This window comes from Molossus molossus, unplaced genomic scaffold (genome assembly GCF_014108415.1).
Source record: "Molossus molossus isolate mMolMol1 unplaced genomic scaffold, mMolMol1.p scaffold_m16_p_19, whole genome shotgun sequence".
Lineage (NCBI taxonomy): Eukaryota > Metazoa > Chordata > Mammalia > Chiroptera > Molossidae > Molossus > Molossus molossus.
This window is the reverse complement of record NW_023425354.1, coordinates 12282748-12535198: the sequence shown is the minus strand read 5'-3', so window position 1 is coordinate 12535198 and position 252451 is coordinate 12282748. Positions and strand designations below refer to the sequence as shown.

The 252451-nt window shown below is 40.3% G+C and overlaps 5 protein-coding genes and 1 pseudogene across 22 annotated transcripts; 3 read left to right on the top strand and 3 right to left on the bottom strand.

Moving 5' to 3' along the window:
* The first annotated feature begins 11467 nt into the window (after nucleotides 1-11467).
* MILR1 (mast cell immunoglobulin like receptor 1) lies at nucleotides 11468-27451 on the top strand. 2 transcript variants are annotated; one of them, XM_036268286.1, is made up of 8 exons: nucleotides 11468-11706; nucleotides 13316-13585; nucleotides 18956-19240; nucleotides 20787-20894; nucleotides 23835-23924; nucleotides 24426-24482; nucleotides 24610-24678; nucleotides 25798-27451. In XM_036268286.1, the coding sequence occupies exons 1-8, from the start codon at nucleotides 11619-11621 to the stop codon at nucleotides 25848-25850; spliced, it is 1020 nt and encodes a 339-aa protein (XP_036124179.1). In that variant the 5' UTR covers nucleotides 11468-11618; the 3' UTR covers nucleotides 25851-27451. The 2 variants fall into 2 exon arrangements, with proteins under 2 accessions (XP_036124179.1, XP_036124178.1); XM_036268285.1 differs by having other exon boundaries at nucleotides 23826-23924.
* POLG2 (DNA polymerase gamma 2, accessory subunit) lies at nucleotides 17680-52493 on the bottom strand. 5 transcript variants are annotated; one of them, XM_036268278.1, is made up of 9 exons: nucleotides 51906-52493; nucleotides 47006-47132; nucleotides 46789-46894; nucleotides 45266-45439; nucleotides 44314-44454; nucleotides 42362-42442; nucleotides 39294-39394; nucleotides 35272-35389; nucleotides 17680-17748 (listed from the first exon to the last, which is right to left on the bottom strand). In XM_036268278.1, exons 1-9 carry the CDS (start codon nucleotides 52465-52467, stop codon nucleotides 17695-17697), a joined length of 1464 nt encoding a protein of 487 aa, XP_036124171.1. In that variant the 5' UTR covers nucleotides 52468-52493; the 3' UTR covers nucleotides 17680-17694. The 5 variants fall into 5 exon arrangements, with proteins under 5 accessions (XP_036124171.1, XP_036124173.1, XP_036124172.1 ...); XM_036268280.1 differs by lacking the exon at nucleotides 42362-42442 and having other exon boundaries at nucleotides 51906-52489; XM_036268279.1 differs by lacking the exon at nucleotides 17680-17748 and having other exon boundaries at nucleotides 35215-35389.
* Nucleotides 52494-55302: 2809 nt separating this feature from the next.
* Nucleotides 55303-61953, bottom strand: DDX5 (DEAD-box helicase 5). Its single transcript, XM_036268277.1, has 13 exons — nucleotides 61734-61953; nucleotides 60352-60517; nucleotides 59919-60015; nucleotides 59694-59827; nucleotides 59520-59585; nucleotides 59120-59261; nucleotides 58876-59036; nucleotides 58602-58774; nucleotides 58147-58257; nucleotides 57855-57916; nucleotides 57692-57751; nucleotides 56219-56443; nucleotides 55303-56010 (listed from the first exon to the last, which is right to left on the bottom strand). The coding sequence occupies exons 1-13, from the start codon at nucleotides 61775-61777 to the stop codon at nucleotides 55607-55609; spliced, it is 1845 nt and encodes a 614-aa protein (XP_036124170.1). The 5' UTR covers nucleotides 61778-61953; the 3' UTR covers nucleotides 55303-55606.
* A 254-nt stretch (nucleotides 61954-62207) lies between these two features.
* CEP95 (centrosomal protein 95) lies at nucleotides 62208-99961 on the top strand. 11 transcript variants are annotated; one of them, XM_036268270.1, is made up of 20 exons: nucleotides 62208-62399; nucleotides 64303-64431; nucleotides 65379-65486; nucleotides 69764-69874; nucleotides 73585-73690; nucleotides 75524-75639; nucleotides 80474-80605; nucleotides 81606-81799; nucleotides 84849-84961; nucleotides 85126-85255; nucleotides 85860-86010; nucleotides 91394-91533; nucleotides 93003-93092; nucleotides 94144-94273; nucleotides 95104-95273; nucleotides 95384-95458; nucleotides 96808-96960; nucleotides 98847-98993; nucleotides 99291-99362; nucleotides 99628-99893. In XM_036268270.1, exons 4-20 carry the CDS (start codon nucleotides 69775-69777, stop codon nucleotides 99802-99804), a joined length of 2196 nt encoding a protein of 731 aa, XP_036124163.1. In that variant the 5' UTR covers nucleotides 62208-62399; nucleotides 64303-64431; nucleotides 65379-65486; nucleotides 69764-69774; the 3' UTR covers nucleotides 99805-99893. The 11 variants fall into 11 exon arrangements, with proteins under 11 accessions (XP_036124163.1, XP_036124169.1, XP_036124158.1 ...); XM_036268276.1 differs by lacking the exon at nucleotides 62208-62399 and adding an exon at nucleotides 62553-62641 and having other exon boundaries at nucleotides 99628-99891; XM_036268265.1 differs by lacking the exon at nucleotides 62208-62399 and adding an exon at nucleotides 62742-62835 and having other exon boundaries at nucleotides 99628-99961.
* A 10443-nt stretch (nucleotides 99962-110404) lies between these two features.
* SMURF2 (SMAD specific E3 ubiquitin protein ligase 2) lies at nucleotides 110405-228971 on the bottom strand. Of its 2 annotated transcripts, XM_036268138.1 has the most exons (19): nucleotides 228918-228971; nucleotides 170238-170276; nucleotides 162176-162284; nucleotides 153845-153978; nucleotides 153430-153495; nucleotides 149103-149187; nucleotides 146505-146588; nucleotides 143685-143887; nucleotides 141018-141102; nucleotides 136773-136931; nucleotides 128756-128951; nucleotides 127339-127442; nucleotides 124376-124490; nucleotides 122152-122330; nucleotides 121206-121343; nucleotides 115501-115621; nucleotides 112780-112981; nucleotides 111308-111383; nucleotides 110405-110991 (listed from the first exon to the last, which is right to left on the bottom strand). In XM_036268138.1, the coding sequence occupies exons 1-19, from the start codon at nucleotides 228967-228969 to the stop codon at nucleotides 110892-110894; spliced, it is 2247 nt and encodes a 748-aa protein (XP_036124031.1). In that variant the 5' UTR covers nucleotides 228970-228971; the 3' UTR covers nucleotides 110405-110891. The 2 variants fall into 2 exon arrangements, with proteins under 2 accessions (XP_036124031.1, XP_036124032.1); XM_036268139.1 differs by lacking the exons at nucleotides 170238-170276; nucleotides 228918-228971 and adding an exon at nucleotides 154631-154745 and having other exon boundaries at nucleotides 162176-162286.
* LOC118633917 lies at nucleotides 179469-180477 on the top strand (annotated as a pseudogene). Its single transcript, XR_004960307.1, has one exon. The product of XR_004960307.1 is annotated as an elongation factor 1-alpha 1-like (transcript).
* Nucleotides 228972-252451: the final 23480 nt, after the last annotated feature.

Genomic DNA, 252451 nt, shown 5'->3' with positions numbered 1-252451 from the left:
TCCCTGAGTTTAGCTGTGACTTGACTGCTCAGTCAGCCAGGGGCCTGGAGCCTCCTTCATTGTATCTGGGATCCCCACTCACCACTTGCCCTGTGTCCTTACCTCCAGGACCTGGCACAGTACCTGTGACGTGAGAAGCTAACACAGTATTACCTGCTACTGCTGTAAATCCGTTTTAGAAATGTGGGTAGGAGAGCAGAGGGAAGGGGAAAAGCAAGGCCTCAGCTCAGCCATTGTTCTCACACCAGCATTGTTCTCAGACCTCATCGCTTACCCAGAAGGCCCCCAGGACCCCTGGGGAATCAAATGAGATTGTTTTTCCCAAGCTTGAGCTCTTCAGGTGTGAGCTGCAGTTCTAGGACAACGGTGGTGACTGTGGCATTTCTGCAACAGGAAAGAGGAAGGAACTTCTGATCTGTGTAGCAATGGCATCAACAATGTGTACCCCCAACCAGCCAGCAGCAGAGAGGAAGGGAGCTCGGTTTCCATAGTGATCAATCACCAGGAAGCCAGCGAGGGAGCGTCAGCAAGAGGACTTTTCCCTTCACTGGTTCCCTGCAAACACATTCCTCACTCTGGAGCTGGTTAGACACCTGGCGCCTCTCCAGGCTGAGCCTCCAGAACCACAGGTAGAGCAAAATGAGGTCTCTGCCAGGTGGAAATCGACATGGAAAATCCCCTGCCACCGACCGTGGAAGGGAAGGGGTCTTGGCTCCTCCCAAAGACGTACGTCGGGCACAGGTGCCTGGGCAGCTCAGTGGGCCCAGCCCTGTCACACTTGGGTGGCCATGGGCTGACTTTAAAGCTCTTTGATGTATACCACCTACAGGTCTCCATTTCATTAACCCCATTATATACTGTGTTCTATTATGAGCCCCATAGCACGGGTATTATTAGCCCTTTTATGGCAGAAGAACGGATCCGGTGAGGGATCGTGATGGGCCAGAAAGGACTCACCAAGTTGAGACGGTTGCCGCAAGCCACTCCTGAAGGTCTTCAGGGTGTCTCATCTGAGACGCTCCCTTGCCAAGGTCAGACTATTTTTTCTTAGGAAAATTCCAGGATTTATTTATTTTTTAATGCTCTGAAATGTCATTTGTTCCAAGCCTGTTGGTCACTCTTCATCGTGCCATGTTCTCAGGCCTCTGACTTTTTCCTGTGCTGTTCCCTCTGCTTGGAATGCTGTTCCCTGATTCTTTGATTAGTTAACTCCCAGGGGAGATGCCTCCCCCTGCCTTCCTTCCCAGTGGCTTTCTGGGCTTCTACAGAACTTTCCACGCCATATTGTGAGGCAGCAGAGAGTAGTGGTAAGAAAAGGCCCCTCGAGGCCCCAACTAGCTATGTGACCTTGGGGGACTTAACCTCTCTGAGTCTCATAGGCAAGATGGGGAGAGTAACAGAATCTGCCTTATAGCACTCGTGAGGATTGGATGTTAACACACGTAGAGCACTTAGAAAACCCTAGCACACAATCAGTGCTCAGTACACAAAAGCTGTTAAAGAGTTAACGCTCCTAAAGCAGGGCGGTCTTTCCCGCACGGCCTCAGATGGAGACGCCTCGGCCCTCGACGAGTGTTCGGCAACATGTGTCAAATGAGCTCTGAAGTCACGACATCTGTTTTCAACCTACCGTTTATGCCACAGACACAGTGTTAGGTACCTTGACACTTGACTAAATGAACTATTTAGGTCAATCACTCCAAGACTGGGCCCAGCTCGCCAAGGACCAGCATTTTGCCAGTGTAGCACGCAGCGTCCTTGAATGGTCCCTTCTGATCTCCTGAGAGCACCTGCCCTGCCCGGGCCGGGCCCAGAAAGGGATTCCCTCTCACTACCAGGCCAAGAGGCGCTCAGCCTCACCACAGCGGGGTACCCACGCAGTCTACAAACACCCAGAGACTCAAATAGTCCCCATCCCTGCAACCCAAAAGCCACACTCCAATGGAGGAGACAAGCCACCCTACCTGGGGCAGCCAGGCTCCTCTGTGATTTCGCTTGAAAAAATGAAACCAAGCCCTGGCCAGTATGGCTCAGTGGTTAGAGTGTTGGCCCTGACACCAAAGGGTCTCAGGTTTGAATCTGGTCGGGGTGTGTGCAAGAGGCAACCAATTGATGTCTCTCTCACATCTATGTTTTTCTCTCTCTCTCTCTTCCCCACTTCCCTCCTTCCTTTCCACTCGCTCTAAAAATCAATGGAAAAAATATCCTCAGGTGAGGATTAATCAAAAGAAAAAAGAAAGAAAGAAACCAAACCCTTCATGTAAATACCTCGATTTTAAACTAAGTTGTATAAGAGCTGAATCTCTTCACTTAAAAATACAGCCTTCCTCAACTCTGTCGAGTCAGAATGCAGACCTGTGGTTGCCTGGGACTTGAGGAGTCGGGGGTTGACTGCAAATGGGCAAATGGGAACTTTTGGGGTGATGGGAATGTTCTCTAAAACCAGATTGTGGTGATCATATACATTTATAAAATATAGAGTTCTATATATTTATAAAATGTAGTTATCAATTTAGCAAGTAAAAACAGGATATTCAGGTAAATTTGAATTTCAGATAAGCAACAAATACTATTTTCCGTGTAAGTATGTCCTAGATATTGCGTGGGACAGTATATGCTGTTTATCTGAAGTTCAAATTTAACTGGGCATCCTGCGTTTCATCTGGCAATCCTAACTAAATGTCATTAAAGTGTACTCTTACGATGGGCACGTTTTATGGTATGTAAATTACGCTTTGGTGTTAAATTTAGCACAGTGCCTTCAATAGTTCTGTTGATTAAGAAAAGCATAGCTTTTCCTCCTGCATACCCTCTTCACTCCCTCCCCACTCTCACCCCTGGCAAAATACAAGTATAAAAACGACCCCGCCAGCCCAGGAACACACAGAAGTCATCAGTGTAGAAAATGGAAACAGTGGCCATAGCTTTGTTTTCCTGGGGCTTGGAGCCTGCAGAGGGAAAGACTCCAAGGTCAGATACACGGCGCCTTTGATCGCTGGGTGCTCCAAACCCTAAAATCACCTCCACCCCAACCCCTCACTAATTGATGCCCAGCAATTCAATTCTCATCAGCGGGGTGGCCACTGAATGCCCTCACAGGCCGGGCACAGGGCCACAAAAATGAGTATGTCAATGCCCTGCGCTTAAGTACTATCCTAAGAATTGCAACCCTGATCCACACCCAGCTGCCAACATACACACTAATAGCATTAAAAACAGAGAAAAGTTACTCTTCTCTCTCAGCTATGGGAACGTTTTTCACCTCCCCCAAGAAAATGAACTTTGCTATATCTGTGGGGTTTGCCGAGAATTTGCATTTTGCAATTTCGAAGAGAATGTTAGTTACCTTTTAAGAATTAGTGTAGTTGCACTTGTTCCTTGTAAATACAGTTAGTTGTCTTGAACAACACGGGCTTGAACTGCAAGGGTCCACTTATATGCGGATTTTTTCAATAAATACACTTGGCCCTTTGTATCCCTGCATTTCGTATCTGCAGATTCAACCACCTGTGGAACAAAAGCAGTATTTTCACATTCCCAACCGCAGATTCCCAACAGTTGGTTGAATCCCTGAATACAAAGTGCGGCTGTAGAGTCAAAAGTTATATGTGGATTTCCTACAGTGCAGGGGTCAGTGCCCTTAATTCCCAAGTTGTTCACAGGTAAACTGTTCATACAAAGCCACGTGCTGGTAGGTCTGGCTCTAAGCAACCCAGGTACCAAATTCTGACCAACCGTCAAAATTATGATCATCTGTTCTTTAAATTCAACATCTGAGGTCTGCAAACTGACTCTTCTCTTGAATGAAAGGGACTCATCGACATTCCATTCTGTGCTCTTTACTTCCATGGTACATTTCGATACCAGAAGATTTCACAAAAACTGCCCCCAAATTTATAAACCTAACAATCCTGTTACTCAGCTCACCAACTCCATAAACAGGGCAATTTGGGCATTTCAAGCAGGGAAGAGAAGCATTCCTGAGCATTCTCACAGTCAGCCCTAAGATAAACCTAGACCAACAGTGCCCACCTGGGACTTCTCAGGGTGAGTGATGGGTAGATCATTGACAGATTCCAAGTGGCTGTCTATGGATGAGGAGGCTTGTGTGGATAAAATGTCAATAATAGTAACTGGCATTTATTGTAGAGTACTAAGTGATTTCTATGCACTATGGCTGCATAGTGAAGTCTGTTAAGCTTCAGAAAGTTGGTCAGGGGCCAACCCCAGGGCCCTTGCTCTTACAACCCAGTTCAAATTCCTCTCACTTTTGGTTGAAGTTGTATCAACCTCTCCAGGTCTTCCTTTCGTCTGTTAGGAACTTTAATTAATCAAATATATACATACAAAATGGAAAAATCATTAACTACTTAGTAAATGCCACTTTGGATAAAAATCTTCCCAATAACAAGATTTATGATATACAAAGAATGGAGGTGATGGTGAAAAGGTGGAAATCCCAGACCGCTCAGAATTATAAAAAATTCTAAAGTAGCAGACAGCATTTTGTGCTACTGATCATCAGGATAGCAGTGGTGGGTGATTTTTTTTTTTGTTGTTGTTCAGGTAGAGTGGGAGGAAGAGAGAGGAACAGAGAGAGAGAGAGAAACATCGATGTGAAAGGAACACATCGAGTGGCTGCCACCCACACGACCGACCAGGGCCGGGGACAAACTGCAACCGAGGTACGTGCCCTTAGCGGGAACCAAACCCGGGTCTCTCAGGACCGCAGGCCGAAGCTCTAACCGCTGAGCCAAACCGGCCAGGGCGCGGGTGATTTCTTTTACAGTACTGAAAGTAACTTGTTTCCAGGTACCGGTCTTTACATGCATTTAATAGTATTTTTTTTATCTGATGACTAAATTCCTTCAATAAGCACTTCAGTTCATTTACCCCCATTGACTTGAAATAGAGTATTTCTGAAGGGAGCTCTAACTTTTTTTTTTTTTTTCAAGTTACCTAAAAGAAAAGCGAGCAAAAATAAAAAGTCGTTAGAGGCAGAAACAAAGGGCTGATCAGTAGTTCCTCCTCAGGACCCTTTGAAACTACAGAAATTTTACAATGGCGCCACCTGATGGACGAATAGAAGGTTAAACAAACAGTACCATTTTTTCTTTCAAATTTGTTTTAGCAGCAGCAGCTTCTCCTAAACACCTCTTTATCAGCTTTGGACATCCCCATTGTTTACTTCACTTTTAGGTTATTATTTATAGCAGAAACATACCATTGTTGTAAAAAAAAACTATATATAATATAAAAATAGCATATAAAAATCTTTAAAACGTCCCCATTTATTTCTCCAGACATATGTACATATAAAAATAAATTTATGAATACATAAACATTTATATATATGTGTGTGTATGTGTACTTTATAAGTAAATGGGCTATGTGTTATATATTTTCTGCAACATGCTTTTTTGTCCATCATGAATATATCTCCATTTAAATACAAAGAGAACTATCTTATTCTTTTAAAAGGGGTTCCAAACCCTGGCCGGTGTGGCTCAGTTGGAGGAGCAGGGGGTTGGCTGACATCACCCTGGGGCCCAGAAATGGAACCTCCTCCGGGCAGCAGCCCAGACCGACCTGGACAGAGGAGAACCAGAGCTCAGGGGGCAATAACTGGAGCCCCTGTCAGCCCGGGCCTCTGTGAGGAAGTTGTATCAACCTTCTAAAGCCACCTTCTAATGAGGACACCAGTATGACTTCATGTTAACTTAACTCATTACATCTGCAAAGGCCTGATTTCTGAATTCTAAGGATCTGGGACGAAATGAAATCTAGGGCGGGAGGGGAATTCGAGGGACGCTACTCAACCGAGCACAGAATCTGTGGGAACAAACAAGAAATGAGATGAATAGTGAATTTCAGGTCAGAACATCTTCTGCTCTAGTGCTCAAATCAGAACAGCCCAGAATGTCCTTCGATATTGTACAAGAAACAATACAAAATAAAGTCCATGATTTCTGTTTCTGGAATGAAAGGTAATTTGATTATTATATAAAAAATATGAACAGCACTTAGTAGTATTGTGAATAAATGGGGCTCAGAGGGTGTCATGTGAAAAGTGGAAAATACTAAATATTTTTAATCAGAATGGTAATCATAGTTTAGCAAAGCTCATTGCTCTAATAAATTCTACAATCTCAGTGAACAAAAATAATGAAAAGAATAACTTAAATCTGTTTTATACATGTATTTGAGATCATTAAAAACCTGGAAATTTTCAAATCAAATTGTGTCTCTGAAGCAAGTGAGAATACTCAGAAAATGTTATCAGGATTTTTACCACAATCTAATATATAGTTATAAATAATTATTTTTAGACAGGAAATTAATAGAATTTCACAAAAGAATTTAAAAGCATGGGTGTTTCACTGTGACTTAAATGAATGACCCTGCTTGGTATAAAACATAACTATCCAAATAAGAAAACAAATTTTGGAAAATTTGTAAAATTAAGGCAATAAAATTTTCATTACTTTTTCTAAAACTTCAACTATTTCCATAACGTGCATTTGGAAATTACTTAAAATGTAAAATTCAAGACTTTGAAAATAGCTTGTTGGTTTTTGTTCATCTCTTAAAGGTGAAGGAACACCTGAAATACTGTATCTAAATTTTATTGTCAGTGCTGGAGATATGGCTTCAGTGATGTTTCATGGAAACCTTGCTGGATTGTGTACACAGCAGGAGTCCTGGAACAGAGCAGAGAGGAAATCTGGGTTTCAGCCAAGACTTCAGAAACTGTTTCTAGACCCTGTCGTTGGGTGGTGGGAGAGTGCTGTTGGGCAGGCCCTGGTCCCCTCCTCTAGGGACAGAGTGGCCCATCCTCTCTGCAGGATGGCTTGTTCAGAGATTTCTGGGTGGATCTGTGTATGTGCCCTCCAGGCCCATGACCAGTGACTGAATGATGAGGGGAATGTAAAGGCCCAGCTCCCTTGCCCCGAGAGGGACCAAACACCCCAGCTCACACCCCAGCTCTCCCCCTGGGAGCAGGCAGTGGGCCAGCATTAGCTAAACCCTAATCTTTGCTTAGTTTCTCCCCCTGTCCCGTCCTGCACACCAGTCCCTCTCTTTCACTTTCAATCACTCTCCCAATAAGTCACATACTTAAGAATTCCATCTCTGGCTCAGTGGCTCAGGATCCTTCCTCAGACCAGTGGTGTCCAACCTCCATCTCTAGGGGGTGTGATTAAAGATGTGAATCGTGTCAATCATTGAAAGTATTTTCCCGATAAACATCTAATTTACCATCTTTTGTCACATAAACATTAGAGGGAGCGGAGCGGTAATAGACTCAAGGCTTGGCAACTGAGATCATCAATGGGAGGCTCGTGGACCCCATGGAGAGTTGTGATACTGCAGCTGCAGAGTTTGGAAACTCTGAAGTCTTTTATTTTTTAAATATGTTTTTATCAATTTTTTTTTTTTAAGGGAGAGGGAAAGAGAAACACCAATTGGCTACCTCCTGCCTGCTCCCTACTGGGTATGGAACCTGAAACCCAGGCATGTGCCCTGACCGGGAATTGACCTGGCAAACTTTTGGTGCAGGGGATGATGCCCAAATACCGGAGCCACACCGGCCAGGGCAGAAACTCTGAAGTCTTGAATGTTTATTTTAAGAGAAATAGTAAAATCTTTGGAAAATGAAACATTTTAGGGAGCTTTATCCTTAAGTAGTGATATTGTAACAGAGATTTTAATACTTTTAGATTTACAAGATGAATTTGATGAATGAAAGAAAAGTGGAAGGTGCTATATAAAGATGAAGAAATTAGCCCAGCTGGTGTGACTCAGTTGGTTGAGTGTCCTTCTAACCACCAGGAGGTCACCAGTTTGATTCCTGGGCAGGGCACATACCCGGGTAGGAGGTGTGTAGGAGACAGTTAGTCAATGTTTCTATCTCTCTCTCCCTTTCCCTTCCTTAAAAAATTGAATTTAAAAAAATATTTTAAAAAGAAGAAGAAGAAGAAATTATGTCATGCTGCTTGCAACAAAACAAAATAAAGTATCAATTCCAAGAGAAAAACTATAATCTTTTAAATAAATTATTATATGAAAATACATTTGTTGCTTGAGGACAAAAGTGAAAATAAATAAATTCTAAAGTCATTTATATTTATTAAAACCGTATACTTTACCAAGTGGTATTTGCAAAATTCTGTGGAAGGGTAAATAAAATTAAGCTAGTGCATTAAATGATGTAGAAATATAAGATAATAGGAATATTGGATATAGAACATTTTCAAGCAGCATCATAAAGGCTAGGACAATTTTATTTATTTCTTTTGTGTTTGTGTGTGTGGTTAATCCTCACCTGAGGATATTTTTTTCATTGATTTTTAGAGAGAGTGGAAAGGAGGCAAGGAGAGAGAGAAACATCGATGTGAGAGAGACACATCTATTGATTGCCTCCCACACGACCCCAACTGGGCCAGGGATAGAACTATAACCCAGGTATGTGCCCTTGACCAGGAATTGAACCCTCAACCCTTTGGTGCAAAGGCCAACGCTCTAACCACTGAGCACACCAGCCAGGGCAAGGCTGGGATTTTTTTCTTTTTTTCATCCTCACCCGAGAACATTTTTCTATTTTTTGTTCAGATAGAGTGGGAGGGAGAGAGAGGGAGAGAGAGAAACACCGATGTGAAAGGGACACATCAAGTGGCTGCCTCCCACATACCCAACCAGGGCCGGGAACAAACTGCAACTGAGGTACGTGCCCTTAGCGGGAACCGAACCCGGGTCTCTCTGGACCGCAGGCCGACGCTCTAACCGCTGAGCCAAACTGGCCAGGGCAAGGCTGGGACCCTTTTAAATTTTATCGTTATTGTTCATCAGGTGTTGAGGATTTAACACCATCAACAATATCATTGACATGAAGGGAAATTTTCTATTTATTGGGACTACACATTATCCAATGGCCACATACTTCAAGAAATTCATTGGAAAAGTTCAAGGCAGCTCCCGTAACAAATCATCCCAGACAGTGAGCCCTGTCTCAAAAGACTACACCAACCATTTCTAAACATCAACAAAATTTTGGAAATTATGAGAATGATTCCATGAATAATTTGCAGGAAAATGGATATCACTTGTTAAGTAGGTTTGCAATATAGCTTATGTGCCCTGACCGGGAGTCAAACCGGAACCTCTCAGTCCATGGAATGACGCTCAATCCACTGAGGCACACCAGCCAGGTTGTTAAATATTTTAAATAACACCTAACTGTTTTGTAAGGATGAAATGAGATTGTCAGTGTCAAACTCTTAGACAACAAAAAGGAATACAACACCTTTCCTGTTTGTATAACTAATTTCTTCTTACTAGTCTTATCAATATGATGATTTACTGTGGAACATGACAATGTGAATTCGGCATGATTTGGATCCCAAGGAATGTGCCAAGTCCATGGATGAACTTTGTCATTTTCCATTTCAGATGTCACTTCTGATTTATTGTGTAACCTTTGACAAATTATGTTCCTTTTCCTGGGGCCTCACTGAAGTGGCCCTAGCCACATTCACTAACAGCTGTAAGTAGCACTTCCTCTGGTGTCCTTGGCTATATTTGTGTTCGAGTTGTGGTCTGCAAGTCTCCCAGCTGAAAAATTCCACACGCACGCAAATGCCCCAGCCACCTCAGCTTTTCTGCAAGGCCCCAGTCTTCCCCGGCACGACCGCTCTCAGGGGCACGACCGCTGTGCCTAGGCAAGGATGGGTGAGATGCTGGTTGGTAAAGTGTCAAAAACAAAACCTCCAACTGCCTGAGCAGAAATTCTGGCTTTCCCAGGGTCATCCTTTTTTGCTGTTATTGTTAATCTTCACTCGAGGATATTTTTTCCATTGATTTTTAGAGAGAGTGGAAGGGAGGGAGGGGGAGAGAGAGACATTGCTTGGTTGCCTCCCACATGAGCCCAGACTGGGGTGGGGGATTGAACCTGCAACCCAGGTATGTTCCCTTGACCAGGAATCCAACCCACCACCCTTTGGTCTTCAGGCCAACGCTCTAACCACTGAGCCCACCAGCCAGGGCTCCCAACATCCTCATACCAGAGCTCAAACTTCCTTTTCTTTAGTGAAAGAAGTTGCCAACAATACCACAGTAGGAAAATCACCGTCAATCACTGAGTGCCGTCTTTTTTAGAAGAGTGGGCGCCTGAGAAGTAACTGACTGTCAGAAAGGAATTAAGACCTTTTACAAACTGAGGGCTACATCAGAGGACTTGCTTCCAGACAGTAGTGGCCAGCCAGGGAGGAAGTGGGGGTGACAGCAGTAGGCCCTGGCTCTGCTCAGACCCAGCCGTGGCTCGGTGTGGGACTGGGAATGAATGACCACTATAGGCTGGGCCCCAGCAGCCAAGCAAGAAACACCTGGGATGACTAGATACTAGAGGTTAGATAATGTTCTGGAGGATCCTGTACCCAGGGAGGGGCCTGGCTCCACCGAGAGAGGGCATCTGCGCACAAGAATGTGTGAGACCTGCAGGGCCAGCCCTCGGCGGCAACAAGATCAGTAACCCGAGTGGCCCAGTCACAGTTCCCTCCATTTGGTGAGCCCCTTAGCACTCCCCACACCCCACACCAGACTGTGGTTGTATCTGCATACACTTCACAGAGCCAGGGGAATTCTGGGTCAGGCAGAAGTGAACCGCAGTACATTCCGGGATGTAATTTAGAGACTGAGATAGCTAGGGCCCTTGTTAAAATTCAGAGTCCCAGGTTTCATCCCCAGTAAGTCCAGAGAGGGGCTAGGAGTCTACATTGAATAAAATCAGGCATTTCTGATGCCATGCTTGTGGTGTCTGCTCTAGACTGTCAATATTTGCTTCCCAAGATCAAAGCAACCTTCCATGAAGTTCCTTATATTTATTTTTATCCTCACCCGAGGACATTTTTGCATTTATCTTCAGATAGAGCGGGAGGGAGAGAAGGAGGAAGAGAGAGAGAGAAACATCGATGTGAGAGAGACACATCAAGTGGTTGCCACCCACATGACCCCAACCGGGGCCAGGGACAAACTGCAACTGAGGTACGTGCCCTTAGCGGGAACCAAACCCGGGACTCTCTGGTCCTCGGGCCAACGCTTTAACCACTGAGTCAAACCGGCCAGGGCTGAAGTTCCTTTTGATAGAGGTCAAATCCAGAGAGTGGTGATCAGGTGGGTTCACACAAAGACCATCAACAGTCATTATTTTTAACTTTCTTTTCCCCACTGTTCAACTTCCCATCCCTCCTGAGTTAGAGAAACCGACATCTCTTCTTACAAGAAGTCATTGAGGAACACTGGTTGGTCAAACCAACCAGTCATATTATGTCAGGCTTGAGCAGACATCTGTGATCTCTTTAACTTGGTCAAAAGAGGAAAGTCCTGTGGACCAGAGAGTCCCAGGTTCAGTTCCTGCTAGGGGCACATACAAAAAAAAAAAAAAAAGAGGGAAGTCAAAAAAGAAGAGGTAGGTCCTCTAAGTGACTCACATCTGTGGTGCCACTACACTTCCTCTGGCCTCGTCTTCGACTTCATTTGGGAGAATGTGGAGCCACATGAACAGACAAACTGGAGCGTTTTTTCTTCTGTCACATCAAACACTCGCATTTTGAAACCGAACTGTGATGTGGAAAAAGAGTCTTCTTGTGTTTCTTTTCTCTCTTTCGACTCTAAAAGCAGAACTGAATCGTGAGACGATGAGAAAAAAAAACAGTAAGTTTTGTTTACTACTCCCTTGTCCTAAATCTGTCTTCACCAGAACAGTGGGCGGTCGGCTCTAAACATGAGTTTTCGTGAATATGTTTTTCTATGCTTTTAGATGAATAACCAGAGTAAAGTCTTTTCCATTACCTGCCATTTAAAATGAAATGATTTTAGGGAGGAAGTTGGAGTATCTTTCCTGAGACTCAGAGATAAAATATTGTTAATTTTTTTTTTTTTTTTTGATGTGCTAATGATAATTGTTACATTTATAAAAGAGCCCTTATCTTTTAGAGATACAAATTACCAATATCCTCCAGCCAAAGACCACCAGGGATACTCATGTCATTGAGTAAAGCTGGGTTTGGGGAGAAAATGTATCTGGGATGTCTCAGCAAGAGGATGTTAAAAAGGTCTTATGATGAGATTTGGATCTGTGTTAGGTGATTTGGAGGAAGATTCAAAGCAGCAGGCTCTGCTTTGGAGTGGATCCTATTACGAAGTGGAAATGACGACATGGTTGGGTATTTTAACTCTTGTCTAAAGGCAAAAACAACAAAGCAAACGCTATGACTGATAACCAAGTAGCAGTTACTCTTTATTTTAAAAAATTTTTTTTTTCTGTATTGGTTAGAGAGAGAGAGGAAGTGAGAGGGAGAGAGAGCTAGAAACATTAATGAGAGAGAACATCGATTGGCCGCCTCCTGCATGCCCCCCAGTGCGGATCGGGCCCACAACCTGAGCATGTGTCCTGACCAGGAATTGAACCGGCAACCTCGTGGTGCATGGGCTGATGCTCAACCACTGAACCACAGCGGCCGGACACAGCAGTCACTCTTATTGGTCGGTTTCGGGGGATGCTTGGCCACTTTTGTGCTTCAGACAATGTCCATGTCTTTACCTGTGTCCAGATATGATTATGGAGTCATTTTGTTTTTGTCTTGATCCAAAATGGTCACAGAGTGGCTTTGTCTGGTATTGGTATTCTAGTTGTGAGTGACAGGTCAGCTCCTAGCCAGGCCAGTGCCTAGCTGTCAGGGGCTGCTTTTCTCTTCCTCAATACTCCAGTTTGTGGATGCAGTAACATGCGGTCTAGGGTTTGCTCTAAAATAATGGCAAGAGGTGGGGGTGCAGGTAACACAGGATGGATCATGAGTTGATCGTTGTTGAAGCCAGGTGATAGGTCTGTGGGGGATCATTATATTCTCTTCTCTACTATTACCTTGAAAGTTCTTCTTTTCCAAAATAAGAAATGTAAAATAAATAATGGACAAAACAAGCTACCAGACATAACATTTGGCCATAAAACCTGGAACTTTAATATTTCTAAGTCAGCATAGCCAGTCTTTAAAGAGTCCACTTCAGGCTCCTACTGGCTGGAGAGACAGCAAGGACAAAAGAGCTTGTCAAGGCCATCATCTCTCATTGGGAGGGGCCTCTGCAGGCCCTGAGGCTTCCTCACACACTGGCCAGCCTGGCTGTGTAGGCAAGAAATGTCCCTTAGGAAAGTTTGCCACGAACGGTGTCTCCACCCCCTTGATCCACAAAATGTGGCCAGGTGACCACTGAGTTATCAAGGAACATTAACAAAAAGTTTCTCTTGCGTTATTTTGTTTTCCAGAATTCATTTCTCCAACTTTGGACTCAAAAACAAATGAAGTCATGAAGGGTCAAAATGTATCCCTCATCTGTTCCAACCAGAACAAATCACTACACATCACCTATGTTTTGTTTCGGAGTGAGAAACACATAAGAACCCAGAATAGCACAGGTGAACCTGTGATTTTTAATCTAAGCATCTCAGAAGCCCAGGATTTGGGGCCCTACAAATGCAAAGCCAAAGTTTCCAACTGTTGGAAATACAGTAACTCGTTCAATTTCACATTTATGGGTAAGTACAGTGCTTGTTCCTCGGGCCCTGGGTTTGTAGGCCTCTTCCCCATCCTACAGTGGACTCTGTTCCCCTTGCAAGTGCTCACACTAGAGTCTGGAAAGTATGCCACTGAGATCTTTGCTCCTTTTGTTGTTGTTGTTAATCTCACTTGAGAATCTTTTTCCATTGATTTTTTTTTAGATAGAGTGGAAGGGAAGGGGAGAGAGAGAGAGAGAGAGAGAGAGAGACATCGATGTGAAAGAGGCACATTAATTGGTTGCCTCCTGCACAACCCCGACAGGAACCAGGGATCAAACCTGCAATCCAGGTATGTGCCCTTGACCAGGAATCGAACCCGAGACCCTTTGGTCCAAGGGCTGACACTCTAATCGCTGAGTCAAACTGGCCAGAGCAAGATCTTTATTCTTAATAATTCCATTTCACTTTCTCTTCCAAAAACTTTGGCTATTTCAGATAATAATGGGCTGAATGCCTAAGACAAAAAGTCTTACTTACATCAACAGTTTGGAAAATTGTTGAAATCTTTTCTAGATGCTTTACTCTAGGGTTCTCACCAGGTGGGCAAAAATGACTTTTTCTCTGAAGCTTCAAGGAAGAAGTCAGAATCAGTGTTGGACTTTGTAGCAAGGGTCTTCAAAGCCCCAGGCTTTGCCCACCTCTCCCCTTTGCAGGGACCACCTACCAGGTGCCCCGTCAGCCAGTGTTCTTCCTGCCCAAACGCATCTTGTTACTTCTATATTTTTCTCTCCCATCTTCCCACCCTGAGCCTCTCACAACCTAGCATTATTGGGCTCCTCTATGAAGGTGACCTTGGTAATAAACTCCTGGGAGAGGGAGAGAGGTTTCCAGGTAATACATGCACAGTGTACCTGGCTGCTAATAGGGGTCCTGACTTACTGATTCAATCTTTGAGTGATTCTCTGGGTCTCTGCTCTCCATTACGGTAGCCACTAGCCACACGTGGCTATTTAAATCTAAATCCTAATTAGTTAAAATTAGACGGAATACAAAGCTTAGTTCCTTCGTCTCCTTAGTCACATTTCAAGTGTTCAGCAGCCACAGGTGGCCGGTGGCTGCCGTATTAGATAACACAGACACAGGTGTTCGTGTGACTACAGATGCAAATTTCTGCATGAGGCTTCAGGGGCTGCCATGCACTCGAGGTTAGAAACAACCATTTTAGGACAATTTGAACACAAATGGAATAGAGGCCATACTTATACAAGAAATGAGAAGGGGGAAGCCGTGGAAACAAGGTCCCGGGGTGCAGTGGGGAATGTGAGGCAGTACCCTGGTTCAGGTTTCCTCGCCTATCCGAAAGCAGAGTCCCCGTGGAGCCTTCTGTGAGCCAGAATGGCAGAAAGCAAAGAAACAATTACCATTAATTTATACGGAAAATTTTTGAGCATTCCCAGACCCTCAGAATAATCTACCAAATTATACCAAATGCTCTTAATTACCCCAGTTTTATGTAAGCGTAATGGCCTTATGAGCTGTCTTAGACTTTTCTGATACCTTAAGACGCATCCTGCTAACAAGTGCACAAATAAATGGAGGCGAAGCACAGACCGATGCTCACCCAGTTCGGAGCTCCAGCGGCCTGATGCCGAGATGCTACCTGGGGTCCCCGGGAAGGGCTCGGCGGGGCGCTCTCCGTGGCAGGGGCTCGCGAAGCCTCCAACAGCTCGCTGCAAAATGAACCTTGAATACTGATTTTGCTTTTCGCCCTTTTCCGTAAAAGCAAAAATACGCGAAAACAGGAACCAATGTAGGTCTTTCATAAAAGCAAGGGGCGCGACGTGAACTTTGGAAAAGCCGAGAAACCCGTGTTGCAGAAACAGCCAGGAATTGGACACCGGGGAACCGGTGCACCCCAGCTTCCTGTGCAATTTTGGATATTCCTTTAGATATAGCCCCAGTCCTCAACAATGGAAACATGAATTGAGAAGACAGGCAGTATGAGCCTAATGTTGTTTATTTAACTCGGGGTGAGCATGTCAGTGCACAGTGAGCGGAGTGGGGTGAGGAGGGCAGGCGCGTATTTGCAGAGAAAGCGTCTGATTGCCCCTTGAATCACTGCGATTCAGTGTGAGAAAACATGGCAAGTCTCACCCTGCGCGTGTGGATTTCCTCCCTCTGGATATCAGGGGCCTACACCCTGCAATGGATGCATTCAGTCTTCGTTGATTTATAAACTTGATGATTGACGCCTTAAATCAACTAATTAAAAAACCCAAGTCTTCATTTCCAGACTTTCTGCCCCAGGATGTGTATAACATCTTCCCACATCCTGCTTTCCAAGTAAATCATTTCCTACCATTTCTTGCAGTAATTGTACTGTTCTGTACAACTGTTTTTGATAGATTATAAAACTGTATTATTTTCACTTGGGTTAGATGAACAGATAGCTATTGAGTACCTGCCCTGTGCAAGTCATTGTGTTGTCTGCCACTGGGTTTTTTTGTTTGTTTATTAATTCATTTATTTTTGTTAAAGATGTTTCTCCTTTTTCCCTTGACACCCTCCTCCTAATGCCGGGGTTTTGATGATGCCTAAGACATCATCTTGTCCCCAGTCCAGTCAGGGATATGAGTCATGAACACAGATGCATGAATCATTGATTCACTCATCAAATATTTAATGATATCCCAGATGCGCCAACCCCCGGATATACATTAGTACCTGCCCTGGTGGAACTTACAGTCTAGTTGGGGAGACACAAAACCCAAGTACCCAAATAAATAAATTCATAATCACAAACTGTGTTGGTTGTTATAAAGACAATGAAACCAGCACAGTGATGAAGAGGAGTGGGGGATGGGGGAGAGATCTACTTAGGATAGTTGGGGAAGGTTTGTCAAAGATTATGTTTAAGTGAAGTCCTGAAGGGTGAGGAGTTAGCTATGTGAAGAGACAGGGAAAAAGAGGCTCTACCTGATGGATAGTGGTCTGTGCAGGGGCTCCAGCTTGGGCAAGAACCTGCTGGTTGGGAAGACCAGCATGGCTAGAGGGCAGACAAGGGGAGTGTGACTCCAGGTAAAAATGGAGAGGGAGGTGTCCAGGTCAGGCAAGGCCTATGACCCAATTGATCATCTTGGAAGTTAATCCAATCTAGGTGGGTCAGGGCCAGAGTGGATCATGTTGGGGATTGCCTCGGAAGATTACATAGTCACCCCGGAGACAGACAGTGGTGGGGATGGACAGAAGTGGAAGGACTCAAGATATATTTTGGAAGAAGAAACATCAGGTCTTGCTAGATGATTAGATTTGAAATCACAGGTAGTGAAGGTAAGGAAGGAATCAAGAATGGCTTCCAGATATCTAATGTGACCAGCCGATGAGGCGTGGTACCATTTACTGAGACCTGGAAAAATCAAGAATGGGAATGTGGGATGGGTATAAAGTTTCATTACGCAAGATGGTTAAGTTACAGAGATCGCGTACAACATTGTGTCTATAGTTAACAATACTGTATTGTGCACTTAAAACTTTGTTAAGATCTCATGTTAACTGTTCTTACCACAAGGTGAATGAACGCACGAATAAATACATATTTTAGAGAACAGGATTTTAATATGTGTATCTACCTACTGATTGATTAATTAACTAGCAGATTAACTGGAGTTGTTTCAGACAGGTTATGTTTGAGGTGACCATGAGACATCCAAGTGGATCATGTGATAACAGGTAGAAAAAATAACATGAGGGTGAGACCAAGGGCTAAGGAGGCAGAGGAGGAGAGAACACGTCTATCTGGAGGATTTAGGAAAGGTCTCATAGTAAGGAGGTAGCTGAATGAGCCTTAAAGGACTCCTTGAAATGTTTTTTTTGTATTTTTTTTTTTTTGAGAGTACATGCCCTTAGCAGGAACCGAACCTGGGTCTCTGGTCTGCGGGCTGACGCTCTAACCACTGAGCAAACCAGCCAGGGCAGGACTCCTTGAAATTTTAAAAATATAGCTGGTTTATTGAAGAGTAGCAACTCCCTTACCTGGTTACTATATTGCTGTAATGCTCTTTACTAGTTCTGTACAAACTCTCTGGAAAGTTTACATCTTTCCGGTCACTGTAGATATTAATACTTAGTCCGGTTTACATCATCCCATCTCAGAGAGGAGTTTGTGCCCTCTGATTCCTCATAAATGTTTCAACTCCTCCTTCCTGAAAATTACAGGAGATAGATTTCAGTTCCAAAGGGAGAACATCCTACTGGTGCTATTCCCAAACAAAGCTGCTCTCTGGGGCCACCGTCGCTGGATGCGCTCTGTCGAAGATGCTGCCGCAGGCATTTCTGCTCAGATGAGGGGGGAGCCAGGAAACAAATTATTTTCTTTGATTTTACTTATACTTAGGTCCTTGTATTTCATTGTTTCTGTGCCAAATTGGTATTGTAAAAAAATCCACTTGGAAATTGGCCTAAACTCTGCCATTTACTGTGTGACCTTGGGTAAGTCTTAACTTCTCTGAATCACAATTGGCTCCTCTGTGGAAGGGTTGTGATACTACCCACATCGTAGATCTATTGTGAAATGAAATGAGAGAACATGGGTAGTGGGCCTGGCACAATATGAATATTCAACAACTATTCTTCCTTGCTTATAATACTGTTTTATTAATGAATCATAAAGCTGGATTCTCCCGTGAAGTAGGGTATAAACTAATAAACCCACACATTTCCTGTTGAGAAGTTCTCTTGAATTTATTTATCAGGGTTACTTCCTTCTTTGGGGAGGAAATACAGCAGAATCTTGTAAATAAAAATACAGTTAGAAAAGATAGTATTTTTATTTATTTATTGACTTTAGAGAGAGAGGAAGCCACACTGGCTGGAGGAAACGATGGTATTTTTAGACTTGATTTAAAAAACAATCCCGCTATGACCTTGTAAGGATAGGGAATAAAAGCACCTCTCATCTTCGTACTTGGAACTAGATCTCTTGATTTATTATCAACAATAAAGAGATTATAAATTCTGATGAAAGAATTTTGATGATCCCAGCTGATATGGCTCAGTGGTTGAGCGTCAACCCATGCACCAAGAGGTCACTGGTTTGATTCCCAGTCAGGACACATGCCCAGGTTTTGGGCCCAATCCCCAGTGGGGGGCATGCAGGAGGCGGACCATCAATGTTCTCTCTCATCGATGTTTCTCTCTCTCTCCCCCTCTCCCTTTAAAAATCAATAAAGAAAAAAATAATAATAAAAAGAATTCTGATGAAAGGCAATATGCACTCTGATTCTTCTCAGGAAGGGTGTGTCATTCATCTTTGGAGCCACACCAGGGAATAGAGTAAGGGTTTGATCCGTGTTTGACTGAGGAGTGAAGCCAATCTGCCTACCCCTGTAACATGCACTTTCACTTTTCTAGACCCGGTGACCACTCCAGTGCTGAACATCACTGTTGTTAAAAATCAAACCAACAATTACCTAATCCTACGCTGCATCTCGTTCCACGGCTCTCTGCCCATCAATTACACTTTCTTTGAAAAAGGCATCGTTGTGTCACCAGTTATTTCCATGTATAAAAGGGAACCTGCTGAATTTACTTTAATCCAGAAGAACACTGGAGGATGGGAAGAGTATAAGTGTAAAGCTAACAACAGACTGCCCGACCGTGCAAAATACAGTCATCCCGTCACCATGCCCTCAACAGGTAAGGGCTACCTGAGCTCTTTCAACAGGGTCTGGATTTGCTTCCAGAAACTTCAACCTGTCCACTTTCCACTTTGGCCACTTGCTTCCAAGTGCCTTTCCTTTGGTAGGGTCCACACAAACTGTGATGGGATTGCTTTCTGTCATTAAACAAACAAACAAACAAACAAACAAACAAACATAGAAAAGCCTAGACACTGTGGCAGGAAGGGATCTTGTAATGAGACTTCCTGCCTCGACCTTCCACTGCCCGTGTTCTAAGCAATCACATTAGAATTTGCATCTCTCTGGGAGCTGCCAGGCCTCTTCTTTGGCTGTTTCTAACACCTACTTGGCTGTTCACTGCCTCACTGCTAACACGTGGTGAGTCTAGACTTTCAATACCACCCTTAGTTTGGGGCAAGAGGGGCCCCTGTTTCTTCCCTGTGTTTTGGATGGCAGTGCCCTGGAGCTTTCCACATTCCCACAGGCTAAGAAGTCCTGGGGGGCCATAGAAATAGGCTCCCCTGGGCCCTCTATCCCACACTCTTCGTACCTGGCCCAAATTTCCTACCCAATCAGATAAGAACCCACCAACAGGGCCTACACAAGTCTCTTTCCCAGTTTATACTCTCAAGGGTGGACCACAGTGAGGATCCAAGCATTCCTGGACCCCAGGTAAGGGAGCTGCTTTGTGGGGTGTGTGAATGGCATTTGGACAGGCAGGCTGAGGGTCCACATGCATGCAATGTCCCTTGGGGTACAGGTGAGAGCCTGGGAAGGGGGTCAGGCCAGAGCTGGGGCTGGCTCCCCCCAATGCCTCCTTGTTCCAGTGCAGAAATCCAAGGGGTCTGAGAATTCTAGACTCAAACCTGGTCTTCCAGTTCCTTCTGAAGGGATATTGGTCGAGATAGGATGATAGAACAAAAGCTAGATTAGCAAAGACAATATGTATACCTGGGCATTGAACACTTCACCTGGCCTCATCCTCAGAAGATGAGGATGGTGGTAAGTCCCAACAAGTGAGGCAGTCTGTGGGAGTCAGGCTCCAGGATCAGGCTTTTGCCCACAAATCACAGCCCTTCCACTTATTAGCTGTGTGACCTTAAGAAAGTCACTGAACCTCTCTGAGCCTTACTATACTCATTTGCAAAATGGGAGTGATACGAATAAGGCAAATAAGGTAATGCTTAACACAGTGTCTGGCATGTAGTTAATACTCAACAAGTTATGCCAACATGACTAAGGGCTTTGTCCAATAAAAGGCCAGGCCATTCTGAAGCTTATGACCCTAACATTGTGGCCACGAATCGATCTGTTAAATGCTGTGCTGCGTTTCCCTTTGTTGTGTGACCCCTGTGGAAGATGCACTCGGTCATGACTTTAAGAACTTCACTGACTGAGAAGTTAACTCTCAATCACTGCAGGTGTCCACAGCAGCACAGGACCAGGGTGCACAGCACATGGGTTAACTTGGGAGACAGCCGTGACTGCCCTTTCCAGAACACGTCACACTTCAGTGTCATTGGGAATGAAAGCTGTGCTCAGTGGATGCTGTCTTCTTCCAGGTGGCCACAGCTGTCCGCTCTGCCTGCAGCTGCTGCTTCCAGTGTTATTACTGGTACTGAGCGTAACCCTAATTCTGGCATTTTGGATGCTACCAAAGTACAAAGCAAGTAAGTTCTTTGGGAGCTTTTTTCATTGTTTTCCACGGGTTTTGGATACAGACAGCAGGGGAGAGGGTGAGGAGGAAGAGAAAGGGGAATCAGAAATGGATGTGAAGAAATAAGAGAAGAGGCTGTGAAAGGGGAAGGTGAATGGGGTGGACTTGCTGTGGTTTCCGGTCCGAGCTTTGCTCACTCCGACTGCTGGTGGCCTGCAGCGGGTGCGGTCACCCGGGGCCTGGGCCAAGAAGAGCCCGCTCTCAGTTTAATGCTCTGCTGCTGTCACTGTCTTGAAATTCTTAATACTTTTTTCACTTTTTAAAATTACTTTTTAGCCCTGGCCGGTTTGGCTCAGCGGTTGGAGCGTCGGCCTGCGGTCCTGAGAGACCCGGGTTCGGTTTCCGCTAAGGGCACGTACCTCGGTTGCAGTTTGTCCCCGGCCCTGGTCCTCTGGTCAGTCAGTCGTGCGGGTGGCAGCCACTTGATGTGTTTCTTTCGCATCGATGTTTCTCTCTCTCTCTCTGTTCCTCTCTCTCCCTCCCACTCTACCTGAACAAAAAATGGAAAAATGTCCTCGGGTGAGGATAAAAAAAAAAAATTACTTTTTAAATTGCAGTAAAATAGATATGATAAAATGTACCATCTTGACTGCTGTTAAGTATACAGTTCTGTGGCATCGCGCATTCTCTTTGTGAACCATCCCCACGATCCATCCGCAGCACTTTCATCTTGTAAGATGGAAACTCTGTCCCCATCAGACACTAACTCCCCAGACACTTCCCCCTTCTAGCCCGGGCCACCACCGTTCTGCTTTCTGTCTCTATCATTTTGACTACTCTAGGGATGACCTCATATAAATGGAATCACACAGAATTTGTCCTTATGTAACTGGCTTACGTCACTTGGCAAAATGGACTCAACATCCGTGTTGTGCTCTTGGGTTATTCCACTTTGGGGCTATTGTGAATAGTGTGCCATGAATATAGGTATACAAATATTAATAATTTTTAACAAGAGGCCCCGCGTTTTCACTTGGCCCTGAGCCCTGATTGCAGCTCCTCAAAGGCAAGGCCTTTGCCTTGTATTTTTCTGCACCCTTGCTGGGTCTGCCACTCAGAGGACGCCAGGTACATGCAGACAAACACGGGCCTTCTTCTCTGCCCCACCTTTAGTGCCGTGTCAATCCCTAGTAGCTGCTTCCGCTGTCCGTTTCTTATGGCCACCTCCACTTAAGATTTCAAAATGGCCTTTTCATTTGGCACACAGGTATGGAGGCATATCAACATTTGCACAGAAGATAGTTTGTGTCTCAGCACTGGTACCCACCAGTGAACCTGCCTGAGCCTCAGCATTCTGATCTGTAGAATGGGGTCATCAGAAGCTGCCACAGCTGGGGAGAATTAAGTGACAGATGTTAGGCTACTGTGCCTCCTGCGCCATCTCTGGAGAGATATAATTCAGAGAAGTCGGGGACTCAGTTGGCATGAAACTTGAAAACTGATGTCAAAATTTACATCTCATACATTATTTTCTTTTTTGCACACACCACACCTCACACCTCATACTTTTTTTTTATACTCACCTGAGGATATGCTTTTTCTTTTTCTTTTTCTTTTTTTCACTTGAGAGAGAGAGGGAAAAAAAACATTGTCTGGTTGCCTCCAGTACATGCCTGACCAGGAATTGACCCCACAACCTTTTGGACAAGGCTCCAACCAACTGAGCCACCTGGCCAAGGCAGACATCTCACACCTTATTTTTTCTTTATTGATTTTAGAAAGATAAGAAGGGAGAGGGAGAGAAAAATGGAAACATTGATGAGAGAGAACATTGACTGGCAGCCTCCTCCATGCCCCCCACTGGAGATCAGGCCCACAACCTGGGCATGTGCCCTGACCGGGAATCGAACTGGCGACCTCTTGGTGCATGGGTTGACGCTCAACCACTGAGCCACACTGGCCAGACCATCTCATAACTTTTTTTATCCTTACCCGAGGACATGTTTCCATTTTTTTGTTCAGACAGAGTGGGAGGGAGAGAGAGAGAGAAGCACTGATGTGAAAGGGACGACACATCGAGTGGTTGCCACCCGCACGACTAACCAGGGCGGGGGGCAAACTGCAACCGAGATACGTGCCCTTAGCGGGAACTGAACCCGGGTCTCTCTGGACTGCGGGCTGACGCTCCAACCGCTGAGCCAAACGAGCTAGGGCCATCTCATACCTTTTTAAAATTTGTCTCCCTTCCTACAAAAATCCCAGGGTTTTGCAAAAGTGGAATTAATATTCTTGAGTACCGGCTACGGCCAAAGAGAACTCAGCTAGGTAATTTACTATCTCTTGCAGATATTACAAAGCTTTTGACAGGTTGTTCTTTTTTTTTTTAATCCTCACCTGAGGATATTTTTCTTTTTATCATCAGGTAGAGAGAGAGAGGGAGAGGCAGGGACAGAGAGAGAGAGAGAGAGAGAGAGAGAGAGAGAAATATTGATGTGAGAGAGACACATCCAACTGGTTGTTCCCACACGACCCCAACCAGGGCCAGGGACAAACTGAAACCAAGGTATATGCCCTTGGCTGGAATTGAACCCAGGACTCACTGGTTCATGGGCTGATGCTCTACTGCTGAGCCAAACCAGCCAGGGCAACAGACTGTTCTTTTCAGCAAAGGAAAGAAAATGTGTCTCTGGCCATCTCAAGTGTAATCGGATAGACAAAGGATGTCACTTGCAGAGTTGGGTAAATAAGTCAGGAGGGCTCCTGGCTTGGAGAAGCGGGTGCTATGGACTCTTTGCTGAGTCCATGGTTTCCCTTCAACAGACAACAGTTTAGGCTATTGGAGCAGCTTACTCTTTGTTTCAGAACTTCGGGGAATTCTTCTCCTTGGCAGAGGAGATGAGAAAAACGTGGCTGAATTGGTTTAATGTCATTAATTCTATACTAGTTTATATAGGAAAAGCTATGAGAGATAAGACACCGAGAGACTATGGAAATACATCCACTGAAGTTGGAATATATGCAAATGTCCATACAAAGCAAGCAGGTAAGAGAACTTTGTTGGGTATTTTGATTGACTGGGTTGCTTGGTTTTAGGTTTTCATCTTTTTTTTTTAAGGTCGTACAGACACACAAGTGCAGTGTTTCCATCCCACCCCTGATACCCAGGCCCACTTTCCAAGCACAACCCTTCCACAGACAGTCTGTGCACATGCTGACATCTAAACAATGGTAGCTGTGGCAGCATGTCCCAGAAACAGGCTATTCTACATCTCAATTTTTTATTCACTTAACAGTATATCTCAGAAAAAAATTTTTTGTCAGTTTGGAATGATCCTCACTGTGTCCCAAAGCCCTTTATAATCATCTCTTAAAGTGGGCATCATACGCCGCTTTCTGGTAAACAGACCCACAGCCTTGGCCAACAAGAATAATCCCAGTCAACACTGAGGGCCAGCCGTGTTCCAGGCGCAATGCTAAGCAATGTACCTGCCCTGTGCAGCAGAAACAGCACCAACTCCCAACTGATGTCGTTTCCATTTTACAGATGAGGAGTCTATGCCAAGCTTGGAACCAAGGCACTGTGTCTCCTCAGCCCAAGATGGTAAGCACGCTCTGCAAAGTCCAGAGGCTACATGCCATTGCGGGGGCGGCCAGACCAGCCACTGCTCTCAGGTGATCAGAGAGTCGGTTTACAGGCCCAATAACTCTGTTCCTTGTCTTTTTCCCAGAAACCAAACACTCTCAGGAAATACACTATTCCAACCCCATGTTCCGGAAGGTGACACCGAGAGATCATGGTAAGCCACAGTTTGGAATAAAAGATGCTATTTGTTTTTAATATTTTCTTCTTATTGATTTTAGAGAGGAAGGGAGAGGTTGATGAGAGAGAACATTGATTGATGAGAGAACATTGATTGGCCTCCTCCAGCATACCCCCCACTGGGGATCGGGCTCACAACCTGGGCATGTGTCCTGACCGGGAATTGAACCGGTGACCTCTTGGTGCATGGGTCCATGCTCAACCACTGAGCTACATCAGCCTGGCAAGAGATGCTACTGAATGAGGCGTGACCACCATACTCCAGGGCTTCAGGAGCCCAAGAATGGGATGGTTGGGGACAACATGCACACCCAGGAGACAAAGAGTAACCAATACCACGGCTCCTAACAAATCTATCAGATGGGTGGGTGGGGAAGAGGGAAGGATGGGGCAGGGAGATTATCATATAAAACATCCAGAGAGGAGGGTGCAGGGACACTTCTAAGACATTTTCAAGAATTACTTGAGAAATGGTGAAGGGATTAGGAAGTGCAAATTGGTAGTTACAAAATAGTCATGGAGCTGTAAGGTACGGCGTAGGGAATATAGTCAGTAATATTGTAATAACTATATATGGTGTCAGGTGGGCACTGGAAATATCGGGGGGAACACTTTATAAAAGTGTATGATTGCCTAACCTGTATGCTGTACACCTGAAACTAGTACAAACTAATGTTGAATGCAAAATGCAATTGAAAAACTTTTTAGCCCTGGCCGGTTTGGCTCAGCGGTTAGAGCATCGGCCTGTGGTCCAGAGAGACCCGGGTTCGGTTCCCGCTAAGGGCATGTACCTCGGTTGCAGTTTGTCCCCGGCCCTGGATTGGGCCGTGTGGGTAGCAACCACTCGATGTGTCCCTTTCATGCTGATGTTTCTCTCTTTCTCTCCCTCCCACTCTATCTGAACAAAAAATCCTCGGGTGAGGATTAAAAAAAAAAGAAAAACTTTTAAAAATTATTTTTTAAAGAATAAATTACTTGAGATAGTCCAGGACTTGGTTCTGTCAGTCCACCCGGCTACTAAAATAGGATGTTTTTTTAGCAACTCTATGAATGTATATTCTAAGTTTACTAAATTATTTCCTCTTTTATATTTCAGAAGCCTATAATGATGATAAAGCTCGATGTGTCTATGCTGAACTCAACTTGTGAAATTTAAAGATACAAACTACACCTCAAGGCAAGATACTTTTTACAAAGCTGATTGACATGAAGACAAAGCAAACTTGATTGACTTTAAAATGTCTCTCCTGGTTACCTAAAGTGAATCACTTTTTTTTTTCCCCCTGATGAAACACTGTTCCTTTGGCATAGTCAGGCACTGCCAATCCTGTCGTCAGACAACAACTTTGTCAGGTGGTGACAGTTTTTAAATGCTTTAGCTATTTTTGGGCACGGACCATTCTCCCTATTTCCACATCATTTAAAAAAAGAAATAACTGTTTGACCACTGCGCTTTTCACAAGTCATCTTTCCCGTCTCCCTGTCCCTGTGCCACTGAAGATTCAGAAGAACACAAAGCAAACACCATGCCTAAATTCTAAAACAAGAAGCGGTGACCTTGAAGATGTGTCTGAAGGAAACAGGGCCTGCAGTCACCATGAGAGGCCGGCAAGCTTACTCGACGAGTACACATATATTATTCATTGCCATTAAAATTTGCTCTCCGATTTGGGGAGGCTGCAAAAACATTTATATTGATTTTCACGGACTTTCTCAGTCCTCAAGAGTGAGCTGATGTCAAAGGCGTGCCCTGTAGGGGCTGCATTTCCCCTCCGTGTTCGGTGGAGGGAACAGCCCAGAGTTAGGTTGCAGGAGAGAAGAGAATGGATTAGTTTTGTGGGATGGTGGTAACAAAGTATCATCAACTGGTGGATTAAAACAATAGAAACTTCTTTTCTCACAGTTCTGGAGGCCAGAAATCCAAAAGCAAGGTGTCAGCAGGCCCACACTCCCTCCAAAGGCTCTGTGGGAGAATCCGTCCTGCTTCTTCCTGTTCCTCGTGGCAGCATCACCCCAACCTCTGCCTCTGGCTTCACACAGCCCTCTCTTCCTCTGCCGGTCAAAGATTTAGGAACCACCTGGATAATCCAGGATGACCATATCTCAAGATCCTAAACCTAATATCATCTGCAAAGCCCCTTTTACCAAATAAGGTGATATACACAGCTTCCAGGAGTTAGGACGTGGACGTATGATTTTGGGGAGCTGGTATTCAGCCTACTACAGGGGACAAATGAGAGAGAAATAACACCTATGCCACAGAGCTGCTGTGAGAGTTAATTCAGGGGACGAATGTAAAGGGTTTGGAGCAGGGCCAGGCATATAATAAGCTCAAAAAAAGCTAGCTCTTTGTAGTATGATGATGTTTACTCTGAGTCATACTGGTGGGCTGCTCCCCTTAGAAACTTTGAAGTCTTTGACGTCATACACTTGGTGATTGGGTCACCCCTGGCTTCTTCATGTCTTAACCTGAGCTCCTTCCTAAAAGCAGAGCTGAGACAAGAACTTGGGTGCTGGTTGTTCATATGGGAGGTGATCCCAGGGAGCAGGAGAGCCCAGTGAGAGGGAAATAGAAAACAAACCAACACAAGGGACAGGGAGGGGCTAGCAAATGAGCAACTATACTAGTGATGGATTAAATCCTATTAAAATCTTTCAGGGTCTGCTTGGCCGGTGTGGCTCAGTGGTTGAGTGTCGACCTACACCAAGAGGTCACCAGTTCAATTCCCGGTCAGGGCACATGCCCAGATTGTGGGCCCAACCCCCAGTGGGGAGCATGCAGGAGGCAGCCAGTCAATGTTGTCTCTCATCGATGTTTCTATCTCCCTCTCCCTTCCTCTCTCGCTAACATCAATGGAAGAAAAAACAATTTTTTTTTAAAGATCTTTCAAGGTCTTGAAGTGAAGGATGCCGCTGGGTTTCACAGCGTGCCCTCAATCGACAGCCTCTCATTTTCCCCTTGCAAAGCTTCTGAAGCAGTTAGTAAAAGCCAACCAACTCCGCAGTCCATATAATTACCATTGCCATGTCTTCCAAGTGCTGGAACCCAGCGCTCATTACCTACCTCTGCGGTGGAAAGTCTTAGTAATTGTGAAGCTGTGGTGTGTAAGGGTTAGCACCACTCCCCTGACCACCCACAACGGAGTCCTTGCCATGCACCCAGGGGGCGATTTCCCAGTGCTGTTTTCTAGTACCTTCAAATACACTATTTTATTGGCACCTGTACTGAAGAGTTGAGGGTTCAATTCCTAGTCAAGGGCAGGTACACTATCTTATCCTGGGCCAGCCCTGAAAGCAGAGTCCGAGGTAAGGCCTTCCATGCACCCTTGTGGCCCTTGTTGAGGGCCACGGCCATCGAGTAGCGCAGAGCCATGACCATTGTTCCTCAGTGGCTGCGGCTGCAGAAGCACTTTAGTTCTTGTTCAAACCCACCAATTCTTTAAACATTTTTTGTCGTGAAGTAGAGCACACAATATATGGAAATGCATAAAAATATATATGTAGCTTAATAAAGTATATCAAGTGAACATTAGTGATGAAATAGCAGCAGCAGCCCAGAAATCCTCTGCAGACCTCCTCAGTCACAACCCCATCTCTCCAGCTTAACTCCTCTCTCATGGGACATTTGGGTGGTTTTTAGTTTGAGGTGGTTACAAAGAATGGGGCTCTGACTACTGTTAGGCTAAGGACAGGTCTCCTGGTTCCCATGAGCATGCACTTATGTTGAATATGTGTAGGAATGGGTGGGGTATGTTTATCTCCGTCTGAGTAGGCAATGCCATGTTATCTTCCACAGCGGTTCTGCTCTGTGTGTGCTGCCTGCTAAAGCAGTCTGATCAGACACCATGAATACAACCCTCCTCTGAAGGCTGAGGTCCCTAAGACGAAGTGCCTGAATAAAGGTACCTGTGGGTAGGCCTGAGCTTTTCTTCAGAAAAATCACTTTTAAAAAACAAATTTTGCCCTGGCCAGTGTGGCTCAGCGGTTAGAGCGTCGGCACCTGTACTGAAGAGTTGAGGGTTCAATTCCTGGTCAAGGGCAGATACCTGCGTTGCAGGTTCGATTCCTGGCTCTGGTTGGGGTACACGTGGAAGGCAACCAATCAATGTGTCTCTCTCACACTGATGTTTCTCTCTCTCTCTCTCTCTCCATCCCTCCCTTCCTCTCTAAAAAAAAAAAAAAATCAATGGAAGAAATATACTCAGATGAGGATTAACAATAAAAATAAAAATAAACTTAATTTCTCACAGCTATATTAAAACTAAGTACAGTAGTGAGCCCTGGCCAATTTGGCTCAGCGGTTAGAGCGTTGGCCTGTGGACCAATGAGTCACGGGTTCGGTTCCAGTCAAGGGCACGTGCCTCAGTTGCCGTTTGTCCCTGGTAGGGGCCGTGCGGGAGGCAGCCAGTTAATGTGGCTCTATCACGTTGCTGTTTCTCTCCTCTCTCTCTTTCCCTCCCTCCCACTCTATCTGATAATAAGTAGAAAAATATCTTCAGGTGAGGAATTAAAGAAAAACTAAGTAGCGAACCCCACACTGCAAAAATAAAAATTTTCCATCTGAGTAGAGAGCCGGCGGTGACGCTGGTCTTCCGATGGAGACTGCTGTGGTTCTGATGAGACGAAGCAGGCGGGCACGCGAGGCACAGCGGGCACGCGAGGCACGGTGGGCACGCGAGGCACAGCGATCTGTGCTCCTCGGGGTGCTTGCGAACTGGGATCTGTTTTTGTTTCAGAAATTACAATCTATTGAAACTTTAATGTGTGCATTTGTGGTCATTTATTACAGCAAAACACTTTTTGTTCGAATGACATAGTTAAAGGCACATTTCATTTCAATGCACAGTGTACCGTTCTGAAATACCCTAATTTCCTCACAAAGTGCCTGAGTGGCCACGTACACACCCAGTAATAGCAGAATATATTTACCCTTTATAGAGCTTAAATTTTTAAATCTGACTAAAAAATATATGTATTTAAAACTACAGAAAAAAATTAGCGCTTTCTTCAGCTCAGTGGTGTGAATATACCCTGCCCTCTAATTTTTTAGCGATTGGCTTCAACTAAAAAAAATTTCTGTACATACAAAGACGCTATGTCAGTTTTCAATGCTAAAAGCCTATTTTCGACACTGCTTTTTATGCATATTTGAGAACCAGAAAAGGTGAAAGACTGTACCTGAAAAGCAGTTACTGTTTCTGTTAATGTTGTGTTAATACTGTTTAAAGCCAGACAATTAAGCTAAGATCCTCTATTGTCCTTTACCAAAAATTAACTGGCATTTTAAAATAACTGGAAACAACATACTGCTCCTTCTAGAAGATTATCCCCCAAAAGATCTTGGGTAATAATCAATTTGAAAGGAAATATGAATTATCTCTGAACAATTTTATTTTTTTAATTTTTTCTTTATTTTTTTTTCTCTACCCTTTTTAGAGAGAGAGGAAGGGAGAGGGAGAGAGAGATAGAAACATTGATAAGACAGAACAGGGACTGGCCACCTCCTGCATGCCTCCCACTGGGGATTGGGCCCACAACTTGGGCATGTGTCCTGACCGGGAATTGAACCGGCAACCTTTTGATGCATAGGTCAATGCTCACCACTGAGCCACACTGGCTGGGCTTTCTGAACAATTTTAATTGGAGAACTGGGATTCTTGGAGAGAAGATATAGATGTATGACAGAAGAGGTTAAGTAAAAACCCTATTGTCCTAAAGGGGCATGAGAGGACTTTTTCCAGTGATGGAAATGTTCTATATTGTCATTGTGGTGGTGGTTACACATTTGCCAAAATCTGTATTTGTACCTTTAAAATAGGTCAATTTATTATATGTACATTATATATCAATAAAGCTGATTAAAACACATGCACACATTTTCTGCAATCCTGAATAAAAATATTGGTGTGAATTCAGGATGATTTTTTTAACTTGTGGGGGAAATACGAACACACACACACACACACTTTTATATATTTGCTAGCTCTAAACTCTCAAAAGGCACAGAAACAAAAACCACTTTCTAACAATGCACATTCCCAGGACCCAGAGTATGGTCTCCTTGGAGAAACGCTGAAATATACAATCTGTATATTAGATACTAGATACCAAGCAAACTATCAAAGACTGAAAATTGTGTCAAAGGACTTGAAGCCAACTTGAAAAGTCTCCCATTGGCCAAAGGTAGGACAATTTAGCATCAAAAAAGATTAACTTTAGCCCTGGCCGGTTTGGCTCAGCGGTTAGAGCGTCGGCCTGCGGTCCGGAGAGACCCGGGTTCGGTTCCCGCTAAGGGCATGTACCTCGGTTGCAGTTTGTCCCCGGCCCTGGTCGGTTGTGCGGGTGGCAGCCACTCGATGTGTTCCTTTCACATCGATGTTTCTCTCTCTCTCTCTGTTCCTCTCTCTCCCTCCCACTCTACCTGAACAAAAAATGGAAAAATGTCCTCTGGTGAGGATTAAAAAAAAAAAAAAAAAAAAAAAAAGATTAACTTTAAAGGGATGAATCCAGCCCGGCCGGTGTGGCTCAGTGGTTAAGTGTTGACCCACGCACCAAGAGGTCACTGGTTGGATTCCCGGTCAGGGCACATGCCCAGGTTGTGGGCCAAATCCCCAGTGGGGGGCATGCAGGAGGCAGTCAATTGATGTTCTCTCTCATCAATGTTTCTGTCTATCTCTCCCTTCCTTTCTCTCTCTAAATATCAATAAAGGGAAAAAAAATTTTTTTAAAGGGATGAATCTAGCATTTATCACAAACCTTTCCTATACCTCTAAGTCAGTGGTTCTCAACCTTCCTAATGCCGCGACCCTTTAATACAGTTCCTCATGTTGTGGTGACCCCCCAACCATAAAATTATTTTCGTTACTACTTCATAACTGTAATTTTGCTACTGTTGTCTTAGGCGACCCCTGTGATGAAACGGTCGTTCGACCCTCAAAGGGGTCGTGACCCACAGGTTGAGATCCGCTGCTCCAAGTAAACAGTAGATGAGATGTTTTTCTTTATAGAACTATTCTAGCCAACAAATGAAGAAGCTGGAATCAGAATATAACCACTTTGCCACCTCTAATGAACTGACCAAGCTAGGCATTGATCAATGACTGCTAGACTCCCTCAAAAAGAAACAACCAGACATCACTGACTCCTGATAGGAGAACACAACTAAATAATCTTGCCCTCCAAACTGAACTTAAAAGCTGATCAAGCCTCTGGATTCAACTTCCATCTAGAGGAACAGGTTAAATAAACTACACCATGGGGCCCTGGCCAGTTTGGCTCAGCGGTTAGAGCGTCGGCCTGCGGTACAGAGAGACCCGGGTTCAGTTCCCGCTAAGGGCACGTACCTCAGTTGCAGTTTGTCCCCAGCCCTGGTTGGTCGTGTGGGTGGCAGCCACTCGATGTGTCCCTTCACATCGATGTTTCTCTCTCTCTCTCTTCCTCTCTCTCCCTCCCGCTCTGTCTGAACAAAAAATGGAAAAATGTCCTCGGGTGAGGATAAAAAAAAAAAAAAAAAAAAACTACACCATGGGTATATAATAAATAAATCAAACAGTGGAAAACCCCATAATAAAAGACTCAATTTCAGAGAGAGAGAATATAGAATAAGGGAGGCCAGAAGACCTAACAACCAATTTCAATAAGTAAGTAAATCATATTTGGATTTTGATTCAATCAAACAGTATAAACTAGAAACTGAGTGAATATTTGATCTTAAGAAATTATGTTTCTTTTTTAAAATTTGTTATGAAAACTCTCATATACAAAAATACAGAGGCAGGTCAATGAACATCCACATACCCAGCTTCAACAACTTAGCGTTATTTTTCATCTATAATCCACCACTTTTTTTGTTTAAACTGGAAAAATTAAAGCAAGCCTCAAATATCATACATTTTCACTCAAAAATATTTAAGAGTCTCTATTAGATACGGTTTTGGTTTGGTTTTTGAATCCTCACCTGAGAATATTCTTTCATTTTATCTTAGATAGAGTGGGAGAGGGGAAGGAGAGAGAAACATTGCTGTGAGAAAGACACATCGACTGGTTGCCTCCTGCACAACCCAACCACGGCCAGGGACAAACCGCAACTGAGGTACGTGCCCTTGACCGGAATCGAATGAGACCCTTTGATCTGCAGGCTGATGTGCCAACCGCTGAGCCAAACCAGCCAGGACTAAATAAGGACTTTTTAAAAAGCCATAATACCATTATCACACCCAAGGAAATTGTCAGTAATTCCTTAGTATCATCTAAAATAAAATGATAGCTGCAACCTTCTTCAAAATAGTATGGAAGGGTGGTGTTGGGTGGGTGAGACAAGACTGGTCATGGGTTAATGGTTTTTGGTACATGGGGTTAATTATACTATTCTGCACATTTGTGTATGAAATTCAACATGATATAAAAAAATATCAAAAAATAAAAATCTGCCATGTAAAGTCTACTAGGACAAGTTAGTCAGCCTCTCAAGATATTCTGCACAAATTATTAGTTGACATTTTTGTCAGGATGGTAATGATAGTTATAATTAACACAAACATAATCAACACATAAAAGTTCAAAGGTTTCTAAAAAAAAAGTTCAAAGGTTTTTTAATAAACATGTTAGAATCAAACATAAAATTCAGTGTAATAGTTAAGATTATGCCATCTAACATTTACTTTAGCTTGCTTTTCAAAAACTATATGTTCTAATTTAGTTTAGTTTTAGGTTAGTCTTCAATATTTGACAGTATACATATAGCAGACTCTATGAAAGACCCCTTCTTTCCTGATAACAAAACCCGTTTCAGAGAGGATAAGGTACCACTATAGCCCCAAGGGACAAACTGTGTGTGATCCATATTAATTATCATATTCTCATTCCCTTGGATAATGATTGGCCTACGAATGACCATGTGACCAAGTTTTGACCAATGAAATATCAACAAGTCTTCTGATTGGGATGTCTAGAAAGCTTTTACTTTCCTAATTAAAATGGGAAGAGTCTTGCCTTGCTAGGTCTTGTCTCTTTGACTTTCTAACTAGATTGTGGGTGAGAAGGCTAGAAATACAGCAGCCACCTTGTGACCATGAAGCAATAATATAAAGATAAAAGGTAACATATTAAAGATGGTGGGCCCTGGCCGGTTTGGCTCAGCGGTTAGAGCATCGGCCTGTGGTCCAGAGAGACCCGGGTTCGGTTCCCGCTAAGGGCACGTACCTCGGTTGCAGTTTGTCCCCGGCCCTGGTCGGTCATGCGGGTGGCAGCCACTCGATGTGTTCCTTTCACATCGATGCTTCTCTCTCTCTCTCTGTTCCTCTCTCTCCCTCCCACTCTACCTGAACAAAAAATGGAAAAATGTCCTCGGGTGAGGATAAAAATAAATAAATAAATAAAAAATAAAAAAATAAAAAATAATAAAAAAAATAAAAATGAAAATAAGTGAAGGATATTCTTTTAAAAAAAAAATAAAATAAAATAAAGATGGTGGAACAGTCCTGGCTGGTATGGCTCAGCTGGTTGAGCATCTTCCTGTGCACACTTAGGTTGCCAGTTCGATTCCCAGTCAGGGCACATGCCCAGGTTGTGGGGTCTATCCCTGGTTGGGGTGCATATAGGAGGCAACCAACAGATGCCTCTCTCTTACATTGATGTTTCTCTCTCTCCCTCTCCCTTCTTCGCTTTCTAAAATCAATTAAAAATAAATGAATAAATAGCCCTGGCTGGTTTTGCTCAGCGGTTAAAGGGTCAGCCTGTGGACCACAGGGTCTCAGTTCGATTCTCGGTCAAGGGCGCGTACCTGGGTTGCAGGTGTGATCCTGGCGCCAGTGAGTCTCTCACATTCATGTCTCTCTCTCTCTCTCTCTCTCCTTCTTTTTTTTTATCCTCACCCAAGGACATTTTTCCATATTTTTTTGTTCAGACAAAATAGGAGGGAGAGTGAGAAACACCGATGTGAAAGGGACACATCGAGTGGCTGCCACCCACACGACCCAACCAGGGCTGGGAACAAACTGCAACCGAGGTAAGTGCCCTTAGCAGGAACCGAACCCGGGTCTCTCCGGACCGCAGGCCAATGCTCTAACTGGTGAGCCAAACTGGCCAGAGCTCCCTCCCTTCCTTCTACTTTCTCTAAAAATCAGTGGAAAAAACAGCCTCACATCCTCGGGTGAAGATTAATAAACAAACAAACAAACAAACAAACAAATAAATACGGTGGAACAGAAATATGGCAAAAGCCTGTGTCTCTAACTATAGAGGAAACAATTATACCTGCTCTGGACTGTGTACCCCCTAGATTTCTTGTTATGAGAAAAACAAATTTCAATGTGCTTAATCCAGTACAGTAGGATTTTTGCTTCTTATAGCTGAACATATTCCATAGACAATGGAATACATCAAGAAATATAATAAAAATGAGTTTTAAAAAGTACCAAAAATGTCCACTTCATAAGTACAAAGGTGCAAAAAAAAAAAAAAAATCTAAGTTAATGAAAGACAACCAAATTAAGGCAAATATTTATTACACCAATATTAAAACCTATACATTCTTAGCTGATGATATATACTTGGTTAAAAAGTCTTTTACTTTGGATATATGCATCATTTCCTTCATTGTTGTGTCTCTACTCCTCAGATGAATTAATCCATTCTCCAAAGTAGCTTCAGTAATCAAAACTGTGAAGAGGATACTCATTTCATCATATCTAAGAAAAAAAGCAGTTAAACAAAATACATGCATACAAGCATAAGTTGTAAATTTACATTACCACTTTCAAGAGTCACAAAACTCAAAAGCAGGGTTTCAGAGCCAGACCAAATACTACCTTTTTCAAGTTTCTGAATCACATTCAAAGTAAACTTTTCAGAAAGTTTATGACTCATTGTAATAGCTGAAAAGTTAAAAAAAAAAAAAAAAAAAGAAAATCTGAGAAATAAACACTGGTACCTCAACATACCACTTGAGGTGATATGATGGGTGAATCTCAGAATTACCTCAGCCTTTTGGTACTTTGATGCAGTCCAAGAAAATTATTTTAGATGAAGTTCTCTTAAAATACTACTATATTAAAAATTCAGTGTACAACATATCATACCAAAATCATGCTCAATATGTAACTTTGTATGCTAACTTAGCTTTTTAGCCACTCACACTATTTCATTAGTGTTTCTTTGCTTTGTTGGACTCTATCAAAATTATCTTATTTATCTATTTATTTGTTTATAGTCTGTTTTATTCCATTAGAATATAAACTGCATAAGAGCAGGGAACTTTTCTGCCTTATTTACTGTTTATGTCAAAGCACAGAAAACACACTAGGTGCTTAATAAATATTTGGATAAAAATATCCTAAACAATAAAGCCTTTACCACATCAAGAAAAACTGTAACTTGATAATGTCCACATGACTCAAAGGATACAATTTTAGAACCTGAGAGGACTGGAAAGGTCAAATAACATCCCTTCATTTTATATATGATAAAATAATTAAGTTGCTTTATCCATAGCAACCTACTTTTGACATCATCTGAAAGGTGTATTTTAACAAGTTATTAGAGAACTAAGAAGAAAAGCACAAAGCTTGACAAATTTTCACCCAAAATATATGTATTCAACACAAAAAGCTAAAGAAAATAACAAAATAAACCAAAAGGAGGAAAGAATAAATTCCTTAATTAAAAAAGAGAAGTTTTGCCCTGGCCAGTTTGGCTCAGCGGTTAGAGCATCGGCCTGCGGTCTGGAGAGACCCGGGTTCGGTTCCCGCTAAGGGCATGTACCTCGGTTGCAGTTTGTCCCCGGCCCTGGTTGGTCGTGTGGGTGGCAGCCACTCGATGTGTCCCCTTCACGTAGATATTTCTCTCTCTCTCTTCCTCTCTCTCCCTCCCACTCTATCTGTACAAAAAATGGAAAAGTGTCCTCGGGTGAGGATAAAAAAAAAAAAAGAGAGAAGTTTTGACTTCCGGTCAAGATGGCGGGTAGGTAAACGCGGTATCGCGTCTTCCCACAACCATCATTCAAAACCTCCTGAAATCAAGCGGAATGGAGGTCCCATAACTGCGGAATTAAAGCAGCAGCCACATGGAGACTGGTAGGAGGGGCGGAGACAGAGGGCTGGTCCCACACCCACGAGTGGCGGATAAAATCAGGATACCACCATATCTGGGACTCCAGCAACCTGGCTCACACTGGTAGCCCCGCCCTGCTGACTCCCTGAAGCCCCGCCCCACCCAACTTTCAGGCCCACCCAAGCTGTTGCCAGTTGCTTCACCATAGGATTGGCCTGTCTTGGATCCTGCTTCAGGTTTTCCTAAATTCTTTCAAATGAGCAGCATCTGGTCTCAGATAGCCCCATACCTCTCATTAAGTAATACACAGAAATAAACACAGGGAGGCGGCCAAAATGAGGAGACAAAGAAACAGTCCCAAATGAAAGAACAGAACAAAACCCCAAGAAAAGAACTAAGCGAAATGGAGATAAGCAACCTAACAGATGCTGAGTTCAAAATACTGCTTATAAGGATGTTCAGTGAACTTAGTGAGGGCCTCAAGAGCATAAAAAAGGACCAGTCAGAAATTATGGATGCACAGTCAGAAATGAAGGAGGCATTAACTGAAATAAAAAATAATTTACACAGATTCAATAGTAGAGTATGTAAATCCAAGAAGCAAACCATTGATTTGGAATATAAGGAAGCAAAAAACACCCAATCAGAACAGCAAAAAGAAAAAAGAATCCAAAAAAATGAGGATAGTGTAAGGAGCCTCTGGGACAACTTCAAGCGCGCCAACATTCGCATCTTGGGGGTGCCGGAAGGAGAAGAGAGAGAACGAGAAATCAAAAACCTGTTTGAAACAATGGCAGAAAACTTTCCTAACTTGGTGAGGGAAACATACAAGTCCAGGAAACACAGAGAGTCCCAAACAAGATGAACCCCTCCAAGACACATCATCATCAAAATGCAAAAGGTTCAAGACAAAGAGAGAATCTTAAAAGCAGCAAGAGAAAAGCAGTTAGTTACCTACAAGGGAGTTCCCATAAGGTTGTCAGCTAATTTCTCAAAAGAAACTTTGCAGGCCAGAAGGGAGTGGCAAGAAATATTCAGAGTGATAAAAAGCAAGAACCTACAACCAAGATTACTCTGTCCTATAAAGCTGTCATTTAGAATCAATGGCCATATAGAGTTTCCCAGCCAAGAAAAAGTTGAGTTCATCACCACCAAACCGTTATTATATGAAATGATGAAGGGTCTTTTTGAAGAAAAAGATAAAATATATGAACAAACAAAATGGCAATGAATACATATCTATCGACAATGGAATCTACAAACAAAATGAACAGGCAGAACAGAAACATTCTCATAGAATGTTACCAGAGAACATTTTGTTGGTTGCCAGATGGGAGGGTGGTTGGGGAAATGGGTGAAAAAGGTGAAGGGATTAAGAAGTACAAATTCATTGCTAGACTGACAAACCTCAAAGGGAAAGGGGTTGGGGGGTGGGAAGAAATAAATCAAAGAACTTATATGCATAACCAATGGACACAGACAATAGTGTGGGAAAAGGCGGGAGGGGGGCTGGAGTGGGGAGGAGGGAGTCAATGGGGGAAAAATGAGGAACATCTATAATACATTCAACAATAAAGATTAAAAAAAATAAGTAGAAAAAAAAATAGAAGTTTTAAAACTACAGACAGGGCCCTGGCCAGTTTGGTTCAGCGGTTGGAGCATCCACCTACGGTCCGGAGAGACCCGGGTTCGGTTCCCGCTAAGGGCACGTACCTCGGTTGCAGTTTGTCCCCGGCCCTGGTTGGTCGTGCGGGTGGCAGCCACTCGATGTGTCCCTTTCACATCGATGTTTCCCTCTCTCTCTCTTCCTCTCTCTCCCTCCCACTCTGTCTGTACAAAAGATGGAAAAATGTCCTCGGGTGAGGATAAAAAAAAATAAAATAAAATAAAACTACAGACAGGGAGATCAATTAGGAAATTACTTCAATGATCCAGCCACGAGACATTGGTGATCTTAACTTGGGTAGTAGCAATGAAGATGGAGAGACATGGATTTGAAATATATTTAAGAGGTAGGCTCACGACATTTAATGACAAATTAGATGTGAAGAATAAGGAAGAGGGAGGAGCTAAGGATGACACCCAGGTTTCAGTCTTGAGTGATGGAGTGAACAGAGGCGCCCATTACTGAGGAGACTCGTTTTCTGTCCTCTGGGACAGAATTATTTTCCACTCAGCCTCAGAACAAATCACAACACCAGCAAAGAAAAGGCACTTTACCATGTTCCCTCAGTCCCGACTCAGCAAACGCATCCAATCTACATAATTTCAATTCTGATAAATCGATAAACTCAGGTACACATACTTCATGACATTAGGTTTGGAAGTTGCACAGGGTATGTACTCAGGTATACCTGGTGAACACTTTCCTGCTGTAGCAATTAACTAAAGGGATGTGATTCTGTAGATGGGAAAGTTAGGAATATTTAAAATTATATTATGTGGAGATATATTTAGAAGAGATTTCTTTTATTCATAAAATAAACATCATCGAATAAAAAACTCTGAATAAAGAGTTTTAGCAAAAAGAAAGATAATTCTTACTTTGCATAAAGTTGTTCCAGGGAGGACTGTGCAGTTTCCAAATAACCAGGCCACACAGAAATTCCATTTTCTAGTAACTCATTAAACAGCCCTTGACAAACCTGGGAAAAAAAATACAAAAACTTCAAATATGAAAGAAATAAAAATAGCTAGAGCCATTACTCTATCTTTGTGAAACCACAAATCATCTGTTACTATCTCTTTTTTTTTATCCTCACCACTTATCTTCAGACAGAAGCAGGAGGAAGAGAGGGAGGAAGAGAGAGAGAGAAACATTGATGTGAGAGAGACACATCGACTGGCTGCCACCTATACAACCCTAACCGGGGCTGGGGACAAACTGCAACCGAGGTTCGTGCCCTTAGCGGGAACTGAACCCGGGTCTCTCTGGACCGCAGCCAACGCTCTAACTACTGAGCCAAACCGGCCAGGACTAAAAAATTTTTTTTAAAAGATAGAAAAAGACTCTGGCCGATTTGGCTCAGCAGTTAGAGCGTCGGCCTGCGGTCCAGAGAGACCCGGGTTCAGTTCCCGCTAAGGGCATGTACCTCGGCTGCAGTTTGTCCCCGGCCCTGGTTGGTCGTGCGGGTGGCAGCCACTTGATGTGTCCCTTTCACGTCGATGTTTCTCTCTCTCTCTCTCTTCTTCTCTCTCCCTCCCTCCCGCTCTATCTGAACAAAAAATGGAAAAATGTCCTCGGGTGAGGATAAAAATTAAAAAAAAATTTTTATTAATCCTCACCTAAGGATATTTTTTTCATCGACTTTTAGATAGAGTGGGAGGGAGCGAGAGAGAGAAAGACAGACAGACAGACATCGATTGGTTGCCTCCTGCACGATCCTACCTGGCCCAGGATCGAACCTGCAACCCAGGTAACGTGCCCTTGACTGGAATTGAACCCAAAACCCTTCGGTCTGAGGCCAATGCTCTAGCCACTGAGCCAAACTGGCCAGGGCACCTTTTGCAATCTTTAAAATGGGCATAACTTCCTTTAATTATGTGATAATACAGTACTGTTTATAATTTACATACTGTATACTTAAAAATTGTATATTTTTTCTGAAAATAAAATTGAACGCTGCAAAACTGAATACTAAATTCATATCTTCTCTGAGAGAAAAGTGTATACCAAATATAAGAATTTTTGTCCTGGCTGGTTTGGCTCAGCGGTTGGAATGTCGGCTCGCAGACCAGGAGTCCTGGGTTCAGTTCCCACTAAGGGCATGTGCCTCGGTTGCAGTTTGTCCCCAGCCCCAGCTGGGGTCGTGTGGGTGGCAGCCACTTGGTGTGTCTCTCTCACAATGATGTCTCTCTCTCTCTCTCCCTCCTGCTCTATCTAAAAGATAAATGAAAAAAAAAAAAAAAGAATTTTTATCATTCTCATTCAAAACACAAACAAAACCAAACTAGATTTTATCAGAGAAAAACGTAAGTCCAAAGGGCCTCTGAACTCCTCTGCGGGCTGAGAACTGAGCCCGAGGGCTTCACTGTCCTGCCCGGAAGAGCAGGAGCAGGACAGGGAACGAAGTGCCGCCAGAGGAGTCCGAGGAAACCGGGCAGTGCCGTTCCTGAAGCCAAGCAAAGAAAGCGCTTCAGAAGAAAAGGTGACAGGAGCCTGACTGGAACTACGGAAGCAATAACGAGGAAACAACATCATAAACTTACTGCTTTCTTAACAAGCAATGGTGAAGCAAAACCAAGCAAAACTTTAAATGCCCTTAACAATCTAGAGCTACATTAGAGCAGGCTTTCTCCCGTTCGGGGCTGCTGACAGAGAGTGCTCAGAGGCATCCCTGGCCTCCACTAGATCGAGTCCAGTAGCACCTCCTGCCCTCCACTGTGACAACCAAAGTGTCTCCAGACAGTACCAAAAGTCCCTGCAGGGGAGGGTAGTGATGGTAGTGCTGGTGGTGTGGTTGTGGTGCTGCTGCTGGTGGTGGGGTTGTGGTAGTGGTGGTAGAATGGTTGTGGTGGTGGTGCTTGGGTGGTTGTGGTGGGGTGGTTGTGGTGGTGGTAGTGCTGGGGTAGTGGTGATGGCTGTAGTTGTGGTGGTGGTGGTGGTACCAAGTCCAGAAAGTTACATGCACAAGGATTCTCCCTCATACTTCTGAGACAAAAAAAAGCTAAAAACAGAATAAGATAGACAAGATAGTACCTTTTTGGTAAATTAAAAATACCCAAGGCACAAAATACTACTATATTATTTTAAATAAACAAACAATTGTAATGACAAATTTCTAGGGAACAGAGCTGTTTTTTGTCCTTCAAGTGAGAAAACAAAAAACAAAAAAACAAAACCTAGAAACTTGCTATTTAAAAGGGTGCCGAGGAGCCTGCCACAACCCTTGAGGGAAAAAGTGTTAATTAAAATATTATCTTCTCTTTCTCTGAGCTGACTGTCCCCACCTTGCCAGACCCCTCCACAGGAGCCCTAGCAAAAAGCTGGGTGAATCTTTCTGCTGTCCCCACTCAGGTCGGGATGGGTCTGAGTCACCCAGACAGAAATGACAACTGCTGAAAGGGTCTCTGCAAAGAAACCACCCTCCTGGCTTTTTTCAAGAGTGCGTTGATCAGCTAGATTAGAAAAAAAATCAGCCCTGGCTGGTTTGGCTCAGTGGTTGGAGCGTCAGCCTGTGGACCAGAGAGTCCCAGGTTCGGTTCCCGCTAGGGGCATGTACCAAAAAGTAAATTAAAAAAAAATCAAAACAAGATTATTGATCTAGAATCTGTGCTTATACCAGCAAGTGTCAAAAGCATTAAGTTAAAAGGCGTAGGGGGCAAGAAATAATTCACTAGACATCTGTACAAATATTTTCACTATACATACTCATTTAAAAAAAGGCAACAATGGGCATGACATTAACAGCAAAATCCACTGAATTGTATTCTTCTTCTTTAATACTTCAAATGATCTATATTCAACTATAGCACTTATCCACAGTTCATTATTTAGTTCAAATTTTTAAAAAAGCAAATGAATCAAACTAAAATTTTAAATGGCTAACTCCTCATTTACTTGGAGTAGTGGTTATAATGAAAATCATGACATTAAAACTTATTTAACCCACCTGTCTTAGCTCCACTGTTGGGCCTCTTCCCATATCCAAAGCAACCTTAATAGGGGCTAGACAAGGGTGAAGCTTAAGTACCTGCAGCAATTGAAAGGGGTCAGGGGAGGACAACTCATCTTATTTAAGTGTAACACAAGCACTAACAAACATGGAGTATCTTAAGCAGTAAAATTTTCTGTGTGAAAATGGAAGCTAGCCGGGGTCATAAATCATGTAATGATGTATTCATCTGTCTGTATCCAGCTGCTCACGGATTTTTCTCCTTAGATGTTTTGTAGAAATGAGTTCACTTGATACTCTCCCATTTTCTGACAACTCCGTCTCCCTTTAGTCAAAATGCCCCTTCCTGGCATCAATGCCTTCTCCACCGTGGTGGGTCCGTGTGGCTTATCATTTAAAAAGAGTGGAGGTGGGAAGAAATGGTCAGATTCAGGATATATTTTGAAGGTAGAGTCAAATAGGTTTTGCTAATGGTTTGCATGTAGAAAGGACCTGCCTTGTTTGTATACTACAGACACCCCATAGATCCCAACCCATGGATGTTTTCCCATTTATTTTATTTTATTTTATTTTTTAAAGAGAATGGAAGGGCCCTGGCCAGTTTGGCTCAGCAGTTAGAGCGTCGGCCTGTGGACCAGAGAGGCCCGGGTTTGGTTCCCGCTAAGGGCACGTACCTCGGTTGCAGTTTGTCCCCGGCCCCAGTTGGGGTCGTGTGGGTGGCAGCCACTTGATGTGTCTCTCTCACATCAATGTTTCTTTCTTTCCCTCCCGCTCTATCTGAAGATGAATGCAAAAATGTCCTCAGGTGAGGATAAAAAAAAAAGAGAGTGGAAGGGAGGGAGGGAGAGAGAAACATAGATGTGAGAGACACACATCGATTAATTGTCTCCCGCATGACCCCAACCTGGGCCCGGGATAGAACCCGAAACCCAGGTATGTGCCCTTGACCCTTCAGTCCATGGGCTGACACTCTAACTGCTGGGTCAAACCGGTCAGGGCCCCAGAACAGCTCTATAATCTGACTTTCCCTATGGCCAGATCAGGGTAACTGAGCACTACATAATCAATCACTCAGCTATGCAGAGTGATGCTACAAACTCATGGTTTCCAATTTCAGTTGAAACCTCAACATGTCAGAACTTTGTATTTGGGACAGCTCCCTGTCACATTCAAGGGGAATAAGACTATTCTAAATTCGTGCCACTTGAACCCCTACTCCTCCACATTTTAAGCTAATACTTACTTCCTAATTCCCTAAGAAAATACAGTGTATCAGTAAAACCGCCTGCAAATGCTATCCAGTCCTGGTAGCCTATTTATATCTATACCCATCATTTCTTTCCTCCCTTATTCAAAGTCACTCCTTTTCAAATCCCTTCACCTGGACTCTTGATTCTGTCTTGATTCCTCCAGTGTCTTCCAAAATCCTACTCTTTAGTCATTTCTTTTCTTTCCTACAGTTTCAACCCCTTCTGTATCTTGATTTTGAGCACCCCCCACTAGCCCCCGCAAACAGTTCATCCCAAAATAAGCCTTTCCCTTGACCCAGGCCTATATCTAGTGCCTGTGGTCCAGTGGCCAGCCACTCAGGGTCAGATCAGAAGCAAAGGTCTTGCTGGTCTTATTTACTCCTACTTAACACCCAGCTTCTCATGCAAATGGAAGCTATCAATGGAAAGGCTCAGAGGCTAAAAATCAGAGATAGCTGTCTAGCTCCTCAAAATGAAACAGAAATAACTTGGGATTACCCAATAGGAATGTCTTGTTCTATTCTGTGAGAACCTACATATTATTCCTGTGGCCAGATCCTAAAAAAAATTGAAATACTTAAATTATTTGCACTAAAAAATTTTATTTTTCAGCACATTAACCAAGCACACTAACATTAAAGGGGGGGGGAAGTGCATGTTTTTGGTTTCCCAAATTTATCTCTGAAATATCAAAAGTACCTTTCTATGAAAATTTTTCTTTCTTGTAAAGGAGTTCTCTGTTAACTGGAAAGAATCGTAGAGGTAAGCCAGCATGCCTCGGTCTAGATCTCCATTTATAGATAAAACAGAAGGAACCACATTTTTTCGTCCATCTCGGCCCTTCACAGAAAAGTAGAACAAATATAAAGTATCATTTAGCAGAACTATCTCTTAAAATTACGTATTTTAGACTTATAAAATCAGACTATAAACTGATTAATAAATCTAGAAGAAATGATAACATTAATTTTCTAAAAATCACCATTGGCAACCCTTGTGTTAATTAATTGATCTGGGCAAGAATCAATGTGTTTTTGTGAGAAACACAGCCTTAAGGTATTTGCCCACAAAAGACTTGTTAATTACTCATCAATTAATAAGTATAACTTCACACTGTAGAAACCTAACAGCACCATCTTACCCAAGTGATAAAAGTTACCACCACCAGTAACAGATTTGTATTACATGCCTCCTGATATAATGAATTGGGAAGAGGGCAGCACCATTTCTGTGACTGAGGAAACATAAAACAAGGGAACATTCTACATAGTAACTGGCCTATACTCTTCAAAAACGTCAAGGTCATAAAAGACAAGGAAAGATCGAAGGAATCGTTCATTTGACAGAGACTCGGGATACAGGACAGCTATGTGAAGTACGTGATCCTAGATGGGTCCTGAATCTATACTGGAATAATCAGTTACATTGGAAGGGTGCTGTGGATTAGATGGTAATGGTGGATTACTGTTACTTTCCTCATTTTGATAGTTGCATTGTGGGTATGTAGGTGAGTGTCCTTCTACTTGAGAAACCCATACTGAAGTATTAAGAGGTCATGGGCACCATGTCTGCAGCTTATTTTCAAACGGTCCAAAAATGATCACAGAAAATTTGGGTAAAGGATACATTGGGAGCTCAAGGTAAAACATACATGTAATTGAGACACATTTCCAGGATACATGTGTAAAAGTTCATGATCTCCTAGGTTCCACAGAGTTTCTATTGGCTCTTTTCCCCAGGGAAAATTGTAGTAAAGTTTGTTTCCTTTTCGCCCCTCTTCATCCTGACAGTCACCGCTGCTGAAGTTAGATGGACTCACAGCAAACTGGAAAAGAAAGTTTTTGTCTTACTAACTTATTAAAATAAATGTTCAAAAGTAAGTTGCCTGAGGCTTTTTATGCAGCAACTGAATAAAAATGGTCAAGCCCAAATCAAAACTACAGAGGAAAACTGTTGATAATTACATACATATATAAATATCCTAGTTAATAAGAGGGGAAGGTAACCAAGAACTAAGCGAGATAAAGAAGAAAGTATCATATACTCACCATTCTTATCCTTTTGGGAAAAAAGTAACATATACCCATCATTCTTTATGTTTTTTATTCCTCACCTGAGGATATTTTTCCATTTATCATCAGACAGAGTGAGAGTGAGGGGGAGAGAGAGAGACAAAGAGAAACATCGACGTGATAGAGTCACATCAACTGGTTGCCTCCTGCATGACCTGACCAGGGCCAGGGACAAACCACAACTGAGGTACGTGCCCTTGACTGGAATCGAACCCTCGATTCATTGGTCTGCGGGCCAACACTCTAACCGCTGAGCCAAACCAGCCAGGGCAATACCCATCATTCTTATCCTTTTTTAAAGAGCTTGATTATATGTGATTATTCCACTTAATTTAGGTGGGTGTTTGGGGATTTTAAGAGTTGGAGAAAGATAAGACAATGGCCCAGCCGGTGTAGCTCACTGGATTGATTGAGTGTCCTCCCATGGACTGGGAGGTAGTGGATTGAGCATCCTCCCATGGACTGAGAGCTCCTGGTTCGATTCCCAGTCAGGGCACATGCCCAGGTTGCGAACTCGATCTCCAGTAGGGAGCGTAAAGGAGGCAGCTGATTGATGTATCTCTCACATCAATGTTTCTATCTCTCTCTCCCTTCCTGTCTCTCTAAAAACTCAATACAAACATATTGAAAGCAAACCAAAAAAAGACAATGACAAGACAAAAATGCTTACTTCAACTCTTTTCTCTTCAGCATATACTAAAACTTGATTACAAATTATAGAACCATTTTGACTAATATAGAGAGTTCATGCAGGTAGGGAACAATAATTAAAGCTGTACAAGTGGACAAGGGTCAAAATCATACCAGCCAGGAATGCCAGGTGAGGGATTTGAACTTTACCTTGAATGTAAAAGTTTATAAACAAAGCCTTCCAAGCAAGAAAGAAATATTAACAAATGTCTTTATCAAAATAACTTTGTTATATAGACCAATGAAGATCATTAGAGTTTATTTGTATTTGTTGAGTTAGTACAGCTGTCGCTTACAAATATAACATAGCTACATCAAAAAACGTTTTCAGTTATTATAGAGAAGTATTACCTCTGACACATTAAGACAATATACTTATTAAGTGTTGAATGCAGGCCGATTATGGTAGTACCTTTCTCCACCACAGGAGTCGATGACGTAACCAGAAATCAAGCCACTGGCTGGCAGTTCTTGTTGAAGTGAACCACACCAGCGAAGCTTCCGTCTTTTCACCGATTCTTTGGATATCAGAAATATCAGATAGTTACTTATTTGAAAATTATATAATCTATCTCAAAGTGAAAATGACTGATTCTTGACCATTTAAACACAAGGCCATTTTTCTGTACCTTTTAACACCCTCAGGTGTCTGTTTAGGATCAGAAGCAGGATGAAAACACACTCCAATCTGAGCAAGGCCGTAAGGCAGCCTCTTGTTTACCAGATCCAGGCAATTAACATAGTGCTCCAAGGCACCTGCCAAAAGATAACTCAATCATCATATAACTCTATTCTATAAACCCAAATCATTTTAGTCAATTCATAGACAAATTGATAATATTATAATGTTAACACAACAGTACAAGTAGCATGGAGCTATTTATTACAGCAGATCTTTTTTTTTTTAGAGGACATTTATTTATTTATCCTCACCCGAGGACATTTTTCCATTTTTTGTTCAGACAGAGTGGGAGGGAGAGAGAGAGAGAAACATCGACGTGAAAGGGACACATCGAGTGGCTGCCACCTGCACGACCAACCAGGGCTGGGGACAAACTGCAACCGAGGTACGTGCCCTTAGCGGGAATCGAACCCGGGTCTCTCTGGACCGCAGGCCGATGCTCTAACCACTGAGCAAAACCGGCCAGGTACAGCAGATCTTAATTACCACTTAATTTTAGGTAGCTTGCCCTCAACTTTTCAATTTAAAGATTTTCAAATCTACAAGAAAGCTGAAAGAATAGTTCAATAAACACCAGTAAACACTTCACCTAGATTCACCAACTGTCAACATTTTGCCACATTCTTTTTGTTCACCCTAAAAACATTTCTGTATTTTTCTCCTAAAATTAAAGTTTCTGTATACCATTATCACACCATAAAATTAATCATACCATAATTTCATCTAACATATGTACAATATCTTTATTTTCTGCAATTATCACCCAAAATGTCGTTTATTGTTGTTCTTTCTCCCTAAAGTTCACCCTCTGCATTTTGATTAGGTCCCTTTAATCTCTGAATCTAGAACATTTCCCATGCCTCCTCCCTCTCTAACTTTGTTTTCAGCGACATTGATTTTTGAGTCCAAACCAGTCAGAGATTATCTTACCAGAGATTTTGTCTGATTGCTTCATTATGATTTAATTTGGGTTAACAATTTTTTTTTTTTTTTTTTTTTTTTTTTTATCCTCACCCGAGGACATTTTATCCTCACCCGAGGATATTTTTCCATTTTTTGTACAGATAGAGTGGAAGGGAGAGAGAGAGAGAAACATCGACGTGAAGGGACACATCGAGTGGCTGCCACCCGCACGACCAACCAGGGCCGGGGACAAGCTGCAACCGAAGTACGTGCCCTTAGCGGGAACCGAACCCGGGTCTCTCCGGACCGCAGGCCGACGCTCTAACCGCTGAGCCAAACTGGCCAGGGCTTCATTATGATTTAATTTGGGTTAACAATTTTTAGCAGAAATAAATACTACGTAGTTGATGTGTGTTTTATTGCATCCTAAGAGAAGAACATAGTATCAAATTATTCTATTAATGAAATAAATTTTATTACCTGATTAAGGTGATGCATTTCCCAACAACACCCTGCTCCCCAATAATCTTCAACCTATATTTTATTTTCTTTATTTTCTTTATTGACTTTGGAGAGTGAGAGGGAGAGATAGAAACATCGATGAGAGAGAATATCAATTGGCCGCCTCCTGCATGCCCCTCACTGGGGATTTGGCCCACAACCTGGGCATGTACCCTGACCAGGAATCGAACCAGTGACCTCTTGGTGCATGGGTCGATGCTCAACCTCTGAGCCCCATTGGCTGGGCTTCCACCTATATTTTAGATCTACTGATGATCCTTGCTTGAATCAATTATTATATCCCTAGGGATTATAAAATCATAGCATGGTTTTTTTCTAATCAATCCTTCTACATTTATTGCAGTTTCTGTGAAAACACAAATTTTCTCCACCTCTTCCCTCCAAAAGCAGCCTCAATTACTTATTTTTTTGGTTAATACTATGGTTTAAATTTAATTTTACTTAATGTGTTATGATCCATTACCTGCAATATTTACTTTAATGTTCAATTTGTCCCAAATTTAAGCAAGCATCTGTGTCCTTTTGACATGAACCGACTAGTCTTCAAGTACATCTTTACTTTCTAGTACCATAAAATGTCCCAAACTCACCTGTACTTTCCCTGCCCCAGACCTGGAACCAGCCATTTCACCAAGCAACGGTTTATTTTAGAAACCAAATGTTGGGTATTATGTGTGCTCACTGCTATTGTCATTGCTTCTAGGCCTTTACTTTAGTAAACGAGGAAGATTTATGCGATCTGAAGAGAAACTAGAGTATGCTTCTACGCCTTTTCAATGAAGAAAGTTAGAAAATATATATATTTTTGAATCATGAGTTCATACTGATATTGCCAATTCAAATTTGACATTACAACGTTTATTCTTGTCTTCTTTTATATTTGCATCTCTTGCCCTGGCCAGTTTGGCTCAGCAGTTAGAGTGTCGGCCCGCGGTCCAGAGACCTGGGTGCCCGCGGTCCAGAGAGACCTGGGTTCAGTTCCCGCTAGGGGCGTGTACCTCAGTTGCAGTTTGTCCCCGGCGCTGATAGGTCATGGCGGCCACTGGATGTGTCCCTTTCACGTCGATGTTTCTTTCTCTCTCTCTCTCCCTCCCACTCTATCTGAACAAAAAATGGAAATATGTCCTCGGGTGAGGTTAAAAATATATATATATCTATATATATATATTTATCTATCTCTATATATACATATATATATTTGCATCTCTTTTCCGGTAAGGAGAGAAACCTTGGTTTCTAATAATATTAATCTATCCATCTATTTGTTTTATCCTATAATATATATGAAATAGATTCAGGATTATAATTCCATCACTACTACTTAGAAAAAAGTTGAAGATTTCTTTGTAGTTCTCTATGCCAGTTATGTTAAAGATTATATCCCACTAACTGACAGCACTGTTAAAAAGTTACTTGAGATTTCCACTTCTGTCAGTAGCAGACTAGTTTGTTGATAACAAAAACAGCTAGTCAGGAAACAAAAAAATTCTGTTTAAAGACACAGGAGAACTATCAAGGCAATAAGAAGTTGAGGGTCCAAAATTTGGAGAAAAGGAAAGCGCACAGGGAATAACCTAACATTTAGTTTTACTCTTTCAATTCTCAAGTAGCAAAGCTGAGCAGAGCTTCCTGGCATCTTATGCGGTTGGGAAGTACAAAAATTGTAGTTCCTGGCTCATCAAGGAGAGGCCCTGGTAAACACGCTGCCTTTTCACTAGGGAAACTACAGTCTAGGAGCAGAGATAAGTGAAAAGACTGAAGCTCAGCCTCCAATAAACTTAATCCTGGATTGTGTTAAGAAGATATGTTCCTACTATAGCTGCCCGCTAAAAGCAAAAGTAAATCCTTCCAGAAGGAAGAAAACACTACTCAAAGTCTCGATTTATCTCTACAATTTATTCACAAATTACCTAGAACATCAGGAGAAAGTCCAAATGACCAAAGCCCAGAGAAAAACATTGATACTAGAAACAGATACATCTGAGTTATTGGACCTAAACTGTAAAATGTGATTGTGTTCAAGAAAGTTGATGACAATTAAAAAAGAAAGAAAGAAAAAAGACAAAAAGAAGACAAAAAAAAGTTGATGACAAGATGGGGAAAATAACTAACGTGTAATTATCACAGAAGAACAGAAGAGAATGGGTAAAAATATTTGGAGACATAATGGCTGAGAATTTTAAAAAACTAATCACAAGTAGAGGCTACTACAGTAGTTCAGACATGGAATAAAGAAAGCAAGGGCAAGGGGGGAGGAGGGTATCAGTGGGGGGAAAAGGAGAAACAACTGTAACAAAAATAAATTAAGTAAAAAAAAAAAAAAGACAGCAAGGGCATTGGGAATAGAAATAAATAGCAAACTGGGTAACTAAGCTAAAAACACCAGATAACCAAAGGATTTGGCAAATAGATGGATTTAAATTTCCTACAGGCAAGAAAGTCTGGCACAACACAGATGCTCTGATGGATGGACATCTAAGAGCACTAAGTTTCATTTTCTAATAAGGAAGAAAAGATTGATTTGTTTTGGGACATGGTAATAAGCAGTGGTTTAACTCCCCCAAAGTAAAGCCATCATGGAGTAAAGTAATATAAATTAAAATGATCACATTTATTCGTTTCTCTTAGTTTGATTTTTTTTCCTTACAGAAATCTTTAACAATTTACAATATAGGTACTAATTTTCTGAGAGCCATGGACATTGGTTATTTTAAATTACTTTATAGGACCACTTAATGAAAAATGGCAAGGATTACATTTTGCAAAGATGACATGATGAGGCAGCAAGTTGGTCCTATAAAGAACCCGAGTTGTTTTCTTGTTTTTCAGAATCTCTGCATCATGTTCCATTTGACTTTAAAGGCAAATGGTCCCCTATAAGTTTCTGTGTATTCACTCAAGAATCACTTATAAAGCTCGATTAGTCCTAGTTTGCAAACTCAAAAATTACCCACAGGGCTCTCGAAACAACAGATTGTAGGTCACTTTTCAGAAAGAAAAATCGGGTATGGGCATTTTCTTTTTGCTCCAGAAAAATGAGTTGTGATTTTGTGGAAAGCTGAAGAGTGACTGTGAAAGTATTTACAAACATTTTAGTAACGATGAACAAATTTAAATACATGATTTAATTTAGGCCCTAATTCTAGGGTTGCTCAATTAACTCTCAAATTATAGGGGTTGCCCCGTGAAATTGAGAGCATTACGAGGTCCTTCGATCAGATTCTTTAAGGAACAGTAACGACTGCTTGGACCAGTTTTCTCCAGCGTAGAATCACTGTCAATATTCCCCACTACTTCAAACAGATGAGAACCATGTAACTTCCTTTCCACGTGAATAAAGGGCCAGTTGCAATTCGCGGTATCCAGCCAGATTGCCTTTCCACCCCGACACCTATTTTGAAGCATGAAATCATGAAGCATACCGTGAAGAAGGTTCTCCCGTAGTTTCTCAGAAGTTTTTAATAAATTCTCAAGAAATGCTACTAGCTGTTCCTTACTCAGTTCTTTGTCTTGCAAGATTTCGCGTAGAGACTCTGCAGAAACTAACCTGAAGGCACTGTCCCCGGGCAGCGAAGGGCCTGATTTAAGGTGGAGGGCATCTACCGGAAAGACTTGCTCCCGGAACACCACTACCGAGGACCACCATTCGGCCGCCAGGTTCTTCCGCAACTCTAAGCCCAAGGGGCCAAAACCGGAGTGGCACCCGCTCAGGAGAGAATCTCGGCTAATCTGCCGCTTGGTATCCACGAGGAAATGCCTCCTCTGACAGATTTCTACCAGCGCTTCGCTCCCCTCTCCAGATTCTGGGGCTTCTGTTAGTTCGTTTCCTCCGGGCAACTCCGCCTGCGACCGCAGGGGCCCTCCAAGGGGGCTACTCCCTTCCGCCAGCCGCTCTGGCTGGCCCCCATCTACTCGACCCCCAAAACCAGACAACAGGCACCTGCAGATTTTGTGGCAGGCCCTGACGGCTGCACCGGCGCGCATCGCCCTCGGGAGTTAAAGAACAGTCTCCTATTAGCTGGTGGTCCCAATAAACACCCGCAACTGTAGGAACCCGAGAACCAACTGCGCAGTCGTATCGGAAGTGAGCTTGCTTGCAGCTAGCCCCGCCCACGGAAGCTGGTCACTGTGTTCCGGCTGCGGCAGCCGGATGGAGACAGGCCTCATCTCTCTCTTCACGTAGATCAAGCCTGGTCCCCGTCATAGTTTTTAGGTCATCAGCACTGGTAAAAGGCATTCCCATCCACTTTCCACCATCGTGCTGTAGCCACTGCTGCATCAGCTTTACTTTCCTTCCCCATTTTATCAGACATGAAAATACTTAAATGTTCTCCAAATCACCTTCTAAATCCTGTTACCTAAAACTTTGGTTCTCGGCCCTGGCCGGTTTGGCTCAGCGTTTGGAGCGTCGGCCTGGGGTCCAGAGAGACCCAGGTTCAGTTCCCGCTAAGGGCGGTAACCTCAGTTACAGTTTGTCCCCAGCCCTGGTTGGCCTGAGGGTGGCAGCCACTCAATGTGTCCCTTTCACGTCGACAGTTCTGTGTTCCTCTCTCCCTCCCACTTTATATCTAAACAAACAAAAAAAAGGAAAAATGTCCTCAGGTGAGGATAAAATAAATAAAACAAAGCTTTGGTTCTCATTTTAAGTTTAGTCCTTTGTAGCGGTGGAGACCCAGGTCTTTGTTGCAACTCTACTAAGTAAATGCACAACCAGCGCTCCTACCCCCAAGGCAGAAGGGTGCAGTTGTGTAACTGGAAGGAGGTAGGGTGGGTCCCTTTACTCATTTGAAGCAGTTCTCAAGGGGCGATCCACAGCCAGTAAGTAGCACCTGCACCACCTGGAAACCTTAAAGAAACGGAGCCCAGCAGTTTTAAACAAGCCCTGCAGGTGAATGTGTACAAGAAAGTTGCTCTACCAGCAGTTCTTTTCAGGGTTTGATCAAAACATGCAACCAAACTTGACCACCTGTGTAAAATGGAGATTCCCGGATTGCCCAGCAGGCCTGTTCATTTACAATCTCCATTTACACTTAAGGCCCTTAAGAAAATTGCCCAAATAGTGAAAAACTGGTAAAACCAGATGAAAACGGTTGATTCCAAAACCCATGACTCCTATCTTCCAGCTTCCCTTAAAGTTTGGTTACAGAAGTTTTGAAGATTAATTCAAGTGAAAGGAACAAGCTACTAGATTTTAGTAGACTACCAGGAAGGGGCACTGAGGTGTAATAGTTTGGCAACCGAGTTAACCTGTAATACGAAGTTAAAATGTTTCCTTCCATAGTGTTTGTTGTAGGACCTCTGAAAATCATTCCACACAAGTGTGCAAGTTTATAAAGAGAAACTAGAAAATTGAAGCTATTGCTAGAAAACAATTATTAACTGCAAAGCTAGGCATTATTAATGTGCATTTCCCAAATTAAAGAAACGCACCAAAGAAGCCTATACGCAAATAAATGAGAGAGAGAATGGGGAGAAAAAAAACATTTATTAGTTAAGACAACCACAGGCTGGACACAACACACATGCTAAAGTGGACTGTCTTTTAAAACTTACTTCAAAGGTAAATAGGTAAATGTTTCCCACAGCCTCACAATCATTTCAATAAGTGTTTACAAATTTAAAGGCCCACGTTAGACATTAAACAGTAAAATATGTAATAAATATTCCAACCTACCCTGAAAGCTTATATTAAAAGTCATAACGAATTTGATCATGCTATTGAAAACTGTTATTAGAGGTTGATCAGTTTTCAATGTATTAGTCCTAAAAATACCACTTCCCTCTCCCCACAGAAATTCTATTTTATAGAGATAAGGCATTAACACCAATTAAAGCCTCAGTTTAATAATCAGAATTTATAAGTGTCTCATGAAGACCTCTCCCTCTCCTGGCAAAAAAACCCATTATTATGCCAGAGACTCTCTGGGTAGACATTCAGACCCACTTCTAGCCATTATTGAAATGAAGTATTAGAAATATTGGTGAGCTGAAGTTAAATCTAAAGCTACTTCCTGGATCTTTCTAGCAATAAACCCATGTTGATTCTAACAAGACTTGTACTAGTCACTGTGCTTTCGGTTAATGTGACTTCCTCTTGGTTAACCATTAATTTTGATGAGGATTTTGTTTGTTCAAATATGAATAGACCTTAGTTTGAAGTGTTGTAGAGTTCCCTGGATTATTGGAAAGACATTCAATGACTCCCAGTGTGAATGCAATTAAGAGCCCCCAGTAATTTATGAAGACTAGAATCTATTTATAACCTGCACTAAGAACTCTAAAAACAAATTAAAATTTAGCTCCTGCCAACCTTATCTTAAAAGGTGTTAAGTCTTAGCTTTGTTCAACATTTCAGTAATTCACAATAGAGCCAAGAGAGTGAATATGCCCTTCAAAAAAGCAAGTTATTTGGAGCTATTAAATGATAAATTTTGCAAAAGGAACAAAGTCATCCACATTCCCCACATAACCAGTTTGAAGGTGGGGTGGGGCTATGCAGTTGATTTTCTATCTTACCTTAACGTTATCATTTCATCCTTCTGCTAACAAATAGGCTCTATTAAATGACTCACCTTATAATAGAGGTGCCGACAGAAAGCAATTATGCCATTTAGCCTAGAATTATAAATTTACCTAAATCAATCTCATTTTAATTCTTGCAATACGAATAGATCATTGTAAGGGCCTTCTGATCTCCCCACTTCCCAAAACTAAATTATGGAAAACAGTCTAGATGTTTTTATTAAAAAAAAAAAAAAGACCATCTAAGCAATTTTACATTACATTATATATATAAAATAAAGTACAATTTCCACTTAATTCAGTCTTCAAATATTTTTTATTGGAAGGCCATGCATTGCCTTCATTCAATGTATTTCAAATCACTGTACATTTACTTTTGTGAAAACACTTGCCTGCATTTTCTAGTACAAAAAAAACCTAAAAATTGTTTCAGGAATGTAGAGAAATATCCAACTTAAATAGCGAAAAAGTGCACCATAATTACTGCTGCACTGCAGTCATTTCTGCATTTCCCATGTTTCTTAAATAACTATCTTGTCTGGTAACACACAATATAAAGAGCAATTATGAAAAACAGACATTTACATATACTTCTAAAGTCTTATTGAGAATATCCTGTTGGCATCGGATAACCAATCATAGGCGCAGCTGCAGTAGCAGGATATGCATATGCCTGTTGGTTCATACCATTGTGCATATTTGGAACATTACTTCCATATTGCTGAGTGCTATCATAACCATTCTGGTAAGTCCCTGTTGGATTACCAGTCCTAAAACTGGTCTGTATGCCAGCAGACACAAAATTACTTCCAAAGCTCCCATTGGTGTAATTTGTAGCACTGTAAACACCATTCTGGGTCTTTGCCCCAAAATCTCTCTTAAGCAGACTAGAATAACCTCTGTCATAATTTTCCCTGTCTCTAAAGGTATTAAATCCACCCCTTTTGCCCGCAGAGTATCTGTCCCGACGGTCATCCTTCATGCCTCCTCTACCCCTGGAACGACCTGTCAAAAAAAAAAAAAAAGATAATGGCAAGCTGATTATTTCTGTGGCACAAACCATTTCCAACACAGAAAGAATTAGATAACTAACTAGATGTGGAGCATTTTCTCAACTTAGTGTCATGTAAGGTTTCACTCACCTACCAATCCCATTTGTAGACAAGTATGCAACCCAAAACCACCAACATTTCTTATTGAAGATTGATCTTACCTGAACCTCTGTCTTCAACCAACTGAAGCAACTTGGGATTAATTGCTTGATTAGCTTCACGAAGCACAGAGATAAGGTCGCTCACTTGCTTTATATTATTAGGTGTAAAGAAAGTGTATGCTGTGCCTGTTTTGGTACTGCGAGCAGTTCTTCCAATTCGATGAATATAATCCTCTGAGGAGTTAGGGTAGTCATAATTGATGACAAATTTCACATCTTCCACATCTGTAAGGTGTTGCAGTGTGGCAAAATAGCAATGTACGGAGTTTTGCACACCACAACAGCCAGACCAAAAATAAAAAGTTAGACATTTATATTCCCAAGAAGGTATGGGCTGCAAAAAATACAGTTAAAATGGTTATCCATTCCCTGTAGGAATACCATTGAGGTTGGAAAAAGAAAAAGGGAAAAAAAAAAAAAAGCACACGTCATCTGTGTTATTATTACCCACCCAATGATAGAGCCTGTCAACAGGATGTGTATTCCCTAACACATTCCCAAATCAGCAAGTCCCCTTAAAGGTTATCAAGTGACATCTGAATGCTTCTGTGCAGTAGGGCCACTTTAAGGTTCACAGCAACCTCCTTCATGTGCTCATTTTGAGGACCTTTAAATAAAAAAGTACATGGTCCTTTGCATTACACACTCATCAGAAGTTCAAAATTCTGGCCACACTGCTTGTCTTGCCAAGACCTTACAACTGCAGCTGCAAGAAAAACATACCTGTCCCCCAAAAGTTGTTTTTATGCACTGTGTCTCGTCTAGGCAAGCGCTTCCAAGAAGCCAGGATTCACTTGAGAATGTGTCTCTCTCTGGCAGGTCTCGACATGACGACTACTGTGTAGGTGAGGGAGGAACTTTCAAAGCATTGCTTTTTCCCACGGACTAAGTGTGGGAAGTTGCTCCTGCTCTAGAGCTCATGTGCCAGTACTCACCAATTTGTAAAAGGCTTAGTACCTTTTAAAGCTGCTCTCTCCATTTCAAACTTGAACAAAAATTTCATTGAACATTGAAGTTTGGGAATATTTCTTCGACATTTCAGCAAACTCACTGAAACTCAAAGACTCACAGATCACAGTAAACAGGTTGAAACAATGCAGTACCATGGCAGTCATGCAAAGCATGGGACGGAAGAAATACCACGGCAGTGAACTGTGAGGATAACTTCCTTTTTTCCCCCAGGAGAGAACAGTTTATGCGGCAGAGGTGGGTATGTTCTGCCTTTTGAAGATTACTGGCACACTTTCAGTTTTTCACCTCTCTAATCGACTGGAAGCAGCCAGCCGATCACTAGTCCTCCATCCCCCTCGAGTCCTCCGATTGTCATGCCTAGGCCTTGCCACAAAGACTGCACCTTTATATGAAAAAAAAACTTAGAAAAAATGCAGAGGTTAAAGAAAGCAATAAACTTTCTTTAAAAATTTTATGGAGATCTTCTGGAAAACCAAGCCATGAATTCGAGTTTGTACTAACCTAGCCCTCTGGAGGCCACATCTGTAGCAATCAGAATAGGAGCTTTTCCATGTTTGAATTCTGCAAAACAAGGCATATATATATGATCACTAATCTGAGCAAAATTCTAGTTTTTTGGGGGTTGTGTGTGGGCGGAGTGGTGGAGAGGAATCTTCATACTTACCATTTAGAACCCAGTCACGTTCCTGTTGACTCTTGTCACCATGGATACCCATGGCAGGCCACCTAATTAGAAAAGGTATATTAGTAGACTACATTTAACATCCGATGGATTTCAGTTTAGCACCCAACCATTTTTTGGCATCACAAATCCCTCCAATTTCACTAACATTGTGTAATTTCACCTACACCACCATCCACAAAACTCAAATCCATCACTCCTGATTTAACCTTGTCCTTCCCTTAAACTCAGCTCTAATACATCTGACTCCAATGGAGAAAGCCTACATACATACCCATCTCTCCTCATTTTTCTAGTAAGTTCATCACATCTTCTTTTGGTTTCAACAAAGACAATGGTTTTATTCTCCTTCTCACTCATGATCTCTTCCATCAGACGAATAAGTCTTGAAAGAAAAAAAATTGTAAAATTTCAAAGTCCATGGTATGAACACACATTTATAGTCAATGTACATGGCTACAAATCAAAAGGGAAACACTGCTTAATCACTTATCGAGCAATTCCAGCCTTGGCTCTTAAATAAACCATGGGAGACCTTAGTTCCTTTCCTACAGGAATGCTATACAGTGATTGCTGATTATCTGAATGAAGCAAGAATTTTCAAACAGTGACAGGCTAATTTTAAATTAACATTCAGATTATAGCCAACTGAAAGTCACTTTTAAGATAACCTATGAAATAGGAACTCAATTTACACAGCAGTTGTTTTTGTAGTACAACGTAACTTACTTTTCATCCTTTTCTACATCATGACACACATCCACAATCTGAAGAATGTTGTGGTTTGCACTCAGTTCCAGTGCACCAATGTTTATATGAATATAGTCTTTCAGGAAATCTTCAGCAAGCTGTCTTACTTCTTTTGGCCAAGTTGCACTCCACATTAGGGTTTGCCTGTCAGGCTAAAGAATTTTGGATTAAAAACAAACAATAAAAAAAACTTTTATGTATTCTAAACATAAATTCAGAGCTAAGTTTTAAGAAATATCATGAAAGCACTTACTCTTATCTGATCCACAATCTTCCTTATTTGGGGTTCAAAGCCCATATCAAGCATTCTATCTGCTTCATCAAGGACAAGGTAGGTGGTTCTTCTCAGATTTGTTTTCCCACACTCTAAAAAGTCAATCAGTCTTCCAGGTGTTGCAATACAGATTTCCACACCTTCAATTAAACACATAAATGTAAATAAAACATCTAGAACTTTTTAGAACCAGTAACAAAAAGAACCTTTTTTGGTTACACACCTCTCTCCAAATCACGTATCTGTGGTCCCTTAGGAGCGCCACCATAGATGCAAGTAGACTTCAATCGACATGCCCTACAATATTCAGCAGCTACTTGCTGCACCTGTTGGGCCAGTTCCCGAGTTGGTGCCAGCACCAAGCACTAAAGAAAGAGGAACAGAAAATGGAACAGCTTTTAGCAGAACCCTGGGGCCTAGTTTTAAACTAATGTTACACCAACAGATGACAATCTCCAGCTAAACTAAGTAAGATAATTAATTTCCCTACATGAAACCACCACAAATCGTGTCTTTTGTTATATAGTCTACAAGTCTACACTAAACTTCTGGCCAAAAACTGGGAAAGAAAAAAAAAAACAAACCACACACACACATACATATATATGTAAATATATACTTACAATAGGCCCATCACCTCTCTCTAGCAATGGCTGATGATTGATGTGGACAATGGCAGGCAGCAAATACTATTTAAGGAGTAACAGACAACAGGGGTTATATATTAAAATACTTCTGGTTTCTTCTTATTCCCAATCCATCTCCTCTAAACACCTCAAAAGTTGTCCCAAACTTACAGACAATGTTTTCCCAGATCCAGTCTGTGCTACTCCAACCATATCCAATCCACTTAGAGCAACTGGCCATCCCTGAGCTTGAATAGCAGTGGGTTCAGTAAAATTCTGTCTTGCAATCACATCCATGATGTTTGCTGTAATTAGCAGCAATTTGGAAAAGTTAATAATGCCAAGAGAAAGAAAGGAATTAAAGAGGGGGCAGGGGGAAGCAAAACTAGCACTTACCAGGGAAGTTCGCTTCATAAAAATTCAGAACTGGCTTTGGGCAGTTGTGACCTCTAACTGTAATTTCCTTGCTTCTTCTGTATGTCTCCACCTCTTGCTACAAAACAAATAATCTAATTAAGTCTTAGGACAACCTCCCCTAACTAAATAGGCAACCAGTAAGCCCCTAAATTTGTAATTGATCAGGGGCTTCAACATGGCCATTTTAAACCTGGAATGCACATATGAAAACCCCATTTTATACACAAAACATACCTATTGTTATAACTCAATCATCGTAAGCAGAAAAATACAAAGCCCTCTGCTTCCAAAAACGAGTAATACCTCTTCCCCAATAAATCAGAAAGCATGACATTTCTGGTCAGATTTTGATTTACTCTAAGTCATTATTGAATTTAGCTTGATGAAGCCACGTCAAATTAAAATTACTCACCGCTGTGCGCCTAGCCAACTCAGGGTGTTCTTGATAAAAATTCTTCTCAAACTTGGGCAGCTCATCAAGATTCCACTTCTTTTTAACTAGTTTCTCCCCAGGGTTTCCAAACTTCTTTCCTGAAAGAGGCCCTGCCCTACTTCCTCCAAATCGAGGTGCACCAAATCTGAAAAGGAAAAAAAACACACACGCATAACTTCTTACATTTTCAAACGTTTACATAGGAGTTTGTATACACACTAACTTGCCATCCCTTGGTCAATAAAAGACTTCTGCAGGGACGAGATATAGCGCTGTCCTTAGTGATGACCATTCTCCTAACAATGATCACCCTAGGTTTCATTTCCCGTTGTCCTAGTACACACTATTGAAGCCAAGTCAATAGCCCAGGATTTATCTGGTCGGAAACTGGCTGCCCAGAGGCCAAAAGCTCAGATTACACGGATAGACAACAGCTTGTGGCTACCAGCCTTTCCCAAGAGCTCAGGAATTAAGTATCTGGGGGGAGAGACAATACAAGAAGGGAGGGACTTAACACCGATGTTCTTTAGCAGCTGTTTTCAAGCCAAGGAGCCTTGGTTTTAATGACTAACGGGGCAGCACAGGCAATGAGAGCAGAACAAGGACGGTGGTGGTCTCTGGGACACTTACGGAACCCAATCGAGTACTGAGACCCCGTAGAAGGGCTTCGGATCAAGGTAACAAAATTATATAACTCAAGAAAAAAGAGAAGGAGGAGCTGGCGACTACCGGGGGAGGAGTCCCGGCCCGGGCGGAGTCGGCCGGGCGGCGTTCCCGCTGGGGCGGCGCTTCCCCCTTTGTCTCGCATTTCTCTCTGCGCCACATTTTCTCGACGCTGCCATTTTGAGCTCCTCCGCCGGGCGGGGTAACAAAGGCGCCGCCATGTCCGACAGCGGCATTTTGTACCCGCGGCTCACACACATGGCCGATTCCCTCGGCGCCGGCCACCCTCCTGCCCCCGCAGCACCAGTGGCTTCGGAGGCGGCCCTCTCCGCTCCCACAGAATTCCCGGGGCTCCTAAAACACCTCTCGAAAGGGAGCACCTAAGAACAGCGCCGACTTCGCCCGCCTCCAAGCGTCGCTTTCACCCCCTTGCAATAACGTTCCCCTGAATTCTCCCCACAGCTGCTCAATCGCCGAGGTCCCGAAGCCCCCTCCCGAATAAAAAACGAAGTTGAAGGCCGTTAACAGAAAAATACTTCAGTCAGTTTTGGGGAAATACAGAAATGGCGCAATCGTTCGACTGAAGAGGCCTCAAAATAGGCTAAGAAAAGAGGTCCTCTTCGCCACCCACCCCTCGTTACCTCATCGGCCTCCCATCCCCCACCCGCCGGGCCTGACAGGTCAGTTCCCACACTCACCCTCGATCCCGGCCGCGGTCTCGGTCACTCGAATAGCCCGACATGGCGTCAATGATTGCGGTTGGTGGGGAACGAAGTGGAGAGAATCGGGTGCGACGAGTCGCCAGAGGCGGCGTCGGCGAAAGCGAAGCCTTGCGGGGGCGGCGGCGGCGGAGGGACGGTGATGACAGGAGCCTGAGCTGCCCGCCTAGAGACCGGTGGAAATGAATGAGGTGCCGGCCGCGTCCCAGCAGCCGGTTTTATAGGCTGGACCGCCTCCTCTGCCGCAGAGAATGCTGGGAGCCGCTCTATGACCTAATCACTCCGCCCCTGCGCAGAGGCTGCAACGCCCGCCGACGTTCCGGAATCCGCCATGTTCTCGCCCCTCCCCCCGCGGCCCCTCCCTCAGATTCGCCCGTTTTTTTTCGCCCTTTTCACGCTGGGCCCACCCACCACCGCGATGCCTCAGCCTGCACTCTCTTGACTTCACCTTTTTCTCGTCTTTCCACAGCTCAAAGAAGGCACCCCACCCTTTTTCAGGTCCAGCCCAGGCGATAAAATGGCCAACACACAAAAACCCACTCCGCCCACTTGGAGTTGTTTACGTCGCCGAAGAGCTTTCACGCCCAGAACCAAACGAGAAAGAAGGCGGAGCCCGGATTGTCACGTGGCTGCCCCGCCCACCGGGTGAGAAGGCCGCACTACTTCCTCAGTTGGCGTCGGCGGAGGAATACAAGGCGATTAGCTCACCGGAAGTGCCGCGCCAATGCCGCGGTAATGCCGTGGGGAGGCCGACAAGGGCCGTTGGGTGACCCGCCCTGTCAAGCCCACCCACCTGGGAATCCCTCAGCGCGATCTTGCCGGAGGAGAACAGTATCTAAAGCCCCCAAACCGCCGCCTCGGCTCGTGCTGCGAAAGGAAGTGCTCTGGTGACCAATCAGCAGCGAGAAGCCGTTTTAACGTTCCTCCCTCTCTCACCCCTCCTCTCCTGTACTCGGCTTTTGTTCCCCCTCCTCTCTGCTCTGTGTCTGCGCCGCGCGGCCCTTGCAGGACACCGTCCCCGCGCGCCCGGCTCGGCGCCCGGCGGCGCCCTGCCTCCGCGACATGGCCGGCTCAGAGGCTGGTGAGTCTCGGCCTGGAGCCCCGGTGTGTGGACGAAAGCCTTCCAAGCCCCCGAATGCCCCTGTCCGTTTTATCTTGAGACCTCCGGCCAGCCTAGGCTAGGTGTTGGTCGTGACGACAGCCCGTCGTGGTGGGCGGGCTCGTGGGCTAGGGTGTTTTAGCCCAGCTCCCTGTCGAGGGCGACCTGGGCAGGGGACAGAAGGCCCTGTGGCGAGGGCCGAGGGACGCCCGCACCCTGGCCGCAGAAAGGGCAGTTGGAAAGTCTCTTCCCCAGACTCGTATTTCTCTGGGGAACCCAGCCGCTGTCAAGGCGCTCTCTGCTCCTGCCTTGTGGGGCCTGAAGTCGCACATGCATCTGAACTTGTGAGGAATGGCACTCTTAAGTTCTCTTGATGCCTCCGCCAAAGTAGAGTGGTTGTGGGTTTTTCTGTTCCGTGCCCTCAGGAGTTACCAGCTTTGTCTGGCACCACTTTTGAAAAGCGAATTGATTTGGTTGTCGAGGACGCTTTCCTCCTCTTCTGCAGGACAGCGTTCAAGCCAGTTGTCATGGTTTGGTCTCGTGTGAGAAACGGGCACGCGGGAGAGGGAGATGGTGTGAACACAGAGTCCCGCATATCTGGCACATGTTGGAGTAATCGAATACAGAATGAAAGGGACCACCAGTCTCTTCAGGGAACACGGGTTTCGTTTTATGAACTACCTTTGGTCGAGAAACCCTTGAAATACGAATTTCATCGATATGGGGGCGAGGAGAGGGGTACACAAGAAACTTAAGCAGTATTGGTAATGTGCTAATTCTGAATTTAGGAACCATTGGTGTGTTTTTCCATATTTTCTTTCATATAATCAAATGTTAAAAACGAACAAATACCCTAGTGTAGGTGTCATTACTCAAGGTCTTAACAGCCTAAGTTAACCACCTATTTGGGCACCAGAGAAATTCTAACTTGCACAAGATAATTGGGTAAAAACATGACTAATGCTAGTGGGAATTAGAAGCAACATCCATTAATTACTTTCTGGTAGCCTCAGAATATCGCTAACAGTCTTGTTTGGGACATAGTATTCCCATTTACTTGTAAATATGTTCTAAATAAAAACACCTAAGTATGGCTTGTAAAATAAGAACTACAGCAAATAACAAGATTTTAGGTTGCAACGGTGAAAATTGGATTTGCATAATATTTTTGACTGCCCTGAAATCATAGCAGTGTGGAAGACATTCCAAGAAATTAATCTTTTAAAAAATCATGCCTACTGTATACCCATTAAAATATGGCATGATTGGAGAAATAAAATACATTTGAAACTTAAAAAAACATGCCTAGGAGGTATTTTAAAATTCTGTCATAATCTAATTCATTATCTTCTACAGAGTTCAAGGCCTGTTTTGTGAGGGATGTTTTTTTAAAAAATGACTTTTTCTACTGTTATTTAAAGCTGAATTTTTCCCTATTTTTGCCAACAGAGTGGGTAACAGTTGCCAATAACCTTCTCCTGAAATGTCACATACACCTGAGGATACATGATCTAGAAGATTGTGATGCTAATGTCTTTATTGCTCTTTATCAATCCATTTTGGGAGAAAAGGTACCAGGTAAGGGTCCTAAAAATGGGAATAATAATGTTGGTATCTTAAGCCAGAAGTTTTTAGTGCCTTTAGTTAGAGCCTGTGGTATTTATAAAATCTTGAGTTTTCTGTTTATCTACATGTTATTTCTTCTAAATTAGTGCATTCATTTTCTTAATGAATACCTTATGAGATCAAGCTATAATAACAGCTTTCGTCAAATCACTTTGACTGGTCTTGGTCATCACTGTTTACTCTAATCAGGCTAAATGCCTTGTGAAAGTCACACCCTTTCTGTAAATGTACTTTCAAAGGTTCTAAAATTGAGTGGAATTTAGATACTTGTCAGGTTCACTTAACCAATATTATGGATGAGAATTGGTGTTTGTACTGTAGCCCTGGACATTCAGTAAGCCTCCTTTCACACCTTTTGTGGGCCCCCCCCCCCTCATGGAAAGCAGCCCACATTTATTGGTTCAAGTCTCACCTCATGCATTGCCTTCCTTATTATCATATTATCATCTCCTTGAATTTAGAGACTTATCTTTAGTATGGTGCTTAATGTAGAGCACATGTTCATACATTTATTCAACTATAGTCAATCAGTCAACAATATTTGACCAATAAAGATTCTACTATGTGGAATTCGGGCAGGCTCTATTAACTTTATCTGCACTTTTATTTTATTTTATTTTGAGAGAGAGATAGAAACATCAATGTGAGAAACATCAATTGGCTGCCTCCTGCACACTCCCACACTGGGGATCGAACTGGAACCTCTCAGTCCATGGGATGAGGCTCAATCCACTGAGCCATACCACCTGAGCTTTATCTGTACTTTTAAAGACCTATTCTATTTGGGTAGAGCTTACTTTTGTAGCAAGCGAGCTTACTCAAAAGCCTAATCAGAGACAGACAGATGAAAACTTAGACCCTTGTATATGCAAAATAATGTAGCTTTCTTTCCCCGGCAGACCTCATAGCTAATCCCAGGAGTCAAGAGGATGAAGCTCACAATGCACAAGCAGTAATTGATTCTCTGGCCTTGGATTACCTGCAGGTCAGCTTGTCTCATATAACAGGTTGGTATATATTTAACCATCAGATAATTTTGCATTTTACTAACATAACTTGTTTAGAACCCTAGACACTGTTTAGCAAAATGAGTAAGTTTATGAAGTAGACTAAACAGCAAGGTTGAGCCGAGATAGTTGACTGGGTATAGTTAAGGCAGCCACCCTGAGAGCTTTTCTAGGAGTCAGACATTGAGTTTATAATGGATCTGGGTCAGAGTCCTAGCTGGTAGTTTGAACTGTGATTTTGTTGTTGTTATTTTGTTATTTCAAAGCTGCCACGCTGCTTGTTTGTAGTAGCTAAAAATTAAAAACACCTAAATTGCCCGGCTGGTGTGGTTCAGTGGTTGAGCGCTGACCCATGCATCAAGAGGTCGCTGGTTCAATTCCTGGTCAGAGCACATGCCCAGGATGTGGGCCCGATCCCCAGTGGGGGACGTGCAGGAGGCGGCCAATCGATGTTCTCTCTCATGATGTTTCTCTCTCTCTCTCCCTCTCCCTTTCTCTCTCTCTAAAGTCAATAAAAAGAAAAAAAAATTTTTTTAAACACCTAAATGTCCATTAATAGCAACAGGTTAATAAATTATGGTAGCTCTATAGAGGTAACTACTCTGTAGCTGTAAAAGATAATTATGATGCTCTTTTATTTATTTTTTAATCCTTACCTAAGGATATTTTTTCCATTGACTTTTAGAGAGAGTGGAAGGGAGGGAAGGATGGGGAAAAAGAGAGAGAGAAACATCGATTGCTTGCCTCCCCACACCTGACCAGGACCAGGGATCAAACCCACAATCCAGGTACATGCCCTTGACTGGGAATCGAACAGTTGACCCTTCAGTGCTCTGGCCGATACTCTAACCACTGAGTCACACAGGCCAGGGTATGATGCTCTTTATGTACAGTGTTCCATGTTAGTGAAGCAATCTCCAGTATATATTGTGTGAGAAAAATGTGTAGTTGCAATGATAACGTGCAGAGTATGCTACTATTTGTAAATACAAAGGTACAGACAATATATTTGCAGTTGATTTCACGCAGAAGAATTCTCTAACAGTTGTTCTCAACCTGTGGGCCGCAACTCCCTTTGGGGGTCAAACGACCCTTTCACAGGGGTCACCTAAGACATAACAGTAGCAAAATTACAGTTATGAAGTAGCAACAAAAATAATTTTATGGTTGGGGGTCACCACAACATCAGGAACTGTATTAAAGTGTCGCAGCATTAGGAGGGTTGAGAACCACTGCTAGAAGCACATACAGGAAACCTGTAATATTGTTTGCCTCCAATAAGAGGAACTTAAAGGCTATAGGACAAAGGAGGAATGAGAATTTTTACCGTATACCTTTTATACTTTTTGAATTTTGAATCATGAATGTATTTACCTATTCAAAATAAATAAAATTGTAAATTGTTTTTGAACCTTTTTCTTTTTTTTTTTTAATCCTCACCCGAGGATATTTTTCCATTTTTTGTACAGATAGAGTGGGAGGGAGAGAGAGAGAGAAACATCGACGTGAAGGGACACATCGAGTGGCTGCCACCCGCACGACCAACCAGGGCCGGGGACAAACTACAACCAAAGTACGTGCCCTTAGCGGGAACCGAACCCGGGTCTCCAGAACGCAGGCCGACGCTCTAACTGCTGAGCCAAACTGGCCAGGGCTGAACCTTTTTCTTAAATAGAGTAAATTGTTTCCAGCTAATGAACAGAAGGGATCTTGGAGACTTGAAAACTGTACTTAAATGTCTAAGAGGTTTACACTGTTGATCTATTCTTTGACAACAGTTAAAGGAGATAAATGTTAGTCAGGATATAGGTCATTTACATCTCTTAATTTGATATTGATAAGAACAAATGTTTGCAAAAAAATTCTGTCTTTTAAGTTTTTGAGTACAGTTCTAGGTGAGTAAATGTGGTAAATTAGTTTGGATATCATTCATTTTGAGGGATAATCCTGGGGTTTCCCTGTTCTTTTGCAATTTAGAATTGCTTTATCACTGGAGTAGGGTAATTTCTGGTTTTTTGTGCTTTTTAAACATGATAGCAAGGTGTCTGCTTATAGAACTTTTTATTATAGAGCTTCCCCTTATAACTCACATCTACTCCCATGAAAAATTGTTAAACTGCTTACTTCCAGTAGATTGCAAAGCAGTTTTTCTCTTCTTGTGTTTTGTTTAAATTAGTTTCTCCTACACCATGAATCACTGCATTCTGGCAGGCAGTCTTATTAGCTGGGTTGGCAGAATATTTTCCCCATCCTAGAAACTGTGAAGTTCTGAGATGCCCTTAGGGTATACTTGTGTAACATATTAAGCCAGAAAAACATAAAGCTTAAAAACAAGATTTCTCTTTAGTTGTTTTAAACACAAAAAATCTGTCAAACATTGTTTGAGTAGTGATATTACAAAACATTAAATTTCTGGTTTAGGTTTGTTTTGCATCATGACTAAAGTTAATGGCTAGATTCTCTCAAATATCAAATTTCCACTCTGCTCCTTCCATACTGGTTTGAACTCATGAGACTGCTAGGCATGATCTCCCAACTCAAGTGTATCAAGAATTAAGTTTATCCATAACTGATGTTGATTGGAGTCTATTTTATGGGACATTTAACATGCCAAGTTTCCATGCTTTTGCAAAGCTATTTCTGGTCAATATTCCAACTTACATTTATTAAAAATCTGTTATGGGCCTGGTGGTGTGCTAGGTACTATTTAAAGATTAACTTCTAATCCAGCCGGTGTGGCTCAGTGGTTGAGTGAGCATCGACCCATGCACCAAGAGAGGTCACCAGTTCGATTCCCGGTCAGGACACATGCCCAGGTTGTGGGCCCGATCCCCAGTGGTGAGCATACAGGAGGCGGCCGGTCGATGTTCTCTCTCGTCAATGTGTCTAACTCTCTCTCCCTCTCATTTCCTCTCTCTAAAAGTCAATAAAGAAAAAAAATTTTTCTTTAAAGGTTAACTTCTAGGCATAAAGTGGATGTGATGGGAGATGAAGCTGGAAAGGTTGGGGATGAGGTGTGATTAAAAAGGTTCTTATTTTAATCCTCACCAGAGGATATTTTTCCATTGATTTTTAGATAGACTGGGAGGGAGGGAGAAAGGGAGAGAGAAACATCCATGTTACAGAGACACATCAATTGGTTGCCTTATGTATGACCTTGACAAGCCAGGATCGAACCTGCAACCGAGGTATTTCCCCTTGACTGGCAATTGAACCAGCAACTCTTCAGTCTGCAGCTGATGCTCTAACTCCTGAGCCAAACTGGCCAGTGCTAGAAAGGATTTTACATGTTGGGAGCCATTGATGGCTTTTTGTTTCTTGTTTGTTTTTTAATTTTAGAGAGAGAGACACATCGACCAGTTACCTCCCTCATGTGCTCCAACCAGGGGGTTGAACCTGTAACCTGGTATGTGCCCTGACCGGAAATAGAACCCATCACCTTTTGGTATACAGATGCCGCCCCAACCAGCTGAGCCACACTGGCCAGGACACATTGACAGTTTTTAATAACAAAAGTGGTATGATCTACACAAAGTGAATAGGAATTAACACATTTGAAAAAAATTATGAAATCTGCTTAAAGTATTCCAAAAAGTTTTATTGTTTTCTTTTTCTACTTCTTTACTGCTATTTTCAAAACAAATCACCATCTAGAAGTAGGATTCCACAATCTGAAAGTGTTTTCTGCCATTTTTTTCATCCACCAAATAAAGTTCTGCTTAGCTGTTTTATACTTTGGTATCAGTTTTATCAGAGGATATTTTAAGTCCATTTATTTTGCTTCTTGATAAAGGAAGGGATATGCCAATGGATTATGAAACACCATATTCATATTGTTTCTTCAGATATAAACTGGCATCAGGAAGTTGATGTTTTTAGTTCTGTTGACCCTTGAACCAACACGGAGTTTAGGAGTGCTCACCCTTTCGAAGTCAAAAATTCATGTATAATATAAGTTGGCCCTCCACATACACAGATTCTCAACCATGGATAGAAAATACTGTTTTTGAACCATGGTTGATATAATTCTCAGATGCAAAACCCAGGGGTACAGAGGGCTGACTGTATATTTATTGAAAATAATCTGCATAAGTGGATTCACACAGTTCAAACCTGTGTTGTTCAGAATCAACTGCATTATATTGTCTCTTGTGGGTTGGTTTATAAACATTGTATGTATCTTAAATAATATTTTCACAGTGGTATATACATTTCAAAATTATGAGGCTTTTGATTTCTTGATTAAATTTTTTAATAGCTCTGTATTCTGTGTCCAGGAGAAAATATAATGAAAGGAGATAAAGAATCTATTAAGAATCTCCTAGAAATATTTGATGGGTTACTGGAGTATCTTACAGAACACATCAGTGAAACATCTCACGAGAAAAGTAAGTGTAATAATAAAAATATGGTTTAGTTTATTTCTGTTATGTCCCTTTTTACCTTTTATATTTATAACTATTTTTCTTCATAGGAATTACAATCACCAATATAATATACCTGATACATTTAATTATAAATTTAATTCTTAGTGTTCTAAGTGGTTGAAAACCCTATCTTAGACTGTCATCATATACTTTGTCAACTTGGATGTTGCTTATAAATTACTTAAAAATTGATAATAGAAAGCTAAGTTGTGGCTTAAATTACTCATTATTGCATGAAATTCCTTACTGCAAAATTTCCTATGTCAGTACTGCCACAGTAGTTAGAAATTTGGATGTTACTGAGGTGTCAGCAGAAAGAATTGGTGCACTTCTGTCTGCAACCCACACTTTGGTTTGTGTTAGCCTTCAAGTAACCTACTTCCCTAAAATGTAAAATTTATTATAAAATTATTTATTTTATGATTTTTAATAATTATAAAGATCAAGATTGCCATATTATTTTCCAAAATGGTTATGGTTATTCAAACTAGATCAACAGTCTATAAGGGCTATTTATAGTCTTTGGCTAAAAAAATCCCATTTCTAGGGGTTTACCCTAAGGAAATTATACAAAAGAAAGTTAGGTGCTTAAAGGTCTTCATTGAAAGGTTAGTTATCATTGCAAGAAAAACCAAAACCCTATATGTCTTAACAATTTGAAGTTGGTTAAGTAAACAATGCTGTATGTCATGGTTAGAATAATATGTGACCGCCCTGGCCAGTTTGGCTCAGCGGTTAGAGCGTCGGCCTGCGGTCCGGAGAGACCCGGGTTCGGTTCCCGTTAAGGGCACGTACTTCGGTTGCAATTTGTCCCCGGCCCTGGTAGGTCGTGCGGGTGGCAGCCACTCGATGTGTCCCTTCACGTCGATGTTTTTCACTCTCTCTCCCTTCCTCTCCCTCCCATTCTATCTGTACAAAAAATGGAAAAATATCCTCGGGTGAGGATAAAAAAAAAAAAAATCCTTTGCCCTGGCCGGTTTGGCTCAGCGGTTAGAGCGTTGGCCTGCGGTCCGGAGAATAATATGTGACCCACTGAAGAATGGGTTTAGTGCCCTGGCCGGTTTTGCTCAGTGGTTAGAGCATTGGCCCTTGCACCAAGGAGTCTCAGGTTCGATTCCTGGTCAAGGGCATGTACCTGGGTTTAAGCTTCAATCCCTGGCCCCAGTCGGGGTCGAGTGGGAGGCAACCAGTCAATGTCTATCTGTCTGTCTGTCTCTCTCTCCCCCCCCCTCCCCCTCCCCCACCCCCACTTCCCCTCTCCCTCCTACTCTATCTAAAAAAAAAGAAAGAAAAGAAAAAATATCCTCTGGCCCTGGCCGGTTTGGTTCAGCGGTTGGAGCATTGGCCTGCGGTCCAGAGAGACCCGCTAGGGGCACGTATCTCCGATGCAGTTTGTCCCTGGTCCTGGTTGGGTTGTGCGGGTGGCAACCACTTGATGTGTCCCTTTCACGTCGATGTTTTTCTCTCTCTCTCTCACTCCCTCCCACTCTATGGAAAATGGAAAAATGTTCTCGGGTGAGGATAAAAAAAAAAATTTTCTTCTGGTGAAGACTTGAAAAAAATGGGTTTACTATTGTCAGGTTACTCATAAAAAATTTCCAGTGACAATAGCAATTAACAAATTCTAATATAAATGAAGACAAAAAAATTGGGATGGTTCATCATTCCTAATACACTGTTGATGGTCAGACTTATGCTGTGACTATAACATTTGAAGTTAATCTTAAATTCTTCATTTAGAGATAGTTTTCTACTTTTTATTCTTGTTCCTAAAAAGATTTAAATGCATATGTAGGTAAGGCCTGGAAGGAAAGATAGAAAGGCATGCCACTCTGGATATTTCTTTTTTGTTTCAAAAACTTTTGAACATTTTAAGTGTTGAGTGTTTTTTGAGTGTGTAATATATGTTAAATACTAGCTTAGCTACTCTCAGAGGATTTAAAGCTGCATGCCATATTTAATGTTCTCAAAGAAACCTATATTCCAGTCAGAGATAGCCATAAATACATATAATAAAACCATTGTAGGAGAATTGAGGGAGAGTGAATGACCTGTGAAGCTCGCCTGATTCAAGGCTAACAGTAGGTATTTGTTTTTCTTTTGTTTTATCCTCACCCGAGGACATTTTTCCATTTTTTGTTCAGATAGAGTGGGAGGAAGAGAGAGAGAGAGAGAGAGAGAGAGAGAGAGAGAGAAACATCGATGTGAAAGGGACACATCGAGTGGCTGCCACCCGCACGACCAACCAGGGCCGGGGACAAACCGCAACTGAGGTACATGCCCTTAGCAGGAACCAAACCAGGGTCTCTCTGGACCACAGGCCAACGCTCTAACCGCTCAGCAAAACCGGCCAGGGCTACCAGTGGGTATTTTGATGCTCTGTGGCTTAGTCATTTTAGCTGCAAGATTAAGAGGTAGAAAACCACTTCTAAGTAAAGTGATTGATTAATTTAGAAAATTATTATGACAGCAGCAGTTTTTACAATGTAGTGCTTGATTGCAGGTTGGGGAGGGATGATAGTGACCTGGCCGAGAATAGGGCAGTGCGGATAGAGGGCAGAACTTAGAGTTTGTTCTCTCTGAATCTGGTAGCAGTTAAATGCTGAGAGAGGGATCTTCCCAGGGGAGGTCAGTAATATGTGGACAGCTTAGTGCTGCTAGGAGGGAGTTGCTCAGAGAGGGCTCCCTATGTAGTATTACCTTAGTTGGATAGCGTTTTCTAAAGTCTGAGTGTTACCTTTGCAGGTCTAAGTTTATATGGCAGTATTACCTATAACTGATGAGATTCTTCAAAACACCAATTAATAATGGGAAATAAATCTTTATTATCACTAGTCACTTCAGGTGTGCAGAGTAGCTTCTTCCTGGTACCTGAGCTAGTATTTCATTTACCACTGGAAAAAAGGGGATTTTGAGGCAGACCATGGGCTAAGTGCTGCTCACTGTATGACTCAAGCTCTCTAAGCCTCAGTTTTCTCGTTGAAATTCTTTTACAATTGTAAAGATGGTTAAGTAAATTGGTATGCATAAACAGTTTAGCACCAAGCTTAGCTCAAAGTAACTGCACAATGATTGTTACCTAATGTTATTAAATGTTGCTTGGTAAATGCAGAGGAGTCTTATCTGAATCATAGGCTATTTTACCAGCACACTTCTGAAATCACTCCCCTGGTAAGTTAGTGCTTCTGGTGAAAGTGTATTCATCAAATATGTTGGGGTAGAAAAGAGGTTGTTCAAGTCCTAAGGAAAATATTATCCAAGACTTGACTTGGCCTGACTCTTAGAGCTTAAAGAAGGCTGACACAGTCATGTTTTTCTGAAGCCACACCCTAGTCATCTTGCCTCAGACACCCCTTACAGATAGAGATGTATAAAGAGTCATAAATAAGACCTACCACCTAGTTTAAATAAGAAAACATTGCTTAATACAACTGTAGAGCTTGCTTTTAAAGCAACACTTGTATTGTTTTATTGTTACTCAGGTAGTACATTTTTATTATAGGTAATGAATTGGTTCTTTCAAATTTTACTTTTGCAAGAGCCCTGTTTACCAGGAGTTGAGGGTGCCTTACTGTTCTTTCCTTTACTCACCCCCTGTATAGAAATAGTATATTAACTTGGGATGTTTGTTTTTGGTTTTTGGTATTATTATTTTTATCTATTCTAAACAGGTGAAACTGGACAGGGTTTTAAAGAATCCCATGGAGAAGAACCTTTGGAAGAGTCAGAAAGTACTAAAGAATCCAGATCATCATGGAAAAGAGTTTCTTTTAGGAGGTACCACTCAATGTCTATGAATTTAATCAAAACAAGTTATGCTTTTTCCTTCTCCTAAGAATTAAAATTGCATACAATATACCAGAATGGCATCAAAAGAAAGAAAGCTAATGTGAAAATTTTACTAACTTTTAAACCTCCCTGAGGGAGTTTTAAGAACCTTGTGCTAAATACAGTACTTAATTCTCAGCATTAACCACCTACTTATTTTTAAATTTTTCATTCATCTTCAAAGTAGTTTATGTTCCTTTTTAAAAACTTGGAAAGAAGAGAAATAAAAAAGAAGGAAAACAAAATCTACCATTTAGAACTAAATAATTGCTTTAACATTTTGTTGTACTTTAGTCTTTCTTACTGTTTTGTTTTGTTTTTTTAATTTATTTTTATTTATTTTTTATCCTCACCCAAGGACATTTTTCCATTTTTTGTTCAGATAGAGTGCGGAGGGAGAGAGAGAGAGAGAGAGAGAGAGAGAAACATCGATGTGAAAGGAACACATCGAGTGACTGCCACCCGCACGATCCCACCAGGGCCGGGGACAAACTGCAACCAAGGTACGCACCCCTCGTGGGAACCAAACCCAGGTCTCTCTGGACCGCAGGCCGATGCTCTACCGCTGAGCCAAACAGGCCAGGACCTGTTTTTTTTTAATTTAGTTATATTATGCCTGGCCGGTGTGGCTCAGTGGTGGAGTGTCAGTCCATGCACCAAGAGGTCGCTGGTTTGATTCCCAGTCAAGGCACATGCCCAGGTTGTGGGCCCAATCCCCAGTGGGGGGCATGCAGGAGGTGGCCAGTCAGTGTTCTCTCTTATAGATACTTCTATCTCTCTCTCCCTTCCTCTCTATCTAAAATCAATACAGGAAAAAATACTAATAATTTAGTCATATTGCCTGTATAATTTTGTTTCCTGCATTTCAAAATTAGCACATCAAGTCTTTCTCCAAGTCCTTAAACTCTTTATAATCATTTTTAATCACTGTGATAACATACTTTTTTTTTTTTTTTTTAATCCTCCCCCAGGACATTTTTCCATCTTTTATTCAGATAGAGCGGGAGGGAGAGAGAAGAAGAGAGAGAGAGAAACATCAACGTGAAAGGGATACATGGAGTGGCCGCCACCCACACAACCCAACCAGGGCTGGGGACAAACTGCAGCCGAGGTATATGCCCTTAGCGGGGAAACGAACCTGGGTCTCTCTGGACTGCAGGCCAACGCTCTAACTGCTGAGCCAAACCGGCCAGGGCAACATACCATTTTTATGGGTGCATCATAATTTACTAAACCATGTTTTTAAAGTGGAGTTGGTTGTTCCTTTGTTTTTATATTATTTTTTAATGTGATCTGTACCTTTGTTTATTCTTTCTCCCTTTTCTCTCCCATTATCTTTAAGTTGTGTTCAAAGTCAAAGAGCATTAATATTATAAGGCTGTTAAAAGTTGTTAAATTGCTTTTCCAAAAGGCTGTGACTATTTATACACCACCTGCAGGATAAAAGTGCTGGGTTACTGAACCCTGGTGTGCCAATATCATTGACCAATATCAGAGTTTTAAAATGTGCAACTTTCATAGACAAAATATTCCGTTACAGGTTTGATTATATGTCTGCTAACTAGATGTTGACTATTACAATATTGTTTTCTTTTAAATATCTAATTCTCAGATAAGCAGCAAGAAGTGAGTGGTGGAAGAATGTGTCTTTCTCTTTCTGTGCATAGCAATGAGAAAGCTGAATACTCACAGGCAGGCTCCTTGAAGCAGCTCTTGGGGTTCTCATGGGAAGGGCCCTCTGTGGTCAGGCTGGGCTCTGAGTAAGTGAGGGAACTCTTTCAGGTGTTCCTTGTCATCTGAGACTTTGGGCCCCTCTTGGGATGGAGATGAAGCAGAATCCACTGGTGAAATAATTAGACTTGGAGACACAGCACACACCTTTTCTCTTAGAAGTAATGGTGAGTAGTTAAACTTTAAATATCAGTTATTGTTATTCAGTATACAACAATGAGAATGTAAGTAGTTATACTGAGGAGTGTTTAAAGTTGAGAATAGAGAGAGCCCTAACTTGACTTAAGAACTGAAATTCCAGAATACCACCATTACTCACTAAATATGAACAGCTACCTGAAATGGGAATCATTGGCATATGGGCAAATAGTTGGATGCCCATGGGACTTGATGCCATGGGAAGAGAATTCCAGATGCAGCTTAACAGTCTAGTTACGTTCTGAGTACTCTTTAAGTATAGTTTCCTGAACTGGGTGACTCGCTTTTTTCATAGTTTCAGCTCACAGGTCTGTACATCCAGTGGCAGTTTTCCTCCCAGGCTTCAGGCCACATTTCTAACAATCTACTGCTTATACACAGTAAACCTGAATATCTTTCAGGCCCATTTTGAGCCTTTCTTCTCACCCTCCTCCAACCATCCCACTCCCTGTTCTGCCCACTTGATTGCCATGCTCTTCTCTGACATTATATTGTTTCTTCTGCTGGGATGCCTCTTCCTTTCTATTCCTGGAAAACTCACCCTGCAAAGCCCAGTCTATCCCCGATCTGCCTCAGTGATCAAAACACTCCCAAAAAACAAAAGTTCTGGACCAGATGGCTTCACAGGTGAATTTTACCAAACATTCAAAGAATTAACCACTATCCTCAAACTATTCCAAAAAACTGAAAAGCAATAAAAGCTCCAAAGCTCATTTTACAAGGCCACTATTACCCTGATTCCAAAACCAGAAAAAAACATTACTCAAAAAAAAAAAAAAAAAGTTATAGGCCATGCTGATGAACATAGATGCAGAAATCCTTAACAAAATATCAGCAAACTGAATTCAGCAATACATTAATAAGATCATCAAGATCAAGTGGGATTTATTTCTGTGATACCATCAACCAATTAAGGTAATGTGCCACATAAACAGAATGAAGGATAAAAATCGTGATCAGATCAGTAGATGCAGAAAAAAGCATTTGACAAAATTTAGCATCCATTTATGTTAAAAACTCTCAGCAGTGGGAAAAGAGGGAATATACCTCAATGTTAGAAATTCCATATATGACAGACTCACAGCTAATACCATACTCTGTGGTGAAAAGCTAAGTATTTTCCTGCCCTGGCCAGCATGGTTCAGTGGTTAGAGCGTCAGCCCGTGGACCAATGAGTCACAGGTTCGATTCCGGTCAAGAGTACGTACCTCAGTTGTGGTTCATCCCTGGCTCTGGTCGGGTTGTGAGGGAGGCAGCTAGTTGATGTGGCTCTATCACATTGATGTTTCTCTTAGTCTCTCTCCCTCCCTCCCTCCCCCTCTATCTGATAAGTAGAAAAATATCCTCAGGTGAGGAATAAAACAAACAAACAAACAAACAAAAACTAGGCCTGGAGATGTAAAGTATAGCATAGGGAATATAGTCAATAATACTGTAATAACTATGTATAGTGTCAGGTAGGTATTAGACTTGGGGGATCATTTTGTAAGTTATATACATGTCTAACCACTATGTTATATATGTGAAACTAATGTAATATTGAATGTCGACTAGAATGACAAAATTTAATTAAAAAAAAACACAAAGACTTTTAAACAGTGCTGGCTTGATTATTACTGCCATTAACATTTAATGTTATTGTAACCTCATCAACTGTTTTCCTAATGACTTGTGACTAAATCCTATTGAAAATCTGCAAAGGAAAATTATAAATTGAATTTGATCCATAGAAGGAAAAAGAAACTGAAGAAAAAAGAAATGGGCCCAGGTTAAAAAGAAGAGCATGGGGTCAAACTGATGACAAATTCAGTATCAGGTAGTAGAGAAATTGTGGACCAAATTATGAGTTTTGAACATTAGCTTTAAGAGAGATATGGTATTCATGTGAAATATGAAGGTACAGAGAGAGAGGTGCATTTTTTAAATGAATTGGCCACATTGCATTGACTTGTGGAAGAGAACACAAAAAGACGTTTGCTGATTTTTTTTTTTTTTTAATGGGCCTTGGAATCAGAAGGACTTGGTCCCCATGTTTGCTGATTTTTTTTCCATCCTCAGCCGAGGACATTTTTTCATATTTTGTTCAGGTAGAGTAGGAGGGAGAGAGAGAGAAACATCAACGTGAAAGGGACACATCGAGTGGCTGCCACCTGCACGACCAACCAAGGCCAGGGACAAACCACAACGGAGGTACGTGCCCTTGGCGGGAACTGAACCAGGGTCTCTCAGGACCGCAGGCCGACGCCCTAACCGATGAGTCAAACTGGCCAGGGCTATGTTTGCTGATTTTTAAAAGACATCAGATGAGTGTCAGAAATGTTATTTATTTATTTATTTTTCAAGAATATTTTTCCATTTCTTTTCAGACAGAGTGGGAAGGAGAGAGAGAGAGAGAGAGAGAGAGAGAGAAACATAGATGTGAGAGACACACCATCTGGTTCCCTCCTGCATGACCCCAACCAGGGTGGGGACCGAACCGCAACTGATGCACGTGCTCTTGATTGGAATTGAACCCACGACTACTTGGTCCACAGGCTGATGCTCTAACTGCTGAGCCAAACTGGCCAGGGCGAGTATCAAAATTTTTAAAATACATGGTGTCTTGGAATAAATTGCGTGGATTTGGGGATCTGTACAAGGTGAATTTTTCTGTTTTTAGTGATTGTCAGTTGATCATTTTGGTATCAACGAATTTTTAGGGTACATTCTCATACCTTCAAAGTGAAGAATAAGTTTATTGTGAAGTCTTTCATTAAATTGAAAAAGGGAGCCCTGGCCAGTGTGGCTCAGTTGATTGGAACATCATCCTGTACACAAAAAGGTCGCAGGTTCAATTCCCAGTCAGGGTACATATCTAGGTTGCAGGTTCAGTCCCTGGTTGGGGCTCATATAAGAGTCAGCAGGTTGGTGTCTCTCTCTCACATGGATGTTTCTCTCTCTCCCCCTTCCTCTCTCTAAAATTAATCAAAATATCCTTGGGTGAGGGTTAAAAAAAGGGGGATTAGCTAAAGAACATACATGCATACCCCATGGATACAGACATTGGTGTGGTGAAGGCCAAGGGAGGTGAGGGTGGGTGGAGGTGGATGAAGTGGGGGAAATGGAGAACATCTGCACTAGTGACAACATTTAAAATTTAAAAATAAAATTGAAAAAGGGAGCCCTGGCCGGTTTGGCCCAGCAGTTAGAGAATCGGTCTGCGGTCCAGAGAGACCCGGGTTCGGTTCCCGCTAAGGGCACGTACCACGGTTGCAGTTTGTCCCCGGCCCTGGTTGGTCGTGTGGGTGGCAGCCACTCGATGTGTCCCTTTCACATCAATGTTTCTCTCTCTCTCTCTCTCTGTTCCTCTCTCTCCCTCCCACTCTACCTGAACAAAAAATGGAAAAATGTCCTCGGGTGAGGTTAAAAAAAAGAAAAAGGGATAAAAAGTCATTAGGCCCTAGCTGGCAGTGCCTCAATTTCAGTTTATCCCCGGCCCTGGTCAGGGTCATGCAGGAGGCAACCAATTGATGTGTCTTTCTCACATCAATGTTTCTCTTCCCTCCCAGTCCGTCTGAGAATAAATGGAAAAATATCCTCGGTTAAGGATTTTTTTTAAAAAAGTCATTAGGGCCCTGGCCAGTTTGGCTCAGCGGTTAGAGCGTCAGCCTGCGGTCCGGAGAGACCCGGGTTCGGTTCCCGCTAAGGGCACGTACTTTGGTTGCAGTTTGTCCCCGGCCCTGGTTGGTCGTGCGGGTGGCAGCCACTCGATGTGTCCCTTCACGTCGATGTTTCTCTCTCTCTCTCCCTTCCTCTCTCTCCCTCCCACTCTATCTGTACCAAAAATGGAAAAATATCCTCGGGTGAGGATTAAAAAAAATAATAATAATAATAAAAAAGTCATTAGGCCCTGGCCAGTTTGGCTCAGCGGTTAGAGCGTCGGCCTGTGGTCCGGAGAGACCCGGGTTCGGTTCCTGCTAAGGGCACGTACTTCGGTTGCAGTTTGTCCCCGGCCCTGGTTGGTCGTGCGGGTGGCAGCCACTCGATGTGTCCCTTCACGTCGATGTTTCTCTCTCTCTCTCCCTTCCTCTCTCTCCCTCCGACTCTATCTGTACAAAAAATGGAAAAATGTCCTCGGGTGAGGATTAAAAAAAAAAAAGTCATTAGGAGAGGGGAAGTCATGAATCCATTTCATTTATGCAAAGTCTTTGTAAAGGAGCGAAGTGGGTATTCCCTCAATTTCAATATTTTAATTTGTTTGATCTATAAATCTTTGATTATGATACCAGCCAAGACCCCTATCTTAGAGCTATACCTACATAACAGTCAGCATTTCTACAACTCTGGTATCTATTTTTCTAAAGCAAACTAATGAAACATTGTGTAAGACTTAGCTTTCAGGTTGCATAAATGATTCTGGGCTACAGAACAACATACATCTTGCTACCTGGTAATTGTTATTTTGAGCAATCACACCAACATAGTTCTATGAGTATGTCATTCCTAGATTTTATCCTCTGGGTACAAAATTCTTGGTTTTGGTATGACATTCACAATTTTACAAACACCTTTTTTTTTGTTTTTTATTGATTGTTTAGAGAGAAGAAGGGGGAGAGAGAGAGAGAGAGAGAAACATCCACGAGAGAAGCATCAACATTGATTGGCTACCTCCTGCATGCCCCCTACTGGGGATCGAGCCACATCCCAGGCATATGCCCTGACAGGGAGTCGAACCAGTGGTCGTCTTGGTGCATAGATTGATGCTCAAGCATTGAGCCACACCAGCTGGGCAAAAATGTTTATGTTTAATATTTTCTTTTTTAGGTACCCAAGGTCCTAACAAAATGCAATCTGAACAAGCCTCAACTGTACCATGTTTTAAATCACGTGAAGAAGTATTGAACCCTCCTTCATCTAGTTTTTTGTCCAAGAGTGGGACATCCTTTGTTGAAGATAGTGAGTAGTAATGTTAGAAGTTTGTGGACAATTGCTGTGAATTGGAGACAATAATTAGTTTCTGGGACATTGCTGTTGCTATTAGCCCTTTTACTTTTGTTGCTCTATACTTTATGTGGTTCTTTGGCTTTATATGATCTTATAAATATTTGTAATTAATTATTAACTGATTTCTTTTTAAGATGGTCTTTGGGCACCTGTTTTGCATCCAGTATTTTGTTACCTAAATCCTCTCTGAAATACTTTAGGACAATAAGAGTCTCCAATTGCCCTGGCCAGTTTGGCTCAGTGGTTAGAGCGTCAGCCTGTGGACCAGAGTCACGGGTTCGATTCCAGTCAAGGGCACGTACCTCGGTTATGGTTTGGTCCCCGGCCCTGGTCAGGGTCATGAGGGAGGCAACCAATCAATGTCTCTCTCTCACGTCAATGTTTCTCTTTCTCTCTCCCCCTCTTTCCCTTTTTCTCCCTCCCTCCCCCTCTACCTGAAAATAAATGGAAAAATATCCTCTGGTGAGGATTAAAAAAAAAAAAGTCTCCAATATATTAGTTTATCAGGTGGTGGTCTTCACATTACTAGTGAATGACAAAATGTAGTAACTTGAAAAATATTCTTATTGTTATCTCTGGGGTTTCCATATGGGTAGCATTACCTAAAACCATTGTTAATGGCTACCTTTATAACATGTGGATGAACCATAATTTATAGAGCTATTCTTCAAGCCATTTAGGGTTGTCATTAGGTTTTTTCATTGCTTTTAAATAACTTTTTAGGAAACTTTTATGATAATATTAAAATTACATTCTTCCTAATTTAATTAGGTCCCTACTTGTTCACTGCGGACGAGTCCTTGATTTGTTTTTGTGTGCTTTTTAGAAAATCAAGTTAAAATATATTTATAGGTAGTATTGTGAACATGTTTATATAGGTATGTGTGTGTGTGTGTGTGTATATGCTGATTTCTTAGAATTTCATCTTAATGTTCACTTAAATTTATCCAAGCAGAAATTCCTCCTGTGGATATGATTCCAAGTGCTAGGAAGCTAGGGGAGCCTATCCGATCAGCTATTCCATTACATCCACCCTACCACCCTTCAGAGCCTCGAGCATCCTGCCCCATAGGAAAAGAATACTTGCGTTCAAGTCACTGCTCCCCTGCCATGAATTCTTCTGGAGAGGGCACAGCATTTTCTTTGGTAAGTGGAAAAGCTTACTTTGAATTGGTTAGATGTCTATAGATTTAAAGAAGTCTCTGCTAGAATAGTAGTCAAAGATATTACACTAATCAGAGCACTCTACTACTTAAAATTTACCTCTGCGTATACCTACATGTTCTTACTTTAGGAATATGGGGCAGCATGAATGTATGAAAAGCGAACTAGTAAGAGCCAACACATACTGAGTGCTTACTTGTACCAGGCACAGTTCTAGGTATTTGATGATATTGAATAATTTACTCTTCTCAGCACAGCTCTAGGAGTAGGTACTATTTTTATTTCCCGTGGGGTAGCTGATAGAGAGAGGTTTAGTATCATCTCAGGTCATACAGCAGTTGTAGTCAGGATTTGAACTCATGCACTCTAGCTTCAATACCCACATTGTATGTCCCTAATTAAATAAATGTAAATGTTTAAAAGTATAAACAGTGTGAAAAATAACCTTTTATCCATAATTCTATTATCCAGCATGAACTGCTATTAATATTTTGGTCTATTTGCTTCTACTCCTTTGTTCTTTAAAAAAAAAAAATTATTTTATGCAGTTAACATGTCTCTATCTTCCTAGAAATAATAACAGGCAGGTATATGCAAAGAGTAAGTTTACAAATAATCATACATTCTCATTTTTAAAAAGTCCAACAATGCAGAAAAAGTACAGAGATGAAAGGAGCATCATTAGCATTAGGTGATCATCTTTGTTAACAGTCTATGCATCTATTCAGATAGGAGGGTAGATGAAAAAAAAAAAGAGAGGGCCTGACTGGTCGGTGTGGCTCAGTGGATTGAGCATCATCCCATGGACTGAGAGGTTCTGGCTTGTTTCCCAGTCAGGGCACATACCCAGGTTGCTGACTCCATCTCCAATGGGGAGGCTTGCAGGAGGCAGCTGATCAGTGTTTCTTTCTCACACAGATGTTTCTCGCTCCCTTTTTCTCTCTCAAAAAATCAATAAAAACGTGCCCTGGCCGGTTTGGCTCAGCAGTTAGAGCATCGGCCTGCGGTCCCGAGAGACCCGGGTTCGGTTCCCGCTAAGGGCACATACCTCGGTTGCGGTTTGTTCCCGTCCCTGGTTGGTTGTGCAGGTGGCAGCCACTCGATGTGTCCCTTTCACATCGATGTTTCTCTCTCTCTCTTCCTCTCTCTCCCTCCCACTCTACCTGAACAAAAAAATGGAAAAAATGTCCTCGGGTGAGGATAAAAAAAAAAAAAATCAATAAAAACGTAATTTTTTTTCTTTAATCCTCACCTGAGGCTATTTTTCCATTTTTATTTTTTCAGGTAGAGGGGGAGAGAGAGGGAGAGTGCGCGAAAGAAACATTGATGTGAGAAAAACAAATCGATTGATTGCCTCCCACACAACCCTGACCAGGGCTGGGGACTGAATTGCAACCGAGGTACGTGCCGTTGACCTGAATAGAACTCACAACTCTTTGGTCCACAGGCTGACTCTCTAACCGCTGAACCAAACTGACCAGGGCTAAAAACATATTTTTTAAAAAAAGAGAGAGAGAGCCCTGTCCGGTTTGGCTCAGCGGTTAGAGCATCCGCCTGCGGTCTGGAGAGACCCGGGTTCGGTTCCCGCTAAGGGCATGTACCTCGGTTGCAGTTTGTTCCCGGCCCTGGTTGGTCGTGCGGGTGGCAGCCACTCGATGTGTCCCTTTCTCGTCGATGTTTCTCTCTCTCCCTTACTCTCTCTCCCTCCCACTCTATCTGTGCAAAAAATGGAAAAATGTCCTCGGGTGAGGAGGAAAAAAAAAAGAGAGAGAGAAAAGGAATCATAGGATAGTGGTTACATTTGGGAGAGGCTTTGGGCAGTGGGGAGGGGTGGGTGAAAGGGCTTATGATTTGGTGATAATTTTTTTTTAATCCTCACCGGAGGATATTTTTCTATTTATCTTCAGATAGCGTGGGAGGGAGAAAAAAGGAGGGAGAGAGAAACATTGACATGAGACAGACACATTGACTGTTGCCTCCTGCATGACTCCGACGAGGGCTGGGACAAACCGCAACCGAGGTATGTGCCCTTGGTTGGAATCGAACCCACAACTCATTGGGCCACGGGCTGATACTCTACTGCTGAGCCAAACTGGCCAGGGCGCTGGTAATATTCTATTTCTTGACCTGAATGGCAGTTAAGTAGTTATATTCATTTTGAAATTAACTGTTGAGCAGGACACTTAAACTTGAATAAAAGAAGTTTTAAAAAATATTGTTATTTACTAAAGAATATTACATTTAACTTTAAAAGAAGAAAATGATACTTAAGTGCAACATGAAATGTTTCTTCACCACAAGCAATATTTTCCATAAGATTCCCTTTATGGTTAAAAAAATAAATTGTTGAAAATATTAGTTTATATTCATATTTTGGGAGGTTTTGTCTTTAACTGTTTCAGTTTCGGACAGTTTATCTTGATATGAAAGATAATGACTTTAATACATTCCACTTGTGATATGATCATTTTTTATTGTCCAGGTGTAGCCATAATCCCTGAATTTTCCTATTTACCAACACCTCACCTGACTTTTTCTCTAAGTACACGTTTGCAGACGGTGCTCCATTCTTTTGGTGTTGGGGATCAGTAGAGTATTTTGACAAATATTCTATTTTTTTAAAAAAAGCAAAACATGGCCCTGGCCGGTTTGGCTCAGCGGTTAGAACGTCGGCCTGCGATCCTGAGAGACCCGGGTTCGGTTCCCGCTAAGGGCGCGTACCTCGGTTGCAGTTTGTCCCCGACCCTGGTCGGTTGTGCGGGTGGCAGCCACTCGATGTGTTCCTTTCACGTCGATGTTTCTCTCTCTCTCTCTGTTCCTTTCTCTCCCTCCCACTCTACCTGAACAAAAAATGGAAAAATGTCCTCGGGTGAGGATAAAAAAAAATAATAATAAAATAAAATAAAAAAAAGCAAAACATGGAGAATAAAGGGACCTAGCTTTGTGCCACAGGTCCCCCCACCCCCACACCCAAAATGTTTTTATGTATCTTCTTTAGTTTTTCAAACCAACTCTCTTTTGTTTTTAATAGGAACCAGATAATAGAGTTTTTTTAACTTCCAAGATGCTTAAAGATAGCAAACAGGAAACATATCCAGCTCAAGTCCAAGGTCCTAGGACAAGGAAGTTTCCCAAAGGAAAAAGGTAACATTACTTCAGTGTTTGGTAAAGGGATTTGAAGAGTTAAGGGTATACTCTCCAAACTTAGCTGTGAAGACCAGTATGAAATATTTGTTAAAGCACATATTATAGTTATTTTAAACTAAGGTAGTGTATACTTGGCTACTTGTATGTCACTTTTATTACAGATATGAAAACAGAGCTGCAGTCTCATCCTGGGATTCACCTTTCTCTCAGAGGCCAAAAAATAGGTTAACAGAACAAGAATTACATGAAGTATCAGAAAAACTCTCTAAACGGCTCTCAGAACTAGATTGGGCAAGTCTTATTTTTATCTGTATTGATGATGTCATAGTTGATGAGCGTTTAAGTGATCTTACAATTGAAAGTGAAAACTGGAAAATTACTTGTGTTTCCATTGCTGTGAAAATGTTCCTTAAGTCCGACAGGTAGGACATGGGATGAAAAATGATCTCCTAGCCTTTCATGATATAATCAAATTTGATACAGATATATCTAAATTTTTATTGAGTTCTGATGGAAACTAATCATTTAACATACGAGATTGCTTTAAACCATTTATCTTTTCATACATCTATATAGTTTCCCTTTGTCACTAAAGACAGAGTTGTTATAAAATTAGATGGATCTTGGGTTCTCACAAAAGGTAATAATTACAGTTTTGGGGTATATCACTCAATAAATGTAGTGAATCCTTGTTGACTTATTCTAAAGTTTATTGAAACTGAGTAAGTCCTTAGCACTGATATACATAACTCTCTAGAAACTAAACATGTATGAGCATCTGAAAACTTGTTATTAGTGCCTAATCATCAGGGGAAGCTTTCTAAAGGTTATGTCTATTTACTCCTTCCAACTGGCATTCTGAAATCAATGAAAAGATGTTGAATTGTATTGATAGATGTTAAAAAGTGCCCTGGGTGATCGAATTAAAGAAAAGACTCACCACGAAGAAGATACTGGAAATGAAGAGATGGAGAGTGGAAATTATGAGACACTGTCTCAGCACAGTGACAGCATCATGGAGTGTGGGCAGAAAAAGCAAAGGCCAGGTACCTATCCCAGAGAGGCCAGGCTAAGGAACCACTCAGGCACTTCCATGTGTTTATAATGACTGGCTTTCTCATTTTAAATATTTCAGAAATATAAAAAGGTTCAAAAATAAAATATCTTCACCTTCTAGAAGTAGATGTTAACATTTATATTTGCTTTTCACCTTTGTGTTGAAGAGTTGAAATATTTCATCTGTCTTTCCCACAGTCCATTCTTTTTCCTTCCCTCAAAGAAACTACTCTCTTAAAATTGGCATCTTTATTCTTATTCCTGTTTTTATTTTTTCTTTCCAATTTTATTGAGATATAATTGACATATATCACTGTATTCACTTAAGGTGTACAGCATAATGATTTGATACATGTATATACTGCAAAATGATATACTGCATAACAGTAAGTTCAGTTAACATATAACTTTCAAGATCTAATCTCTTAGTAGCTTTCAAATATGTATCACAATATTTTTAACTATAGTCACTATGATGTACATTACATCCCAGAACTTATAACTGGAAGCTTGTACCTTTTGTCCACCTTCACACATTTCGCCCACCCCCAATCCCCGACCTCTGTCACCCGCCAGCCTGTTCTCTGCACGAGTTTTCTTAGGTCCCACATGAGATCATATAGCATTAATCTTTCTTTGTCTGACATTTCCTTCAGCATAATGCCTTCAGTGCCCATCTGTGTTGTCACAAATGGCAGGATTTCCTTCTTTTTTTATGGCTGAATAATATTACATTGCATATATATGCTTTTTTTTTTTTTTAATCGTCACCCAAGGACTTTTTTTCTGCATTTATCTTCAGATAGAGCGGGAGGGAGGCAGGGAGGGAGGGAGAAACATTGATGCGAGAGAGAGACATTGAGTGGTTGCCATCCACATGACCCCAACCAGGGCCAGGGATAAACTGCAACCAAGGTACGTGTCCTTAATCAGCGTCTCTCAGCCTGTGGGTCGTGACCCCTTTGGGGGTTGAACTACCCTTTCACGTGTCGCCTAAGACATAACAGTAGCAGAATTACAGTTATGAAGTAGCAACAAGAATGATTTTATGGTTGGGGGTCACCATAACATGAGGAACTATAAAGGGTCACGGCATTAGGAAGGTTGAGAATCACTGCAGCTGGAACCAAACCTGGGACTCTCCAGTCCATGGGCCAACGCTCTAACTGCTGAGCCAAACCGGCCAGGGCTATATGCATTCTTTATCCATTTATCTGTCACTGGACACTTAGGTTGTTTCCATGTCTTGACTGTTGTCAATTATACTACTGTGAACACTGGAGTGCATCAACGTGAAAGGGACACATCGAGTGGCTGCCGCCTGCACGACCCAACCAGGGCCGGGCACAAATTGCAACTGAGGTACATGCCCTTAGCAGGAACCGAACCTGGGTCTCTCTGGACCACAGGCCGACACTAACCGCTGAGCCAAACCGGCCAGGGGCTAAATGTGTTTTTTTTTTTATTGCTTATATTAACCTCTATTAAACTTTAAGGGATGCATATTATTTCTAGAATTAAATTTTAAAATTGATGTCCCCAGACTGCACCGCTACGGCTGCCACTACCTGGAGCCAGAAGTTGGGAGCTAGAAGGCCAAAGGTTCCTTGGGCTGGGCCAAAGCTGCCCCAAGCCATGTGCAGGTGCAAGGCAAGGCTGCCGGCTCCAGAGGATGGAGAAGGTTAGGCACACCATGAGGCACACAGGGCTGGGCACTAAGGTGCCCATGTGCTTGCACCTGTCCGAAAACTTCAAGTTCATGCTCAGAACCAAGGCATCAACCCATAAGTAAGTAGAGAGGGGAGGTGCAGGCTCTGTCTGTCCCTGCTGCTGAGAAAAGCCCCTGGGCTTTGGCTTTCAGAAGACCAGGAGAAAGCTTCCAGAGGGCCTTAGCTGCTGGCCTTCTGGGCTCTCTGCTCTCATCAGGACTAAACAAGGGTGCTGTGGGAGGTCCTCCAACCTGAAGGCAAACAGTTGGCTTTGACATCAGTAGGGGTTGGCACAGATTAGCTGTGTGGAGAGGCGAGACCTCACTTTTAACTGTAACAATACCTGAGTTAAGGTAATATCTCTGTTTTATAGATGAGAAAAATGAGGCTCAAGGACAAAACTTGTCTAAGGTCTTAGAGTCAGTAAATGACAAAACCCAACTGAGACTCAAATCTGAGGCCAGCATGGTCGGTCTCACTGGTGGATAGTCAGTATGCATGAAAAGTTTCTAGAATAATATGCTGGTTAAATGATTATAGAACTGAACGAACAAAATCTTGGACTCTCACTCAGAAGTCTTCATTTACTTAATGGCCTCAAATGCTTCGTGCCTGGCCAGTGTGGTTCAGTGGATTGAGTGTCGTCCCATGAACTGAGAGGTCCCAGTTTGATTCCTAGTCGGCACATGCTGGGGTTGTGGGCTCGATCCCAGGTTGGGGGCATACAGGAGGCAGCCGATCGATGTTTCTCTATCTCCAAAGAATCAATAAAAACATTTAAAAAAGCAAGCAGCTGCCCTGGCCAGTTTGGCTCAGTGGCTAGAGCATCAGCCTGCGGTCCGGAGAGACCTGGGTTTGGTTCCTACTAGGAGCATGTACCTCAGTTGCAGTTTGTCCCCGGCCCTGGTTGGTGTTGTGCAGGTGGCAGCCACTCGATGTGTCCCTTTTACGTCGATGTTTCTCTCTCTCCCTCCCACTCTATCTGAACAAAAAAAAAGGAAAAATGTCCTCAGGTGAGGATAAAAAATAAAAAAGCAAGCAGCAGCTTCTGTTCCCTTCAATGCTTTCTCTAACAGTTATTTCTCTAATGCCTTCTCCAATGTCTGAGTTTGAATTGAAACATCTCTCCCTGTGGAGCAGCAATGTGGATGACTATACTTGAATGAATGATAACCAAACACACACACACACACACACACACACACACACACACACACATTTTGGCTTCAAAGAATGAACACTGCTACACATTTAAAGGTAGCAAACACAAACCAGTCGCCAGCACTGTGGCTTCAGGTTCTCAGCACGCACACTGCCTTGAATCTTCTTGTAATTTAGATGACAGTGTTCCATTACTTTGAATTTTGTTTCTGGAGAATTGTCATTTTCTGTTACCTTTTACCTTGGTTGTTCATGGTGCTTGATGGGGTTGTTCCTCTGTTAGCATATTTGAAGTAGCATATTTGAAGCAGTGAATACCTTTAGGTACAGTCTTGATTTTAACATTTCATCAGGTTGATAATTAGGTCTTTTGTTTTCCAGTAGATGGTGCTGTAGCACCATTTTTTGTTTTCTCTTGAACTACTTTGCTCCTCTGGGATTGCAGTTGGTGGAAGTGTCACTGTGGTCATAGGAGTCTCCACCTGGGTGACTGGGTGCATGTCCCTATTTTGTCTGAGTCACCTGAGTCTCCAGGCATCACCATCACTGTGGGGAAATGTGACATGTGGGTGTAGGCTGGATTTGTGAACCTGCCAAGCTGCTACCTGGGGTTCCCTGTGGCTGCTGACACCACTGTGCTATAGCAAAGAGGCTGTAGATATGTCTCCCTGACTGTGCTGCAGTCAGGGGAGGGAGCCGAATTCTTAGGTGCAGACACTGCTTCTGCCCCTCTTACCTTCTGCCAGGCCGTAATGTGTGGGATGCACCCCTGCTACACCACTGCCACCACTATTATGTTAGGTGGAGCCATGGGCTTAGCCACAGCAGCAGGGGAACTGCATCTGCAGGCACTGTCCCTATCCTTGTCCCCACTCCGCTTCCCCTACCCATTCAAATACCCACCTTCAGATGTACCAGTGTGTGGATCTCTCAGGCATGATAGTGTGTTGAACAAAGGGAACCTTTGTTGGGTTGAAGATGTCTGGTTAGTTGTAAATTTGAGGGTACTTAGGTAGAGGTTTTCCCACTCCACTTTGATGTTAACGTCACTCCTATACTGCCATCTTGAACAGGTACCCTTTTATCCCTGGTTTAATACTTGAACAGTCTGTGTATTACCTGTCTATATGCTATTGTGTGGTGGTTGGTTTTTTTTTTAATTTACATAGATACTGTATATATTATTTGGAAACCTGTTTTGATTAACATTGTTTTGGAAATCTATATTGATAACTTATATATTCCATTCATTCATTTTAACTTATGTATCTAAGGGCATATGATTTACCCAATCTGTGTGTGTGTATTATTTCTCACCATTTCCCTTGTTGTAGGACATGTAGATTGTTGCCATAACTACAAATAGTTCTACAATGAACAACCTGTAACAAGTTTCTCTAGGATCTACATCTATTAGAATTACTGGATAATGGGGTTTGCACTTTTGCACCATTACCAAATTCTCCTCCAAAGCAATTGCAATAGTTTATATTCATCTCAGCAATGCATGATAGTTTCTGGTTTGCAAACATTTTTGCAGATACTTCCTACTATTTGTTCAAATTCAAGAAATTACCTTGTCTTCCACCAACTAGAATTCTGCATGTTTTCCATTCCATCTACTTTGGCCAACTTTGTTTGTTTGTTAATCCTCACCTGAGAATATTTTTCCATTGAATTTTAGATAGAGTGGAAGGAGGAGAGAGAGAGAGAAACATCAGTGTGAGAGAGACACATTGACTGGTTCTCTTGCACAACCCCAGCCAGGGCCAGGGATTGAACCTGCAACCTGGGTACGTGCCCTTGATTGGAATGGAACCCATGACCCTTTGGTCTACAGGCCAACGTTCTAACCGCTGACCCAAACTGGTCAAGGCGTGGCCAACCTTTTTTTCCCTCTAGAAACAGTATTTCTCATCTAAAACTTAGTGAACTTTTTCAGTTCTTTTTTTTTCTTTCTTTTTTTAATTCCAAGAATATTTTTCCCTTGATTACTTCATCCCTCTTATTTTATGCTTGGCTCAGGTAATCTCTAGAACCCTAATCTAGTAACCTATATGTTCTTTTACTACATACACACATATGGTATTCAGTTAATAGTGTTAACTTGTGCTTATAAGAACACTGCTTTATAAGGAGATTTGGGTAGGTAAAAGGACAGCAGACATACAAGCAGATGATTTAACATTTTCTTTCTTCCTCTACCACCAAGAGCACTTAATCTCAGCTTTTGTGTACAGCAGGCATTCCACATTTTACTCCATTTTCAACCCCAAGTTAAAGATAGAACCTAAGTACTTATTTAAGACTTATGTCCATTTGTCTGTTTACCTGGTATGACTAAACATACAAATACGAATTACTCATAGGAGAGAGTACATTTAGAGTGCACAGCACACATTCACCGTCACTCTTTGGATTTGGTGAAAATCAACTATTTGGTCTCCAACTTAACATTTCTGGTTGTCAGGAACTAAGGGTATATGTCTCTTCTGTGTTATAGGACTTGCCATGCATAGAAAGCCACCCTACAGATCTCATTCACTCTCTCCATCTCCAGTTAACAAAAATAAACAGTTTAATATGGAAAGAAAAAAGCAGGGAAAGCCAATAGAAACAGATACCCGCCGATTCCAAGCAAAGGTAAGTATATTCCATCTCCTGACTACCATGGGCAGCAGGCAGTACCATTTACGTGAACATGCTATTAAAGGCTAAAACGCATTTAATATTCTTGAGCTGAGTAGATGATAGAAAATTATGTGACATAGCTTTTATGTCCCAAGTTAGGGAGCATAAAACATGTGCTCACAAAATTTTAAGACGACAAACCTTGTCAGATATAGCCCAGTACTGAAGGAAATTAAGAAAGAGTAGGTCAGTAAGTGTTTTCAGACAGAGCTTCAGAGATGAACTGAATTTTAGGTAGATTAAATGTGACAGGTGATTTGAGTTCCAGATAGGATGAAAGTGCCCAAGACAGGAATGAGACAAGGTGGTTAAGATTCAACTAGGAGAATGTATGATTACTAAGGAAGATTTTCTGCTATGGCCCTGGCTGGTTTGGCTCAGGAGTTAGATTGTCGGCTCATGGACCAATGAGTCATGGGTTTGATTCCGGTCAAGGGCATGCACCTCAGTTGCGATTGATTCATCCCTGGCCCCAGTTGGGGTTGTGCAGGAGGCAACCACTTGATGTGTCTCTTTCATATCGATGTTTCTCTCAAAAAAAATAAAAGATTTTCTGCTATGGAATGGGTATTTTTGAAATGTAATACACATTTAGAACACTTAAGTTGTTTGCTATAGTATGTTTTATAATTCAGTAACTTCAACTCAACATGTAACTCAAGGGACTATCAAAATAATTACAAGAACTGTGACAACAAAAACACACATTATGTAGAATTTCATTTTATGTCCCAAGTACACATTTATTAAATAACATGTATTTGTGCCCTGGCCAGTTTGGCTCAGCAGTTAGAGCATCAGCCTGCGGTCCAGAGAGACCCGGGTTCAGTTTCCACTAAGGGCACGCGCCTCGGCTGCAGTTTGTCCCCAGCCCTGGTTGGGTTGTGTGGGTGGCGGCCACTCCATGTATCCCTTTCACGTTGATGTTTCTCTCTCTCTCTTCTTCTCTCTCCCTCCCGCTCTATCTGAATAAAAGATGGAAAAATGTCCTGGGGGAGGATTAAAAAAAAAAAGGTATGTTATCACAGTGATTAAAAATGATTATAAAGAGTTTAAGGACTTGGAGAAAGACTTGATGTGCTAATTTTGAAATGCAGGAAACAAAATTATACAGGCAATATGACTAAATTATTAGTATTTTTTCCTTTATTGATTTTTGATAGAGAGGAAGGGAGAGAGAGATAGAAGTATCTATAAGAGAGAACACTGACTGGCCACCTCCTGCATGCCCCCCACTGGGGATCAGGCCCACAACCTGGGCATGTGCCGATGCTCAACCACTGAGCCACACCAGCCAGGCTGAAAGGAACTTTTTAAAAAAGTGAATACAATGGCAGGATCTTAGGTGAATTTTTTTCCTTCATTTTCATTTGTATATATATTTTTTGTAACTAAATATCATACGGCCTTTTCCTGTGTAGGCACTAACTGAGGCATTTGAAAGGGAACTAAGAAGAAATAAAGTTCAAGAAAATATTGGACCTCCAGGAACAAATGACGAGGAGGAAACAGTGGGTAAAAGTCTCTACTGTAATAAATGCCATTTGATCAGATCAGTGGAAAGTAGAGAGAGATGAACTTTTTAAAAGGAAAAAAAAAAAAAAATCAGCAGGGCTTTAATCATTAGCTCCTTAGAAAAAGACAGGATTTCATTTCATGATGTGGGATTTTTCTCTTATTCATAGGGTAACCAAGTTGCTAAAATGTAGGAAAGGAACATGGTACCAAAGAACACTAGCATTTTCCCTTCCTGCCCAAAACTTCCCTCAGTTTTTAAGGGTTCTGTTGTTTAGTAGTTCACCAAGTGTTTAAAAGATAGTCTACACTGACAAGTTAAAGGTAAGTAAGAGAAGACAGGAAACCTGTTTTAGCATACCTGGTGGGAAGAAAGCATAAGTTTACATTGGCCGGTTTGGCTCAGTGTTTAGAGCGTCAGCCTGTGGTCCAGAGAGACCCAGGTTCGGTTCCCGCTAAGGGCATGTACTTCAGTTGCAGTTTGTCCCCGGCCCTGGTTGGGTCGTGCGGTGGCAGCCACTCGATGTGTCCCTTTCACATCGATGTTTCTCTCTCTCTTCCTCACTCTCCCTCCCGCTCTATCTGAATAAAAAAATAGGAAAATGTCCTCGGGTGAGGATAAAAAAAAAGAATGATTACAGAAACTAAAAGCATGGGGAAAATGCTTATGCTAAAGTGTTCATAAACAAAACAGGATATAAAATACAATATGATGCAACTAAACAGTTTGAGAACTTTGACAGCTTTTTCCACGTAGATTTAAATAGAAGTAAAGTCAAAACATGATAGTAGTTGCATTTAGGGTGTGGGACTATGGTGACTCTGAAATTCGAAAAAATTTGTCCCTTTTCAAATTCCAAAGGATGCCAAAAGATTCTTTTGCCTTAGAGTAGATAAACACTAACCAGATTTTAGAAATCTAAATAAAGTAAGATGGTTTGGCTGGAGATTATTAGCTATTTTTGTCAATATGTAATATTTAAGATGATGTATAAAAGAGTTATTAAACTTCTCTGATTTCTATTCTGTTCTATATCTGCTTTTAAGGAAAAAATATACAGAGAAGCTGGTCATAAAGGAACTCCAAAACGTAGTCAATCCTGGAAGATTTACTCTAGAAACACTGTAACTCCAAGTCCAAGAGCTGGCTTGCCAAAGCCAAAGAAAGTAGTTCCAAGTAAGAACCACAAAATTGTATTTTATGGAAAACTGGCATTCTTTAAAAGTATGTGCTACATTCCAAGGACACGTACTGAAAACTAACATCCACAAGTTAGTTGGAGAAAGTTCCCTCTTTTATCATTTTCATACACTAGATTTCTGTAAAAAGATAAAACTCTTAAATAAGGCATTTATTTTAAACACTTCACTAATATCTTACGAAGGCCTATATCTTGGCACTAAAGAAATGCTAGGGTCATTTCATGCTGCTCCAGCTTTAGCTTTACTCTGCTCACTCATGCTGGCTGCCTTTTCTTTGTTTCTGGGAAGTTGGCAGAACCAGAGGGTTGTGCCAAAACAAGCAGATGGCCTGTCCAGCTCCTGTTATATTGACAGTTGGTGCCAGTGGTGTTAAGAGTCCTGTTACAAGGAAAATGAGGTCATGTGAAATGCCAGGGTACAGTTTCAAAGATGGCTGCCTTACTACATCCCATCAAACAGAGACTTTGCCTCCCAGTAGGGCTGAGGAGTCTTGCTTGACCACACACAGAGCATCCACCCAAAGCACTGAGTAGTCAGCTGAGCAGTTAGGATGGACTTCACAAGACCAGCTTGTCATCAGTCAGAACTGTTGAGCTTTTTTTCATCCGTACTAGTGGTTAGCTTACTCTGATCAAAGAAGGGATACAAAAGTAATAACATAATTTTAGAATTGTTCTTTTCAGGATGAGAGAACCACATCACTTAGATAAGCTCTGATCTATCAGGAAAGTGGGATGAGAGTTCTTATTAAAACCTGTCAGCAAGTCTCTGAGATTAAGAGCTTTTTTTTTTTTAACCTTGCAGTGAAAGTAAATGAACACAGTCTCCTGCCCCTGATGCTTGAGCAGTTTCCGTTTCTCTATGTTTCTGGCCAAACTCTAAGCAAAATGTGGAAACAACAAATCGCACAGGTTGAACAGTTCAAAAAAGATGCATACAGAGAAGATCGATCAAAGAAGAAACTCCAGGATGAAGTAAGCTGTTAACTTTAAGTATAGGAATATAAACCAAAAGGGGAAAGAGCTTATCCCTGAGAATTTAGTGAACAGCATTATTAACCTCCTTCCCTCTTGCCCCATTAAAGATAGAAGAAGCCTTAAGAAGGCATGAGCTGCTTACTGCACTTGTCAAGAAAGAGTATGAACACAACAAGAGACTGGTATGTGAAGAGCAAGTTGGGTATTATAATTTTGAGTTTATAATTTACCTTACGTTTATTTGTACCAGCTGAGCAATAGCCCCACAGACTGTTAACCTCAAATACTTGCCTGTGGAAGCATCTGGGGCTTGCAATAAAACTGATGAGTGGGGAAGGTGTTAGGTGCTTTACAATACAAAGTTTCCTTTAGTCTTTATTGTAACATGATAGAGACATTTTCTATGAAATGAAAAACCTGAGGCTTTGACATGTTAACTTGCCCTGGGTCTCCCACCATAATCAGTAAGGAGCAAGGTTGAGAATTTTTTTAAATATATATTTTTATTGATCTTCAGAGAGAGAGAGGAAAGGAGAGGGAAAGATAGAAACTGATGTGAAAGAGAACCACTGATAACAGCTGCCTCCTGCATGCCCCCCACTGGGGATCAAGCCCACAACCCAGGCATGTGCCCTGACCGGGAATCGAACCAGAGACTGTTTGGTGCACGGGTCAACACTCAACCACTGAGCCACACTGGCCAGGCACAAGGTTGAGATTTTAATCTATGCTCCAAAGAGGTAACTATTACTTTAGTCTTTTCCCATCTTTCTCGGGTCCCAAGTTGACGGCTGAGGTAGTTTACCAGTCTCTTATAGTTTGGATAGAGAATCGTACACAGCACATTATTCTCTGTTGAGAATAATGAAGAGAAAGGATAGGTCAAAGACAATATGCCAGAGGAAGAGATTTAAAAACCCTTGGTCGAATGTAGAGAGTAGAGATAAGCAATGAGAACTATAATCCCAACAGTTCCACAGAAGGGGAAGCCATATGAGGAACTACATGTGGTACTTTGGTATTTTGGGGGGGGGGGGGGGGGGAGGAAACAAACATCTGAACACCTAGTTCAAGGGTTTATACATGCCCTCATTTCATCCTCACTACTTTGTAAGAAGATATTGTCTAATTTCCTTAGTTTTGACAGAAATGCTCTTGGTAACTCAAACTTTGTTTGAAAGTAAGTCAAAGTACCATTTTTCTACTCCTTCTGAACTAGAATTTGGGTGTGGCTTAGGTCATACCCTAGTGGAATGGGGAGATGAGATCTTTAGTTCCACCAGATCATTGCTGCTCTCTGTAGCAGTGGAGCTCATTGGAGTGGCTCTTAGGACTGAGGTGATGAACTGACCAAAGGCTAGAGGACTTCTGGGGGCTGACAGTCTTTTACACTCTCTGCCCAAGCAGTAGGCCACTCGTCCTTCATAATGGCTTACTGCTTGAAGTCCTTGTGATAGGGAGTGGGGCAAGTGATAATGCTGGAGTCTGTCTTCCTCTTATTCTTACCTCTTTTTCCCTTTCCTTTTCTTAGCAAGACTTCAAGGACCGCATTCATAGGCAGAAGTTGACCCAATCAAAAATAAGAGAAAATCGGCAGCAGATTGTTCGTGCCCGAAAATATTATGATGATTATAGAGTTCAGTTGCGTGCAAAAATGATGAGAATGAGGACCCGAGAAGAAATGGTAAGTACAGCTTTTCTAGGTAACCCTGTTAAGAAGGTGAATTTTGTCTGTTACCTTTCAGGAACACCTTCTTTGTAATTCTTGTATTTGAATTTTGGATTCAAACCGGACAAGTCCTAAAATGCTGGCTATATGAGTTCAGACTTGGCCATACCTCATTGTTACTCCCTGGTCTATTCTCAGTCTCCACTGCCCTCAACTGAATTCCCTCTGACCTCCTGCACATAGGTACTTCTCCCATGTAACTGCTTTAGGAGCATGTTATCAGAGACAGGAGCTGAAGATGTGATTAGATGATCTAGGTTTCCATATAAAATCAAGAAAATACATAGGACAGATGTGCTCTGAGGAATTTCCACAAAGTATTTGCTGTCTCATCCTCATCAAGCTGAAATGCTTAATACTTTGGGATTCTAAACTGGCAATACATTTCATCCCTAGAGTAAAACATTAAGGTAATTATAGTTAACTGTCTGAATACTCTGAAGTGGGTCATACTATTATCCTCATTTCTAGAGGATACTACTAAGGTGTTGAGAGGTTAACTAACTTGACCAAGGTAATATGGCTGGCCACTGAATACATGGCTCTGAGAACTAGTTCTTTGATCAAGAGTTCTTACTAATCAGTGGAGGACAAGAGGGCACATCCAAATCCTTTGAATAGTTTGTTTTCCTGTGACCTGTTAGATGGTAACCACATCATCCTAAGTTATATAAGGCAAGAACCCTAGAGCACTTGTACATATGTGGCTGCTTTAGATATATTTTTTGAAAGCAGTAAAGAATCTTTGGGCTACAGGAAAAGATGCTGAAACACTATTAGTCATTAAAGGAAATACAAATAAAAACTACAGTGAGATAGCACTCACACCCACTAAGATGGCTGAAATAAAAAAGACAAATGTTGGCCATGATGTGGAGAACTTGGAACCCTCATGCAGTACTGGTGGGTACATAAAATGGTGCAACAACCACTTCGGAACACAGTCTGGGGGTTCCTCAAAAGGTTAAACATTGAGCTACTAATATGATTCAGCAATTTCACTCCTAGGTATATATCCACACAAATAACTTATGCACAAGTGTTTGCAGAAACATTAGCCAAAAAGAGGAAACAACTCAAATGCCATCCACTGATGTGTGGATAAACAAAATATAGTGTATCTATGCAATAGAATAAACTTAGGTAATAAAAAGGAATGAAGCATTGATATATGCTACAATATGAATGAACCTTAAAGAAATGCTAAGTGAAAGATACAAGAGGTTACATAGTATATGATTCCATTCATATGAAATATCCAAAGTACGCAAATCTGTAGACATAGAAAGTAGACTAGTGGTTGGTTGCCTGGGGAGGGCAGAATGGGGAGTGGCTCTTGTTGGGTGTGGGGTTTCTTTCTGGAGTGATGAAAATGTTCTGAAATTAGTGGTGATGATTGCACAACTCCAAATGTACTAAAACCTACTGAATTATACATTTTCAAAGGGTGAACTTTATTGTATGCGAATTATATCTCAATAAATCTGTTATTATTATTATTATTATTTTAAATCTTGCCCTGGCCTCAGCAGTTAGAGCGTTGGCCTGCGGACCAAAGAGTCACAGGTTCGATTCTGGTCAAGGGCACATACCTCAGTTGAGGTTCAGTCCCCAGCCCTGGCCAGGGTGCTGAGGGAGGCAACCAGCTGATGTGTCTCTCTCCCCCTCCCTCCCTCCTACTCTATCCAAAAATAAATGGAAAAAAAGATCCTCAGGTGAGGATTTAAAAAAAAAAAGTCTTTGTAAAATACAATGAGTATATACCTTCAATTGGGTAAAATGATTCTATTCCTCCATGAAAGTTCAGTATAACTTAATTTTTCTGACTAAATAACTGACAGATATTTAAGAAACTGTTTGAAGAAGGTTTACAAATTCAAAAGCAAAGATTACGAGACCTAAGAAACTATGCCAAAGAAAAGCGAGATGAACAAAAGAGACAGCACCAGAATGAACTGGACTCAATGGAGAACTACTATAAAGATCAGGTGGGCTTACTGCTGCTTGCTTACATTCTGATGTGCTTACTACTGACCACCCTATTGAAAGTCAGCTCAGCCTGCTGAACAATAAATCTCTACACATTAATTCAGAACAGGTTAGACTAACCCCACTTTCAAGATTGAAATTTAAGATAAAATAAACTAGTGCTTGACTAAAGTACAGAATCTATACTGCCCTATTTCTATTAAAATATTTTAAGCCTCTGAACATTGAGTATAAGAACTGTTATATTTATCGACTACAGACAAATAAAAGATTTGTTTTTTACCCCCTGTAAACAGTTTTCATTGCTGGCAGAAGCCATATCACAGGAACATCAAGAACTCAAAGCTAGAGAAAAATCCCAGGCCCAGGTAATGATTAACAGAATAGAAATAATTTATTTACATTTTTAAGAAATAGAAAATAATTATTATACCTTAAGGGGAATGGAGAGAATAGTAATAAGAAGGTTCATCTATGGTTCAAAACATTTATCCTATGATTTCAACTTTACCTATTGAGACCTCTGTATATTGCAGGAGCTTGATGAGCTGGGAGTTAGAAAGGGAATAAATATAGATGAGGGTGGCCTGGATATATGTTGTGAATAGCAGAATGACATGAATTCTCTTTTAGACATTATATAAGGTGAAGAGGGAGCTGAGATCTAAGATGGAGAAGGAAATTCAACAACTGCAGTACATGATCACACAGAATGACGATGATGCTTTTTTCCGGGAATTGGAAGCTGAGCGCTTCAAATCTCGGCTTCACCTGGCTTCCTTTCAGTACAGTAAGAATCCCTTCCCATAAGGCCACTTCCATAAGTGACGTTTCTGGAGGGCTTGACCAGGGCAGACTTAGAATTGAGCCAGGAAACTAAACCAGAAGAATCATTTCTAAATGTCTTGTCCATATAGTCATTCCAATACATTTTATGAAATAATGTTTTAAATAAAAATTGTTTTCTTAAAGTGTACTGCTTTTGAATTTATGACCTAAAACCTTAAAGGCACACGTTTTTCTTTAGTCATTTTTTACTCAAATGAGCCAGCTCCTGAAGCCTATTGTTGTGGGTCAACAAAAATAATAAAAACCAGTACTAGAGGGCCAAAAAATTCTCAAATTCAAAAAGGAGATAGAAGTATGAGCTTGTCATCAGAGGTGGGATGTAGGAATAAACCTTGAAGATAGGTTCAGTTGTGTATAGCTTTTTTACATGGTGGATAGAAGATGAGAATTTATGCATATGGCTTTAGTGGTTGGTAGAAGACAGCATGAGGAGAGGCCAAGGGTGTAAGGCCAGATGGTGTATTTACGCCTCAAAAGAAAACTAGTAATTGCAGGTGGGAAGGAGGCATAATCGACTTGAAGTGAGCAAAAGTACACCAACTTGATTTCTAGTGTAGGGGAACATGAGAAAAAAGAAAACCCACTTGCAATGGTGTCTCCATGGAGAAGAGAGCTTCAGTGAAGGCCAAGAGCTGGAGGGAGGCTTCAGAGTAGTTGAGGATATGGGGCTTTTGCTGATCAAAGCCACCGAGTGGCAGAGGACACCAGGAAAGGAGAAGAGAGGTACCCATTAGGGCATGTACAGAATATTATGGGAATGAGCATATGAACAATGATCAAGGCCCAGGGAGAGCAAGAGGCATGATAGGGTAGGATCTGATTGTCCTGGAGAAAAGTGTAGACAGCTGAATCTAATACTGTGGTCCCAAGTGCCACCCTCTTGAAATGGCAGCTGGCTTCCTGGGGAAAAGAGTTGGTGGATTGGCCAAGTTTGTAGCATGAGGAGGAGACATGCAGATAGCAGCGATATATTGTGACAGGTCCAGTGTGTGCAGATGGATGGAAAGGACAGGAGAAATGCACAAGGTAAGACCAGATACACAAGTGTTAGAACATAAGATCTAGAAGTTGTAAAAAGAAAAGTGATAAAGTAGAACTAGACAGATATATCCACAATATATTCTTGAGTAAAATGAGGAAATCTTAAACTATACAGTGATTGATGCTATTTTATTGTAAAAGCTTTGGAATCAGTAGGTATCGTATATAATAGTATAATTCAATATAAACATTACAATATAGAAAAGGTCTGGAAGAATAATCCCCAAGTCAATGGTAGATGCCACTCTAAGTGGTAGATTATATAACCTTTCACAAACAAGCATAATGATGCTCTTAGAATATTTTTTAAATGTTAAATGTTTTAGGAAGACTCTTAAGTTACCAATTCTGCCAGCTCTAGGTTAACCAAGCTAAGAACTAGGAATAATCAACAAGAAGACTGAGTGAGCCCTGGCCGGTTTGGCTCAGCGGTTAGAACGTCAGCCTGCGGTCCAGAGAGACCCGGGTTCGGTTCCCGCTAAGGGCATGTACTTTGGTTGCGGTTTGTCCCCAGCCCTGGTTGGGTTGTGTGGGTGGCGACCACTCGATGTGTCCCTTTCACATCGATGTTTCTCTCTCTCTCGCTCCCTCCCACTCTATCTGAACAAAATATAAAAAAAAAATGTCCTCAGGTGAGGGTAAAAAAAAAAAAGACTGAGTGAAGGAATTTAACCAGAGAAGGGATAGGAATGCTAATCAAAGGTCAAAAATAAAAGAGGAAAACAAAAGATACCAAAAGATTTTTCTGTTTTTGAAAAATACCAAATGAAGTGGTAACTAACTCAGCAAGTAGAGGATGTTGTGATCCAAGTACCTGTGGAGAGAGAATCATACATGAAGCCAATTTGCCCACAAACACCCAGGAAAAACTCATTTGAAAGCACACATTTGAAAGTTACTTAGAACAGTGTATTGGGGGGGCGGAGGCAGGGCATACAGAACGAGTTGGTTGGTGCAATAGATAATTCCTTAACTACCATAAAAAGGAAACTAATTAGATTATGTCTAAAACTAATGAAGAACAATATTACCATATCATTTAGAAATATGGATGTGTCCAGCCAGTGTGGGTCAGTGGTTGAGCGTCGACCCATGCACCAAGAGGTTGCCAGTCAGGACACACACCCAGGTTGTGGGCCTGATCCCCACTGGGGGAATGCCGGAGGTGGCCAATCGATGTTCTCTCTTATCGATGTTTCTCTCTCTCTCCCTCTCACTTTCTCTCTCTGTAAAATCAATAAAGAAAAAAGAAATGTGGATATAATTATCAGAAGATTTTGACTTCTAGAAAGCAAGACTGGGAATGGGGGAAAGAATTTTTGTTTTTAAGCCCTTAATGTATATGATTGTTTTACTATATAAGTTTACCTGTGTATATGCCTTACTGTATCATGCGGCACAGGACAATTAACTGCCTCCTCTTAAAAACATAGGAAAGGAGCCCTGGCTGGTGTGGCTAAGTTGGTTGTCCCATGTACCCAGAGGTCACTAGTTTGATTCCCAGTCAGGGTACATGCCCAAGTTGTGGGTTTGATCACCAGCAGGGGGTGTGCAGGAGGCAGCTGATCAATGTTTCTCTCTCATCGATGTTTCTTTCGCTAAAAAAAATCAATAAATAAAAACATTAAAAAAACAAAAACAAAACCAAACATGTAGAAAGGGAAAGGAAGAACCAGTGCTGATATAAAGCAGACAAATAGAGCCTTTAGTGAAGAGGTGGAGGGGTGGAGGTGCAATGGGAAGAGGCATCCAGTAAAAAACGCTTAGGGGGGAGTATAATGGGAGAATGAGGTGGACAGGGCTAACAGAAGGTGTCATTAAGAAAAATGGTGTAATTTGAAAGAGAAATCCTAAATTGGGGCTTAAGCTACAGCTTATGGAGGGATCTATCAGATCCCAAATCTAGACATGCTGAGAGAATATTTTATCTGGTATTTAAAGCCATTCGAACAATTACCCAGCTAATTTGATTGATGTGACCAGCTTCTTCTTCTTGTCCTAAAAACCATTAAACTCAAACTGCCTTTAAAACTTTGCCCTCTGAAGAACAAAAAAGCTGGAGACATCACACTCCCTGATTTCAAACTATATTACAAAACTAATATAGTAAAACCCTTGATCTTGTGGACCTCAATTTAACTGACTTCAGATTTAACAAACACAATTTCAGGTCCATATGTCATATTTGAAAATTAACACCCTGTTAATTTTTACATGCTTTAACCAAGATTTTCTTACAATTAAATTAACAGGTTATTTTTTGTTGTTATTTTTAACAAATTTTAACAAACAGGCAATATGTTGGAAAAACAATGTAGTCATTTTGCCAACATAAATATTACATATCTACAACTACAGTCTACATATTTAAATCCAAAAGTCACCGCTCATAAACAATGTTCAGTGAATGATTAGCACATGATCACGCTGCATCGTGCGCAGTAACTGGTTTTGTCGTGGCCTGACTTTCTGCAGCAGTTTTCATGTGTGCCAACCGATGTTTTGACATGCTCCAAGCCACACCCCAGCCATGTGTATTTGTGGTGACTGGTGAATGCAGGCATTTACTAGACCTATTCAGTATAAATTTAAAATTACTGTAATACATATAGAAAACTTTTCTGTGAAATTGAATTTTACATACATAATTACACAAATGTGTACATAACTAGAAACAGGTAAACTAATTTGTCTTATTTTTTAACATACGCATTTCAGAAAACCTACTTTATTTTATAATAGATTTTCGGCTTTAACAGACACCCCTCGCCTGATGTAGTCCATCATATTGAGGTTTTACTGTAATAAAAATAGTTGGTTTCGGCATAAAGTCAGACACATAGCCTGGCCAGTCTGGCTCAGCAGTTAGAGCGTCGGCCTGCAGGCCAGAGAGTCCCAGGTTCAGTTCCCGCTAAAGGCGCGTACCTCAGTTGCAGTTTGTCCCTGACCCCAACAGTCATGTGGGTGGGTGGCAGCCACTTGATGTGTCTTCCTCACGTTGATGTTTCTCTCTCTCTCTTCCTCCCAACTCTATCTGAAGATAAATGCAAAAATGTCAAGTGAGGATTAAAAAAAATAAAAATAAAGTCAGACACATAGATCAATGGAACAGATCTATATGACCAATTAATTTATGACAAGGGAGCCAAGAATATGGAGAAAGGACAGTGTCATTAATAAATGCTGGGCAGCCCTGGCCGGTTTGGCTCAGTGGTTAGAGTGTCGGCCTGTGGTCCTGAGAGACCCGGGTTCGGTTCCCACTAAGGGCGCGTACCTCGGTTGCAGTTTGTCCCCGGCCCTGGTTGGTCGTGCGGGTGGCAGCCACTCGATGTGTCCCTTCACATCGATATTTCCCTCTCTCTCTCTCTGTTCCTCTCTCTCCCTCCCACTCTACCTGAACAAAAAATGGAAAAATGTCCTCGGGCGAGGATAAAAAAATAAAATAAAAAATAAATGCTGGGCAAACGACAGCAGCATGCAAAAGGATGACACTGGGCCAGATCTTGCATCATACACAAAAATTAACTCAAAACGACCCTGGCAGGTTTGACTCAGCGGTACAGCATCAGCCCGCGTACCAATGAGTCCCAGGTTCGATTCAGCCAAGGGGCACGTACCTCAGTTGCAGTTCATCCCCGACCCTGGTCGGGGTCATGCGAGAGGCAACTGGTCAATGTGTCTCTCTCCCATCAATATTTCTCTCTCTCTCTCTACCTGAAGATAAGTAGAAAAATATCCTCAGGTGAGGATTTAAAAAATTTTTAACTCAAAATGGATTAAGGAATTAAACCTAAGATCTGGAATCATAAAACTCCTAAAAGAAAACAGATGGTAAGCTTCTTGACATTGGTCTTGACAATGATTTTTTGGATTTGACACCCAAAAGCAAAAATCAACAAGTGGAACTATACAGAACTAAAAAACTTCTGCACAACAAAGGAAACTAACAAAATGAAAAGGCAACCTATGAATGGGGGGAAATGTTTGTAAATCAGATACCTGATGGGTTAATAGACAAAATAATAGAGAACTCAAACAACTCAACAACAAAAAAATCAATACAATTTAAAAATGGGCAGAGGAGTGTGACTCAGTGGTTGAGCATCAACCCATGGACCAAGAGGTCACCAGTTCAATTCCCAGTCAGGGCACATGCCTGGGTTATGGGCTCGAACCCCAGTAGGGGTGTGTGCAGGAGGTAGCCAATCGATGTGTCTCATCAGTGTCTTTCTCTCTCTCCCTAAAAATCAATTAAAAATATTTTTTTAAAAATGGGCAGAGGAACTGAACACACATTTTTTCTAAAGAAGACATACAGATGAACAAATGTAAATGAAAAGATGCTCAACATCACTAATCATTTGGGAAATGCAAAGTAAAACCACAATGAGATATCACAACTATTAGAATGGCTTTTACCAAAAAGATAAGAAGTGTTGAGGATGTGGAGAAAAGGGAGCCCTTGTGCACTGTTAGTGGGAATGTAAATTGGTGCAGCCATTATGTAAAACATGAAGTTCCTCAAAACATTAAAAACAAAACTACCTAGCAATTCCATTCTGGGTATTTAGCCAAAGAAAGCAAAAACACTAACTGGAAAAGATATCTGCGCACACACACCCATGTTCATTGCAGCATTATTTACAATAGTCAAGATATGGAAACAAAGTGTCCATCAGCAGATGAAGGAATAAAGAAATGTGGTATACAGGTACACAATAGAATATTATTCAGCCATAAAAAGGAAGTCCTGCCATTTATAACAAGATATGGACCTTGAATGCAAACACTGAGTTCATGGTTATAGAGAACTGAGTGGTGTTGCCTGAAGGGGTTGGGTGGGGTATAGTGAAATGGGTGAGGGGGGGTCAAAAGGTACAAGCTTCCAGTTAACGGGGATGTGACGTACAGAATGGTGACTATTGTTAACGATACTGTATGGCATACAATTTCACAAGAAAAAAATTTGTAACTGTACAGTGACAGATGTGAACTAGACATTGTAGTGATCATTTCACAATATATACAAATATATATCAATCATTATGTTGTACACCTGAAACTAATATAATGTTGTATGTCAATTATACTTCATTTAAAAGAAATAAATACCTTTTTGGTCTCACCATCTTGCCGCACCAGCATTGTCTTTGGGGTAAGTGAGTGGTCTGAAAGGTTGAATCTGATGTACTCTACATCTTCACTCCCAGTTCCAGGGCTGAAAGTGAGAAGACTTCATGAACATTTAAGTGGACAGGAAAAACATCTTAGAAGGGTCCCTTGCCCACTCCACAGTCTGCTACATTTGCCTCTCCACTTCCTTTACACTCACTATAAGGTTTTACAGCTCACATTAGAGACTAATTGATAACCTAGATAAAGCCCAGCCCAAATATCCACAAGAGGTATGCTAATCAATAGTTAAGCACACTGCCTTGGAAATGTAGCCAATTGTATGAATATGAACACAAGGGAGGAGCTACTTGTCTTGGAGACCACTGTCTCTAGGATCTAAAGTGTCATAAGGGCAAGAGGTAGGGGAAACAAAACCAATTGTTTTAAAAACCAAGTCTGGGATTTGAGACCTTGCTGAAGTGAGGTATTTAATCCTGTGCTCCCATCATAACAGACTTCTTTGCTATACACAAACTGAGTCTTGACTGCCTAAGTTTGAACTTTAGCTTCTAACAACCATCCTAAACTAGTAGAGCCTGACACATAGTAGGAGCACAACAGTCATTTGTTGAATGAACAAAAAACAAGTTACATTTAAGGCAAATACCTTTTAATACAATGTAACTTTAAAATCTGGTTTGTCTAGTTAGCTAAGAATGTAGGAATGTAACCTTTTTAAAAAATACAATTACCTCTATCCTGTTACTAGGCTCTTATTCTGTTATGTATTTCCTACTATAAGCATTTAGGACATAAAGTACAAATAAATGTCGTGGGTACCAATTATAATGAAGAGGCAAATCTTTTAGGTCACCACACAGGAAAACACGTATTAGTCAAATCAAAGTTTTGGGTAATTTATAGATTATAATAATACTAAAATTCTTAATGTACTAACACTTGACAAATTTTAGATAACCAGTAAACATGGTAATGTGAGACAAAGCAAAAAATAAATTTCAAAAGGATAAAAATGGACAGCATGTCTACTCTCAGAACTTTAATACACTGCTACTACATCACTGCATCTCCCAGACTTTCACTCTATGGAAAGACAACCCAGACTACATTCTGGATGAAAAAGCACAGTATCCATTCTTTTTTCCACCCATGTATTTAGCTGGACTTTCATCCATTATCACAGAGTTGTGAATCATGACCCTTAATTAAAGTCGTGACTCCTTTTCATTTTGAGGATTTTACTGCTCAACACCAGGGTAGGAAATGAGGCCCCTACTGCAGCTCTGCCCTCCAGAGCTCTGACATTGTTGCAGGACTGGAACACTTCTCCAATAAGCCTGTATGGCCTCAGAAATCCATCTCTACATGGCCTTCCCCCCCCCCCCCAAAAAAGCCACTGCCAACCAATTTGCTATGGCACCTTCCCTGCTTTACCTGGACATAGGAAATAGGTCCTGAGCTCTCGGAAGCTCCAGCTCTCCAAATGACAGAGGCATCAACTAAGGAAAGTGTGAATCTTCTTAAACTTCTCATTTTATGGTTCACATGCTGTCACCCTTCACTGAGCTGATCAAATTTTTTTAAAACAATTCATTATAAACTCAATATTCTTTAAAAAATCTGATGCTGTGACAGTGCAAACAGCATTCATTTTATTGCTCAACTTCGGCATGGGCACATACATAGTTAATTTTTAAAAACCATTTATACAGATGTTATTGATAAAGCTCATGTAACAACTGAGTGAAAATACAAAGAATATCAAAGCTAAAACACTCTGTAATAAATACAAATACAATGAAAATGATAAAACTTTGTTTTTAAAGTCAGTTTGAGAGAAGGAAGAATATTACATTAAGTGAACTAATTACATCTAGAAACAACTCAGCATTTGGTACAATCATCATCCTAACAGAAAAAGGCTGAATACCACACATGCACCGCTGACGGGGTGCTGCAGCTTACACACAAGCAGAAGGAGCTGCTCAATCAAACGGAAAAGATGGCTGGAACGACCTCTAACTTCCATCAGTGCAATCAGTTCAATGCACCAGAAGTTCAAAGCAGACTTAGTGTTGTAAAGTAAAGCAAATTACATTGTATTTAAAAGAAAGGAAACTTGTGCTCTGGACTGTAAATACAAGGGAAAAAAATGACAGTAAAAATAACACCCATTCAGGGCAACAAACTATGTGCAAAACAAAATGTACACTATACACAACACTATTTAAAAACTCTTTACACCAAGAAATAAGACCCTCTAAAATAAAACTCACCTCTGAACTGTATATGAGCTCTACAAAGCAACCTCTGTTCATAATTAAGTATTCATGATGGAAAGGCAATGTATGGATACGTAACATCACATATCTGAAATAACACAACTAGAGGAAGGATTAGAAAAAACCCAGTTTAAGAGGGGCATGTGGAAATAAATATTCACATTAAACATGAGGTGCAAGTCCAAGGTTCAATGACACATGGAGGGTTTTGTTTGCTTAGCACCTATTTGGAAGTAATCAGGTAACATACTTTTGAAAATGAAATCTAAATCATCATGTTTTTATAAATTATGTTGGTAATACCACAGACTATTAGGGTAATTCATTTCTTTTAAAGCTCTATTAAGTCATTTTTATAAAGTTTAAAAAGGCACTCAGAAAGTGATGGTACTTGCCTGCTTGATACTGTACATTATGATAGCAGCATTTCATTAGTACTGCCTCTGTCAGCTATGATTTCTCTGAAGTGTGTGTACTTACTTTTCCTGAATGATTCTAAGAGTAGGCACAATTACACTGCACTAGTGCTGTAATATGAGAGAGAGATGGACCTGCGACCAGTAAGGTATTACGTGAAAGCGGAAAACTACTGATTATCAAATAGTATACAAACCTTCCCTGTACATTTCAAGATGTTCCTCGGTACTACTAAGAATGTGGTAGGAAAACACAACGTGTTTGGGAAGAAGAAGGTCAGCAAAAGCACATTACTACTGCACAGTTAGGACTATAACTAGCTTGAATGTAGCAGTCAAATTAGGCTGAATGAAATAAATTTAAATTCTTAGAAACTACACAAGTAGTTCTCAACTTTTTTTTAAGCAGATTTCCACTTCTTTTATCCTCTCCCCACCCCCAACCCTTGTAAAAGCTTACTTAGAATTCCAATATATAAAAGGGAAAAACTGGAGCTGCTCTGGGTAAAGGGGGTAGGGTGGGGAGTTAGAAGGCCCTGCTGATACCAACTAGTCCTTTCCCTCCCTCACTCTGTCCCTCCGCTCGTAAACCATTACTTCTGAGGCACATCCAAGGAACCCCTTTGCTCTAAGAACACAGCTGAAAACCAGTCCATCAAATAAAAGTATACATGGGCCTATTATTCACAGATAATTAAACCGCAAAATTTAAACAAAGCTTTATCATCAAAATTTGCTATTCTTGATTTCACATCAATGTTAAGGAAAAAAAAAAAAAAAAGAATAGTTCATATTTCTGATGACTGAATTTAAAAATCCACCCATAATTTCAGATTTTTCCAATCCCTCACTCCAGAATTTTGGTTGCCTACTGGATCATGCAATGTGCCACACATCTTGAAAGATAAATCTGGATATTTCAAAATCAGATGCTGATCTTCAACACAAGGGAACTGTGATTCCCCTCCTTCCAAAATTCCCTCTTCAGTTTTAAAGTAATTTATACCATAAAGTTAGAATCACTGCTTCTTTAGTAATCACATCCCTTGCCCCACCACCCCCATTTCATTTTGTTAAGTAAAAGCAGGTTTTTAAAATTTGCTAAATAATCTTTAGAGCAAATTTTTCCTTTTTTAGCTGATTAAAATATCATGAGCAGCTAAACAAAGATTTAGGATGGTTTACTTGATAGAAACTTACTCCATAATAAAAATATAAATTAGGTGTACTGGTCAGAGGAGACTTTGGTTTACTACATATATATATATATTTTAAAGATAAGTTGATCCAGCAAAAGAGTTAAAATCCCATCCCATCCACATGATCCGAGAAGCTATAAAAATGCAGGATTTCCATTTATGATGAAAAGTAAATCCAAAACACCTGGTCATATTGATTCAAGATAAAAAATTAGGACTTTTTTTTAAGTCTCTTAAAAACAAGGAGCCCCTGAAAGCATCTTAGTGTAGCAAATAAGCTACTTAGACTAAATGGTTGCATTAGGAATTTGACAACCAAAATTATATAGCTGTATTCCAGGTAATTTGTTTGAAAAATATAAAAAAGACACACTCAGGCTAAGTTGAAACATATAATGCTTTTAAAATATAATGCTTTGCTATAGAAAAATGTAATTAAATATGTAAATGGCTTAATTTTTTAAAGATAACGATTCTTTTAGCCAATTGTTTACAAAGGTAGAATAATTCAAAATAATTTTATTTCATTGTTTTACAAAGAGCAAGTACAGGAGCTGTTCAAAATCATGTATTCAATCAAAATGAAATGTGACTTGTACCGACTGCTGAAGTTGTCTTGATGTTTGAGAAACTTGAAATCTGTGAAGCGATTTGAATAGGTTACCCTTTTATAAAAATAGTAGTAGTCTTTAAGTGTAGAATACTGCCTAACTCTGGAAATGTAGGAAAAGTCAGCATTCTTTAGGTTCAAGATATTAATTTTAAATAGCAGCTGAATGCGGCCTCATGGCAAAACATAAAGACCTCTTTTTTTCCTTGAAAAGGAATTTCAAAATTGTCCTTTCCCCTCACAGTGTCCTAAAATTTAAAAAAAGGGGGGGGGGGGATTTTCCTGTATTTCAGCATTCCTTAAAACTCTGCTGAAAGGAGGCTGTCAGGTATAAATATAGTCCTGTATAAATCCTTGAAGTCTGTCATTCCACAGCAAATCCACATGTTTCTTCGATGGCTGTTAGCAGCTTTTCATATAACTTTTCATAGCTTTCATAGGGCGGAATGTCTATTCGATTGAAACTGTAAATAAGCACATCAGATTTTACACAGTTCATTCAAAATAAGTAAACCTGCCTCTTGAGTGTATATTCATACAACCACATCACTCTCAGTGTCACAGAGAAAATTATAGGAATAAGGTTATATTTCTCTACAGTAGAGGTTTCCACTTCTGGATGTTCCTAGCAATTTCAGAATAATCTTAAATCACTCAAAGAACTGCTTATCATTCCTTTCAAAGGTTCATTTAGTAGTAAGAACAAAATGAAAAGTCATCCTTTTGAAACTAATACCTACACACATGGAATAAGGGGGGAAAACTACAAAAATAACTCACCACGTGTGGGCTTTGGGCAGGTTGTTAGTGCAGGCATCAATCTGGTGGATGGTAAAGAGTCGTGGGCCTGCCGCACCTGCCAAGGAAGAAAATGTGGGTCAGGTCACTGCAGGTGTGTGTATTAGTCTCTAAAATCTCAGAATGAAACTGGTACATAAACCACAGTGTCTAGGGATAGAGGAATACTGGTGACTACATACAAGCTGCTAAAAAATTCTTTTCCCAGGAAAAGAATCTGGGTTTGAAAGTTGGAATTGACCTTGGATAAGGCTGGATCCTTAATATGCTAACATTTCAAATTTGAGAAAAAGTTCAGGATTGAAATCCTTTGCCAACTTCTTTCTTGTACAGGAAATCAATGTCCCAAACACATGAGAAGAAAAGTAAATGGGCAAATCCAAGATTAAATACACACATTCAGAAAGATGATGGCCTAAATGCAAATTTAGGTTTCATGACTCAAACGTGGCTGACAGCAAAAGATTAGTAGTCTACAGAATAAATTTTAGTTAACATAAGACAGCCCATACAAATAAATATACATAGAAATACAACTTCTCTTCATGGGTAGTTTGAAAATGATGAGTTCTCCAAGTAGGGACTATCAGCACAGCTCCAAGTATGCTTTCCCCAGGGACTTTCGACATTGTGCTATGGGCAACACTGTTGGATTATGTACCCGTCTTGCTTTGCATATCCTCAGTCATCACCAGCAGCAGTGACTTGGGAAATGAAGAACTTCAGAGGTAAAGGAAACAGCTGCCACCCAGTGAAGCGCCACAATATTAGCAATATTACCAGCTCATCCAAAAAGTAAACAGCTATTCCACAGAAGACAGTGCTTTAAAATGGCATATGGTTGTAAATAAACAGTCTCATGTCATGCAGTAATTAACATGCACTGACCAAACAAATGGCCTCCACAACTCATGCTGCCTCTCTTTCTGGTAAAAGAATAAAAAAGGAGAGGGGAGAGGCATCCCAAGTGGGTAAACGTTTTGCCAGGTTGAGATGTGAGGACAGAAGTGGACAGAATTCAGGGACGGGGCGGGGGGGGGGGGGGGGATGGGGAAGAGGGTGTCAATGGGGTAAAAAGGAGAAACATCTGTAACAGAAATAAAATTTAAAAAAAAAAAGAAAAGAAAAAAGAAGTGGACAGAATTCCCCTACAGGAATGTGCAGCAGAACTGAAAAGCAAGGTGAGCAGGAAAGGCAGAGCATCACCACACACGGACTCCAGCATGCGGCACTCACTACAATCACAGAGAACCCCAGCAGTAAAGGCTCTTGGGAAGGGAACAAAGAAAAGGAAGGAGAAGAAGGGATCAAGATGTGAGAGTTACAGGTAGGAAACAGAGTGAAAAGAGAATCTGTTTATAAGCACATGGTTGTAATCTAGCTAGATAAATAAAATACTGACCCCTCCTCCCAATCATCTGATGCCCAGGCACCTGCCCCTCTGGCGCTGATACCTTGTAAGGCTTTGAAGCCCTGCAGAGGCACTCTAGATGATCCTGTCACAAACTGAAGTAACCGTGCTCGTCGCTCTTCATCAAAAAACTCCACAGCTTTCCAGAACCACTTGACAACATTGCTGTCTGGTGTACAGTGTTTTAACCGGGTATTTACCTTCCAGTCATTAACATCTATCTTTCCAAGTCCACAAATAATGAGCTGTTAAAATAGTACACAAATCATGAACCAATGGAAACCTGAGGTAAACCAAAAATTCCTCAAAACAGAACTTCAGATTTGCAGTGTTGGTTCTCAATTGGTAGTTCTTAAATTAATCAAGGGCGCACATCACAATCACCTTGAAAGTTGTTCAAAATATACACACCAAGTCCTATGCTCAGAGATTTTAATTCTGTAGGCTTGGGGTGATACTAAGAAGCTGTATTTTGAAAAGTTCCATGGGCACCTAGTCAGTCAGGTTCCCCACTGGAGTCTGAGAGCCACCACTGTGAGGGATAGACAAGATGAAAGTTCTAGAATGTCACAGAATTCTAATTTTTTTTCCAATGGACAGAAACTAGACTCCAAGAGTAAATACAATGTATATGTGCCTTCCTTAAGAACTGCATCATATTATTCTAGTTTCAACACTTATTAGCTTGGGGATTCTGAGCAACTGGGTTCACCTCCCTTGGCCAGCAGTTTCCTCTGTTGTAATATGGCAGTAACATCTATTTCTCTTTATCCTGTTAAAGCAACTGTGGCATATAGGAACTCAAGAAATGTGTTGAATAAGTGATGCAATCTGCCCTGGCCGGTTTGGCTCAGCGGTTAGAGCGTCGGCCTGCGGTCCAGAGAGACCCGGGTTCGGTTCCCGCTAAGGGCATGTACGTCGGTTGCAGTTTGTCCCCGGCCCTGGTTGGCCGTGCGGGTGGCAGCTACTCGATGTGTCCCTTTCACATCGATGTTTCTCTCTCTCTTTCGTCCTCTCTCTCCCTCCCACTCTATCTGAACAAAAAATGGAAAAATGTCCTCGGGTGAGGATAAAAAAATAAATAAATAAATAAGTGATGCAATCTGTTTGATAATCTTAAAATTGTATCCAAGTGTGAGATACATAAATGTGCTGATATAGAGCTCTGTTTGGCATCCTGATTGATGCAGGGTCAGTATAGGTCAACTCTATGACCATCACCTTGACACTACTAATACTTAGGGCTCTTAGGGTCCAAAACTAGCTCATCTTACTAGTGTGTAATAAATTAGGATAACAGTAAATTAGGATAGTGTGTAGTGTAAAACATAAAGTAACTTGAAAATCCTAGATTTTACTATTTTATTACGCCAGGTATACCACTAAAATAAATTAAATATTTTTAATAAAGGTTTAATGGACAGAAACTATGTAATAAACCCTAACCCTGCCTCTGGCTGGTTTTGCTCAGTGGTTAGCGCATCGGCCTGTAGACCAAAGAGTCACGGGTTCAATTCCAGTCAAGGGAACGTACCCTGATTGTGGTTCGGCCCCTGGCCCTGGTTGGGGTCGTGTGGGAAGGCAGCCAATCGATGTATCTCTCTCACATCAATGTTTCTCTGTCTTTCTTTCTCTCTCTCCCTCCCACTCTGTCTGAAAATAGAGGGTGAGGATTAAAAATAAATAAAAATAAAAAATAAACCCTAACCTTATTGAATAAAATCTCCAACAAAGCTTCTATAGAGTTCTGTAAAGATTATAGCCACACTGAAGAGGGAAGTGGTTATCCACATAGGATTATAGAATTATTTATAACACAAAAGGTAACTACTAAATTTTCTTCAGAGGAGTAATTATAAGGCCAAAGTCCTCATTCACTGTATGAACTGATAAAAATGCATTGCATTTCAATTTTATTGCCAGTCCTGTTTTCTTCCTTTTCCTGACTACTTTCTTCTGACCATTTCACTGTTGAGTAGTTCAATCACAAAAAGAATGGGGATGGTACTGAGTCAAACCAATCTTTTAGACTTGTTTGCCAATGGGTATGTTAACAGATTTAGTTAAAAAGGACACTGAAGTTTATTAATAAAATCATGCAGACTTTGAATATTTATGCTCTCCCTAGCCACTAAATTTGGGACGTCTGGTAGAATAAAACCTCATTGATGTCTTTCACAAAGTAGCTCAGTGGAAATTCAAATGTATTTGTTAAAGGTGCTTTAAGGACCAACTTTACATCTACAGCCATACCACCCTGAATGCGCCCGATCTCGTATAAGGACCAGCTTTAAAAGAAAACAAAGCAAAACAAAAGTTAACTGTTTATTACAGCTACTGTTAATAATGAATGTTTCCGAAGAGACTGAAGATGTTTAGATACAGTTTATCTTAAGTGTTTTAATTATTTCCTTTATGATCTTATTTACCAAATGCTTTCTTGCTTAGTGTAAATCAATTGAGCCTAGGCTTTTATTCCAAATAAATTTCAACAGAAAACAACATTGGAAGAAGGTACACATAAGACATAAAATCTGTTGAAAACAAGAAAGAATAATATGGAAAAATAAAATGTTCACAATATAAGGGAGATTGCTCACTTTGAAATTCCAAAGCAGGACAGATTTCCTATGAATCAGAATGTTCACAGTATCACACCATGAAACTTCAACAGCACAAGAAATACAACTTTCCTCTCTAACTAACAGAAAATTCCTAACCTTTCCTTGTTACACTAGATGATGTCAGACCTTAATATACTAACCTCTAACTCCTTCTCATCAAATGTCTTCAGCAGATGCTGTGGAATTACTTCATTAAATCCTTTCTGCAGAGCCAGGAATTGTGCCTCGATGCCTCGTAAAAACCTCCAGTTCACATAGAGCCTAGAAACATTGGGTATGGGTTTCATATGATCAAATATGTTCATATTGCTAATTATGATGCTCTACTATTAAAATGTGCTAACCTTCCACTAACAAAAGCTGCATCCATCAACAAAACAACTCTTCAAATCACAAAAACTCCTATTAAACTGGAAGTTGGCTGGAGCTTAGGGGTCTGAAGTCAAAATCTGGATGAGACGTCTTTCTAAACTTCTAGCATGCATGCCATAATCACAAAAAAGAGCCCATTCAACCAAAAATCACAATTTTTCTGATTTCACTTGAAAATATGGTCTGAATAAGGTGGTGTTTTGTTTATATTTTGGGGGTAATATATGGGGATAGAGGAGGTAAAGAGAATCCTCATATCCAAAATGAGAATAGTAAAGGCCAATAGTAAGCACTTTTTAGTTAAATATTCATTGTTCCCTGAAGGCTTTAAAAACCTGGAAGATGCCCTGGCCAGTTTGGCTCAGCAGTAAGAGCGTCGGCCTGCAGTCCAGAGAGACCTGGGTTCGGTTCCCGCTAAGGGCATGTACCTCGGTTGCAGTTTGTCCCCGGCCCTGGTTGGGTCGTGAGGGTGGCAGCCACTCGATGTGTCCCTTTCACATCGATGTCTCTCTCTCGCTCTTCCTCTCTCTCCCTCCTGCTCTATCTGAATAAAAAAATGGAAAAATGTCCTCCGGCGAGGATAAAAAAAAACAAAACTGGAAGATGTAATTTACCAATAAAAAGTACACTACATCTAATGTGTAGCTTTTCTCATGCTTTTGACTTGTAATTTATAATTTTTAAAAATCTATCCAGGAAAACCTCTCCATCTCACACATCTCAGAACTACTCATCTTTGTCAACATATCCTTTCCCAAACTTAAGAGAACTAGTTCTCTACTTTAAGAAATACGTTACTTAACATTGTATCCTTTGGAGGACCTCACTTTTGTGTGTTTGCTTAAAGGGACACCAAAACTGGTCATCTATAAAAAGGTTTTCTTTGTCATTTTTTAAATCTCAAAACTGTAGTTCGTAAGGGATTATTACTAAGTGCTATAAACATAACTGAATCCTGGAGCATGGGAGCCAGGAACTGAGTAATCTACATCAGGTCCTGGAAGTGACACACAACTGAAATTCAGAAAATTCCCATCCGTTCTTTTATATTTTATTTTAGTATGTTTTATTGATTTTTCAGAGAGAGAAAAAGGGAGAGAGAGATAAAAACATTGATGTGAGAGAGACACATCGATCGGCTGCCTTCTGCACACCTCCTACTGGAGATTGAGCCTGCAACCTGGGTATGTGCACTGACCGAGAATCGAACCAGGACCTCTCAATCCATGGGACGACACTTAATCTACTGAGTCACACTGGCCAGGCCATTCTTTTATTTTTTAGTTAGAAAAATAATAGATGCTTGTTAAAGAAAAGTAAAACCTGCCTGGCCAGTGTGGCTGAGTGATAGAGAATCGACCCATGCACCAAGAGGTCGCCAGTTCGATTCCCTGTCAGGGCACTTGTCCAGGTAGTGGGCCTGATCCCTTGTGGAGGACATGCAGGAGGCAGCCAATCAATGTTTCTATCTCTCTCTCCCTCTCCCTTCAAATCTCTCTCTCTTTAACATCAATAAAGAAAAAAAAAAATTTAAGAAAAAGAAAATCCTAAATGTGGAGAGAGTAAAACCTGAAAAATCCATTCTTTTATCCTCTTTTCCCTCTATTCTCCCAGGCCCACCACCTACACTCCGTCATCCTAGACAAACACTTTATTTGGTATACAGCCTTTCTGAACATATTTTGTATAATGATAAAATGACACAGACTTTGTCCCTACATAGTTCTTTTAAGACTTGTTTAATCCCAATAGCTTATGCAGATTCTCTAAACAATCCACAAAATATTCTGAATCTACATATTTAATCATCCTCCTCTAAAAACATTTAGCGGTTTTTAATTTTTTACAAGTAATATTTAATTGAGCATCCTTATTCATAATTATTTAATTACAGTTTCCACAGCACAGATTCCTAAAAATGGAGCTGCTATTTAAAGGCATATACATTTTTATTTTGGAGCTATTATCAAATTGCTTTCCAAAAAAGCTAAATCAATGCTCACACCCATCAACTGTGAGACTGATGGGCCTCATGTATACAGTAGGAAAATTTTAGCCAGTAAGACTTGGGGACATAATCTATACAAAACAGTAAAGCATACATGTCTTTCTGTACATACGGTGAAGTTTAAACTTCCAAGTTTAATTACCACAGTTTTATGTTTAGAAGAACTTTAGTTACCATAATCCAAATGATCTAACCCACTTTTCTTTTTTTATTTTATTTTATTTTTTCAAATCTTTTTTGTTGGATGTAAAATGTATTACAGATGTTCCACATTTTTCCCCCATTGGCCCCCTCCTCCCCACTCCCGCCCCCCTCCCACCTTTTCCCACACTATTGTCTGTGTCCATTGGTTATGCATATAAGTTCTTTGGTTTATTTCTTCCCACCCCCCAACCCCTTTCCCTTTGAGGTTTGTCAGTCTAGCAATGAATTTGTGCTTCTTAATCCCTTCACCCTTTTCACCCATTCCCCCAACCCCTCTCCCAACTGGCAACCAACAAAATGTTCTCTGTATCTATGAGAATGTTTCTGTTCTGCCTGTTCATTTTGTTTGTAGATTCCATTGTTGATAGATATGTATTCATTGCCATTTTGTTTGTTCATACCTTTTATCTTTTTCTTCAAAAAGACCCTTCATCATTTCATATAATAACGGTTTGGTAGTGATGAACTCCTTTAACTTTTTCTTGTCTGGGAAAGTCTTTATATGGCCATCGATTCTAAATGACAGCTTTGCAGGATAGAGTAATTTTGGTTGTAGGTTCTTGGTTTTCATCACTCTGAATATTTCTTGCCACTCCATTCTGGCCTACAAAGTTTCTTTTGAGAAATCAGCTGACAGCCTAATGGGAACTCCTTGTAGTAACTAGCTGCCTTTCTCTTGCTGCTTTTAAGATTCTCTCTTTGTCTTGAACCTTTTGCATTTTGATGATGATGTGTCTTGGTGTGGGCCTCTTGGGGTTCATCTTGTTTGGGACTCTCTGTGCTTCCTGGACTTGTATGTCTGTTTCCTTCACCAAGTTAGGAAAGTTTTCTGCCATTATTGTTTCAAACAGGTTTTCGATTTCTTGTTCTCTCTCTTCTCCTTCCGGCACCCCCAAGATGCGAATGTTGGCACGCTTGAAGTTGTCCCAGAGGCTCCTTACACTATCCTCATGTTTTTGGATTCTTTTTTCTTTATGCTGTTCTGATTGGGGATTTTTTGCTTCCTTATAGTCCAAATCGATGGTTTGCTCCTTGGATTTACATACTCTATTATTGAACCTGTGTAAATTATTCTTTATTTCAGTTAATGCCTCCTTCAATTCTAACTGTGTATCCATGATTTCTTTTATTTTTTAATTTTTTTTTTTTATCCTCACCCGAGGACATTTTTCCATTTTTTGTTCAGATAGAGTGGGAGGGAGAGAGAGGAAGGGAGAGAGAGAAACATCAACGTGAAGGGACACATCGAGTGGCTGCCACCCGCACGACCAACCAGGGCCGGGGACAAACTGCAACCGAGGTACGTGCCCTTAGCGGGAACCGAACCCGGGTCTCTCTGGACCGCAGGCCGACGCTCTAACCGCTGAGCCAAACCGGCCAGGGCTGTATCCATGATTTCTAACTGGTCCTTTTTTATGCTCTTGATGCCCTCCCTAAGTTCACTGAGGTTCTAAGTTCACTGAGCATCCTTATAAGCAGTATTTTGAACTCAGTATCTGTTAGGTTGCTTATCTCCCTTTCGCTTAGTTCTTTTATTGGGGTTTTGTTCTGTTCTTTCATTTGGGACCTGTTTCTTTGTCTCCTCATTTTGGCTGCCTCCCTGTGTTTGTTTCTATGTATTACTTAATGAGAGGTATGGGGCTCGCTGAGACCCGATGCCGCTCGTTTGAAAGAATTTAGGAAAAACCTGAAGCAGGATCCAAGACAGGCCAATCCTATGGTTAAGCAAGTGGCAACAGCTTGGGTGGGCTTGAAAGTTGTGGGGGGCGGGGCGGGACCTCAGGGAGCAGCAGGGCGGGGCTACCAGTGTGAGCCAGGTTGCTGGAGTCCCAGATATGGTGGCTGTCTGCCGCCCCAGGGAAGGGCTCACCAAAGGAACAAAGGCCTCTTACAACACGTTTGTCCCCAAGAAAGCCCCCTCTCCAGCCCTCGCTCCAGTGCCACACAGCTCAGTTCTTCCCTGTATGTCTCTGGCGCCCCTCGAGCTGCCTCCCCTCCAAGCTTAGAGGGAGAGAGTCCGGTAAGTCCGTGCGCAGGCCCTTTAAGGAGCTGCCTGGGGCTCCAGCCGCCTCAGCCTCCCTGAGCCTCAGTTTCCACTGGTTTTTCCAGCCAGAAGTTATGGGGATATCTCTTCCTGGTACTGGAACCCTGAGCGGGGCACCTGGTGTGGGATGGGGACCCCTCAATGCTCAGGGAGGACCTTTCAAGCCACGGGAGCCTCCTGATTTTTATCCGCCACACGTGGGTGTGGGACCAGCCCGTCGCACCGCCGCCCCTCGCGCGGCCGCCCCTACTACCCATCTGGATGTGGCTGCTGATTTAATTGCTGATTTAATTCCGTAGTTATAGGACTTCCATTCAGCTTGATTTCAGGCGGTTTTGAATGATGGTTGTTCTGTAGTTTAGTTGTAACTTTGATGTGGTTGTGGGAGGACGCGATACTGCGTTTACCTACGCCGCCATCTTGACCAGAAGTCCTAACCCACTTCTTTTAAATTCCTCAACCAACAGGTGATTTCGTAAAACTTGGAAAACATTTTCTTGTATCTATTCCTTAAGCTCACAATGAGCTTCCTTATAATCAGATAGGTGCTAGTGATGCAGCACAGAAGTGCTTCTGCACAACCAGCCGTGGCAGCCACACTGCATCTGCCCAGGCACCATGTTTCCTGGTATCTGTGCTTCTGTAGAGCCCCTCTTCCATACTAAGCCTGGGCTGGCATGTGACTGGCTTTAACCAAAAGAATACAGCACAGGGGTGATGTTGGCCAGTTCTAGGCTTAGGCCTTAAAAAGATCCAACAACTTCTCTTGTGCTCTGGAAAACCAGCCACCTTGCTGGGGAGAGATGGGCCATCAGAAAGTGAGAGGCCTCTGATTCCACATGGGGATAACCAAGGGACTCAAGCAGCACAGAGAACAAGGCCCCAGATGGTGAGCCAGTGGCCGTTCCAGCTGGCCCCTAGCCCTTGGAGCCACCATAGCTGAGTCATCAGACATGTAAGTGAAAAGGCCATCATGACATTTCCATCCCCCACTGACACCACCCAGAGGAGTGGCGTGCTATCCTATTGTTTATCCAAATTCCAGACCCATAGGATTGTGAGAAATAAAAAATGATACTTGTTTTTAAGCCACTAAATTCTGCAGAAGCCTATTTTGTAGCAATACGTAACATGACCTAACTACTTAAATGTCTTTCCATACTACTACCCTAGAATAGTTAAACAATTCTCAGATTTGAGAACATAGAAGTGTTTACCTGACATATTCCTTTTTATTTTCTTCAGTAACAGGGATACTCTTGCCATTTGGTTTAAGTTCATGCTGAATAATTTCCCCATACGCATTATGTTCGACACAAAAGGTATGGTCCAAAACACCTGTAATATCATTCTCACTAGAAAGGAAAGAGAAGGAAAGACACTTAACTGGAAAATCTAAAATACAGACCCTACAGATGTATTAATCAGCAAGACAAAACTAAAATAGTTTTATAACATGACAAATATTACATCAGATTCCTTTGACTATCCTATGCTGCCACACCTCCTAGCTCTTGGGCAGAAAAGTCAAAGAGCTTTAACCCTCATAAACACAGTATGCATTTTACTTCCTGAGTAATGAGAAAGAGCAGTGGCCAAAGCTGGGCTTTACACAGGGAAACTTCAGTTACGTCTGGCTTGCAGGTAAGAGGCCCTACTCAAATCTGGGTACCCCAAGTAACCAAACACCTGAGCATCCTCAGCGAGAAAGCTACTCATGTGTTTGATAAAATAAGTATGGCCAATAGATCTTCATAAACTAATGTCCTCCCACAAAACAGAGCTGGTTCTTACAGATGCCCTTGTTTAAAGCATGGTTTCCACAATCACCACTTCTGCAAGAATCTGCTACTCTAACACACATGCGGGACTGGAATCAAATTTGCCTCACATCGAGAAAATCATTTGTATATAGTACTTTCTAAAACAGAATATACTATTTTTTTTCCTTTTTCAAGTAATAACATTCACTAGCTTTTAGAGATTTAAAATATACAGGAAAGTAGTAGAAAAAAGAAAAGTCTAATGTGGTCCTATGACTCAAATAATCACCCAATATTTTCTGTGTTTTTCTATTTTAAAGAAGTACATCCATTGAGACAGGATCTTTTTTAAAAGCTCAGATTCTAACTATAATGAACAGATACAAGATTCAATACATACAGTATCCACACTAAACTGTTATGAAGATCTGGATCAACTAACTCCATGTCATCCAAAGTAATTGACTTCCCAAGCAACTGTTTATAAAATGGCAATGTGAAACCACCATCAATATAATGTCCATGAAACACAGCCATTCCCATTATTCGTCCAACAAAGTGGAAATACGATAAGTGTTCCTGAAATTGAAAAGAGTTTATATAAATACTCAAGTTAGACACTATCCAGGGAATTTTTAATAAAAATTAAATATTTTAGCAACATAAATCTTTTTATAATAAGTATCAACTTATACTCTACAACTATTTAGATAGAACAGACTAATCATATTAAAGCTCAGTAATCATTAGGGAGAGTTTCTACTGGGCATGCTCAAGATTCTCTACATTGTCCTAAAATGTCACACCGGAGGCAATGCCTCTCTCAAAGGGTACAGTCACTTTGTAAAATTCATCTTCAGAAATTACATCCAGACAACATTCCACTGCAGCTTCATTTAAACCACGCATAGATCCTGTTCTCTTCCTCTCATATCCTGCTGAGCCCTTTACAATCCTGGCTCTGTTATGGAAGAAAAAGCTTTCAGTCCTAAACCTCCCTATTTCCTTGACCTAACCAGACACTGAAATTCAAAACCTCACAGATTTAGGGCACAGATTTCATGTCTTGCTTGGACTTGAGTCCCAACTCTGCCAATTACTAGCTATACATACTTGGGCAAATTACTTAATCCCTATAGGACTAATTTTCCACATCTGGAAAAATAAGGGTACTAATAGTATCTAAAAAGGATCTCTGTGAGGAATAAAGTGAGATGAAGAAGCCCATGGCACTGAACCTGGCAGAGGCTAAAAGCTCAACAAACATGAATTGTTATTACAATTGCAGTGGTGGTAATGGGGCCCCCAGGAGAACCTTCACCTAAAAATCTTCCCTTTATAATGGATTCCCTGCAATGAATCTAACATTCCTACCATGTTTGGATATACTTGATCTTTCGTGATAAATTGTTTTGTTAGTTGGATATTTGTATTTTAAACTTTTACTTCTCTATTTAATAAGTAATCTTTAAACCTCCCTCTGCCTGCCCTGACCGGTTTGGCTCAGCGGTTGGAGCGTCGGCCTGCGGTACAGAGAGACCCGGGTTCGGTTCCCGCTAAGGGAACGTACCTCGGTTGGAGTTTGTCCCCGGCCCTGGTTGGTCATGCGGGTGGCAGCCACTCGATGTGTCCCTTCACATCGATGTTTCTCTCTCTCTCTCTTCCTCTCTCTCCCTCCCACTCTATCTGAACAAAAAATGGAAAAATGTCCTCGGGTGAGGATAAAAATAAATAAATAAATAAATAAATAAATAAATAAATAAATAAATAAATAAAATAAAATAAACCTCCCTCTTATCTTAAAAACAGCTTTTGTTTCTTTGTAAAAAGTAATACATGTTCACAACCCAAAATCTAATATACAGAAGTAACTAACCTCAACATTACAATGTAGAGCCTTTCAATGTTTACACATATACCTATTTACTGAAATTGTATCATACTATCTTATAACCTTCTTTTCACATAATACCAACACAAATACTATCTTGACATGTCATTAACTAGTATCCAACAATGTCATTTTAGTGGCTATATAATAGGTCCCTGTATGGAAAAATAAGAGAAATAATATAAAAACAAATTAGTAACAGCTGCTAATTTGTTTTGAATGCTTAACAATATATTAATACTAATAATGTATAGCACTATGCTAAATACATAATGTGCAGGGTCTCGTTGAATTGTTACAACCCTTCTCTGAGGTACAAACTATATTATTATTTGCAATGATAAAATTGAGGTTCAAGTCAATATTTCTGCCCAAGATCACAAAGCTATAAGTAATGGGACCTGTTTATGATCTCATGTCTAACTCCAGAATCTATATTTTGTAACGGTTAATGTCGTTCGGCTTCATGTCATAATTTAATCAACCTCTGCTTATGGATAGTGATGCTGTTTCCAACTGGAGCTACTATAAACAGTAGACATCCCTATGCTCAAACTGGAGAACATATCCATAACATTTACTAGAGAAAATTTTCTAAAAGAGGAATTGCTAAGTCCAAGGCTGTGACTAGGACAAGGAGAGTAATCCTATGTCATAAACTACACTGACATTGAAAGATGAAAAGTAGTGTAGGTCACAAGTTAATTCATGTCACCAGAACCAGCAACCTTACCGGGTTGACTGCAGAATCAGGATTAATCTGCAATGTATAGATATCATCTCTTGAATACTGGAAGAGGCCATAGTATGGATTCAACATTTCATGTGACAAGAGATATAACCACTCCCTAGAAAACAAGATATGATAAATGAATTTCTTGTTAAAGAATATAAAATGCTATTAATCATTTTGGCAAATAATTTTTTAAATAAAAAAATAAATAAAGCACTAACTAGTTATATAAGGTCACACTGGAAAAACCTATGACCAAAAAGCAATGAAAACTCTTTTGTTTTGTTATTATGTATTCGCCTCCCACTCATTTGGGGCAACTTGATGACATATTAGCCGCAGACAGTATAAAGGTATTACCCAAAAGTACCAAATACTAATTACATAATGCACCCCAGAAGTCTGCTCCTTTTAGTTGCTAAATATATTTGTAATTCATGATAAATATAAAATAAAGGGAAGGGTATGGTTCAAAATATCTATGTGATCTACACTTCTGGTCCATTCCTGTCATGGCAGACTTGCACTAGGCAATATAGATACAGATGATATAATACAGCAGTTATTTACTCTCGCTTTTCGACAGGGTGTGCTTTGTTATTGGTATTGTTTTATAAGGAAATTTTATTATCCATTTCATCATCTTTTTTGTGTAAATCCTAAAATATAATGTAATAAAAGTATAAGTGGTCACTTGAAACCAAGAAGGGGTATAGAACACACTACATGCTTGCCCTAGCCCACATATTTTGGTGTGTTCCTTACCACCTTTTGGTTTCAAGTATACATCAATATTTTTAAAACCCCATAATAAATAGTTCTATCACCTTAAATTTATTAAATCCTTCATATTTTTCAAAGTATGAAAGATAAAATACAATCACTAGTCTAGGACTTAAAAAGATGCTATTCTAGCCTCAATTTTTGTCATTCTTAGACTAGGGAAGGTATTTAAATGATATGTTCTGTTATTATGAATTAAACACATTGAATAATACATTTTAAGGAAATACAGTGAACTACTTTTACAAAAAGTTAAAGAAAAATGTTTTTCAATTTTATATTGTGATGGAGTCTAGCTCAAATCACCGCCATTATTGTAATGCTTGAAAAGCCCTAGAGTTTAAAAACAAAAGTGAGGTCTCCATATAAGCAACTTTCTCAACACATATAACACTCACCTGATGTGTCTTATATGTTTTTTATACATGTATGTGTTTTTTTAAAGAAAATCCAAATTTCTGTTTGTTTCACCAAGTATTTAGAACACACATCAAAGCAGAACCCAACTGCTTTTGCTGCTACTACAGAATGAAGATCAGAAAAAAGCAGTTTACTGCCCTATCCCTTTTAGTCTGCCCAAACCCTGAGAGGAGTGAGATTAAGAAATAAACAACAGCTGAGAGAGAAGGTTGGAGGGGAGGGGGGAGATTAACCAAATTTATATGCATATATGCATGACCAATGGACACAGATAATAGTGCAGTCAAGGCCTGAGTGGGGGGCGGAAGCAGGGTGGAGGAGGCATCAACGGGAGAAAAAAGGAAGGACATCTGTAATATTCTCAACAATAAAGATAATTAAAAAAAAAAAAAACTACTTATCTGGCCTATACATATAATTATAGCATTTAGATTCCATTAGCTGATAATAAATTTTCCCAATAAGCATTCAAAATCAAGTTATGAATCAATCACAAGAATTCTACAGAAACTATCAAGTCCTAAGTATGATGTACAAGTGATCGATTCTAAAAATCCAAACTAAAGAAACTATCCATTTGCAGGTAAAAAGGTTGCAGAATGAAAATAAGTAATGCTAACTAACAATTATGGGACTTGGTGGAAACACAATTTAATTAAGGCTGGATTTATTTATTTATTTTTATCCTCACCCGAGGACATTTTTCCATTTTTTGTTCAGATAGAGCGGGAGGGAGAGAGAGGAAGAGAGAGAGAGAGAAACATCAACGTGAATGGGACACATTGAGTGGCTTCCACCCGCACGACCAACCAGGGCCGGGGACAAACTGCAACTGAGGTACGTTCCCTTAGCGGGAACCGAACCCGGGTCTCTCTGTACCGCAGACCAACGCTCCAACCGCTGAGCCAAACCGGCCAGGGCAAGGCTGGATTTAGATCAGGGGAAGTAGAATGATCATGATGGTCCCTTAGAATGTTACAATACAGCCCTGGGCAGTTTTGCTCAGTGGTCAGAGCATGGCCCCTGGATCGAAGGGTCTCAGGTTCGAGCCCCAGCCCTGGTCAGGGTTGTGTGGGAGGCAAGCAATCAATGTGTCTCTCTCACATCCATGTGTGTATGTGTCTCTCCCTCCCTCCCTCCTTTCCACTCTATCAAGAAAATTCAATGGAAGAATATCCCCAACTGAGGATTAACTAGAACAAAAATGTTTCAACACAGTGCTATAATGTTTCTGCTCCATTTACATAAAGTAAATTTTCACACCTGGGAAAAAAAATACTTTATGTATTACTATAATATAAGGACCACTGATGATACACACACACACTCACAAACACTTCTTTAAAAAGTTTAAAACACATGGCAACGGAAGCAAAGAGAAACAGTATTCAGCTTAGATTATGTCATTAAAGTCTCAAGATTGTTCCTGACAATATAAAACAGAGGGAATAATATGTACTAAAGGAGAGATGAAGAAAATATAAAGCTTGCAGATCTGCCAATAGTCCAGGTTGCAGCTAGTTTTCAGAGAAAGTCTCACTGGGCTATATGATCCATTAGGGAGTTCCCTAATACTCTTCTGGTAAAAGTACTATCCTAACCTCATTATGAATGTACTGATTAAGATATCCTTCTATTGCAAACATTAGGGAATATTATACTAGAAAATAAATATCAATGAGAAGGTTACACCACAGGAAGTATCTTAAATTTGTAAATATAAGGATCCGCAGGTCATTTCCTGATGAGTAAGTCTTTACCTGGCAACCCCTCCATAGTCCAGACCTTCTTCTCCACGAAATTTTATCATTAATCGCTTCCAGAGATCTTTTGGTCTCATTTTCATGACCTGTCGATATGACTCCTGAAAAGAAATTTTCATATACTATAATTACTAGGTGCTTTTAACCTGTTTTTTAAACCCTCCCTCCCATTTCACCTACAAAACATGTTTATAAATAAGGTGAAATTCAACAATCAAATCAATGGATAAACTCCAAGTATTTGAAATTTCTTGGAACTTCTGAAAACAAAATGAATATAGCTTAATAGTACTGAAATCAATTCACTTGATAAATATTATATTAAAAGCCTACTAAGTGAAACTCCACATTTAAGTTTTATGAACCATAGCAATGATTTCACTCATATTAAAAACAGAATTTGATAAAAATGCCAAAACTTTTAAGTTGGTTGACCTAAATCTAGGTTACAGGCATCAGCAGAAAGAAAAGGTAAGGAAAAGAAAGTTCTAAAAGAATATAAGTAATCATTAGTGTTCTCCTCATTAAATTGACAATGTTATATTATTTTAAAATACAAATGATGGACTACAAATAAGGCCAGAACTGTTCTGAGAGAAAAAAGTTCATCTTTGGGGAAAAAGATGATCAAGTCCTGAAACCTCTTGCCCAGAAATCCTCTAATGAGTGGAAACTCATTACTTAGAACTCTGCCACTGATTATGTAAGAACTTTGAGGTTGATATTAGGGCTATAAAATCCAAAGATAAAATAATAAACTAGGAAGGAAGATTTTCAATAAATTAAGGAAGCAGTCCAATAATAATTAAACAAAAGTATTTTCTGAGTTAAGAATTCCTTACCTTTTGGAGGAATTAGAAAGTAAGAGATGGATGATACTGTGGTCTTTTAGAACTCATTAAAAATAAATATATGCAATGCAGAGACCAAGCTGAACCAACTAAAACATCAAACACTCTTCATCCCATTTAAATGTTTACATTATACATTACATCTCTCCAATATTATTTCCTTTAGTCCCCACAATGGAAAAAATATATAATAAAAACTCTCCCATTCTAAAGAGTCTCAAAAAGTACTCTTAGAAAACAGAGAGCAAAACAATGAAAGTTAATGTTTCTCCATTTTATTCATTTTTATTTTGTTAATCCTCACCCGAGGCTATTTTTCCATTGATTTTTTTTTAAGATAGTGTAGGAGGGAGGGAGGGAGAGAGAGAGGAAATCATCAATGTGAGAAAGACACAACTGGTTGCCTCCTGGCACAACTCCAACCAGGGCCAGAGATCAAACCTGCAACCCAGACCAGGAATTGAACCCAGGACCCTTCGGTCCATGGGACTACACTCTAATTGCTGAGCCATCCTGGCCAGGGCTAATTTTTCTCTGTTTTAAAATAAGACTTGTAAGTTTACCTCAAAAATCTCTTCCCTGGAAACCTCAATACGGCAATGGCCAGCCTGAGGCTGTTGTTGGGAAAGTTCTTGCCGCAAAATTTTCAATTTCTGAACCAGGTCTCGCTTGTACCGTGGAACTGTCAGACACTCTGTGTCATCAGGGCATAACAACACCACCTGCTGTTGCTGTTGGTCTTTCAGTTGGTTCTGCCGACTGGAAGTAAACAAAAATACTATTAAAATATTTAAATGAAAAAAAGCTTACAATTATACATTTAAAATAGCATCATACTATAAAACAAGTCTAGCTATATCATTTCCACATCTTACTGTGTTCTTGACTTGTCATTTTTGACAATAACAAACTAGCTCCAAAGTTCATTTTTCAGAATCCATATTAATTTATGGAATTGAAAAATGGAGTTTTATCCATAAAACTTTACAATGCTATGGAGAACAAACTTTTCAAATACCGTTTCCATTTTCTTCTGCATAATTTACCATCAGCCGTTCTAAAATTCAGGCATGTGCTAAGCTCTGTGCCTGTTATCTAGAACCTGTTCCTCTGGAAGAGACAAAACAGTCTGAACTGGTAGCTTGGCAGAGACCCTTCTCCTATACACACTAGCCTGCACCACAGGAATGTGGGCGGTCGGTCACATGTAAGTTACTGGTACCAAGAAACAGCACTTTACAACCAAGTCCAAATGCTTAATAGAGTGACTACTTTTCTTTTCACTGTAGTAAAATATACATAACATAAAATTTATCATTTTAACCATTTTTAAGTATATGGTCAGCAGCAATAAGTACATTCACATTGTGCTAAAGTGACTTCTAACTGCATATATATATGGCTTACAACAAACACATGAAAAGAATCTTCCAGGTAGAGCAGAAATATAATGAATTTTTAAAAGAAACTTATGATATAATGAACTAGTTAATCTCAATAAGTTGTCAAGAAATAAAGTCAGGTAATTTGCTACTGATGTCTACTCCGACACTGAGCAATTCCATTGGAGTTTAATTTTGCACACAACAGCCCAGCATGGCTCAGTGGTTGAACATGAACACATGCACCAAGAAGTCGCTAGTTCGATTCCCAGTCAGGGCACGTGCCCAGGTTGTGGGCCAAATCCCCAGTGGGGGCCATGCAGGAGGTGGCCAATCAACGTTCTCTCTCATCGATGTTTCTATCTCTCTCTCCCTCTCCTTTCCTCTCTTTCTAAAATCAATAAAGAAAAAAAAAACTTTAATTTTGCACACAACAGACAAGAGCACAATCTCCTAATCTAAAGGTAAAGGGCAATGGTAGCTATGATAAAATAAACAAAAATGACTTCCAGTTCTCTGAAAAATCACCCAAACTTATTTTACACACAGTGGTTGTTAATGTACTAGACCAAATTTTATGCCTAAAATATATAACTATCCAAAGAAAATGCATCTTTGATGAAAATTACAAATCACTATTTAGTACTCTCATGAACATTATACACACATTTTTTACACACACACACAAAATCAAAACAGAAGGTATTTAAAAACACTCCCTAAACAATTGTATTAATTCTATGCAAAAGAAAAAATAAACTAAGGTATATGTTACACCAGATATAGTAACTTAACTCCAAATGGATCAGAGACCTCAATGTAAAACCATAAAACTTCTGAAACACAGAAATTGTTATGACTTGCGTTAGACAAAGTTTTCTTAGCTATGCCATCAAAAGAATAATCCATAGAACAAAAGGATAGTTGAGCACTTCCAGTCAAGATGGCAGCATAGGTACTTGCCTCCTCCCACAACCACATCAAAATTACAACTAAACTACTGCACAGCCATCATTAAGAACCACCTGAAATCAAGCTGAATGGAAGTCCTACAACTACAAAATTAAAGCAGCAGCTACGTCAACGGGGCGGAGGGGCGGAGGGGCGGAGGGGCGGAGGGGCGGAGGGGCGGAGGGGCGGAGGGGCGGAGGGGCGGAGGGGCGGAGGGGCGGAGGGGCGGAGGGCGGAGGGCGGAGGGGCGGAGGGGCGGAGGGGCGGAGGGTGGCGTGAGGGGGGCGGAGGGGCGGAGGGGCGGAGGGGCGGAGGGCGGAGGCGGAGGGGCGGAGGGGCGGAGGGGCGGAGGGGCGGAGGGGCGGAGGGGCGGAGGGGCGGAGGGGCGAGGGGCGGAGGGGCGGAGGGGCGGAGGGGCGGAGGGGCGGAGGGGCGGAGGGGCGGAGGGGCGGAGGGGCGGAGGGGGCGGAGGGGCGGAAGGGCGGAGGGGCGGAGGGGCGGAGGGGCGGAGGGGCGGAGGGGCGGAGGGGCGGAGGGGCGGAGGGGCGGAGGGGCGGAGGGGCGGAGGGGCGGAGGGGCGGAGGGGCGGAGGGGCGGAGGGGCGGAGGGGCAGGTCCCACACCTACATGTGGCAGGTAAAAATCGGGAGGATACCTCAGCTGCGAAGGTCCTCCCTGAGGAGATTGGGGTCCCCATCCCACACCACGTGCCCAGCTCAGGGTTCCAGCACCACAGAGAAGTCCCCATAACTTCTGGCTGTAAAAACCAGCAGGAACTGAGGCTAAAGGCGGCTGACGCTGCTGGAGACCCAGGTAGTTCCTCTTAAAGGGCCCGTTCATGGATTTACTTGGACTTGCTCCCTCTAAGCTTGGAGGGGAGGCAGTGTGAAAGGCATCAGAGACATACAAGTAAGAACTGAGCTGTTTGGCCTCAGGACAAGGGCTGGAGAGGCAGCTTTCTCTCAGACAGATGTGCTGGTGGAGGCTGTTGTTCCTTTGGTGAGCCCTTCCCCCACGGGCAGTGGGTCACCATATCTGGGACTCCAGAAACCTGGCTCACACTATTTGCCCCACCCTGGTGATTCCCTGAGGCCCTGCCCCTCCCAACTTTCAGGCCCACCCAACCTGTATCCAAAGGCTTTACCATAGGATTGGCCTGTCTTGGATCCTGCTTCAGTTTCCTAAAATCTCTTAAACAAGCAGCATCTGGTCTCAGCGAGCCCCATACCTCTCATTAAATGGCCCCATGCCTGGCACTAGAAGCAGCCAGACTTGGCTCACGACTTGGATTTTCCTGGGCACCTCCAAGCTCAGCACAAGAAGCAGCCCTCTGAAGATCACTTTGTAGCTTATGCCAGGTGGCCCCAGGTAGAACACAGGCAGAGGATGACCTTGCCCTAGAACCAGCACACCCAGTGGGTAGCTTCAGACCACATTTAAGCACCATCACCCAACCACCTCCACAAGTCACACACTCAATGAGTGGACTCAATGGGAACCAGAGCCCTGCTGAAGTAAGTCTTGCTCTGTCTGTTGGGCCCCTACAACGCAGATCCTCCAAGGGAGTCAGAGCCAGTGGTCAGTGGGCACAGCCAGTCCTTGCAGCTAATCAGCCTGAGTAAATAAATCCCTCCCATTGACGTAGCAACAGCAATCAAGACTCAATTATAGAAAAAGAAGGACAAAGTAAGTGAGATCACAATACCAGATATCAGGTTATACTACAAAGCAACTGTAATCAAAACAGCCTGGTACTGGCACAAGAACAGGCATATAGACCAGTGGAACAGAATAGAGAACCCAGAAATGGACCCAAGGCAATATGCTCAATTAATATTTGACAAAGGTGGTAAGAGCATACAGTGAAGACAGTCTCTTTAATAAATGGTATTGGGAAAATTGGACAGCTACATACAGAAAAATGAAACTAGACCATCAATCAACTAACACCATACAAAAGAATAAACTCAAAATGGATAAAAGACTTAAATGTGACCCATGAATCCATAAAAATTCTAGAAGAAAATGTAGGCAACAAAATTTCGGACATCATACGCAGCAGAATTTTCACTGATACATCACCTAAGGCAACAGAAACAAAGAAGAAAATGAACACATGGGACTACATCAAACTCAAAAGCTTCTGCACTGCAAAAGAAACAATCTTCAAAATGGAAAGGCAACCCACTGTATGGGAGAACATCATTGCCAATGATGTATCAGATAAGGGGTTAATTTCCAAAATATATAGAGTACTCATACAACTCAACAAAAGGAAGACAAAGAACCCAATTAAAAAATGGGCAGAGGAGCTGAACAGACACCTCTCCAAACAGGACATACAAATGGTCAAGAGACATATGAAGAAATGCTCAACATCACTAATCATCAGAAAGATGCAAATTAAAACAACAGTGAGTTATGACCTCACACCTGTCAGAATGGCCACCATCAACAAATCATCAAACAACAAGTGTTGGCGAGGGTGTGGAGAAAAGGGGACTCTAGTACACTGCTGGTGGGAATGCAGACTGGTGCAGCCACTATAAAAAACAATATGGTGTTACCTCAAAAAATTAAAAATTGAACTGCCATTTGACCCAGTAATCCCACTTCTAAGAATATACCCTAAGAAGCCTGAAACACCAATCAGAAAGAATATATGTATCCCCATGTTCACAGCAGCACTATATACAATAGCTAAGATGTGGAAATAGCCCAAGTGTTGATCAGTAGACAAATGGATAAAAGAGCTGTGGTACATATACACAATGGAGTACTATGCAGCTGTAATAAAGAAAGATCTCTTATCCTTTGAGATGACATGGAGGGACCTGGAAAGTATTATCCTAAGTGAAACCAATAAGCAGAAAAAGACAAATACCACATGATCTCACTTATTTATGGAATATAATGAACATAACAGTCTGAGGAATAGGGTAGACCCAGAAACATGGAAATAGGGTACAGACTGACAACCCTCAGAAGAGGGGGTGGTGGGGGGAGGGAAGAGATAAACCACAGAACTTATATGCATGTATGCATAACCATGGACATGGACAACAAAGCCGGGGACGGGGCAGGGGGATGGGGAGGAGGGTGTCAATTGGGTAAAAAAGGAGAAACATCTGTAACAACAACAACAAAAAGATTCAATTATAAAAGAAAGGTGTACAGTCCACACAAGGGGTGCACCTCAAGGGCCCAGCTGGGGTGATCAGGGAAGTTGTGCCACTGGACCCTACAGGACATCTACAACAATAGGCCAACCTATGAAGTCTAGGAGACATAGCAACTCTACCTAATACATAGAAACAATCATAGGGAAGCAGCCGAAATGAGGAGACAAAGTAACATGTCCCAAATGAAAGAAAAGAACAAAAACCCAGGAAAAGAACTAAACAAAATAGAGATAAGCAATCAATCAGATGAAGAGCTCAAAACACTGGCTATAAGGTTGCACAAGGAACTTAATGAGACCTTCAAGGAATTTAAGGAGACCTCCAAGGAACTTAGTAAGAACATCAACAACATAAAAAAGGACCAGTCAGAAATGAAGGATGCACTAACTGAAATAGAGAATAATTTACAGGGAATCAATAGTAGAGTACATAAAGCCAAGAAGCAAACCATCAAATTGGAATATAAGGAAGCAAGAAACACCCAATCAGAACAGCAAAAAGAAAAAAGAATTTAAAAAAATGAGGACAGTGTAAAGAGCCTCTGGAACAACTTCAAGCATGCCAATTTTCGCATCATAGGGGGTGCCAGAAAGAGAAGAGAGAGAGCAGGAAATTGGAAACCTATTTGAAAAACTAATGACAGAAAACTTCCCTAATGTGGTGAATGACACGGACATACAAGTCCAGGAAGCACAGAGAGTCCCAAACAAGATGAACCCAAAGAGATCCACACCAAGACACATCATCATCAAAATACCAAAGGTTAAAGACAAAGAGAGAATCTTAAAAGCAGCAAGAGGAAGGCAGCTAGTTACCTACAAAGGAGCTCCCATAAGACTGTCAGTTGATTTCTCAAAAGAAACTTTGCAGGCCAGAAAGGAGTGGCAAGAGATATTCAAGGTGATGAAAAGCAACGACCTACAACCAAGATTACTCTATCCTACAAAGCTATCATTTAGAATCGATGGACATATCAAGAAATTCCCAGACAAGAAAAAGCTAAAGAAGTTCATCACCATCAAACCAGTATTATATAAAATGTTGAAGGGTCTTCTTGAAGAAGAAGAAAAATATGAATAATAAAATGGCAATTAATACATATCTATCAATAATTGAATCTACAAACAAAATGAGGAAGTAGAACAGAAAGAGACTCATAGATACAGAGAACTGTTTGCTGCGAGTCAGATGGGTGGAGGCTGGAGAGATGGGTGAAAAAGATGAAAGAATTAAGTACAAATTGGTTGTTAGACTGATGAACCTCAAAGGAAAGGGGGGAAGGAGGGCAGGATGAGATAAACCAAAGAACTTCTATGCATATATGCATAACCAATGGACACTGACAATAGTGTGGAGAAGGCAGGGGGTGGGGCGTTGGAGAGGAGAAGGTCAATGGGAGAAAAAAGGGGGGACATCTGTAATACATTCAACAACAAACATGAGTTAAAAAAACAAAAACAAATGGATACTCTCTGTCAAATTGATGTCAAATGGATACAAATTGAACTCTGTCAAATTTCAAAGAAATTTCAAAAGACATTGTTAAGAAAATGAAAAGATAAGTCACAGACTAGGAGAAAATCTTTTCTAAGCATATACCTGATATAGAACTTGTATCTTAAGTATGTAAAGTAAACTCTCAAAACTCAAAAGTTTAAAAAAAAATTCAAATTTTTTAAAAAGGAGCAAAAAATTTCACCAAAGATATACAGATGTCAAAAAACACAGAAAAAGATGCTCAACATCATGTCATGAGAGAAATGCAAATTTAAACTATAATAAGAAACCACTACGTACTTATTAGAATGTCTCAAATTAGTAAGGCACCAAGTGTTAGCAAGGGTGTGGAGCAACCACAACTCTCACACGCTGCTGGCAGTTGTAGCCTTTGTGATAAATTGATCATAGCAAATAAAGAATTCCCCTGGTTCTGTGAGCCATTCTAGAAAATTGTTGAACCCGAGGGGGTCATGGGAACTTCTCAATTTATAGCCAGTCAGTAAGAACTGGCATCTGAAGTGGGGACAGTTTTGAGGGACTGAGCCCTTAACCTGTGGGGTCTGACACTAACTGCAGGTATTGTCAGAACTGAATTCAATTGCTGTGCACCCAGTTGGTGTCTGGACACTTAGAGAATTGGTAGGTATAACACATTTGGTGTCCCAGTTCTATGGGTAGAAACAGATCATAGAAGGCCACATGAAGACAAATATTGGGATGATGTGTCTATGTGCCAAGGAACAAGATTTTCATAAACTTCCAAAAGCTAGGTGAGAGGCAAGGAACAGATTCTCCTTCCAAGCCTCCAGAAGGAACCAAGCCTTGCTGACAACTTGAGTTTGACCCTCTGGCCTCCAGAACTATGAGAGAATGAACTTCTACTGTGGCATGTGTTGTGGCAGCCCTAGAACACTAACACAGGTGGAAGCCTCACAGGAAGGGGCGAGAGAGGGAAGTACAAAGACACAAGAAAACTTGTGGGTTGCTGGATATATTCACTATGTTCATTGTGGTGACGGTTTCGTGGGTGTATAATATGTCAAGACTTAAATTATACACTTTTATACACAGTTTACTGGGTGCCCATTACATTTCAATAAAGCTGATTTATAAATCCAAGGTATATCGAGCCCATTCACAAAGACTTGTATGAAAGACTAAGTCCTGCAAATGGGAAAGAAGACTTAAAGCTAAAAAACAAAACTAACTTGCAAAAAAAATGCTCTGGGATGGATTCAGCTATTCTGGAGATACTTCTGATGCACTCAGCGGGAATAAATATCCATCTACCCCATAAAGCGGCATGTCTCTTCAGGTGTGCCAAGGTGCACCTTTGATTCATACTCTTTGCCTAACATTTCAGGACAGGTTGCTACTTAAGTACAGTAGGATTAAAATACTCACATATCAAAGTAAAACTTGTCATACTCTTACATAAAATTTTGTTCAACATAAGTAATTTATAATTGAAGACAGCAGACAATCTATCACATTTATTACAAAAAGCATCATGAGTCTTCTCTTGTTCAGACTCGCATTTTCACAGTTATTGTTTCAAAAACTTACTTTAAAACTAAATGCAAGTTAGCAGAGAGTCGAGGATCTGTAAATTGTGTTGTTCTGTTGTTATGGTCAACAAAATAAACTCTGCCTGTTGCTGTATTACGAATCTCCCATCCAGGAGGCAATGGACCAAGCTCTTCACAATTGATGTTGCTAAGATCCCTGCAAAAACAAATATAAAATAAAAAATACCTCATTGCTGGGCCTGCTGAGCCAAGCCAGTGTAAATGACACAGAACAATTCCATGAAGTCTGAGAAAATGTATTGTTTCAGAAACGTGAGATGTTCAGCTGGAATCTTTAATTCCCAATGGCTTAACAAACTTGCATATTCAAAACCCAATCCATAAATGGCTCAGAAACTTATCACATAGCCCGCATTTTTAGAAAGTTTGTTCCTAGGTTTTAATGTGACGCAGATTTTAAATTAATATAAAAGCAATCCCGATACTTGCCAACAAAAACTGTACTTCAATACTTATCTGACAAAATACTGTATTGTTTTACAAATGTTAGTGGTATAAAGAATTCAATGTTTTCTAAAATTTCAATTCTTTCTTCATTACTACTCTGCAAAATTTGTATAAATAAATGTTCGCTCCATTATTAATTTTTAGCTCTCCAACAAAGCAAAACCGGAAATAGTATTAAAATTATGAACATGAATAATCACAGTATATGTTTTAAAGGATAGTGTCTCCCTTTTGAATTTTGAAAGCTGTAGAGCTAGTGAATGAAGAACCTGAGTAAGACATGTAAGGAAGAAGACTCTAAAGTTTATCACTAAAATAAAAAAAGCAGAAAGACTTTTAATAGACCAAAGACCATTGTTACTGTATCACACATTCTTAAAATACTATTATATATAGACAAAGATTTACACGGCCTTAAAGAATGAAATAAAAGCAGCACGTCTAATGTAAATTTAAACTATAATAGATAACTATAATGACAAATCTCATCAAAATCATGTTTTAAAAGTTAAGCTAGAGAAAAATTTTTCCTGAAATAATCTCCTCTTGGTTATAATGAAACACCAGTGATGGGCACATATGAACACCCATAGATGTGTTGAAACAGTAATTCTGGCTTCTGCTTATAGGTGCTCCAAGAGATTCTGCTGCTGCAGAACTAAAGCTTGAAAAGAACACACTATTTGAGACACTGCTAGTCTCAAAAGAGACAAGGGGAAAAGTTCCAACAATCCTTATCAAATTTAAAATAAAAAAGTGAATTGAGCTGGCGCTGGTACCCGAGTGGCAGGTAGGCACAGGGCTGCTGGTGGGTAGATGTTAATTGGGAAACAGCCTCAGGCCAGCAAGGTTGGAAAGGGAAACCTGAAACTTCCTCCCTAAACTGAGAATAAAAAGGAAAACTGAAGTGATTCCAGGAAAACTTCCTAAATTTCTACTTTAGGTCCATAGAACTCAAACCAATTAAGAGCAAACTCACAAAGATCAGCAAACACTTCAGGAAGGAAGTCAATAAAAACAATAAACCACAGAATTAGATCCCCAAGTACTGTCAGAGATCAAACAAAGAGAATAGCTATGACATGCAACATTAAAAAAAAAAAAATAAGGGAACAATTACAAAGGTAAACTATCAACGAAAGATTATTAAGAATGAACAGATAAAATTTTTTAAGTGAACTTTTAGAAATAAAAAGCAAATACTGAAATCAAAGAACAAGTCTTTTTTTTTTTTAATTCTCACTCGAGGACATTTTTCCATTTTTTTATTCAGATAGAGCAGGAGGGGGAGAGAGAGAGAGAGAGAGAAACATTGACGTCAAAGGGACACATCGAGTGGCCGCCACCCCCACGACCCAGCCAGGGCTGGGGACAAACTGCAGCCGAGGTATGTGCCCTTAGCAGGAACCAAACCCGGGTCTCTGTGGACCCGCAGTTCGATGCTCTAACCACTGAGCAAACAGGCCAGGGCCGAAGAACAATTCTTTTGAAATAATGCAGAATTTGATTTTATATAATTTTATTTATAACTTTATAAATCTATAGTCATACGTGGGAGAGCTCTAAAGAACTGATTAAAAGCCTGGTGGGTGTGGCTCAGTGGCTGAGCATCAACCCATGCACCAAGAGGTCACTAGTTCCATTCCCAGTCAGGACACATGCCCAGGCTGTGGGCCAAATCCCTGTTAGGGGGGCATGCAGGAGGCAGCCAATCAATGTTCTCTCTCACGGATGTTTCTATTTCTCCCTCCCTCTCCCCTTCCTCTCTTCTTTAAAATCAATAAAAACAAAATTTAAAAAGATTAAAAGAGCAGAAAACTGGAAACAATCTTTATTTCCAGTTGGAAAATGACTGAAGAAAAAGGGAATGTTACACAGCCATAAAAAGTAATACAGATCTGTATTTCAAGACTACATAGTCAGTATGCAATGGCATTAATCATTGTTTTAAAGAGATATGCAAAACTTGATGAAATAGGACTTCTCAGATCAATCTAAATTTACTGGATATCTTTAAAGTATCTGAGTTACACTATTTTATAAATACCTTTGAATAGTGGTATTTTAATAGAACCTAAATATTTACAGTCTGCTTTGATAAAAGATCCTCCATACAAATGGCATGTTTACTAAAAGATCCTCCAAAAACAAAGATATGATGATATATAATTATATAATGATATGACTTTTAAGATTAGCAATCTGGAGCATAGAGACTAAAGGGAAGAAAAATCCAGAGCATAATTTCATAAAGTTATCATTTAATACTCAACATGAAATATTCTTAAACCTTTACAGAAACCACATATTCACATTAATGAAAAACTGACATTTCCTTAGGAATAAGAACATATTATCAACAGTGCTGCCAAAACCTCTCCCTATTTCATCTTCTGATGCCAGTTTACATACTGTTCTTTCAACAGATAACTCAAGATCTACTTTCTCACTATTATAAGACATTTAGTTTTTAAAAATCACTTTCTTCTTATACACTTCCTTCTAATGATTTTAAATTATTTTATTAAAAAGTTCATTATTGACCTTCAATTGGATTAAACAAAATCCATAACACTTCTTTTCATAATTTGCACAACAAAAGTCTTGTTGCTAAAAGTTAGGCCCATGGATTTTTTTCAGTGAGCTTATTATAATAAAACAATTTCCACCCCACTACTTTTTTTAAACTAACAGCTTATATTACCAACACACATAAATGGCAATCTTCATACAATAGTTAGTGATAGCACATTTCTTTGGTTGTCACCCTCGAAAGTTTCTCATTAAACTCTATGACAAAATAAAACATTTTTATTATTTTTACTATTTTCCTTTATTTATAAATAAAGAGAAGGTATCAAAGCAATCCAAGATCAGCTAGTCACATGTGGTTTTGATTCAAATACATGAATCTCGATGACTAGAGCTCTGAGTATAATCTTTAGGCAAAAAAAGATCTCAGGTAAATGTACTCAACAATGTCTGTAGTTCAAATGTACAAGTTTTGGCATTTAATAGAAATTTAATTTAATTAGGTTCTTTCTTTTCTATATTAAAATGAAACTTTATTAAGGAACACATAAAAGAACATTGAATACACTTATATAAGGTTAAAATAAATAAACTTTTTTTTTTTTAATCCTCACCTGAGAACCGTTTTTTGCATTTATTTTCAGATAGAGTGGGAGGGTAAGAGGGGTGAAGAAAGAGAGAGAGAAGCATTGATGTGAGCGAGATACATCGACTAGTTGCCACCCACACAACCCCAACCGGGCCTGGGACAAACTGCAACAGAGATACATGCCCTTAGCAGGAACCGAACCCGGGTCTCTCTGGTCCTCGGGCCAACGCTCTAGCCGCTGAACCAAACCGGCCAGGGCAAATAAACCATTTTTAAAAAAAGCTTAACCAGAAATAAAAATATCAACTTACTATCCTTTAAAAAAAAGCTATGTATGTTTTTGCAAGGTCTTGTATGTTTTTTCTCCCCCAGGTCAATTTTCAAACTCCTACAAGACTCATGTTTTTGCTCAGATTCTTTTAAGAGGGAAAAGTAGAGAGGAACTGACTGGGGAGGGGAGGGAGGGGTAGGGCACAGAGATAGGACTGCAGAGAGGTAGATTAGACTTTCTATTGAACGTCAAACTGAAATGAGTATTAGAACTAGCCAAACTTTTACATAGCTATTTTAAGATGTTGAAGATTAAATGATCAAAGAAATCCTAGGTAAAATGGATACTCAATGGTATGAAGATCATTTAGAATGTGGTCTTACCTAGGTACTCTTGGATCATGCCATGTGCTCACACCAGTCTGGGTATGTAAGAAATACACCTGACCTTGTTGTGTTGTCCTCTGTTCTGTAAAATTAAGAAACACTAATAATGAAAACATATTCACAATGTCCAAATCAAAGACAGCATTAGATATGAACATATATTAACAAGTAAATTATTCAAATTACCAATCCATATTATTACAAAAATTTTGCTTCACAAACCATTAATTCTAAACTCAGAATACATTTTCTGCTAGAAACAATCTTATAGTGATGAAGGGTCACAGTTTAGCTATCTAAAGCCAACTATACTTATAATGTGGCTCAAATACTATGTTGCAATGCAAAACAGAAAAGAAAAATGTGACAGTACCAATCATTCAACAAAACAAACATGAAAAAATGATCCTTTGTCTTGAACATGGAGCCTGAGGGGAACAAACTGAGGCTCAGAGGAAAAGGCTAGTCAATGTTGGGAAGATTCTGAGGGACTTTCAGAAACTTTCAAAGAGTTTGCGGGACAGTAATTTTTTTCCACATGCCTAATTTTATACCAAAACTTGTGTTTTTTTCCTTTTCTTGAGAAAGGTGTATTCTTAAAACTACATTTGGACTTAAAGAGAAGCAAAGAAAATGAAATACAGGAGAGACACTCTATTATAAAAAAAATAGGCAAAGATGGAAAAATAACCAAGTTAGAAAGAGGAAGACTAAAGAGCAGTGTGCATACTAGGAGAAGAGTAAATGGTGACATTAACTCAAAGCCCTTGGAAAGAGTGAGGAAGCCAGGGCAGAGAGACAGGATCTGTAAAAGGTTCCTTCATTGGTGGTTTTTAGTCTTTACTTATTCATGTTTTAAGCAACAGAACTATTTTTCTTTAAACAAAATCTAATGAAAAAATTCCAACATATAAAATGATAATACTATTTCTAACACTTATTAGTATAAATTTAATTTGTTTATAAACCTATAAAGTCAATGAATTTAAACTTCTTAAATGATAAACTTTTAAAATTATAAACATAAAAAATGTTTTAAATTGGTTATAGATAACAGCTGCAATAATTTCAGCCTTGGTACCTACTTTACTCCTGTTTTGTTTGGATTAAAATTTTTTTGTCCATATCATACAAATATTATTCAAGTATAACCACCCCCACTTAGAATAGTTTGCCTTACAATCCCAATTAAAAAGAAATGGCAGGAGTCTGGCCGGTGTGGCTCAGTGGCTGAGCACTGATCCATGCACCAAGAGGTCTCCGGTTCCATTACCGGTCAGGACACATGCCCAGGTTGTGATCACCGGGGCGGGGGGGGGGGGGGGGGGGAGGCATGCAGGAGGCGACCAATTGATGTTCTTTCATCATCATTGTTTCTAGCTCTCTCTCCCTCTCTCTCTCTAAAATCAATAAAGAAAAAAAAATTTTTTTTTTTTTTTAAGAGAAATGGCAGCAAATACTTTACTCTGGTTAAGCTTTTTTTTTTTAATGGTTTATTTGCTCTGGCCGGTTTGGCTCAGCAGTTAGAGCAGCTACAGTTTATTAAGTGCTTTCTATGCCAGACACTGTCTGTGTCAGGCACTTCACCTAAATTACCATTTATTTACTACAACAAATCTCCATGGTTGGTACTATTATTTTCCTCTTTTTATAGAAGACAAAATTGAGGTTCAGAGAGGTTAAATAATGTGCCCTCTACTGCACGACTAATATGTGACAAAGCCAGGATATAACACGTCTGCGTGTCTCCCAAGCCCAAGCTATGCTATTAAGTTCACCTGTGCAGCACAGCACAATGGACAAATTGGGTTTTTATAAATTAAGTAAAGAGTTATAATATGTTAAAAAAAAATAAAGGTAAAATCATGCATCTGCAGAACAGTTCAAAAAATATTCTACAGAAAAAATAAAACAGTTAGATCACGCGATTCCCAATGTTGGTCGCTAGGTGTCACAAGCAGCCCAAAAATAGTTTATGAGCAGGCTGTTGAGAGGATAAGGATGTAACTGGTTAGCATTTAACAGGACAGTTGAGTTCATACTATTTACAAGAGTGTTCACAAGTTGTCAATTAGAAGGTTTGTATTCAACTAGAAGATTCATGTCATCTTTCACATTACATGAATCTTTAGGAAATTATATAAGATTATAATAATTCTGCATAAACCGAAATAACTAAATCATTTACAACAATAACCCAATTACTTAGATAACCCAACAAATATATAAAAACCATCAAAATATACTTTTGAAATTATTTCTAAATATGTACGTCTAGAAAATTACATTTCAGGTCTGACTTCAGATTACCATTACCAATATCAATACCATCTTCCCTTTATACAGTGCCTATTTACAAAGAAGTCTCACATTGTTTCATATGCTCCTCTCAATACTTTTGTGATAAAGAGAGGTATCACTCATCTTATTTCATTATAAAAGAACAAAAAGGCTGAGGTTAAAATGACTAGCCCAATGTCAAACTGTTGGTTAGGTAGTCTTCTACAACGTCAGACTTTTCAAAGGTGGGAGGTTTTACATTTTTATTTTCATGCAGAATTCCTAAACCCAGTTTAATAACTTCTTTAAAAGTTGATTTTCCGGCTTTCTTAGCAAGCTGAAACCAGTAAAAACACTTTATTTTTCCCCTGCTAGTTGTCATACCATAGCCTTCTGGTAGGTCTGGAGGAGTATGTAAATGTGTCCTGCTCATGTAATTTCTATGTCGCTGTGACCTGACTCTCCTCTCTGCCAGTCTGGGATCTGAAGATTGTCCACACGTTGCACCATTTGTTCCACTAATTGGAGTGTTCTCATCAACAAAGCAGCTAAGAGGTCTGCCAGGACTTGAATATTCAGATGCCGGTCTATTGAAAAGTAACAAGGAAAAAAAGTTACTCAATTCAGATACCTAAAGTAGAGCTCTCTAAACAATATATGTGCCGCAGTAACAATCACTTATAGGAAAATTAAATGACTAATACAAATATAATGATTTCAAAAACTCTGAATAAAAGCCTGAAGCCTCGCCCTGGCCGGTTTGGCTCAGCGGTTGGAGCGTCCACCTGCGGTCCGGAGAGACCCGGGTTCAGTTCCCGCTAAGGGCACGTGCCTCGGTTGCAGTTTGTCCCCGGCCTTGGTTGGTCGTGCGGGTGGCAGCCACTCGATGTGTCCCTTTCACATCGATGTTTCCCTCTCTCTCTCTTCCTCTCTCTCCTTCCCACTCTATCTGTACAAAAAATGGGAAAATGTCCTCGGGTGAGGATAAAAAAAATTTTAAAAGCCTGAAGTCTCTAAATACCAATGAAACTCAAGTGATCAGCAGAATGTCAATTATGTCTTTAAATCATTTAATATTAATTTAAATTACATTTTATATGAAATCCACATATATTTGTAGACGTGAGTACCAGCTCACAAAACACTACTTGATTTAGCTTCAGCCTACCTCTCAGACCTGGTTTCCCATCATTCTGCTACAATGACATGCTCCTTATTCCTTGAATTTGCACAGGTCTACCTTTAGTTCTGAACAGCAGCTCTTCCTTCCACCTAAAATGCTTTGTTCTATTTTTCCTAGGCCAGGCTTTTTCTTTCTTTCTGTCATTCAAATACAGCTTTAGCTTAAATGTGGTCTCAAAGAGGTCCCCTGACATTTAAATCTAAAGTAATCATGCAAGCATTTGATAGTACATCACCCTACTTCCTCAGCATAGCAATTATTTCTTATATTTTTCTTACTTGCATCCTTGTCTTTGTCTGTCTTCCAGCACTAGAATACTTATTAAGAGACCAGAATGCTTAGTTTATTCCCCACTACACATATCCCCCACACCCAGAATAGTGCTTGGCATATATATAAGAGCAGCTCAATAATGATTTATTGAATGAATAAAGGAAAGAAGATAGTTTGTCTCTTAAAAGAACTTTCAGTCTATTGTAGGACATCCAAACTAAAAGGATAATCAAGAGTCAATTTTTAAGCTAACGTTTACAACACAATCAACTTTATACATGTGGAAATTAAGGTCAATTTTATCAGTTAAATGAATAAGAAGAAAAAGGATTTCAATAAAACATTGAAACAACTACACATTCATTTACACTTAGATATAATAAAAATGGGCTATCTGGCCCTGGCCGGTTTGGCTCAGCGGTTAGAGCGTTGGCCTGCGGTCCGGAGAGACCCGGGTTCGGTTCCCGCTAAGGGCATGTACCTCGGTTGCAGTTTGTCCCCGGCCCTGGTTGGTCGTGCGGGTGGCAGCCACTCGATGTGTCCCTTTACATCGATGTTTCTCTCTCTCTCTCCCTCCTGCTCTATCTGAACAAAGAATGAAAAAGTGTCCTCGGGTGAGGATAAAAAAAAAAAAAAAAAAAAATGGGCTATCTGACCTCAATAAAAATCTTAGCAATTTAATACTAGAAATGCAACTCTCAAGCATTTTTAAAAATGGCAACGTGAGCTAAGCTTTTATCCAAGAATCACAATAGAGAAAACTTTGTGATTCAATGAGTTATGCAATTAATCCCTAGTAAATAAAAGAACATATAGCTAAGGAGAAGCATTTGATGTTCTCTGTCTGATGCCAGCTAGTCCTACTCAGGAAATAAAAAAGGGGTGGGGGCAAAACAAACAATGAGTACAAGTAGCAAATAAACTTTGTTCTTATTTTTTAAGAAATGAAAAAATATTCAGTCACTTATCCTATTCATTTTCTTATCCCATTCTATTCAGTTACTTATAAAGCACTTCCTTGGAGTTGCCAAAAAATATCTTGCATCCCTGTCTTTACATATTAAGCTCCATGAAGGTCGTTCTACCTCACTCAATGTTACAGTCCAAATGCTGAGCACAATGCCTTGCATGTAACCATTTAGTGCACTGAATGATAGCTGTGAGCACTACTACCATAAACACTTTTCATCAACTCTCCCTTATACGTGGCTAAATCCTAACATTTTCTGGTTTTATTCAGAGATTCCACTTCAGAGTTCTCCTCTGCAAGTTCCACCACCCCTTTGCCCCCCACTCTAAGTCAGATGCCCCTCCATATGGTCTCAGAGCATCTGGTTCTTATCCTGATTACAGACCTTACCGGACACAATAAAATGTAATCATCCCCCTACATGATTTAACAAATGTAGATTCTGTATACATACTGTTACAGCCATTCAATAATGGACTCAAAATACAAATTTTCAAAGTCCTAGAAATAAGTGACTTCTCAATTTATTCATTTAACTCATTTAACAAATATTTATTATCTTCGCAGACCCTATAGCTACAATTACAGGACAACATGCTAAACGATCTTTATTGATAATTACTTTTAAAAATAATAATGGCACTTGCTATAAGATCTACTGATCTAGAGCAATATAAACCAAGACAAGAAATCCAGTAAAGCTGAGAATTAAATGGAAAGGGATGACTTCAGGAGGGTGAATAGCATAGAACATGGGAAGATATTTTTATGTTCTTACCGTGTTGGGCGTTCCCATTGTGTAGTTCTTGTTATGTGGTTTAGATACTGGATTCTTCCAGAGGCAGTTCTCCTTTCTTCCCAGCTTAAATAAAAATATTGAGAGAGAAGGTATTACTAGAAGCTGGATACAAAATGTTTAGTGTAATAACCAAGCCAGGAAGACATTTTTGCAAGTATGAATCAAGAATGACAAACTGAAAGATCAATCTACAAAATATAGAAATTTTTTCAACTTATTTAAAAAATGTACAATATATCTTTTGGAATTCTGAAGCTTTTAAAATATTTACACTGAAATGTGATTAATATTTTCCATCAGCCAAACTCAGGATTTTTCAATAATGTCAACAATGATCAATTAAATTACACTAATTTCTCCAGAATTAAGGGGGGGCACTAAGACTAAATATCACACAATTTTTAAAAAATTAAACTAGGAAAATATATAAAAGCTTTTTAAAGAATTTACCCTACTCAAACTAATTTTTTAAAAAGCAAGAATGCCACTTTTTCCTCTATGTCTTATTAATTCACATAACAAAAAAATGATCTTATGACTGTAGACATGTGGTAGTGTTAATATTTCCATTGAAACATTGGCAGACATTTGGAGGCCTTAAAAAAACAGAAAATAAAGAGATGCTAAGAGAATCTTTTCCCCTGTGATTACAATTATATAGTACAATAATGTAAAGCAAGTTTAGAAATAATTAAGCCTTACACTGTTTCATCTTACTATTGATCACTTATTTCATCTCAAATATTGATTAGTTATATCACCTTAAACTTCCCCTTCGAAAGTACTATAATCTACCTCACATCCATAAAAGTTAACAGATATATCAAAAAACTAAAGAAATCTATAAACTGGACAAACTTAAATTACAGCAATTTTTACCAGTTTAAATTAAATGAATACAGTCGGCCCTCATTTATCGCAGTCATCAGTTCCAGACTCTACCGCGATAAATGAATTTCCGCAAAAGTAGGAGTCTTTATTTATATAGTCATCCTTCACCACTTCGCACTTCGACAAACTGCGACAGAGTGAAGCCGCAAAAGTTGAAGTGCAAAGTGGTGAGGGACCACTGTAAATACCATAGCTTGGATGTAAAATTTCATGTAAAAAATAACAAGTCCAAACTCAACCAATCATATATATTTTGCAGGGGTTAGGAACCTGTTTTCTGGCAAGGGCCATTTGGATATTTATAACATCATTCTTGGGCCATACAAAATTATCAACTTAAAAATTAGCCTGCTATATTTGGTCAGGCTAATTTGGTGAGATGTGTGATGTTCGCTGGTACTGATTTCCAGGGCCTTATATGACCTGAGGGCTGGATGTTCCCCACCCCTGCTAGATGGATATAATCTATAGTATGTAAACTACACCTCATTGAAGTTAATAAAAAATACTTTGAAAGTTAAAAATAAAATCAGAAAAGTGTCAGAACTAGTATTAAAGATAGAGAGCAGTGATAAAAAAGCATGAACTTTGTAATTCAAGTTTAAATTTATGTTCCAGTCATTTACCATGTAGCCTTTGGCAAATACTTAACTTTTTGAGTTTCAGTTTTTGTTTGTTTGTTTGTTTGTTTTTTATCCTCACCCGAGGACATTTTTCCATTTTTTGTATAGACAGAGTGGGAGGGAGAAAGAGGAAGAGAGAGAGTGAGAAACATCGATGTGAAAGGGACACATCGAGTGGCTGCCACCCGCACGACCAACCAGGGCCGGGGACAAACTGCAACCAAGGTACATGCCCTTAGCGGGAACTGAACCCGGGTCTCTCCGGACCGCAGGTGGGCGCTCTAACCGCTGAGCCAAACCGGCCAGGGCGAGTTTCAGTTTTTTTAAATCTGTGAAATGAATGAGGGTAACAATGGTAGTAGCAGTAGCAATACCAGTAGCTAATTGTTTATTAAGCACTTACTATATGCAAGTCATTGTGCTAAGTGCTTTACACAAATGATTTTATTTAATCCTCACAACAATTTAGGGCATATGTACTATTATCATCATCCTCTTTTATAAATAAATATAAACCAAAGCGTACAGAATTAAAGTGATTATACTCATAAAGCTAGTAAGCAGAAGAGTAAGGATTAGATACTGATGGTCTAATTCCAGAACCATAAGCTATGAGAATGAAATGTATTATATAAATACTTAAAACAGTTTCTGAAACATGCATGCTCAATAAATGTTACTATGTTATTATAATTACTATTACACAGATTCTCTCTCCTATCCCTCTAATAGAGCAATGTCTCAGACTCAGTACTTACATGACCAGTTTTAGTAAATTAATCAAACAAAAAATTATTTCTTTTGAATATGTAGTATTTACAGGAGAGTTCTATTTGTCAAGAAATCTGATTTGTCTTTAGTCAAAACTCTTAAAAACCAAATTCAACATCTAATTCATAGCTTATTTTATAAATTTATGACAAGATCCCTTACTAATTTTCCAAGTACAAGGAAAACCTAGATTCTGGAATCAGCAAATTTTTTAAGTATACAATCAACACCAACTTATTTCTCATTATTTTAAGGATGTTATCTATATATTTCTCTCATGAGTTCAGCTTACCCGTCTGGTAAATCATTATCAAACAAACGACTGCAGTCCACAACTTGTCCTCCTGTGCCTATCTGATCTCTGGACTGAAGACTTACTATTAAACAACAAAAAACATTTCTAAGAGCCATAGAACAAGAAAGAATGGTTACAATTTAAAATATATATCTTTAAAAGACTTAATGCTTTAAAATGAACTCTTTAGTTTCTATTAAATTCTGCAATTTTTAAAAAAAAAATTTCTTTATTGATTTTAGAGAGAAGAAGGAAGTGGAAGAGATAGAAACATCAATAAGAGAGGACATCGAATGGCAACCCCACTGGGGATCGGGCCCACAACCTGGGCATGTGCCCTGACCGGGAATCAAACCAGTGACCTGAGTGCATGGGTCCACGCTCAACCACTGAGCCATACTGGCCTGGCTCTGTAATTTCTTTTTTTTTTTTTTATCCTCACCCGAGGGCATTTTTCCATTTTTTGTTCTGACAGAGCAGGAGGGAGAGAGAGAGAAAAACATCGACGTGAAAGGGACACATCGAGTGGCTGCCACCCGCACAACCCAAATAGGGCTGGGGACAAACTGCAACCAAGGTACATGCCCCTAGTAGGAACCGAACCCGGGTCTCTCTGGACGGCAAGCCAACGCTCTAACTGCTGAGCCAAACTGGCCAGGGAGTGCAATTTCTTTTTTAATGAGATTTTTTTCCTTTACGAGTGATACTAGAATTTTAAGGTTTCCTACACTTTATCATGTTCATAGGGAAGTCTAATTCCTTTTTTTCCATCATAATGGGCAATGCAAGGCAACCACTGCTCTTAAGAGGAGACATAACAGCCCTGGCCAGTTTTGCTCAGTGGTTAGAGTGTCAGCCCATGATCCAGAGAGACCCGGGTTCAGTTCCTACTAAGGGCATGTACCTTGGTTGCAGTTTGACCTCAGCCCCGGTTGGGTGGCAGCCAGTCGATGTGTCTCTCTCACATCGATATTTCTCTCTTTCTCTATTCCTCCCTCTCGCTCTATCTGAAGATGAATGCAAAAATGTCCTCAGGTGAGGATAAAAATAAATAAATAAATAAATAAATAAATAAATAAATAAATAAATATTTTAAAAATGAAATAAAAACAAACTAGATTCTGGCAACAGGGTAACACTTGAATTACTTGAGTTTAAACCATACATCATCATCCAGGGTAGTATAAAAACTTGGGAGCAAGAGATGCAAACTCTAAATCAGGCTATATCAACCAGTTTAGCACTGCAATCATGAACAAAACACTTAAACTTTCCTGAGGCTGAGATAATCCCAATCCAAATAATGAGGAAGCCTGGCTCAATAATATGCCTGAAGTCCTTGTTGCTTTTTTATTTTTGTTTGTTTGTTTTCATTAATCCTCACCCCAGGATATTTTTCCATTAATTTTTAGATGAGTGGAAGGGAGAAAGGGAAAGAGAGAGAAAAACATCAACATGAGATTGGATGCCTCCCACAAGACCCTGACAGGTACTGGGGATTGAACCTGCAACCCAGGTACATGCTCTTGACCAGGAATCAAACCTGCGACCCTCTAGTCCAAGGGCCGACACTCTAACTGCTGAGCCAAACTGGCCGGGGCTTCTCTATTATTCTTTAATTCTGTTTTTGGCAACTCTCTCAAAAGACAGAATGGGTACAGAAAAACCTGACTACAGCCCAACTTCTTAAAGAACATTACATAAAGTATGACATCTTAAGACCCTTCATTCTAGGAAGAGTCTCAAAATTCTGAAATTTTCCACCTCTGTAAAAATTTTGAAAACCCAGAAAGTTCAACGCATTGTTCCATTTATAGGACACAACACTATAACACACCTTCTCAGTGAATATAAATAAAAGGTTAATGTTAAAACTGTACTAGAAAACTGTATTAATTAGTCTTTACCAGAAAGACAGTGAAATGCTTACCCCAATACAATCACAGAAGAAAAAAGGTCATTTCTCACTAGCTTTGTTTAGAATAATATGAAGGATCAAAGCTAAAAGATTTCATGAGCTTCAATGTACATCTCCAGAGTGCTGTCTTACAAAAGACTGCTTCAAATTTTAGATAAGACTCTATTTTTAAATAGCCTAATTCTAGCAATATATAAAATAAATCATAGAAAAACTGTTTATCAGAGCACTGCTCATAATATTAAAATACCAGAAACAACCTAAATGTCCAACATTAAGGGACTGGTTAAATTAATTATTTGCCCACCACAGACTACCAAACAAGATTTAAAATGCTACAGAAACATATTCGTGGACAAAAAAAAAAAGTTCAACAGTTTAAAATAGGTTAGTTAAAATCTGCATAGCATGCTCTCATTTTGAAAAAACAGAGTGTCCTGGCCGGTCTTGCTCAGTGGTTAGAGCGTCGGCCCACAGACCAGAGTCCCGGGTTCGGTCCTCACTAGGGGCAGGTACCTCAGTTGCAGTTTGTCCCTGGCCCCGGTTGAGGTTGTGCAAGTGGCAGCCACTTGATGTCTCTCTCTCTCACATCAATGTTTCTCCCCACCCCACCCCCCTCTATCTGAAGATAAATGCAGAAAAAAAATGTCCTCAGGTGAGGATAAAAAAAATAATAATAAAAAACAGAGAATCCAGTCCAGCCTACCTCTATTATGAACACCACATTTACACAATAGCTTTAAATTAAAAAAAAAACAAAACACAGACACACATTTTAAAGTAAAACTTTTTTTATATATATAAAATACTCCAATAGGTATGTGTGTAACCACTGACAAAGGAAAGTCTATTTTTATAAATGCAAATTTACACCTAGTAAAACTATTCTGTTACTACTAGACATTAGTTGGCAAACACTACATAACATACCAAATCAAATAAAGTAGGAACAATTACATTTAAAAGTCTTATATGCCAGGGTTTACTTTTTTTTTTCTTTATTGATTTTTAGAGAGAGAGGAAGGGAGAGGGAAAGAAAGAGAAAGAAACATCAATGTGAGAACATCAACTGGCTGCCTCCTGCATGTTCCACACTGGTAATTTGGCCCACAACCTGGGCATATGCCCTGACCGGAAATCGAACTGGTGACTTCTTGGTGAATGGGTCGACACTCAACCACCAAGCCACACCAGCCAGGCTACTTTTAAGTTTTTCACTCCCTTTTCAATCTAAAACTGACACGAATTATCAATAATGCTATAGTATAGATAGATACTTCCCTATGAAAACCACAATAGTGCTTTTGTTATGTTGCTCCTCTGGCAATTCTCTAACTATGAACCCAAGTCACTGTCTTATAAAATGATGTCCTTCAAGTACCTTTGGCAACTAAAATCTCTTTGGTAGGTTCATAATGCAATTATCTTATTCTAAATTCTTCTCTATAATGAAATGGTATGATTCCAACTGCTTTTTTCTTCTTTAGGAAGCTTTCAAGGAAACCACCTCAGTTTCCTACCACGTCATGTATCTTGATCAAATCTTAATCCATTAAGTCTTAAAATTTAAGACTTAATCTTAAATTTTTTAAGTCTCAGAAAATTTTATATAAGGCCCTTCTTCTGGGTCAGTTCGAGAGAGCACACTAGCCCACTAAGTGCCTTGAGTAACAATTTCTGTTTTTTTAGTAAGTGCTCATTCTTTTTTTTTTATCATTCCTCATTGTGTTTTTTTCCAATTAGCACAGCTTATTTTATTTTACTTTTTTCATTTTAATCCTTACCCGAGGACATTTTTGCATTTATCTTCAGATAGAGTGGGAAGGAGGGGGGGGGGGGGGGGAGAGAGAGAAACATCAATGTGAGAGAGACACTTCGACTGGTTGCCACCCACACAACCCCAACCAAGGCGGGGACAAACTGCAACCAAGGTACACGCACTTAGTGGGAACCGAACCCGGACTCTCTGGTCCACAGGACGATGCTCTAACCGCTGAGCCAAACCGGCCAGAGCAGCACAGATTATTTTTAAATTGTAAAACAGTAAACAAAGAGTTCAATATTTACTTAAAAATCAGTCTGAGAATTATTGTCAGAAAACTTTAATACCATCTATAAACTATCAGTGCTCTACTTTATTTGTATAATTGAAAAGAATCCCTTCCTAAAGAACCAATAGTTCTTCAAAACATTAGAAGCCTTTTAAACATTATTTCTAGTTTGTTGGGGTTTTTTTTAATTAAGTTAGCCTGGATCCTATATTCACTGTTTGAAACATTTTACATGACTCATTTAATTCATGCCAATATACTGTAACAACAGGTGTACTTTGATTTAAAAAGTATTTAGATTTAGGTCAGCTTGAATGAAGCCAAAATTCATGTAACTTTTAAGTTCCACACTTACCTACTATCTGTCCTCTAACTGTATCATTGTCATTTGGCCCAAGTTTGCAGAGATCCAACCTCTGATCTATTTCAAACAACAAAAAAAGCAGTTAAAAAAGAAGCTGGTATCAGAGATTCTAACATCTATAGAGTGATACTAAATTTCCACAATGTGCTGGAAATCAGGACTAGCATTTAAAGAATTAGTCATGTTTTAAATATATAGTTTTATTTATTTTTTTAGAGAGAAAGGAAGGTAGAGAGAGATCAGCTGCCTCCTGCATGCCCCGCACTGGGAATCGAGCCCAAAACCCAGGTATGTGCCCTGACTGGGAATTGAACCCAGACCTCTCAGTCCATGGAACGATGCTCAATCCACTGAGTCACACCGGCTGGGCTATATGCAAATTTTAAAAGTACTAGTATCTACTCACAACCAGTGTCTTTGAGGCGGTTGATGGCATTGGAAAGAAGACGAACACAACCAAGAAATCCAGCACCTTGTTTTTTATGGATCTTCTTGTGATTCCAGACACTGATAGTAACTGAATCAGACTTTCCAATATACCTAAAAGCACAAAATGACTGCGTGAGTAATGGCAATTACAAGTAGTTAGTATAAAAATTTTCTTTTGCTTTTGTAATCTAGAGTCACAAATGTTTCCCAGTATGGCTACTTAATGTAAAGCATGTTCTGTGTTCAATCAATCCACAGGACTGAAGTTAAATTTTGTTAAAAATCTTAAGAGTAAAATCTAAAATGAATTTTTAAATTGATTTTTAGACAGAGAAATGAGAGTCAGGGGAAAGAAACATTCATCTGTTGCCTTCCATACATGCCCCAACCAGGGAGCCCACAACCTGGATATGTGCCTGGACCAGGAATCACACCCACCACCTCTTGGTGTATGGGACAATGCTTCAACCAACTGAGGCCAGGGCTAAAAAGAATTTTTTTAATATCCTTTATCACATCTGCCACTCTCAAGCTGAGTAACAATTTTTGTTAGTGAAAAAAACTATTTACTAATTAATAGCTGGTGTTAAATAACACTATGGGAGTATATGGTTATTTCTTTCCAAGAACAAAAATCTTACAAGGACTTTCCTCACAGACACATTTTAAAGACATTTCAATGATATGACCTACTACCTCAGAGAGTACTCGGTTCATTTTAAAGGGGCAGTGTCAAGGCTGACAGACCAAAAATCTGACATACCTGTTATGTTTTAAAATGCTGTAGAACAAAAAGCTGACTGTAACGCTTTTCCCCTGCTTCTTTCCTGTATGCAGGCCTTGAGCGAGCAGGACTCTTGCAGATTTCACTTCACTGCCTGCAGACAAGCAGAGCAGGGAAAAGCGTTACTACACTTGTCTGTGCATATACCTGCAAGTATGTAAAAGCTCTACCACAGCCAATTGTTCACATGGTGTCATCCCATGCAAAAATATAATAAAATAACATAATTCTATCAGAAGAATCCTAACTATATTTCAATGACTCTAAGAGGTCAAATTTTTGGTCCAGCAACCTTGACCTTAATGTGTCATTCAATAAAGCAGCAAATTCAGAAAAATTCACCTAGTATATTAAAAAGGCTAAACCATCAAGTGAGGACTAAAACTTTTACAATGAGGAACGTGGAAGCCACACTTGTGCCCCTGAATCCAGCTGTATTTAAAGCATGCCCTGCCCCCAACTTCTTATTATGCAAACCACTACATCCCCCTTTTTGAAATTATGCCAATTTGAATTTCATGTCTGTTGCTTGCAAATAAAAAAATCTGAACTAAGCCCTGGCTGGTATGGCTCAGGTGTTAGAGCGTTATCCTGAGCACTGAAGCATCTCAGGTTCAATTCCCCATCAAGGGCACGTATGTGGGTTGCAGGTTTGATCCCCAGCCCTGGTAGGGACTTGTGCAGGAGGCAACCAATCGACATTTCTCTCTCTCTCTCTCTCTCTTTTTTTTTATCCTCACCCGAGGACATTTTTCCATTTTTTGTTCAGATAGAGTGGGAGGAAGAGAGAGGGAGAGAGAGAGAGAAACATCGATGTGAAAGGTACACATTAAGTGGCTGCCACCCGCACAACCAACCCAACCAGGGCTGGGGACAAACTGCAACCAAGGTACATGCCCTTAGCAGGAACCGAACCCAGGTCTCTCTGGACCACAGGCCGATGCTCTAACTGCTGAGCCAAACCTGCCAGGGCCGACGTCTCTCTCTCTCTCACATCGATGTTTCTCTCCTTCTCTCTCCCTACCCCCTTCCTCTAAAACTTAATGGAAAAAATATCCTCAGGTGAGGATTAACAACAACAATCTGAACTAAAATATCATTCAGTCTGAATGTACCCATTTTCAAATAGACCTAACATGGTAAGTATCTATCACATGACATGTCGAAATCCTAGAACCAAAATCATGCATTAAATAGCTATATACCCCAAACCAAACATTTTTTAAAAATCACATTAAATCAATCTCCCAACTGGGAAGCCTGATTTACAGGTAAGCTAAAATATTGATTCCCTCAGGTCTTAGAGCAGCCCACCACGGCTTAGGTATCCTGTTGGGAGGCTGCCACCCATACGACCCAACCAGGGCCGGGGACAAACTGCGACCCAGTGGGAACTGAACCCAGGTCTCTCTGGACCGCAGGCCGATGCTCTAACCACTGAGCAAAGGCCCATAGAGACCTTGAGACTATATATTACAAACAAGGAAGCTTCTGTCAGCCTGTATCCCTAAATGACTGTTTGACAGTGTCTCATCGCCCTGCCAAATGGACTTTATATATGAAATACATTTCTACTGTACTATACCAACGAAAAATTTGGTGTTGTCTATTAACAACAGTTAGCCTGCTCTAACCAATATAGGCAACAAATCATAAAGGGCCTTGCCAGCCATGGTATGAACTCTGGCTCTTACTCCAAGAAAGAAAGGAAGCCAATGGAGCAGAGGAATAATAAGATTTGAAATATGTGTAAAGAGGATCACTCTAGCTGCTGTGTTGAGAAAGACTGTAGCAGCAAGGCTAGAAAAGCAGGAAGCCTAAGGCAGGGGTCAGCAAACCACAGCCTGTGAGCCAAAGCCAGCAGAGCCACAGAGTATATTTCATTTTTCCCCCAAGGATCAAACAATTTTAGGTTTTAAGGTCATATTAAAAAATACTTAGAACATCTACATCTCTCTATTCGCATTACCATTTTTATTTAACATAAAGTCATCATTTTCTATTTGCTAGATTCCTCCACTGTATTAGACAGTCTCCTTGCCATTCGTACCTCCCTCTAAGCTCTTCTTCACATTATAGCCAAAGTGTTCATTCATGAATATATCTAATTATAGCATTTCCCTGTCAAAAACCCATTCACTGTTCCTACTGCTTTTAGGAAAGCTTTCAAGGACCTTCATGAGCTGGCTTCTGCTTGCCTCTCTTTGCTTGTATTTTACCTCACTCCCGTTAGCTTATGTGAACTCACCAATGCTGCCTCTCTAAACTATTTTCAGAGTCATGTCCTTTTTTCACATCTGGGTCTTCACACAGAATGCTTTTGTTTAGGGCCTTCCCACCTTTTCCTTTTTCAAGTTAACTCCTACTTAATTAAGGTCTAATTCTAAAATGCCACTTTTTTCTTTTTTTTTAATCCTCACCCGCGGACATTTTTCCATTTTTTGTTCAGATAGAGTGGGAGGGAGAGAGAAACATCAACATGAAAGGGACACATCGAGTGGCTGCCACCCGCACGACCCAACCAGGGCCAGGGACAAACTGCAACCAAGATACATGCCCTTAGCAGGAACCGAACGTGGGTCTCTCCGGACCTCAGGCCAACACTCTAACCGCTGAGCCAAATCGGCCAGGGCTAAAATGCCACTTTTTTAGGAAGCTCTCCCCAACTCCTAAATCCATGTGAAGAAGTTCCATATATTTCCATAGCATCCTATTTTTCCCTTTATTGTTATCACAGTTTATTATTTCCTATTTACTTGTCTTTATACACCACGTGGCTGTAAGCTTGGAGGACTATGTCTTGTTGACTGTGGTAGCTGGGTCTCTGGCTGAATTTAAATCTGACTGAAGCTGCCCGGCCGGTGTGGCTCAGTGGTTGAGCATCAACCCACACACCAGGAGGTAGCCGGTTTGATTCCCAGTCGGGGCACATGCCCAAATTATGGGCCAAACCCTCAGTGGGGGGCATGCAGGAGGCAACTAATCAATGTTCTCTCTCATCGATGTTTCTATCTCTCTCTCCCTCTCCCTTCCTCTCTAAAAATAAAATAAAGAGCCCTGGCCGGTTTGGCTCAGCGGTTAGAATGTTGGCCTGCGGTCTGGAGAGATCTGGGTTTGGTTCCCGCTAAGGGCACATACCTCGGTTGCAGTTTGTTCCCAGCCTTGGTTGGGTCATGCGGGTGGCAACCACTCAATGTGTCCCTTTCACGTCGATGTTTCGCTCTCTCTCCCCCTCCCTCCCATTCTATCTGAACAAAAAATGGAAAAATGTCCTCAGGTGAGAATAACAAAATTAATTAATTAATTAATTAAAATAAAGAAAAAAATTTTAATTGAAAAAACAAACCAAAAAACCCATCTAACATTTAAGAATTACATGGCAGGTACTAGTCTCAACACTTTACATGTTTTATCTCACTTAATCTTCATGTTGGTCCTTTAAAGGCATTACTGTCATTATTATTATTAATAGAAACTGATGCAAAAGGAGTTAGATAATCACACAGTAAAAGTGGTAGAGGTAGGAAGCTAAGTAGTCTCACTTCTCTCTATTGCTGACCTTTTAGTTCCTATTTATTTGCTTGTTACATTAACTTGGAGTTACTGAGACATAGCACTAAGAGGCAGACACAAAGCATGATTCTTAGTTGTCTCTAGGTATACCTCGACGTTGCAGTGGAGACATGACATCTGTTTGCATGTGGTTTAGAAGGTAAAATTTAAATAACTGACTCGAGTCCAGGCTGAGCTGGGTACTCTAGGGTAGTTTTAGAGCTAATGATCTAAAAGTAAGTAGGTGAGATGTGAGGTATAGAAGTTTTTATGGAAGATCTTACTAAGATTAGTTTTTGTAAGTAAATTCAAATGGAAAATTTTGAAGAAAAGTTGAGGTAAATGAGTGAAACAGAATGACCGTGAAGCTTAAAAGGCCAAAGACTTGGAAAGTCAAGCTATCAGGACAATTAACATGTGATAACCAAATTAGCAACCTGGAGAAAACTGAAACCTAAGCCTGCAGGAAGGAACAGACAAAAAACAATTTGCTGCCACCAAATCCTTGAAATACTGTCAAACTGTAAACCCAAGATACTCTGATGATTATGGTGGGGTGAAACAAAAGGTTTGGTGAAAGTGTTTAAAAGGAATGGAAAGACTTCCCAAATCCCTTCCCTCAACCAGTTCATCCTCAACCTGGGCAGACCATAGGTTTATTCTCTGAAAAGTTCTCTACTCAGGGTTACTATGCACAGCTGAATGAAACAGTAAAATTCCAAGATAAAAACATGGGTATTTAGTGACTGGAGAGTCCTCCTTGCAGTCTTAACAATGTTCAGCTTTAAGAACACTGAGATCCAAGATTATAGCCCCAGGCAGAAGATGGGAGAATAGTGTGCAATAAAAAGGTCATAGTTACACCTGCTTACCCTTAGGGAGTTGACCAGCTCTACTCACGGGCAGAGTTTCCAATCAACAGTAAGTGCCTCCCCTTAAATATAAAAATACAGAAACCCAAACCAAACAGGAAAAAAAGGAAGTCTGAGAAAAAAGCATCAATATAAGTAACAGAAGATAACTAAAATACTCACTTTTCTCGTGTGAGAAGATATTGCATCCAAGAAATAAAGAGGAAGTTATGAAAAAGGAATAGTCAGAAAGCAAAATGATCTTGGAAATTAAAAACGTGAGAGCAGAAATTTCAATAAATAGGAATGCTGGAAACAAAGTTGGAGAAACAGCCCAGGTATTTCATCATTTTTTTGCTAAAGGAAACATTTTTTATTAAAACTTTTAAAAACTAAGATAAAATATGGAAGACAAAAAATAGGACAAATAATGATCAATTTAGGAGGGATATATCCAAATAACAAGAGTTCCAGAAAAGGAAAATAAGAGAAAGAAAAAAGTAAAGGAGAAGAAATCATCTATTAACAATAGAAAAATTTCCCATAACTGAAGAGTTTATCCAGATTAAAAGGTCCCATTATCTAGCACTAAGTATCAGACATACCAAACCCATCATCAAAAAATTTAACATCAGGCATAAAAGAAAATACCCTGAAATCTTCTGGTGGAAAACAATAATCGTGAAGGACCAAAATCCAGATGGTATCAGCAATATTCTAAAACTACACTGTCCAAAACGGTAGCCACCACCCACATAGGGCTATGGAGTACTTACAATGTGGCTAGTCCAAATTGAGGCACTCTGTAAGCAACATAATTCAGTAATGATTTGTTGAAATAAACATATTTCAGATATATTAAATTAAATATATTATTAAGCTTAATTTCATCTGTTTCTTTTCACTCTTTTCAACATGGCTAGTAGAAAATTTAAAATTACAGATGAGTTGCCATTTGTGACTCACATTATATTTCTATTCAACACTATTGATCTAAACCTAGAAGACAATGGAGCAATGTATTCAAAATTTGGAGGAAAGGTGATGTCTCACTGGAAGGTCTATATTCAAACTATCAATCAAATAAAAAGACAAAATATTTTTTCAGACAAGATCTCAAAGTAATTTTCCACATCTTTGCACTCTTTCTCAAGATAACAATTGAAGCTAGACTTCACCAAACAGGGAAGTAAACAAACAAACAAACAAAAACACACAGAAAATCATTGGAACTAGAAGGGACAAAGAAAACTCCCAACATAATGATAAAGGCAAGTTCCAGGACAACTGTGCAGACGGCCTTAGAGAACTACCAGACTAGACCAAAAGGACAGAGGTTCCAGGAGAGATATCTCCAAGAAGAAAACAAAGCCAATGGAATATTTCATGTTGTTGAACATAACAAAGGAGCTGTTCAGTCCTATAGAGCTTGTGAATGAATTAATGACATAGATGGAAAACTAAATAAATGGAGAGATAGTTATTAACTTCCGAAAAGTAAAAGTTGTCAAGAGAGAAAATGTAATCATTGCATACCATGTGACTTGATTATGAATATTTACATCATCATAATAGTGTAAATATGAAACAGTGATTTAACCAAAAATGTTCAAAAGATTATCTAGTAGGGCTGGGAGAAAGAAAGGGGCACATGGGTGTTCTGGGAGTGAGGATGAGAGATATCAACTGTAAAAGCTAAGTCATTTTTGCCCTGGCCGGTTTGGCTCAGCGGTTAGAGCGTCGGCCTGCGGTCCTGAGAGACCCGGGTTCGGTTCCTGCTAAGGGCGCGTACCTCGGTTGCAGTTTGTCCCCGGTCGGTTGTGTGGGTGGGAGCCACTCGATGTGTTCCTTTCACATTGATGTTTCTCTCTCTCTCTCTTTCTGTTCCTCTCTCTCCCTCCCACTCTACCTGAACAAAAAATGGAAAAATGTCCTCGGGTGAGGATTTAAAAAAAAAAAAAAAAAAGCTAAGTCATTTTCTACGGTGGAAATTTTAAAATAATACCTCAGACTAAATAATTATTTATTTATATTTATATATCAAGATGCTATAAAATAAGCATGATATCTAGAAATAGAAGAAAATACCAGAATAAATAGCCAAAGTTATTGAAAGAAGTTACCTTAAGAATGGAAACCAGGAATAAGAATGGAATGAAGAACTACATTTTCCCATTAAAAGCTTTCCAGTAGTATCAGTTGCCTTTTTTAAAAGGTATACTGCCCTGGCCAGTCTGGCTCAGCGGTTAGAGCATCAGCCTGAGGTCCAGAGAGACCCGGGTTCGGTTCCCACTAAGGGCATGTACCTCGGTTACAGTTTGTCCTCAGCCCTGTTTGGGTTGTGTGGGTGGCGGCCACTCAATGTGTCCCTTTCACGTCGATATTTCTCTCTCTCTCTCTCTCTCTCTCTCTCTCTCCCCCTCCCTCCCACTCTATCTGAACAAAAAATCCTCGAGTGAGGAAAACAAATAAATAAATAAATGGTACGTATACTATAACTAAAATAAAATTTAAAGGAAAGAAACACCATCCATACAGAAGCAAAAGGAATGCCTATGAGCGAGTGTACCCCAATTATGATTTCTGGTTTTATACTTATAATTGGCCTAAAATAAATTAATACCTTCATTTAATTGATAAAAGTAGGGGGAGGGCCCTGGCCGGTTTGGCTCATCGGTTGGAGCGTCGGCCCATGGACCAATGAGACCCGGGTTCAATTCCAGCCAAGGGCACGTACCTCAGTTGCAGTTGGTCCCCAGCCCTGGTCAGGGTAACGCAGGAGGCAACCAGTAGATGTGTCTCTCTCACATCGATGCCCACCCCCCACCCCCAATCTGTCTTAAAGATAAATTTTAAAAGATCCTCAGGTGAGGACAGAAAAAAAAAAGTGGGGGGAGGAAATTGCTCTATACTGTGTACACATTTTGTTCTTCATAGGGTCATTATGAAGGGTACCGCATCTATAAATTAGCTGAAGTACCTTCTCAGTAGGTTTTGTAACCCTCGGTGAAGACCAAATTATACCACAGATCAGACTCAGATCTTTTTCAGTGATTCTTTTCAAAGACTATCAAATAATACTGATTCTATGTCTCATTTCAGATTAATTGTTTAAACCTACAGGTCATAATGCTGATTCCACTTTGGATCGAGTGTATTCTTCACAGTATCTGTAGAATGGCACTGTCCAGATCCATCAACCACCACCTTAGCAAATGGGTCCGGAAGTCCTGTGAAAATAAAAAGGGGAAGATTTTTTTTAATTAAAAAATATTTGACATGGAAGACAAAAGAATAATTATGGAAAGATTATGACTTGCTACAAAGATTACTTCATTCTTTATAAAAGTTTAATGTTTAGCTATAAAAGTGGTCCATTTAAAAACTAAAATTAAATTTAATTTAATTAAATATCATAAACTACATTTTTTTCTTATTCCTATCTTAAAACATTCTCAGCTATAAACTACCAAGGTCTGGCTCAGTGGTTGGAGCATCGGTCCACAGACCAGAGAGGCCCAGGTTCGGTTCCCACTAGGGGCACGTGCCTCGGTTGCAGTTTGTCCCTGGCCATGGTTGGAGTTGTATGGGTGGCAGCCACTAGATGTGTCTCTCTCACGTTGGTGTTTCTCTCTCCCTCTCTCTCTCTTCCTCCCTCTCTCCCTCCGACTCTATCTCAAGATGGATGCAAAAATGTCCTCAGGTGAGGATAAAAAAAAAAAGAATTCCATACACACACACACACACACACACACACACCGTCCTGAGAATGTGTTTGTACTGATTTGTAATACTACGAATGCTTTATATTTATTTATTTATATATATATATACACACACACACACACATATATATATAAATAAAATAACCCAATAAACCAATGGAGTAAATAATGCTATTGTCTCTAATTTATTTACAAGGAAACTGAGGCACAAAGGGTAATTAACTAGTCCAAGGTAACAGCAGTAAGTGGCAGAGCCAGGGTCTAAAGTTTAGATTCTAAACCCAAGCACATATAGTCTGGTTCTTGATTTCATGCTTTTAACTACTATGCTGTATTTATACCCCTCTTTTACTATGCAATTCAACAGTTTGTACAAGAGCTCAGAAAAAGTACAGTTTGAGTTTGAACAGTCAAGAAAGCCTTTTGTCTTTTTCTCTTTTGAGGGGATGAGACTCGTTTAGGCTTTAAAGAATAGGTAGGAAACGCACTATGGAGAGAATAACAATATTCGAAGGGCTCAGATAAGTCTAACCAAAGGGTTTGTGCTAAGGTGTGAAAGTAAATGTGATTGGAGAGATAGACTGATGCAAGAGATGCTTAAAAATCAGAAAATCCAGGTTTGTAGTGACTGAAGTAGATAATGAAGCCATTTTAGGTTCTTGAGCATGGCTGTAAATACATTTTCAGTTTTCTATTAGTGGTATTCAAAATGGCCTGAGAGAAGAAAAGAATACAGGTACAGAAGCCATCTATGAAACTGCTGTAAGCTTCAAACAGTAGCATTAGTAGACCCTGAACTAGGGAAGTCACATGAAAAGAAAAAGGAAATGACAGTGAAGAAAACTACTCTCAAAGATCCAATATGAATTTATAAAAAACTAATGTCAAAAATGACACTCCAGCCCTGGCCAGTTTTGCTCAGCGGTTAGAGCGTCGGCCTGCGGTCCAGAGAGACCCGGGTTCGGTTCCCGCTAAGGGCATGTACTTCGGTTGCAGTTTGTTCCCGGCCCTGGTTGGTCGTGCGGGTGGCAGCCACTCGATGTGTCCCTTCATGTCGATGTTTCTCTCTCTCTCTCCCTTCCTCTCTCTCCCTCCCACTCTATCTGTACAAAAAATGGAAAAATATCCTCGGGTGAGGATAAAAAAATAAAAATAAAAAAAATACAAAAAATGACACTCCAGTTTTCAGCCCAAATGACAATGAAAATAGTAGCCCTTGTGCCAAAAAAAAGTTAGGAGAAGGTGGAACTAAATAAAACATTAAAAAGACAAAAATGACCATCTGGATATGAGACATATTGGGATAGTATAAATCTCCTATGGACAGCTGAAAATACTACAACAAAATGTTGGTAAGTGTTGATAACTGGAGTAACTTTGCACCTTGACATCTATGCTAATTTTTTTTAAGTCAAGATTCTAATATGCCAAGATTCAAGGCAAGACAGAAATCACCTAGCCAGTTCCCATGCTATGATTCTGTGATCTGCTACTTCAAAAAAATAAGAGAATATCAAAATCTAAAAACGTTAAGTATTTATTTATTTTTATTTTTATTTTTTTGGTACGTGCCCCTAGCCGCTAGGGCCTAGCAGGAACTGAACCCGGACTCTCTAGTCCGCAGGCCGACACTCCAACCGCTGAGCCAAACCGGCCAGGGCAAGAATGTTAAGTGTTTAAGAAGAAATTTGGTAAGTTAGAGTATCAATCTATTTAATGGTATTGTTCTTGAAGTTCACTGTTATCCATATAATTTCCATAATGCTTAACAATTTGCAAATGTGTTTAATGGAAGAATACTTTTCCCTCTATCTTCAATAGCATTAAGTATTTTCTCCATGGAGAAATTTTCTCTACCTTCTCATTCTACAATATAGCAAATAAACACATAAATGTATGACTATCAGCAAAAAAAAAAAAAAAAAAAAAATCACATTGCTAGCTTTCCCTTATTGATGTTGTTTAACTAGTTAAAGCAGTGGTTCTCAACCTTCCTAATGCTGTGACCCTTTAATACAGTTCATGTTGTGGTGACCCCCAACCATAAAATTATTTTTGTTGCTACTTCATAACTATAACTTTGCTACTGTTATGTCTTAGGCGACCCCTGTGAGAGGGTCGTTCAACCTCCAAAGGGGTCGGGACCCACAGGTTGAGAACAGCTGAGTTAAAGAATTAAAGACTAAGCCTGGTCAATGTTGCTCAGTGTTCCATGGACTAAGAGGTCCCAGTTCAAGTCCCAGTCAGAGCACATGCTTGGGTTGCAGGCTTGATCCCCAGTAGAGGGCATGCAGGAGGCAGCCAATCAATGTTTCTCTCTCACATCGATGTTTCTGTCTCTCCTTTTCTTTCTCTCTAAAAAAATCAATAAAAACACACTAAAAAAAAAAAAAAAAGGAATTAAAGACCAAGAAAAACAACTTTTTCCACACAAAAACATTAGGTGTGGCATATGCATAACCCACAGGCACAGGCAACAGAAAGCTGATGGCCTGAGGGAAGGGGTAGTGGAGACTGGGTGGAGGTGGACAAAGGAGGGGAGGGGAATGAGGACATCTGAAATAGTGTCAACAGTAAAAATAAAAAGTATGAATGTTTGAGTGCCATCTTCCTATGTCTCTCCTCTGTTATATAACACAAAATACAAGCTCTATACCCCAACCAAAACAAAAACAAGCAAACAAACAAAAAAACTAAGTTTCAACTCATCTGATTATACTATTCTACAAAAATTTAACTTGAGTCAAGTTACTCTAATGTGGTCAAAAGCTATCAAGTTTTCTGAAGTTAGTGAGACCTCTAGTGGTAAAGCTAAAGTGGCTAAAGTATTTTCTATATTTTTAAAAACTTCTCAATTCTCATTACTACTGAATCATATAAAATCACTAAAGCTCAAGAACTTTATCACTACAAAAATGCACTTAATGAGCTGAAAATAATAACGAAATAAAAAATTCAACTTAGCCCTGGTCACTTTGGCTCAGTGGTTAGGGCATCGGCCCGCAGATCAGAGAGACTGGGTTCAGTTACCGCTATGTCCCTGGCCCGGGTTGGGATTGTGTGGGAGGCGACCACTTGATGTTTCTCTCTCTTCCTCCCTCTCTCCCTCCCATTCTATTTGAAGATAAATGCCACAAAAAAAATTTCAACTTAAAAGTGAGTTACTAGGGAAAAGAAAGCTTTGTTTTTGATTGGGGGAAAGAAAAAAAAAAACATTCAGCTAACCAATCTTGGTTCTGAGTCACTTCAATATGTCTCCTAAACAACATCTTAACAAAGTATGTTACACACAAATCTTTTATGTAAATGTTGCAGAAAAGAAAGAAAATAATTTGATACTAATGACATTCTATTTATTTATTTATTTATTTATTTATTTATTTATTTATTTATTTATTTTTATCCTCATCCGAGGACATTTTTCCATTTTTTGTACAGACAGAGTGGGAGGGAGAGAGAGGAAGAGAGAGAGAGAGGGAAACATCGATGTGAAAGGGACACATCGAGTGGCTGCCACCCGCACGACCAACCAGGGCCGGGGGACAAACTGCAACCGAGGTACGTGCCCTTAGCGGGAACCGAACCCGGGTCTCTCGGGACCACAGGCGGACGCTCTAACCGCTGAGCCAAACCGGCCAGGGCTATTTATTTATTTTTTATTCCTCACCCAAGGATACTTTTCTATTTATCATCAAATAGAGTGGGAGGGAGAGAGAGAGAGACAGAGAGAAACATAGATGTGACAGAGCCATTGACTGTTTGCCTCCAGCATGACCTGACCACGGACAGGGACGAATTGCAACTGAAGTACATGCCCCCTTGACCAAAATTGAACTTGCGACCCTTTGGTCCTCAGCCAAACCAGCCAGAGCTTTTTTTTTTTTTTTAATGACAATATTCTTTAAAAAACATATATAATGGATAAATGGATAAAAAGTTAATAGTAAAATCTAGATGGTGGGTATTTACTGTAGAATTCTTTACATGTTCCTATATGTTTGAAAATTTTGCTGCTGTCCAGCCAGTGTGGCTCACTGGTTGAACATCAACCCATGCACCAGAAGGTCAACGGTTTGATTCCTGTTCAGGACACATGCCCAGGTTGTGGGCCCAGTCCTCAGTGGGGGACGTGCAGGAGGCGGCCAATAGATGTTCTCTCTCATTGATGTTTCTATCTCTCTCCCCCTCTCAATTCCCCTCTCTCTAAAATCAATAAAGGAAAAAAAAATTTATAAAAAAGAAAATTTTGCTGCTAAAATTTGGGAGGAAGGAGGAAGTACCTATATTTAAAATCCAACAAGCCTGTAAACAGCTCTTAAAAAATGACTGAACAGCCCTGGCCAGTATGGCTAAATGGTTGGAGCATGCACTCACAGACCAAAGAGTCTCGAGTTCAATTCCAGTCAAGGGCATGTACCTCAGCTGCAGTTCGTCCCAGCCCTGGTCAGGGTCATGCGGGAGGCAACTGGTCAATGTGTCCTTCTCACGTCGATGTTTTTTCGTTCTTTCTCTCCCTCCCTCCCACTCTATCTGAAAATAGATGGAAAAATATCTTCAGGTGAGGATTAAAAAAAAAAAATTTACTTTTCTAAAAAAAAATGTGTGTGTGTGTATATATACACATATACATATATACACACACACACACATATATATATATATATACACATATACATATGGAGAAAAAGCCCAGCCCTGACCAGTTTGGCTTAGCGGTTAGAGCGTTGGCCCACAGACTGGAGAGTCCTGGGTTCGGTTCCCACTAAGGGCACATAACTTGGTTGCAGTTTATCCCTGGCCCTGGTTAGGGTCATGGGGGTGGCAGCCACTTGATGTGCCTCTCTCACATCAATGTTTCTCTCTCTTCCTCCCGCTCTATCTGAAGATAAATGCAAACATGTCCTCTGGTGAGGATAAAAAAAAAAAGCCCGGCTGGTGTGGCTCAGTGGATTGAGCGTTGTCCCATGAATTGTGAGCTCCTGGTTCAATTCCCTGTCAGGGTACATGCCTGGGTTGTGGGCTCAATCCCCAGTAGGGGACGTGCAGGAGGCAGCCAATTGATGGTTCTCTCTCACATCAATGTTTCTATCTCCTTCTTCTCTCTTTAAAAAAAAAAAAAAAAAGCCCTGGCCTGTTTGGCTCAGCGGTTGGAGCGTCGGCCTGCGGTACAAAGAGACCTGGGTTCGGTTCCCGCTAAGGGCACGTACCTCGGTTGCAGTTTGTCCCCGGCCCTGGTTGGTCATGAGGGTGGCAGCCACTCAATGTGTCCCTTCACATCGATGTTTCTCTCTCTCTCTCTTCCTCTCTCTCTCTCCCTCCCTCCCTCCTGCTCTATCTGAACAAAAAATGGAAAAATGTCCTCGGGTGAGGATAAAAAAAAAAAATCAATAAAAAAATTTACTTTTCTCATTCAACATGATTTAAACTGAATTACAAGCAAAACCTTAACTATATTTCAGTATCAATGCTAATTACATTTTCATCAATAAACACACATTCTCACTCAAACTTAATTAAGAGACTTAGCAACTATTAATTAATTTTCTCTGAAATTAATGTGCAACACTCAACTTATAAACAGATGAAAAATAAATGTAAATTGACCATAGCAGGAGGCCTTTCACCAGTGTGAAACCCGGGGATATTCTATTCCTGGCTGAGTCCTTTTTGAAGGTCTTAGGACTGGCTTTCCTGTTTCCCTTTCCATGGTCATCAAGTGTTTCTTACACTCTGGGTTTTAAAGATAATCACACAGTCTCCCCTAATTTTTTTTATCCCTAAAGCAAGTTCACAACTCTTAAAGAATTTTTATCAGTTTTTATTGCTTACATCAATAAAAAAGGGAAAGTTTCCTTTTATTTTTTAACATACAACTTAAGGACAGATAAAGATCATATGAGTGATAATCACCTCTTAAAGGTTCACAAAAAATTAAAATAAGAACCCTCTAGATTTCCTAGGAAAACTGAGACATGGTTATCTAGATATTTTATTGGAGAAGCTGTGTCTTGGGTCTCTGCAGGGAGGAAAAGAATCTGGGGAGGAAGGCTGGGAGATGAAATTGAAGATTTTATCTTTAAAACCAGAGCATATGTCTTAGAGAGTATAGAAGCAGCTGTGCAGTCCTCATTTCCCCATCCTTTTTTTCTTGTCACCAGCCTATTTGATCCTATTTGCCACTTTGCAGTCCTACTAGGATAAATCCTACCTCAGACCAACCTTAAGAAGGGTAAAAAGCACACACTGGTTATGAGGTTATTAGAGATAGGGATGAGGTGAGTAGTTCAGCACCAGCCTGTGAAGACAACATTAATTGATGTCAGCCCAGAAAAAGACCACTGGGTACAAAAATTGGGGTAGAATATATGGTATACCAACTGTTTATATCTTTCTTCTTAACTATGTCCTAAAGCACAGATACCATAACAATTTTTAATTATATAGCTTTATAAGATGTTATTTTAGGGGAGGGAGGGAGAGGGGGAAACAGTGGGGGGAAAAGGAGGAACATCTGTAACAAAAATAAATTAATTTTTTTAAAAATGTTATTTTATAAACTTTAATTCAGGTTCTACTCTAGAAAGATTGGAAGTAATAAAATTCCAAGTGGAATGAATTAAGTATGATTTAAAAATATATCAAGAGCTTATAATTTCTTTTAACCAAACCCTTGAGAATTATCTAATGTCGTATTAAATTAGCACTTATAGCCAGCTTTTGCTGGTTGGTAGAACTTGAATTTTAAAATCTAATAAATCTTTATTTCTAACTTCAAATACTTTACATATAACATTTTGTTGGCTTAAGAGTTTTTAACTAAAAAATTTATCACTTCTTTTCTCAATAAATTAAAGCTATCCACAATCCTTCACAAAATTTAATCCTAAATAAAGCCACACACAAAAAAGTTTCACAACAGATCAGCAAAGAGACTGCAAATATGGGAACCAAATGTCTACTTTGGAGTCTGAAACAAAAGAGCATCTGCGATCAACTGTGGCAGAGATTTCTTTACAATCTGGAAATTCCAACAAGCTGAATGACTTCTCTACTTTCCAAGGAATTCCTGAATGCATGAGTAAAACTTCCTATAAAAATGTTAGGGAAAAAAGTGTTTATAAAATAATTTCAAACCTTTTCTAGAAATCTAGTAGTATGCACACCTTCAATATACATTACACACATCTGCATGTACACACCAGCACACACGCGCACGCGCACTCACACACTTCACACAAATACGTGGGACGGGTGAATAAAGAGAAAGGGGTTAGGGTTAAAAAGCACAAAATCCTCTAAAAAAAAAAATGGGGATGCCAAAAGGATCTGAACCAAAGCATTCATAAAACAACACTGAGTATATTTCTGAATAGAGAAATCCCTAAACCAGACAATTCTGAAAATGCTCTCCAAAAAGTTCACACAAAACATAAGAAGACTTAAATTTCATTTACTTACGGAAAAAATCCTTTTTCACCAAGTTTTTTGCACAGAGTACTGTAAAGGAAACAAAAATATATGGGAAGAATTAAATGGTAAGACTGCATGGTCAAAAGTGTCATTTTTAAACACTGAAAACACCACTGAATAATAAACATTGACTATAGCAAGGTATGAAATATGATCACAAACTTTCATTAAAGACTAGTAAAAGACAGCTGAACTAGTGGTTGCAACTTTGGCAATGATCACCAGTAACAGCTGAGGACAAGAAAGTTTATAAATCTGGTATTCTAATAAGAACCCAATTCCTATCTTCCATCAAGATCTATTCTCAGGGTAGGTTGGCCAGGGGAAAATAGTTTTAAGGAGACAATATATAAATTCGGGTTGATGTATATATTTTAGGGATAAAATAAATTTATACTGAAGATCATAAATAAGATAAAGCTTTGATATAGCCTTCTGTTACTTACTCTGCATATAAATGCCACTGAAACTTTACAGGAGAGATAAATCACCTTCTAAATCATCAACTCAATGATAAGATAGATCTTCTATATCTTTCAAAAATTGAAAGTTAATATATTGAGCTAGATATCCCAAATCCACATTCTCTGGATTACCTTGCAATGAATTATTATTTATATGAATGGATGCACAACAACCTTGTGAATATATTAAAACCATTGAACTGCAGCCCTGGCCAGGTGGCTCAGTTGGTTGGAGCATCATCCCGTACACCAAAAGGTTTTGAGTTCAATTCTGGTCAGGGCACAGATCTAGGTTGTGGGTTTGATCCCTGATAGGGGTGCAGCGACCGATGTTTCTCTCTCCCTTCCATTCTATCTAAAAATCAATGGAAAAATATTCTCAGGTGAGGATTAACCAAAAAAAAAAAAAATGAATACACTATAAAGGGGTTAATTTTATAGTGTGTGAATTATATTTCAATTAAAATATTACTACTATTTGACCTTGGCTGGTTTGGCTCAGCGGTTAGAACGTCGGCCTGCGTTCCAGAGAGACCCAGGTTTGGTTCCCACTAAGGGCATGTACCTCAGTTGCAGTTTGTCCCCGGCCCTGGTTGGGTCGTGCGGGTGGCAACCACTCAATGTGTCCCTTTCATGTCGATGTTTCTCTCTCTCTCTCTCTCTCTCTTCCTCCCACTCTATCAGAACAAAAAAAAAACAAAAAAACTGTCCTCGGGTGAGGATTAAAAAAAAAAAAAAGATCTGTGTACTATACCTGAATTAAATAATTTTTTTTAAATTACTATTTATACAGAGTCATAAACTTAACTTCTTTAATTCAAGCTCAATACAGGTGAAGGGAAAATATCACTTTCCATGTATTTATAGTTTAATTTATAAAATATCTATCAAAGAAATATTTGATTAATTTCTACCCACTTCTACTCACAGTTTAAATGGTTTGCTCAATTACTTACTATTATTGGAAGTTTATTGTGTAAAAATTCATTTAATGTTATAAACCTTGGGAATAAGTCTAAATATAATTAATCACTTTTGAAACTCAAATAAAAGTCATTTTGAAGACAGGTGCCATCAGTAAATAAATAAAATTATTAAGTAAGCACAAGATACTGATTAATCAAAGTCCCTCAGAAACAGTTTTGTTTTTTAAATCATAAAAACTCAATAATTTTACTAAGCCCATATCTAAGAATACCAAATCACAAACTTGATTTAGAAGAACTCCTCTCTAAATTTTTATTACCATCATATAAACTGAATAGAATACTCAGGATCAATACATATACAATACATACATAAACACAAATTATAGTCTTCAGTATTAAAGAGATAATCATAATTCAAGAAGCAAATGATTTCACATCCTACTTCAGAGAAACAGAAAATACATACAAATTCTCCCAACTTCTTGTCACTAAACCTACAAACTTACTGTTTTGATACTCTTTTTGTTTTTCTTCCTTCCACTTAAAATGTCCACTCTACTCTCCTGCCTAATACTATCCTTCTGCCTGTGCTCTAGATCTCATACCCAAACCACCACTTTCTCAGGGACACTATCTCTCCTCTCCTCTACTGAACTGCCTCATCAGTATTTAAACATACTCAAGTCTCCCCCACGTCTCCTATCTCCAGCCACCATCCAACCTCTTCTCCTTCATAATGAAACTACTTTAAAGAACTATGTACAGCCCGGCCAGTGTGGCTCACTGGTTGAGCATTGATCCATGTACCAAGGGGTCACCGGTTCGATTCCTGGTCAGGGCACATGCCCAGGTTGTGGGCCCAATCCCCAGTGGGGGGGCACACAGGAGGTGGCCAATTTATGTTCTCGCTCATCAATGTTGCTATCTCTCTCTCACTCTCCCTTCCTCTCTAATCAATAAAGAAAAAAGAAAAAAAATAAATCTATCTACATTTTGAGACTCCGCTTCTTTACCTCCCACTGTATACAGCTTCCTCTCTCACCATTGTCCCTACACTGCTTCTTCAAAGCCTTAGGAACTAATAACTAAATCCATCCAATGGATACTTTTCATTCTTTAATCACATTTGACACCTGAGGGACAGTTGACTCTACTGACTACTCCCTCTTCTGGGACCTCTCTCTTCTTTTGGTTCTGTTAATACTATATCCACCTGGTTTTACACCAGCCATAAAACACATTCTAAGTCTTCCTTGCCAGATCTTTATTCCTATGCTCCATCCATGAAAGTTGAGGCTCTTCATGGTTTTGCCCTAGGTCCTCTGAGGAACACAGATGCCTGTCTTTGTAAACCTTAGAATTATTTGTAGACTGTTACAGGTATGTATAAGAACTCACATTTTTTCCTGGGAGAAAGTTCATAGTTTAATAGAATGACAAGGTTCTTCCCTCTCAAAATATACATCTTAAGGGCCATTTTTCCATGGCCACTCAAATATATACCCCCCAAAATGAAATCCTCATCTTCCCTCCTCCCTCAAACTTCTCCAACTTACTTTGCTTCAATAAATAGCCTTGCTTTCGACTCCAATGCCTCAGACAAAAGCCTCTATATAAGCCTTCACTACTCCTCCCTCTCCCTCTCCCTCTCAGCAACTACCAGTTCTAATCAATATTCTTCATCTGGCCACTTCTATTATCAGTGCCACCATCCTAGCCCAGGTCACCATCAACTACTGTTTAAGTCATTACAATAGCCTCTCAATCAGTCCCCCTGCCTCAAGCCTCAACCCCCTCCAATCCATTCTCCATACTGGACCCAAAGCAATCTTTCTAAAAATGTGATTAAGTCCTTCCATTTATTTCCTCTCCTTTTAACGACATTCCAAAGCATCCTTAAAACATTCCTCAAAACTATCCTTCCACCTATATCTCATACTCAACCTACCACTTTCTCAGGGACCTTGTCTCTGTCTCTTCTACTGACCTCCAACCTTAAAACATTTCCAAGGTCTTCAGGCCCAAACTTTATATTGGTTTATAATGTCCTTCTGGCCCTGGCTCCTACTTACCTCTACTTCTCTGATCTCGTCGTTAATCACCATCTCTCCTCTCCAAAACCCCAAGTCCAAGATCCAGTCACCTAAACTTTCACTTTCTTAAATGTACACCATCTCTCACCCACAACCTCCACAGGCCTGCAACATTTTTCTCAGGCTTCACCTTCTCATCTTTTAGGTCTCAAAAGGGAAGGAAGCTTTTGAGAACATGTTTCTCTCAACCCTCCACCCACTTGTATTTTCACAGAAGCCCATTCTTATCACAGGCATTCATCACACTTTATTATAATTGTTTAAATTTAGAACTTATAACTATAGAGGTGGTCAACTCCATACAGCAAAAATCATGCCAGCATCATTTCTTTGTATCTCCAGCACCAAGCATACACTGCACCAGGCATTTGATGGGCCCTCAATAGATATTTGTTGAATAAATGAAACAGACTTCAAAATAACCTATAATAATTTCACTGGAAGAGGGACTTTTATTCTATGTGATGGATAAATAATCACTTCTCAAATAATCATGACTTTGACTTATGAAATCTTATTTTTATTGTTTCCCTTTATTTGAAACATACTCATCAGGTCATGTTTTACAAATTTTTCTTTTTTATCCTCACCCGAGGACATTTTTCCATTTTTTTGTTCATAGAGAGAGAGAGAGAAACATTGACATGAAAGGGATACATCGAGTGGCCACCTCCCACACGGCCCAACCAGGGCTGGGGACCAACTGCAACCGAGGTACGCACCCTTAGCGGAAATTGAACCCAGCTCTCTCTGGACCGCAGGCCAACACTCTAACCGCTGAGCCAAACTGGCCAGGGCGACAAATTTTTCTTTTAAAAATCACAAATAGCCCTGGCCGGTTTGGCTCAGCGGTTAGAGCGTCGGCCTGCGGTCCAGAGAGACCCGGGTTCGGTTCCCGCTAAGGGCACGTACCTCGGTTGCAGTTTGTCCCCGGCCCTGGTTGGTTGTGCAGGTGGCAGCCGCTCGATGTGTCCCTTTCACGTCGATGTTTCTCTCTCTCTCTCCCTCCCACTCTGTCTGAACAAAAAATGGAAAAAAAAATGTCCTCCGGTGAGGATAAAAATAAATAAAAATCACAAATAACATGTTGCTAATATATGAAGAAGCTTCAAAGGGCAATTGAAAAATCAAAAGAACAAAGAATTAAAATCAGGTTTAAAGTTTGTGAAGAGGAAACTGAATTTCAGTAACCCAGAGACTAGGGAAGATAATACAGGTCCTACAAGAGGTTCATTACAAAAAGAAATACCAGGATTGGTCAGATTACTAACCTTAACACTAGAGCAAGGGCTCCAGTACGTTTTTCTTTTTAAAGATTTTTTTATTGATTTTTAGAGAGAGAGAGGAAGGGAGAGGGGGAGAGAGAGAAACATCGAAGCACTGATCAACTGCCTCCTGCACACCCCCTCACGGGGAAATCAAGCTACAACCCCAGCATGTGCCCTGACAGGGAATCAAACCAGCAATCTTTTGGTGTGTGAGACAATGCTCAACCAACTGAGCCACACCAGCCAGAGCCAACCAGGTTTTTCTTAAATTATTTTATACCCTAAAAAAAAAAAAACACTCTTATTTGTAAATTTTATTTTATTTATTTATTCGCATTTATTTTCAGATAGGGAGAAAGGGAGGGAGGGAGGGGGGAGAGAGAGAGAGAGAGAGAGAGAGAGAGAGAGAGAGAGAGAGAGAGAAACATCGACATGAGAGGCACATCGAGTGGCCACCACCCACACAACCCCAACCAGGGCCGGGGACAAACTGCAACCGAGGCACGTGCCCCCAGCGGGAACCAAACCTGGGCCTCTCTGGTCCGTGGAACGACGTTCCAACCAGTGAGCCAAACCGGTCAGGGCTTATTTATTTTTGTTAATCATCACCCAAGGATATTTTTCCATTGATTTTTTTTTTTTTTTTTTAAGATTGAGGGGAGGGCTCTGGCCGGTTTGGCTCAGTGGATGGAGCGACAGCCTGCGGACCAAAGTCGCAGGTTCGATTCCAGTCACAGCACATACCTCAGTTACAGTTTGTCCCCAGCCCTGGTCAGGGTCTTGCGAGAGGCAACCAGTTGATGTGTCTCTCTCACATTGATGTTTCTCTCTCTCTCCCTCTCTCCTACTCTATCTGAAGATAGATGGAAGAATATCCTCAGGTGATGATTAAAAAAACAAAAACAAACATTGATGTGAGAGAGACACATCGACTGGTTGCCTCCCTCATGATCACAACCTGGGCCAGGTATCAAACCTACAACCAAGGTATGTGCCCGTGACTGGGAATCAAACCCAAGATCCTTTGGTCCGTTGGCCGACACTCTAACTGCTGAGGCCAAACACACCAGGGCTCAGTTGTAAATTTAAAAGATTCTCAAACATAATTTGAGATTTGGTAATTTATTTGCATAAATTTTTTTCACACCTTGGAGCCTTTACTATACTGTTTTTTTCCTTGGGAATGTACTCTGGGTACTAGAACCATCACCCATTGCTATTCCCATCCTCAGTACCAATTATAAGAGCTCAGGAAATACTCAATGAGTTTATGAATTTCAATAGGACAAACTCCTATTTGTCACCATAACAAATTCTCAACCAAGGAGGTATATATTAGAATGTCCTGGGAATGAATATACCATATTATAATGTAATTTTATATTTGTAACAATTTTATATGTATATAAATTTATATATGTAACTTTATCTTTTTTTGTAATAGAAACTATCAGAAGTTGAACCAAGATTGGAAATCATGGAGCTGAGGAGGGATAGCAGTGTAGAAGAATTTTCACTTGAGTTTTATAAATGATTATTACAGGAAAGCAGTAAAAATAATTTTGAGAAACACCAGCCTAAGCTACTGGAAGAGACTAGCAGGACAGAAAACTTGTAGGGTGGACGGGACCAGAACAAAGACTAGGGAGTGCAGACTTTCTCCTAGACAGTTATCAATATTTTAATAAGTCTAATGTTTAGTAAGCTTTCTACTAAAGTAAAATATACAGAAATGTGCAAAAATCTTAAGTATATAATTCAATGAATTTTCACTAGTTTTTGTACTAAAACAAAATATTAAACTGGACGCTATTTTATTTAAGATTCATGTATCAATTTGATTAATGCTAACTACAAATGTGGCATTGCAACAGCACGACACCATTACTCCAGAATCCATTAGGGACCATGTCTCCAGGGCCTGTATGTAGATTTGCTCTAGATTAATCTTACTAGACTACTTTGATCATGTACCTTGCTCAAATTCCTTCAAAGCATTTCTCATTCTTGAGTTTACAGTCCTAAAACCTAGCCTGTGCCAGCTATTCTACTCACCCTTCTGCAGATATATGGTTTGAAATAGGTAGAGGAGATGAGCAAAGTAAGTTAAGGTTGGCCTTGGTATACTAGAAACTCCTATTTCACACAGATGCAGATGTGACCATCGTGAGGTGCTTAATGAGAAGGGAGCATTTTCTGTATCATTCAGTTTTTCATTCAACATTTCCTGAACACCCACTTTGTGGCAAGTGCTATAACAGATTGTGCAGATACAAAAATAAATATGACACAGTTCTTTGCCCTCAGAGCCTGCAGGTCAAGTATAATTCCAACATGCTATAAATGCCTTTTTGTTTTCTCAAAAAAATGTTTTCAAATTTTGCAAAAATCCCCTTTTAGTAACTTTTATTTGAGGCAGTGACTGGAGGAAACCATTTGCAGAAGTGCAGACGTAATAAATATTACCATTTCACTTAAGTCAATAATTCTTTTCTGGTTGGAAAGGAGTTACTACATGCAAAACACTATGTAATAATATCAGAGTATAAATCCCAGCTGTAGAAATAGAATGCTATTGCTGTTCTTACTGAGTTGTACTCATAATGAATGGCTGTCTATGCTTCATCTGAATAAAACTCCCAACTGCTCAGTGTCTTCTTGCCAAAAATTCCCCTTCCTCCTCCAGATTGGAGTTGCATTCCAATTACACTGCTGATTGGAATGAGACTGCTTGAGAGGAAAAAAACACTCAGACATCCCGTCTTCCTTCACCCCACAAAAACAGATTTTATAATACTGTTCTTGCAACTCAAAAGTTGTATAGACTATTTTTGAACAGAGTAGATTTCTCTGAGTTTTCTTTGAACTTATATTATCATTGTAAAATAAAACTGAAGTTCAGGATAACATTCCTATTCAAATTCCAACAAGATGGTCTAGTGTTTTAAAAATGTCGACTAATATACACCCTTCCTGATCACTGGCACATGACAGTAATTTAGATCTTTCTGCTCCAAGAAACAACCTCTACCTCAACTCTTAAATGTGAAATGAAAATGAAAAGTTCTACAGAAAACTGTACACATGATTTTTATATATGTGTGTTTTAGTTATTGCTGCTTGAAACAGTAGCACTACACAAAGATTCACATTCAAGAGCATTATTATTATAAAATGTTGCAGTGAGCAAAAGCATGTGCACAACAATAATCTAATGGTTAAGGATGACAAACAGCATGTTGAAGCATTACACAGCCATTAAAATTACGTAAATATGTTTACTGACAAGAAGATATTTTCTTAATATGTTAAGAGTAAAAGTCCATTTACAAATAGTACATTTAATACAATGTAACTTTAGTATGAAATATAAAGATTGGATAACATTTACTGAATATTTACTATATGTAAGTGTACACCAACTACTCTGAAATCAGTAGTATTATTTTATTTATTTATTTTGGTATTACCTACATTTTAGAAATAAAGAAACTAAAGTTCAGGCATAAAAGACTTGCCAAAGATTACATATACTGTAAGTTACAGAGTTTAGATTCCAAGTCAAATTAATCTAATTACAGAACCCAAACTCTTAACCATCATATATAGAATGAATCATAGTCTCAGGTCAGCTCTTCCTTTTCAAAGAAACTTAAATGCTGGTTAAAGCAATTATCAGTGATACAGGTTCACAAAATGGTTAATAGAAACCAAGGTTGCAGAAGAGCCTTCTCCAAAAGATAAGAAGCAATTTTCCTCTTTCAACAGATATAATAGTTTACCTCTACAATCATATTAGACCTGCTTTTAACAAATATCATGCCACAGTGCCATTTAATGAAGGAATTTTAGGCAATTCATTTCACGCCATGTTGCAAAACAAACTGGGCCTCTAAGTTTAACTTAATGGACTTAGTACCTGGCAGTAATTAATTTAATTAGTGTATAAGATGATGTATTAAAAGATTCAGGTTCTACCACAATGAGGTAAATATTCTTACTAAAATAACAAACAATATCAGCATTTAAATATTTCACCAAAGAAAAACTGGTTCTCAAGTCAACCAAGTATGACCTTTCTGGCTCACTCATATCAAACAACTTTTAAGTAACTACTTTTATTATTTTTTTTTCTTTATTGATTTTAGAGAGAGAGGAAGTAATAGGGAGAGAGAGATAGAAACATCGATGAGAGAGAACGTTGATTGGCCGCCTCCTCCATGACCCCCGCTGGGATCTGACCACAACCTGTGCATGTGCCCTGACCGGCAATTGAACTGGTGACCTCCTGGTGCATGAGTGGATGCTCAACCACTGAGACACATCAGCCAGGCAGTAACTACTTCTTAAAATTTTTTTTCAAACAGACGATTTTAGTCAAAAAAATTTCCCGACAAGTGTAGTTTTCAACTGAATAAAACTGAAAGGTTAGTGTATACAAATAAGCTTTTTGAAAGTTAAGTGCATGCTTGAAGCTCTGGACTGCATCCTACCACCAACTCATCCAACTGACAAGCCCCTGAGTCTGTCCCTCGAGGATGTCTACAAAATTGGTGGCATTGGTACTGTCCCTGTGGGCAGAGTGGAAACTGGTGTTCTCAAACTCAGCATGGTAGTAATCTTTGCTCCAGTCAATGTTACAACTGAAGTAAAGTTTGTTGAAATGCACCATGAAGCTTTGAGTGAAGCTCTTCCTAGGGACAATGTGGGCTTCAATGTCAAGAACATGTCTGTCAAAGATGTTCGTTGTGGCAATATGGCTGGTGACAGCAAAAATGACCCACAAATGGAAGCAGCTGGCTTCACAGCTCAAGGTGATTATCCTGAACCATCCAGGCCAAATCAGTGCTGGACATGCACCTGTGTTGGATCGTCACACAGCTCATATTGCTTGTAAATTTGCTTAGCTGAAGAAGATGATTGACTGTCGTTCTGGGAAAAAGCTGGAAGATGGTTCTAAGTTTCTGAAATCTGGTGATGCTGCCATCATAGATATGGTTCCTGGCAAGCCCATGTGTGTTGAGAGCTTCTCTGACTATCTCCCTCTGGGCTGCCTTGCTGTTCATTGCATGAGACAGACAGTTGCTATGGATGTCATCAAAGCAGTGGACAAGAAGGCAACTGGAGCTGGCAAAGTCACCAAGTCTGCCCAGAAAGCTCAGAAGGCTAAGTGAATATTATCCCCAATACCTGTCACCCCAGTCTTAATCAGTGATAGAAGAAAAGTCTCAGAACTGTTTGTCTCAATTGGCCATTTAAGTTTAATGGTAAAAGACTGGTTAATGATTACAATGCACCATAAAACCTTCAGAAAGGAAGGAGAATGTTTTATGGACCATTTGGTTTTTTTGTGTGTGTGGCAGTTTTTAAGTTATTAGTTTTTAAAATCAGTACTTTTTAATGGAAACAACTTGACCAAATATCTGTCATAGAATTTTGAGACCCATTAAAACAAAGTTTAATGAGAAAAAAAATGAATAAAGTTAAGTGCAAGTTTATTAATATTTTCAACACAAAAACAATGATCTATTTTCATATAATAAATGCAGGTATTATTTGTTCTAGCCACAACTATAGATTTTTACCTTATAGTGATCAGAGGTAGCTTTAAAATAAAGCTTCTCTTAGGAGCATAATCAAGTTCTCATGTTAAGTTCCTATGTCAAAAAATAAATAAGGTTCAGCTAAAGACAAGCAGGACATTCAGCATGAAATAAATGTAAAGCATGTAGTCTTGGTACCTGGCACATAGCAGGCACACTTTGGAAGCTATTGCTGCAAGGAACTATCTGAAAGCATTTCAGCTATATATCTTTTTCTTTTTTTTATTGTCACTGGAGGATATTCTTCAACTGATTTTCAGATAGAGAAGGAGGGGGAAAGAGAGAGAGAGAGAAAGAGAAACATCGATATGAGAGACACATCGACCTGCCACCTCCCGCAGACCCCAACCAGGGCCAGGGACCAAACTGCAAAAGAGGTACGTGCCCTTGACCAGAATCAAACCTGCAACTATGGTCTTCGGGCCAACACTCTAATATCTGAGCCAAACCAGCCAGGGCTCAGCTATATATCTTAAATCAGTATTTCTGTAAATTCATTTCTCCAACTTGACGATAAAAACACATAAGAGTACTTTCCTCCATTCATAAGGACAGTAAATTCACTATGACTTAAGGACCTCCTACGCTGTTTGCAGACTAAATGCTGTCCTCACTAGTACTACTGGAGATTCAACCACCACCTCCCCTCTACTGGACACCTTCACTCAAACAGACCCACTTCCTTGCTGATAACTGCTCAAGAGATTGATAGACTATATCTAAATTCAGCCACACAATAACTTACTTTCTTCACCGGAACACCAAGAGAAAGAAGCTTTATTATACAATTCAAGTACTGTACAGTTGCAATAAAGCCAGAACACTGTTCTATACGTACAGAAAATGTTGCATCACTTTCAGGCCACTCCCAAGTTTCTCTCCTTTACCTTCTTTTTCTATAGACACTTAACAAAAGACAGCATAGTATACTGTTAAGCTATAAGCACTATATAAAGTTAAACACTTTGAGTTAGATGCCTGAGTTTTGCTGTCACTTATTAACTTCTGACCCTGAACAACTACTTAATATCTCTTTAGCTCAGATATCTCATCTGTAAAAAAGAGATACTATGAGACAGACTCCTCATGGTGTTGGTTTAAAGATTAAATCACTTGAAACACATAAAAACACTTGGAATAGTACCTGGCATACAGCAAATGCTCAATAAATATCAGCTATTATTAGTCCTTCTACTCTACAATTTAAATAAAATTAAACCATCAGGTTGTAAACATCTTAAAGAGCAAGAAAGGGGTCTTTCTCACAGCCTGGTGAGAAGCCCACAAAAGGGACTTAGCATTCATCTCCCACAACTCTGGAGGCTAAGCAGTCCAAGATCAAGGTGTCAGCAGATTCAGTGTCTGGTGAGGGCCCTCTTCCTGTTTTGCAGATGGCAGCGGTCTTGCTGTGTATTCACATGGCTAAGAGAAGGATTCTCTCTCAAGCCTTTTCTTATAAGGGCCCAAATTCCCAATATAAGAACTCCATCCTCATGACCTAATTTTACCTTCCAAAAGCCCTACCTTCAAACACCATCACACTGGGGATGGGGGCTCCAACATATGAAATTTGGGGGACACAAACATTCAGTCAATAACAAAGTTTGTGTATTTCGTAAACTTTCAGTGAACACTAGTAAGTGCATCTAAATGTGTCTAGCCTCACTCCTCTCCCAAGCTCCAAGTCCATGTTTCAATCGACTATCCCATAGTCAATTGAAACCTCACCAGCATTTCAAATTAAATTTATTCAAAGTTGAATTAATCAGCTTCTCTAATGAGCCAGCTCTTCTTCCTTTTGACCTCCCTAGTTTTGTGAGCTGTACCACATGCTTCCCCTTATCCAGAAAGCAAATGTCTTTCTTATCACTCCGTCTCCCCGACCACCCCACATCTAAAGCAGCTGCCAGATTATATCCAGTATCATGTATTTCTCTGCCTATTTCCATTTCCAGTATTCACATTTAAATAATATATCTATTTTATAATGTGTCAAAAAAAAATTTCCACAGTTTTTTACTTGATCCTTAAGTTTGTGAGTTACATTTTAATATCCACTGAGCCCAGCTGGTGTGGCTCAGTGGTCCAGCATCAATCCATGCACCAAGAGGTCACCAGTTCAATTCCCGGTCAGAGCACATGCCCATGGCACATCCCCAGTGGGGGGCATGCAGGAGGCAACCAATCGATGCTCTCTCTCATCTATGTTTCTATCTCTCCCTCTCTCTTCTTCTCTCTCTAAAATCAATAAAGGAAAAATTTTTTTTTTTTTTTAATCCTCATCCGAGGACATTTTTCCATTTTTTGTACAGACAGAGTGGGAGGGAGAGAGAGGAAGAGAGAGAGAGGGAAACATCGATGTGAAAGGGACACATCGAGTGGCTGCCACCCGCACGACCAACCAGGGCCGGGGACAAACTGCAACCGAGGTACATGCCCTTAGCGGGAACCGAACCCAGGTCTCTCCGGACCGCAGGCGGACGCTCTAACCGCTAAGCCAAACCGGCCAGGGCATAAAGGAAAATTTTTTAACATCCACAGAAAAGGAAACCATGGCTGAGAGTTGTGGCTTGCCCCAACCTGTCACCTAGTAAATGAGCATTTTGAATCCAGGCTCCATCCTCTTTTTCTACAGATTCCTCATTCAAAAGGTTATCAATGATCCCCAGCCTCTCTCTCATTAACCTCTAGACTGAAAATCTCAACCTCTATGTTCCCACAAATAAGCCCAGGACTTTTCTGCCTTTGCCATTATTCAAAATATTCCTCCCACCTCAAGCGCTATTATTCTAACCACTAACCCTCAAAATCTTATCCATTTGTCAAATTTCAATTCCATGTGAAACCTTCTCTGATTCTCCTTTCTCACAACCTGATTTTGTTCTCTCCCTTCCTGTGAACTTGCAACAAAACTTTGACTTGTTTTATTATTTTTTCTATTCTTACCCAAGGACATTTTTCCATTCCTTGTTCAGAGGGAGGGGGAGGGGGAGAGGGAGAAACATCGACGTGAAAGGGACACATCGAGTGGTTGCCACCCGCATGACCCAACCAGGGCCGGGGACAAACTGCAACCGAGGTACGCACCCCCAGCGGGAACCGAACCCAGGTCTCTCTGGACCACAGGCCCATGCTCTAAGTGCTGAGCCAAACCAGTCAGGGCAAATTTTGACTTGTTTTATATGTCCCTTCTCACTTGCTTGTATTAAAGTTATTTACATGATGTCTTATCCTTCCCTCTATGTCCCATTAAGCTCTACATTTCTTAGAGACAAAGTTGTGACTTTTCAGCTCTCCTACAGTTTATTACATAATATCTTAAATATAATATGCACTCAAATACTTGCTAAATCAAGATAATTCTTAAAAAACCACTGCCAAAGGTGATTTTCTGCTCACAGGATGAACAAACTAAAAGGTAAATAATAAAGCAAACCTCACTCCTTGCTTCTCTTAACCTAGTACGTCTTTTTCTTCAAATCAGAATTGCTTCCTTAACTATTCATAAGCACTCTGCTTACCCTAGGGCCTAACTACCTACTGGAGCCCTTTCCTAATATCAAACACTGAACCTTCTCTGTAACACACAATAAAAAGGTACGTATATTGTCACATAATGTTCTTCAATTATATTACTCTTATTTCTATGACGATGTAAACAAGGATAAGCTCCTTGGGCCCGGCCGGTGTGGTTCAGTGGTTGAGCGTCAACCCATGCACCAAGGGGTCGCTGGTTCGATTCCCAGTCAGGGCACATGACCTGGTTGTGGGCCTAATCCCCAATGGGAGTCATGCAGGAAGCAGCCAATCTATGTTCTCTCTCATCAATGTTTCTATCTATCTCTCTAAAATCAATAAAGAAAAAGCATTAAAAGGAAAAAAAAAAAGGGATAAGCTCCTTGGTCTTCTGCACCTTCCAACCTCTAAAAAACTAGTCCCTCAAATACCTGATGATCTGCCCTAATAGAGCAAAGTGGCTGCCCAAGATACTTCATTTCCCAAATAGGATCCATATGTAAACACAGGTCACTCACTAGTACAAATAGGAAAAAAGACTACAACTATAAAAAGCTATAATTTATAATAAAAAATACTTCTTTATAACTTCATACTTTTGAAGTTTTTCCTATGTTCACTGGGAATTACTAAATGTAATAAACTTTTTATTTTAGAATAATTTTGGACTTACAGAAGTTACAGAGCACAATGTTTTCATATACCCCACATCCATTTTTCCTAGTATTAATATCTTACATTAGTATGGTACATTTGTCACAGTTTAATGAACTAATATTGATACCTTATTTACTAAAGTTCATATTTTATCCAGATTTCCTTAGTTTTCACATTTTTATCTGTTCCAAGATCCCACTGAGGACACTATATTACATTTAGTCATCATGTCTCCTTAGGCTCCTCTTGGCTATGACAGTTTCTCAGATTTTTTTCTTCTCAGACTTGTTATTAATGACCTTGACAGTTTTTAGGAATACTGGTCAAGTGTTTTGCAGAATGCCCCTCAATTAAATTTGTCTGATTTTTCATGATTATTCATGATTATGGGTTGTTGGAGGAAAAACTACAAAGGTAACTACCATTCTCACAATATCAAATCAACAGTATATACTATCAACATGGCTGACCAATGTTGATATTAACCTTGACCTGCCTCAGGTTGCTTTTTTAAGGTTTCTCTATGGTAGTTACTCTTTTATCCTCCTTTCCATTCTGTACTCTCTGGATGGAAGTCACTATGCACAGCCCACACTTAAGAACCAGGGAGTTAGTCTCACCTCCTTAACACTGGAATGTCTACATAAATTATCTGGCATTCTGCATGGGAGATTTGTTTACCCTCTTCCATGTATCTATTTTTTTAATCATTTATTTATATTAGTGTAGATTCATACATATTTATTTTATACTTTGGGTTCTAATCCAATACTATGTTACTCTAAAATGCTCTAACTCTAAAAATGCTCTAGGCTTATCTTTCTAACTCTAAAAATGCTCTAGGCTTATCTTCTATTTTCCCTGGCCCAGCCCTTCGGTCATTTCTCCCAGAAGGCCTGGGAATTACCAGATTTAAACATTCATAAAGACCCACATTTTTCAAATAAAAACAGTTAAGCTAATTAACCTTTCAGTTCCTAAGATTTTCCCCAACTAAAACATTAAACTCCACGAGGTTAAGAACTTAACTTTGATCTCCAGTGCATCCCCAGAGCCTTAAAAAACATGCACAGAGTACACAATTCAATAACTACTATAGATACTGAAGTCTCAGAAATTCTGAAGCTCTGTAGAAGGGCTCAGGATTGAATCACAACATAACTCACCATTCTAATAGAATCTACCTAGATTTGTTATGTTTAGACACCTGTCCTAACATCACTGTATCTAATTCAATGCATTGTTTTACAGTAAACAAGAGGCTTCCTTTTTCCACTGCTCCTCCCTCTTATTCCACTGCAAGCCAGAAGTATGTTAAGTATTCCTCAGGAAAATTTCCAGTGCAAAGGACTAATGCATCACATTTCCTTGATTTTTTTTTCTATAATGGCATATTGCCATTTACATCATCCTGTCCAAGCTCTATTCAAATGATCGTTTTAACTTGCTATGTGGAGTTTAAATGAAAGGCATAATGCCAAATTCTTATCAACATTGGCAGAAGAAAAATTACTGACAATGAAAGTGCCAAAAATCCAATGATACCTATTTATACATAATGCCCCATCAAACACTGTTAATATGCATGTAACATTAGGCACCTGAAACCTACCAATATCTTTTAATAAATCTGTAATACATCGAAAGGAAAAAGCTTAAGCTAAACATATACTGTCTTATGTGTACAGGGTTTGATTACAATTTGAAGGCATGTTTCCATAGCCTATCCAAATACATGCAAAAATTAGCCAAGATTATAATGGATGGTTCTACTAAACAACTTTGTATCTACAATGTAATTAAAATATTCACTAAATCATTTGTGACGGCTTATTTTTTAGAGAAAGTTACTGTAAGGAAAAAGAAAGCTACTCACTACTGACCAAAAGGCAAGTAAGGTAGTCCTACTTTACCCTTCAAAGGGTATCAGAATGCTATAAATTATACTACCTCAATAAAATGTAATCTCTAGCTACAGCATAAGCCATAGAAGGTAAGTGTCTATGGCTATATTTGAAGTACATGATTCTGACCACAGTTGACTGGATGATGAGCAGCCACCAGGCACAATGAGCCAGTCAGATTCTCTTTCTGGGAAACTAGAATTGGGAATCAGAGCCACTACAATGAAGGAAGCTTGGTACTGAGAAACAAAAAGGTTCTAAATGGCCCCAAGGGCCATTGGGAATAGGTGTCTTAGTTCCTGAGGCTTTCCATTTCCTGGATCCTATCTCACAGCCAGGATGCACTTTCCCCTCTGGGTGTCAAAGCTGTGTATCCTCCCATTAAGCCTTTTGCTTAATTTAGTCTGAGTGGGTTGTTTTTGTTACTTGCAACCAAAAAATGAATTCATTAAGATAAAGGTAATCCAGAATATTTACCAACACTGTCACAGACCAAAAGGCACATAACCAAAAGTGTAAGTATGTTAAACACAAAAGTCATTAACATTTTATAAATCAAAATGTTTTCAAATATTAGTCATAATCTTAAATATCAACAAAAACAGTATGTGTTAAAAACTGCTATGCAGACAAGAACATATGAACATGCTTATAATACAGAATTTTGTATTCCACAGATCTCTCTATAATCACATCAATAAAATAACATTTGTGTAAATTAGTATAGCTCAAGGGCCAACATATATAGAAGGAGTATTTATTAGATTATATCTCCTTTATCACCTTAAAGTCATGGTTCTCAAATTTTAGTATGCATCATTATCACTTGGAGAGCTTGTTAAACTACTTTGAGAGGGAGGGGCACACCTTGAGAATTTTTTTTTTTTTTTTTAAGATTTTTTTTTTTTTTTACTGATTTTTAGAGAGAGAAGAAAGAAGAGGAAAAAAGAGAGAAACATCATTTGACTGCCTCCTGTACACCCCCTACTGAGGATCAATCCTACAACCCAGCAAAGCCCTGACCAGGAATCAAACCAGCAACCTTTCAGTGCACAGGACAATACCCAACCAACTGAGCCACACTGGCCAGGCTGGAGTTTCTAATTCAGTAGATCTGGAGTATGGTCTCAGGACTAAGTTCCCAGGTAATGCTGATGCTGCTGGTCTCTGCACAACATTTTGAGAACCATGGCCATAAAAAGATGGTTCTTAACTTTTGGGGGGATGAGATGATGTTGACTATAGGGCCACTTTGAAAATCTGATAAAAACTTTGTGTTTACACACACACACACACACACACACACACACACACACTTTAAAGGGTTTATGGAAACTGAGAAGCTCATCTAAATGATTTTTAAAAGCTCATCCTCTTTCAAATGATTTAGATTAAGAACTTCATTAAAATAACATAGGGTCTTACATATCTCTGTTTTCCAAGTAAACTTTAACTGAAGTTTCACACATTCATTTCAATTTTTTAAAGAGGATAGGCTTTTTCATTTAAATTACTAATTAGAATAAAGAAACTCTTCTAAAAACTTAACTGAAAACCATTTCACCTCACCACAAAAAAGTAGACAAAATTATATCTAAAACATACACAAATATCTGTATCTAAACTTAATTAAACAGAAAAGATATTTATAAATAACTAAATTATCATATGAAAGACATACCTGTATTCCCTTTTAAAAAAACAAACTCTAGATTAGAGCTAATGCACAAGTTCTTTTCTATGAAGAGTCAGTCCAAAAAGCAAGTTCCCCACTGAAACCTATACATTAAATTCATCATATCTGACAAAGCTTGAGAAACTCATTCTCTGGGCCACTGGAAAAATACAGATAAACAAGCACTCTTACAGAAGGCATAATATTCACATCAAGTTATTTTAAGGTATACAACTTTGATACAGCTGAAAAACTGGTATGCTATAGACAATGTGTCCCTTCAAAATTCATGTTGAAACCTAATCTCCAATGTGATGGTAATTGGAGTTGGGGTGTCTAGGAGATAATCTGGCTCTCAATACGTATTCACTTTGAAACTGACCAGGCCACAAAGAGAGGCTACTTATAGGAATTTTAGCTGAGGTCCCAGTTGATAGCCAGCTGAACTACCAGAAATATTGGTAAATAAAACTTCAAATAGCCCTGGCCGGTTTGGCTCAGCGGTTGGAGCGTCGGCCTGCGGTACAGAGAGACCCGGGTTCGGTTCCCGCTAAGGGCACGTACCTCGGTTGCAGTTTGTCCCCGGCCCTGGTTGGTCGTGTGGGTGGCAGCCACTCGATGTGTCCCTTCACATCAATGTTTCTCTCTCTCTCTCTCTTCCTCTCTCTCCCTCCCGCTCTTTCTGAACAAAAAATGGAAAAATGTCCTCAGTTGATTAAAAAAAAAAAAAACTTCAAATAATGTAGGCCTTAGCCTTTAAGCCACCCCAGCTGATGGTGAGTAGAGCAGAGACAAGTAGACCCTGGCAACCCTTGCAGATTCTTGAGCAAAATAAATGTTGTTGTTTAAAGCCACTAAGTTTTGGGATGGTTTACTGAATATTAACAGATCATTTGAACACCATTTGATGAATTAAGAGAATATTAAGACCCATTAAAGCTACCATTTTTCTCTACTAGACCACTTTTCAAAGCTACAGAACCATAGCTACAGGTATCTCTCCTAATACCCTCACCCTCATAGCCAGACAATTACTAAACTCTGATAAACCTTAACTTGGCCACCTAGTCTGCTGATGCCAATGTAGCAACTGGGTGACAGACATAATCTTAACTCAGACATACTGCATACAAAATAAAGGCAGCTAGACATTGTAATTCCATGCCACACACATTACAGACTACCTCCAGCCAGTCCAGTGATCACCAACCAACAAACTCAGACAGGTATCAGCAGCCAATCAATAACACTAATATGAAACAAAAATAATTCATGGTCTTTTGGCTTTAAAAGACCTACCCCATTTCTCCTGCCCTGAACATCATCCCTGAGAGCCTACTTAGACTTGGCTGCACTAGGTTCCACGTATGGCAATAAAGCTTTTTCACTTAATTCACAATCTTTGGTCTCCAATAGTCATTATGCCTTCTTTAACAGTTTGGAGGCCCCAGAGAGATCATGTGAGTGAGCCATCCAGTAAAGCTGACAGATCACCGACACTTAAAAATCGTTTGAGCCCTAGATTTAGCAGGTCTTCGACACTCTGACAGTGATTCAACTGATTTCGGCTCTGAGTTTGTTCTGTTCTGTCTCACAAGTTCTGTTTGTACTATATTAAAGCCATCTAGTTTCTTTTTTTTTTTTTTTATCCTCACCCGAGGATATTTTTCCATTTTTTGTACAGATAGAGTGGGAGGGAGAGAGAGGAAGGGAGAGAGAGAGAGAGAAACATCGACGTGAAGGGACACATCGAGTGGCTGCCACCCGCACGACCAACCAGGGCCGGGGACACACTGCAACCGAAGTACGTGCCCTTAGCGGGAACCGAACCCGGGTCTCCCCGGACCGCAGGCCGACGAAAGCCATCTAGTTTCTTATGGTAGACATGAAGAGGAAATTTGGTCTGTTCCTTGAGTGACAACAAGAGAGGGAATCTATTCTGCATATGTTCTGTTGTTAGTCCACCTATATCTTATCTAAGACATTCCTCAGAAAACGGCCAATTTCAAGGACCGAAAGTACTAGACCACTTAGACTCTTGGGTCTCTCTCAACTGCCTAGGTACTCTGTACATACATTTGTCTACCAAATAGTAAATGATTCTCCTTTTTGATATTTGTTGTAGCGACTGTCCACTGAAAGAATAAAGCATATGTATATATATATATATTTTTTTTATCCTCATCCGAGGACATTTTTCCATTTTTTGTACAGACAGAGTGGGAGGGAGAGAGAGGAAGAGAGAGAGAGGGAAACATCGATGTGAAAGGGACACATCGAGTGGCTGCCACCCGCACGACCAACCAGGGCCGGGGACAAACTGCAACCGAGGTACATGCCCTTAGCGGGAACCGAACCCGGGCCTCTCCGGACCGCAGGTGGACGCTCTAACCGCTGAGCCAAACCAGCCAGGGCCATATGTATATTCTTTATAGTCCAAGTCCTATCTCCTCCCCTGTTGAGCACCCACATAGTAAGGAATAATCACAACAGTTCCATTAAGGTCATACCTCAAGTCTACTAAGAACCAAAGGTTTTCTGGGGAATTTAGAACAGTTTTAGACATCTATACTCCCAGGCCTGTCAGAATGTCACAAGCTTATATAGATTACTGGTTTCCACAACAGAAGGTCAAAGATGGTTTGAAAAAACAGGTTGGGATCCTAATGCAGATCAGACATCAAAGTCACAAGTTTAAAGAAAGCTGGAAATATAGCAAGGTGTGTGCTCTGGCCATCCCAGAAGCCTTTCTTACCAAAGTAGATTGGACCAAAACCCAAAACTGCAAGCAAAACCATTCATAATCAGAAAACTTTAGAAACTTTTAGGAAATACTTTGATATACACCTAGAGGCAGACCACTACAAGGTCTTTTTGGCCCTTAAACAGTTCAAAACCAGAAATAACCAGATTAGTGAGATGATTATATATATATAGTGATATATATATAATGATATATATTATATATTATAGTGGTTATATATATAGTGATTATATATATAGTGATATATATAACAAAAGAATATTATCAAGGAACTCAAAAATAAAAAGGAGGGGGAAAAATACATTACTTAAACTACTTACTCAAAATCTAATGTTCCTCCCATGACAGATAAGAGAAAGGAAAGGATTATCCTGGGAGTGAGGGATGGGGGTGCTAAATCCATAGAGTTCAGGTACTAGAAAAGTTACTATCCCTTAAAAACTGAGAAAGAAGTTTAACAAGCCAAATTAGAGATACATTAATGACATATCTCTGAACAGCTCAATAATACCCTATTATATTCTCTCTGCTGTCTGTGGGAGACATTTTGCATGGCGTCAATTTTGTTATGATCTGCTCTGCCATCACCTGCCCCAAGGCAGGATATCTCTGCATTCTGCATTTCTTTATCTCTGTATTTTGCATTTCTCTAAGTGTGAACTACCCCTGAATAAACGAGAGTTGATCAGAATCCTGTCTTGTCTCCATTTCTTGTGTCTCTTGTCCCGCCTCATCCTCAATCCCCCTCTAGAGTCCTCGTTGCTCGACCTGCGGGACGGGTCAGCTGTCACTAGAGAAAATGAAGTTAATTTTCTGTTCAAGAAAAGGCCTACAAATTCCTAGTGGGTATAGGACCTTCTGTTTCTACTTTAAATTCCTTTCTACTAGTCCTCACAGTGCTAATAATAATAATAGTGATTAGGTAGGTATCACTAATCCTCTCATCTTCACAGTCTCCCAACTTTTACCAATTTCAATAAGTCCACGAGAAAAGAAAGATACCTTTGTGTAACCATGACTGTGGCTAACTTACTAGGTTGAGGCGTGTTCTTTAGATAGCAATGTCAAATTAAATGCTTGACAGTATGTATTTAGAGATCCCAAATGAAAAATGAGCACAAAACCAAATTATAGCAGCCTAGAAGCCCTTGTTTTCTTGGGCATACTGGCCTTTCCTAACCCACTGTTACCTCAGATACCTGTTCTCTGGGCTAAAGACCTTACTGACCAGTAGATTATATAGTACTGACCCTACTAACACTTCAAATTGATTCTCACAAAACCCCATCTTGGTTACTCCAATTTCCACTTAAATCTAAAGTGACTATGAGAAATAAATCTCACACTGAGTCTGTACTAGAAGAAAGACTTGTTGTCTTCTGTAATATTCCCCTATTGCTGCTTTAGAAACTTAATGGAAAAGACTACAGATTTGTTCAAGTTCTCAGAGCAATTAACAGAATTGTGATCTTTAGACTCCCAGTAGCTCTTCACCAAACACCTCCGTATCCTCCATCCCTTCCATAAGAAATCAAACAGCACTGGTCACACCAGAAGCCTGCTGCTTATCTTGCTAAGACATACCCTCCCTGTTTGCCTTTGGTGGCGCTTCTCCACTCACTCTGTGGGTCCCACATGCCATGCAATTCTTATTACTTCTAAGCAACATTTAATACTTTGTCAACTGAAATATTCTTTCATGAAATCCTTTTTTGTTCACTTTGTATATCACTTTTCAATTCTTTGTTCAAAACTTAATTTTGCAACATTACTCCCTCTTTATTTATTTTTTATCCTCACCCGAGGACATCTTTGCATTTATCTTAAGATAGAGCAGGAAGGAGGGAGGGAGGAAGAGAGAGAGAGAAACATCTATGTGAGAAAGACACATCAAGTGGCTGCCACCCACATGACCCCAACCAGAGCCGGGGACAAACTGCAAGGAAGGTACATGCCCTTAGCAGGAACTGAACCCAGGCCTCTCTGGTCTGCAGGCTGATGCTCTAAGCGCTGAGCCAAACTGGCCAGGGTAACTCCTCTTTAGATGAAGGGGAACTACATGATTATTTAGCAGTAATCCAAAAGTTAATATGCCCAGCCCTGGCCAGTTTGGCTCAGCAGTTAGAGCATCAGCCTGCGGTCCAGAGAGACCTGGATTCGGTTTCCGCTAAGGGCACGTACCTCGGGTGCAGTTTGTCCCCGGCTCTGGTTAGGTCGTGCGGGTGGCAACCACTCGATGTGTCCCTTTCACGTCAATGTTTTTTTCTCTCTCTCTCCCTCCCACTCTATCTGAACAAAATACCGAAAAATGTCCTCGGGTGAGGATTAAAAAAAAAAAAAAAGTTAATATGCCCAGTTCTGATGCTAAAACTCTGATTTACTATTGTTTGTGAAATAACTTATCTTAAAAATAACCTAGCTCGGGCCAGTGTGGCTCAGTTGATTGGGCATCATCCCATGCAATGAAATTGCTGGTTTGATTCCCAGTCAGGGCATATGCCCAGGGTTGCAGGCCAGATCCCAGGTAGGGGGCATGCAAGAGGCAGCAAACTGATGTTTTGCTCTCACACTGATGTTTCTCTTTCTCTCTCTCTCCACCTCTCCCTTCCTCGCTCTCGAAAAATAAATTTTAAAATTTTTTAAAAAGAAAAAAAACTAAGTAAATAAAGGCATTCCCTGTGCAAGGTAGATACACTGTTACCACTGAACATGCAGACAATGAAGCAGGTTCACTGTTTAATGAAACATAAGGAGTCCCTACCTTCCTGTCAAATGATAAAGAAATTCATTTCACTGGAGGACCTAACCATTGCTCATTGAAGGATAAACTCTGTAATATCTTCTCTTAACACAGAAACTCCACTGTCCATATTATCCCCAAAGTTTCAGAAACCTTTCGTGTTTCCCAGCTTAACATTTTGCCACATGCATTAACGACCACGCAGTTGTTCCCTCAGAGCTTGCACAGATTTTGTTCCTATAAAATTATTACAATGTGCCCAACACAAATGGAATCAACTCCACTAAAAACTTATTCTAGCCCTGGCCAGTTTGGCTCAGTGGTTAGAGCATCGGCCTGCGGTCCGGAGAGACCCAGGTTCAGTTTCCGCTCAGGGCGCATACCTCACTTGCAGTTTGTCCCTGACCCTGGTTGGGTCATGCAGGAGGCAGCCATTTGATGTCTCCCTTTCACGGAGATGTTTCTCTCTTTCTCTCTCTCTCTTCCTCTCTCCCTCCCACTCTATCTGAACAAAAAATGGAGAAATGTCCTCGGGTGAGGATAAAAAAAAAAAAAAACTTATTCTATATTCTTAAATGCAAATCTAACTAATGTCAGAGACTAACCTGATTTACTCAGTCTTATACCCAACAACTAAGTTACACCTTTCTTCCCTAAAAAGGACCTCTCGCCTAAAGGGACCATTTTCAGGTCCTCCTATCAACACTACAACAGTCAAGCTTTAAAGTGTTGACATATAGATTTATGTGTCAGTGAAAACAAGCTACCAATCCAGACCACCAGATTTCCACACCTCCAGTGATCTTAAACTGAGTCTAATTAAAAGGACTCAGAAGCAAAGGACTCCAAGGAGCACATAACTTGCCCCAAAACCACAGATCAAGTTCATGATTACATATACTGACAGATGCTGCACAAGATTTTGGAACGAAACATAGAATTATGTGCTCTTTAAAAAAAAAAAAAATGACTGCCATAGTATTCTTCTGGTTATTTAATTCAAATACGAAGTGATATTATTTTCTCTCAGTATTATGGAACTAAGTATAGTGGAACTGAGCTTAACTATGTTTAATTCCTGATATACTTAAAACTTACGTTTTCAGGTTAGCCTGTGGATTGGCAGCTAGCTACACACCATAATCTCAAGACATATATATGTCACATATATTTACGCATTTTTTTTCCAAGACATATACATAGACCACTTATGGCCAGTCCCCTTCTATCTGACCAACAAATCTATATGTCACCAGCCTATCAAAAGCACTCTGGGACTTTGCTTTCCTAACATCAACCAGAGATGTCTCAAGGTCTTCTGGCTACTGCACTTTTTTTTTTAAACACACATTTTATTTATTTATTTATTTATTATTTTTTATCCTCGCCCGAGGACATTTTTCCATTTTTTGTTCAGACAGAGTGGGAGAGAAGGGGAGAGTGGGAGGGAGGGAGAGGGAGGGAGAGAGAGAGAGAGAAAGAGAAACATCAATGCGAAAGGGACACATCGAGTGGCTGCCACCCGCACAACCAACCAAGGCAGGAGACAAACTGCAACCGAGGTACGTGCCCTTAGCGGGAACCGAACCCAGATCTCTCTGGACCACAGGTCGACACTCTAACCGCTGAGCCAAACTGGCCAGAGCTACTCCATTTCTTTTTCCCAAGAAGTTGTCCCCCATAGCCTACCTAGACTCTGCTAGATCAGGTTCCTTCCTTGTCAATAAGACTTCATTTGATACTCAATTTTTGTTCTCTAAAAGTCTTTGATTTTTCTTTAGTAACTGTTTCTAGAGTTCCCCACTATTAAATTCTTATTCATCTTTCCCTCTCCCCTTCAAATTTAAAAGCATCACCAATCCACACAGTCATCAAGAATGCCTAGAAATTTATCTATCATCCATACACTTTCCATAGTAAATTTCCTAAAACAGAGCTCAGACTATATCACTTGCTTTAAATCCTTTAATGGCTTGCCACCAAAACACCTTAGCACACACATTGCTTTATAATTTGGTCCCTCCATCCTAAACTCCCTACACTCACAAGTACCTTATATCAATTATTTTCCTTCTATACAGAATGCCTTCTTCACTATTCTCCAGCTTTCATACCAACTAAATTATACTCATCCTTTAAAATTAAGGACAACCATCACCTCCCAACAAAAAGTGATCCTTAATACCTACTCAGACCTCTACAGACCTGGCCAAGTTTGCTTTTCCTTTCTTAGTCTTCTCATGGTACTGTGTTCATCTCTACCATAACATTTACCAAAATATACTGAAATACCACACTGTGAGTTACCTTAAAAACAAAGAGTAGATCTTCATAAACCTCTTTTCCTATCACAGTGCCTGACCATAGCAAGTACTCAATAAATATTTCTTTAACTGAATGAATGAAGATCTTGGTATGTTAGACTGTCACTACTTTAATGGTCTAATCTGAGTCTCTTCTTTTTCCAGCTTTATTGAGACATAACTGACATATAACATTGAGTAAGTTAAGGTGTACAATGTGATGATTTGATACACATATAGATATTATAAAATAAATACCACAATAGGGTTAATTAACTGAGGTCCATTTTTTTTTTTTCTTTATTAATTTGAGAGAGAGAGAGAAAGGGAGAAGGAGAGATAGAAACATCGATGAGATAAAACATCGATTGGTTGCCTCCTGCATACCCCTCCCCCCCAACTGGGGATCTGGCCCACAACCTGGGCATGTACCCTGACCAGGAATAGAACCAGTGACCTCTTCGTGCATGGGTCAATGCTCAACCACTGAGCAACACAGGCTGGGCTGAGGTCCATTTCTTAAGGAGGACGAAAACCTTTGGGATGTAGATGCTCACTATCTTTCAGGCATCATCTTTTATATAAACTGTCCTTTTAGTCCCACAAAAATTATATGAGGTGCATATAATTTTTTTAAGTCTTTTTTTTTTTTTTAAATCCTCACTCAAGGATGTTTTTGCATTTATCTTCAGATAGAGCAGGAGGGAAAGAGGGAGGAAGAGAGAGAGAGAGAAACATAGACGTGAGAGAGACATATCAAATGGTTGCCACCCACACGACCCCAACCAGGGCTGGGGACAAACTGCAACCAAGGTATGTGCCCTTAGCAGTAACCAAACCCAGGCTTCTCTGGTCCACGGCCAACACTCTAACCACTGAGCAAAACCAGACAGGGCTGCATATAACTTTACTGATGAGGAAATGAAGACTCAAGAGTCTCAAAACTACCAAGTAGAATAGGAAGATTTTTTTTTATCCTCACCCAAGGACATTTTTGCATTTATCTTCAGATAGAGCAGGAGGGAGTGAAGGAGAGAGAGAGAAACACTGACGTGAGAGAGACGAGTGGTTGCCACCCACATGACCCCAACCAGGGCCAGGGACAAACTGCAAATGAGGTATGTGCCCTTGGCAGGAACCAAACCCGGAACTCTCTGAGGGCCGACGCTCCAACCACTAAGCCAGACCGGTTAGGGCATAGAATAGAAAATTTTAAAATTCAAATTTTTCTCAGTTCAAGATCCATACTCTTTCCATTATGTTTTGCTGTTTATTTATAGGTAAAATCTAGAGAGAAGTTATTCCTCTCATGTACTGTGGCAACATCATCTCTACCCAAAACATCATTATAAATTATAAAGAGTGTTTAAGAACCCTCGAGGCAAATTAGAGCAATTATCATTGCATTAGAATTAAAAGAAAAAACAGACCAAGGTAAACCACACATTTCTAAAGAAATGAAACTTTTAAAGGAACCAGCTGCTGTCCTGAGAAAGAATTTTAGAAGCTGGGACCAATATCCTAGGGCAGAATTTCGAAGACCAACTTTTTAGTAACAATGCAGTAAAAAGAAAGGCTAGAGAGAATAACAAGTGAATTTTAAGAGGCTGAGATGAACAGCATGTTAATAGAATTTTAAGAACAACACAGCAAAAGGTAACAGAAAGTAAACAGCAAAACAGAACTAAGAGAACAAAGGCCACAAAAAACAATCTGATAACAAGCAGGTAAACCATCCAGAACCGAAGAAAGTCTATTCAGAAATCTCCTACAGGAAAAGCCTAGAATACCTACCAAGGAAGGCTGCATTGACACAAGAGTTTTGGCCTAAAGTCTATAGGAAATGAATTTGATGAGGTAGGTGACTGCAAGAAAAATACTTATCCAGAAACCTAATGGTAAAGAAAATAAAGGCTTACGCCCAGGAGAACATGTAGAAAAAAACTTATAAAGACACTTAAGCTTAAGTGTTAGTTAGGTTTAGAAGAATGAACTGGGAAATCACAAAAGGTACCTGGAAAGAACTATTTAATATTTGAAACAAGTGTCAAGCTGAGAGACAAGAAACTACTTGCATTTCAACTATATGTAGTTTGAACCCAGAAAAGCTCTCACAATATGAAGATTAGCTGTAAACCTGATCCCTGTGAACAAGGTGGTTTTACAAAAGGAGACAGTGAATGACAAGGAAAGATTAGTCAGTTGAGGTGACTGGAGGGAATAGTCATCTGCTTTTGCCCTTAGGTAGTGAAATATAAAGTTAATGCAGATTAAATGGGCAGCAAAAATCTTAGAAGTTTTTGTTTGTGTTTTCATAAGAGGCTTCCAAAGTCCTCATGCCTACATCAACTAGAAAACCACTTCACTTGAGAGACTATCAGGGAATTTCTAAAATACATGCTCCCACTAAAATTAAAAGCCACGAAAGGTGTACTCTGCAAGTGAGCAGAGAGCCAGTCTGCCAAAACACAAGAAATTAGTTCCTGCCACCACACCCGAACTGGTGCAACAGGATGGTGTAAGCAGTGAGACAGAACTACCTGTTAATACTGTTTGACCTACAAATGTCTAAAGGCTCCATCAGGGGAGAGAAAACAAATGATGGTCCCTCTTTGGTTGAAACAAATTGAGCTTAAATAGGTTTTTTTTAAACTGTTCTTAGAAAACTATAAAATTACCCCACAGGTTTGCCTCTCATTAGCTGAACTGATAAAGATAAGAACAAGTTGCTTTACTCATTACTTGAAAGATCCAGGTAAAAGTTTTCCTTGAATGGGGAAATTTTCAAACATCCCCTGAGGCCCTACTTTCACGAGCGCTTAACTAGTTTTAGGGTGTACTTAAAAAGCAACCACCAGTTAAATGAAGTACATAGTGAAGTCAAGAAAGATAAGACAGAAAAGTCTCCCCTCATTTTATCAATTCGGGAACAAGTATCCTTCCCAAAAGCAGTTTTAGAAGAGTACTGAACACTGAACTAGCACTTAGATGAAAGGCAGAAAATGTGGATAGAAATGAGAGTAGACTACACTTTTCTAAAAGTCAGACTTGAAAAGAACAAATGCAAAAGCCCTGGCTGATGTGGCTCAGAATGTCATCCTATGCACTGAGAGGTCGCCTGTTTGATTCCCAGTCAAGGCACATAACAGGTTGTGGGCTCAATCCCAGGGAGAGGGCATGCAGGAGGCAGCTAATCAATGTTTCTCTCTCATCAATGTTTCTCTCTTTCTCTCTCTCTCTAAAAAATCAATGAAAATGTTTTTAAAAAAGAATGCAGGAGTTAAAGCAAATGTGCTAAAGAAGGACTTTTTAATATGAAAGGCACATGTAGATATTCAAATTCTAAAAGAAGTGGAAAAAAGGCACTTGACAGGGCAAAGTTCCAGATCCCAAAAGGAAAATTAATTGGCCTTGACTAATGTGGAACACACCTTGACAGGTCTTCTTTGAAAACTCACCCAAGGTCCTATGATCTACTCTTTCATGACACCAAATGCACTTAGCCAATGCCCTCAAAAAGAGAAAGAGAAATGTAACAAGATCCTAAATCCTACTTTTGAACTCATTTTCACACCCTCTTTATTGGGTGTAAAAAGTACCCACACAATAATAACTAATATTCATTTCGTGTTTACTACTTCCCAGGCACTTTATATGGTTAACTCATTAAATTCTCTGGATTAATAATATTATTCCCATTCTACAAAAGGAAAATAAAGTTTAGAGAAGATAACAGTCACCCATTCTAACATACAGTACTGCCTCTCATCATCTGTTATTCACTCATCATTGTACTGTTCTTCTAAGACTCTCTTTTTTAAAAGGGAGAAAGGCAACGCTTTCACTCTCCACAAGTTTTGGCTTGATTAAGTTTTGGTGCATTAATCACAAATTTCTCCATTCACTTAGATGTCTGAAGGTAGAATGGCCAAAGCATCCCGTGTAACCCACACCACATGGTTAATAACTCACCATGCCCCAACACACTCCTTACATCAGTCCTCCCAGGGAATATTCGCCAGTTAAACAAAATAAATCTCCAACTGATTTAACATTCAGTCAGCTGTCAAGAGAGACACAGGCAGAGAAAAACCAAACTTCTCTTAATCCAAAACACTCACTCAGCCTATTTGACATAAAAGCTGGTTCTACAGGAAGTTATAAATGCTTCTGTCTCCCTCTTTTTTTAAGCTGGAGGGAAAGCTGAGACAAAAGGAACTGCTTGGGGGGAGAGGGACTGTTCAAAAGGCCTCCAGACCCCTCTGTCAAGAGATCTAAACAATTTAGGAAGACAGTATAACATAGAGCTTAGAAATGAGAGTAAAACACATCTGTTTTCAAATTCTAGCTCCCCCACACTTACTAGCTTTGAACCCTTTAACAAATTATTTAACCTCTCTAAGATCAATATTTGCTGGTAATATTTGTACCCACCTGCTTCATAGGATTACTTTGAGAATTAAATAAAATTACTTAAAGAATTTCTTAAAACCTGGCAAACAGAGGTACTTGGTATTTACTATGATAATAAAAGGTAGAATACCTAATGACAGATCCCTCTGTATCCAGGGTATTGGGAGATGATTAAAATCCCTTAAATCAGATCAAGGAAACAAGAACTTCACAGAGAAAGAGTATAAAACAGGAACAGAGGCAAGAAACTCCCTTCCCATTGACCCCTCCACACCCACCCAAGTATCATTTCATCCCAGGTGAAATGTTTGTATTTTCTGGGTAAAAATAATAATTTATTATTAAGTTAATAATAATAAAATAATTATTTACATAAACCCTTTAGCATATATTTACAATATAACTTAAGGCTAACCATTAAGTGTGTCATATTCAATATACTGAAAGCTTAAATTCGAGGACTCAACTACCTTCATTGACATGCTTTCACAAAACAAGAATTATTTCACAACTTCAATTAATTAAAGGTATCATAGGCATCAGTAAAATTATGGTCCCTATAATTCTGAAGTTTTAATAATATGTTTAAAGCACTAAACAACTCTCAATACTACTCATTTAGAGGTAACTTAAGAACATAGACAACTAAGTCTATGAAGAATGTTATACAAAGATATACAAAGATATGCAAATAAAACATTTTAACCAATGAAAACTGCCCCCCAAAACACAATGAGGGTGGGGAGACCTTATAACAAAACACTCTGAGTTGAATTAAATATTCTCAAACAAGAATTTAGAGCCCTGGCCAGTTTGGCTCAGCGGTTAGAGCGTCGGCCTGCGGTCCGGAGAGACCCGGGTTCGGTTCCCGCTAAGGGCACATACTTCGGTTGCAGTTTGTCCCCGGCCCTGGTTGGTCGTGCGGGTGGCAGCCACTCGATGTGTCCCTTCACGTCGATATTTCTCTCTCTCCCTTCCTCTCTCTCCCTCCCACTCTATCTGTACAAAAAATGGAAAAATATCCTCGGGTGAGGATTAAAAAAAAAAAAAAAAATTTAGAGATGTTCTCAAAACTAAGAACAGAAAGAGAAGGGAAAAAGAGAGGAGGAGAAGGAAAGAGACAATAATTATCCAACTCAGAAGAGAAACTGAAGAAAGATAAAACCATTGCAGAAATAAAAAATAAATTACAAGATGTCCATGGGAGAAGAGAATCAAATGAAAATCTAACAGTCACTGAAGAATGGCAGGAAGACAACAAAGAGAATGACAGTGAGATAAAAGAAAAAGTGAAAAGAGTCAGAGAGAAAGAGATTGAAATGAAAGAGAGGCAAAGAAGGACAATATACATATAATTGGGAGTTCCTAGGGAGGAAAACAAAATAACAAAAATTTTTAGAATATTTAAAACTATAATCCAAGAAAACTTCCCAGAAATAAGAAAAAACCAACCTATATATTGAAAGGGCCCAACACACATGTGGGAAAACTGACTCAAAACAGTAAACCCTGAGACATATCCTAGTACAACTAGACTTTAAAGACCACTAAAGAAATCCCCAGGCCTTCCAGGTAAGATCAAATTACTTATAAGAAAACAGGCCAATATCAAACTTCTCAAGAACAACACATAGTGAGGCAACTATGGAGAAGCATTTTCAAGAAATTCAAGGAAAGCCCTGGCCAGTGTGGCTCAGTCAGTTGAAGCATCATCCAGTACATCACAAGGTGACAGGTTCGATTCCAGTCAGGGCACATACCCAGGTTGCAGGTTTGATCCCCGGCCGGGATGCGTATATTAACATGTTTTCTATACTTAAATTGCAATCTTGGAAAAACCTTGCAATCTTGGAAAAAATGCAAGATAAAATTTTTGTTATTTTTTTAAATTATTTATATTTTGAGAGAGATTAAACATTACTAGAATCCGTTTACTAATCATTTATTTAGAATTTCTGCTGGAGTACCTTCACAGAAAATATGCTCCAGATTCTTGAAGAGACATAAGTTCTTGTATATGCTTTGATTATTTTGTTCAAGTAATATAATTATGTGCTTATTAAAACACCAGAAAAGAGAACCTTCAGTCTGACATAATAGAAGATTTCACTTTCCTTTTCCTGTTTTTTCACAGAAAATAAATAGGTTTTCTAGGCTTTCATTTCTCAGAAAAATGTATCAATTCTAAATGAAATCAACTCTGTGGAAAAAGAAAAAACTTTAAGAAAAGTTATACAGATAGAAACTACTGCCCTTTAAAAGTTGAGTCATTTCAATATCATCTGACACAATCCAGCTATTTATATTATTTAAATTATATAATTTAAAATTAGGAACAAAAGGAGGCCTGTATGTAACTTTATACTTAGAAGAATAATTTTTCAATGTCCATGTTATAGTAATAGTAAGAAAATAAAATGAAACTATAACCAGTTAAGATTTATCAAATTTTGCTTAAAAAGTTAAAGACAAGTATAATTATGTCAGTTCTACAGTGCCAGATTTGATCTTTATGCAATATTAAATTTTAATCTCATCAAAACAATTAACCATTTAAAAAATTCTATATGGCAAAAGTCACATAAACAAAGTTAAAAGAGAAATCACACACACACACACACACAAAGTTAATGCCCAGAACCTATACAGAATGTCCACAAATCAATTAGAAAATATTCAGACAGTCTAGAAAATGTTTAAAACTACATAAACATGGACTTCACAGAAGTAGAAATGGAAAATAAAAATATGAAAATATGATTACCACACTAAGAATCAAAGAAATTAAAATTTTTTTTAATCCTCACTGGAGGATATGTTTATTAATTTGGGGGTGGGGGGGAAGGGAGAGAGAGAGGGAGAGAGAGAGACAGAGAGAGAGAGAAAGAAAGATCTATGTGAGAGAGAAAAAGATTGGCTGCCTCCTGGACCCACCCTGATGGGAACTGAACCTGAGCCACCTGGCCAAGGCTCATGGTAACATTTTTAACCAACCAAATTGGCAAAACTGTTAAAAATCTGTTACAAATGAGTTTTTTAAAAGTACAATGTATATACATTATGGAAGGACTCTGAAAGTATAGTTCAGACATATTTCCTGCCCTTAAGAATTTTGTAGTCTAGTAGAAAAGCCATGACCAAGAAACATAAAATTACCATCAAATTAGTGCACAAAAGGTAGTCCAAAATAGGAAAGCTCAATTAACAGAACAAATATTTATCAAGCACAAATATATAAAAGCACTGTGTGTGGAAAATAAACACCATTATTATGTTATATAATCTAGCAAGGCAGTTAAACACAATAGAAAGTATTAAGTGACAAGTACAAGCAAAGAGTTCTGAAATTTCAGAGGAAAGAACTCAAATTAGCTTCTAAATCATTATTATTATTATTTTTTTTTTTTATCCTCACCCGAGGATATTTTTCCTTTTTTTTTTTTGTACAGATAGAGTGGGAGGGAGAGAGAGGAAGGGAGAGAGAGAGAGAGAAACATCGATGTGAAAGGGACACATCGAGTGGCTGCCACCCGCAGACCAACCAGGGCCAGGGACAAACTGCAACCGAAGTACGTGCCCTTAGTGGGAACCGAACCCGGGTCTCTCCGGACCGCAGGCCGACGCTCTAACCGCTGAGCCAAACTGGCCAGGGCGAAATTATTTGAAGAAGCTTTATAGGGAGATACAGTGTTAACTGAACTCTATGGATGGGTATCATTTTTAACTAGTAGAGATGAGACTAGGGAAACGATAACCTAGAAGGAAGAAAGAAATGGACAAAGTTAACAAATGGAAAGGGCTAGATACATGAGAGGGTAAAAGGAACATTCCAAGTCCTCTAGAATCCAGGTTAAATAAAGAGAAAAAGGCAAGACTTAAAAGGTAGATTGGATTAATTTTAGGAATGCCTTGAATATAGGCTAAGTAGTCTGGATCTTATCCTGTCAACAACAAAGAGATAAAGTTTTCTGAGAAGGAAAAAGACATGATCAAAGTGATGCTCTAGGTAAGATTAATCTGATATTGATGTCCAGAATGGACTGCAGGAAAAAAGGGCTTAGAGCAGAGAAACCATTTGTTTGTTAACTAGGGCAACCATCTCAGTCTGATGTAATAAGGACTGAATTATGGTACTGGAATGAGTAAGAATGGAAAAGGAAGAGATGGGCCAAGAGAGATTTCAAAGGAGAAAAAGTAGAATTTGACCATTAGGCTTGAGAGAAAAGAGAAATTAATTATAAATTCAAATTTCTTCCCTTGTTTGGAAATGTTTACTAAATCCTGACTACCTACTGGATAAAATGCAGACTCCTTAACCTATCATTCAAGTCGCTGTACAATGTGACCAGGCTTCCCTTTTCTTCCCCTCCCTACCCTACTTCATATATATAACTTTGCATTGTATAGCCTGTGCTTTTACTCATGCATCTCTCTCCACCTGGAGACTGGACAGTTTAAGTCGAAAAGGTGGACTTGGACTGTGAGTGAGACAGAAGAGGTTCCCAAAAGAAAAAGTACAGTAAGTTACCAAAAGAAGGGGGCAAAACCACAAGTATCCTCTACTTCAGCAGTTGGCAATTTACAAAGTAAGTGAAACTGGTAACATTACATCTGGAGGAACCACATTAAGAAACTAGGGAGCACATGAAAATTAATCTTTTTACTGTACAGTCTTCTATACTGTTAAATTTGCCATGTATATACATGTTAGCTTATTCTATTTTTAACTTTTTAAAATCATGCACAAAAGATGTAAAAACTGGGTAACAATTTTTTAGGTCACCTCAAATCAATCGCAATATCAGAATAAGGCCCAAATCTTGTTCTTCATAGTTCAAGCCCAAGATAACTCTGATCTTTCCCTCCTTTAATGTGCAGCAAAGTTTAAAAACTTTTAAATAGAGAAAAAAGGCAAATTCCTTGACTGCATAGCAATATAAATCTATTTTTAAACTGAAGGAAAAAAGTACCATAATTTGCCTGGCTGGTGTGGCTCAGTGGTTGAGCGTTGACCCATGCACCAAGAAGTCACCAGTTCGATTCCCAGTCAGGCACAGGCCCAGGTTGTGGGCCAAATCCCCAGTAGGGGGCATGCAGAAGGCAGCAAATCGATGTTCTCTCTCATCAATATTTCTCTCTCTCTCCTTCTCCCTTTCTCTCTCTCTAAAATCAATAAAGAAAAAAACAAATTAAAACAAGTACCATAATTTCCCCATTTAAAGCACATTTCTGGGTGAAAGACTATTAAACAAAGAAAATGTTTAAATATAATCCAAAATGTAAGGTAATCTCTGGGTAATGATTTACTTTTACAGTATTTTACAGTAATTTTTAATACTTCCAAAATGTATCTGTACCATGTATTCACTCCAGTTTCCAACATTACTTGAGGCTTCAACGCTAACATGCATTCAAACTGACATTCAAACTGCAAGAGTGCAAGATCCTGAAACAGCCCTGGCCGGTTTGGCTCAGCAGTTAAAGCATCGGCCTGCAGTCCAGAGAGACCTGGGTTTGGTTCCTGCTAAGGGCACGTACCTCGGTTGCAGTTTGTTCCTGGCCCTGGTTGGGTTGTGTGGGTGGTGGCCACTCAATGTGCCCCTTTCACGTCGATGTTTCTCTCTCTCTTCCTCTCTCTCCCTCCTACTCTATCTGAACAAAAAACGGAAAAATGTCCTCGGGTGAGGATTTAAAAAAAAAAGATCTAAAACAGCCATGAAGATGTTATTAACGAGGGCACAAAAGGAGATTTACATTTTAGAAAAAATTTCAAGACAGAAGATAAAACAACCCAAGTTGTCCCTAAATACTCATTCCTCAACAACTCCAAAATTATATATATTTATAAAATGTGTGTGTGAAAAGAGGCAGACTTTAACCCTTTAAAATTTTTTCTATAATTTTTTAAAGTTCTTTTCCTTTCCAAACCGAAAAGTGTAAAAATTTTATTCTCCATAATGCTAAGAACTATTTGAAATGTCTCACTATTTTAGGTTGTCACTTTTTTTTATCCTCATCCAAGGACATTTTTCCATTTTTTGTTCAGACAGAGCAGGAGGGAGAGAGAAGAAGAGAGAGAGAAAGAAACATCGAACACATCGAGTGGCCACCACCCGCATTACCCAACCAGGGACAGGGACAAACTGCAACCGAGGTACATGCCCTTAGCGGGAACCGAACCCGATCTCTCCGGACCGCAGACCAACGCTCTAACCGCTGAGCCAAACCAGCTATGGCTAGGTTGTCACTTTTTTTTTGTAAATTATTCTTTATTTATTTTATTTTTTTTATCCTCACCCGAGGACATTTCTCCATTTTTTGTTCAGGTAGAGTGGGAGGGAGAGAGAGGAACAGAGAGAGAGAGAGAAACATCAACGTGAAAGGAACACATCGAGTGGCTGCCACCCACACAACCGACCAGGGCCGGGGACAAACTGCAACCGAGGTTCGCGCCCCTAGCGGGAACCGAACCCAGGTCTCTCAGGACCGCAGGCCGACGCTCTAACCGCTGAGCCAAACCGGCCAGGGCAGGTTGTCACATTTTTTAACTTTAAGGTGTTTTAATATAGTACTATAACACTCAAAAGAAATTCATATCAGTTTTTATATTCATCTTATTCATTATATACACTGTTCAAGAAATTTAAATGTGCCCTGGCCGGCTCGGCTCAGCAGTCAGAGTGTCGGCCTGCAGACCAGAGTGTCCCAGGTTCGGTTCCCACTAAGGCCACGTACCCTGGTTGCAATTTGTCCCCGGACCTGGTTGGGGTGGTGTGAGTGGCAGCCACTCAATGTGTCTCTCTCACATCGATGTTTCTCTCTCTCTTTTTCTCTCTCCCCCCTCCCATTCTATCTGAAGATGAATGGGAAAAAAAAAGAAATTTAAAAGTGATCACATAAAACTGTACTAATTCAGGACGCTGAACACAGCATGATAGAACAGGGAATGTACATCAAAATAGGAGTCAGGAGACTACTGTTGAATAAGCCAATTTATCTCTCTGAGCTTCTTTTTGTGTGATCTGAAAATGGACCCTATTTCAGAGAGAAAAACAAACAAACAAACCTGTCCACATATACAAATTTACATACAACCCAGAGGATTCACAGATTCTACACAGTACCAGGAGTCAATCCACAGACTTCTTAAAGGTCTTCATATCTCAGGTTAAAGTAATTACTTGGTCCTCAGCCAGTTCTAAAACTTGAGTGTTTCAATGAGCAAGTATTTTAGCAATAAAGCCATAAGTTAATTGTAATTGACAAAGAAGAGAAAAAGAAAAAAAAAAGCTCTGACAGTAAAAAGTGATCAACTTTACTAATAAAAGACTTTCAACCTCAAAAAATTTGATTTTTTTAGAGAGAGAGAAATATCAATGTGAGAGAGAAACATCAATCAGCTGCCTCCTGCTGCCTCCCCAATGCACCCCGAAACCTGGGCATGTGCCCTGACTGGGAATCAACCTGGCAACCTTTCGGTGTACTGAACAATGCCCAACCAACTAAGCCACAATGGCCAGTACAAGTATCTTCATAATATACCACAATAATTTATGGATATTTATACTTCAATAACTATATATAACAACTTTTCTAGAAGCTATTGAAAATTTTATGCCATTTGTTAAGTGCTCTGTAATAAAATTCCTGGAAACTTCAAAGACCAAATATAACTAAATTATAAAAGCTGGAAAATGGTATCTATAAGATTAAGATACCAAAGGGTATGTAGTCCAATCCAAAAAACAAAAGGTAGCAGTAAAAGCAGCTACTGCTGCTCCCACCTACACAATTTATAAATGGCTGCAATTCTTTGACACTTTTTCCACTAAGACATGGAGCCACTTGTAACTAACTTGCTTGCAACCAATAAAATGTGACAAGGACTGCCCTGGCCAGTGTGGCTCAATGGCTAGGGTGTCAATCCACTGACCAAAGGGTCACGGGTTTCATTCCCAGTCAAGGGCACATACCTGGGTTGCAGGTTTAGTCCCCACCCTGGTCCAGGTCGTGCAGGAGGCAACCAATTGATGTGTTTCTCTCACATCAATGTTTCTCTCTCTCTCCCTCCTTCCTTTCCACTCTATCAAAAAAAATCAATTGAAAAATATCCTCAGGTGAGGATTAACCAAAAAATATATATATAAGATAAATATATATCCTTGGGTGAGGATTAACAACAACAAAAATGTGGCAAGGACTTCCTAAGCTAAGTCAGAAAAGGAGATGCAGGTTTCACCTTGCTCTCTGGGCAATTCCTGCTGGTGCCCTAGACCAGTAATAATTAGCAGTGTAACTGCCTTGGAGCTGCCACAAACTAGCCCATGTAGACAGACCACCTGAAGAGATATAAATGCCCAGCCAGCCCTCAGCTATTACAGCTCCAACCACCATCTGAATAAAACACAAAAGAGACCCTGAGCCAAAACCTTCCAGCAGAGCCTTCCCAAACTCCTAGCCCACAGAAACCATGAGAGATCATAAAAGTTGTTGTTTGTTTTAGGCCTCTAAGTTTTGGAGTAATTTTCTATGTAACAATTCTAATAAGCCTTTATAGTGAATATATGAAAATTAGTTCAACGAATTGAGGGGAAGGAAATAATTTCTATCAATAGGGTGGTTATCAATAGCAGTGAATTTTCCAGATAAAGACCAGCTTTCACATATTTAAGGGATTTTTAAAAGCTATGTAATACATAAGGCGCATTATTCCTGAAAGTCAACACTGTGCCTTATAGCCTCTACAGATTCTTTCCCTGAATCATAATTTTTCTATAGCAAAAGAAAATGCATAAATATACTAACCAGGCCACCAAGCAATCAACTCAAGAGTCCTGCACTATAATCCTTCTAAATGTAGTAATCTGTTATGGTCTAAATTAATCCCTGGCCTCTCTTCAACCAAAATGAATGAGCCAATTATTGCAGGGGCATCAAAACTGCCAAACAAAGCAAATATTATTAGATTTACTCTCTTTTGAACTAAGAATCACCACACATTACCACTAAGTAGGGCAGACCTTTTAAATTATATATCTCATCCATCTCTTTTTTATACTTTTATTCATTGAATTAACAAACATCTAGTGAGTACTGTGGTTATACAAATAAGAGATAGTTCATAGCTCTAATGGAGTTCATGGTGCTATGGGAAAAACTTTAATACAAGCAATGAATTTTCAGTCAATATGATAAATGATACAATCAAGTATGATAAAGTACTAAAGGAATATAAATATGATGTGCTGAATGTTCTCTACTTGCTCCTCCAGAACCATTCTCCTTCCTTGATTCACTGCTTAGTGTCCTAGGAAGCTGACCTTTACAACTACATCAACTGGGCTCCCTTGCCCTCTGGCTTCAAATTGGTTCAGTAAATCAGAAGCAACAGCAAGGGTCTCTCTGGGTTCCCATAATACTAGCTCCTTTTGCCCTTGCTGGCCCAAAGATGGTACAACTTCCTATTTTTCCTAGTCCCTAAGTGCTGCAGTATTCCTTGCTGAATTCCCTTAACCTTGCCCATTCATTGTAAGTAGTCCCTTCGGGACATTCCCTTTCACCTGGGAATGTTAACTGTTTCCTATCTGAATACTAACTGATGGAGAAGGGTACCTAACTCAGACTGGAAAAGTCTAGGAAGACTTCTAAGAGGAGATAATGCTTCAGCTATATCTTAATAGCTGAATAGATCTGGCAGGAAGACTAAGAAAGGAAGGAAGACAATGCAGTCTAAGAAAACAACACTGTCAAGAACTTGGGACACCTGAGGTAATGTGAAAAGAAAAAGAAGAGTTCAGAGTAGTGTAACATAGGAGCATGATGAGAACACAGGAATGAGAGGAACAATGCTAGAACCAAATTATAAAGATTTTAGATGAAGGTATTTAATAGACCTGGTTTCCATTGTTAAATTTTTTTTTCCTTTTTATTGATTTTAGAGAGAGAGGAAGTGAGAGGGAGAGAGACAGAAACATCAATAAGAGAGAACATCAATTGGCCACCTCCTGCATGCCCCCTACTGGGGATTTGGCCCACAACCTGGGCATGTGTCCTGACTGGGAATCGAACTAGAGACCTCTTGGTGCATGGGTTGGCGCTCAACCACTGAGCCACACCAGCCGGACGACCTGGTTTCTATAATAAATAAATTCAAAGAAATGGTGTGTGGGGGGGGGGGGGGCTATAGTTTAAAAGAAACTTGAGACATACCAATCAAAAAGATCTTTTCTGCATTCTCATTAGAACAAATCAATTATTTAAAAATGGGGAGGGGAAGAGGAGGAAAAGAAGAATTTAAAATGAACCTCTTCATGAGATGGATAAGGTTTTCTTATTTTCAATTAGTTCATGTATCTATGAGTCAATATAGTTTATTGTAATTTCTATTCATATTTTTAATATAAGTGCTAAGAAAACTTATTCACATAAATAAGCATGAAGGTTTGATTATAGTAATGCCCAATTATTTTAATTCTCTAATTTATATGCCAAAAACAATCACAATAATCTATCATGATTTTTTTAACTTTCTGGAAAGTATTGGCATTTATTTGACTTCTCTAAATTTTTTATAAAAATTACTTTTAATGATCAGCTAACAACTTGATCAGGTCCTTCACTTTTGTTGAAGATTAAGGGCTGGAAACCATATGACTTGTGAAAAGATGTTAGTCAGACATTGGAGTCACTGCCTTCTCAACAATCTCACCAATATTCTGATTTGTCTCTTTGGTGCCTCTCACCACAGGATAATGTACCATTTGGGATAGCCAAGAGATGTACCTTTCTTTTGCAAGGTGGAAAGAAGAAATATAAAAGACTAATCAATTTTAAAATCTGAAGGTTGAGCTCTCTTAAAAATATCCACAGGTTTCATTCTTTTTATTTCACCCTCATTGTTTGTAACACTAACTTTATGGGTGACTGTATGGTTATTTCATCCATCAACTCTAGTCCGTCTGTTAATAATGCAAGTTCCCTGAAAGCAAGATCAAGGTCCAAATCTCTTCTTGAAATCCCAGAATCTACACTTCCATGTTAGGTGCATGTTAAGACTCTCAACAAATGTTCACTGAATGAGTATGTAAATAAATATTTCATCCCCATCCTCAAGTCCTCTTTCTGGTTAGAGAAAACAGACTTAAGAGTTAACCAAACTGGAGATCAAAAGTAACTTGAAATAGCACCACCAACTCCATTTTAAAGTAACAAAACTATTGGTTTCCTACCTACTTAAAATAAGAAAAATTCAAAACAACTAGGGGGTAGAAAACTAAAATACATAAGGATTCACGTTTTATTACAAAGGACTTTGGTACAACTAGCCTCATCTGCATGGAAGTGAAATAGTTGTACCAATTTTTCCATTAAAATCTATTACTGGACTTCCGGTCAAGATGAAGCATAGGTAAAAGCGGTATTGCATCCTCCCACAACCACATCAAAGTTACTACTAAACTACAGAACCATCATTCAAAACCGCCTGAAATCAAGCTAAATGGAAGTCCTACAACTACGGAATTAAAGAAGCAGCCGCATGGAGACTGGTAGGAGGGGCAGAGTCAGACGGGCTGGTCCCACACCCACGTGTGGCAGATAAAAATCAGGAGAATACCTCGGCTGGGAAGGTCCTCCCTGAGGACTGAGGGGTCCCCGTCCCACACCAGACACCCCACTCAGGGTTCCAGTGCCAGGAAGAGAAGTCCCCATCACTTCTGGCTGGAAAAACCAGCAGGAACTGAGGCTCAGGGAAGCTGATGCAGCTGGAGCCCCAGGCAGCCCTTTAAAGGGCCCGCGCACAGACTTATCGGACTCACTCCCTCTAAGCTTGGAGGGGAAGCAGCTCAAGGGGCACCACAGACATTAAGAGAAGAACTGAGCTGTTTGGCACTGGAGCGAGGGCTGGAGAGGGGGCTGTCAGAGGCCTTTGTTCCCTTGGTGAGCCCTTCCCTGGGGCGGCAGACAGTCGCCATATCTGGGACTCCAGCAACCTGGCTCACGCTGGTTGCCCCACCCTGGTGATTCCCTGAGGCCCCGCCCGACCCAACTTTCAGGCCCACCCAAGCTGTTGCCAGATGCTTAACCATAGGATTGGCCTGTCTTGGATCCTGCTTCAGGTTTTCCTAAATTCTTTCAAACAAGCAGCATCTGGTCTCAGATAGCCCCATACCTCTCGTTAAGTAATACACAGAAACAAACACAGGGAGGCAGCCAAAATAAGGAGACAAAGAAAAAGGTCCCAAATGAAAGAACTGAATAAAACCCCAATAAAAGAACAAAGCGAAATGGAGATAAGCAACCTAACAGATGCTGAGTTCAAAATACTGCTTATAAGGATGCTCAATGAACTTAGTGAGAACCTCAGTGAACTTAGTGAGGGCCTCAAGAGCATAAAAAAGGACCAGTCAAAAATGATGGATGCACAGTCAGAAATGAAGGAGGCATTAACTGAAATAAAGAATAACTTACACATAATTTACAGATTCAATAGTAGAGTACGTAAATCCAAGACGCAAACCATCGATTTGGAATATAAGGAAGCAAAAAACGCCCAATCAGAACAGCAAAAAGAAAAAAGAATCCAAAAAAATGAGGATAGTGTAAGGAGCCTCTGGGACAACTTCAAGCATGCCAACATTCCCATCTTGGGGGTGCCAGAAGAAGAAGAGAGAGAACAAGAAATTGAAAACCTGTTTGAAACAATAATGGCAGAAAACATTCCTAACTTGGTGAGGGAAACAGACGTACAAGTCCAGGAAGCACAGAGAGTCCCAAACAAGATGAACCCCAAGAGGTCCACACCAAGACACATCATCATCAAAATGCAAAAGGTTCAAGACAAAGAGAGAATCTTAAAAGCAGCAAGAGAAAAGCAGTTCGGTACCTACAAGGGAGTTCCCATAAGGCTGTCAGCTGATTTCTCAAAAGAAACTTTGCAGGCCAGAAGGGAGTGGCAAGAAATATTCAGAGTGATGAAAAGCAAGAACCTACAACCAAGATTACTCTATCCTGAAAAGCTGTCATTTAGAATCAATCGGTGGCCATATAAAGAGTTTCCCAGACAAGAGAAAGTTAAAGGAGTTCATCACCACCAAACCGTTATTATATGAAATGATGAAGGGTCTTTTTGAAGAAAAAGATAAAATATATGAACAAACAAAATGGCAATGAATACATATCTATCGACAATGGAATCTAAACAAAATGAACAGGCAGAACAGAAACATTCTCATAGATACAGAGAACATTTTGTTGGTTGCCAGATGGGAGGGGGGTTGGGGGAATGGGTGAAAAAGGTGAAGGGATTAAGAAGTACATATTCATTGCTAGACTGACAAACCTCAAAAGGAAAGGGGTTGGGGGGTGAGAAGAAATAAACCAAAGATCTTATATGCATAACCAATGGATACAGACAACAGTGTGGGAAAAGGCAGGAGGGGGGTGGGGGTGGGGAGGAGGGGGTCAATGGGGAAAAAATGAGGAACATCTGTAATACATTCAACAATAAAGATTAAAAAAGAAAAAAGAAAAAAAAATATTACTATTCTCTTCATACAATTCAAGAAAAATAATTTCATCAGATGAAAGATTCTCGTTTCACTTTCACTGATTCAGAATACCTATAAAGTTGGGGTCTGAATAGTAATTAAATTAGATAATAAATTAGAACACTCTAAAACTGTAGAACTCTGAAAAAAATTTAATTCTCCTCCTGACACTGACAGTTAAGTTATATATGTGAATTTTCTTAGCTGACACTACAAAACAGATCTTTTGGCACTGAATATCAGATTGATCTTCACTTTGTTAAGAAATTTTGCAAAGTATGGTAAAAATAAATTCTATCCATTAAATCCAATATTAACAAATAAATACTTCAATATCTCAATCTTATATCTTTATAACTTAACATTGTCAAAATTACTACGGTATAACTGTCAATGAATTCAATAATGACATCACAAAGAAAGGTTCTATTATTAGTTTCAAATGAGGTCCTGAAGACCATGTTAAGCTTTTTCCAATTTTGTCAAGCATTCTTTAACTCACAAATATTTACTGAAGATGTACCATGTACTGAGTACTATTAGACATGGTATTTTGAATGCATCACACATCATTTTATTTTTCTTAAATACATAAAATATTTTTCCATCATTCTTCTTTTACAAAAATGACAAAATTCAACTTAAAAAAACGCTTTCCCCCAGCCAGAGTGGCTCAGTGATTGAGTGTCGACCCATGTACAAAGAGGTTGCCAGTTCGATTCCCAGTCAGGGTATACACCCAGGTTGTGGGCCAAATCCCCAGTGGGGGGCATGCAGGAGGCAGCCAATCGATGTTCTCTCTCATTGATGTTTCTCTCTCTCTCTTCCTCTCCCTTCCCTCTCTAAATCAATAAAGAAAAAAAAATTTGCCCTGGCCAGTTTGGCTCAGCGGTTAGAGCATCAGCCTGCAGTACCGAGAGACCCGGGTTCGGTTCCCGCTAAGGGCATGTACTTCGGTTGCAGTTTGTCCCCGGCCCTGGTTGGGTAGTGCAGGTGGCAGCCACTCATGTGTCCCTTTCATGTCGATGTTTCTCTCTCTTCCTCCCTTTCTCCCTCCCACTCTATCTGAAGATAAATGCAAAATATGTTCTTGGGTGAGGATAAATAAATAACATGTAGCATATAGTTTACATAGGAAAGTTTATCCCAGAGCATGACTTTGCATTAGAAGCCAGCATCACCTTTGATCATCTGAATTCTCCAACTCCATCTATTTCAAGTGCTACATGCAAAAAAATTAAACTAGACCACCAACTTACACCATACACAAGAATAAACTCAAAATGTATAAGACTTAAATGTGACTAGTGAATCCATAAAAATCCTAGAAGAAAATGTAGGCAACAAAATTTCAGACATCACACACAGCAGAATTTTCATTGATACTACGCCTAAGCCAAGAGAAGCAAAGTAAAAAAGTAATACATGGGATTACATCAAAGTAAGAAGCTTCTGCACAGCAAAGAAACAACCATCAAAATGGAAAGAGAACCCACTATATGGCAGAGCATAATCACCAACAATACATCAGATAAGGGGTTAATTTCCAAAATACACAGAGTACTCATACAACTCAACAAAAGAAAAAGAACACAATTGAAAAATGGGCAGAGGACCTAAATAGACACCTCTCTAACCAGGACATACAAATGGCTAAGAGACATATGAGAAAATGCTCAATGTTGCTCATCATCCGAGAGATGCAAATTAAAACAACTATGAGGTATCACCTCACACCTGCCAGAATGGTTGCCATCAACAAATCATCAAACAAGTGCTGGCGAGGGTGTGGAGAAAAGGGGACTCTACTACACTGTTGGTGGGAATGCAGACTGGTGCACCCACTATGGAAAACAATATGGTGGTTCCTCAAAAAAATAAGAATTGAACTGCGCTCTGGCCAGTTTGGCTCAGCAGTTAGAGCATTGGCCCACGGTCCAGAGAGACCTGGGTTCAGTTCCCACTAAGGGCACGTACATCGGTTGCAGTTTGTCCCCGGCCCTGGATGGGCTCATGTGGGTGGCAGCCAGTCGGTGTGTCTCTCTCACATCAGTTTCTCTCTCTTCCTCCCTCTCTATCTGAAGATGGATGCAAAAGTGTCCTTGAATGAGGATAAAAAAAAAAAAAAGAACTGAACTGCCATCTGACCCAGTGATCCCACTTCTAGGAATATAGCCTAAGAAGCCTGAAACACCAATCAGAAAGAATATATGTACCTGTATGTTCATAGCAGCACTGTTTACAATAGCTAAGATCTGGAAAAAGCCCAAGTGTCCATCAATAGATGAGTGGATAAAAAAGCTGTGGTACATATACACAATGGAACACTATACAGCTGTAAGAAAAAAAGATCACTTTTCCTTTGAGACGACATGGAGGGACCTGGAGAGTACTATGCTAAACAAAATAAGCCAGTCAGAGAAAGAAAAATATCACATGATCTCACTTATTTGTGGAATATAATGAACAAAATAGACCCAGAGACATAGAAAGGAGTATGGTTCAGACTGACAAACTTCAGAGGAGGGGGGTGGTGGGGAGAGCATGAAATAAACCAAAGAACTTATATGCATGTATGTGTAACCAATGGACATAGACAACGCTTGGGGGAGTGGGGGCAATGTAGGGAGGAGGGTGTCTGGGGGGAAAAAGGAGAAACATCCGTAACAAAATTAATTTAAAAAATCCTTTAAACTTTAAAAAAAAGTGCTACCATCATTTTAGACTGATTCTGTTTTACAGGTCTTTTTTTGTTTTATTTTACAGGTCTTTACTCACTGTTGGCGTCTACCTGTGCAGAAATAACCCCATCTACCGGCAAAAGGTAAAACTACAGGTTATTTCTGAAAGTGCCCCCAAGCTACAGGGAAATGTATTAAGTATTTAATACTTGGGTGCAAACAGTTCCCCTACCTCCAAATCCTGAGATATTTAAATTGTTCTCCAAAGCTCTTCTACTTCTTACCAAAAATAAAGTGGGAAAGGAGAACAGAGTTAATTTTCTAAATGTTTTCTATATCATTTAAAGATAAAAATTATAACAGTAGCTAATTTAACTTATGAATTCTTTATAATACAAAGGTACCCTACAATGTACAAGACATTTATGCCTGTCTTATAAGACATATCATTTAATGTTGTACTTGTAGTAACTGATTACGACTAACTTACTTAAAACATAGGCTTTGGTAAAAAATGACAGAATACATTAACATAATATTTTACAGCTAAACAGTACTTTATTTCCTCACCTGAGGATATTTTTTTACTTATTAAATGATAGAGTGGGAGGGAGGGAAAGAGACAGAGAGAAACATCGATGTGATAGAACCACACCGACTGGTTACCTTCCACACAACCCGACAAGGGCTGGGGACGAATCGCAATCAAAGCTTGTGCCCTGCCCTGGCCGGTTTGGCTCAGCGGTTAGAGCGTTGGCCTGCGGTCCTGAGAGACCCGGGTTCGGTTCCCGCTAAGGGCGCGTACCTCGGTTGCAGTTTGTCCCCGGACCTGGTCAGTTGTGCGGGTGGCAGCCACTCGATGTGTTCTTTTCACATCGATGTTTCGCTCTCTCTCTCTGTTCCTCTCTCTCCCTCCCACTCTACCTGAACAAAGAATGGAAAAATGTCCTCAGGTGAGGATAAAAAAAAAAAAAAAAAAAAAAAAGCTTGTGCCCTTGCCTTGACTGGAATTGAACCCACGGGCTGACGCTCTAACCATTGAGCAAACAGGCTAGCGCTAAACAGTACTTTTCATATACATTATTATCTTGTCCAACAGAATCCTAAAATAAGTAACACTGTTATTTAACTAATGCATTTATAACTAAAAGCAGAGGCACCAAAAAAAAATAAGTAATTTGCTTAACGGTGCAACGCTCATCAGTGACATAACTAGTATCTGAACCCAAATTTTCTGACTCTAAGTTCTATATTCTTTTTTTTTTATCCTCACCGAGGACATTTTTCCATTTTTTGTTCAGGTAGAGTGGGAGGGGGAGAGGGAGAGGGAGAAGGAGGGAGAGAGAGAGAGAGACATGGACGTGAAAGGGACACATCGAGTGGTTGCCACCTGCACAACCCAACCAGGGCCGGGGACAAACTGCAACCGAGGTACGTGCCCTTAGCGGGAACCGAACCCAGGTCTCTCCGGACCGGTCTGACACTCTAACCACTGAGCAAACCAGCCCAAGTTCTATATTCTTTTTTTTTTTTAATCCTTACCCGAGGACCCAGGTCTCTCCGGACCGCAGGCCGATGCTCTAACTGCTGAGCAAAACTGGCCAGGGCTCTATATTCTTTTCACAACATCCCAAATGCCTCCCACAAAACTACTACATATATCTTTCACAGTAAATAAGATCTACGTTATGATGTCTGCTTTCTGACAGTTCCCAGGAATGCACTGTGGTCAACTAAAAGTCTGCTTGGATTTTCTTTTTAAATATGTTTTTACTGACTTTTGGAGAGAGAGAAAGGGAGAAAGATATAGAAACATCAATGATAGAGACATATAGATTGGCTGCCTCCTGCACACCCCCAATGGAGACTGAGCCCGCAACCCGGGCATGTGCCCCCACCACTATTTGAACCGGACCTCCTGGTCCACGGGTCGACATTCAACCACTGAGCCACACCGGCTGGGCAAGTCTCCTTGGATTTTATTTATTTATTTTTTATTTTTTTATTTATTTTTTTATCCTCACCCGAGGATATTTTTCCATTTTTTGTACAGATAGAGTGGGAGGGAGAGAGAGGAAGAGACAGAGGGAGAGAAACATCGACGTGAAGGGACACATCGAGCGGCTGCCACCGCACGACCAACCAGGGCCGGAGACAAACTGCAACCGAAGTACATGCCCTTAGCGGGAACCGAACCCAGGTCTCTCCGGACCGCAGGCCGATGCTCTAACCACTGAGCCAAACTGGCCAGGGCATGTCTGCTTGGATTTTAATAAAATTAAGTTTCTTCCTTTCCTTTGTCTTATAGAAAAAATATATATACATGATTACAATATAAAATAATACAAATTTAAAAACCATAATCCAAATCACATTTAATAAAACAAGTATATCCTTTCTTTTCTATTGCCACATTTTAGAGATGTTTATTCTTATTATTCTTTTTATCCCACCCTTTCCAAATATGAATTGAAGAGGGTTGATAAAAGGTAAATAGGCAAAACCCCATTAAGTCATGCTTGTTGCAATTCACTTTCAATCAGCAAGAGAAAAAAAATTTTAGAGGTCCATAATAGACATTTTGAAAAGAAAAAGAGTCCAATCTAGGTTTATTCTGATTTCTTATATCTCCATTCATGATACTATATAATAAAATAATGTCTGACACATATCAAGTATTTGATAAATATATGTTGGCTGAATAAATGAAATAAAGCATTTACAGTATTAGAAGATCCTAAATCTTATAATTACAGGACTCTCTCTCTTCCTCTCTCTCCTTCCCACTCTATCTGAACAAAAAATGGAAAAATGTCCTCAGGTGAGGATTAAAAAAAAAAAATTTTCACTTTGCTCTGGCCGGTTTGGCTCAGCGGTTGGAGCGTCGGCCTGCGGTCCTGAGAGACCCGGGTTCGGTTCCCGCTAAGGGCACGTACCTGGGTTGCAGTTTGTCCCCGGCCCTGGTTGGGTCGTGTGGGTGGCAACCACTTGACGTGTCCCTTTCACGTTGATGTTTCTCTCTCTCCCCCTCTCCCTCCCACACACTATCTGAACAAAAAATAGAAAAATGTCCTCGGGTGAGGATAAAAAAAAAAAAAACTAAATCATTAGAGGACTCTAACTTTAAAAGATAACAATAATGCTTTATTAATAAGCATTATTAATCTCTTTTTTTTTATCCTCACCCCAAGACATTTTTGCATTCATCTTTAGATAGAGCGGGAGGGAGAGAAGAAGGGAGAAAGAGAGAGAAACATCAATGTGAGAGAGAGAGACATCAACTGGTTGCCACCCAAGCAACCCCAACCGGGGACAGAGACAAACTGTAACCGAGGTACATGCCCTTAGCGGGAACCGAACCCGGGCCTCTGGACCACAGGCCCATGCTCTAACTGCTGAGCCAAACTGGCCAGGGCTTGTTTTGTTTTCTAATCCTCACCTGAGGATATTTTTACCTTTATCTTCAGATAGAATGTAAGGGGGGAGAGAGAGAGGGAGAGAAACATCGATGTGAGAGACCCACACCGAATGGTTGCCTCCCACACAACCCCAACCAGGGCACAAACAGAAACCGAGGTAAGTGCTCCTGACAGGAATTGAACCGAAGACTCTTTGGTCCCCAATGCTCCAAATACTGAGCCAAACCAGTCAGGGCCAAATATCGTTTTCTTAAAAGCAGTCAATGCTTTCAAAAGTTACTCTAAAACAAATTAACATAAAATTCCTCTTTGTATACTAATTATACATTAGTGAGGAAATTCAAAAGAAAAGAAAAATGTTAACATTCAACTGCAAAAAAATGCCAAATACTGATACCCAAAAAACTAACATCAAGTGAAAAACTAAAAGGCGTAATGTCCAGTAAAACTCCTCTAATCAAGCAAAAATACGTATGACGGCATTCCTAAATATAAGTAATAACTAAGATTAGAAAATGCCACAAATATAAATCAGTTGGAACTACATTAAAACATAGGAAGAAAAGTATTAAATTATCCCGAGCAATACAGACAAAAGCTTAAATAAATGTAAAAACATAAAATGCTCCTAGGTGAGAAAACTACTGTACTTAAATGCCTCTTTCTCACAAAGTAATGCAATCCTAACTACAATCTCAATGAAAATTCTTTTCAAATTTAATAAATTTAATATTCATAAGGAAAAGCAAACATATAAAATAGCAACAACAAAAAATTTTGGCACAAAGAGAATATTAAACTAAATTATAAAACTACTATAATGAGTCCTGGCCAGTTTGGCTCAGCGGTTACAGGGTCGGTCCGCGGACCAGAGAGTCCCGGGTTCAGTTCCCGCTAAGGGTACGTACCTCGGTTGCAGTTTGTCCCTGGCCCTAGTTGGAGTCGTGTGGGTGGCAACCACTCAATGTGTCTCTCTCACATCGATGTTTCTCTCTCTGTTTTCCTCCCTCTCTCTCCCTCCTGCTCAATCTGAAGATAAATGCAAAAACAAATGTCCTCAGGTGAGGGTAAAAAAAACTACTATAATGAAGAGTATGATACCAAGCAAGAGATAATCTGGTTCTACTATAACTAATTTGTTTTTTAATCCTCACCCGAGGACATTTTTCCATTTTTGTTCAGATAGAGTAGGAAGGAGAGAGAAAAACTGATGTGAGAGAGACACATCAAGCAGTTGCCTCCCGCACCAGGGCCGGGGACAAACCGAGGTACATGCCCTTGACCAGAATCAAACCCACAACTCATTGGTCCATGGGCCGGTACTCTAACAGCTGAGCCAAATCGGCCAGGGCTACTATAACTAATTTAATGTAACTAAAATGATATATCATTATGGAAAAGAAGAATTGGTTAATAAATAATGATGAAATGACTAAAAAGCAATTTGTGGGGAAAGAGCCTCCTAAACCATTTTTTTAAAACACTAACATAAAATGTACTTAAACATTTACTAAACCTCTTGAAGAAAAAGGCCTTCCTAAGTATAGAAATAATAGGAAAAACAAAAGAAAAGTTGGACTGATTTGACTCCTAAAAATAACAAATTTCTACATGTCCAAAAATGGTCAAAATTAAAAGACAAATAACAGACTGGGGAAAATGTTTGTAGCAAATATGACAACAGGCTAGTATCTTTTTCATTCTCAGGCAAATCAATAAGGAAAAAAAACTAAAACCCTAACATATAACTAGCACAAAGCCAAACAATCATCAAAGAGAAATATAATTAGTAAACAGAAAAGAAAATATTCAACTTTAAAAATAAATGTGGCACCTGGCTGGAGCATCCTCCATACATCAAAAGGTCTCGGGTTTAATTCCCGATCAAGGCACATAGGTTTCAGTCACAATTCCCAGTCAGGGCAAGTACAGGAGGCAACTAACCAATGTTTCTCTCACACATCAATGTTTCTCTCTCTCTCTCTACACCCCTCATTCCTCTCTCTCTAAAAATCAATAAAAACGTGTCCTCAGGTAAGTATTTTTAAAAAAGAACAAAACTATATGCCATGAAATCAGCAAAAAATGTAAAACTAAGAATCAGTGCTTGTAGTAGAATAGTAAAAAGAAACATTTATTTATCCACTGCTGCTCTGAAACAAGCACAATTCTTTCAGGAAGCAGACTGAGAAAAAATTAATCAAAAACCTTAAAAACATCCATACCCTTTAACACAATAGCATAATAGCACTCTTTCTATGGAAATATCCTAATAAGTCTTAAAACAAAATCAAAATTATTTGCATCAAGATTAGCATTTATCTGTAATAACAAAATTTGGAAATAAATAAAAGTTAAAACAAGAAAAATCACATGAACAATGGTTTCTGTAGCATCCCCTTAGCTGGTTATCCTAAAAAATCAGTCTTCACAGTTCCCATCCCAGTCCATCCTTCCAACCTCCCTATTGACCCATGATTAATGTTTCTAAACATCAAATATATCAAAGTCTAAAATCCTTCAAATGGTTCCCACGGCCTTTAAAAATAATAATAATAATCAGCCCTGGCCAGTCTGGCTCAGCAGTTAGAGCGTCGGCCTGAAAACCCATGAGTCTCAGGTACAATTCCGGTCAAGGGCACGTACCTCAGTTGCAGTTCATCTCCAACCCTGGTTGGGTCATGTGGGAAGCAACCAGTCAATGTGTCTCTTTCACATCTTCACATTGATGTTTCTCATTCTCTCTCTCCTTCCCTCCCCCTACTCCCTCTCACCCGATATATCTGAAGATAAAAAGAAAAATATCCTCGGGTAAGGATTAAAAAAAAAAAATCAAACTTCTTGGCAAAATATAACAGGGTCCTAAATGGGTTTGTCCCTATCTATTGCTTCATCTCTTGCCACTCACACCCAATGCATTAGCCTTAAAGAACACACATAGAATCATATAGAACTATTTCTGTATCTTCAGCATTGGTTCAATAAAATGCCAAAAAGTTTTTAATCCATGCCAAAACAAGGATTCTGCCTTCATGAAGTTTACAGATAAAAACAACAAATGTCCTTTCGTGAGTTACAGAGGAAAGGTCAACTCAGGTCAAGAAAAGTTCTAGGGACAAGGGCAATCCTGGACCTGAACCTTAAAAGATGGCAAGGATAGCAAGTGTGATTGCAACTAAATGGAAAATATTTGTGTTTCCACTACAAAATTTTATAGACTTTCTATTTAGATACCTTAGGTTCTGTTATATACTTAATCTCTCCAAGTTTCTATCCCTTGGAACTATTGTAAGAATTAAAGCTAATAACAGTATCTGGCACTTAATAAGAAAGCATTCAATACATGTCAGTCCAAAAAAATACATGTCAGTCATATGGAAACACATAACAATGCTGATTGCAAGAGTACATGTCAAGGGTCCAGCATTCTTATAATAAAGAAAGTAACAGTAAACAAAATGAGGGCAAAGAAAGAAAAAGCATAAGAACATGGTTAATTAAACAAACATATACCAAATAGCCAGGGTCAAACAGTTCTCTCTACACACACACCATGACACTATCCTCATACTACACATTACAACAGCACAATAATTTATACTCATAATGATACTGGATCATAAATAAAACACTAACTTCTGTTAAATATGGTCTATCTGAAAGAAGTAGGACATATTACATCTTTAAAAGCCTTCAAACTCTTTCAAAGACATCAAAAATGGCTAAAGTAGAAATCTTGTTGCCTAGTGTCCTTCATTTACCTTGAAAATTGAGTTATATACTAAATACACTAAATTATATGCTATATAAATGAAATGTTAGTAGCCCTGGCCGGTTTGGCTCAGCGGTTAGAGAGTCAGCCTGCAGACCAAAGAGTCCTAGGTTCGATTCCGGCCAAGGGCACATACCTCAGTTGTGGTTCGTCCCTGGCCCTGCTTGGGGTTGTGCAGGTGGCAACCAATCGATGTGTCTCTCTCACATCAATGTCCTCCCCGCCCCGTACTCTGCCTGAAGATAAATATAAAAATATCCTCAGGTCAGGATTACAAAAAGAAAAGACATGTTAGTATGTTGTGGTAGTTGCAATTCAACCAAGAGGATACAAGTAAAATCCATGATTAAAACACAAATACACGTGCGCGCGCACACGACTCGCCAATGAAAACCAAACTACATGAAGCACCTAGGCAGGTCCAACTGCCTGTCTAAAGGTTAGACTAGAAGAAATAACTAGAAGAAATAAAGAGAAAAGGAAGGAGCTAAGCTAGATTGGCTTTCTCCTCGGAAACTAAGAAAATAAAAGGAACTGGGGACATTCAAATCCCTAACACCCCTAGAATAAGTCATTATGGTATACAGGCACATTCCTACTTAGAAACCTGTGAGATATAAGATAAAATCAGGTTGTAATTTTTAAAGCCTTGAAACAATAAAATATGCAGGAAAACAATACTAAGATACCAGCATATCTAAAATAAGATTTTTAAAGTTAATTTTCCATTAGCAAGACAAGGTTAACCTCATTACTGTCAAGGGTTTTATAAATTAATATTTTGAGGAGCAGCATACAAAATCATTTAAATTACAAAAACATCTGGAGAAGTAATCTGTTACTTCTCCGTATTTAAGAATTTTAAATATTAGAAATGATATTACCCTGGCTGGTTTGGCTCAAAGGTTAAAGTGTCAGCCCACAGACCAAAGGGTCACAGGTTTGATTTCCAGTCAAGGGCACGTACCTGGGTTGCAGGTTTGATCCCCCACTCCAGTCTGGGTCATTCGGGAGGCAACAGATGAATCTCTCTCACATAGATGTTTCTTTCTCTCTCTCTCTCTCCCTCTATCTAAAAAAATCAATGGAAAAATATCCTCGAGGAAGGATTAAAAGGGGGGGAGGGGCCCGGGCTGGTTTGACTCAGCGGTTAGAGCGTTGGCCTGCGGTCCAGAGAGACCCAGGTTTGGATCCCGCTAAGGGCACGTACCTCGGTTGCAGTTTGTCCGCGGCCCTGGTTGGGTCGTGTGGGTGGCAGCCACTCCATGTGTCCCTTTTACATCGATGTTTCTCTCTCTCTCTCTTCCTCTCTCTCCCTCCCGCTCTATCTGAACAAAAAGTGGGGAAATATCCTTGGGTGAGGATAAAAAAAAACAAAAACGGGGGTGATCACATTTAACTGCTTTTTCCAGCCTTTGGGTCTCAAAAACAATAAGAATATCAAAAAATTACCCTCAATTTTTTTACTATAACCAAATACAAAAAATATGTAAGAAAAGCCTGTATCAGCCCTGGCCAGTTTGGCACAGCAGTTAGAGCGTTGGCTCGTAGACCAAAGCGTCAAGGGTTTGAGTCTGGTCAAGGACACATACCTCGGTTGCAGTTCAATCCCCAGCCCTGGTCAGGGTCATGTGGGAGGCAGCCAACTGATGTGTCTCTCTCACATCGACATTTCTCTCTCGCGTTCTCACTCTCCCCCTCCCTCCCATTCTATCTGAAGATAAATGGAAAAGTATCCTCAGGTGTGGATTTTTTTTTTTTTTAAAGGAAAGAAAAGAAAAGCCTATATCAGATATTCATAAGTATAATGTATACAAATTTTAAACTTTATAATCAATTTGCTCTAGAAGTACTTGATGAAATTGGTATCTTTACCACACAACCCATTTTAATGAACAAGTATTAGTATGTCATAAAGACCAACAGAAGTAGGGTGTCTAGGGTGGAAAAAGGAGAAACATCTCTAACAAAAATAAATAAAAATTGAAAAAAAATTAATTAACATAAGACAGAAAAAAATTAAAAATTTTAAAAAAGAACAACAGAAGTAGTTTGATGGACCCAATCAGATTTTAACCACTAATGGCCTGAGGAATCTCAAATTTGGGATTAAATTAGCCCTATCTTCTTTCTTAGCATCAGCAAGTACCAAACAGTTCACTAGCTGACCATGGTCTTCAGAATATGTGAAAAAGTCTAATACCAGTTGTGGGCAGAGATCTCATAGCTCAAGTATTTCTTCTCCTTCCATTTATTTGTATGTGTGAGTGAGTGTGTGTGTCACCACGCAAGAACTGTTTACACCTTTCAGTAAAGGGGCACCTCTACATTAAGGATATAATTGAGTAACTACAGTTCATAAAGCACCTTGAAATCAAAGACACTCTATAAATTTAAAATACTGGTATCGTATTAACATAAAGCAAAGAACAATAATTTTAAAGCATCTTACAGCCCCAGTGTATTGTAAACCATATAAAAACTCACTATGGGATCTTTTTTTTTCAGTGATTTTCCTCTATTATGGAATCCGGATCTAAATGAACTGTTAAACACTTAGTATAAAGGTATGCCAAACATTTCTTAAGGTCTTAACAAAGAATCAACTTTTTTAAAAAAAACAACAAAACGAGGCCTAGGTTAAATATTTTATTTGGCTTCTCAAGATGGACTGAAAAGTTGGGCACCAGCTCCAGACCAATTCCTGGACGCACATCAAACACAGCCCTGTCATTTATCCAGTCAGTCAAAACAATCTTTTCCATCTAACCCTTTAATGTTTATGTCCTAAAAAGCTGCTAATTGAATCCAGCTCTTGAGATCTATTTGTTAAAATATATACCATCTAATTTGTAAATGAACAGAAAAGAAAAAATATATATGTTAACTTTCCTGGCAAAACAGAAGAAAATCCATCATATGTAACCAAAAGGGAAAGAGCAATGTTTTTAATATTTGAATATTTTTCTCTTAAAATATGACAGAGACAATTCCCAATGGTTTTAAGAAATTGAGAGTACCTCAACTGTTTTTACAATTAAGAGGACACAGTATATTTTAAATTCCTCAGAAAAATCTAAAAATATGAAATCACTCCATAAATTTAGTCCAGTGTCCCCCCCCCCCCCCAGTAATCTTTTCTCCTAACTTTACTCAAATGAATTTTTATAATATATCATATGCAGTCAGGAAACCACAGATAAACACTTGAAAATCTATCAAGTCACACAAAAAAACCTCAAACTCATTTTATCTGCAGAAAATCAAAATCCATTTTCTCCCTCATTTTTTCATTATGTGTATAGGCTAGAAGGAAGTAAATGGCCAAGAGCCTATTTCTGATGCTTTTTGCACACCTGGAATCACAGGTTCTTTTCATAATCACTGACACAGGACTGACTCCAGAGAGGAAGAGCAGTAGATAAACTCTAAAGCAACAAAGATCCCTTATAAAGGTTTCCATTGATTCATAAGAAAATACGGAAACTGAAAGGGGGAAACAGGGGAGACAGGCAATCCCCCAATCCAGGTTTTCCATTAAGAACCACTCAGCTAATGATTCTTCGCAATTTTCCCTAGGGAAAGTAAAACTCTCATGAAAGTAGTATATTTTTTAAACTGCAGCCAACATAGACTAAATTCTCAAATACCAAATTCACTGCAAGTTTGTATCTCGAAAATTCAGCCAATGGACTGGGGACGTGACACACAAGCATTCAATTACAAAAATTAGTCCATATAAATCTCAAAGTCTAGTGTAGACAAATATAATTACAGTTTACTCTTTCTTACACACACACACACACACACGATTAAGGAAAACCATCTTTCTCACCACACACGCGAATATCAACGCGGGTAATTTATTAATAGTGAGTGGTAAAACTCGAACAACGACGCTGATTTCAGTTACCCTTTCCAAACCCAAAATAATTTTTCCTTAAAATGAGGTCACACGACCGTGTAAGAATACCAACAACGGCACTGTACGCAAAACAGACCTGCAACGTTAAAGATTCAAGGCACATGGGCTCATAAACACTTTGTAAGGGAAGCCTCCTATCTAGCAACCCCTCCAGACGTTGTTGTTTTCCATTTAGAACAGGGAAGAGGAGAAGGTTGAGGACAGAAAACTTCCCTTGAAAGTTTGTATGAACACGTACTTAGAAATGTACCAAAAAAAAGCGTGTGTTTGTAAAGCCGGGATGGGGCTGGAAGCGAGACACAAGTTCTGCGGCCTACAAGGAACGACCCAAAACACGCTACCCTGGCCTCGAACACTTGCACAACGCAGTGCACAAGGCGCCGGGGTCGTCCGGCCAGGCACACACCCCGGAAAAGTCAACCCGGCTCCTTCCCTCCCAAGGACGTGCGTTTCAGGTGTGGCCCCGGCTGCTGAGGCTGGCAGCAGGCAGAGCAGGGGCTTGCACGCGGGCACAAGTGGGCGAACAAGTTAACCACCAGGGAACACGCACACCCTCCCGTTAAGCGCTCCATCTTTAAGGAGTGTTTACTGCGCGCAGCCAGCCACCGGATTCAGCCCCGCCGCACGGGCTCCTCAGCCCTTCCACGACCCCACCTGGGCGGCAGCGCCGGGGCTGCTGCCGAAGCCCCCGCGCAGAGCCGTGCTCCTCGGCCAGGGCTTTCCACCTCAGATCCGCCTGGAATTCCAGCCGGGGTCCTCCTCCCCTCAACAAAAGACCCCCTTGGCCACCCTTGGCTTCTTCAAGAATTTCCGAACAAGGGCGAGTGGTTTTGCCATGACTCCGCCTGAACTAGGCCTTCCCACGTCCCCGACCCCAACTCACCATTGATCGCGACCCTGGCCCTTCCCAAGGCCACAGGCACCCCCCGCCTGTCCGCCCACCCCGCGGCGGCCCCAGCGGGTCCCGGCGCCCGCCCGCCCCCTCACCCCCTCACCTGTCAGGCGCAGCTTGACTGGCCCGTTCCTCCGGCCCCCGGGGTTAGACATGTCCCCGGCGGCGGGGGCGGCGGGGCCGCAGCCGCGGCGCAGGGCCCGGGGCCGGCGGGCGGCGGGCGGGGCGGGGGCGACGGCGAGGCGCGGCGGAGTCACCACAGCGGCCGGGGCTGGGGCCCGAGCAGCCGGCGCCGCGGCCGCCACGGCCGGAGGGTCCCGGATGTGCCGAGCGTCGTCGCCATGAGCCGCGGAGGGAGCGGGACGCCGAGCTCCCCCCTCCTCCCACTTCTCCTTCCTCTGCCCGGGCCGCACAACAAAGCGGCAGCCGCGGCCGGCCGCGCCCCCGCCGCCTCCACGCAGCCGCCTCCGCCTTTCTCTCCTCTCGGCTCGGCGGGGCCCCGGAGCCGACGGGGTCGGTCGGCTGAGGCGGGCGGTGCTCGGCGGCGCCGGAGCCGACTTGGGGATCGGCCGCTTCCTCCTCCACCCGCCCTCTTGTCTGGGCGAACCGGGTACTGCGGCCGCCGCGGCCACTCGTCGGCTGCGGGGGGCGGGGAGGAGACGGGGGGCGGGTCGGAGGGGCGGTGTTGGAGGGGCGGGGCGGGGCATGGGCGGGGCATGGGCGGGCGCGCGCTGGGTGCCCGGGGCGCGGGGGCGCGAGGCCCGCCCTGCGTGGGCGCCCGCCGGGGGTCCCACGCCGAACTTGAGGCGGGAGCCCCAAAGGAACAAAGTGGCGGGGCGCAGCCCTCTGGCACCAGGAGGGGCCTGGTGTCCGGGCCACGTCAAGGAGCGCTTTTGTCCCTGTAAGCAGACTGCATTTATTAGTCGCCCACTGCGTGCAGGGCTCTCTGAGGGGTGGGGCGAACAGCTAGGTCCGCTGCCCTCTGGGAATGGAGCGCCGCTGAGGGCAGAGACACTATTTCCAGGCTGAGGATTCCAGCAAATTCCCCAGGGTGTTTTGCTCCTGGTGTCGTAGCTGCCACCTCGGTCCAGGACTCACCTGGTGAATCAGATCAGGTTACTTGCCTGCTCCGGCTCTTTTTCCAGCTGTAGCGCAAGGGTAGGCGGATAATAACACTGCCTTAAAGGATTATTAACGAGATAAACCTTGAGAGATATGTGTGAAAAGCTTTTCATACAGCACTGTTTATCGTTATCTCAGGAGGACAAAATAAAAGTAAGTGTCCTTACCCCTTGACTCTGTAATTGCACTCTTAGAAATTTATTCTTGGTATATAATAATACAGATGTTCTCTGCAAAGTTTGGTTAATAACAAAAGGGTGATTAAGCAAACAGCCTGGTGAATTGTATTACATCAACCGCATGATTTTTTTGTGCAGCCATTTACTACGTGGCGATTGTGAAGATCATATAATATGGAAGAGTTCACAAATAATCAAAGTTTAAAAGCACAATAAGAAATTGCATGTCTGCAAAAGTATCCGGCACAATGAAAACAAAGGGTAACAGCATAGGGGATTTTTTATGTGTGTGCTTTGTTTAAGGCTGGTATAACAGTGCAATTTTAAATGTTTAATCGTCTAATATATTTTAATCCTAAATCAGAAGTCGTTATTTCGAATTCATCAGTGATGTCATTTCATGCTCCAGATGAAGTCATCTCCAAGAGCATCTCATCAGTCTGAGTACAACCCTGCAATTAAAGTGATCCAAAAATTATATGAAGTTCTAGAAGTCAAACTAGAAATTCATTCAACACATACTAAGTGCCTACTATGTGCCAGACAGTGAACAAGATCCTTTTTAAATGCTTCTTTTACTACAGAAGCTCTGAAGATACACTAACGAATTCAAACAAGAGCTGCTATCACAACTTAAGAGACTGGATGGACAATGGCAGTAAAAGTTAGCAAACTGATATATACATACACCTTTGCCTTATTCTTATGGCAAACACTTGGTTCCCACCCACCCGCTAATATAATTTGTAGTTTTTTATTAGGTAGAAGTTAGGATTTCAAAATGTGATGGGGGAGCTGGGGAGACTGTCTGTTGTGAAGTTCAAAGCAGTGCATTCAACTATAAGAGACACTGTAGAAAAATATACAAATATTTAATATGCAGAGAAGACTCTGTTTAGGCTTGCCTATGTGTACATGTAAATCTTACTTTTAAAACAAAAGATTCAGAAAAGAATAACACTTTAAAACCATTCATACTGTTAAGGAAAGCTAAACTTTCATTTAATTAAATTTTAGCATTAGATACATAACATTGGCTTCATCCTAACAATTATAGTCATCTTTGGGGGGGGGGGGGGGCAGAATAACAATTCTTAGGGAATTCACCTTTTCTTTCTTCCTAAAATAGAAATCCACTTTCAATGTAAATTGTACCTATACGTATCACTAATGGGTATGGGAATTGCAGAAAATATTTCAAAGCCTTTTTATTCCTTTATTTCTCTAATTTGTTCTTGGTTGAATTGTGCACCTTTTTCAAACCATTAGTTTAGGCATCTGTCTCAAGTATACAAACTCCACTTATTTTGTACCGATAAAATGTCTATTTCAATGGATGCCACTGAATAGAACCTTCCAGTGAAAATGCTTTAACAACTCATTAAATAGCATTTTTGAGCAAAAGTTTTCAACTTTTTTATTATCTCATTTTAATCACTTAATGTTGCACTTTTTATGATGCATCCTAAACCAGAGGTAAAAATCGATACCAGGTTATAAGAATATTTAAAACCTTTTGTTTAAAACATGTTTCTGTTTTCCAAGGCTAATGTTGAATTTGATGTGACTTTGCAAGCAAATGCTTACCATCTGTAGTTGGTATTTCTCTTCTGCTCCAGCCATTAATATATTTTTTACATAAAAGAGTTGTCTCTAGTAATAAAAAATCTGTCTGAGGTAAGGTTATGTTAATAATGGTACTCCTGTGAAGCTATTTTTGTAGTATAAATTTCAAATTTAATACAGTTTATGCACCATGGAAAAAGCAAACATCAGGCACTGAGTAATTTCTACTCCTGCTAAAAATTCAACTTTTTTTAATGTTTAAAATATCATGAGTTGAATTTAATCTTTAGTTCTAGCTTCTTCCAAATCAGCTTATAACTGATGAAGCAGCAAAATACAGCCCCAATGTACTTGCAGTTGTCAATCGGACCCTTCTTTCCCCATTTCCACTGATTTCCTCTGCCTGTCCCAGATCCTCAAAGTTAAGTTCACTAAAACCCTCATGTGCAGTCCTGTCCTGACATGGTTTAGGATTGGGTCACATTCCAGGCTATTTTCTGTGACCTCCTTCCCTGATCCCCTCCCTACAGATTTGGTCCCCAGTGATGGAAGCTGAGGTCACATCTGAAACCTGTGCTCCAGGTCTGGGCCCGCCCCTGCCACTCTCCCTGGTTCTTGCCTTCTCAGCCTCTACATTAATATACCAAGATGGTAGTCCTTACCCAAATCCCATTCTAAAGGAATCTGCCCTGACCTATTGCTCTAACATAGTGTCCTAGGCTCCATCCCCACAGATATTGATTCAACAGGTTGTAATGTGGCCTATGAATTTGCATTTCTTTTTTTTTAATTATTGTGTTGTGGTTTTCTGTTTTGTTTTGTTTTGTTTTCCTTTATTGATTTGAGAGAGAGAGGAAGTGAGAGGGAGAGAGAGATTAAAAACATCAATGAGAGAGAATATCGATTGGCCACCTCCTGTATGCCCCGCACTGGGGATCGGGCCCACAACCTGGACATGTGTCCTGACCGGGAATCAAACCGGTGACTTGTTAGTGTATGGGTGGATGCTCAACCACTGAGCCACATTGACCAGACTGAATTTGCATTTCTTTTTTTCTTTTTTTTCTTTTTATCCTCACCTGAGGACATTTTTCCATTTTTTGTTCAGATAGAGTAGGAGGGAGGGAGAGGAAGAGAGAGAGAGAGAGAGAGAGAGAGACATCGACGTGAAAGGGACACATCAAGTGGCTGCTACCCTCACGACCCAACCAGGGCCGGGGACAAACTGCAACCAAGGTACATGCCCTTAGCGGAAACCGAACCCAGGTCTCTCTGGACCGCAGGCCGACGCACTAACCGCTAAGCCAAACCAGCTAGGGCTGAATTTGCATTTCTAATGCTGCTGGTGAGGAGAACCCACGTTGAGAACCACTGCCTTATGCCAGAGATAATCCTAGATGGCCCTGTTTGTAGTAGTTGAGTTTGGTGTCAACTGAGCCCAAGGTAGATGGCTGACCAAGAGGCCAATCACATTTCCTCTCCTTGAACATGAAATGGGGACTCTGGGATACTGAGTTCGTGGTGGGCAGCTGGATTAGAAGGTCAGAGAGTTAGCAACTGAGAAAGCCATTTTAAGTTCAAGTAGATAAAAGAGGAAATAAGTGTGTAGAAAGATACTAAAAAGCAGACAGAAGTGGAGATAAGAGGCTTCATAACCATAAAGAGGGAGACAAAGAGAGTGATTGTCTGATGGATTTCCTGTGGGTACTCCTGGTCCTGGTGTGTCTTCTTACAGTTCATTTCCAAGGGATTTCACTGTGCAGAATAACCATCTAACCACCCCACCCAGTACTTAGGCAAGTTTAAGTGGATCCCGGTCCCTTGCATTCACTTTGTCTCCACTTGTAACACATTTTCATCTTCAGGTCTCTTCTAAGCTCTTTCCCTCAAACCCTTGATCATCCACCTTGCTTCTGCCTGTGTTCTTCCTGGGAACTGAGCCTCACCTGCAACCCAGCTGGGGCTTGGATCCTACCACCAAGGGGCAGCACTTCTAGAATCTAGTCTAATACATATGGCTATGATGCTCTTGAAATATGGCTAGTAATGTGCTACACATATAAAATGCATATTGTACTTTGAGGACTTGGCACAGGAAAAAAGAAGGCAAAATATTTTAAGATTTTTATATTGATATTGAAATGATAACATTTGGGATATATTGGGTTAAATAAAATATAGTGTTAAAGTTCATTTCCTCATTTCTTTTTACTTTGTTTAATATGACTACTGGAAATTTTGAAACTACAAATGTGACTCACTTTATACTTCAGTTGGAGGTGGTGATCTAGAGGATGATGACCATCCCACCCATCTACCTCCTTAATGTTTGCCACCAGCTGGATTCCCCCACCATGGGCTCTGTGCTCTGCCCAGCACCGGTCTTTCCCTGCATCACTTCAGACATTATGTTACCCACCCAGCTTTCCAACCAATTTCTATAGCTAGGTCAATTCAGCAGCAACTATCTCACCCTAGTGAGAGAGGGAAGATAGCCTTCAAAAAGGTATGTTTAAGTTCTAAACCGCATCCCCTGTACCAGTAAATGTAACCTTATTTGGAAATAGGGTCTTTGGAAATGTAATCAAGTTAAGATGAGGTCATAAGGGTAGTTCCTAATTCAATGTGACTGGTATCCTTATAATAAGAGGAAAATACCATGTGAAGACAGAGACACACAGGAAGAATGTCATGTAACGACAGAGACAGAGATTGGAGTGTGTAGCTGCAAGCCAAGGAATGTCAAGGATTGCTGGCAACCACCACGAGCTGGGAAGAGACAAGGAAGAAATCTACCCAGTGTCAGAGAAAGCATGGCCTTGCCAACACCTTAATCTTGGTCTTTTAGCCTTCAGAATTATAAGAATAAATTGCTGTTGTTTACAGTCATTCTGTTTGTTATATTTTGTTACAGGAGCCCTAGGAAACTAATACAACCTCTAAATCCCTTCCACACATAATTATATTATATACAATACATAAAAAGGCACACTGAATAGCTGATTTTCATTATTTGTTGCATTTACAGTACTGTGCTTCTTAAAAGAAAAATAAAATCCTGTAAATCTAGGCCATTTTTATGCCCCCATTTTCAAATGTCTTAAGTATGCAAACTCCCCTATTATATTGTGAATTGTGAGTTAAAAAAGAATATAATTTGAAGAGCTTGCATATTTTCCAAAGCCAATTTGGTGATTTAAGCATGGAAGTATTACAATTAAATGTTTGAAAAGTTATCTGTGCATGGTTTGTTGTAAGCTGATATCATGAAACAACACATCTTTTCAGGATGAGGTAGCAGCCCCAGCCCCGGGGGAAAGGGAGCGGGCGCATCACTCAACTGCAACTGCTTTGGACAACTGAGCAACATGAGCAGGCTGAAAAAGAAGGTCATATCTAATCATCTTCAAAATAAAAACTGTAGTAGCTACAACATGATTCTCTAAGGGCAGGATGGGAGGAGATGTGGAAATACTTGTATGATGCAGTCTTGATGGGTAATGCAGAGAATATGGGCCAAAATGAGATCAACATGGCTCATAAGCCAATGGGTCAATGTCAACCATTGCTTAAAAACCCTCAATGACTGCTCGTTACCTTTAGCAGCCAATCCAAACAGCTTTGATGACATAAAGGAATGCTCATGATTTAAATATATAAACTTTTAAAAAGCAGAAAACAAAAATATATGTGAAGAATGATCCTATTTTTAAATAAATATACTTACATATTTATTCAAAATGAATGTATACTAAGCATACACTAGCTATTGAGCACTGTTCTTTGAGCTTGTAATCTAGTAGAAGACAATCAACAAGAAAACAATACATAAAATACAAAGGGTAAGACGGGATTATCTATTGCTTTCTAGAGTACATCTTCCAATACTTAACTCAAATCAATCCCAGTGATTCTCCAAAGTTTAACTGAAATGTTGGGAAAGATTATTACCCCTTTCTCATTAGACATGAGCTAGGAAAGACAGGCACTGCTATACCATATTGTGACCCTCCATGGCAGATACTGTCTGAGATTGAAGTCAACACAGAAGAAGAGGTGCCAAGACATTGAGAATGGAATTTGATCCTGATTATCCCATTTGAGACCCTGTATAAAGCCATCCCTAAAGCTACCCTGTAGTTCGGGTCAAGTTTTCATTAACTTGCCCACAAATAGTTCTAACTAGTAAGTTCAGTGAAGCAGAATCTCGGGGGTGGAAGCTGCACTCTGCATTGTTAACTAGGTCCCCATGTGAATAATCACTGAGGAGGTGAAGAACTGGCTGGAGAACACAGGCTGGCAAACTTTTTCTGAAAGGGGCCAGAGGGTAAATATTTTTGGCTTCACCAGCCGCAGGGTCTCCATTGCAACTACTCAAGAGTTGTAGTGCAAAAGCATCCATAGATGAATATGCATAGCTGTATTCTAATAAAACTTTATTTATAACAGCAGGCAGTGGGTTAAACTTAGCCCACTGGCAATAGTGCCAATCCTTTCTCTAGACTAGAGCCACCATAAGTAAGAAGAACAGTACCATACTTGGAAGAAAGGGTCAGTAGTATTTGGTGTTTTTCCAAGATCTGTGAAACCTGAAACCATTTAATAATTGAGGAAAAGAAGTCAATACAATTACAACAAGAACTAATATTTATTGAGGGCTTACTAAATGCTAGATGCTGTGCTGATGAACATATCAATTAGGATTAAATAATAGAGAAGATGTTTTATTTCATAGAACAAAAGTAGCTCAGAAATGGATTTAATTACATTATTGTAGTTTCAGTAGTTTCATGATATGGTCAAGGACCCAGGTTCTTTCCATCTCATGCCTCTGTCCTCCTCAGGGCTTTGGCTTTGCCTTCAGGTAGCTCCCTCCATGACCACAAGATGGCTTCTGCAGTCCCAGGCCTCTCATCCAGACCAAACAATCTTCAGAAGAGAGATAAACTCTCCTGTCTGCTTCTTATGAGTAAAGAAATCTTTTCCAGAAGCCCCTCCACGTCAGCATATTTCCCTCTCCTCTCTCATTGGTCAGAATTTGATCATATGCCCACTCTTAAACTAATCATTGGCAAAAGCAAAGGAATTTCCAAGATTAGCGGAGACTAATCAGGAATCACCTCCTGATCTAGGTTATGTAGAGAGTGCAGAGAAGGATGTGGAGGATGTATGAATACCTGAGTGAAATCAGGGTTCTGTTAAGAAGTTTGGGGGTCAGGAATGGATATTGCATACGTAACGACAACTGATATTATTAAGTGATATTCCTTTTCATTATTATTTTTTTTAATTTTATTTATTTATTTTATCCTCACTTGAGGACATTTTTCCATTTTTTATTCGGATAGAGTGGGAGGGAGAGAGAGGAAGAGAGAGAAACATCGACATGAAAGGGACACATCGAGTGGCTGCCACCCGCAGGACCAGCCAGCACCGGGGACAAACTGCAACCGAGGCACGTGCCCTTAGCGGGAACCGAACCCGGGTCTCTCTGGAGCATAGGTTGATGCTCTAACAGCTGAGCCAAACTGGCCAGGGCCCTTTTCATTATTTTTAAAAATATGATTTTATTGATTTTAGAGAGAAATGAGGGGAGAGGGAGATAGAAACATCAATGAGAAACATCAACATGGATGGGCTGCCTCCTGCAAGCCCCCTACCAGGGAGTAAGCCCACAACCCAGGTGTGTGCCCTGACTAGAAATCCAACCAATAACCTTATTGGTTCATGGGTGGTTACTCAATCACTGAGCCACACTGGCCAGGCTCTTTTACATTATTATAGATGAGAAAATAAAGACTAGAGAGAGGAAAGGTCATACAACCAATAAGTAGAAAAGACAGGTCTGAGACTACAGTGCACAAGACCTCAACCAACACACTAAAGTGCTGTTGTGGAGCTGAATGTGTTAGGGAAGAGCAGGAGAGCTCCAAAGGTTGCTTCACAATCAAGTAAAACTGAGCCAGTCATTAAACCTGTGATGTGACCAGACCTCCCTAACAGGTCTGAGCTTTTGCTGTATAACAAACAACCTCATAAGTCAGTGTGTAAAACCACTGTAATTTATTTAGTTCACAATTATATGGGTCAGCAATGTGAACTGGGCTCTGGTCTCAGCTGGACTCACTCATCTTTAGTCAGCTGCCAGTTAACTAGCAGATCAACTGGGGACTGACTGGTCTACCATGACCTCAGAAGGGATGGCTTCCCTTTGCTCCACATGGTCTCTCATCCTCCAGCAGAGTGCCAAGAGGGAGAGTAGAAATATGCAAAGGCCTCCTGAGAACTAGTTCAGATCTAGGAAGGGTTATTTTTTTTATTAGGGATTGAGCTGAAAAAGAATTTTTTTCCTCATTCCACAGAAAGATTGATGCTATAACACTTGTACAGCAACATTATGCCCCATTCCTATGTTTGTAGTTCAGAGTGTTCAAATAGGTTGGCCTATTTTATGGACAACCATCACCTAGGCTCCCAGGTGACAAGGACTCTTATCTAGAGGTGGCAGGCAGGTAACATCAAGAGGTGGAACATGGATTTAGTATGGAGAGTTAGAAAAGTAGCACCATGGTCAATGGATTGAGGCTGGGATAAAAAAAAACATGAGGAGAGCATCTGAAAACCAAATATTTAAGCCCAAAGACAAAGTTATACCATCAACTTATGTCACCTTCCCCCCCAAAAAAACATATTCCATATGGTAATTAAGAGACTAAAGCCGAATGAATTTTCTACTGTCCTGGTAAATATAAGCTATACATTCATTCATCAAATATTTATTGGGCCAAACTCTGTCAAAAACATGAAATGAATTAAATTCTTACTTATCAAATCACTGTCTTTAAAAATGTTCTTCACTCACTCATTTCTGGAATATAATGAACATAACAGTCTGAGGAATAGGGTAGACCCAGAAACATGGAAGTAGGGTACAGACTGACAACCCTCAGAAGAGGGGGTGGTGGGGGGAGGGAAGAAATAAACCACAGAACTTATATGCATGTATGCATAACCAATGGACATAGACAACAAAGCCGGGGATGGGGCGGAGGGGGGATGTGGAGGAGGGGGGATGTGGAGGAGGGTGTCAATGGGGTAAAAAAGGAGAAACATCTGTAACAAAAATAAAATTAAAAATAAAATAAAAATAAAAATAAAATAAAATAAAAATATCCTTCAGAAGGACTTGTGTTATCTTTATAGTAGCCAAGAAGGTTTCCCCTAATATCAGAATTTCTTTATTTGCAAAATTATTTAAACAAGTGAACTAATCTATCTGAAAATATTGATGTATTTTCTCTGAATTCATTCACTGCTATCATTAGCAGTTTAAATCTATGGCTGTATATAGGCATTTAAAACATTGCCTTCCCCTGGCCAGTTTGGCTCAGCGGTTAGAGGGTTGGCCTGCGGTCCAGAGAGACCCGGGTTCGGTTCCCGCTAAGGGCATGTATGTACCTCGCTAGCAGTGTGTCCCCGGCCCTGGTTGGGTCGTGTGGGTGGCAGCCACTCGATGTGTACCTTTCACATTGATGTTTCTCTCTCTCTCTCTCTCTCTCCCTCCCTCCCACTTTATCTGAACAAAAAAGTGAAAAAATGTCCTTGGGTGAGGATAAAAAAAAAACACATGTCCTTAATTTCTAAGGAAAGGCAGGGAACCCAAGTAAGTAGTATTTTATCTTATGAACCCATTCCGAAGTTTACAGTCCTTAGGTATGAACTTACACAGCATGAAGCCTGGCCCGCAGCATTTCTGAAAGTGGAATTTGGCTCATGTGAATTCTCATAACAAAAAAGGAACTGCCAAAACAAGCAACTTTCTCTAAATACAGGTGAAATAATATTCTTACAGAGTAAATCCTCACAATGTGAAAACGTACAAAGTTCACTGAATGTTCTCTAAAATAGTTTTCCATAGCACCAAAGCCTGAAAAGCGATTGAGTCACAATTGTGGAAGGGATTCCTCTCCTGCGTCATTATGCAGGATATACAAGAAAGAATTCTGAGCAAACCAAGGTGACATCTGCCTACCCCCATGGGAGAGTAGCCTGAAAGGAGAAGTTCGGTCTGCTTGAAGTTATCCTAGCTTCTAAAGCTTGAGAAGAGGTATGGATATAGAAAATGTTCATGAATATGAATATAGAAAATATATAGAATATGGAAATACAGAAAGTAAAGACAAAAGCTTTGATTGTATTGCTTAATGTTCATTGTGAATTTTATTGTTGAAAATAGCAATTTCTGCCCAACCAGTGTTGCTCAGTGATTGAGCATCGACCCATGCACCAAGAGGTCACCGGTTCGATTCCTAATCAGGGCACATGCCCAGGTTGTGAGCCAAATCCCCAATAGGGGGCATGCAAGAGGCAGCCAATGGATGTTCTCTCTCATCAATGTCTTTCTCTCTTCCTCTCCCTTCTTCTCTCTCTAAAATCAATAAAAGGCTCAGTGGTTAGAGCGTCGACCTGCGGTCCACAGAGACCAGGGTTTGGTTCCCACTAAGGGCATGTACCTCTGTTGCAGTTTGTCCCCGGCCCTGGTTGGGTCGTGAGGGTGGCAGCCACTTGATGTGTCCCTTTCACATTGATGTTTCTCTATCTCTCTCTTCCTCTCTCTCCCTCCCACTCTATCTGAACAAAAAATGAAAAAAATGTCCTTGGGTGAGGATAAAAAAATTAAATCAATAAAAGAAAAAAAATTTTAAATAGCAATTTCTAATGTGCCATTCATGATTGCGTAACAGCTAAGCAACCTATAATATATTCAATTATAGATGACCATATGGGCCATTAAAAATGCCTACTAGACCCAACTGGTGTGGCTCAGTGGTTGAGCATTGACCCATGCACCGAGAGGTCACTGGTTCAATTCCCAGTCAGGGCACATGCCCAGGTTGTGGGCCAAACCTCCAGTGGGGGGCATACAGGAGGCAGCCAATCGATGTTCTCTCTCATCGATGTTTCTATCTCTTTCTCCCTCTCCCTTCCTCTCTCTCTAATCCAGGAAGAAATTTTAAACCATCTTAATATCTAATCATACTATATCAGTTAAATAAATTATGGTATATTCCTACTATGGAATACATGCAGCTATTAAAATAATATTGTAGAAATGTATTTATTAAATATAAGATACATAGTATATATAATATACAAATATATTAGTAAAATGTCTATTTCTTCACTTGATCTTAGCCAAAAGGCCAAGAAGTGATTATATGTCTATTTCTTGACAAAGGAAAATGCTTTAAGCATGCTGTCAAATGAAAAAAGCTTTATACTGTAATATAATATTACTGTATAAGTTCATTTCTTAACAGAAAAATAAAATATATGTGCATATTTAAACATCTTAAAAGAAACACATCAAAATGTAACTAGAGGTTATTTCTAGATAATGGGGATTACAATTTCTACTTCTTTCATATATTTATGTTTTCCACTCCTTTCTATAATAAGTATCTAACACATGTAATAACACAGAAAAATATTGGGTTTTATCAAGCTAAAAGAATACAAATAAAAAGGAATGAAAGAAACGCACCAATTGTCAACAATGGTTGCCACCAGATGACAGCGTCACATGGGCTTTTCATTTTCCTCTTTAACTTTGATGTTTTCTTAATTTTCCACAAAGAGTATATGTTAAAATTATATTACATATTTCTAATATATATAATTTCACCCTATATTGAATGAATGGGTAGGAGAAAAGAAATGGTCACATAGTTAGGAGAAAGGTCCTTTCAATAAACTAAAAATAGAAACTTCTGCATTATAAAAAAAAAAAAAAACTGCTATAGATTCTTTTTTCAGAAATGTCTGATTTTTCAATAGCAGGATTCCCAAATTAGCTGATAAAGGTGTAATTTGCAATTACCAGTGACACCTTTATCTTGGTCCAAATGGTGGTGGGATCCCTGACTCAACACTGCCCCCTTCCTGTGGTCATAGCATCTTTCTGGAGACAGGGACAGCCCTATGCCAAATTCGAGAGAGAAACTGGTGCTTAAGAGGGGTTCCTTGGGTAACTTGAGTTCAAGGGCTCAATTGCTCAAGTACAAATTGAGGGAGATATGAATCAACAACAGCCCCTGTGGAAATGACTTCAGGATCTTAGCTGACAATGGGTTCAGCATGAGTCATTCTGGTGACAGGCTCTTAGCTGAATTCAGAGCAAGATTCTATTGAGAATGAGGTTCACGATGGTTCCCCTCTGTGTGTAGCCCATCAACCTACACTATAGCAATACTTAAAGTTCTGGGTGCTGTACTATAAAAGGGACAAGGAGTAATGGAATCAAAATGCTGAGGGGCTTCAAGTCATGTCCCATGTAGAATGCTTGGAAAAGCTGAGAAAGAAAACCCAGAGGAACGCATCAGCTGCCTTAAAATAACAGAGTCAAGCAAATTAAACTTGTTCATGTGGTTTTGCAGAGGAGCTATGCCCAGTGTGCTGAAACTAGGATTGGAATTCTATTGAGGCAGACTTTGAGATAAGAGGAAGGCTTTTTGAGTAGTTTGAATGAGCAGAAGATATAATGGCCTTGAGCCTGCTCCTTAAAGTGTGGTCCATGGAGCCACAGCTTGACTTCTTGGGAAACCCATTACAAAAGTGCTGGGTCTCAGGGCCAGCCCAGACCTACTAAATTAGAACGTGCAGTTTAAAAAGATGGCCAGGGGACTCAAACACACATTTAAATTGGAGGGGCACTGGTCTGGACTCCCCAGATAGGGAAGAAATAAAGTGCCCTTTTGCTCTCACCAGAACTCTGAGCAAACCAAGGTGAAACCTGCCTACTCCCTTGGTACAAAGAAATCCAAGGCTGGGCTACCCTCATTCAAGAGGTTGTAGAAAACTCAATACTGGAGGATTATCTGAAAAGATTTATGAATAAGAATGTTCACTGAAGCAGAGTTTGAATTCAAAAAAGAAAATAATCTAAATCTGCTAAAAACGATAAAAAAAAAATTATGTGACCATTAGAAATGATATCTTAGATGAATATTTAAGGATATTAAAAACATTCATAATACTGTACATAAAGGGAAAATAAATTACAAAATAATATACACAATGTGGGATTTATCATACATATTTAACATTAACTTAAAAATAATTATGAAAAAATTTAAAATATTATTAAAATGTTATATAGTCTATGCAGACTGATTTTTTTCTTTTTTTTTTTTTTATCCTCACTCAAGGACATTTTTGCATGTATCCTCAGATAGAACGGGAGGGAGAGAGGGAGGAAGAAAGAGAGAAACATCAATGTGAGAGAGAAACATCGAGTGGTTGCCACCCACGTGACCCCAACTGGGGCCAGGGCCAGCAGACAAACTGCAACTGAGGTACGTGCCCTTAGAGGAAACCAAACCCAGGACTCTTTGGTCTGCAGGCTGATGCTCCAACCACTGAGCCAAACTGGCCAGGGCCAGACTGATTTTTTTTTAGGTTTACTATAAAAGTAACAATTGCTCATTATAAAATTTGGAAAATGGTAAACACTATAAAGGAGAGACTAAAAACAATTAACTACCTAACACCCAAAATAATTGTTGTCATCAGTTTGGTATATTTCCTTTAAGTCCTTATTCTATACAAATTATGTATTTTAAGTAATTATTTTCCTGATTGATGTAGAAAATTTGGAAAATTAGAATACAAAGGAGAACATTTTAAATATTCAGACATAATCACTATTAATATTTCTATTCAGCTTGTGTTTTTATGCATAAAATTGTAAAAAAAAAATTAAATCAAGTTGGGATTATATCGTAAAATTACTTTTCTATCCAGATTTTTTACTTATCATGAGACTGTTTCCATATCATTAAATATTATTTGAAAGAAACTTAGGTGGCTGTATTGCATTTTATCCTGTAAATATATTTAAAGTATTGCTCATTTGTATATTGATTAATATTTAAGTTGTTTCAAATTTTTCACTAGTTTTGCTCTATAATGAATACTCTTGCTTATAAGTCCCTGGTTATGTTATTAGACTGAGTCCCAGAATTGAGGTCAAAGGGCATGAACTCTTTCTAGAGTTCAGAAAAGTGAGACTCTCCATTTTCCTGCATGCCCAACTTTTCTTTTCCTGAAAGCTGACAGTTGACTGGTAAATTCTCTGGAATCAGAGATATTCTTGGAATTAATTTTTTTTAATGACATTCATATTCAGTTTCTTCCATACCTGTCTTTGCTTATTCTGATATGCCACCTTTTCATTGATCAATTTGGGCAATTTGTATTTTCCAGAAAAATTTTCTACTTTATTAAAATTTGCAGATGTACTAGAATAGTGCTGAACATGATATGCTATTAATTTCTTTCCATCTGATAATATATTTTCGTCTTCATTTCTAATCTAGTTACTGTGCCCCCCCTTTCTAGCTTAATTAGATTACTAGATTATTTTAGTATTTCAAAGAATCAGCCCTTCAGTTTATTTATTAATTCTACCTTATTTCTGTCTTCTTATTTACTATTATTTTCTTTTGAGAATAACTTCCAAAGCCTAGAAAAAAAATAAAGCAATTACAAAAGAAAAAAATCTGGATTTAACTATATGTAATTATTTTTTAAACTTATGCATATCCAAGAAAATTTAACAATAAAATAAAAGGGACTGACTGCATTCCGTTCCCACACCTAATTAGGAAAGTTTTAATATTTTTTTTCTATTTTATTTATTTTTTTATTTTTTTATCCTCACCCGAGGACATTTTTCCATTCTTTGTTCAGGTAGAGTGGGAGGGAGAGAGAGGAACAGAGAGAGAGAGAAACATCAATGTGAAAGGGACACATCGAATGGTCGCCACCCGCACAACCAACCAGGGCCGGGGACAAACTGCAACCGAGGTACGTGCCCTTAGCGGGAACCGAACCCGGGTCTCTCAGGACCGCAGGCCAATGCTCTACCGCTGAGCCAAACCGGCCAGGGCAAGTTTTAATATTTTTATTAGGTAGAGAACTTATAAGAAAAAAATTAACCCAAAAGATTAATGGGTTAAGATTAAAAGATTAATGTACTTGCACATACAGTTTATCAAAGAAAAAAAATTTTAATATTCCAAAAAATTTTTAAATTATTTAAATATTAAAATACTGCTATTAATTGGATTAGAAAATATGACAACTTTATATAAATCAGGGTTTCATAGAACTCATCGTCTTTTTTTTTTTTTTTAAATCTTTATTGTTGAATGTAGAATCTATTACAGATGTTCCACATTTTTTCCCCCATTGACTCCCTCCTCCCCACTCCCACTCCCGCCTCCCTCCCGCCTTTTCCCACACTATTGTCTGCATATAAGTTCTTTGGTTTATTTCTTCCCACCCCCCCAGCCCCTTTCCCTTTGAGGTTTGTCAGTTTAGCAACCAATTTGAACTTCTTAATCCCTTCACCTTTTTCACCCATTCCCCCAAACCCCCTCCCATCTGGCAAACAACAAAATGTTCTCTGCATCTATGAGAATGTTTCTGTTCTACCTGTTCATTTTGTTTGTAGATTCCATTGTTGATAGATATGTATTCATTGCCATTTTGTTTGTTCATACCTTTTATCTTTTTCTTCAAAAAGACCCTTCATCATTTCATATAATAACGGTTTGGTGGTGATGAACTCCTTTAACTTTCTCTTGTCTGGGAAACTCTTTATATGGCCATCGTTTCTAAATGACAGCTTTGCAGGATAGAGTAATCTTGGTTGTAGGTTCTTGCTTTCCATCACTCTGAATATTTCTTGCCACTCCCTTCTGGCCTGCAAAGTTTCTTTTGAGAAATCAGCTGACAGCCTTATGGGAACTCCCTTGTAGGTACCGAACTGCTTTTCTCTTGCTGCTTTTAAGATTCTCTCTTTGTCTTGAACCTTTTGCATTTTGATGATGATGTGTCATGGTGTGGGCCTCTTGGGGTTCATCTTATTTGGCTTCCTGGACTTGTACGTCTGTTTCCTTCACCAAGTTAGGAAAGTTTTCTGCCATTATTGTTTCAAACAGGTTTTCGATTTCTTGTTCTCTCTCTTCTCCTTCCGGCACCCCCAAGATGCGAATGTTGGCACGCTTGAGGTTGTCCCAGAGGCTCCTTACACTATTCTCATTTTTTTGGATTCTTTTTTCTTTTTGCTGTTCTGATTGGGTGTTTTTTGCTTCCTTATATTCCAAATCGATGGTTTGCTCCTTGGATTTATGTACTCTATTATTGTGTAATAATAATAGCTGTGTAAATTATTCTTTATTTCATTTAAAGCCTCCTTCGTTTCTAACTGTGCATCGATCATTTCTGCCTGGTCCTTTTTTATACTCTTGAGGCCCTCACTGAGTTCATTGAGCATCCTTATAAGCAGTATTTTGAACTCAGCATCTGTTAGGTTGCTTATCTCCACTTCGCTTAGTTCTTTTCTTGGGGTTTTGTTCTGTTCTTTCATTTGGGACCTGTTTCTTTGTCTCCTTATTTTGGCTGCCTCCCTGTGTTTGTTTCTGTGTATTACTTAACGAGCGGTATGGGGCTAGCTGAGACCAGATGCTGTTGTTTGAAAAAATTTAGGAAAACCTGAAGCAGGATCCAAGTCAGGCCAATCCTATGATTAAGCAAGTGCCAATAGCTTGGGTGGGCCTAAAAGTTGGGTGGGGCGGGGCCTCGGGGAGTCAGCAGGGCGGGGCTACCAGTGTGAGCCAGGTTGCTGGAGTCCCAGATATGGCTTCTGTCTGCCGCCCCAGGGAAGGGCTCACCAAAGGAACAAAGGCCTCTGACAGCACGTTTGTCTCGGAGAAAGCCCCCTCTCCAGCCCTCGCTCCAGTACCAAACAGCTCTTCCCTGTATGTCTTTGGTGCCCCTCGAGCTGCCTCCCCTCCGAGCTTAGAGGGAGAGAGTCTGATAAGTCCGTGCGCGGGCCCTTTAAGGAGCTGCCTGGGGCTCCAGCCGCTTCAGCCTCCCTGAGCCTCAGTTTCTGCTGGTTTTTCCAGCCAGAATTTATGGGGACTTCTCTTCCTGGCACTGGAACCCTGAGCAGGGCACCTGGTGTGGGACGGGGACCCCTCAGTCCTCAGGAAGGACCTTCCCAGCCGAGGTGTCCTCCGGATTTTTATCCGCCACACTTTGGTGTGGGACCAGCCCTTCGCGCCGCCGCCCCTCCTACCAGTCTCGATGCAGCTTCTTTAATTCCGTAGCTGTAGGACTTCCATTCAGCTTGATTTCAGGCGGTTTTGAATGATGGTTGTTCTGTAGTTTAGTTGTAACTTGGATGTGGTTGCGGGAGGACGCGATACTGCGTTTACCTACGCCGCCATCTTGACCGGAAGTCTCCCTCCTTTTTCTATAATAGCTTTTTAAAAAATATATATATGTTTTTAGTTTATTTCAGAGAGAGGAAGGGAGAGGGGAAGATAAAGAGAGAAACACCTATCGGCTGCCTCCTGCACAACCCCCACCAGGGATGGAGCCCACAACCCTGGCATGTGCCCTGACCAGAATCAAGCTGGATACTTCCTGGTGCATGGGACTATGTTCAACCAACTGAGCCACACCTGCTGGGCTATAATAGCTTTATTGAAGTATAATTCACATACCATACACTTTATCTTTTTAAAGTGTACAGTTCAGTGGTTTTTTAGTATATTCACAAAGTTGTACAATCATATCACATTTTAGAACATTTCCATCACCCCAAAAAGAAACACTGCACCCATTAGCAGTCACTCTCCACTCCACTCTCTCCCAGCCATAGACAATCTCTAATATTTTTTTTTCTATAGATTTGCTTATTGTGAACATTTTAAATAAATGGACATCATTGTGTGGTCTTTTGTGACTGGCTTCTTTCACTTAGCATAAATGTTTTCAAGATTCATCCATATTGTAGCATGTATCAGTATTTCAGTCCTTTGCATTGTCAAGTAATATTCCATTGTATAGAGATACCATACTTTTGCTTGTTCATTCATCATTTCCTGGGAATTTAGGGATATTTCCACTCCCGGGCAATCATTTTTTTAAAAAATGTATGTACAGGTTTTCATATGGGAGAACTCATTGTTTTTTACACAGCTGGAAGTATATCAATTAGATGCAACCCTTTGACAAAGTCATATATAAAATGTCCATACCTTTTAACTCCATAATCTCCACTTCTCAGAATCGGATTCAAATAAATAATATCAGTGTGGAAAAGCACTAAGTAGAAAGTTGCTAATGACATTCAATTTGTCCTATTTCTCTAGTATAAGGTACAAAAATGAAGACCCATTTTCTTTATAACTAAAATGACTGGAGACATGTTGCTGTATTTTTTTAATTCGCTAGAGGCTTTTCCAACGAGAAAATTGGTCAGTCTCCAGTGGGGCTCATCTCTGGGGCTTGTCTCTGGGGCTCATTTCTGCCACAGTTGCTGGAGTGAGGTATTAGGCACTCGGGCACAGGCTGGCCACTCTGCTTATTTCCCCAGGATTGTAGGGTCTGAGTTCCTGGTGACTTCCTCCTCCAGTCCCTCATGTCCTTCAGATGACCTCAGTGAGGATTGGCTCAGTCCATCAGTGACACTGTAAGCCTCCTTTAAGGGCAGATTTTCCCACTTCTCCCCAACAACTTTTTTTTTTAATCCTCACCTGAGGATATGTTCGTTTTTTGTTTTTAATTATTGACTTGAGAGGGAGAGGAAGAAAGTAGGAGGTGAGAGAGAGAGAGAGAGAGAGAGAGAGAGAGAGAAACACTGATCGGTTGCCTCCCATACCCTCCCCTACCAGGAATTGAACCCGAAATTTGGGTATGTGCCCCGACTCGGAATCTAATTGCCACCCTTCAGTGTATGAAAGGATGCTCCAACCAACTGAGACACACTGGCCAGTGCTCCCCCAACCACTTTTGAGCTCTGCAATCCAAGGAGTTTGGGTACAGGGGCTCAATTTCTAGAAGCCCCCAGAGTATGGAGTGCACTTTGCCTTACATCCACCTAACCACAAGGAGCCACTCAAGAGAGTCTTCCTGAAGACAAGCCCTACTGCTGGCAGCTTCCATTTTAATTTTTTAAATGTAAATGTTACTTTTCTTCTGTGATCAGACAATAAATTTTACTCAAAAATTTAAAAATGCAAAGGAGTACACAGTGAAAAGACATCCTCCAATCCTGTCCCAGAACCCTGCTTAGGAACAATATTAGAGACTAGTTAATATTACAATATGGAGACTAATGATACATAATCTTTATCCACACTTTGTTTATTGCTCCTTTTTAGTGCACAATTAGGATGTATTATAACTTTAAAAACATTTTTTTTCTTTATTGATTTGAAAGAGAGAGAGGAAGGGAGAGGGAGAAAGAGATAGAAACATCAATGAAAGAGAACATCAATTAACCACTTCCTGCATGCCCCTCACTGGGGATTTGGCCCACAACCTGGGCATGTGCCCTGCCTGGGAATCAAACTAGTGACCTCTTGGTGTATGGGTCCACACTCAACCACTGAACCACACTGGCCAGGCTATTATAACTTATTTAACCAATCCCTTATTAGGTTGTTTCCAGTCTTTTGCTAATCAATGAACAAAGTAACAAATATCCTTATAAGGGTAAAAGGATTACACACACACACACACACACCCCATTCCAGTGTGTAGAGGAGGAGGTTTTCCCCACACCACCAAGCAATACTTTGAACATCAGCTGGGTGTCCTCCAATTCAACTGCATTCTGACACTGTCTATCTACAGATAGCATCAGACCCCACAGATTAAGGACTCAACCTATAAGACTACCCCCCACCCCATTCACTTCTGACCAACTGGCCACAGATCAGAAGTTCCCACAACCCCCTCCTTGGGTTCTATTAATTTGTTAGAGCAGCTCATAGAACTCAGAAAGTTCGCTTACTAGATTATGGTTTGTGAAAGGATCTAACTCAGGAAAAGCCAGATGGAGGAGATGTCTGGGGAGTGGGGGGAGAGCATGGAACTTTCACGGCCACTCCCCCTGACCTCCAGGTGTTCACCGACCCAGAAGCTCTCCAAACTCTCTCCTTTGGGGTTTTTTGGAAGCCTTATTACACAAACATGATTGATTAAAGCATTGGCCATTAGAGATTGAACTCCATCTCCAGCCACTTTCCTTTCCTGGAAGATCTGGAGGCCAGACTCCAATCACCTGATTGAGTCTCCCGGCAACCAGGTGACATCCTTAGATGCAGGCCCAAAGTCATCTCATTAACATCACAAAAGGCACTTTTTGCTTTCATCACTTAGGGAATTCCAAGGGTTTTCTAGCAGCCCTATGCCAGAAACAGGAGAAGGACCCAATATACTTTCTGTATTATAAATCACAGTATCACAAAGATTGCTTGTGATAAATTAATGAATTAAATGCTCAATTAACGGGTGCATAGCCCTGGCCAGTTCTCTGCTCAACGGTCAGAGCATCAGCCTGTGGACCAAAGAGTCCCAGGTTTGGTTCCCGCTAGGGGCACGTACCAAAATAAATAAATAAACCTGTAAAAGGGTGCATATATACTTTAAATTTGGGTAGACATCACCAATTTGCTCTCCATAGAAGTTTAGTAACTCACCTAATCTAGAGGTAATGATCCTTGAACTCAAACCAGGCCCTCCAAATCACAATTTAGGCTCTTAACTACTAGGTGAAATGGCCTCTCTGACCTTTGTCAATTTGAGAAATAAAACGAATACTATCTGGCCTAGCCAATGTGGCTCGGTGGTTGAATGTTGACCCATGCTCCAAGATGTCACTGCTTCCATTCCCAGTCAGGGCGCATGCCCAGGTTGTGGGCCCAATCCCCAGTGGGGAGCATGCAGGAGGCAGCCAGTCGATATTCTCTCTCATCGATGTTTCTATCTTTCTCTCCTTCTCCCTTCTCTAAAATCAATAAAGAAAAAATATTTAAAAAACAAACAGCCCTGGCTGGTTTGGCTCAGCAGTTAGAGCATTGGCCCGTGGAACAGAGAGACCCGGGTTTGGTTCCCACTAAGGGCATGTACCTCAGTTGCAGTTTGTCCCCGGCCCTGGTTGGGTCGTGTGGGTGGCAGCCACTCAATGTGTCTCTCTCACATCGATGTTTCTCTCTCTTCCTCCCTCTCTCCCTCCCACTCTCCCTCCCACTCTATCTGAAGATAAATGCAAAAATGTCCTCGAGTAAGGATAAATAAAAATTAAAAACAACAAAAAAAAACTACTAGTACTGTCTGGATAGTTTTCATGTGAATTTCTCTTACAATGAAAGAAAGTGAGCACTTTTTAAAATATACTCCCTGGCTGGTTTGGCTCAGTGGTTAGAGCCTCAGCTTGCAGTCCAGAGAGACCCGGGTTCGGTTCCCGCTAAGGGCACGTACCTCAGTTTCAGTTTGTCCCTGGCCCTGGTTGGGTCGTGCGGGTGGCAGCCACTCGATGTGTCCCTTTCATGTTGATGTTTCTCTCTCCCTCCCACTCTATCTGAACAAAAAATGGAAAAATGTCCTTGGGTGAGGATAAAAAAATATATAAACACCATTTAAAACTATATATATATATTGCCCTGGCCGGTTTTGCTCAGTGGTTAGAGCGTCGGCCTGCGGTCCAGAGAGACCCGAGTTCAGTTTCCGCTAAGGGCACGTACTTCAGTTGCAGTTTGTCCCCAGCCCTGGCAGGGTTGTGCGGGTGGCAGCCACTCGATGTGTCCCTTTCATGTCAATGTTTCTCTCTCTCTCCCCCTCCCACTCTAGCTGAACAAAAAAATGGAAAAAAATGTCCTCGGGTGAGGATAAATGTGTATATATATATATATATATATATTTAAGAATTATTTGTGTTTCCTTTTCTGTGAATTGTCTGTACATAGCCTTTGCCCGATTCTCTTTTCTTTTTTTTAATTTTTTTTTCTTTATTGATTTTAAAGATAGAGAAAGGGAAAGGGAGAGAGAAACTTTGATGAGAGAGAACATCCATTGGCTGCCCCATGCATGCCTCCCACTGGGTATCTGGCCCACAACCACTTGGTGTGTGGGTTGACACTCAACCACTGAGCCACACTGGCTCTATACCAATTTGCAGGAACTCTATATATTAGGGAAATTAGTTCTTTCTGTATTCAGAATTGAAAATTTATTTTCCAGTTTGTCATTTGTCTTTTTTTTTTTTTTTTATCCTCACCCGAGGACATTTTTCCAATTTTTGTACAGATAGAGTGGTAGGGAGAGAGAGAGAGAGAGAGAGAGAAACATCGACGCGAAAGGGACACATCGAGTGGCTGCCACCCGCACGACCAACCAGGGCCGGGGACAAACTGCAACTGAAGTACGTGCCCTTAGCGGGAACCGAACCCGGGTCTCTCCGGACCACAGGCCGACGCTCTAACCGCTGAGCCAAACCGGCCAGGGCGTCATTTGTCTTTTGATTGCTTGTAATTTCTGCCATGACAAATTAGATTTTTATGTAATCATATTCATTCATTTTTTTTTATTTTATGGGTTCTGGACTTAGTATCCTACTTGGACAACATTTTCATTTATAAAATAATAAAATATTCTTCTGTGGATTTTTCAAAAATGTTTATAGTTTCTTTTTTGGATACCCAGATATTTGGTACATTCAGGATTTATCCCAGTGAAAGATGTGGATTTAAGTTTTTCCCCTCAGATGGCTACTCAGTTGTCCCCAACACTATTTTAATTATCTATATTTTTTCATTAATTTATATACCATTATCCTACATTAAAATTCACTATGAAGAAACTATCATTTGAATGTTAAAAAAAAATACTGCTTGTAGGTACCCTACTTCAC

Excerpts from the sequence above, each read along its gene's own strand:
- MILR1 (XM_036268285.1), top strand. The coding sequence starts at position 11,619 with ATGTGGAAAAAGAGTCTTCTTGTGTTTCTTTTCTCTCTTTCGACTCTA. Across the intron at positions 11,707-13,315 it reads GACGATGAGAAAAAAAAACA|AATTCATTTCTCCAACTTTG; the intron begins GTAAGTTTTGTT and ends TTTGTTTTCCAG. Across the intron at positions 23,925-24,425 it reads TGTCCATACAAAGCAAGCAG|ATGAGGAGTCTATGCCAAGC; the intron begins GTAAGAGAACTT and ends TCCATTTTACAG.
- POLG2 (XM_036268278.1), bottom strand. The coding sequence starts at position 52,467 with ATGCGCGCCGGTGCAGCCGTCAGGGCCTGCCACAAAATCTGCAGGTGC. Across the intron at positions 42,443-44,313 it reads AGAAAAATTTTCATAGAAAG|GTACTTAAGCTTCACCCTTG; the intron begins GTACTTTTGATA and ends CAATTGCTGCAG. Across the intron at positions 35,390-39,293 it reads CTGGAACAACTTTATGCAAA|ATATGATGAAATGAGTATCC; the intron begins GTAAGAATTATC and ends TTTTTTTCTTAG.
- DDX5 (XM_036268277.1), bottom strand. The coding sequence starts at position 61,777 with ATGTCGGGCTATTCGAGTGACCGAGACCGCGGCCGGGATCGAGG. Across the intron at positions 60,518-61,733 it reads GACCGCGGCCGGGATCGAGG|ATTTGGTGCACCTCGATTTG; the intron begins GTGAGTGTGGGA and ends TTTCCTTTTCAG. Across the intron at positions 59,586-59,693 it reads GATCTGGGAAAACATTGTCT|TATTTGCTGCCTGCCATTGT; the intron begins GTAAGTTTGGGA and ends CTCCTTAAATAG.
- CEP95 (XM_036268265.1), top strand. Across the intron at positions 75,640-80,473 it reads CTTTTCTCTTAGAAGTAATG|GTACCCAAGGTCCTAACAAA; the intron begins GTGAGTAGTTAA and ends TTTCTTTTTTAG. Across the intron at positions 91,534-93,002 it reads CCCGCCGATTCCAAGCAAAG|GCACTAACTGAGGCATTTGA; the intron begins GTAAGTATATTC and ends TTTCCTGTGTAG.
- SMURF2 (XM_036268138.1), bottom strand. The coding sequence starts at position 228,969 with ATGTCTAACCCCGGGGGCCGGAGGAACGGGCCAGTCAAGCTGCGCCTG. Across the intron at positions 124,491-127,338 it reads GACTATGGAGGGGTTGCCAG|GGAGTGGTTATATCTCTTGT; the intron begins GTAAAGACTTAC and ends CTTGTTTTCTAG. Across the intron at positions 115,622-121,205 it reads AATAAAAAGGAATATGTCAG|GCTCTATGTGAACTGGAGGT; the intron begins GTAAACACTTCT and ends CAATGTTTCTAG.